This window comes from Lepidochelys olivacea (genome assembly GCF_965140295.1).
Source record: "Lepidochelys olivacea isolate rLepOli2 genome assembly, chromosome: 5".
NCBI classification, from domain to species: Eukaryota; Metazoa; Chordata; order Testudines; family Cheloniidae; genus Lepidochelys; species Lepidochelys olivacea.
Genome location: NC_140415.1, coordinates 124,750,639 through 125,034,938, shown reverse-complemented (window position 1 = coordinate 125,034,938; position 284,300 = coordinate 124,750,639). Strand labels below are relative to the sequence as shown.

General features: G+C 47.4%; 11 protein-coding genes and 1 long non-coding RNA gene across 18 annotated transcripts; 1 reads left to right on the top strand and 11 right to left on the bottom strand.

The window, feature by feature from the left end:
• Nucleotides 1–322: 322 nt before the first annotated feature.
• LOC311521402 (perilipin-3-like) lies at nt 323–17,515 on the bottom strand. Its single transcript, XM_084629734.1, has 12 exons — nt 17,498–17,515; nt 15,879–15,949; nt 15,059–15,254; nt 14,263–14,345; nt 13,878–14,163; nt 5,169–5,239; nt 4,338–4,533; nt 3,552–3,634; nt 3,167–3,452; nt 2,252–2,442; nt 1,122–1,235; nt 323–1,024 (listed from the first exon to the last, which is right to left on the bottom strand). The coding sequence occupies exons 2-12, from the start codon at nt 15,930–15,932 to the stop codon at nt 653–655; spliced, it is 1,932 nt and encodes a 643-aa protein (XP_084485860.1). The 5' UTR covers nt 15,933–15,949; nt 17,498–17,515; the 3' UTR covers nt 323–652.
• On the bottom strand, nt 11,030–12,860 carry LOC311521409 (perilipin-3-like). 3 transcript variants are annotated; one of them, XM_084629742.1, is made up of 3 exons: nt 12,817–12,860; nt 11,845–11,967; nt 11,030–11,745 (listed from the first exon to the last, which is right to left on the bottom strand). In XM_084629742.1, the coding sequence occupies exons 2-3, from the start codon at nt 11,965–11,967 to the stop codon at nt 11,374–11,376; spliced, it is 495 nt and encodes a 164-aa protein (XP_084485868.1). In that variant the 5' UTR covers nt 12,817–12,860; the 3' UTR covers nt 11,030–11,373. The 3 variants fall into 3 exon arrangements, with proteins under 3 accessions (XP_084485868.1, XP_084485870.1, XP_084485869.1); XM_084629744.1 differs by having other exon boundaries at nt 11,030–11,742; XM_084629743.1 differs by lacking the exon at nt 12,817–12,860 and adding an exon at nt 12,668–12,745.
• Nucleotides 17,516–20,658: 3,143 nt separating the features above from the next.
• Nucleotides 20,659–35,644, bottom strand: LOC311521406 (perilipin-3-like). 2 transcript variants are annotated; one of them, XM_084629739.1, is made up of 8 exons: nt 34,715–35,644; nt 32,772–32,842; nt 31,926–32,121; nt 23,873–23,955; nt 23,497–23,767; nt 22,621–22,811; nt 21,482–21,604; nt 20,659–21,379 (listed from the first exon to the last, which is right to left on the bottom strand). In XM_084629739.1, the coding sequence occupies exons 2-8, from the start codon at nt 32,823–32,825 to the stop codon at nt 21,011–21,013; spliced, it is 1,287 nt and encodes a 428-aa protein (XP_084485865.1). In that variant the 5' UTR covers nt 32,826–32,842; nt 34,715–35,644; the 3' UTR covers nt 20,659–21,010. The 2 variants fall into 2 exon arrangements, with proteins under 2 accessions (XP_084485865.1, XP_084485864.1); XM_084629738.1 differs by having other exon boundaries at nt 20,659–21,382; nt 34,715–35,642.
• Nucleotides 35,645–38,523: 2,879 nt separating this feature from the next.
• Nucleotides 38,524–44,506, bottom strand: LOC311521404 (perilipin-3-like; the record flags this gene model as incomplete). Its single annotated transcript, XM_084629736.1, has 8 exons — nt 38,524–39,225; nt 39,323–39,436; nt 40,453–40,643; nt 41,368–41,653; nt 41,753–41,835; nt 42,537–42,732; nt 43,367–43,437; nt 44,446–44,506. The coding sequence occupies 8 exons, from the start codon at nt 44,504–44,506 to the stop codon at nt 38,854–38,856; spliced, it is 1,374 nt and encodes a 457-aa protein (XP_084485862.1). The 3' UTR covers nt 38,524–38,853.
• A 4,809-nt stretch (nt 44,507–49,315) lies between these two features.
• LOC311520610 (uncharacterized protein) lies at nt 49,316–66,282 on the bottom strand (the record flags this gene model as incomplete). The annotated part of the gene is made up of 16 exons (XM_084628161.1): nt 49,316–49,957; nt 50,057–50,179; nt 51,196–51,386; nt 52,090–52,360; nt 52,466–52,548; nt 53,262–53,457; nt 54,099–54,169; nt 60,313–60,316; nt 60,638–61,003; nt 61,101–61,214; nt 62,229–62,419; nt 63,144–63,429; nt 63,529–63,611; nt 64,313–64,508; nt 65,143–65,213; nt 66,222–66,282. The coding sequence occupies 16 exons, from the start codon at nt 66,280–66,282 to the stop codon at nt 49,586–49,588; spliced, it is 2,679 nt and encodes an 892-aa protein (XP_084484287.1). The 3' UTR covers nt 49,316–49,585.
• A 4,752-nt stretch (nt 66,283–71,034) lies between these two features.
• On the bottom strand, nt 71,035–78,418 carry LOC311521405 (perilipin-3-like; the record flags this gene model as incomplete). Its single annotated transcript, XM_084629737.1, has 8 exons — nt 71,035–71,736; nt 71,836–71,958; nt 72,975–73,165; nt 73,886–74,156; nt 74,256–74,338; nt 75,048–75,243; nt 75,879–75,949; nt 78,358–78,418. 8 exons carry the CDS (start codon nt 78,416–78,418, stop codon nt 71,365–71,367), a joined length of 1,368 nt encoding a protein of 455 aa, XP_084485863.1. The 3' UTR covers nt 71,035–71,364.
• Nucleotides 78,419–82,522: 4,104 nt separating this feature from the next.
• On the bottom strand, nt 82,523–87,639 carry LOC311521403 (perilipin-3-like; the record flags this gene model as incomplete). Its single annotated transcript, XM_084629735.1, has 8 exons — nt 82,523–83,160; nt 83,256–83,378; nt 83,593–83,783; nt 84,498–84,783; nt 84,883–84,965; nt 85,669–85,864; nt 86,500–86,570; nt 87,579–87,639. 8 exons carry the CDS (start codon nt 87,637–87,639, stop codon nt 82,789–82,791), a joined length of 1,383 nt encoding a protein of 460 aa, XP_084485861.1. The 3' UTR covers nt 82,523–82,788.
• A 4,707-nt stretch (nt 87,640–92,346) lies between these two features.
• On the bottom strand, nt 92,347–99,241 carry LOC311521299 (perilipin-3-like). 2 transcript variants are annotated; one of them, XM_084629585.1, is made up of 8 exons: nt 99,142–99,241; nt 97,199–97,269; nt 96,353–96,548; nt 95,559–95,641; nt 95,183–95,453; nt 94,307–94,497; nt 93,170–93,292; nt 92,347–93,070 (listed from the first exon to the last, which is right to left on the bottom strand). In XM_084629585.1, the coding sequence occupies exons 2-8, from the start codon at nt 97,250–97,252 to the stop codon at nt 92,699–92,701; spliced, it is 1,290 nt and encodes a 429-aa protein (XP_084485711.1). In that variant the 5' UTR covers nt 97,253–97,269; nt 99,142–99,241; the 3' UTR covers nt 92,347–92,698. The 2 variants fall into 2 exon arrangements, with proteins under 2 accessions (XP_084485711.1, XP_084485712.1); XM_084629586.1 differs by having other exon boundaries at nt 92,347–93,067.
• A 3,663-nt stretch (nt 99,242–102,904) lies between these two features.
• Nucleotides 102,905–109,444, bottom strand: LOC311521298 (perilipin-3-like). 2 transcript variants are annotated; one of them, XM_084629583.1, is made up of 8 exons: nt 109,417–109,444; nt 107,803–107,873; nt 106,983–107,178; nt 106,187–106,269; nt 105,796–106,081; nt 104,882–105,072; nt 103,747–103,869; nt 102,905–103,647 (listed from the first exon to the last, which is right to left on the bottom strand). In XM_084629583.1, exons 2-8 carry the CDS (start codon nt 107,854–107,856, stop codon nt 103,276–103,278), a joined length of 1,305 nt encoding a protein of 434 aa, XP_084485709.1. In that variant the 5' UTR covers nt 107,857–107,873; nt 109,417–109,444; the 3' UTR covers nt 102,905–103,275. The 2 variants fall into 2 exon arrangements, with proteins under 2 accessions (XP_084485709.1, XP_084485710.1); XM_084629584.1 differs by lacking the exon at nt 109,417–109,444 and having other exon boundaries at nt 102,905–103,644; nt 107,803–107,887.
• Nucleotides 109,445–113,541: 4,097 nt separating this feature from the next.
• LOC311521297 (stimulated by retinoic acid gene 6 protein-like) lies at nt 113,542–165,302 on the bottom strand. 2 transcript variants are annotated; one of them, XM_084629581.1, is made up of 23 exons: nt 165,021–165,302; nt 157,375–157,450; nt 156,185–156,285; nt 153,127–153,257; nt 150,793–150,913; nt 149,524–149,569; nt 146,002–146,130; nt 143,000–143,070; nt 142,234–142,345; nt 141,376–141,529; nt 139,452–139,527; nt 135,686–135,767; nt 134,017–134,065; nt 133,803–133,920; nt 130,973–131,092; nt 129,821–129,984; nt 118,450–118,520; nt 117,618–117,813; nt 116,822–116,904; nt 116,479–116,716; nt 115,507–115,697; nt 114,371–114,493; nt 113,542–114,271 (listed from the first exon to the last, which is right to left on the bottom strand). In XM_084629581.1, exons 1-23 carry the CDS (start codon nt 165,038–165,040, stop codon nt 113,900–113,902), a joined length of 2,844 nt encoding a protein of 947 aa, XP_084485707.1. In that variant the 5' UTR covers nt 165,041–165,302; the 3' UTR covers nt 113,542–113,899. The 2 variants fall into 2 exon arrangements, with proteins under 2 accessions (XP_084485707.1, XP_084485708.1); XM_084629582.1 differs by having other exon boundaries at nt 113,542–114,268.
• A 357-nt stretch (nt 165,303–165,659) lies between these two features.
• On the bottom strand, nt 165,660–166,723 carry OR13F1 (olfactory receptor family 13 subfamily F member 1; the record flags this gene model as incomplete). Its single annotated transcript, XM_084629605.1, is given in 7 exon segments — nt 165,660–165,668; nt 166,150–166,262; nt 166,265–166,372; nt 166,375–166,402; nt 166,406–166,464; nt 166,467–166,527; nt 166,529–166,723. Coding segments are annotated over 7 exon segments (573 nt in total).
• Nucleotides 166,724–190,633: 23,910 nt separating this feature from the next.
• Nucleotides 190,634–217,014, top strand: LOC311521234. The gene is made up of 3 exons (XR_014711831.1): nt 190,634–190,689; nt 199,363–199,493; nt 216,593–217,014. It is a non-coding gene; the product is annotated as an uncharacterized lncRNA (long non-coding RNA).
• Nucleotides 217,015–284,300: the final 67,286 nt, after the last annotated feature.

Here is a 284,300-nt window from a genome sequence, read left to right as displayed (position 1 = left end):
TGCCTCACTACACACTGGAAGCCAGATGAGTGCTCTCAATGGGCTGTTGCCTCCTTCTACATGAGAAAAGTCTCAATGGAAGAGAGTCAAATGGAGGCACCTGAAGAGATGCCTTCACCCAGGAGACAAGCTCAGCCATTCTGGAGCCCTGCCAGAGAAAAAGTAGGTGCAAGGGTGTGTGTGTGTGTGTGAGAGAAGAAGAGGGGGATGGGGTCATCTGTACAGTAAATGTTTGTAGAGAGCACGAGTCGGGGAGGGAATCACATTAAGCAGACAGGAATTTGAATGCAGTTGCAGTTTATTGGGACATTAAACCCTAGTTTTACACATTACACAGCTAGGAAAAAGATCAAGCTCAGGAGCACTTCCTATGTACGGAGGAAGACAGCTGTATGTATGTCCTGAGAGAAGCAGACTAGCCCTGCAAGGGATGCAGTCCTGCATGACTAGTGATGCCACCCTGTAACTTGTGATACATGGTTATGGGGAAGTGTGCGTGAGAAAGGACATTCATGTTCTGTTCCTTCTGCAGAAGGAAGAGTTGACCTCAGCCCACCATCTGCCAAAGCAGGACTACGGCCTCAGCGAGGAGACCCCACACTAGCTATGCAGGCAATTCAGCTGGATTCCTTCCAGCAGCAGGGGGAACCCTTCAGGCCTCCACCTTCTTTCCTTCCTCCACCAGCTCATCAGGACACTGTGGGGAGTCTCCCACGGGAGTGAAGGGTCCCACAATCCAGTCCAGGGGAATGTTCTGCATCACGTATTCCAGGAGCTCATCCAGGGACTCCTGGGCCTTGGTCACCATCTCCCGACTCCGGGCAAGGGCACTGCTGGACAGATCTTGGAAACAGCCAGCACTGGAGAAGGACACCTGGAGCTCTTGTATACTGCTCGAGACCTGCTGGGCCTTGTCCTGGATAGTGCTGGGAAGGCCCTGGATGCTGCCCAGGAGAGTAAGGCAGGTGGTTTTCAGTTGCTGGGTGAGGCTCTGGGACATGGCTACAGCCTGCGCTTCAACCTGCTGGAAGGAGAAAGAGACTGGAGTATCTGCAAGTTTCCCCTACAGATGGGGGGAGTTCACTGGAGCAAGGCTGTGAGGGCGAGAAGGAGGAGAATACCTTTGCGGAGTCAGGATCCTCCTGCCCTTCCAACTTCCCCCTGCAGTACTGGAGCCACATCTGGTACAGACGGTCCTGGCCATTGTGAAGCTTCTGATCTACGGCCTGCTTGATCTGCAGGAGGAGAGGGCAGTTAGCTGGGAAGAGCAGGAGGCGGCTGGCCAGGGAAGCTCTCCCACAGCTAGGTGTGGGCAGCAGGCAGGCAGCACTACTGCAGCGACACAGCTGGGCCCAGGAACAAACAGTGCCAATGGTACTGAGCATGGGAGGCTGCAGAGACCATGTCAAGGTTCCTCCCCCACTCTGAACTCTAGGGTACAGATATGGGGACCTGCATGAAAACCTCCTAAGCTTACTTTCACCAGCTTAGGTTAAAACTTCCCCAAGGTACAAATTAATTTTACCCTTCGCCCTTGGAATTTCTACTGCCACCACCAAACTCTAACTGGGTTTACTGGGAAACGTAGTTTGGACACGTCTTTCCTCCCAAAAACCCTCCCAACCTTTGCACCCCACTTCCTGGGGAAGGTTTGGTAAAAATCCTCACCAATTTGCATAGGTGACCTCAGACCCAAACCCTTGGATCTTAGCACAGTGAAAAAGCATTCAGTTTTCTTACAAGACGACTTTTAATAGAAGTAAAGGAATCACCTCTGTAAAATCAGGATGGTAGATACCTTACAGGGTAATTAGATTCAAAACAGAGAATCCTTCTAGGCAAAACCTTAAGTTACAAAAAAGACACACAGACTGGGATAGTCATTCTAGTCAGCACAAATCCTTTCTTAGCCATTTAAAGAAATCATAATCTAACACATACCTAGCTAGACTACTTACTAAAACGTTCTAAGACTCCATTCCTGTTCTGTTCCCAGCAAAAGCAGCATACAGACAGACACAGACCCTTTCTGTCTCTCCCTCCTCCCAGCTTTTGAAATTATCTTGTCTCCCCATTGGTCATTTAGGTCAGGTGCCAGCAAGGTTACCTTTAGCTTCTTAACCTTTTACTGGTGAGAGGACTTTTCCTCTGGCCAGGAGGGATTTTAAAGTGGTTTACCCTTCCCTTTATATTTATGACAGACCATGACCCACAGCAGCTAAAGGGCAGGGGAGAGGGGTCTTGTTCCTACCAGGTCAATGATTTGTTGGAGCTGGGAGAGGGCCTCCAGGGTGCACTGCCTGGCTTGTCTCATCTTGCCCAGGGCGTGCTGGTAGGCTCGCTGGCGCAGCGTGCTCGACAGGGAACCCAGACGCACGTAGTAAGTCCGCTGCTCTGCGGGAGCCTCTCCAGGCCCCTCCAGGGGAGTTGTGGCAAGCTCAGCTGGAAGGGGGAAGGGGTCAGTTGGCAGCAGTGGTGCAAGTCAGGCAGTAAGGTCAGTTACGCCGCACCATTAAGACATTTGTTGCTGGGATGACGTACTGGAATGACGTTCGGTATCCACTGAAAACCGCAGGGCTCTCAGGAACCGCAGCAGCGAAAGGAGCAGAATGCTGGCACCTCCTCCGGTGTGTCTGTACCGCCCCCAGCTGGCCCCCCACCAGCCCTTTCACGTAGTTGCATCTCCTGTCTGGAGTCTGTAGAGCCCCCCCACACAAGGCAGGGTGGGGTCACTTGGGGGGAGTCATGTGCTTCCCCCCCCCACGCTTGGGTCCCTCCCATGAGTCGCTGTACTGGTAAGAATTAAAACCTACGTGTACCACTAGTTGGTACGGCCAGGATACAAGGCAGGGATGCGTTCAGCCCTCCCAAAGCTTGTGACCAATGCAATCTTTCCCAGGGCACGTTTCGGTGCCCTGCAGCACTGACCAGTAAGGCAGCAGGTAGCTGCACAGGGAGCAGCATCAGAGGCATCAGACAGGGCGAGCGGAGGGCCCAGCATGAAGCAACTAAGGGAGGGCTAGGAGCCAAGCTAGGTCGCAAGCTAGCCCGAAGGAGAGGTGGCTCTTCTGGCAGCTCAGATGTGAACACTGAACAGCTGTGAATCCAAGCCGTGCCCGAAGACACCAGGGTCACATTGGTTTGTATTCAGCAGAGGGGATCTTACCAAGCTCCTCCTCCGTCATGGGGAGGTAGTAGTCCACCAGCTGCTCAGATTTCCCCAATGCTGTGTCTATGCCACTTGCAGCCATCTGCCCCATGCAGGAGCCCATCACTGTGCTCATGCTGCTGGTCACGGTAGATTTGGTCACCTCCATGCTCTCCTGGACAGCCCCTTGGGCCATGCCTACCATGCTGGTCACTGCATCCTTGGCCTCAGTGACAGGGCTGCAGACTGCATCCTTGACACCCACCATTGTGGCACGCACGAGGTCTTGGGCATCCAAAGCCACCTAGAGGAAAAGGGGTCAGAAGAGAGGTCACTGAACACCTAGCGGAAGTGAAGGGCCCACAGCCTCACCCTGCTCCAGCCGTGACACTCGTGTGGTTACCTTCTCAATCGGCTGCTGCAGGATGGGCAGCTGCTCCTCTAGTCTGTCCAGACTCCGACAGGCATATTCATTGGCTGCTGCAACTGAAACACAACCACAGAACTTGTTCCCTTAATTCCTTCATGTGCACAGATCTTGTGGGGCTGCTAATCTGTGTACATTGGAGGACTGGTGTTCCGAAGCAAGTGTCCCCAGGTTAGTGATGGGAAAGCCAAGGAAGAGGGGTTGGGCAAGTTGCCCAAGGCTATGGAGCCAGTCTGTTTCAGAGCCAGGTTTAGCACTCAGGAGATCCGGCTGCCAGTCATCTGTTCTGACACCCTCTGGAGAAGCTGGGGGTGGATGGAGTTTCCAGTACCTACAATGGGCTCAGATCCCTTCAGCATTGGAGCTGCTTCCTGTGCCCTCTAGCAGGTACTGCTCCATGGCATTAGGTGCCATACACAGTGCATGTGGCTGTGTGGTACTGGGCCAGCTATGCACACCAGGGATTGTGCCTGGGCACTGCCTGCCTCTAGGCCGGCCCAGCTCAGCACCAGTACCTGAGCAAGAGTCCCCAACAGCAGCTGCTGCAGTCCTCAGAGTCTCTCCACACAAGGCCAATGCCTTGGCCAGATCACGTTTAGGAGTTCAAGTGAGCAGGAGAAAGGAGTCTGTGGATTCCGTTTGTGGCCAGTTGGAGGCCGAGTTCAGTAGTGGGCCTAGAGCCACTGTAGGCTGAGCCTGTCCCCAGACCCACCTCCCCCGCAACACACACAGGAGTGTTCCTGTCTCCCTTCCCTTACTCACACTGTGGCTCCAGCTGGTCCAGGATGGGCCGTGCCCCGGTGATGGCAGCAGAGGTGATGGTCCTCACCCCAGTCTCTGCCACCTCACATATCGCTTTGATAGCTGGGTGGGTCTCTTTGGTGGCAGCGTAGCTGGCAGAGGCCATCTCACAGGCAGAGCTGACCAAGGGCAGGCCAGCCACCCTGTGCCCTGCAGTCTGAGGGAGGGAAAGAGGAGTCAGCTGAGGAAGAGCTCCTGGCTTCTCAAGGTGCCCCTCCTGTCTCTTTCCCTCACAACTACTGATTCTGTAGGAGACTGTCCTCAGAGCTAGGCAGTCTCTGGTCCCTGTCAGGAGGGGTTCAGTGGCCTGCCTGTGACATTAGTTACACACCCAGAAGCCTGGTCCCATGAGAACAGCTGCCTATATCCAGCAAGGTCTCAGGTACGCTGCTTTCGTCCTGGCACACCCACCAACAAAACAGAACTGTGTCACGGTCTTGTTCCATCAGTGAGAGCAGGAATGGAGAGACCTTTTGTCTTTCCAAGTGCAGTCTCTCCTGATCAGGTACCATGTCTCGCTCTAGCACCCGGTACAATGCCCCTACTGGGCATTATAATCAGCGGGATTTGCCAGTGTTCGAGTGGAGACAGCATACAGAGGGTCACCAGTGCCGATGCTCCTCCTGGCATCAGGGGGCACTTGTGGGCAGTGACTACGGCACTCTGAGAACTAGAACTTGGAGCTTTAGCTAGTGTTGTGGTTACGAGTCCCTGTCTCCAGCAGTGGAGACATTCAAGCTAGAACAGCCCTTCCAGCTGCCAAGCACACCTGCCTCCCCAGGAGGGACCCACCTGTTGCTCCTCTGCCTGGATCTCCACCTGTGGTTCATTTTCCTTAGCAGACATGGTGGAGTGAGATTTCCCTGCAAGACCCAAAAAGGAATATTGAGTGGCTACAGCAGGAAATAAAATCAATATTGTGTAGGAACACCAAGAGAGCTGCTCCCGGTCTGTTTTCTCTAAGAGCCAGGCCAGGTTGTCCCCCTGCAGTAAGTCTCTCTCTACAGAGACTAGGCCAGGGCCTTAAACCTTTGATCTAAGGCAGGCTCAGATACAGCCAGTCCCTCAAGCCCAGGGATGCACTTGTAATCCACACATCTTGTGGGTGTGTTCTTCTGTCCCATGTCTTGGCACCAGGACCAGTTAGAGAGGCAGAGATTAATTTATCGGCTTTACGGTCTTAGCTAAGAGCCTTATGGTCCAGAGGTCCCAGGTTTGATCCTGCCCATTACCAGGGTCGTTTGGCGTTACACACTCCCAAAGCTTCTCCTCAGACTTCTAGACCCAACAATGCCTCCCAAGGGGAGCACCAGGACACCTGCACAGCTCATCAGAGGCACCCTCCTAGTTTAGTCTTTTCCCAGATAGTACCGGGGCTAATTCCATTCGTCCCAGAGTACAATCACTGACAGAAGTTATCCTGCTGAAGGTAGTAGCCATTGACACACACAGAACACTGAATTGAGAAGGTACCACTGGGGAGCCTTCAGGGACCTCTTGAGTGAGTAGTGTAGGAGTCTCCCTGGATACTGAATTATATAGGAGATGATCATAATGGTGCCTTCTGACCTTAATATCTATGAGTCCACATGCCCACTATGGCAGGCAGATGCCCACTATGGCAGGCTGGTTATTTTAAAGCCAATTTAGCTGGTAAAAATACAAATATTTTCTACTGTCCGTTAGAGACTAGTCTGGAAAAGAAACAGATTCTAGTTCAGGTAAGTTGACACCATAACTCCTAGAGGCGAGAGTGAGACCACTAACTAGAAAGCTATGGCTAGGAAGCATTTCCCTTATGGGAAGGCACCAGGCCTGTTTTCCTTTAGTGTTTCCTGCATTATCTGTTTCAGATACATATTGGTTACCCAGCACTCCAGTCTCAGCTGAATCAGCCACCTCAGTCAAGTGTTTCCACCTGCAGATCATTAGGACAAGCCAGAACTCAGACCACAGCCAGCAGTCCCAATCCCCATCCCTGAGTGGGAACAGCATAGCTTTGCTCAGGTAGAGAGGTAAGTGGGAGATTTTCCCCTAGTCCAAGCTCTAATTTAGTTCTCCTTCTTAAATATTCTATTCTCCTCTAGGGAAGCCTCCATCTCCTAGAACATACCATTACTCCAGGCCTCCCAGTCTGGAAGGCAGACAGTTACCTTCCCTGGACTGTTTGCTCAGAAGACTAAACTCAAAATGCTTTACAGAAGTACAACTACAAAGTACTGAAAGTAGTTAAGAGCTTCTGATCATTCAATCCTAGCCACTACTGGCCATCAGGCAAGACACTGGGTAACACTCTGTGTAAGAAAGAGCCCCCATCTAAACACCCAAAGAACCAGAAACATAGTACAGAGGTAAACCACACATCTTACCAAACTTCCACACTACTAATCCTTTGCCAGTAGTGGGACCTGGCCCCCTCAGCCATTATATTCCTGTGATGATGTCATCATGGGGCTGGACACACTTGACAGACAGCTCAGGAGACCAATCACACAGCTGCATTCCCAACTTTACCCAGTGAGGGCTGTGAGCCTCTGAAAAGTTACAGGGTTTCGGAGTTGCCAGTTTTGGCTCCCGTTGGTCTCTCTGAAGAGTGCCTTTATGCTCCATTTCCCTGGTAACATTTTCAGTGTAGAAGGTTTTTTCTCACTAAAACAATCTAAGAGAGGAGAGTGCTGATTGCTCAAAGAGAGTTAGGTTGCCCCACCCTGGGCAATAAGGGGTTAAAGACTGAGTGCAGTTAGCAGTTCCAATATAAGGGTCAGTTCAATACGTGGAACCCCAGGCTCAGGGGAGCATTTGGGAAATGATGGGGATGACACAGCCACAGGGAAGGACTAAGAGGGGAGACAAGCTCAGGGAAAACTTTGGGCTGGGGGAGAGTCAGTCATAGCCACTATGCTCGGCTCTACCCTCTCCCCATTGTCATTCCTGGCCTAGTTACTCCAGTGCCAGGGCCCTTCCCAGCTGGAGTGACAGCAGATCACAGCATGTATAACTTCTTCCCATAACCTCCCCATCGCCCTTCACACAGGGAGTAAAATCAAAGCAGGGAGTGACAGTGGCCTGGGGCTGAGGCAGGTGCTCACCTCCCTCTTTTAAAGCAAGCCTAGATGTTCACACTCATGTGTCTGTCCCACAGGGGGATGTGAGTGGGCCTCCATCCAGACACACGACCTTCAGCTTTAGTGGCTGCAAGGGCCAGAGTGGGGCAGTGTTAGGCCCTGGTTCTACAATGAGCCCTGCACAAACCAGCCCCTGCCTTTACTCAGACCCCTAGTAACTTCAACAGGCAGTTGGGAAGAGTAGCTGAGTTCCAGAGAGCTCTGCACAGGTCCAAGTATCCCTAGCACAGAGAGACCATTGCATGGTCAGGGCTTAGAAACCACCTTCCCATCCATAGCCCTCCCACACAGGTAGCCAGAAGAAGAAGCAAGCCCAACCACGTTCAGAGCACACTACAAGTCTTCCTACCTGGGATCTACAGCTACAATCACTAATTATCCAGAGGGTGCAACCCAGGAGAAAAAGCCAGCCGGGGGCAGGAAGCATCTCTTTCCTTTTCCCATTCCTCCTTCTAATATTCAGACCATTGGGGTGTAGCTGGTGTGATCTCTATGCTCACACCTTGGATCCTCCAACAGGCCTTTGTATTAAACACTCGAGCCCGTTGGTTTGGGGTTTGCTGAAATAACACACTGCTCCTTGTGCCATAAACTCTGCATGCGGTGGGTTAGTCAGTTACTGCATTTTCTTTGTATAGCTTCAAACTGGTCCAGCAACATTTTCAGTTGGGTTTCTTAGGTCTGACCCTGGCTTGGGGATGTGCTAGAACCGCTCCTTCTCTACGGAAAGATTAGCGGTAGGGGCTGTGCTTGGGAAATGTAGGCTGCAATGTTCTTCACAGTTGTCTTAATATAAAGGGAAGGGTAAACCCCTTTAAAATCCCCTTCTGGCCAGAGGAAAAATCCTCTCACCTAATAAAGGGTTAAGAAGCTAAAGGTAACCTCGCTGGCACCTGACCAAAATGACCAATGAGGAGACAAGATACTTTCAAAAGCTGGGAGGAGGGAGAGAAACAAAGGGTCTGGGGCTGCTGCTTTTGCCGGGGATAGACCAGGAATGGAGTCTTAGAACTTTTAGTAAGTAATCTAGCTAGATATGTGTTAGATTATGATTTCTTTAAATGGCTGAGAAAAGAATTGTGCTGAATTGAATGACTATTTCTGTCTGTGTGTCTTTTTTGTAACTTAAGGTTTTGCCTAGAGGGATTCTCTATGTTTTGAATCTAATTACCCTGTAAGGTATCTATGATCCTGATTTTACAGAGGTGATTCCTTTACTCCTATTTCTATTAAAAGTTTTCTTGTAAGAAAACTGAATGCTTTTTCCTTGTTCTCAGATCCAAGGGTTTGGGTCTGTGGTCACCTATGCAAATTGGTGAGGATTTTTAACAAACCTTTCCCAGGAAGTGGGATACAAGGGTTGGGAGGATTTTGGGGGGAAAGAAGTGTCCAAACTACATTTCCCAGTAAACCCAGTTTGAGTTTGCTGGTGGCAGTGGATATTCCAAGGACAAAGGATAAAATTAATTTGTACCTTGGGGAAGTTTTAACCTCAGCTGGTAAAAGTAAGCTTAGGATGTTTTCATGCAGGTCCCCACATCTGTACCCTAGAGTTCAGAGTGGGGGAGGAACCTTGACAACGGTGTAAAGAAAATCCAGCTCCTACCCAGGTTTGAAGCGAATATTTGCTAACGTGAAATCCACTCATTGACCTCATGCATTTTATTAAACTTGGACTAAAGAGGAAAGAGCTTCATTGGGCTTGAACACAGAAGACAGATTAGCTGACCAGCACTCCTGAAATCTGCATTTACTCTTCCACATCCCTAAAATGAGGCGGCTAGGACCTTTACTCACGCCAGCAGGGCTCCACCTAGCTAGCGTTGGAGGGGCTTCTGTTCAGCCAGAGCACAGCAGGGTTTGTAACACACCTCCAGTTACACAGGCAAATTAGCCTCTCAGTTAGGGAGTTTCTGACTTTGATATGAGACAACAGTGTGCCCTTGTTTCCAAGATGGCCAATGGCATTTTGGGCTGTGTAAATAGGGACATTGCCAGCAGATCGACAGACATGATTGTTCCCCTCTATTTGACATTGGTGAGGCCTCATCTGGACTACTATGTCCAGTTTTGGGCCCCACACTACAAAAAGGATGTGAAAAAAGTGTCCAGCACAGGGCAACGATAATGATTAGGGGGACTGTACCATGACTTATGAGGAGCTTTCAACTACCTGAAAGGGGGTTCCAAAAAGGATGGATCTAGACTGTTCTCAGTGGTAGCAGATGACAAAACAAGGATCAATGGTCTCAAGCTGCAGTGGGCGAGGTTTAGGTTGGATATTAGGAAAAACTTTTTCCACTCGGAGGGTGGTGAAGCACTGGAATGGGTTACCTCGGGAGGTGGTGGAATCTCCTTCCTTTGAAGTTTTTAAGGTCAGGCTTGACAAAGCCCTGGCTGGGATGCTTTAGTTGGGGATTGGTCCTGCTTTGAGCAGGGGGTTGGACTAACTGGCCTTCTGAGGTCCCTTCCAACCCTGATATTCTATGAAGAGCTTGGTATCCTCAGTCGATTGGAGAACAAGGCAGGCCCTTTCCAATGAGATGACCACTTTGTTACTAGTCTCCATCTCTGGGAGCAACACAGCCATTCCTGCTCATGATGCTGTTGCAGTGCTGAACCCGAGAGACCTTTCTATCCTAACTCAGGCTTGAGCTACTAAGGAACAGTGATGGAGCTGCCTAGATGACACTACCTGCTTGTGACTTCAAGCACAGACACAAGCTCTCAGGAAAATGCATTACAAGCCCAGCACTGGTCTGATCATGGATCTCCCACAACCCTGAGCCATGTGCCTGTACGGTTATTGACCTGGCTAGGTTTACACTAGGAAGTAGGAAAGGTTAGGCAGGTGCTTGGCTAACAGCAGGGAGGAAGGACGCAGGCTGGCTGATGTCCATGCTTCAGCAAGACTGGCTGCTGCTCTGTCTTGCAGCTAGTCTCCCTGTGTGCGCGCGCAGGGGTGCGTTTTGACAACTCCAGGCAACTGGGATTTAACAATTCACCATCCCTTTTCCTGGACACTTCCAACCTGTTGAGCTTCTTACACTGGATTAGAGGCAAAGCCTGGCAGTCTCCCACCACTGTATGTGACCCTTTTAACTTCGCTCATTACCAATAGTAGGTTCTCAGCTCTCCACACATCCCATTTCCTCTCAAGGCCATAGTGCCGTAACACACTGGGCTCTTCCCTCTGTTACTTGGTCTCACAGTCTGTATTGTTGCCTCACTACACACTGGAAGCCAGATGAGTGCTCTCAATGGGCTGTTGCCTCCTTCTACATGAGAAAAGTCTCAATGGAAGAGAGTCAAATGGAGGCACCTGAAGAGATGCCTTCACCCAGGAGACAAGCTCAGCCATTCTGGAGTCCTGCCAGAGAAAAAGTAGGTGCAAGGGTGTGTGTGTGTGTGAGAGAAGAAGAGGGGGATGGGGTCATCTGTACAGTAAATGTTTGTAGAGAGCACGAGTCAGGGAGGGAATCACATTAAGCAGACAGGAATTTGAATGCAGTTGCAGTTTATTGGGACATTAAACCCTAGTTTTACACATTACACAGCTAGGAAAAAGATCAAGCTCAGGAGCACTTCCTATGTACGGAGGAAGACAGCTGTATGTATGTCCTGAGAGAAGCAGACTAGCCCTGCAAGGGATGCAGTCCTGCATGACTAGTGATGCCACCCTGTAACTGGTGATACATGGTTATGGGGAAGTGTGCGTGGGAAAGGACATACAAGTTCTGTTCCTTCTGCAGAAGGAAGAGTTGACCTCAGCCCACCATCTGCCAAAGCAGGACTACGGCCTCAGCGAGGAGACCCCACACTAGCTATGCAGGCAATTCAGCTGGATTCCTTCCAGCAGCAGGGGGAACCCTTCAGGCCTCCACCTTCTTTCCTTCCTCCACCAGCTGAGCAGGACACGGTGGGGAGTCTCCAGCAGGAGTGAAGGGTCCCACGATCCAGTCCAGGGGAATGTTCTGCGTCACGTATTCCAGCAGCTCATCCAGGGACTCCTGGGTCTTGGTCACCATCTCCCGACTCCGGGCCAGGACACTGCTGGACAGATCCTGGAAACAGCCGGCACTGGAGAAGGAGGCCTGGAGCTCTTGTATACTGCTTGAGACCTGCTGGGCCTTGTCCTGGATAGTGCTGGGAAGGCCCTGGATGCTGCCCAGGAGAGTAAGGCAGGTGGTTTTCAGTTGCTGGGTGAGGCTCTGGGATGTGGCTAGAGCCTGTGCTTCAACCTGCTGGAAGGAGAAAGAGAGACTGGAGTATCTGCAAGTCTCCCCTGCAGATGGGGGAAGTTCACTGGAGCAAGGCTGTGAGGGCGAGAAGGAGGAGAATACCTTTGCGGAGTCAGGATCCTCCTGCCCTTCCAACTTCCCCCTGCAGTACTGGAGCCACATCTGGTACAGACTGTCCTGGCCATTGGGAAGCTTCTGATCTACGGCCTGCTTGGCATGGCTCATCTGGAGGAGGAGAGGGCAGTTAGCTGGGAAGAGCAGGAGGCGGCTGGCCAGGGAAGCTCTCCCACAGCTAGGTGTGGGCAGCAGGCAGGCAGCACTACTGCAGCGACACAGCTGGGTCCTTGGAACCAACAGTGCCATTTACACTGAGCATGGGAGGCTGCAGAGACAGAGTCAAGGTTCCTCCCCCACTCTGAACTCTAGGGTACAGATATGGGGACCTGCATGAAAAACCTCCTAAGCTTACTTTCACCAGCTTAGGTTAAAACTTCCCCAAGGTACAAATTAATTTTACCCTTTGCCCTTGGAATTTCTACTGCCACCACCAAACTCTAACTGGGTTTACTGGGAAACGTAGTTTGGACACGTCTTTCCTCCCAGAAACCCTCCCAACCTTTGCACCCCACTTCCTGGGGAAGGTTTGGTAAAAATCCTCACCAATTTGCATAGGTGACCACAGACCCAAACCCTTGGATCTTAGCACAATGAAAAAGCATTCAGTTTTCTTACAAGACGACTTTTAATAGAAGTAAAGGAATCACCTCTGTAAAATCAGGATGGTAGATACCTTACAGGGTAATTAGATTCAAAACAGAGAATCCCTCTAGGCAAAACCTTAAGTTACAAAAAAAATACACAGACTGGGATAGTCATTCTAGTCAGCACAAATCCTATCTAACACATACCTAGCTAGACTACTTACTAAAACATTCTAAGACTCCATTCCTGTTCTGTTCCCAGCAAAAGCAGCATACAGACAGACACAGACCCTTTCTGTCTCTCCCTCCTCCCAGCTTTTGAAAGTATCTTTTCTCCCCATTGGTCATTTAGGTCAGGTGCCAGCAAGGTTACCTTCAGCTTCTTAACCTTTTACTGGTGAGAGGACTTTTCCTCTGGCCAGGAGGGATTTTAAAGTGGTTTACCCTTCCCTTTATATTTATGGCAGACCATGACCCACAGCAGCTACAGGGCAGGGGAGAGGGGTCTTGTTCCTACCAGGTCAATGATTTGCTGGAGCTGGGAGAGGGCCTCCAGGGTGCACTGCCTGGCTTGTCTCATCTTGCCCAGGGCGTGCTGGTAGGCTCGCTGACGCAGCGTGCTCGACAGGGAACCCAGACGCACGTAGTAACTCCGCTGCTCTGCGGGAGCCTCTCCAGGCCCCTCCAGGGGAGTTGTGGCAAGCTCAGCTGGAAGGGGGAAGGGGTCAGTTGGCAGCAGTGGTGCAAGTAAGGCAGTAAGGTCAGGTACGCCGCGCCGTTAAGACATTTGTTGCTGGGATGACGTACTGGAATGACGTTCGGTAGCCGCTGAAAACCGCAGGGCTCTCAGGAACCGCAGCAGCGAAAGGAGCAGAATGCTGGCACCTCCTCCGGTGTGTCTGTACCGCCCCCAGCTGGCCCCCCACCAGCCCTTTCACGTAGTTGCATCTCCTGTCTGGAGTCTGTAGAGCCCTCCCCGCACAAGGCAGGGTGGGGTCACTTGGGGGGAGTCATGTGCTTTCCCCCCCCCACGCTTGGGTCCCTCCCATGAGTCGCTGTACTGGTAAGAATTAAAACCTACGTGTACCACTAGTTGGTACGGCCAGGATACAAGGCAGGGATGCGTTCAGCCCTCCCAAAGCTTGTGACCGATGCAATCTTTCCCAGGGCACGTTTCGGTGCCCTGCAGCACTGACCAGTAAGGCAGCAGGTAGCTGCACAGGGAGCAGCATCAGAGGCATCAGACAGGGCGAGCGGAGGGCCCAGCATGAAGCAACTAAGGGAGGGCTAGGAGCCAAGCTAGGTCGCAAGCTATTCCGAAGGAGAGGTGGCTCTTCTGGCAGCTCAGATGTGAACACTGAACAGCTGTGAATCCAAGCCGTGCCCAAAGACGCCAGGGTCACATTGGTTTGTATTCAGCAGAGGGGATCTTACCAAGCTCCTCCTCCGTCATGGGGAGGTAGTAGTCCACCAGCTGCTCAGATTTCCCCAATGCTGTGTCTATGCCACTTGCAGCCATCTGCCCCATGCAGGAGCCCATCACTGTGCTCATGCTGCTGGTCACGGTAGATTTGGTCACCTCCATGCTCTCCTGGACAGCCCCTTGGGCCATGCCCACCATGCTGGTCACTGCATCCTTGGCCTCAGTGACAGGGCTGCAGACTGCGTCCTTGGCACCCACCATTGTAGCACGGACGAGGTCTTGGGCATCCAAAGCCACCTATAGGAAAAGGGGTCAGAAGAGAGGTCACTGAACACCTAGCGGAAGTGAAGGGCCCACAGCCTCACCCTGCTCCAGCCGTGACACTCGTGTGGTTACCTTCTCAATCGGCTGCTGCAGGATGGGCAGCTGCTCCTCCAGTCTATCCAGACCCCGACAGGCATATTCATTGGCTGCTGCAACTGAAACATAACCACAGAACTCGTTCCCTTAATTCCTTCATGTGCACAGATCTTGTGGGGCTCCTAATCCGTATACACTGGAGGACTGGTGTTCCTAAGCAAGTCTCCCCAGGTTACTGATGGGAAAGCCAAGGAAGAGGGGTTGGGCCAATTGCCCAAGGCTCTGCAGCCAGTCTGTTTCAGAGCCAGGTTTAGCACTCAGGAGATCCGGCTGCAAGTCATCTGTTCATCCACCCCCAGCTTCTCCTAGAGGGTTTCAGGGGTCTCCAGTGCCTGCCATGGGCTCAGATCCTTTTAGCATAGGAGCTGCTCCCTGTGCCCTCTAGCAGGTATTGCTCCATGGCATTAGGTGCCATACACAGTGCATGTGGCTGTGTGGTACTGGGCCAGCCATGCACACCAGGGATTGTGGCTGGGCACTGCCTGCCTCTAGGCTGGTCCAGCTCACCCCTGGTACCTGAGCAGGAATCCCCACCAGCAGCTGCTACAGCCGTCAGAACTCCTCCGCACAAGGCCAATGCCTTGGCCAGATCAAGTTTAGGAGCTCGCTGAGTTCAGGGGAGCAGGAGAAGAGAGTTTGTGGATTCTGTTTCCTGCCAGTTGGAGGCAGAGTTCAGTAGTGGGCCTAGAGCCACTGTAGGCTGAGCCTGCCCCCAGACCCACCTCCCCCGCCACACACACAGGAGTGTTCCTGCCTCCCTTCCCTTACTCACGCTGTGGCTCCAGCTGGTCCAGGATGGGCTGTGCCCCGGTAATGGCAGCAGAGGTGATGGCCCTCACCCCAGTCTCTACTACCTCACAGACCCCTTTGATGCCTGGGTGGGTCTCTTTGGTGGCAGCGTAGCTGGCAGAGGCCATCTCACAGGCAGAGCTGACCAAGGGCAGGCCAGCCACCCTGTTCCCTGCAGTCTAGGGGAGGGAAAGAGGAGTCAGTTGAAGAAGAGCTCCTGGCTTCTCAAGGTGCCCCTCCTGTCTCTTTTCCTCTGCAACTACTGATTCTGTAGGAGACTGCCCAGCTCTGAGGACAGTCTCCTGTCCATTTCAGCTGGGTTTCAGTGGCCTGCCTGTGAGATTAGTTACAGACCCAGAAGCCTGGTTCCATTGGAACAGCTGCCAATATTCAGCAAGGTCTCAGGAAAGCCGTTTCCATCCTGGCACACCCACCAACAAAACAGAATTGTGACACGATCTCGTTCCGTCAGCGAGAGCAGGAATGGAGAGACCTTTTGTCTTCTCAAGTGCAGTCTCTCTCGATCAGGAACCATGTCTCGGTCCAGCGCCCGGTACAATGCCCCCACTGGGCATTGTAATCAACGGGATTTGCCAGTGTTCTAATGCAGACAGCATTCACAGGGTCACCTGAGCTCCTCCCGGATTCAGGAGGCACATGTGGGCAGTGACTACGGCACTCTGAGAGCTAGAATCATTGCCTAGTGTTGTGGTTACGAGTCCCTGTCTCCAGCAGTGGAGACATTCAAGCTTGAACAGCCCTTCCAGCCGCCAAGCACACCTGCCTCCCCAGGAGGGACCCACCTGTTGCTCCTCTGCCTGGATCTCCACCTGTGGTTCATTTTCCTTAGCAGACATGGTGGAGTGAGATGTCCCTGCAAGACCCAAAAAGGAATATTGAGTGGCTACAGCAGGAAACAGTGAAATCAAGGAATACCAGGAGAGCTGCTCCTGGTCCGTTTTCTCTAAGAGCCAGACCAGGTTGTCCCCCTGCAGTAAGTCTCTCTCTACAGAGAGCAGGCCAGGCCCTTAAACCTTTGATCTAAGGCAGGCTCAGAGACAGCCAGTTCTTCAAGCCCAGGGATGCACTTGTAATCCACACATCTTGTGGGTGTGTTCTTCTGTCCCATGTCGTGGCACCAGGACCAGTTAGAGAGACAGAGATTAATTTATCGGCTTTACGGTCTTAGCTAAGAGCCTTACGGTCCAGAGGTCCCAGGTTTGATCCTGCCCATTACCAGGGTCTTTTGGCGTTACACACTCCCAAAGCTTCTCCTCAGACTTCTACACCCAACAATGCCTCCCAAGGGGAGCAAGAGGACACCTGCACAGCTCATCAGAGACACCCTCCTAGTTTAGTCTTTTCCCAGATAGTACTGGGGCTAATTCCATTTGTCCCAGAGTACAATCACTGACAGAAGTTATCCTGCAGAAGGAAGTCGCCATTGACTACACACACAGAACACTGAATTGAGAGGGTACCACTGGGGAGCCTTCAGGGACCTCTTGAGTGAGTAGTGTAGGAGTCTCCCTGGATACTGAATTACATAGAAGATGATCATAATGGTGCCTTCTGACCTTAATATCTATGAGTCCACATGCCCACTATGGCAGGCAGATGCCCACTACGGCAGGCTGGTTATTTTAAAGCCAATTTAGCTGGTAAAAATACAAATATCTTCTATTGTCAGGTAAAGATGGTCTGGTAAAGGAACAGATTCCAGTTCAGGTAAGTTGACACCATCACTCCTAGAGGCGAGCGTGAGACCACTATCTAGAAAGCTATGGCCAGGAAGCATTTCCCTTATGGGAAAGCACCAGGCCTGTTTTCCTTTAGTGTTTCCTGCATTATCTGTTTCAGATACATATTGGTTACCCAGCACTCCAGTCTCAGCTGAATCAGCCACCTCAGTCAAGTGTTTCCACCTGCAGATCTTTAGGACAAGCCAGAACTCAGACCACAACCAGAAGTCCCAATCCCCATCTCTGCGTGGGAACAGCATAGCTTTGCTCAGGTCGAGAGGTGAGTAGGAGTTTTTCCCCTAGTCCAAACTCTAATTTAGTTCTCCTTCTTAAATATTCTATTCTCCTCTAGGGAAGCCTCCATCTCCTAGAACATACCATTACTCCAGGCCTCCCAGTCTGGAAGGCAAATAGTTTCCTTCCCTGGACCATTTGCTCAGAAGACTGAGCTCAAAATGCTTTACACAAGTACAGCTACTAAGCACTGAAACTAGCTAAGAGCTTCTGACTATTCAATCCTAGCCACTACTGGCCATCAGGCAAGACATTGGGTCACACTCTGTGTAAGAAAAGAACCCCCATCAAAACAGATACAGAACCTAGAAACCAGAGACATAACACAGCAGTTAACCACACATCTTACCAAACTTCTACACTACTAATCCTTCACCAATACTCACACCTCCTTCAAGTCTCAGCCATTATATTCCTGTGATGATGTCATCATAGGGCTGGACACACTTGACAGACAGCTCAGGAGACCAATCACACAGCTGCATTCTCTACTTTGCCCAGTGAGAGCTGTGAGCCCATGAAAAGTTACAGGGTGTGAGAGTTGCCAATCTTGGTTGGATGTGTTCCTGGAGGTCTCATCACATGACAATCTTTAATTAAAGATTAATCTTTAATTCCTAGAGAGTTCAGGACAATCCTGGAGGGCTGGCAAACCTAGTTTCAGATTATGAGCTGTTTGGGGCAGGCCTTTTACTCTGTGTTAAGACAGTACCTAGCACGATGGGATTCCAGTTCTGATTTTTGCTTTGAAATGCTACGGTCATACAAATAATAATAATGGTTCATATTCTCAGAGTACTCCAGTTGTTCTCTCTGAAGAGCGCCTTTACGCTCCATTTCCCTGGTCACATTTTCAGTGTAGAAGATTTTTGACAGTAAAACCATCTAAGAGAGGAGAGTGCTGGTAGCTGTTGTATTATTTTCCTTTCCTGCCCACTCCAAAAGAGGCTGGGGAAGTTATTCTGGCCCAGCTGGCACAAGATACTCCTCAGTACATTTATAGCTTTCCTGTTGGTTGATTTGTCCAGGGAAGAGAACATGGCACAGGTTTTTAAAGGTATTTAGCTATTGCTCCTCTCAGCATTGCAAGGCCTAAGTGAGTTAGGCCCAGAACCTCAAAGAGAGTTAGGTAGCCCCACACTGGGCAATAAGGGGTTAAAGACTGAGTGCAATTAGCAGTTCTAATATAAGTGTCAGTTCAATACGTGGAACCCCCAGGCTCAGGGGGAATCTGGGGAGCATTTGGGCAGATGCTGGGGGTGACACAGCCAAAGGGAAGCACTGAGTGGGGAGACAAGCTCAGGGAAAAATTTGGGGGGGGGTGTCAGTTATAGCCACTCGGCTCGGCTCTGCCCTTTCCCCATTATTATTCCTGGCCTAGTTACTCCAGTGCCAGGGTCCTTCCCAGCCAGAGTGACAGCAGATCACACCAGGCATAACTTCGTCCCATAACCTCCCTACACCTTTCACACAGGGAGTAAAATCAAACCAGGGAGTGCAAATTCCTGGAGCAGCTGAGCAGAGTGACAGTGGCCTGGGGCTGAGGCAGGTGCTCACCTCACTCCTTTAAAGCAGGCCTAGATGTTCATACCCATGTGTCTGTCCCACAGAGGGATGTGAGAGGGCCTCCATCTAAACACACTATCTTCAGTTTCAGTGGCTGCAAGGGCCAGAGTAGGGCCGTTTTAGGCTCTGATTCTACAATGAGCCCTGCACAAACTAGCCCCTGCATTTACTCAGAGCCCCAGTAACTTCAACAGGCAGTTGGGAAGAGTAGCTGAGTTCCAGAGGGCTCTGCATAGGTGCAAGTATCTCTAGCACAGAGAGACCATTGCATGCTCAGGGCTTAGAAACCACCTTCCCATCCATAGCCCTCCCACACAGGCAGCCAGAAGAAGCAACAAGCCCAACCATGTTGAGAGCACACTACAAGTCTTCCTACCTGGGATCTACAGCTACAATCATTAATTATCGAGAGGGTGCCACCCAGGAGAGAAAGCCAGCTGGGGGCAGGAAGCATCTCTTTCCTTTTCCCATTCCTCCTTCTAATATTCAGACCATTGGGGTGGAGCTGGTGTGATCTCTATGCTCACACGTGGATCCTCCAACAGGCCTCTGGATTAAACAGTCGAGCCCATTGGTTTGGGGTTTGCTGAAATAACTCACTGCTCTTTGAATAAATACTGCACCCGGTGGGTTAGTCAGTCACTGAATTTGTTTTATATAACTTGAGAGTGGTGCAGCAACATTTTCCATCGGGTTTCTTAGGTCTGACCCTGCTTGGGGATGTGTTAGAACCGCTCCTTCTCTACGGAAAGAGTAGCTGCAGGGGCTGCGCTCAGAAAACGTAGGCTGCAATGTTCTTCATGGCGTAAAGAAAATCCAGCTCCCACTTCTCTCCAAGTTTGAAGCTAAGATCTGTTGATGTGAAATCCACTCATTGACATCACACATTTTATTAGACTTGGATGACAGAGGAAAGAGCTTCACTGGGCTTGGATACAGAAGTCACGTTAGCTGACCAGCACTCCTGAAGTCTATACTTACTCTTCCATATTCCTAAAAGGAGCAGACTAGGACCTTTACTCACCCCAGCAGGGCTCCACCTAGCTAGTGTGTTGGAGGGGCCTCTGTTAATCCAGAACACAGCAGGGTATGTAACACACTTCCAGTTACACAGGCAAATTAGCCTCAGTGATCGCTCACTGTCAGTTAGGGAGTTTCTGACTTTTCTGCAGAAAAGGACCTCGAAGTTACAGTGGACAAGAAACTGGCTATGAGTCAACAGTGTGCCCTTGTTGCCAAGACGGCCAATGACATTTTGGGTTGTGTAAATAGGGGTATTGCCAGCAAATCGACAGACATGATTGTTCTCCTCTATTCAACACTTGTGAGGCCTGATCTGGAGTACTATGTCCAGTTTTGGGCCCTACACTACAAAAAGGATGTGAAAAAATTGGAAAGTGTCCAGCAGAGGGCAGCAAAAATGTTTAGGGGACTGGAACACATGACTTATGAGGAGAGGCTGAGGGAACTGGAATTGTTTAGCCTGCAGAAGAGAAGAAGGGTGTGGGGGGGAGAATTGATAGCTGCTGTCAGCTACCTGAGAGGGAGTTCCAAAGAGGATGCATCTGGACTGTTCTCAGGGATACAGATGACAGAACAAGGATCAATGGTATCAAGTTGTAGTGGGGAAGGTTTAGGTTTAGGTAACCTGGGTCTTTCCCTCTGTTAGTTGGGTCTCAGAGCCTGTAATGTTGCCTTGCTAGCCACTGGAAGCCAGACGAGTGTTCTCAATGGGGAGAACACTGTTGCCTTCTTCTACATGAGAAAAGTCTCAATGGAAGAGTGTCAAATGGAGGCACCTGAAGAGATGCCTTCACCCAGGAGATGAGCTCAGCCATTCTGGAGCCCTTCCAGAGAAAGTGGGTGGAGGGGGTTTGTGTGTGTGAAGAAGAGGGGCATGGGGTCACCTCTACAGTATATGTTTCTACAGAGCATGAGCCAGGGAGGGAATCACATTAAGCAGACAGAAATTTGAATGCAGTTGAGGTTTATTGTAACATTAAACCCTAGTTTTACACATTAGAAAGCTAGGGAAAAGATCAAGCTCAGGAGCACTTCCTATGTACAGAGGAAGACAGCTGTATGTATGTCCTGAGAGAAGCAGACTAGCCCTGCAAGGGATGCAGTCCTGCATGACTAGTGATGCCACCCTGTAACTGGTAATACATGGTTCTGGAGAAGTGGGCCTGGGAAAGGCCATTCAGGTTCTGCAGAAGGAAGACCTGACCTCAGTCCACCATCTGCCAAAGCAGAACTGTGGCCTCAGCAGGGAGACCCCACACTAGCTATGCAGGCAATTCAGCTGGATTCCTTCCAGCAGCAGGGGGAACCCTTCAGGCCTCCACCTTCTTTCCTTCCTCCACCAGCTCAACAGGACACGGTGGAGAGTCTCCAGCAGGAGTGAAGGGTCCCACGATCCAGTCCAGGGGAATGTTCTGCGTCACGTATTCCAGCAGCTCATCCAGGGACTCCTGGGCCTTGGTCACCATCTCCCGACTCCGGGCCAGGGCACTGCTGGACAGATCCTGGAAACAGCCGGCACTGGAGAAGGAGGCCTGGAGCTCTTGTATACTGCTCGAGACCTGCTGGGCCTTGTCCTGGATAGTGCTGGGAAGGCCCTGGATGCTGCCCAGGAGAGTAAGGCAGGTGGTTTTCAGTTGCTGGGTGAGGGTCTGGGATGTGGCTAGAGCCTGAGCTTCAACCTGCTGGAAGGAGAAAGAGAGACTGGAGTATCTGCAAGTCTCCCCTGCAGATGGGGGGAGTTCACTGGAGCAAGGCTGTGAGGGCGAGAAGGAGGAGAATACCTTTGCGGAGTCAGGATCCTCCTGCCCTTCCAACTTCCCCCTGCAGTACTGGAGCCACATCTGGTACAGACGGTCCTGGCCATTGTGAAGCTTCTGATCTACGGCCTGCTTGGCATGGCTGATCTGCAGGAGGAGAGGGCAGTTAGCTGGGAAGAGCAGGAGGCGGCTGGCCAGGGAAGCTCTCCCACAGCTAGGTGTGGGCAGCAGGCAGGCAGCACTACTGCAGCGACACAGCTGGGCCCAGGAACAAACAGTGCCAATGGCACTGAGCATGGGAGGCTGCAGAGACAGAGTCAAGGTTCCTCCCCCACTCTGAACTCTAGGGTACAGATATGGGGACCTGCATGAAAAACCTCCTAAGCTTACTTTCACCAGCTTAGGTTAAAACTTCCCCAAGGTACAAATTAATTTTACCCTTTGCCCTTGGAATTTCTACTGCCACCACCAAACTCTAACTGGGTTTACTGGGAAACGTAGTTTGGACACGTCTTTCCTCCCAGAAACCCTCCCAACCTTTGCACCCCACTTCCTGGGGAAGGTTTGGTAAAAATCCTCACCAATTTGCATAGGTGACCACAGACCCAAACCCTTGGATCTTAGCACAATGAAAAAGCATTCAGTTTTCTTACAAGACGACTTTTAATAGAAGTAAAGGAATCACCTCTGTAAAATCAGGATGGTAGATACCTTACAGGGTAATTAGATTCAAAACAGAGAATCCCTCTAGGCAAAACCTTAAATTACAAAAAAGACACACAGACTGGGACAGTCCTTGTAGCCAGCACAAATCTTTTCTTAGCCATTTAAAGAAATCATAATCTAACACATACCTAGCTAGACTACTTACTAAAACGTTCTAAGACTCCATTCCTGTTCTGTTCCCAGCAAAAGCAGCATATAGACAGACACAGACCCTTGGTTTTCTCCCTCCTCCCAGCTTTTGAGAGTATCTTGTCTCCTCATTCGTCATTTAGGTCAGGTGCCAGCAAGGTTACCTTTAGCTTCTTAACCCTTTACAGGTGAGAGGACTTTTCCTCTGACCGGGAAGGATTTTAAAGTGGTTTACACTTCCCTTTATATTTATGACAGACCGTGACCCACAGCAGCTACAGGGCAAGGGAGAGGGGTCGTGTTCCTACCAGGTCAATGATTTGCTGGAGCTGGGAGAGGGCCTCCAGGGTGCGCTGCCTGGCTTGTCTCATCTTGCCCAGGGCGTGCTGGTAGGCTCGCTGGCGCAGCGTGCTCGACAGGGAACCCAGACACACATAGTAACTCCGCTGCTCTGCGGGAGCCTCTCCAGACCCCTCCAGGGGAGTTGTGGCAAGCTCAGCTGGAAGGGGGAAGGGGTCAGTTGGCAGCAGTGGTGCAAGTCAGGCAGTAAGGTCAGGTACGCCGCGCCATTAATACATTTGTTGCTGGAATGACGTTCGGTATCCACTGAAAACCGCAGGGCTCTCAGGAACCGCAGCAGCGAAAGGAGCAGAACGCTGGCACCTCCTCCGGTGTGCCTGTACCACCCCCAGCTGGCCCCCCACAAGCCCTTCCACATAGTTGCATCTCCTGTCTGGAGTGTGTAGAGCCCTCCCCGCACGAGGCAGGATGGGGTCGTTTGGGGGGAGTGATGTGCCCCCCCACACTTTTGGGTCTGTCCCATGAGTTGCCGTACTGGTAAGAATTAAAATCTACTTGTACCACTGGTTGTCAGGGCCAGGATACAAGGCAGGAATGCGTTCAGTCCTCCCAGAGCTTGTGACCGATGCAATCTTTCCCAGGGCACCTTTGGATGCCCTGCAGCACCGACCAGTAAGGCAGTGGGTAGCAGCACAGAGAGCGTCAGAGCCATCGGACAGGGCTAGCGAGGGCCCAGCATGGAGGGCTAGTAGCCAAGCTAGGTTGCAAGGCAGCCCAAAGGAGAGGTGGCTCTTTTGGCAGCTCAGCTGTGAGCACTGTGAGTCCAAGCCACGCCCGAAGACACCAGGGTCACCTTGGTTTGTATTCAGCAGAGGGGATCTTACCGAGCTCCTCCTCTGTCATGGGGAGGTAGTAGTCCATCAGCTGCTCAGATTTCCCCAATGCTGCATCTATGACACTCGCAGCCATCTGCCCCATGCTGGAGCCCATCACTGTGCTCATGCTGCTGGTCACGGTGGATTTGGTCACCTCCACGCTCTCCTGGACAGCCCCTTGGGCCACACTCACCCTGCTGGTCACTGCATCCTTGGCCTCAGTGACCGTGCTGCAGACTGCATCCTTGGCACCCACCAGGTCTTGGGCATCCAAAGCCACCTAGAGGAAAAGGGGTCAGAGGAGAGGTCACTGAACACCTAGCGGAAGTGAAGGGCCTACAGCCTCATCCTGCTCCAGGACCAGCCGTGACACTCGTGTGGTTACCTTCTCAATCGGCTGCTGCAGGATGGGCAGCTGCTCCTCCAGTCTGTCCAGACCCCGACAGGCATATTCATTGGCTGCTGTAACTGAAACATAACCAAAGAACTCATTAACTTAATTCCTTCATGTGCACAGATCTTGTGGGGCTCCTAATCCGTGTACATTGGAGGACTGGTGTTCCTAAGCAAGTGTCCCCAGGTTACTGATGGGAAAGCCAAGGAAGAGGGGTTGGGCAAGTTGCCCAAGGCTATGGAGCCAGTCTGTTTCAGAGCCAGGTTTAGCACTCAGGAGATCCGGCTGCAAGTCATCTGTTCATCCACCCCCAGCTTCTCCTAGAGGGTTTCAGGGGTCTCCAGTGCCTGCCATGGGCTCAGATCCTTTTAGCATTGGAGCTGCTTCCTGTGCCCTTGTCATAAATATAAAGGGAAGGGTAAACCCCTTTGAAATCCCTCCTGGCCAGGGGAAAGCTCCTCTCACCTGTAAAGGGTTAAGAAGCTAAAGGTAACCTCGCTGGCACCTGACCAAAATGACCAATGAGGAGACAAGATACTTTCAAAAGCTGGGAGGAGGGAGAGAAACAAAGGGTTTGTGGGTCTGTCTGTAGTCGTCTTGGCCGGGGACAGAACAGGAATGGAGTCTTAGAACTTTTAGTAAGTAATCTAGCTAGGTATGTGTTAGATTATGATTTCTTTAAATGGCTGAGAAAAGAATTGTGCTGAATAGAATAACTATTTCTGTCTGTGTATCTTTTTTGTAACTTAAGGTTTTGCCTAGAGGGGTTCTCTATGTTTTTGAATCTAATTACCCTGTAAGATATATACCATCCTGATTTTACAGGGGGAATTTCTTTATTTCTATTTACTTCTATTTTTTATTAAAAGTCTTCTTGTAAAACACTGAATGCTTTTTCATTGTTCTCAGATCCAAGGGTTTGGGTTTGTGGTCACCTATGCAAATTGGTGAGGCTTTTTATCCAACATTTCCCAGGAAAGGGGGGGTGCAAGTGTTGGGAGGATTGTTCATTGTTCTTAAGATCCAAGGGTCTGGGTCTGTAGTCACTTAGACAAATTGGTGAGGCTTTTTACCAAACCTTGTCCAGGAAGTGGGGTGCAAGGTTTTGGGAAGTATTTTGGGGGGAAGGACGCGTCCAAACAGCTCTTCCCCAGTAACCAGTATTAGTTTGGTGGTGGTAGCGGCCATTCCAAGGATAACGGGTGTAATATTTTGTACCTTGGGGAAGTTTTGACCTAAGCTGGTAAAGATAAGCTTAGGAGGTTTTTCATGCAGGTCCCCACATCTGTACCCTAGAGTTCAGAGTGGGGGAGGAACCTTGACATGGTGGCACAGTGGTGGGATTAACCTGAAATCATTTTGAGATCCAGTTGAGATTTTTTGAACTAGAAATACAGATTTTAAAAAGGAATTTTTAGGAAGTCCAGAAGGCAGCTTTGAAACTGAAAGCAGCTTGGTTTCTCTCTGCTTTGTGGCCAAGCAGAGACAAAAGGGGATTATCTTGTGAATTGCAGATTTTCTTTGCCTGGAGGCAGGGTACTTAACTCCTGCAGGGAAATTCACAGTCTTCCAACCCAGAGGTTTTTTTTTTTTTCTCTTTTCTTCCTAAAAGTAAATAGGGGGTGTGTGCTCTACCCATTTGCCTGGAGACAAAAGTGGCAGGGTTTTTTTTTAGGATTTTGATTTTTTTTTTTGTTTGTTTTACAAGGAGCACAGGTTTGAAAAGAAATTTTTTTCTTCTTTGGGCTGGGTAAGCAGGTTTCCAAGTAGTTGGAGGTTTTTTGCTTTAATTTGGGCCCAGAGCAGAGACAAGGGAATTGTCTTTTTCTGTAGGCTGACAATCACTATCAGAGAATAGGTATTCTATTCCAGCACAGCAAAATTTTACAGCCAAGTTTTGTTTGTTTATTTCTAAACCTCGGGTGTAAAGTTAGTTAAAAACAGAGAGGTTAGAATGGCCAAATCCTCAGCTCGACTACAGCTGGAATTAGCCAAATTTCAGGCTGAGGAAAAACAAAGGGAACATGAAAGACAGATAGAACTCATGCAGCTGAAGAAGGAACAAGAAAGGGAGGCAGAACAACACCAAGAGGCTGCCCACAAGAGGGAAATGGAGGCAAGGAAGCATGTGGAGGAGGAGAGGGAAAAAGAGAGGAAGCATGTGGAGGAGGAGAAGGAAAAAGAGAGGAAGCATGTGGAGGAGATGGAGAGGATAAAGGCCCAGCAGAATATACCAACAAACCCTAGCAATCCTTCTCCAGGTACCACTTCCCATCCCAGAAAGTTCCCCACCTACAAGGCAGGTGATGATACTGAGGCCTTCTTAGAAAACTTCGAAAGGGCCTGCCTTGGGTACAACATCTCTACTGACCAATACATGGTAGAGCTGAGGCCGCAGCTCAGTGGACCCTTAGCTGAGGTGGCAGCTGAAATGCCTAAAGAACACATGAACAAGTATGAACTGTTTAAATCCAAGGCGAGAGTCAGAATGGGGATAACACCCGAGCAGTCTCGTCAGAGGTTCAGAGCCCTAAGGTGGAAACCAGACATGTCATTTACCCGACATGCCTACCACATTGTAAAACATTGGGATGCCTGGATATCAGGAGCAAGTGTTGAATCTCCAGTAAATTTGCCCTTCCTAATGCAAATGGAACAATTCTTAGAGGGTGTTCCTGAGGAAATAGAAAGATACATCCTAGATGGGAAACCCAAAACTGTAATTGAGGCAGGAGAGATTGGAGCCAGATGGGTGGAGGTGGCAGAGAAGAAGAAAACTGGTCGCAGTTGGAGCGGAGACCAGAAGGGACCACCCCAGACCACACCCTATTACCGGGGGCCGCCCAAAGCCCCACCTACCTCCCAAAGAACCCTCCAGACCCCTTATCGTCCCACCACCCCATTCTCCAGCAACCCTCCTCGCCCCAGTGACCCGTCAGCTGGACGATGTTTTAAGTGTAACGAGCTGGGGCATGTAAAGGCCAACTGCCCCAAGAACCCCAACAGATTACAGTTCATTGCACCGGAATCACACCAGAGGTCCACAGGCCCAGATACCTCCCAGATACCCTTGGAGCGGAGGGAAACTGTGAGTGTGGGCGGGAAGAAGGTCACCGCGTGGAGGGACACCGGAGCACAAGTGTCAGCTATCCATGCTTCCTTAGTGGACCCCAATTTAATCAACCCAGAGATCCAAGTGACGATTCAACCCTTCAAGTCCAACTCTTTCAATTTGCCTACAGCCAAGTTGCCTGTCCAGTACAAGGGCTGGTCAGGAATGTGGACTTTTGCAGTCTATGATGATTATCCCATCCCCATGCTGTTGGGGGAAGACTTGGCCAATCATGTGAAGCAGGCCAAGAGGGTGGGAATGGTCACCCGCAACCAGGCTAAACAAGCCGTGAGGCCTAGCTCTGTTCCGGAAACTTCTATCAGGACCCAGTCAGAGGTGATGGACCTGGACCCCAGGCCAATGTCTGCAACAGCAGTAGTGGATCCAGTCCCAGAGACCCAGACGGAACCAGTCCCAGAACCGGAACCAGCCGAACAACCAACACCAGACCCCGTGTCAGCACTGAATCCAGTACTTGCAACCTCAACACCAGAGGGCCCCACCGAACCTGAACTGGCAGCAGCCGATAACCCTACACAAGAGGCTCAGCCGGAGCCTGAATCCCAACATAGTACACCAGCGGAGAGCGGTTCACAGTCAACAGAAACAGCTCCATCCCCTATATCGCTTCCAGAGGGACCAAGCCTAGGTCCACAATCCCATGAGGAACTGATGTCTCCAGCATCAAGGGAACAGTTCCAGACCGAACAGGAAGCAGATGAAAGCCTCCAGAGAGCTTGGACGGCGGCACGGAGCAACCCACCGCCTCTCAGCTCTTCTAATCGATCCAGGTTTGTTGTAGAAAGAGGACTTTTATACAAGGAAACTCTTTCTGGGGGACACCAGGAAGACTGGCATCCTCAGAGACAGTTGGTAGTTCCAACTAAATACCGGGCCAAGCTCTTGAGCTTAGCCCATGATCACCCTAGTGGCCATGCTGGGGTGAACAGGACCAAAGACCGTTTGGGGGGGTCATTCCACTGGGAGGGAATGGGCAAGGATGTTTCTACCTATGTCCAGTCTTGTGAGGTGTGCCAAAGAGTGGGAAAACCCCAAGACCAGGTCAAAGCTCCTCTCCAGCCACTCCCCATCATTAAAGTTCCATTTCAGCGAGTAGCTGTGGATATTCTGGGTCCTTTTCCGAAAAAGACACCCAGAGGAAAGCAGTACATACTGACTTTCATGGATTTTGCCACCCGATGGCCGGAAGCAGTAGCTCTAAGCAACACCAGGGCTAAAAGTGTGTGCCAGGCACTAGCAGACATTTTTGCCAGGGTAGGTTGGCCCTCCGACATCCTCACAGATGCAGGGACTAGTTTCCTGGCAGGAACTATGAAAAACCTTTGGGAAGCTCATGGGGTAAATCACTTGGTTGCCACTCCTTACCATCATCAAACAAATGGCATGGTGGAGAAGTTTAATGGAACTTTGGGGGCCATGATACGTAAATTCGTAAATGAGCACTCCAATGATTGGGACCTAGTATTGCAGCAGTTGCTCTTTGCCTACAGAGCTGTACCACATCCCAGTTTAGGGTTTTCCCCATTTGAACTTGTATATGGCCGTGAGGTTAAGGGGCCATTGCAGTTGGTGAAGCAGCAATGGGAGGGATTTACACCTTCTCCAGGAACTAACATTCTGGACTTTGTAACCAACCTACAAAACACCCTCCGAACCTCTTTAGCCCTTGCTAGAGAAAACTTACAGGATGCTCAAAAAGAGCAAAAAGCCTGGTATGATAAACATGCCAGAGAGCGTTCCTTCAAAGTAGGAGACCAGGTCATGGTCTTAAAGGCACTCCAGGCCCATAAAATGGAAGCATCATGGGAAGGGCCATTCACGGTCCAGGAGCGCCTGGGAGCTGTTAATTATCTCATAGCATTCCCCACCTCCAACCGAAAGCCTAAGGTGTACCATATTAATTCTCTAAAGCCCTTTTATTCCAGAGAATTAAAGGTTTGTCAGTTTACAGCCCAGGGAGGAGACGACGCTGAGTGGCCTGAAGGTGTTTACTACGAAGGGAAATGTGCTGGTGGTGTGGAAGAGGTGAACCTCTCCATGACCCTTGGGCGTATGCAGCGACAGCAGATCCAGGAGCTGTGCACTAGCTACGCGCCAACGTTCTCAGCCACCCCAGGACTGACTGAACGGGCATACCACTCCATTGACACAGGTAATGCTCACCCAATTAGGGTCCAACCTTACCGGGTGTCTCCTCAAGCTAAAACTGCTATAGAACGGGAGATCCAGGATATGTTACAGATGGGTGTAATCCGCCCCTCTGAAAGTGCATGGGCATCTCCAGTGGTTCTAGTTCCCAAACCAGATGGGGAAATACGTTTTTGCGTGGACTACCGTAAGCTAAATGCTGTAACTCGCCCAGACAACTATCCCATGCCACGCACAGATGAACTATTAGAGAAACTGGGAAGGGCCCAGTTCATCTCTACCTTGGACTTAACCAAGGGGTACTGGCAGGTACCGCTAGATGAATCTGCCAAGGAAAGGTCAGCCTTCATCACACATCTCGGGCTGTATGAATTTAATGTACTCCCTTTCGGGCTGCGAAATGCACCCGCCACTTTCCAAAGACTTGTAGATGGTCTCCTAGCGGGATTAGGAGAATATGCAGTCGCCTACCTTGACGATGTGGCCATATTTTCGGATTCCTGGGCAGACCACCTGGAACATCTACAAAAAGTCCTTGAGCGCATAAGGGAGGCAGGACTAACTGTTAAGGCTAAGAAGTGTCAAATAGGCCTAAACAGAGTGACTTACCTTGGACACCAGGTGGGTCAAGGAACTATCAGCCCCCTACAGGCCAAAGTGGATGCTATCCAAAAGTGGCCTGTCCCAAAGTCAAAGAAACAGGTTCAATCCTTCTTAGGCTTGGCCGGTTATTACAGACGATTTGTACCGCACTACAGCCAAATCGCTGCCCCACTGACAGACCTAACCAAAAAGAAACAGCCAAATGCTGTTCAGTGGACCGGAAAGTGTCAGAAGGCCTTTAACAAGCTTAAAGCGACACTCATGTCTGACCCTGTACTAAGGGCCCCAGACTTTGACAAACCGTTCCTAGTAACCACAGATGCATCCGAGCGTGGTGTGGGAGCAGTTTTAATGCAGAAAGGACCTGATCAAGAATTCCACCCTGTAGTGTTTCTCAGCAAAAAACTGTCTGAGAGGGAAAGCAACTGGTCAGTCACTGAAAAAGAATGTTATGCCATTGTCTATGCTCTGGAGAAGCTACGCCCATATGTTTGGGGACGGCGTTTCCACCTGCAAACCGACCATGCTGCACTAAAGTGGCTTCACACCGTCAAAGAAACTAACAGAAAACTTCTTCGGTGGAGTTTAGCTCTCCAAGATTTTGATTTCGACATCCAACACATCTCAGGAGCTTCTAACAAAGTGGCTGATGCACTCTCCCGTGAAAGTTTCCCAGAATCAACTGGTTAAAATCGTCCTTGAGATGTGGAAAATATTGTTAGTCTTTATGTACTTGGTAGTATATTTAGAGATGCATGTGTCTTATTAACTCTGTTTTCCTAGAGCTCCAGGAAGAAATCCCAGCCAGTGTTTCACCCTAGCTGAGATTTGGGGGGCGTGTCATAAATATAAAGGGAAGGGTAAACCCCTTTGAAATCCCTCCTGGCCAGGGGAAAGCTCCTCTCACCTGTAAAGGGTTAAGAAGCTAAAGGTAACCTCGCTGGCACCTGACCAAAATGACCAATGAGGAGACAAGATACTTTCAAAAGCTGGGAGGAGGGAGAGAAACAAAGGGTTTGTGGGTCTGTCTGTAGTCGTCTTGGCCGGGGACAGAACAGGAATGGAGTCTTAGAACTTTTAGTAAGTAATCTAGCTAGGTATGTGTTAGATTATGATTTCTTTAAATGGCTGAGAAAAGAATTGTGCTGAATAGAATAACTATTTCTGTCTGTGTATCTTTTTTGTAACTTAAGGTTTTGCCTAGAGGGGTTCTCTATGTTTTTGAATCTAATTACCCTGTAAGATATATACCATCCTGATTTTACAGGGGGAATTTCTTTATTTCTATTTACTTCTATTTTTTATTAAAAGTCTTCTTGTAAAACACTGAATGCTTTTTCATTGTTCTCAGATCCAAGGGTTTGGGTTTGTGGTCACCTATGCAAATTGGTGAGGCTTTTTATCCAACATTTCCCAGGAAAGGGGGGGTGCAAGTGTTGGGAGGATTGTTCATTGTTCTTAAGATCCAAGGGTCTGGGTCTGTAGTCACTTAGACAAATTGGTGAGGCTTTTTACCAAACCTTGTCCAGGAAGTGGGGTGCAAGGTTTTGGGAAGTATTTTGGGGGGAAGGACGCGTCCAAACAGCTCTTCCCCAGTAACCAGTATTAGTTTGGTGGTGGTAGCGGCCATTCCAAGGATAACGGGTGTAATATTTTGTACCTTGGGGAAGTTTTGACCTAAGCTGGTAAAGATAAGCTTAGGAGGTTTTTCATGCAGGTCCCCACATCTGTACCCTAGAGTTCAGAGTGGGGGAGGAACCTTGACAGCCCTCTAGCAGGTATTGCTCCATGGCATTAGGTCCCATACACAGTGCATGTGGCTGTGTGGTACTGGGCCAGCCATGCACACCAGGGATTCTGCCTGGGCACTGCTTGCCTCTAGGCTGGTCCAGCTCACCGCTGGTACCTGAGCAAGAATCCTTAACAGCAGCTGCTGCAGCAGTCAGAGCTGCTCCGCACAAGGCCAATGCCTTGGCTAGATCATGTCTAGGAGCTAGCTGAGTTGAGAGGAGCAGGAGAAGGGAGTCTGGATTCTGTTTGTGGCCAGTTGGAGGCCGAGTTCAGTAGTGGGCCTAGAGCCACTGTAGGCTGAGCCTGCCCCCAGACCCACCTCCCCCACTACACATACAGGAGTGTTCCTGTCTCCCTTCCCTTACTCACGCTGTGGCTCCAGCTGGGCCAGGATGGGCCGTGCCCCGTTGATAGCAGCAGAGGTGATGGCCCTCTCCCCAGTCTCTACCACCTCACAGACCCCTTTGATGCCTGGGTGGGTCTCTTTGGTGGCAGCGTAGCTGGCAGAGGCCATCTCACAGGCAGAGCTGACCAAGGGCAGGCCAGCCACCCTGTCCCCTGCAGTCTGGGGGAGGGAAAGAGTCGTCAGCTGGGGAAGAGCTCCTGGCTTCTTAAGATGCCCCTCCTGTCTCTTTCCCTTTGCAACTGCCGATTCTGTAGGAGACTGTCCTCAGAGCTAGGCAGTCTCCTGTCCCTGTCAGCAGGGGGTCAGTGGCCTGCCTGTGACATTAGTTACACACCCAGAAGCCTGGTCCCATTGGAACAGCTGCCAATATTCAGCAATCTCAGGAATGCCATTTGCACCTTGGCACTCCCACCAACAAAACAGAACTGTGTCACAGTCTCGTTCTGTCAGCGAGAGCAGGAATGGAGAGACCTTTTGTCTTTCCCAGTGCAGTCTCTCCCGATCAGGAACCATGTCTCAGTCCAGGAAACGGTACAATGCCCCACTCTTTTTTGCATTAGTCAACTTTTTTGGGCATTAGTCAACGGGATTTGTCAGTGTTACAGTGCAGCCAGCAGTCAAAGGGTCCCCAGTGCTCCTCCTGGCTTCAGGAGGCACTTGTGGGCAGTGACTACGGCACTCCGAGAACTAGAACTTGGAGCATTAGCTAGTGTTGTGGTTACGAGTCCCTGTCTCCAGCAGTGGAGACATTCAAGCTAGAACAGCCCTTCCAGCCGCCAAGCACACCTGCCTCCCCAGGAGGGACCCACCTGTTGCTCCTCTGCCTGGGTCTCCACCTGTGGTTCATTTTCCTTAGCAGACATGGTGGAGTGAGATGTCCCTGTAAGACCCAAAAAGGAATATTGAGTGGCTACAGCAGGAAATAAAATCAGTATTGTGTAGGAACATCAGGAGAGCTGCTCCCGGTCCGTTTTCTCTAAGAGCCAGACCAGGTTGTCCCCCTGTAGGAAGTCTCTCTACAGAGAGAACAGGCCAGGGCCTTAGACCTTTCATGTAAGGCAGGCCCAGAAACAGAAATAGCCAGTTCGTCTGGGTGTTGTCTTCTATCCCCTCTAGTGGCACCAGGACCAGTTAGAGAGAGATTAACGCATCCACTCTACAGTCTTAGCTAAGAGCCATATGGCTTTTAGCTCATGCAGTGGAGCTAAATGCATGAGCCTCCAAAGGGCCTGGGTTTGATCCTGCTGATGACCAGGGTCTGTTGGTGTTACACATAGATAGATCGATATTATAGTCAGAAGAGACCATTATTGTCATCTAATCTGACCTCCTGCACAACGCAGGCCACAGAATCTCACCCACCCACTCCTGCAAAAACCCTCTCACTTATGTCTGAGCTACTGAAGTCCTCAAATCGTGGTTTAAAGACTTCAAGGAGCAGAGAATGCTCCAGCAAGTGACCCGTGCCCCATGCTATAGAGAGAGGGGTAAAACCTGCAGGACATTTTCCAATCTGCCCAAGAGGAAAATTCCTTCCTGACCCCAAATATGGCAATCAGCTAAACCCTGAGCATATGGGCAAGATTCACCAGCCAGATAACCAGGAAAGAATTCTCTGTAGCAACTCAGATCCCACCCGATGTAACACCCCATTTACACACTCCCAAAGCTTCTACTCTGACTTCAAGACCCAACAATACCTCCCAAGGGGAGCACCAGGACACCTGCACAGCTCATCAGAGGCATCTTCCTAGCTTAGTCTTTTCCCAGATTATACTCTGGGACAAATGGAATTAGCCCCAGTACAATCACTGACAGAAGTTATCCTGCTGAAGGTAGTAGCCATTGACTACACACACAGAACACTGAATTGAGAAGGTACCATTGGCGAGCCTTCAGGGACCTCCAGAGTGAGTAGTGTTTAAGTCTCCCCGGATTCTGAGTTACATAGGAGATGATCATAACGGTCCCTTCTGATCTATGATCTAGGAGATGCTCACTATGGCAGGCTGGTTATTTTAAAGCCGATTTAGCTGGTAAAAATACAAATATTTTCTATTGTCAGTTAAAGACTGGTCTGGTAAAGAAACAGATTCCAGTTCAGGTAAATTGACACCATCACTCCTAGAGGCAAGAGTGAGACCACTAACTAGAAAGCTAGGGCCAGGAAGCATTTCCCTTTCGGGAAGGCACCAGGCCTGTTTTCTTTTAGTGTTTCCTGCATTATCTGTTTCAGATACATATTGGTTACCCAGCACTCCAGTCTCAGCTGAATCAGCCACCTCAGTCAAGTGTTTCCACCTGCAGATCATTCGGACAAACCAGAATTCAGACCACAGCCAGCAGTCCCAATCCCCATCCCAGAATGGGGGCAGCATAGCTTAGCTCAGGTAGAGAGGTGAGTGGAGAGTTTTCCCATAGTCCAAGCTCTAATTTAGTTCTCCTTGTTAAATAGTCTATTCTTCTCTAGGGAAGCCTCCATCTCCTAGAACATACCATTAATCCAGGCCTCCCAGTCCGGAAGGCAGACAGTTACCTTCCCTGGACTGTTTGCTCCGAAGACTCAGCTAGAAATGCTTTACACAAGTACAGCTAGAAAGTACTGAAAGTAGCTAAGAGCTTCTGATCATTCAATCCTAGCTATTACTGGCCACTAGGAAAGACATTGGGTCACAATCTGTGTAAGAAAGAACCCCCATCTAAACACCCAAAGAACGAGAGACATAGTACAGAGCTTAACCACACATCTTACCAAACTTCAACACTCCTAATCTTTCACCAATACTCAGACCTTCCCCAGGTCTCAGCCATTATATTCCTGTGATGATGTCATCATGGGGCTGGACACACTTGACAGACAGCTCAGGAGACCAATCACACAGCTGCATTCCCAACTTTACCCCGTGAGGGCTGTGAGCCTCTGAAAAGTTACAGGGTTTCGGAGTTGCCAGTTTTGGCTCCCGTTGGTCTCTCTGAAGAGCGCTTTTACGCTCCATTTCCCTGGTAACATTTTCAGTGTAGAAGGTTTTTTCTCACTAAAACAATCTAAGAGAGGAGAGTGCTGATTGCTCAAAGTGAGTTAGGTTGCCCCACCCTGGGCAATAAGGGGTTAAAGACTGAGTGCAGTTAGCAGTTCCAATATAAGGGTCAGTTCAATACGTGGAACCCCAGGCTCAGGGGAGCATTTGGGAAATGATGGTGTTGCCGGCACCCAGTGCCGAGAGGCTGAACAACAGCTTGAGTTGGTTCGTTACCCGGGGTGCTACACCCAATAATCACAACGGGGTGGAGAAGCAGAAAAGTTTATTTGCAGCTGCAAAAAGGTACAGGGAGAATACAATCTCAAATCCTGCACACAAAGGAGGAAGTTACACAGGCTTTTATACATCCTTTTTCCCAGCATACTTATCCAATAGCAAGCTGCCCCAAGTATCCATATAGCCAGCCAATCCAGTTCCCAGCTAGTTCCCTGAGTCTCTGTATCATTTGTTAAACTATACATAAAGCTGCTTTATTCAGCATTGTTCTTCCATATCCCCCCTGTTTGGCCTTGCTTAGTTTCAGGCAGTCTGACTCTGCAACATACTGTTGCAGATTCTCAGCATAACTGCTGTGTGTGCCTCCAGGCGGGGGGGCCAAGGACACTAGATGTTCACACTCATGTGTCTGTCCCACAGGGGGATGTGAGTGGGCCTCCATCCAGACACACGACCTTCAGCGGTTGCAAAGGCTAGAGTGGGGCAGTGTTAGGTCCTGATTCTACAATGAGCCCTGCACAAACCAGCCCCTGCATTTACTCAGACCTCCAGTAACTTCAACAGGCAGTTGGGAAGAGTAGCTCAGTTCCAGAGAGCTCTGCACAGATGCAAGTAACACCAGCACAGAGAGACCATTGCATGCTCAGGGCTTAGAAACCACCTTCCCATCCATAGCCCTCCCACACAGGCAGCCAGCAGAAAAAGCAAGCCCAACCATGTTCAGAACACACTACAAGTCTTTCTACCTGGTAGCTACAATCACTAATTATGCAGGGGGTAGTGCCCTGGAAAGATAGCCAGCTGGGGGCAGGAAGCATCTCTTTCCTTTTCCCATTTCTCCTTCTAATATTCAGACCATTGGAGTGTAGCAAGTGTGATCTCTATGCTCACACCTTGGATCCTCCAACAGGCCTTTGGATTAAACACTTGAGCCCATGGGTGAATCATGCTGGGGTTTGCTGAAATAACTCACTGCTCCTTGTGCCATAAATACTGCATCTGGTGGGTTAGTCAGTTACTGCATTTGCTTTGTATAACTTGAGATTGGTCCAGCAACTTTTTTGATGTGGTATCTTACGTCTGACCCTGGCTTGAGGATGTGTTAGAACCACCCCTTCCCTATGGAAAAATTAGCTGTAAGGGCTGTGCTGGGGAAATGTAGGCTGCAATGCTCTTCATGGTGTAAAGAAAATCCAGCTTCTTTCCAAGTTTGAAGCAAATATCTGCTGATGTGAAATCCACTCATTGACCTCACACATTTTATTAGACTTGGACTAAATAGCAAAGAGCTTCACTGGTCTTGGAAACAGAAGTCAGATTAGCTGACCAGTACTCCTGCAGTCTGTACTTTTCCATATCCCTAAAAGGAGGAGGCTAAGACCTTTACTCACTCCAGCAGGGCTCCACCTAGCTATTGCTTTTACTCACTCTTCCCTGTGAGTTTGCTGGAGGGGCCATTTTTAATCCATAACAGAGCAGGGTTTAAAACACACCTCCAGTTCCACAGGCAGACTAGCTTCAGTAATTGCTCCCTGTCAGTTAGGGAGTTTGACTTTTCTGCAGAAAAGGACCTAGGGGTTACAGTGGACAAGAAGCTGGATAGGAGTCAACAGTGTGCCCTTGTTGCCAAGAAGGCCAATGGCATTTTGGGCTGTATAAGTAGAGGCACTGCCAGCAGATCGAAGGATGTGATCGTCCCCCTCCATTCGACATTGGTGAGGCCTCATCTGGAGTAGTGTCTCCAGTTTTGGTCCCCACATTACAAGGAGGTGGTGAAAAAATTGGAAAGCGTCCAGCACAGGGCAACAAAAGTGATTAGGGGACGGGAACACATGACTTATGAGGAGTGGCTAGGGGAACTGGAATTGTTTAGTCTGCAGAAGAGAAGAACGGGGGGGGGGGGGGGTGGAATTTGATCGCAGCTTTCAACTACCTGAAAGGGGGTTCCAAAAAGGATGGATCTAGACTGTTCTCAGTGGTAGCAGATGAACAAACAAGGATCAATGGTCTCGAGCTGCAGTGGGCGAGGTTTAGGTTGGATATTAGGAAAAACTTGTTCCACTCGGAGGGTGGTGAAGCACTGGAATGGGTTACCTCGGGAGGTGGTGGAATCTCCTTCCTTTGTCAAGCCTGACCTTAAAAACTTCAAAGCCCTGGCTAGGGTGATTTAGTTGGGGATTGGTCCTTCTTTGAGCAGGGGGTTGGACTAGATGACCTTCTGAGGTCCCTTCCAACCCTGATATTCTATGAAGAGCTTGGTATCCTCAGTCGATTGGAGAACAAGGCAGGCCCTTTCCAATGAGATGACCACTTTGTTACTAGTCTCCATCTCTGGGAGCAACACAGCCATTCCTGCTCATGGTGCTGTTACAGTGCTGAACCTGAGAGACCTTTCTATCCTAACTCAGGCTTGAGCTACTAAGGAACAGTGATGGAGCTGCCTAGATGACACTACCCCCTTGTGACTTCAAGCACAGACACAAGCTCTCAGGAAAATGCATTACAAGCCCAGCACTGGTCTGATTATGGATCTCCCACAACCCTGAGCCATGTGCCTGTACGGTTATTGACCTGGCTAGGTTTACACTAGGCAGGAGGAAAGGTTAGGCAGGTGCTTGGCTAACAGCAGGGAGGAAGGACGCAGGCTGGCTGATGTCCATGCTTCAGCAAGACTGTCTGCTGCGCTCTCTCTTGCGGCTAGTCTCCCTGTGTGTGCGCGCAGGGGTGCGTTTTGACAACTCCAGGCAACTGGGATTTAACAATTCACCATCCCTTTTCCTGGACACTTCCAACCTGTTGAGCTTCTTACACTGGATTAGAGGCAAAGCCTGGCAGTCTCCCACCACTGTATGTGACCCTTTTAACTTCGCTCATTACCAATAGTAGGTTCTCAGCTCTCCACACACCCCATTTCCTCTCAAGGCCATAGTGCCGTAACACACTGGGCTCTTCCCTCTGTTACTTGGTCTCACAGTCTGTATTGTTGCCTCACTACACACTGGAAGCCAGATGAGTGCTCTCAATGGGCTGTTGCCTCCTTCTACATGAGAAAAGTCTCAATGGAAGAGAGTCAAATGGAGGCACCTGAAGAGATGCCTTCACCCAGGAGACAAGCTCAGCCATTCTGGAGCCCTGCCAGAGAAAAAGTAGGTGCAAGGGTGTGTGTGTGTGTGAGAGAAGAAGAGGGGGATGGGGTCATCTGTACAGTAAATGTTTGTACAGACCACGAGTCGGGGAGGGAATCACATTAAGCAGACAGGAATTTGAATGCAGTTGCAGTTTATTGGGACATTAAACCCTAGTTTTACACATTACACAGCTAGGAAAAAGATCAAGCTCAGGAGCACTTCCTATGTACGGAGGAAGACAGCTGTATGTATGTCCTGAGAGAAGCAGACTAGCCCTGCAAGGGATGCAGTCCTGCATGACTAGTGATGCCACCCTGTAACTTGTGATACATGGTTATGGGGAAGTGTGCGTGAGAAAGGACATTCATGTTCTGTTCCTTCTGCAGAAGGAAGAGTTGACCTCAGCCCACCATCTGCCAAAGCAGGACTACGGCCTCAGCGAGGAGACCCCACACTAGCTATGCAGGCAATTCAGCTGGATTCCTTCCAGCAGCAGGGGGAACCCTTCAGGCCTCCACCTTCTTTCCTTCCTCCACCAGCTCATCAGGACACTGTGGGGAGTCTCCCACGGGAGTGAAGGGTCCCACAATCCAGTCCAGGGGAATGATCTGCATCACGTATTCCAGGAGCTCATCCAGGGACTCCTGGGCCTTGGTCACCATCTCCCGACTCCGGGCAAGGGCACTGCTGGACAGATCCTGGAAACAGCCAGCACTGGAGAAGGACACCTGGAGCTCTTGTATACTGCTCGAGACCTGCTGGGCCTTGTCCTGGATAGTGCTGGGAAGGCCCTGGATGCTGCCCAGGAGAGTAAGGCAGGTGGTTTTCAGTTGCTGGGTGAGGCTCTGGGACATGGCTAGAGCCTGAGCTTCAACCTGCTGGAAGGAGAAAGAGACTGGAGTATCTGCAAGTCTCCCCTGCAGATGGGGGGAGTTCACTGGAGCAAGGCTGTGAGGGCGAGAAGGAGGAGAATACCTTTGCGGAGTCAGGATCCTCCTGCCCTTCCAACTTCCCCCTGCAGTACTGGAGCCACATCTGGTACAGACGGTCCTGGCCATTGTGAAGCTTCTGATCTACGGCCTGCTTGATCTGCAGGAGGAGAGGGCAGTTAGCTGGGAAGAGCAGGAGGCGGCTGGCCAGGGAAGCTCTCCCACAGCTAGGTGTGGGCAGCAGGCAGGCAGCACTACTGCAGCGACACAGCTGGGCCCAGGAACAAACAGTGCCAATGGTACTGAGCATGGGAGGCTGCAGAGACCATGTCAAGGTTCCTCCCTGACTCTGAACTCTAGGGTACAGATATGGGGACCTGCATGAAAACCTCCTAAGCTTACTTTCACCAGCTTAGGTTAAAACTTCCCCAAGGTACAAATTAATTTTACCCTTTGCCCTTGGAATTTCTACTGCCACCACCAAACTCTAACTGGGTTTACTGGGAAATGTAGTTTGGACACGTCTTTCCTCCCAAAAACCCTCCCAACCTTTGCACCCCACTTCCTGGGGAAGGTTTGGTAAAAATCCTCACCAATTTGCATAGGTGACCTCAGACCCAAACCCTTGGATCTTAGCACAGTGAAAAAGCATTCAGTTTTCTTACAAGACGACTTTTAATAGAAGTAAAGGAATCACCTCTGTAAAATCAGGATGGTAGATACCTTACAGGGTAATTAGATTCAAAACAGAGAATCCTTCTAGGCAAAACCTTAAGTTACAAAAAAGACACACAGACTGGGATAGTCATTCTAGTCAGCACAAATCCTTTCTTAGCCATTTAAAGAAATCATAATCTAACACATACCTAGCTAGACTACTTACTAAAACGTTCTAAGACTCCATTCCTGTTCTGTTCCCAGCAAAAGCAGCATACAGACAGACACAGACCCTTTCTGTCTCTCCCTCCTCCCAGCTTTTGAAATTATCTTGTCTCCCCATTGGTCATTTAGGTCAGGTGCCAGCAAGGTTACCTTTAGCTTCTTAACCTTTTACTGGTGAGAGGACTTTTTCTCTGGCCAGGAGGGATTTTAAAGTGGTTTACCCTTCCCTTTATATTTATGACAGACCATGACCCACAGCAGCTACAGGGCAGGGGAGAGGGGTCTTGTTCCTACCAGGTCAATGATTTGCTGGAGCTGGGAGAGGGCCTCCAGGGTGCACTGCCTGGCTTGTCTCATCTTGCCCAGGGCGTGCTGGTAGGCTCGCTGGCGCAGCGTGCTCGACAGGGAACCCAGACGCACGTAGTAAGTCCGCTGCTCTGCGGGAGCCTCTCCAGGCCCCTCCAGGGGAGTTGTGGCAAGCTCAGCTGGAAGGGGGAAGGGGTCAGTTGGCAGCAGTGGTGCAAGTAAGGCAGTAAGGTCAGGTACGCCGCACCATTAAGACATTTGTTGCTGGGATGACGTACTGAAATGACGTTCGGTATCCACTGAAAACCGCAGGGCTCTCAGGAACCGCAGCAGCGAAAGGAGCAGAATGCTGGCACCTCCTCCGGTGTGTCTGTACCGCCCCCAGCTGGCCCCCCACCAGCCCTTTCACGTAGTTGCATCTCCTGTCTGGAGTCTGTAGAGCCCCCCCACACAAGGCAGGGTGGGGTCACTTGGGGGGAGTCATGTGCTTCCCCCCCCCACTCTTGGGTCCCTCCCATGAGTCGCTGTACTGGTAAGAATTAAAACCTACGTGTACCACTAGTTGGTACGGCCAGGATACAAGGCAGGGATGCGTTCAGCCCTCCCAAAGCTTGTGACCAATGCAATCTTTCCCAGGGCACGTTTCGGTGCCCTGCAGCACTGACCAGTAAGGCAGCAGGTAGCTGCACAGGGAGCAGCATCAGAGGCATCAGACAGGGCGAGCGGAGGGCCCAGCATGAAGCAACTAAGGGAGGGCTAGGAGCCAAGCTAGGTCGCAAGCTAGCCCGAAGGAGAGGTGGCTCTTCTGGCAGCTCAGATGTGAACACTGAACAGCTGTGAATCCAAGCCGTGCCCGAAGACACCAGGGTCACATTGGTTTGTATTCAGCAGAGGGGATCTTACCAAGCTCCTCCTCCGTCATGGGGAGGTAGTAGTCCACCAGCTGCTCAGATTTCCCCAATGCTGTGTCTATGCCACTTGCAGCCATCTGCCCCATGCGGGAGCCCATCACTGTGCTCATGCTGCTGGTCATGGCAGATTTGGTCACCTCCACGCTCTCCTGGACAGCCCCTTGGGCCATGCCTACCATGCTGGTCACTGCATCCTTGGCCTCAGTGACAGGGCTGCAGACTGCATCCTTGACACCCACCATTGTGGCACGCACGAGGTCTTGGGCATCCAAAGCCACCTAGAGGAAAAGGGGTCAGAAGAGAGGTCACTGAACACCTAGCGGAAGTGAAGGGCCCACAGCCTCACCCTGCTCCAGCCGTGACACTCGTGTGGTTACCTTCTCAATCGGCTGCTGCACGATGGGCAGCTGCTCCTCTAGTCTGTCCAGACTCCGACAGGCATATTCATTGGCTGCTGCAACTGAAACAACCACAGAACTTGTTCCCTTAATTCCTTCATGTGCACAGATCTTGTGGGGCTGCTAATCTGTGTACATTGGAGGACTGGTGTTCCGAAGCAAGTGTCCCCAGGTTAGTGATGGGAAAGCCAAGGAAGAGGGGTTGGGCAAGTTGCCCAAGGCTATGGAGCCAGTCTGTTTCAGAGCCAGGTTTAGCACTCAGGAGATCCGGCTGTCAGTCATCTGTTCTGACACCCTCTGGAGAAGCTGGGGGTGGATGGAGTTTCCAGTACCTACAATGGGCTCAGATCCCTTCAGCATTGGAGCTGCTTCCTGTGCCCTCTAGCAGGTATTGCTCCATGGCATTAGGTGCCATACACAGTGCATGTGGCTGTGTGGTACTGGGCCAGCTATGCACACCAGGGATTGTGCCTGGGCACTGCCTGCCTCTAGGCCGGCCCAGCTCAGCACCAGTACCTGAGCAAGAGTCCCCAACAGCAGCTGCTGCAGTCCTCAGAGTCTCTCCACACAAGGCCAATGCCTTGGCCAGATCACGTTTAGGAGTTCAAGGGAGCAGGAGAAAGGAGTCTGTGGATTCCGTTTGTGGCCAGTTGGAGGCCGAGTTCAGTAGTGGGCCTAGAGCCACTGTAGGCTGAGCCTGTCCCCAGACCCACCTCCCCCGCAACACACACAGGAGTGTTCCTGTCTCCCTTCCCTTACTCACACTGTGGCTCCAGCTGGTCCAGGATGGGCCGTGCCCCGGTGATGGCAGCAGAGGTGATGGTCCTCACCCCAGTCTCTGCCACCTCACATATCGCTTTGATAGCTGGGTGGGTCTCTTTGGTGGCAGCGTAGCTGGCAGAGGCCATCTCACAGGCAGAGCTGACCAAGGGCAGGCCAGCCACCCTGTGCCCTGCAGTCTGAGGGAGGGAAAGAGGAGTCAGCTGAGGAAGAGCTCCTGGCTTCTCAAGGTGCCCCTCCTGTCTCTTTCCCTCACAACTACTGATTCTGTAGGAGACTGTCCTCAGAGCTAGGCAGTCTCTGGTCCCTGTCAGGAGGGGTTCAGTGGCCTGCCTGTGACATTAGTTACACACCCAGAAGCCTGGTCCCATGAGAACAGCTGCCTATATCCAGCAAGGTCTCAGGAACGCTGCTTTCGTCCTGGCACACCCACCAACAAAACAGAACTGTGTCACGGTCTCGTTCCATCAGTGAGAGCAGGAATGGAGAGACCTTTTGTCTTTCCAAGTGCAGTCTCTCCTGATCAGGTACCATGTCTCGCTCTAGCACCCGGTACAATGCCCCTACTGGGCATTATAATCAGCGGGATTTGCCAGTGTTCGAGTGGAGACAGCATACAGAGGGTCACCAGTGCCGATGCTCCTCCTGGCATCAGGGGCACTTGTGGGCAGTGACTACGGCACTCTGAGAACTAGAACTTGGAGCTTTAGCTAGTGTTGTGGTTACGAGTCCCTGTCTCCAGCAGTGGAGACATTCAAGCTAGAACAGCCCTTCCAGCTGCCAAGCACACCTGCCTCCCCAGGAGGGACCCACCTGTTGCTCCTCTGCCTGGATCTCCACCTGTGGTTCATTTTCCTTAGCAGACATGGTGGAGTGAGATTTCCCTGCAAGACCCAAAAAGGAATATTGAGTGGCTACAGCAGGAAATAAAATCAATATTGTGTAGGAACACCAAGAGAGCTGCTCCCGGTCTGTTTTCTCTAAGAGCCAGGCCAGGTTGTCCCCCTGCAGTAAGTCTCTCTCTACAGAGACTAGGCCAGGGCCTTAAACCTTTGATCTAAGGCAGGCTCAGATACAGCCAGTCCCTCAAGCCCAGGGATGCACTTGTAATCCACACATCTTGTGGGTGTGTTCTTCTGTCCCATGTCGTGGCACCAGGACCAGTTAGAGAGGCAGAGATTAATTTATCGGCTTTACGGTCTTAGCTAAGAGCCTTATGGTCCAGAGGTCCCAGGTTTGATCCTGCCCATTACCAGGGTCGTTTGGCGTTACACACTCCCAAAGCTTCTCCTCAGACTTCTAGACCCAACAATGCCTCCCAAGGGGAGCACCAGGACACCTGCACAGCTCATCAGAGGCACCCTCCTAGTTTAGTCTTTTCCCAGATAGTACCGGGGCTAATTCCATTCGTCCCAGAGTACAATCACTGACAGAAGTTATCCTGCTGAAGGTAGTAGCCATTGACTACACACACAGAACACTGAATTGAGAAGGTACCACTGGGGAGCCTTCAGGGACCTCTTGAGTGAGTAGTGTAGGAGTCTCCCTGGATACTGAATTATATAGGAGATGATCATAATGGTGCCTTCTGACCTTAATATCTATGAGTCCACATGCCCACTATGGCAGGCAGATGCCCACTATGGCAGGCTGGTTATTTTAAAGCCAATTTAGCTGGTAAAAATACAAATATTTTCTACTGTCCGTTAGAGACTAGTCTGGAAAAGAAACAGATTCTAGTTCAGGTAAGTTGACACCATAACTCCTAGAGGCTAGAGTGAGACCACTAACTAGAAAGCTATGGCTAGGAAGCATTTCCCTTATGGGAAGGCACCAGGCCTGTTTTCCTTTAGTGTTTCCTGCATTATCTGTTTCAGATACATATTGGTTACCCAGCACTCCAGTCTCAGCTGAATCAGCCACCTCAGTCAAGTGTTTCCACCTGCAGATCATTAGGACAAGCCAGAACTCAGACCACAGCCAGCAGTCCCAATCCCCATCCCTGAGTGGGAACAGCATAGCTTTGCTCAGGTAGAGAGGTAAGTGGGAGATTTTCCCCTAGTCCAAGCTCTAATTTAGTTCTCCTTCTTAAATATTCTATTCTCCTCTAGGGAAGCCTCCATCTCCTAGAACATACCATTACTCCAGGCCTCCCAGTCTGGAAGGCAGACAGTTACCTTCCCTGGACTGTTTGCTCAGAAGACTAAACTCAAAATGCTTTATAGAAGTACAACTACAAAGTACTGAAAGTAGTTAAGAGCTTCTGATCATTCAATCCTAGCCACTACTGGCCATCAGGCAAGACACTGGGTAACACTCTGTGTAAGAAAGAGCCCCCATCTAAACACCCAAAGAACCAGAAACATAGTACAGAGGTTAACCACACATCTTACCAAACTTCCACACTACTAATCCTTTGCCAGTAGTGGGACCTACCCCCCTCAGCCATTATATTCCTGTGATGATGTCATCATGGGGCTGGACACACTTGACAGACAGCTCAGGAGACCAATCACACAGCTGCATTCCCAACTTTACCCAGTGAGGGCTGTGAGCCTCTGAAAAGTTACAGGGTTTCGGAGTTGCCAGTTTTGGCTCCCGTTGGTCTCTCTGAAGAGTGCCTTTATGCTCCATTTCCCTGGTAACATTTTCAGTGTAGAAGGTTTTTTCTCACTAAAACAATCTAAGAGAGGAGAGTGCTGATTGCTCAAAGAGAGTTAGGTTGCCCCACACTGGGCAATAAGGGGTTAAAGACTGAGTGCAGTTAGCAGTTCCAATATAAGGGTCAGTTCAATACGTGGAACCCCAGGCTCAGGGGAGCATTTGGGAAATGATGGGGATGACACAGCCACAGGGAAGGACTAAGAGGGGAGACAAGCTCAGGGAAAACTTTGGGCTGGGGGAGAGTCAGTCATAGCCACTATGCTCGGCTCTACCCTCTCCCCATTGTCATTCCTGGCCTAGTTACTCCAGTGCCAGGGCCCTTCCCAGCTGGAGTGACAGCAGATCACAGCATGTATAACTTCTTCCCATAACCTCCCCATCGCCCTTCACACAGGGAGTAAAATCAAAGCAGGGAGTGACAGTGGCCTGGGGCTGAGGCAGGTGCTCACCTCCCTCTTTTAAAGCAAGCCTAGGTGTTCACACTCATGTGTCTGTCCCACAGGGGGATGTGAGTGGGCCTCCATCCAGACACACGACCTTCAGCTTTAGTGGCTGCAAGGGCCAGAGTGGGGCAGTGTTAGGCCCTGATTCTACAATGAGCCCCGCACAAACCAGCCCCTGCCTTTACTCAGACCCCTAGTAACTTCAACAGGCAGTTGGGAAGAGTAGCTGAGTTCCAGAGAGCTCTGCACAGGTCCAAGTATCCCTAGCACAGAGAGACCATTGCATGGTCAGGGCTTAGAAACCACCTTCCCATCCATAGCCCTCCCACACAGGTAGCCAGAAGAAGAAGCAAGCCCAACCACGTTCAGAGCACACTACAAGTCTTCCTACCTGGGATCTACAGCTACAATCACTAATTATCCAGAGGGTGCAACCCAGGAGAAAAAGCCAGCCGGGGGCAGGAAGCATCTCTTTCCTTTTCCCATTCCTCCTTCTAATATTCAGACCATTGGGGTGTAGCTGGTGTGATCTCTATGCTCACACCTTGGATCCTCCAACAGGCCTTTGTATTAAACACTCGAGCCCGTTGGTTTGGGGTTTGCTGAAATAACACACTGCTCCTTGTGCCATAAACTCTGCATGCGGTGGGTTAGTCAGTTACTGCATTTTCTTTGTATAGCTTCAAACTGGTCCAGCAACATTTTCAGTTGGGTTTCTTAGGTCTGACCCTGGCTTGGGGATGTGCTAGAACCGCTCCTTCTCTACGGAAAGATTAGCGGTAGGGGCTGTGCTTGGGAAATGTAGGCTGCAATGTTCTTCACAGTTGTCTTAATATAAAGGGAAGGGTAAACCCCTTTAAAATCCCCTTCTGGCCAGAGGAAAAATCCTCTCACCTAATAAAGGGTTAAGAAGCTAAAGGTAACCTCGCTGGCACCTGACCAAAATGACCAATGAGGAGACAAGATACTTTCAAAAGCTGGGAGGAGGGAGAGAAACAAAGGGTCTGGGGCTGCTGCTTTTGCCGGGGATAGACCAGGAATGGAGTCTTAGAACTTTTAGTAAGTAATCTAGCTAGATATGTGTTAGATTATGATTTCTTTAAATGGCTGAGAAAAGAATTGTGCTGAATTGAATGACTATTTCTGTCTGTGTGTCTTTTTTGTAACTTAAGGTTTTGCCTAGAGGGATTCTCTATGTTTTGAATCTAATTACCCTGTAAGGTATCTATGATCCTGATTTTACAGAGGTGATTCCTTTACTCCTATTTCTATTAAAAGTTTTCTTGTAAGAAAACTGAATGCTTTTTCCTTGTTCTCAGATCCAAGGGTTTGGGTCTGTGGTCACCTATGCAAATTGGTGAGGATTTTTACCAAACCTTTCCCAGAAAGTGGGGTGCAAGGGTTGGGAGGATTTTGGGGGGAAAGACATGTCCAAACTACATTTCCCAGTAAACCCAGTTCGAGTTTGCTGGTGGCAGTGGATATTCCAAGGACAAAGGATAAAATTAATTTGTACCTTGGGGAAGTTTTAACCTCAGCTGGTAAAAGTAAGCTTAGGATGTTTTCATGCAGGTCCCCACATCTGTACCCTAGAGTTCAGAGTGGGGGAGGAACCTTGACAACGGTGTAAAGAAAATCCAGCTCCTACCTCTACCCAGGTTTGAAGCGAATATTTGCTAATGTGAAATCCACTCATTGACCTCATGCATTTTATTAAACTTGGACTAAAGAGGAAAGAGCTTCATTGGGCTTGAACACAGAAGACAGATTAGCTGACCAGCACTCCTGAAATCTGCATTTACTCTTCCACATCCCTAAAATGAGGCTGCTAGGACCTTTACTCACGCCAGCAGGGCTCCACCTAGCTAGCGTTGGAGGGGCTTCTGTTCAGCCAGAGCACAGCAGGGTTTGTAACACACCTCCAGTTACACAGGCAAATTAGCCTCTCAGTTAGGGAGTTTCTGACTTTGGTATGAGACAACAGTGTGCCCTTGTTTCCAAGATGGCCAATGGCATTTTGGGCTGTGTAAATAGGGACATTGCCAGCAGATCGACAGACATGATTGTTCCCCTCTATTTGACATTGGTGAGGCCTCATCTGGACTACTATGTCCAGTTTTGGGCCCCACACTACAAAAAGGATGTGAAAAAATTGGAAAGTGTCCAGCAGAGGGCAACGATAATGATTAGGGGGACTGTACCATGACTTATGAGGAGCTTTCAACTACCTGAAAGGGGGTTCCAAAAAGGATGGATCTAGACTGTTCTCAGTGGTAACAGATGACAAAACAAGGATCAATGGTCTCAAGCTGCAGTGGGCGAGGTTTAGGTTGGATATTAGGAAAAACTTTTTCCACTCGGAGGGTGGTGAAGCACTGGAATGGGTTACCTCGGGAGGTGGTGGAATCTCCTTCCTTTGAAGTTTTTAAGGTCAGGCTTGACAAAGCCCTGGCTGGGATGCTTTAGTTGGGGATTGGTCCTGCTTTGAGCAGGGGGTTGGACTAACTGGCCTTCTGAGGTCCCTTCCAACCCTGATATTCTATGAAGAGCTTGGTATCCTCAGTCGATTGGAGAACAAGGCAGGCCCTTTCCAATGAGATGACCACTTTGTTACTAGTCTCCATCTCTGGGAGCAACACAGCCATTCCTGCTCATGATGCTGTTGCAGTGCTGAACCCGAGAGACCTTTCTATCCTAACTCAGGCTTGAGCTACTAAGGAACAGTGATGGAGCTGCCTAGATGACATTACCTGCTTGTGACTTCAAGCACAGACAGAAGCTCTCAGGAAAATGCATTACAAGCCCAGCACTGGTCTGATTATGGATCTCCCACAACCCTGAGCCATGTGCCTGTACGGTTATTGACCTGGCTAGGTTTACACTAGGAAGTAGGAAAGGTGAGGCAGGTGCTTGGCTAACAGCAGGGAGGAAGGACGCAGGCTGGCTGATGTCCATGCTTCAGCAAGACTGGCTGCTGCTCTCTCTTGCAGCTAGTCTCCCTGTGTGTGCGCGCAGGGGTGCGTTTTGACAACTCCAGGCAACTGGGATTTAACAATTCACCATCCCTTTTCCTGGACACTTCCAACCTGTTGAGCTTCTTACACTGGATTAGAGGCAAAGCCTGGCAGTCTCCCACCACTGTATGTGACCCTTTTAACTTCGCTCATTACCAATAGTAGGTTCTCAGCTCTCCACACACCCCATTTCCTCTCAAGGCCATAGTGCCGTAACACACTGGGCTCTTCCCTCTGTTACTTGGTCTCACAGTCTGTATTGTTGCCTCACTACACACTGGAAGCCAGATGAGTGCTCTCAATGGGCTGTTGCCTCCTTCTACATGAGAAAAGTCTCAATGGAAGAGAGTCAAATGGAGGCACCTGAAGAGATGCCTTCACCCAGGAGACAAGCTCAGCCATTCTGGAGTCCTGCCAGAGAAAAAGTAGGTGCAAGGGTGTGTGTGTGTGAGAGAAGAAGAGGGGGATGGGGTCATCTGTACAGTAAATGTTTGTAGAGAGCACGAGTCAGGGAGGGAATCACATTAAGCAGACAGGAATTTGAATGCAGTTGCAGTTTATTGGGACATTAAACCCTAGTTTTACACATTACACAGCTAGGAAAAAGATCAAGCTCAGGAGCACTTCCTATGTACGGAGGAAGACAGCTGTATGTGTGTCCTGAGAGAAGCAGACTAGCCCTGCAAGGGATGCAGTCCTGCATGACTAGTGATGCCACCCTGTAACTGGTGATACATGGTTATGGGGAAGTGTGCGTGGGAAAGGACATTCATGTTCTGTTCCTTCTGCAGAAGGAAGAGTTGACCTCAGCCCACCATCTGCCAAAGCAGGACTACGGCCTCAGCGAGGAGACCCCACACTAGCTATGCAGGCAATTCAGCTGGATTCCTTCCAGCAGCAGGGGGAACCCTTCAGGCCTCCACCTTCTTTCCTTCCTCCACCAGCTGAACAGGACACGGTGGGGAGTCTCCAGCAGGAGTGAAGGGTCCCACGATCCAGTCCAGGGGAATGTTCTGCGTCACGTATTCCAGCAGCTCATCCAGGGACTCCTGGGTCTTGGTCACCATCTCCCGACTCCGGGCCAGGACACTGCTGGACAGATCCTGGAAACAGCCGGCACTGGAGAAGGAGGCCTGGAGCTCTTGTATACTGCTTGAGACCTGCTGGGCCTTGTCCTGGATAGTGCTGGGAAGGCCCTGGATGCTGCCCACGAGAGCAAGGCAGGTGGTTTTCAGTTGCTGGGTGAGGCTCTGGGATGTGGCTAGAGCCTGTGCTTCAACCTGCTGGAAGGAAAAAGAGAGACTGGAGTATCTGCAAGTCTCCCCTGCAGATGGGGGAAGTTCACTGGAGCAAGGCTGTGAGGGCGAGAAGGAGGAGAATACCTTTGCGGAGTCAGGATCCTCCTGCCCTTCCAACTTCCCCCTGTAGTACTGGAGCCACATCTGGTACAGACTGTCCTGGCCATTGTGAAGCTTCTGATCTACGGCCTGCTTGGCATGGCTGATCTGCAGGAGGAGAGGGCAGTTAGCTGGGAAGAGCAGGAGGCGGCTGGCCAGGGAAGCTCTCCCACAGCTAGGTGTGGGCAGCAGGCAGGCAGCACTACTGCAGAGACACAGCTGGGTCCTTGGAACCAACAGTGCCAATTACACTGAGCATGGGAGGCTGCAGAGACAGAGTCAAGGTTCCTCCCCCACTCTGAACTCTAGGGTACAGATATGGGGACCTGCATGAAAACCTCCTAAGCTTACTTTCACCAGCTTAGGTTAAAACTTCCCCAAGGTACAAATTAATTTTACCCTTTGCCCTTGGAATTTCTACTGCCACCACCAAACTCTAACTGGGTTTACTGGGAAACGTAGTTTGGACATGTCTTTCCTCCCAGAAACCCTCCCAACCTTTGCACCCCACTTCCTGGGGAAGGTTTGGTAAAAATCCTCACCAATTTGCATAGGTGACCACAGACCCAAACCCTTGGATCTTAGCACAATGAAAAAGCATTCAGTTTTCTTACAAGACGACTTTTAATAGAAGTAAAGGAATCACCTCTGTAAAATCAGGATGGTAGATACCTTACAGGGTAATTAGATTCAAAACAGAGAATCCCTCTAGGCAAAACCTTAAGTTACAAAAAAGACACACAGACTGGGATAGTCATTCTAGTCAGCACAAATCTTTTCTTAGCCATTTAAAGAAATCATAATCTAACACATACCTAGCTAGACTACTTACTAAAGGTTCTAAGACTCCATTCCTGTTCTGTTCCCAGCAAAACCAGCATACAGACAGACAAAGACCCTTTCTGTCTCTCCCTCCTCCCAGCTTTTGAAAGTATCTTGTCTCCTCATTCATCATTTAGGTCAGGTTCCAGCAAGGTTACCTTTAGCTTCTTAACCCTTTACAGGTGAGAGGACTTTTCCTCTGACCGGGAGGGATTTTGAAGTGGTTTACCCTTCCCTTTATATTTATGACAGGCCGTGACCCACAGCAGCTACAGGGTAGGGGAGAGGGGTCGTGTTCCTACCAGGTCAATGATTTGCTGGAGCTGGGAGAGGGCCTCCAGGGTGCGCTGCCTGGCTTGTCTCATCTTGCCCAGGGCGTGCTGGTAGGCTCGCTGGCGCAGCGTGCTCGACAGGGAACCCAGACGCACGTAGTAACTCCGCTGCTCTGCGGGAGCCTCTCCAGGCCCCTCAAGGGGAGTTGTGGCAAGCTCAGCTGGAAGGGGGAAGGGGTCAGTTGGCAGCAGTGGTGCAAGTAAGGCAGTAAGGTCAGGTACGCCGCACCATTAAGACATTTGTTGCTGGGATGACGTACTGGAATGACGTTCGGTAGCCGCTGAAAACTGCAGGGCTCTCAGGAACCGCAGCAGCGAAAGGAGCAGAACGCTGGCACCTCCTCCAGTGTGTCTCTACCGCCCCCAGCTGGACCCCACCAGCCCTTCCATGTTGTTGCATCTCCTGTCTGGGGTCTGTAGAGCCCCCCGCACAAGGCAGGGTGGGGTCGTTTGTGGGGGGGCACATCACTCCCCCCACTTTTGGGTCCCTCCCATGAGTTGCCGTACTGGTAAGAATTAAAATCTACTTGTACCACTGGTTGGCAGGGCCAGGATACAAGGCAGGGATGCGTTCAGCCCTCCCAAAGCTTGTGACCGATGCAATCTTTCCCAGGGCACCTTTGGATGCCCTGCAGCACCGACCAGTAAGGCAGTGGGTAGCAGCACAGGGAGCGTCAGAGCCAGACAGGGCTAGCTGAGGACCCAGCATGAAGGAACAAAGGGAGGGCTAGTAGCCAAGCTAGTTTGCAATGCAGCCCAAAGGAGATGTGGCTCTTTTGGCAGCTCAGCTGTGAGCACTGAGTCCAAGCCATGCCCGAAGACACCAGGGTCACATTGGTTTGTATTCAGCAGAGGGGATCTTACCAAGCTCCTCCTCTGTCATGGGGAGGTAGTAGTCCATCAGCTGCTCAGATTTCCCCAATGCTGCGTCTATGACACTCGCAGCCATCTGCCCCATGCTGGAGCCCATCACTGTGCTCATGCTGCTGGTCACGGTGGATTTGGTCACCTCCAAGCTCTCCTGGACAGCCCCTTGGGCCACGCTCACCCAGCTCGTTACTGCATCCTTGGCCTCAGTGACCGTGCTGCAGACTGCATCCTTGGCACCCACCAGGTCTTGGGCATCCAAAGCCACCTAGAGGAAAAGGGGTCAGAGGAGAGGTCACTGAACACCTAGCGGAAGTGAAGGGCCCACAGCCTCATCCTGTTCCAGGACCAGCCGTGACACTCGTGAGTTTACCTTCTCAATCGGCTGCTGCAGGATGGGCAGCTGCTCCTCCAGTCTGTCCAGACCCCGACAGGCATATTCATTGGCTGCTGCAACTGAAACATAACCACAGAACTCGTTCCCTAAATTCCTTCACGTCCACAGATCTCGTGGGGCTGCCCATCTGTGTACATTGGAGGACTGGTGTTCCTAAGCAAGTGTCCCCAGGTTACTGATGGGAAAGCCAAGGAAGAGGGGTTGGGCAAGTTGCCCAAGGCTATGGAGCCAGTCTGTTTCAGAGCCAGGTTTAGCACTCAGGAGATCCGGCTGCCAGTCATCTGTTCATCCACCCCCAGCTTCTCCTAGAGGGTTTCAGGGGTCTCCAGTGCCTGCAATGGGCTCAAATCCTTTTAGCATTGGAGCTGCTTCCTGTACCCTCTAGCAGGTATTGCTCCATGGCATTAGGTGCCATACACAGTGCATGTGGCTGTGTGGTACTGGGCCAGCCATGCACACCAGGGATTGTGCCTGGGCACTGCCTGCCTCTAGGCTGGCCCAGCTCACCGCTGGTACCTGAGCAAGAGTCCCCAACAGCAGCTGCTGCAGCCGTCAGAGCTGCTCCGCACAAGGCCAATGCCTTGGCCAGATCACGTCTAGGAGCTAGCTGAGTTGAGAGGAGCAGGAGAAGGGAGTCTGTGGATTCTGTTTGCGGCCAGTTGGAGGCCGAGTTCAGTAGTGGGCCTAGAGCCACTGTAGGCTGAGCCTGCCCCCAGACCCACCTCCCCCGCCACACACACAGGAGTGTTCCTGCCTCCCTTCCCTTACTCACGCTGTGGCTCCAGCTGGGCCAGGATGGGCTGTGCCCTGTTGATAGCAGCAGAGGTGATGGCCCTCTCCCCAGTCTCTACCACCTCACAGACCCCTTTGATGCCTGGGTGGGTCTCTTTGGTGGCAGCGTAGCTGGCAGAGGCCATCTCACAGGCAGAGCTGACCAAGGGCAGGCCAGCCACCCTGTCCCCTGCAGTCTGGGGGAGGGAAAGAATCGTCAGCCGGGGAAGAGCTCCTGGCTTCTTAAGATGCCCCTCCTGTCTCTTTCCCTTTGCAACTGCCGATTCTGTAGGAGACTGCCTAGCTCTGAGGACAGTCTCCTGTCCCTGTCAGCAGGGGTTCAGTGGCCTGCCTGTGACATTAGTTACACACCCAGAAGCCTGGTCCCATTGCTGAATATTGGCAGCTGTTCCAATCTCAGGAATGCCATTTGCACCTTGGCACTCCCACCAACAAAACAGAACTGTGTCACAGTCTCGTTCTGTCAGTGAGAGCAGGATGGAGAGACCTTTTGTCTTTCCCAGTGCAGTCTCTCCCGATCAGAAACCATGTCTCAGTCCGGGACACGGTACAATGCCCCACTCTTTTTTGAGGGCCCTTGGGCATTAGTCAGCGGGATTTGCCAGTGTTACAGTGCAGCCAGCAGTCAAAGGATCCCCAGTGCTCCTCCTGGCTTCAGGGGGCACTTGTGGGCAGCGACTACGGCACTCCGAGAACTAGAACTTGGAGCATTAGCTAGTGTTGTGGTTACGAGTCCCTGTCTCCAGCAGTGGAGACATTCAAGCTAGAACAGCCCTTCCAGCCGCCAAGCACACCTGCCTCCCCAGGAGGGACCCACCTGTTGCTCCTCTGCCTGTGTCTCCACCTGTGGTTCATTTTCCTTAGCAGACATGGTGGAGTGAGATGTCCCTGTAAGACCCAAAAAGGAATATTGAGTGGCTACAGCAGGAAATAAAATCAGTATTGTGTAGGAACATCAGGAGAGCTGCTCCCGGTCCGTTTTCTCTAAGAGCCAGACCAGGTTGTCCCCCTGTAGGAAGTCTCTCTACAGAGAGAACAGGCCAGGGCCTTAGACCTTTCATGTAAGGCAGGCCCAGAAACAGAAACAGCCAGTTCGTCTGGGTGTTGTCTTCTAGCCCCTCTAGTGGCACCAGGACCAGTTAGAGAGAGATTAACGCATCCACTCTACAGTCTTAGCTAAGAGCCATATGGCTTTTAGCTCATGCAGTGGAGCTAAATGCATGAGCCTCCAAAGGGCCTGGGTTTGATCCTGCTGATGACCAGGGTCTGTTGGTGTTACACATAGATAGATCGATATTATAGTCAGAAGAGACCATTATTGTCATCTAATCTGACCTCCTGCACAACGCAGGCCACAGAATCTCACCCACCCACTCCTGCAAAAACCCTCTCACTTATGTCTGAGCTACTGAAGTCCTCAAATCGTGGTTTAAAGACTTCAAGGAGCAGAGAATGCTCCAGCAAGTGAACCGTGCCCCATGCTATAGAGAGAGGGGTAAAACCTGCAGGACATTTTCCAATCTGCCCAAGAGGAAAATTCCTTCCTGACCCCAAATATGGCAATCAGCTAAACCCTGAGCATATGGGCAAGATTCACCAGCCAGATAACCAGGAAAGAATTCTCTGTAGCAACTCAGATCCCACCCGATATAACACCCCATTTACACACTCCCAAAGCTTCTACTCTGACTTCAAGACCCAACAATACCTCCCAAGGGGAGCACCAGGACACCTGCACAGCTCATCAGAGGCATCTTCCTAGCTTAGTCTTTTCCCAGATTATACTCTGGGACAAATGGAATTAGCCCCAGTACAATCACTGACAGAAGTTATCCTGCTGAAGGTAGTAGCCATTGACTACACACACAGAACACTGAATTGAGAAGGTACCACTGGGGAGCCTTCAGGGACCTCCTGAGTGAGTAGTGTAGGAGTCTCCCTGGATACTGAATTACATAGGAGATGATCATAATGGTGCTTTCTGACCTTAATATCTATGAGTCTACATAGGAGATGCCCACTATGGCAGGCTGGTTATTTTAAAGCCGATTTAGCTGGTAAAAATACAAATATTTTCTATTGTCAGTTAAAGACTGGTCTGGTAAAGAAACAGATTCCAGTTCAGGTAAATTGACACCATCACTCCTAGAGGCAAGAGTGAGACCACTAACTAGAAAGCTAGGGCCAGGAAGCATTTCCCTTTCGGGAAGGCACCAGGCCTGTTTTCTTTTAGTGTTTCCTGCATTATCTGTTTCAGATACATATTGATTACCCAGCACTCCAGTCTCAGCTGAATCAGCCACCTCAGTCAAGTGTTTCCACCTGCAGATCATTAGGACAAACCAGAATTCAGACCACAGGCAGCAGTCCCAATCCCCATCCCAGAATGGGGGCAGCATAGCTTAGCTCAGCTCAGGTAGAGAGGGGAGTGGAGAGTTTTCCCATAGTCCAAGCTCTAATTTAGTTCTCCTTGTTAAATAGTCTATTCTTCTCTAGGGAAGCCTCCATCTCCTAGAACATACCATTAATCCAGGCCTCCCAGTCTGGAAGGCAGACAGTTACCTTCCCTGGACTGTTTGCTCAGAAGACTCAGCTAGAAATGCTTTACACAAGTACAGCTAGAAAGTACTAAAAGTAGCTAAGAGCTTCTGATCATTCAATCCTAGCTATTACTGGCCACCAGGAAAGACATTGGGTCACAATCTGTGTAAGAAAGAGCCCCCCTCTAAACACCCAGAGACATAGTACAGAGCTTAACCACACATCTTACCAAACTTCTACACTCCTAATCTTTCACCAATACTCAGACCTTCCCCAGGTCTCAGCCATTATATTCCTGTGATGATGTCATCATGGGGCTGGACACACTAAACAGACAGCTCAGGAGACCAATCACACAGCTGCATTCCCAACTTTACCCCGTGAGGGCTGTGAGCCTCTGAAAAGTTACAGGGTTTCGGAGTTGCCAGTTTTGGCTCCCGTTGGTCTCTCTGAAGAGCGCTTTTACGCTCCATTTCCCTGGTAACATTTTCAGTGTAGAAGGTTTTTTCTCACTAAAACAATCTAAGAGAGGAGAGTGCTGATTGCTCAAAGAGAGTTAGGTTGCCCCACACTGGGCAATAAGGGGTTAAAGACTGAGTGCAGTTAGCAGTTCCAATATAAGGGTCAGTTCAATACATGGAACCCCAGGCTCAGGGGAGCATTTGGGAAATGATGGTGTTGCCGGCACCCAGTGCCGAGAGGCTGAACAACAGCTTGAGTTGGTTCGTGACCCGGTGTGCTACACCCAATAATCACAACGGGGTGGAGAAGCAGAAAAGTTTATTTGCAGCTGCAAAAAGGTACAGGGAGAATACAATCTCAAATCCTGCACACAGAGGAGGAAGTTACACAGGCTTTTATACATCCTTTTTCCCAGCATACTTATCCAATAGCAAGCTGCCCCAAGTATCCATATAGCCAGCCAATCCAGTTCCCAGCTAGTTCCCTGAGTCTGTGTATCATTTGTTAAACTATACATAAAGCTGCTTTATTCAGCATTGTTCTTCCATATCTCCCCTGTTTGGCCTTGCTTAGTTTCAGGCAGTCTGACTCTGCAACATACTGTTGCAGATTCTCAGCATAACTGCTGTGTGTGCCTCCAGGCGGGGGGGCCAAGGACACTTGGGCCTAGTACGCAGAGCTGCTGCGAGTGCCTCCAGGCAGGAGGGGGGACCAAGGACACCTGGGCCTAGTGCGAGGGGGCTTCATCGACACTCGTGGTCTTCCATCCCCTCGAGTTACCTAGTGGCCATGCCCCAGTGTCCCCAACAATGGGGATGACACAGCCATAGGGAAGGACTAAGGGGGGAGACAAGCTCAGGGAAAAGTTTGGGCAGGGGGGAGTCAGTCATAGCCACGATGCTCGGCTCTACCCTCTCCCCATTGTCATTCCTGGCCTAGTTACTCCAGTGCCAGGGCCCTTCCCAGCTGGAGTGACAGCAGATCACAGCATGTATAACTTCTTCCCATAACCTCCCCATCGCCCTTCACACAGGGAGTAAAATCAAAGCAGGGAATGACAGTGGCCTGGGGCTGAGGCAGGTGCTCACCTCACTCCTTTAAAGCAAGCCTAGATGTTCACACTCATGTGTCTGTCCCACAGGGGGATGTGAGTGGGCCTCCATCCAGACACACGACCTTCAGCGGTTGCAAAGGCTAGAGTGGGGCAGTGTTAGGCCCTGATTCTACAATGAGCCCTGCACAAACCAGCCCCTGCATTTACTCAGACCTCCAGTAACTTCAACAGGCAGTTGGGAAGAGTAGCTGAGTTCCAGAGAGCTCTGCACAGGTGCAAGTAACACCAGCACAGAGAGACCATTGCATGCTCAGGGCTTAGAAACCACCTTCCCACCCATAGCCCTCCCACACAGGCAGCCAGCAGAAAAAGCAAGCCCAACCATGTTCAGAACACACTACAAGTCTTTCTACCTGGTAGCTACAATCCCTAATTATGCAGGCAGTAGTGCCCTGGAAAGATAGCCAGTTGGGGGCAAGAAGCATCTCTTTCCTTTTCCAATTTCTCCTTTTAATATTCAGACCATTGGAGTGTAGCAAGTGTGATCTCTATGCTCACACCTTGGATCCTCCAACAGGCCTTTGGATTAAAGACTTGAGCCCATGGGTGAATCATGCTGGGGTTTGCTGAAATAACTCACTGCTCCTTGTGCCATAAATACTGTATCTGGTGGGTTAGTCAGTTACTGCATTTGCTTTGTATAACTTAAGATTGGTCCAGCAACTTTTTTGATGTGGTATCTTACGGCTGACCCTGGCTTGAGGATGTGTTAGAACCACCCCTTCCCTATGGAAAAATTAGCTGTAAGGGCTGTGCTGGGGAAATGTAGGCTGCAATGCTCTTCATGGTGTAAAGAAAATCCAGCTTCTTTCCAAGTTTGAAGCAAATATCTGCTGATGTGAAATCCACTCATTGACCTCACACATTTTATTAGACTTGGACTAAAGAGGAAAGAGCTTCACTGGGCTTGAACACAGAAGTCAGATTAGCTGACCAGTACTCCTGCAGTCTGTACTTACTCTTCCATATCCCTAAAAGGAGGAGGCTAAGACCTTTACTCACTCCAGCAGGGCTCCACCTAGCTATTGCTTTTACTCACTCTTCCCCGTGAGTTTGCTGGAGGGGCCATTTTTAATCCATAACAGAGCAGGGATTAAAAGACACCTCCAGTTCCACAGGCAGACTAGCTTCAGTAATTGCTCCCTGTCAGTTAGGGAGTTTCTGACTTTTCTGCAGAAAAGGACCTAGGGGTTACAGTGGACAAGAAGCTGGATAGGAGTCAACAGGGTGCCCTTGTTGCCAAGGCGGCCAATGGCATTTTGGGCTGTATAAGTAGGGGCACTGCCAGCAGATCGAGGGATGTGATCGTCCCCCTCTATTTGACATTGGTGAGGCCTCATCTGGAGTAGTGTCTCCAGTTTTGGTCCCCACATTACAAGGAGGTGGTGAAAAAATTGGAAAGCGTCCAGCACAGGGCAACAAAAGTGATTAGGGGACGGGAACACATGACTTATGAGGAGGGGCTGGGGGAACTGGAATTGTTTAGTCTGCGGAAGAGAAGAATGAGGGGGGATTTGATAGCAGCTTTCAACTACCTGAAAGGGGATTCCAAAAAGGATGGATCTAGACTGTTCTCAGTGGTAGCAGATGACAAAACAAGGATCAATGGTCTCAAGCTGCAGTGGGTGAGGTTTAGGTTGGATATTAGAAAAAACTTTTTCCACGAGGGGGGTAGTGAAGCACTGGAATGGGTTACCTCGGGAGTTGGTGGAATCTCCTTCCTTTGAAGTTTTTAAGGTCAGGCTTGACAAAGCCCTGGCTGGGATGCTTTAGTTGGGGATTGGTCCTGCTTTGAGCAGGGGGTTGGACTAACTGGCCTTCTGAGGTCCCTTCCAACCCTGATATTCTATGAAGAGCTTGGTATCCTCAGTCGATTGGAGAACAAGGCAGGCCCTTTCCAATGAGATGACCACTTTGTTACTAGTCTCCATCTCTGGGAGCAACACAGCCATTCCTGCTCATGATGCTGTTGCAGTGCTGAACCCGAGAGACCTTTCTATCCTAACTCAGGCTTGAGCTACTAAGGAACAGTGATGGAGCTGCCTAGATGACACTACCTACTTGTGACTTCAAGCACAGACAGAAGCTCTCAGGAAAATGCATTACAAGCCCAGCACTGGTCTGATTATGGATCTCCCACAACCCTGAGCCATGTGCCTGTACGGTTATTGACCAGGCTAGGTTTACACTAGGAAGTAGGAAAGGTTAGGCAGGTGCTTGGCTAACAGCAGGGAGGAAGGACGCAGGCTGGCTGATGTCCATGCTTCAGCAAGACTGGCTGCTGCTCTCTCTTGCAGCTAGTCTCCCTGTGTGTGCGCGCAGGGGTGCGTTTTGACAACTCCAGGCAACTGGGATTTAACAATTCACCATTCCTTTTCCTGAACACTTCCAACCTGTTGAGCTTCTTACACTGGATTAGAGGCAAAGCCTGGCAGTCTCCCACCACTGTATGTGACCCTTTTAACTTCGCTCATTACCAATAGTAGGTTCTCAGCTCTCCACACACCCCATTTCCTCTCAAGGCCATAGTGCCGTAACACACTGGGCTCTTCCCTCTGTTACTTGGTCTCACAGTCTGTATTGTTGCCTCACTACACACTGGAAGCCAGATGAGTTTCTCTCAATGGGCTGTTGCCTCCTTCTACATGAGAAAAGTCTCAATGGAAGAGAGTCAAATGGAGGCACCTGAAGAGATGCCTTCACCCAGGAAACAAGCTCAGCCATTCTGGAGCCCTGCCAGAGAAAAAGTAGGTGCAAGGGTGTGTGTGTGTGAGAGAAGAAGAGGGGGATGGGGTCATCTGTACAGTAAATGTTTGTACAGACCACGAGTCGGGGAGGGAATCACATTAAGCAGACAGGAATTTGAATGCAGTTGCAGTTTATTGTGACATTAAACCCTAGTTTTACACATTACACAGCTAGGAAAAAGATCAAGCTCAGGAGCACTTCCTATGTACGGAGGAAGACAGCTGTATGTATGTCCTGAGAGAAGCAGACTAGCCCTGCAAGGGATGCAGTCCTGCATGACTAGTGATGCCACCCTGTAACTTGTGATACATGGTTATGGGGAAGTGTGCGTGAGAAAGGACATTCATGTTCTGTTCCTTCTGCAGAAGGAAGAGTTGACCTCAGCCCACCATCTGCCAAAGCAGGACTACGGCCTCAGCGAGGAGACCCCACACTAGCTATGCAGGCAATTCAGCTGGATTCCTTCCAGCAGCAGGGGGAACCCTTCAGGCCTCCACCTTCTTTCCTTCCTCCACCAGCTCATCAGGACACTGTGGGGAGTCTCCCACGGGAGTGAAGGGTCCCACAATCCAGTCCAGGGGAATGTTCTGCATCACGTATTCCAGGAGCTCATCCAGGGACTCCTGGGCCTTGGTCACCATCTCCCGACTCCGGGCAAGGGCACTGCTGGACAGATCCTGGAAACAGCCAGCACTGGAGAAGGACACCTGGAGCTCTTGTATACTGCTCGAGACCTGCTGGGCCTTGTCCTGGATAGTGCTGGGAAGGCCCTGGATGCTGCCCAGGAGAGTAAGGCAGGTGGTTTTCAGTTGCTGGGTGAGGCTCTGGGACATGGCTAGAGCCTGAGCTTCAACCTGCTGGAAGGAGAAAGAGACTGGAGTATCTGCAAGTCTCCCCTGCAGATGGGGGGAGTTCACTGGAGGAAGGCTGTGAGAGCGAGAAGGAGGAGAATACCGTTGCGGAGTCAGGATCCTCCTGCCCTTCCAACTTCCCCCTGCAGTACTGGAGCCACATCTGGTACAGACGGTCCTGGCCATTGTGAAGCTTCTGATCTACGGCCTGCTTGATCTGCAGGAGGAGAGGGCAGTTAGCTGGGAAGAGCAGGAGGCGGCTGGCCAGGGAAGCTCTCCCACAGCTAGGTGTGGGCAGCAGGCAGGCAGCACTACTGCAGCGACACAGCTGGGCCCAGGAACAAACAGTGCCAATGGTACTGAGCATGGGAGGCTGCAGAGACCATGTCAAGGTTCCTCCCTGACTCTGAACTCTAGGGTACAGATATGGGGACCTGCATGAAAACCTCCTAAGCTTACTTTCACCAGCTTAGGTTAAAACTTCCCCAAGGTACAAATTAATTTTACCCTTTGCCCTTGGAATTTCTACTGCCACCACCAAACTAACTGGGTTTACTGGGAAACGTAGTTTGGACACGTCTTTCCTCCCAAAAACCCTCCCAACCTTTGCACCCCACTTCCTGGGGAAGGTTTGGTAAAAATCCTCACCAATTTGCATAGGTGACCTCAGACCCAAACCCTTGGATCTTAGCACAGTGAAAAAGCATTCAGTTTTCTTACAAGACGACTTTTAATAGAAGTAAAGGAATCACCTCTGTAAAATCAGGATGGTAGATACCTTACAGGGTAATTAGATTCAAAACAGAGAATCCTTCTAGGCAAAACCTTAAGTTACAAAAAAGACACACAGACTGGGATAGTCATTTTAGTCAGCACAAATCCTTTCTTAGCCATTTAAAGAAATCATAATCTAACACATACCTAGCTAGACTACTTACTAAAACGTTCTAAGACTCCATTCCTGTTCTGTTCCCAGCAAAAGCAGCATACAGACAGACACAGACCCTTTCTGTCTCTCCCTCCTCCCAGCTTTTGAAATTATCTTGTCTCCCCATTGGTCATTTAGGTCAGGTGCCAGCAAGGTTACCTTTAGCTTCTTAACCTTTTACTGGTGAGAGGACTTTTTCTCTGGCCAGGAGGGATTTTAAAGTGGTTTACCCTTCCCTTTATATTTATGACAGACCATGACCCACAGCAGCTACAGGGCAGGGGAGAGGGGTCTTGTTCCTACCAGGTCAATGATTTGCTGGAGCTGGGAGAGGGCCTCCAGGGTGCACTGCCTGGCTTGTCTCATCTTGCCCAGGGCGTGCTGGTAGGCTCGCTGGCGCAGCGTGCTCGACAGGGAACCCAGACGCACGTAGTAAGTCCGCTGCTCTGCGGGAGCCTCTCCAGGCCCCTCCAGGGGAGTTGTGGCAAGCTCAGCTGGAAGGGGGAAGGGGTCAGTTGGCAGCAGTGGTGCAAGTAAGGCAGTAAGGTCAGGTACGCCGCACCATTAAGACATTTGTTGCTGGGATGACGTACTGAAATGACGTTCGGTATCCACTGAAAACCGCAGGGCTCTCAGGAACCGCAGCAGCGAAAGGAGCAGAATGCTGGCACCTCCTCCGGTGTGTCTGTACCGCCCCCAGCTGGCCCCCCACCAGCCCTTTCACGTAGTTGCATCTCCTGTCTGGAGTCTGTAGAGCCCCCCCACACAAGGCAGGGTGGGGTCACTTGGGGGGAGTCATGTGCTTCCCCCCCCCACTCTTGGGTCCCTCCCATGAGTCGCTGTACTGGTAAGAATTAAAACCTACGTGTACCACTAGTTGGTACGGCCAGGATACAAGGCAGGGATGCGTTCAGCCCTCCCAAAGCTTGTGACCAATGCAATCTTTCCCAGGGCACGTTTCGGTGCCCTGCAGCACTGACCAGTAAGGCAGCAGGTAGCTGCACAGGGAGCAGCATCAGAGGCATCAGACAGGGCGAGCGGAGGGCCCAGCATGAAGCAACTAAGGGAGGGCTAGGAGCCAAGCTAGGTCGCAAGCTAGCCCGAAGGAGAGGTGGCTCTTCTGGCAGCTCAGATGTGAACACTGAACAGCTGTGAATCCAAGCCGTGCCCGAAGACACCAGGGTCACATTGGTTTGTATTCAGCAGAGGGGATCTTACCAAGCTCCTCCTCCGTCATGGGGAGGTAGTAGTCCACCAGCTGCTCAGATTTCCCCAATGCTGTGTCTATGCCACTTGCAGCCATCTGCCCCATGCGGGAGCCCATCACTGTGCTCATGCTGCTGGTCATGGCAGATTTGGTCACCTCCACGCTCTCCTGGACAGCCCCTTGGGCCATGCCTACCATGCTGGTCACTGCATCCTTGGCCTCAGTGACAGGGCTGCAGACTGCATCCTTGACACCCACCATTGTGGCACGCACGAGGTCTTGGGCATCCAAAGCCACCTAGAGGAAAAGGGGTCAGAAGAGAGGTCACTGAACACCTAGCGGAAGTGAAGGGCCCACAGCCTCACCCTGCTCCAGCCGTGACACTCGTGTGGTTACCTTCTCAATCGGCTGCTGCACGATGGGCAGCTGCTCCTCTAGTCTGTCCAGACTCCGACAGGCATATTCATTGGCTGCTGCAACTGAAACAACCACAGAACTTGTTCCCTTAATTCCTTCATGTGCACAGATCTTGTGGGGCTGCTAATCTGTGTACATTGGAGGACTGGTGTTCCGAAGCAAGTGTCCCCAGGTTAGTGATGGGAAAGCCAAGGAAGAGGGGTTGGGCAAGTTGCCCAAGGCTATGGAGCCAGTCTGTTTCAGAGCCAGGTTTAGCACTCAGGAGATCCGGCTGTCAGTCATCTGTTCTGACACCCTCTGGAGAAGCTGGGGGTGGATGGAGTTTCCAGTACCTACAATGGGCTCAGATCCCTTCAGCATTGGAGCTGCTTCCTGTGCCCTCTAGCAGGTATTGCTCCATGGCATTAGGTGCCATACACAGTGCATGTGGCTGTGTGGTACTGGGCCAGCTATGCACACCAGGGATTGTGCCTGGGCACTGCCTGCCTCTAGGCCGGCCCAGCTCAGCACCAGTACCTGAGCAAGAGTCCCCAACAGCAGCTGCTGCAGTCCTCAGAGTCTCTCCACACAAGGCCAATGCCTTGGCCAGATCACGTTTAGGAGTTCAAGGGAGCAGGAGAAAGGAGTCTGTGGATTCCGTTTGTGGCCAGTTGGAGGCCGAGTTCAGTAGTGGGCCTAGAGCCACTGTAGGCTGAGCCTGTCCCCAGACCCACCTCCCCCGCAACACACACAGGAGTGTTCCTGTCTCCCTTCCCTTACTCACACTGTGGCTCCAGCTGGTCCAGGATGGGCCGTGCCCCGGTGATGGCAGCAGAGGTGATGGTCCTCACCCCAGTCTCTGCCACCTCACATATCGCTTTGATAGCTGGGTGGGTCTCTTTGGTGGCAGCGTAGCTGGCAGAGGCCATCTCACAGGCAGAGCTGACCAAGGGCAGGCCAGCCACCCTGTGCCCTGCAGTCTGAGGGAGGGAAAGAGGAGTCAGCTGAGGAAGAGCTCCTGGCTTCTCAAGGTGCCCCTCCTGTCTCTTTCCCTCACAACTACTGATTCTGTAGGAGACTGTCCTCAGAGCTAGGCAGTCTCTGGTCCCTGTCAGGAGGGGTTCAGTGGCCTGCCTGTGACATTAGTTACACACCCAGAAGCCTGGTCCCATGAGAACAGCTGCCTATATCCAGCAAGGTCTCAGGAACGCTGCTTTCGTCCTGGCACACCCACCAACAAAACAGAACTGTGTCACGGTCTCGTTCCATCAGTGAGAGCAGGAATGGAGAGACCTTTTGTCTTTCCAAGTGCAGTCTCTCCTGATCAGGTACCATGTCTCGCTCTAGCACCCGGTACAATGCCCCTACTGGGCATTATAATCAGCGGGATTTGCCAGTGTTCGAGTGGAGACAGCATACAGAGGGTCACCAGTGCCGATGCTCCTCCTGGCATCAGGGGCACTTGTGGGCAGTGACTACGGCACTCTGAGAACTAGAACTTGGAGCTTTAGCTAGTGTTGTGGTTACGAGTCCCTGTCTCCAGCAGTGGAGACATTCAAGCTAGAACAGCCCTTCCAGCTGCCAAGCACACCTGCCTCCCCAGGAGGGACCCACCTGTTGCTCCTCTGCCTGGATCTCCACCTGTGGTTCATTTTCCTTAGCAGACATGGTGGAGTGAGATTTCCCTGCAAGACCCAAAAAGGAATATTGAGTGGCTACAGCAGGAAATAAAATCAATATTGTGTAGGAACACCAAGAGAGCTGCTCCCGGTCTGTTTTCTCTAAGAGCCAGGCCAGGTTGTCCCCCTGCAGTAAGTCTCTCTCTACAGAGACTAGGCCAGGGCCTTAAACCTTTGATCTAAGGCAGGCTCAGATACAGCCAGTCCCTCAAGCCCAGGGATGCACTTGTAATCCACACATCTTGTGGGTGTGTTCTTCTGTCCCATGTCGTGGCACCAGGACCAGTTAGAGAGGCAGAGATTAATTTATCGGCTTTACGGTCTTAGCTAAGAGCCTTATGGTCCAGAGGTCCCAGGTTTGATCCTGCCCATTACCAGGGTCGTTTGGCGTTACACACTCCCAAAGCTTCTCCTCAGACTTCTAGACCCAACAATGCCTCCCAAGGGGAGCACCAGGACACCTGCACAGCTCATCAGAGGCACCCTCCTAGTTTAGTCTTTTCCCAGATAGTACCGGGGCTAATTCCATTCGTCCCAGAGTACAATCACTGACAGAAGTTATCCTGCTGAAGGTAGTAGCCATTGACTACACACACAGAACACTGAATTGAGAAGGTACCACTGGGGAGCCTTCAGGGACCTCTTGAGTGAGTAGTGTAGGAGTCTCCCTGGATACTGAATTATATAGGAGATGATCATAATGGTGCCTTCTGACCTTAATATCTATGAGTCCACATGCCCACTATGGCAGGCAGATGCCCACTATGGCAGGCTGGTTATTTTAAAGCCAATTTAGCTGGTAAAAATACAAATATTTTCTACTGTCCGTTAGAGACTAGTCTGGAAAAGAAACAGATTCTAGTTCAGGTAAGTTGACACCATAACTCCTAGAGGCTAGAGTGAGACCACTAACTAGAAAGCTATGGCTAGGAAGCATTTCCCTTATGGGAAGGCACCAGGCCTGTTTTCCTTTAGTGTTTCCTGCATTATCTGTTTCAGATACATATTGGTTACCCAGCACTCCAGTCTCAGCTGAATCAGCCACCTCAGTCAAGTGTTTCCACCTGCAGATCATTAGGACAAGCCAGAACTCAGACCACAGCCAGCAGTCCCAATCCCCATCCCTGAGTGGGAACAGCATAGCTTTGCTCAGGTAGAGAGGTAAGTGGGAGATTTTCCCCTAGTCCAAGCTCTAATTTAGTTCTCCTTCTTAAATATTCTATTCTCCTCTAGGGAAGCCTCCATCTCCTAGAACATACCATTACTCCAGGCCTCCCAGTCTGGAAGGCAGACAGTTACCTTCCCTGGACTGTTTGCTCAGAAGACTAAACTCAAAATGCTTTACAGAAGTACAACTACAAAGTACTGAAAGTAGTTAAGAGCTTCTGATCATTCAATCCTAGCCACTACTGGCCATCAGGCAAGACACTGGGTAACACTCTGTGTAAGAAAGAGCCCCCATCTAAACACCCAAAGAACCAGAAACATAGTACAGAGGTTAACCACACATCTTACCAAACTTCCACACTACTAATCCTTTGCCAGTAGTGGGACCTGGCCCCCTCAGCCATTATATTCCTGTGATGATGTCATCATGGGGCTGGACACACTTGACAGACAGCTCAGGAGACCAATCACACAGCTGCATTCCCCACTTTACCCAGTGAGGGCTGTGAGCCTCTGAAAAGTTACAGGGTTTCGGAGTTGCCAATTTTGGCTCCCGTTGGTCTCTCTGAAGAGTGCCTTTATGCTCCATTTCCCTGGTAACATTTTCAGTGCAGAAGGTTTTTTCTCACTAAAACAATCTAAGAGAGGAGAGTGCTGATTGCTCAAAGAGAGTTAGGTTGCCCCACACTGGGCAATAAGGGGTTAAAGACTGAGTGCAGTTAGCAGTTCCAATATAAGGGTCAGTTCAATACGTGGAACCCCAGGCTCAGGGGAGCATTTGGGAAATGATGGGGATGACACAGCCACAGGGAAGGACTAAGAGGGGAGACAAGCTCAGGGAAAACTTTGGGCTGGGGGAGAGTCAGTCATAGCCACTATGCTCGGCTCTACCCTCTCCCCATTGTCATTCCTGGCCTAGTTACTCCAGTGCCAGGGCCCTTCCCAGCTGGAGTGACAGCAGATCACAGCATGTATAACTTCTTCCCATAACCTCCCCATTGCCCTTCACACAGGGAGTAAAATCAAAGCAGGGAGTGACAGTGGCCTGGGGCTGAGGCAGGTGCTCACCTCCCTCTTTTAAAGCAAGCCTAGGTGTTCACACTCATGTGTCTGTCCCACAGGGGGATGTGAGTGGGCCTCCATCCAGACACACGACCTTCAGCTTTAGTGGCTGCAAGGGCCAGAGTGGGGCAGTGTTAGGCCCTGATTCTACAATGAGCCCCGCACAAACCAGCCCCTGCCTTTACTCAGACCCCTAGTAACTTCAACAGGCAGTTGGGAAGAGTAGCTGAGTTCCAGAGAGCTCTGCACAGGTCCAAGTATCCCTAGCACAGAGAGACCATTGCATGGTCAGGGCTTAGAAACCACCTTCCCATCCATAGCCCTCCCACACAGGTAGCCAGAAGAAGAAGCAAGCCCAACCACGTTCAGAGCACACTACAAGTCTTCCTACCTGGGATCTACAGCTACAATCACTAATTATCCAGAGGGTGCAACCCAGGAGAAAAAGCCAGCCGGGGGCAGGAAGCATCTCTTTCCTTTTCCCATTCCTCCTTCTAATATTCAGACCATTGGGGTGTAGCTGGTGTGATCTCTATGCTCACACCTTGGATCCTCCAACAGGCCTTTGTATTAAACACTCGAGCCCGTTGGTTTGGGGTTTGCTGAAATAACACACTGCTCCTTGTGCCATAAACTCTGCATGCGGTGGGTTAGTCAGTTACTGCATTTTCTTTGTATAGCTTCAAACTGGTCCAGCAACATTTTCAGTTGGGTTTCTTAGGTCTGACCCTGGCTTGGGGATGTGCTAGAACCGCTCCTTCTCTACGGAAAGATTAGCGGTAGGGGCTGTGCTTGGGAAATGTAGGCTGCAATGTTCTTCACAGTTGTCTTAATATAAAGGGAAGGGTAAACCCCTTTAAAATCCCCTTCTGGCCAGAGGAAAAATCCTCTCACCTAATAAAGGGTTAAGAAGCTAAAGGTAACCTCGCTGGCACCTGACCAAAATGACCAATGAGGAGACAAGATACTTTCAAAAGCTGGGAGGAGGGAGAGAAACAAAGGGTCTGGGGCTGCTGCTTTTGCCGGGGATAGACCAGGAATGGAGTCTTAGAACTTTTAGTAAGTAATCTAGCTAGATATGTGTTAGATTATGATTTCTTTAAATGGCTGAGAAAAGAATTGTGCTGAATTGAATGACTATTTCTGTCTGTGTGTCTTTTTTGTAACTTAAGGTTTTGCCTAGAGGGATTCTCTATGTTTTGAATCTAATTACCCTGTAAGGTATCTATGATCCTGATTTTACAGAGGTGATTCCTTTACTCCTATTTCTATTAAAAGTTTTCTTGTAAGAAAACTGAATGCTTTTTCCTTGTTCTCAGATCCAAGGGTTTGGGTCTGTGGTCACCTATGCAAATTGGTGAGGATTTTTACCAAACCTTTCCCAGAAAGTGGGGTGCAAGGGTTGGGAGGATTTTGGGGGGAAAGACATGTCCAAACTACATTTCCCAGTAAACCCAGTTCGAGTTTGCTGGTGGCAGTGGATATTCCAAGGACAAAGGATAAAATTAATTTGTACCTTGGGGAAGTTTTAACCTCAGCTGGTAAAAGTAAGCTTAGGATGTTTTCATGCAGGTCCCCACATCTGTACCCTAGAGTTCAGAGTGGGGGAGGAACCTTGACAACGGTGTAAAGAAAATCCAGCTCCTACCTCTACCCAGGTTTGAAGCGAATATTTGCTAATGTGAAATCCACTCATTGACCTCATGCATTTTATTAAACTTGGACTAAAGAGGAAAGAGCTTCATTGGGCTTGAACACAGAAGACAGATTAGCTGACCAGCACTCCTGAAATCTGCATTTACTCTTCCACATCCCTAAAATGAGGCGGCTAGGACCTTTACTCACGCCAGCAGGGCTCCACCTAGCTAGCGTTGGAGGGGCTTCTGTTCAGCCAGAGCACAGCAGGGTTTGTAACACACCTCCAGTTACACAGGCAAATTAGCCTCTCAGTTAGGGAGTTTCTGACTTTGATATGAGACAACAGTGTGCCCTTGTTTCCAAGATGGCCAATGGCATTTTGGGCTGTGTAAATAGGGACATTGCCAGCAGATCGACAGACATGATTGTTCCCCTCTATTTGACATTGGTGAGGCCTCATCTGGACTACTATGTCCAGTTTTGGGCCCCACACTACAAAAAGGATGTGAAAAAATTGGAAAGTGTCCAGCAGAGGGCAACGATAATGATTAGGGGGACTGTACCATGACTTATGAGGAGCTTTCAACTACCTGAAAGGGGGTTCCAAAAAGGATGGATCTAGACTGTTCTCAGTGGTAACAGATGACAAAACAAGGATCAATGGTCTCAAGCTGCAGTGGGCGAGGTTTAGGTTGGATATTAGGAAAAACTTTTTCCACTCGGAGGGTGGTGAAGCACTGGAATGGGTTACCTCGGGAGGTGGTGGAATCTCCTTCCTTTGAAGTTTTTAAGGTCAGGCTTGACAAAGCCCTGGCTGGGATGCTTTAGTTGGGGATTGGTCCTGCTTTGAGCAGGGGGTTGGACTAACTGGCCTTCTGAGGTCCCTTCCAACCCTGATATTCTATGAAGAGCTTGGTATCCTCAGTCGATTGGAGAACAAGGCAGGCCCTTTCCAATGAGATGACCACTTTGTTACTAGTCTCCATCTCTGGGAGCAACACAGCCATTCCTGCTCATGATGCTGTTGCAGTGCTGAACCTGAGAGACCTTTCTATCCTAACTCAGGCTTGAGCTACTAAGGAACAGTGATGGAGCTGCCTAGATGACACTACCTGCTTGTGACTTCAAGCACAGACAGAAGCTCTCAGGAAAATGCATTACAAGCCCAGCACTGGTCTGATTATGGATCTCCCACAACCCTGAGCCATGTGCCTGTACGGTTATTGACCTGGCTAGGTTTACACTAGGAAGTAGGAAAGGTGAGGCAGGTGCTTGGCTAACAGCAGGGAGGAAGGACGCAGGCTGGCTGATGTCCATGCTTCAGCAAGACTGGCTGCTGCTCTCTCTTGCAGCTAGTCTCCCTGTGTGTGCGCGCAGGGGTGCGTTTTGACAACTCCAGGCAACTGGGATTTAACAATTCACCATCCCTTTTCCTGGACACTTCCAACCTGTTGAGCTTCTTACACTGGATTAGAGGCAAAGCCTGGCAGTCTCCCACCACTGTATGTGACCCTTTTAACTTCGCTCATTACCAATAGTAGGTTCTCAGCTCTCCACACACCCCATTTCCTCTCAAGGCCATAGTGCCGTAACACACTGGGCTCTTCCCTCTGTTACTTGGTCTCACAGTCTGTATTGTTGCCTCACTACACACTGGAAGCCAGATGAGTTTCTCTCAATGGGCTGTTGCCTCCTTCTACATGAGAAAAGTCTCAATGGAAGAGAGTCAAATGGAGGCACCTGAAGAGATGCCTTCACCCAGGAGACAAGCTCAGCCATTCTGGAGTCCTGCCAGAGAAAAAGTAGGTGCAAGGGTGTGTGTGTGTGTGAGAGAAGAAGAGGGGGATGGGGTCATCTGTACAGTAAATGTTTGTAGAGATCACGAGTCAGGGAGGGAATCACATTAAGCAGACAGGAATTTGAATGCAGTTGCAGTTTATTGGGACATTAAACCCTAGTTTTACACATTACACAGCTAGGAAAAAGATCAAGCTCAGGAGCACTTCCTATGTACGGAGGAAGACAGCTGTATGTATGTCCTGAGAGAAGCAGACTAGCCCTGCAAGGGATGCAGTCCTGCATGACTAGTGATGCCACCCTGTAACTGGTGATACATGGTTATGGGGAAGTGTGCGTGGGAAAGGACATTCATGTTCTGTTCCTTCTGCAGAAGGAAGAGTTGACCTCAGCCCACCATCTGCCAAAGCAGGACTACGGCCTCAGCGAGGAGACCCCACACTAGCTATGCAGGCAATTCAGCTGGATTCCTTCCAGCAGCAGGGGGAACCCTTCAGGCCTCCACCTTCTTTCCTTCCTCCACCAGCTGAACAGGACACGGTGGGGAGTCTCCAGCAGGAGTGAAGGGTCCCACGATCCAGTCCAGGGGAATGTTCTGCGTCACGTATTCCAGCAGCTCATCCAGGGACTCCTGGGTCTTGGTCACCATCTCCCGACTCCGGGCCAGGACACTGCTGGACAGATCCTGGAAACAGCCGGCACTGGAGAAGGAGGCCTGGAGCTCTTGTATACTGCTTGAGACCTGCTGGGCCTTGTCCTGGATAGTGCTGGGAAGGCCCTGGATGCTGCCCACGAGAGCAAGGCAGGTGGTTTTCAGTTGCTGGGTGAGGCTCTGGGATGTGGCTAGAGCCTGTGCTTCAACCTGCTGGAAGGAAAAAGAGAGACTGGAGTATCTGCAAGTCTCCCCTGCAGATGGGGGAAGTTCACTGGAGCAAGGCTGTGAGGGCGAGAAGGAGGAGAATACCTTTGCGGAGTCAGGATCCTCCTGCCCTTCCAACTTCCCCCTGTAGTACTGGAGCCACATCTGGTACAGACTGTCCTGGCCATTGTGAAGCTTCTGATCTACGGCCTGCTTGGCATGGCTGATCTGCAGGAGGAGAGGGCAGTTAGCTGGGAAGAGCAGGAGGCGGCTGGCCAGGGAAGCTCTCCCACAGCTAGGTGTGGGCAGCAGGCAGGCAGCACTACTGCAGCGACACAGCTGGGTCCTTGGAACCAACAGTGCCAATTACACTGAGCATGGGAGGCTGCAGAGACAGAGTCAAGGTTCCTCCCCCACTCTGAACTCTAGGGTACAGATATGGGGACCTGCATGAAAACCTCCTAAGCTTACTTTCACCAGCTTAGGTTAAAACTTCCCCAAGGTACAAATTAATTTTACCCTTTGCCCTTGGAATTTCTACTGCCACCACCAAACTCTAACTGGGTTTACTGGGAAACGTAGTTTGGACATGTCTTTCCTCCCAGAAACCCTCCCAACCTTTGCACCCCACTTCCTGGGGAAGGTTTGGTAAAAATCCTCACCAATTTGCATAGGTGACCACAGACCCAAACCCTTGGATCTTAGCACAATGAAAAAGCATTCAGTTTTCTTACAAGACGACTTTTAATAGAAGTAAAGGAATCACCTCTGTAAAATCAGGATGGTAGATACCTTACAGGGTAATTAGATTCAAAACAGAGAATCCCTCTAGGCAAAACCTTAAGTTACAAAAAAGACACACAGACTGGGATAGTCATTCTAGTCAGCACAAATCTTTTCTTAGCCATTTAAAGAAATCATAATCTAACACATACCTAGCTAGACTACTTACTAAAGGTTCTAAGACTCCATTCCTGTTCTGTTCCCAGCAAAACCAGCATACAGACAGACAAAGACCCTTTCTGTCTCTCCCTCCTCCCAGCTTTTGAAAGTATCTTGTCTCCTCATTCATCATTTAGGTCAGGTTCCAGCAAGGTTACCTTTAGCTTCTTAACCCTTTACAGGTGAGAGGACTTTTCCTCTGACCGGGAGGGATTTTGAAGTGGTTTACCCTTCCCTTTATATTTATGACAGGCCGTGACCCACAGCAGCTACAGGGCAGGGGAGAGGGGTCGTGTTCCTACCAGGTCAATGATTTGCTGGAGCTGGGAGAGGGCCTCCAGGGTGCGCTGCCTGGCTTGTCTCATCTTGCCCAGGGCGTGCTGGTAGGCTCGCTGGCGCAGCGTGCTCGACAGGGAACCCAGACGTACGTAGTAACTCCGCTGCTCTGCGGGAGCCTCTCCAGGCCCCTCAAGGGGAGTTGTGGCAAGCTCAGCTGGAAGGGGGAAGGGGTCAGTTGGCAGCAGTGGTGCAAGTAAGGCAGTAAGGTCAGGTACGCCGCACCATTAAGACATTTGTTGCTGGGATGACGTACTGAAATGACGTTCGGTATCCACTGAAAACCGCAGGGCTCTCAGGAACCGCAGCAGCGAAAGGAGCAGAACGCTGGCACCTCCTCCGGTTTGGCTGTACCGCCCCAGCTGGCCCCCCACCAGCCCTTCCACGTAGTTGCATCTCCTGTCTGGGGTCTATAGAGCCCCCCCGCACAAGGCAGGGTGGGGTCGTTTGGGGGGGGGGGGAGGGAGTCATGTGACCCCCACACTTTTGGGTCCCTCCCCTGAGTCGCCGTACTGGTAAGAATTAAAATCTACTTGTACCACTGGTTGTCAGGGCCAGGATACAAGGCAGGGATGCGTTCAGCCCTCCCAAAGCTTGTGACCAATGGAATCTTTCCCAGGGCATCTTTGGATGCCCTGCAGCACCGACCAGTAAGGCAGCCGGGTAGCTGCACAGGGAGCAGCGTCAGAGCCATCAGACAGGGCTAGCTGAGGGCCCAGCATGAAGGAACAAAGGGAGGGCTAGTAGGCAAGCTAGGTTGCAAGGAAGTCCAAAGGAGAGGTGGCTCTTTTGGCACATCAGCTGTGAACACTGAGTTCAAGCCACACCCCAGGATACCACGGTCACATTGGTTTGTATTCAGCAGAGGGGATCTTACCAAGCTCCTCCTCCGTCATGGGGAGGTAGTAGTCCACCAGCTGCTCAGATTTCCCCAATGCTGCGTCTATGACACTCGCAGCCATCTGCCCCATGCTGGAGCCCATCACTGTGCTCATGCTGCTGGTCACGGCGGATTTGGTCACCTCCAAGCTCTCCTGGACAGCCCCTTGGGCCACGCTCACCCTGCTGGTCACTGCATCCTTGGCCTCAGTGACCGTGCTGCAGACTGCATCCTTGGCACCCACCAGGTCTTGGGCATCCAAAGCCACCTAGAGGAAAAGGGGTCAAAAGAGAGGTCACTGAACACCTAGCGGAAGTGAAGGGCCCACAGCCTCACCCTGCTCCAGCCCTGACACTCGTGTGGTTACCTTCTCAATTGGCTGCTGCAGGATAGGCAGCTGCTCCTCCAGTCTGTCCAGACCCCGACAGGCATGTTCATTGGCTGCTGCAACTGAAACATAACCACAGAACTCGTTCCCTTAATTCCTTCATGTGCACAGATCTTGTGGGGCTGCTAATCTGTGTACATTGGAGGACTGGTGTTCCTAAGCAAGTTTCCCCAGGTTAGTGATGGGAAAGCCAAGGAAGAGGGGTTGGGCAAGTTGCCCAAGGCTATGGAGCCAGTCTGGTTCTCACGTTTAGCACTCAGGAGATCGCGCTGCCAGTCATCTGTTCTGAAACCCTCTAGGAGAAGCTGGGGGTGGATGGAGTCTCCAGTGCCTGCAATGGGCTCAGATCCTTTTAGCATTGGAGCTGCTCCTTGTGCCCTCTAGTAGGTATTGCTCCATGGCATTAGGTGCCATACACAGTGCATGTGGCTGTGTGATACTGGGCCAGCCATGCATACCAGGGATTGTGCCTGGGCACTGACTGTCTCTAGGCTGGCCCAGCTCACCGCTGGTACCTGAGCAAGAGTCCCCAACAGCAGCTTCTGCATCCGTCAGAGCCACTCCGCACAAGGCCAATGCCTTGGCCAGGTCACGTCTAGGAGCTAGCCGAGTTGAGAGGAGCAGGAGAAGGAAGTTTGTGGATTGTGTTTGCTGCCAGTTGGAGGCAGAGTTCAGTAGTGGGCCAAGAGCCACTGTAGGCTGAGCCTGCCCCCAGACCCACCTCCCCCACTACACACACAGGAGTGTTCCTGCCTCCCTTCCCTTACTCACGCTGTGGCTGCAGCTGGGCCAGGATGGGCCGTGCCCCGGTGATGGCAGCAGAGGTGATGGCCCTCACCCCAGTCTCTACTACCTCACAGACCCCTTTGATGGCTGGGTGGGTCTCTTTGGTGGCAGCGTAGCTGGCAGAGGCCATCTCACAGGCAGAGCTGACCAAGGGCAGGCCAGCCACCCTGTCCCCTGCAGTCTGAGGGAGGGAAAGAGGAGTCAGCTGAGGAAGAGCTCCTGGCTTCTCAAGGTGCCCCTCCTGTCTTTCCCTCTACAAACTACTGATTCTGTAGGAAACTGTCCTCAGAGCTAGGCAGTCTCCGGTCCCTCTCAGCAGGGGTTCAGTGGCCTTCCTGTGACATTAGTTACACACCCAGAAGCCTGGTCCCATGAGAACAGCTGCCTATATTCAGCGAAGTCTCAGAAACGCTGCTTCCGTCCTGGCACACCCACCAACAAAACAGAACTGTGTCACGGTCTCGTTCCATCAGTGAGAGCAGGAATGGAGAGACCTTTTGTCTTTCCAAGTGCATTCTCTCCCGATCAGGAACCATGTCTCAGTCCAGCACCCGGTACAGTGCCCCTACTGGGTATTATAATCAGCGGGATTTGACGGTGTTCAAGTGGAGACAGCATACAGAGGGTCACCAGTGCAGATGCTCCTCCTCGCTTCAGGGGGCACTTGTGGGCAGTGACTACGGCACTCTGAGAACTAGAACTTGGAGCTTTAGCTAGTGTTGTGGTTACGAGTCCCTGTCTCCAGCAGTGGAGACATTCAAGCTTGAACAGCCCTTCCAGCTGCCAAGCACACCTGCCTCCCCAGGAGGGACCCACCTGTTGCTCCTCTGCCTGGATCTCCACCTGTGGTTCATTTTCCTTAGCAGACATGGTGGAGTTAGATGTCCCTGCAAGTCCCAAAAAGCAATATTCAGTGGCTACAGCAGGAAACAGTGAAATCAATGTTGTGTAGGAACACCAGGAGAGCTGCCCCCAGTCCGTTTTCTCTGAGAGCCAGACCAGGTTGTCCCCCTGTAATAAGTCTCTCTCTATAGAGAACAGGCAAGGGCCTTAAACCTTTGATCTAAGGCAGGCTCAGAGACAGCCAGTTCAAGCCCAGGGATGCACTTGTAATCCATACACCTTCTGGGTGTGTTCTTCTCTCCCATCTCGCGGCACCAGGACCAGTTGGAGAGAGACAGAGATTAACGCATCGGCTCTGCATCTTTAGCTAAGAGCCTTATGACTTTTAGCTCATGCAGTATAGGCTCATGCATTTAGCTCCGGAGGACCCAGGTTTAATCCTGCCGATCACCAGGGTCTTTTGGCGTTACACGCTCCCAAAGCTTCTCCTCAGACTTCGAGACCCAACAATGCCTCCCAAGGGGAGCACCAGGACACCTGCACAGCTCATCAGAGGCATCTTCCTAGTTTAGTCTTTTCCCAGATTGTACTCTGGGACAAATGGAATTAGCCCCAGTACAATCACTGACAGAAGTTATCCTGCTGAAGGTAGTAGCCATTGACTACACACACAGAACACTGAATTGAGAAGGTACCATTGGCGAGCCTTCAGGGACCTCCAGAGTGAGTAGTGTTTAAGTCTCCCTGGATTCTGAGTTACATAGGAGATGATCATAATGGTCCCTTCTGACCTTAATATCTATGAGTCTACATAGGAGATGCTCACTATGGCAGGCTGGTTATTTTAAAGCCGATTTAGCTCGTAAAAATACAAATATTTTCTATTGTCAGTTAAAGCCTGGTCTGGTAAAGAAACAGATTCCAGTTCAGGTAAATTGACACCATCACTCCTAGAGGCGAGAGTGAGACCACTAGAATCAGAGAATCATAGAATATCAGGGTTGGAAGGGACCCCAGAAGGTCATCTAGTCGAACCGCCTGCTCAAAGCAGGACCAATTCCCAGTTAAATCATCCAAGCCAGGGCTTTGTCAAGCCTGACCTTAAAAACCTCTAAGGAAGGAGATTCTACCACCTCCCTAGGTAACACATTCCAGTGTTTCACCACCCTCTTAGTGAAAAAGTTTTTCCTAATATCCAATCTAAACCTCCCCCACTGCAACTTGAGACCATTACTCCTCGTTCTGTCATCTGCTACCATTGAGAACAGTCTAGAGCCATCCTCTTTGGAACCCCCTTTCAGGTAGTTGAAAGCAGCTATCAAATCCCCCCTCATTCTTCTCTTCTGCAGGCTAAACAATCCCAGCTCCCTCAGCCTCTCCTCATAACTCATGTGTTCCAGTCCCCTAATCATTTTTGTTGCCCTTCGCTGGACTCTCTCCAATTTATCTACATCCTTCTTGAAGTGTGGGGCCCAAAACTGGACATAGTGCTCCAGATGAGGCCTCACCAATGTCGAATAGAGGGGAACGATCACGTCCCTCGATCTGCTCGCTATGCCCCTACTTATACATCCCAAAATGCCATTGGCCTTCTTGGCAACAAGGGCACACTGCTGACTCATATCCAGCTTCTCGTCCACTGTCACCCCTAGGTCCTTTTCCGCAGAACTGCTGCCTAGCCATTCGGTCCCTAGTCTGTAGCTGTGCATTGGGTTCTTCCGTCCTAAGTGCAGGACCCTGCACTTATCCTTATTGAACCTCATCAGATTCCTTTTGGCCCAATCTTCCAATTTGTCTAGGTCCTTCTGTATCCTATCCCTCCCCTCCAGCGTATCTACCACTCCTCCCAGTTTAGTATCATCCGCAAATTTGCTGAGAGTGCAATCCACACCATCCTCCAGATCATTTATGAAGATATTGAACAAAACCGGCCCCAGGACCGACCCTTGGGGTACTCCACTTGATACCGGCTGCCAACTAGATATGGAGCCATTGATCACTACCCGTTGAGCCCGACAATCTAGCCAGCTTTCTACCCACCTTGTAGTGCATTCATCCAGCCCATACTTCCTTAACTTGCTGACAAGAATACTGTGGGAGACCGTGTCAAAAGCTTTGCTAAAGTCAAGAAACAATACATCCACTACTTTCCCTTCATCCACAGAACCAGTAATCTCATCATAAAAGGTGATTAGATTAGTCAGGCATGACCTTCCCTTGGTGAATCCATGCTGGCTGTTCCTGATTACTTTCCTCTCATGCAAGTGCTTCAGGATTGATTCTTTGAGGAGCTGCTCCATGATTTTTCCAGGGACTGAAGTGAGGCTGACTGGCCTGTAGTTCCCACTAACTAGACAGCTAGGGCCAGGAAGCATTTCCCTTACGGGAAGGCACCAGGCCTGTTTTCTTTTAGTGTTTCCTGCATTATCTGTTTCAGATACATATTGGTTACCCAGCACTCCAGTCACAGCTGAATCAGCCACCTCAGTCAAGTGTTTCCACCTGCAGATCATTAGGACAAGCCAGAATTCAGACCACAGCCAGCAGTCCCAATCCCCATCCCAGAATGGGGGCAGCATAGTTTAGCTCAGGTAGAGAGGTGAGTGGAGAGTTTTCCCATAGTCCAAGCTCTAATTTAGTTCTCCTTGTTAAATAGTCTGTTCTTCTCTAGGGAAGCCTCCATCTCCTAGAACATACCATTAATCCAGGCCTCCCAGTCTGGAAGGCAGTTACCTTCCCTGGACTGTTTGCTCAGAAGACTCAGCTAGAAATGCTTTACACAAGTACAGCTAGAAAGTACTGAAAGTAGCTAAAAACTTCTGATCATTCAATCCTAGCTATTACTGGCCACCAGGAAAGACATTGGGTCACAATCTATGTAAGAAAGAGCCCCCATCTAAACACCCAAAGAACCAGAGACATAGTACAGAGCTTAACCACACATCTTACCAAACTTCTACACTCCTAATCTTTCACCAATACTCAGACCTTCCCCAGGTCTCAGCCATTATATTCCTGTGATGATGTCATCATGGGGCTGGACACACTTGACAGACAGCTCAGGAGACCAATCACACAGCTGCATTCCCCACTTTACCCAGTGAGGGCTGTGAGCCTCTGAAAAGTTACAGGGTTTCGGAGTTGCCAATTTTGGCTCCCGTTGGTCTCTCTGAAGAGCGCTTTTACGCTCCATTTCCCTGGTAACATTTTCAGTGCAGAAGGTTTTTTCTCACTAAAACAATCTAAGAGAGGAGAGTGCTGATTGCTCAAAGAGAGTTAGGTTGCCTCACACTGGGCAATAAAGGGTTAAAGACTGAGTGCAGTTAGCAGTTCCAATATAAGGGTCAGTTCAATACATGGAACCCCAGGCTCAGGGGAGCATTTGGGAAATGATGGAGATGACACAGCCACAGGGAAGGACTAAGAGGGGAGACAAGCTCAGGGAAAAGTTTCGGCAGGGGGGAGTCAGTCATAGCCACGATGCTCGGCTCTACCCTCTCCCCATTGTCATTCCTGGCCTAGTTACTCCAGTGCCAGGGCCCTTCCCAGCTAGAGTGACAGCAGATCACAGCATGTATAACTTCTTCCCATAACCTCCCCATCGCCCTTCACACAGGGAGTAAAATCAAAGCAGGGAGTGACAGTGGCCTGGGGCTGAGGCAGCTGCTCACCTCACTCCTTTAAAGCAAGCCTAGATGTTCACACTCATGTGTCTGTCCCACAGGGGGATGTGAGTGGGCCTCCATCCAGACACACGACCTTCAGCGGTTGCAAAGGCTAGAGTGGGGCAGTGTTAGGCCCTGATTCTACCATGAGCCCTGCACAAACCAGCCCCTGCCCAACAGGCAGTTGGGAAGAGTAGCTGAGTTCCAGAGAGCTCTGCACAGGTCCAAGTATCCCTAGCACAGAGAGACCATTGCATGCTCAGGGCTTAGAAACCACCTTCCCATCCATAGCCCTCCCACATATGCAGCCAGCAGAAAAAGCAAGCCCAACCATGTTCAGAACACACTACAAGTCTTTCTACCTGGTAGCTACAATCACTAATTATGCAGGCAGTAGTGCCCTGGAAAGATAGCCAGCTGGGGGCAGGAAGCATCTCTTTCCTTTTCCAATTTCTCCTTCTAATATTCAGACCATTGGAGTGTAGCAAGTGTGATCTCTATGCTCACACCTTGGATCCTCCAACAGGCCTTTGGATTAAACACTTGAGCCCATGGGTGAATCATGCTGGGGTTTGCTGAAATAACTCACTGCTCCTTGTGCCATAAATACTGTATCTGGTGGGTTAGTCAGTTACTGCGTTTGCTTTGTATAACTTAAGATTGGTCCAGCAACTTTTTTGATGTGGTATCTTACGTCTGACCCTGGCTTGAGGATGTGTTAGAACCACCCCTTCCCTATGGAAAAATTAGCTGTAAGGGCTGTGCTGGGGAAATGTAGGCTGCAATGCTCTTCATGGTGTAAAGAAAATCCAGCTTCTTTCCAAGTTTGAAGCAAATATCTGCTGATGTGAAATCCACTCATTGACCTCACACATTTTATTAGACTTGGACTAAAGAGGAAAGAGCTTCACTGGGCTTGAACACAGAAGTCAGATTAGCTGACCAGTACTCCTGCAGTCTGTACTTACTCTTCCATATCCCTAAAAGGAGGGGGCTAAGACCTTTACTCACTCCAGCAGGGCTCCACCTAGCTATTGCTTTTACTCACTCTTCCCTGTGAGTTTGCTGGAGGGGCCATTTTTAATCCATAACAGAGCAGGGTTTAAAACACACCTCCAGTTCCACAGGGAGATTAGCTTCAGTAATTGCTCCCTGTCAGTTAGGGAGTTTGACTTTTCTGCAGAAAAGGACCTAGGGGTTACAGTGGACAAGAAGCTGGATAGGAGTCAACAGTGTGCCCTTGTTGCCAAGGCGGCCAATGGCATTTTGGGCTGTATAAGTAGGGGCACTGCCAGCAGATCGAGGGATGTGATCGTCCCCCTCTATTTGACATTGGTGAGGCCTCATCTGGAGTAGTGTCTCCAGTTTTGGTCCCCACATTACAAGGAGGTGGTGAAAAAATTGGAAAGCGTCCAGCACACGGCAACAAAAGTGATAAGGGGATGGGAACACATGACTTATGAGGAGGGGCTGGGGGAACTGGAATTGTTTAGTCTGCGGAAGAGAAGAATGAGGGGGGATTTGATAGCAGCTTTCAACTACCTGAAAGGGGGTTCCAAAAAATGATGGATCTAGACTGTTCTCAGTGGTAGCAGATGACAAAACAAGGATCAATGGTCTCAAGCTGCAGTGGGTGAGGTTTAGGTTGGATATTAGAAAAAACTTTTTCCACGAGGGGGGTAGTGAAGCACTGGAATGGGTTACCTCGGGAGGTGGTGGAATCTCCTTCCTTTGAAGTTTTTAAGGTCAGGCTTGACAAAGCCCTGGCTGGGATGCTTTAGTTGGGGATTGGTCCTGCTTTGAGCAGGGGGTTGGACTAAATGGCCTTCTGAGGTCCCTTCCAACCCTGATATTCTATGAACGGCTTGATATCCTCAGTCGATTGGAGAACAAGGCAGGCCCTTTCCAATGAGATGACCACTTTGTTACTAGTCTCCATCTCTGGGAGCAACACAGCCATTCCTGCTCATGATGCTGTTGCAGTGCTGAACCCAAGAGACCTTTCTATCCTAACTGAGGCTTGAGCTACTAAGGAACAGTGATGGAGCTGCCTAGATGACACTACCTGCTTGTGACTTCAAGCACAGACAGAAGCTCTCAGGAAAATGCATTACAAGCCCAGCACTGGTCTGATTATGGATCTCCCACAACCCTGAGCCATGTGCCTGTACGGTTATTGACCTGGCTAGGTTTACACTAGGAAGTAGGAAAGGTTAGGCAGGTGCTTGGCTAACAGCAGGGAGGAAGGATGCAGGCTGGCTGATGTCCATGCTTCAGCAAGACTGGCTGCTGCTCTCTCTCTTGCAGCTAGTCTCCCTGTGTGCGCGCGCAGGGGTGCGTTTTGACAACTCCAGGTAACTGGGATTTAACAATTCACCATCCCTTTTCCTGGACACTTCCAACCTGTTGAGCTTCTTACACTGGATTAGAGGCAAAGCCTGGCAGTCTCCCACCACTGTATGTGACCCTTTTAACTTCGCTCATTACCAATAGTAGGTTCTCAGCTCTCCACACACCCCATTTCCTCTCAAGGCCATAGTGCCGTAACACACTGGGCTCTTCCCTCTGTTACTTGGTCTCACAGTCTGTATTGTTGCCTCACTACACACTGGAAGCCAGATGAGTGCTCTCAATGGGCTGTTGCCTCCTTCTACATGAGAAAAGTCTCAATGGAAGAGAGTCAAATGGAGGCACCTGAAGAGATGCCTTCACCCACGAGACAAGCTCAGCCATTCTGGAGCCCTGCCAGAGAAAAAGTAGGTGCAAGGGGTGTGTGTGTGTGTGTGTGTGTGTGAAGAAGAGGGGGATGGGGTCATCTGTACAGTAAATGTTTGTACAGACCACGAGTCGGGGAGTGAATCACATTAAGCAGACAGGAATTTGAATGCAGTTGCAGTTTATTGTGACATTAAACCCTAGTTGTATCCTGCACTTCCTGTGTACAGAGGAAGACAGCTGTATGTATGTCCTGAGAGAAGCAGACTAGCCCTGCAAGGGATGCAGTCCTGCATGACTAGTGATGCCACCCTGTAACTGGTAATACATGGTTCTGGGGAAGCGTGCCTGGGAAATGACATTCAGGTTCTGTAATTCTGAGGTCAGCTCTTCCTTCTGCAGTCCACCATCTGCCAAAGCAGGACTACGGCTTCAGCGAGGAGACCCCATACTAGCTATGCAGGCAATTCAGCTGGATTCCTTCCAGCAGCAGGGGGAACCCTTCAGGCCTCCACCTTCTTTCCTTCCTCCACCAGCTCATTAGGACACTGTGGGGAGTCTCCCATGGGAGTGAAGGGTCCCACGATCCAGTCCAGGGGAATGTTCTGCATCACACATTCCAGGAGCTCATCCAAGGACTTCTGGGCCTTGGTCACCATCTCCTGACTCCGGGCAAGGGCACTGCTGGACAGATCTTGGAAACAGCCAGCACTGGAGAAGGACACCTGGAGCTCTTGTATACTGCTCGAGACCTGCTGGGCCTTGTCCTGGATAGTGCTGGGAAGGCCCTGGATGCTGTCCAGGAGAGTAAGGCAGGTGGTTTTCAGTTGCTGGGTGAGGCTCTGGGACATGGCTAGAGCCTGAGCTTCAACCTGCTGGAAGGAGAAAGACTGGAGTATCTGCAAGTCTCCCCTGCAGATGAGGGGAGTTCACTGGAGCAAGGCTGTGAGGGCGAGAAGGAGGAGAATACCTTTGCGGAGTCAGGATCCTCCTGCCCTTCCAACTTCCCCCTTAAGCACTGGATCCACATCTGGTACAGACGGTCCTGGCCATTGTGAAGCTTCTGATCTACGGCCTGCTTGGCATGGCTGATCTGCAGGGGGAAAGGGCAGTTAGCTGGGAAGAGCAGGAGGCGGCTTGCCAGGGAAGCTCTCCCACAGCTAGGTGTGGGCAGCAGGCAGGCAGCACTACTGCAGTGACATAGCTGGGCCCAGGAACAAACAGTGCCAATGGCACTGAGCATGGAAGGCTGCAGAGACCGTTACCCACAGCAGCTACAGGGCAGGGGAGAGGGGTCGTGTTCCTACCAGGTCAATGATTTGCTGGAGCTGGGAGAGGGCCTCCAGGGTGCACTGCCTGGCTTGTCTCATCTTGCCCAGGGCGTGCTGGTAGGCTCGCTGGCGCAGCGTGCTCGACAGGGAACCCAGACGCACGTAGTAACTCCGCTGCTCTGCGGGAGCCTCTCCAGGCCCCTCAAGGGGAGTTGTGGCAAGCTCAGCTGGAAGGGGTCAGTTGGCAGCAGTGCTGCAAATCAGGCAGTAAGGTCAGGTACGCTGCGCCGTTAAGACATTTGTTGCTGGGATGACGTACTGGAATGACGTTCGGTATCCACTGAAAACCGCAGGGCTCTCAGGAACCGCAGCAGTGAAAGGAGCAGAACGCTGGCACCTCCTCCGGTGTCTGTACCACCCCCAGCTGGCCCCCACCAGCCCTTCCACGTAGTTGCATCTACTGTCTGGAGTCTGTAGAGCCCCCTGCACAAGGCAGGGTGTGCTTGTTTAGGGGGAGTCATGTGCTCCCCCCCCCCCACTCTTGGGTCCCTCCCATGAGTCGCTGTACTGGTAAGAATTAAAACCTACGTGTACCACTAGTTGGTACGGCCAGGATACAAGGCAGGGATGCGTTCAGCCCTCCCAAAGCTTGTGACCAATGGAATCTTTCCCAGGGCACGTTTGGGTGCCCTGCAGCACCAACCAGTAAGGCAGCGGGTAGCTGCACAGGGAGCAGCATCAGAGGCATCAGACAGGGCGAGCAGAGGGCCCAGCATGAAGCAACTAAGGGAGGGCTAGGAGCCAAGCTAGGTCGCAAGCTAGCCCGAAGGAGAGGTGGCTCTTCTGGCAGCTCAGATGTGAACACTGAACAGCTGTGAATCCAAGCCGTGCCCGAAGACACCAGGGTCACATTGGTTTGTATTCAGCAAAGGGGATCTTACCAAGCTCCTCCTCCGTCATGGGGAGGTAGTAGTCCACCAGCTGCTCAGATTTCCCCAATGCTGTGTCTATGCCACTTGCAGCCATCTGCCCCATGCGGGAGCCCATCACTGTGCTCATGCTGCTGGTCATGGCAGATTTGGTCACCTCCACGCTCTCCTGGACAGCCCCTTGGGCCATGCCTACCATGCTGGTCACTGCATCCTTGGCCTCAGTGACAGGGCTGCAGACTGCATCCTTGACACCCACCATTGTGGCACGCACGAGGTCTTGGGCATCCAAAGCCACCTAGAGGAAAAGGGGTCAGAAGAGAGGTCACTGAACACCTAGCGGAAGTGAAGGGCCCACAGCCTCACCCTGCTCCAGCCGTGACACTCGTGTGGTTACCTTCTCAATCGGCTGCTGCAGGATGGGCAGCTGCTCCTCTAGTCTGTCCAGACTCCGACAGGCATATTCATTGGCTGCTGCAACTGAAACACAACCACAGAACTTGTTCCCTTAATTCCTTCATGTGCACAGATCTTGTGGGGCTGCTAATCTGTGTACATTGGAGGACTGGTGTTCCGAAGCAAGTGTCCCCAGGTTAGTGATGGGAAAGCCAAGGAAGAGGGGTTGGGCAAGTTGCCCAAGGCTATGGAGCCAGTCTGTTTCAGAGCCAGGTTTAGCACTCAGGAGATCCGGCTGCCAGTCATCTGTTCTGACACCCTCTGGAGAAGCTGGGGGTGGATGGAGTTTCCAGTACCTACAATGGGCTCAGATCCCTTCAGCATTGGAGCTGCTTCCTGTGCCCTCTAGCAGGTATTGCTCCATGGCATTAGGTGCCATACACAGTGCATGTGGCTGTGTGGTACTGGGCCAGCTATGCACACCAGGGATTGTGCCTGGGCACTGCCTGCCTCTAGGCCGGCCCAGCTCAGCACCAGTACCTGAGCAAGAGTCCCCAACAGCAGCTGCTGCAGTCCTCAGAGTCTCTCCACACAAGGCCAATGCCTTGGACAGATCACGTTTAGGAGTTCAAGGGAGCAGGAGAAAGGAGTCTGTGGATTCTGTTTGTGGCCAGTTGGAGGCCGAGTTCAGTAGTGGGCCTAGAGCCACTGTAGGCTGAGCCTGTCCCCAGACCCACCTCCCCCGCAACACACACAAGAGCGTTCCTGTCTCCCTTCCCTTACTCACACTGTGGCTCCAGCTGGTCCAGGATGGGCCGTGCCCCGGTGATGGCAGCAGAGGTGATGGTCCTCACCCCAGTCTCTGCCACCTCACATATCGCTTTGATAGCTGGGTGGGTCTCTTTGGTGGCAGCGTAGCTGGCAGAGGCCATCTCACAGGCAGAGCTGACCAAGGGCAGGCCAGCCACCCTGTGCCCTGCAGTCTGAGGGAGGGAAAGAGGAGTCAGCTGAGGAAGAGCTCCTGGCTTCTCAAGGTGCCCCTCCTGTCTCTTTCCCTCACAACTACTGATTCTGTAGGAGACTGTCCTCAGAGCTAGGCAGTCTCTGGTCCCTGTCAGGAGGGGTTCAGTGGCCTGCCTGTGACATTAGTTACACACCCAGAAGCCTGGTCCCATGAGAACAGCTGCCTATATCCAGCAAGGTCTCAGGTACGCTGCTTTCGTCCTGGCACACCCACCAACAAAACAGAACTGTGTCACGGTCTTGTTCCATCAGTGAGAGCAGGAATGGAGAGACCTTTTGTCTTTCCAAGTGCAGTCTCTCCTGATCAGGTACCATGTCTCGCTCTAGCACCCGGTACAATGCCCCTACTGGGCATTATAATCAGCGGGATTTGCCGGTGTTCGAGTGGAGACAGCATACAGAGGGTCACCAGTGCCGATGCTCCTCCTGGCATCAGGGGGCACTTGTGGGCAGTGACTACGGCACTCTGAGAACTAGAACTTGGAGCTTTAGCTAGTGTTGTGGTTACGAGTCCCTGTCTCCAGCAGTGGAGACATTCAAGCTAGAACAGCCCTTCCAGCTGCCAAGCACACCTGCCTCCCCAGGAGGGACCCACCTGTTGCTCCTCTGCCTGGATCTCCACCTGTGGTTCATTTTCCTTAGCAGACATGGTGGAGTGAGATTTCCCTGCAAGACCCAAAAAGGAATATTGAGTGGCTACAGCAGGAAATAAAATCAATATTGTGTAGGAACACCAAGAGAGCTGCTCCCGGTCTGTTTTCTCTAAGAGCCAGGCCAGGTTGTCCCCCTGCAGTAAGTCTCTCTCTACAGAGAATAGGCCAGGGCCTTAAACCTTTGATCTAAGGCAGGCTCAAATACAGCCAGTCCCTCAAGCCCAGGGATGCACTTGTAATCCACACATCTTGTGGGTGTGTTCTTCTGTCCCATGTCGTGGCACCAGGACCAGTTAGAGAGACAGAGATTAATTTATCGGCCTTACGGTCTTAGCTAAGAGCCTTATGGTCCAGAGGTCCCAGGTTTGATCCTGCCCATTACCAGGGTCTTTTGGCGTTACACACTCCCAAAGCTTCTCCTCAGACTTTTAGACCCAACAATGCCTCCCAAGGGGAGCACCAGGACACCTGCACAGCTCATCAGAGGCACCCTCCTACTTTAGTCTTTTCCCAGATAGTACCGGGGCTAATTCCATTCGTCCCAGAGTACAATCACTGACAGAAGTTATCCTGCTGAAGGTAGTAGCCATTGACTACACACACAGAACACTGAATTGAGAAGGTACCACTGGGGAGCCTTCAGGGACCTCTTGAGTGAGTAGTGTAGGAGTCTCCCTGGATACTGAATTACATAGGAGATGATCATAATGGTGCCTTCTGACCTTAATATCTATGAGTCCACATGCCCACTATGGCAGGCAGATGCCCACTATGGCAGGCTGGTTATTTTAAAGCCAATTTAGCTGGTAAAAATACAAATATTTTCTACTGTCCGTTAGAGACTAGTCTGGAAAAGAAACAGATTCTAGTTCAGGTAAGTTGACACCATAACTCCTAGAGGCGAGAGTGAGACCACTAACTAGAAAGCTATGGCTAGGAAGCATTTCCCTTATGGGAAGGCACCAGGCCTGTTTTCCTTTAGTGTTTCCTGCATTATCTGTTTCAGATACATATTGGTTACCCAGCACTCCAGTCTCAGCTGAATCAGCCACCTCAGTCAAGTGTTTCCACCTGCAGATCATTAGGACAAGCCAGAACTCAGACCACAGCCAGCAGTCCCAATCCCCATCCCTGAGTGGGAACAGCATAGCTTTGCTCAGGTAGAGAGGTAAGTGGGAGATTTTCCCCTAGTCCAAGCTCTAATTTAGTTCTCCTTCTTAAATATTCTATTCTCCTCTAGGGAAGCCTCCATCTCCTAGAACATACCATTACTCCAGGCCTCCCAGTCTGGAAGGCAGACAGTTACCTTCCCTGGACTGTTTGCTCAGAAGACTAAACTCAAAATGCTTTACAGAAGTACAACTACAAAGTACTGAAAGTAGTTAAGAGCTTCTGATCATTCAATCCTAGCCACTACTGGCCATCAGGCAAGACACTGGGTAACACTCTGTGTAAGAAAGAGCCCCCATCTAAACACCCAAAGAACCAGAAACATAGTACAGAGGTTAACCACACATCTTACCAAACTTCCACACTACTAATCCTTTGCCAGTAGTGGGACCTACCCCCCTCAGCCATTATATTCCTGTGATGATGTCATCATGGGGCTGGACACACTTGACAGACAGCTCAGGAGACCAATCACACAGCTGCATTCCCAACTTTACCCAGTGAGGGCTGTGAGCCTCTGAAAAGTTACAGGGTTTCGGAGTTGCCAGTTTTGGCTCCCGTTGGTCTCTCTGAAGAGTGCCTTTATGCTCCATTTCCCTGGTAACATTTTCAGTGTAGAAGGTTTTTTCTCACTAAAACAATCTAAGAGAGGAGAGTGCTGATTGCTCAAAGAGAGTTAGGTTGCCCCACACTGGGCAATAAGGGGTTAAAGACTGAGTGCAGTTAGCAGTTCCAATATAAGGGTCAGTTCAATACGTGGAACCCCAGGCTCAGGGGAGCATTTGGGAAATGATGGGGATGACACAGCCACAGGGAAGGACTAAGAGGGGAGACAAGCTCAGGGAAAACTTTGGGCTGGGGGAGAGTCAGTCATAGCCACTATGCTCGGCTCTACCCTCTCCCCATTGTCATTCCTGGCCTAGTTACTCCAGTGCCAGGGCCCTTCCCAGCTGGAGTGACAGCAGATCACAGCATGTATAACTTCTTCCCATAACCTCCCCATCGCCCTTCACACAGGGAGTAAAATCAAAGCAGGGAGTGACAGTGGCCTGGGGCTGAGGCAGGTGCTCACCTCCCTCTTTTAAAGCAAGCCTAGGTGTTCACACTCATGTGTCTGTCCCACAGGGGGATGTGAGTGGGCCTCCATCCAGACACACGACCTTCAGCGGTTGCAAAGGCTAGAGTGGGGCAGTGTTAGGCCCTGATTCTACAATGAGCCCCGCACAAACCAGCCCCTGCCTTTACTCAGACCCCTAGTAACTTCAACAGGCAGTTGGGAAGAGTAGCTGAGTTCCAGAGAGCTCTGCACAGGTCCAAGTATCCCTAGCACAGAGAGACCATTGCATGGTCAGGGCTTAGAAACCACCTTCCCATCCATAGCCCTCCCACACAGGTAGCCAGAAGAAGAAGCAAGCCCAACCACGTTCAGAACACACTACAAGTCTTCCTACCTGGGATCTACAGCTACAATCACTAATTATCCAGAGGGTGCAACCCAGGAGAAAAAGCCAGCCGGGGGCAGGAAGCATCTCTTTCCTTTTCCCATTCCTCCTTCTAATATTCAGACCATTGGGGTGTAGCTGGTGTGATCTCTATGCTCACACCTTGGATCCTCCAACACGCCTTTGTATTAAACACTCGAGCCCGTTGGTTTGGGGTTTGCTGAAATAACACACTGCTCCTTGTGCCATAAACTCTGCATGCGGTGGGTTAGTCAGTTACTGCATTTTCTTTGTATAGCTTCAAACTGGTCCAGCAACATTTTCAGTTGGGTTTCTTAGGTCTGACCCTGGCTTGGGGATGTGCTAGAACCGCTCCTTCTCTACGGAAAGATTAGCGGTAGGGGCTGTGCTTGGGAAATGTAGGCTGCAATGTTCTTCACAGTTGTCTTAATATAAAGGGAAGGGTAAACCCCTTTAAAATCCCCTTCTGGCCAGAGGAAAAATCCTCTCACCTAATAAAGGGTTAAGAAGCTAAAGGTAACCTCGCTGGCACCTGACCAAAATGACCAATGAGGAGACAAGATACTTTCAAAAGCTGGGAGGAGGGAGAGAAACAAAGGGTCTGGGGCTGCTGCTTTTGCCGGGGATAGACCAGGAATGGAGTCTTAGAACTTTTAGTAAGTAATCTAGCTAGATATGTGTTAGATTATGATTTCTTTAAATGGCTGAGAAAAGAATTGTGCTGAATTGAATGACTATTTCTGTCTGTGTGTCTTTTTTGTAACTTAAGGTTTTGCCTAGAGGGATTCTCTATGTTTTGAATCTAATTACCCTGTAAGGTATCTATGATCCTGATTTTACAGAGGTGATTCCTTTACTCCTATTTCTATTAAAAGTTTTCTTGTAAGAAAACTGAATGCTTTTTCCTTGTTCTCAGATCCAAGGGTTTGGGTCTGTAGTCACCTATGCAAATTGGTGAGGATTTTTACCAAACCTTTCCCAGGAAGTGGGGTGCAAGGGTTGGGAGGATTTTGGGGGGAAAGACGTGTCCAAACTACATTTCCCAGTAAACCCAGTTCGAGTTTGCTGGTGGCAGTGGATATTCCAAGGACAAAGGATAAAATTAATTTGTACCTTGGGGAAGTTTTAACCTCAGCTGGTAAAAGTAAGCTTAGGATGTTTTCATGCAGGTCCCCACATCTGTACCCTCGAGTTCAGAGTGGGGGAGGAACCTTGACAACGGTGTAAAGAAAATCCAGCTCCTACCTCTACCCAGGTTTGAAGCGAATATTTGCTAATGTGAAATCCACTCATTGACCTCATGCATTTTATTAAACTTGGACTAAAGAGGAAAGAGCTTCATTGGGCTTGAACACAGAAGACAGATTAGCTGACCAGCGGTCCTGAAATCTGCATTTACTCTTCCACATCCCTAAAATGAGGCAGCTAGGACCTTTACTCACGCCAGCAGGGCTCCACCTAGCTAGCGTTGGAGGGGCTTCTGTTCAGCCAGAGCACAGCAGGGTTTGTAACACACCTCCAGTTACACAGGCAAATTAGCCTCTCAGTTAGGGAGTTTCTGACTTTGATATGAGACAACAGTGTGCCCTTGTTTCCAAGATGGCCAATGGCATTTTGGGCTGTGTAAATAGGGACATTGCCAGCAGATCGACAGACATGATTGTTCCCCTCTATTTAACATTGGTGAGGCCTCATGTGGACTACTATGTCCAGTTTTGGGCCCCACACTACAAAAAGGATGTGAAAAAATTGGAAAGTGTCCAGCAGAGGGCAACGATAACGATTAGGGGGACTGTACCATGACTTATGAGGAGCTTTCAACTACCTGAAAGGGGGTTCCAAAAAGGATGGATCTAGACTGTTCTCAGTGGTAGCAGATGACAAAACAAGGATCAATGGTCTCAAGCTGCAGTGGGCGAGGTTTAGGTTGGATATTAGGAAAAACTTTTTCCACTCGGAGGGTGGTAAAGCACTGGAATGGGTTACCACGGGAGGTGGTGGAATCTCCTTCCTTTGAAGTTTTTAAGGTCAGGCTTGACAAAGCCCTAGCTGGGATGCTTTAGTTGGGGATTGGTCCTGCTTTGAGCAGGGGGTTGGACTAAATGGCCTTCTGAGGTCCCTTCCAACCCTGATATTCTATGAACAGCTTGGTATCCTCAGTCGATTGGAGAACAAGGCAGGCCCTTTCCAATGAGATGACCACTTTGTTACTAGTCTCCATCTCTGGGAGCAACACAGCCATTCCTGCTCACGATGCTGTTGCAGTGCTGAACCCGAGAGACCTTTCTATCCTAACTCAGGCTTGAGCTACTAAGGAACAGGGATGGAGCTGCCTAGATGACACTACCTACTTGTGACTTCAAGCACAGACAGAAGCTCTCAGGAAAATGCATTACAAGCCCAGCACTGGTCTGATCATGGATCTCCCACAACCCTGAGCCATGTGCCTGTACGGTTATTGACCTGGCTAGGTTTACACTAGGAAGTAGGAAAGGTTAGGCAGGTGCTTGGCTAACAGCAGGGAGGAAGGACGCAGGCTGGCTGATGTCCATGCTTCAGCAAGACTGGCTGCTGCTCTCTCTTGCAGCTAGTCTCCCTGTGTGTGCGCGCAGGGGTGCGTTTTGACAACTCCAGGCAACTGGGATTTAACAATTCACCATCCCTTTTCCTGGACACTTCCAACCTGTTGAGCTTCTTACACTGGATTAGAGGCAAAGTCTGGCAGTCTCCCACCACTGTATGTGACCCTTTTAACTTCGCTCATTACCAATAGTAGGTTCTCAGCTCTCCACACACCCCATTTCCTCTCAAGGCCATAGTGCTGTAACACACTGGGCTCTTCCCTCTGTTACTTGGTCTCACAGTCTGTATTGTTGCCTCACTACACACTGGAAGCCAGATGAGTGTTCTCAATGGGCTGTTGCCTCCTTCTACATGAGAAAAGTCTCAATGGAAGAGTGTCAAATGGAGGCACCTGAAGAGATGCCTTCACCCAGGAGATGAGCTCAGCCATTCTGGAGCCCTTCCAGAGAAAGTGGGTGGAGGGGGTTTGTGTGTGTGAAGAAGAGGGGCATGGGGTCACCTCTACAGTATATGTTTCTACAGAGCATGAGCCAGGGAGGGAATCACATTAAGCAGACAGAAATTTGAATGCAGTTGAGGTTTATTGTAACATTAAACCCTAGTTTTACACATTAGAAAGCTAGGGAAAAGATCAAGCTCAGGAGCACTTCCTATGTACAGAGGAAGACAGCTGTATGTATGTCCTGAGAGAAGCAGACTAGCCCTGCAAGGGATGCAGTCCTGCATGACTAGTGATGCCACCCTGTAACTGGTAATACATGGTTCTGGAGAAGTGGGCCTGGGAAAGGCCATTCAGGTTCTGCAGAAGGAAGACCTGACCTCAGTCCACCATCTGCCAAAGCAGAACTGTGGCCTCAGCAGGGAGACCCCACACTAGCTATGCAGGCAATTCAGCTGGATTCCTTCCAGCAGCAGGGGGAACCCTTCAGGCCTCCACCTTCTTTCCTTCCTCCACCAGCTCAACAGGACACGGTGGAGAGTCTCCAGCAGGAGTGAAGGGTCCCACGATCCAGTCCAGGGGAATGTTCTGCGTCACGTATTCCAGCAGCTCATCCAGGGACTCCTGGGCCTTGGTCACCATCTCCCGACTCCGGGCCAGGGCACTGCTGGACAGATCCTGGAAACAGCCGGCACTGGAGAAGGAGGCCTGGAGCTCTTGTATACTGCTCGAGACCTGCTGGGCCTTGTCCTGGATAGTGCTGGGAAGGCCCTGGATGCTGCCCAGGAGAGTAAGGCAGGTGGTTTTCAGTTGCTGGGTGAGGGTCTGGGATGTGGCTAGAGCCTGAGCTTCAACCTGCTGGAAGGAGAAAGAGAGACTGGAGTATCTGCAAGTCTCCCCTGCAGATGGGGGGAGTTCACTGGAGCAAGGCTGTGAGGGCGAGAAGGAGGAGAATACCTTTGCGGAGTCAGGATCCTCCTGCCCTTCCAACTTCCCCCTGCAGTACTGGAGCCACATCTGGTACAGACGGTCCTGGCCATTGTGAAGCTTCTGATCTACGGCCTGCTTGGCATGGCTGATCTGCAGGAGGAGAGGGCAGTTAGCTGGGAAGAGCAGGAGGCGCCTGGCCAGGGAAGCTCTCCCACAGCTAGGTGTGGGCAGCAGGCAGGCAGCACTACTGCAGCGACACAGCTGGGCCCAGGAACAAACAGTGCCAATGGCACTGAGCATGGGAGGCTGCAGAGACAGAGTCAAGGTTCCTCCCCCACTCTGAACTCTAGGGTACAGATATGGGGACCTGCATGAAAACCTCCTAAGCTTACTTTCACCAGCTTAGGTTAAAACTTCCCCAAGGTACAAATTAATTTTACCCTTTGCCCTTGGAATTTCTACTGCCACCACCAAACTCTAACTGGGTTTACTGGGAAACGTAGTTTGGACACGTCTTTCCTCCCAAAAACCCTCCCAACCCTTGCACCCCACTTCGTGGGGAAGGTTTGGTAAAAATCCTCACCAATTTGCATAGGTGACCTCAGACCCAAACCCTTGGATCTTAGAACAATGAAAAAGCATTCAGTTTTCTTACAAGACGACTTTTAATAGAAGTAAAGGAATCACCTCTGTAAAATCAGGATGGTAGATACCTTACAGGGTAATTAGATTCAAAACAGAGAATCCCTCTAGGCAAAACCTTAAATTACAAAAAAGACACACAGACTGGGACAGTCCTTGTAGCCAGCACAAATCTTTTCTTAGCCATTTAAAGAAATCATAATCTAACACATACCTAGCTAGACTACTTACTAAACGTTCTAAGACTCCATTCCTGTTCTGTTCCCAGCAAAAGCAGCATATAGACAGACACAGACCCTTGGTTTTCTCCCTCCTCCCAGCTTTTGAGAGTATCTTGTCTCCTCATTCGTCATTTAGGTCAGGTGCCAGCAAGGTTACCTTTAGCTTCTTAACCCTTTACAGGTGAGAGGACTTTTCCTCTGACCGGGAAGGATTTTAAAGTGGTTTACACTTCCCTTTATATTTATGACAGACCGTGACCCACAGCAGCTACAGGGCAAGGGAGAGGGGTCGTGTTCCTACCAGGTCAATGATTTGCTGGAGCTGGGAGAGGGCCTCCAGGGTGCGCTGCCTGGCTTGTCTCATCTTGCCCAGGGCGTGCTGGTAGGCTCGCTGGCGCAGCGTGCTCGACAGGGAACCCAGACGCACATAGTAACTCCGCTGCTCTGCGGGAGCCTCTCCAGACCCCTCCAGGGGAGTTGTGGCAAGCTCAGCTGGAAGGGGGAAGGGGTCAGTTGGCAGCAGTGGTGCAAGTCAGGCAGTAAGGTCAGGTACGCCGCGCCATTAATACATTTGTTGCTGGAATGACGTTCGGTATCCACTGAAAACCGCAGGGCTCTCAGGAACCGCAGCAGCGAAAGGAGCAGAACGCTGGCACCTCCTCCGGTGTGCCTGTACCACCCCCAGCTGGCCCCCCACAAGCCCTTCCACATAGTTGCATCTCCTGTCTGGAGTGTGTAGAGCCCTCCCCGCACGAGGCAGGATGGGGTCGTTTGGGGGGAGTGATGTGCCCCCCCACACTTTTGGGTCTGTCCCATGAGTTGCCGTACTGGTAAGAATTAAAATCTACTTGTACCACTGGTTGTCAGGGCCAGGATACAAGGCAGGAATGCGTTCAGTCCTCCCAGAGCTTGTGACCGATGCAATCTTTCCCAGGGCACCTTTGGATGCCCTGCAGCACCGACCAGTAAGGCAGTGGGTAGCAGCACAGAGAGCGTCAGAGCCATCGGACAGGGCTAGCGAGGGCCCAGCATGGAGGGCTAGTAGCCAAGCTAGGTTGCAAGGCAGCCCAAAGGAGAGGTGGCTCTTTTGGCAGCTCAGCTGTGAGCACTGTGAGTCCAAGCCACGCCCGAAGACACCAGGGTCACCTTGGTTTGTATTCAGCAGAGGGGATCTTACCGAGCTCCTCCTCTGTCATGGGGAGGTAGTAGTCCATCAGCTGCTCAGATTTCCCCAATGCTGCATCTATGACACTCGCAGCCATCTGCCCCATGCTGGAGCCCATCACTGTGCTCATGCTGCTGGTCACGGTGGATTTGGTCACCTCCACGCTCTCCTGGACAGCCCCTTGGGCCACACTCACCCTGCTGGTCACTGCATCCTTGGCCTCAGTGACCGTGCTGCAGACTGCATCCTTGGCACCCACCAGGTCTTGGGCATCCAAAGCCACCTAGAGGAAAAGGGGTCAGAGGAGAGGTCACTGAACACCTAGCGGAAGTGAAGGGCCTACAGCCTCATCCTGCTCCAGGACCAGCCGTGACACTCGTGTGGTTACCTTCTCAATCGGCTGCTGCAGGATGGGCAGCTGCTCCTCCAGTCTGTCCAGACCCCGACAGGCATATTCATTGGCTGCTGTAACTGAAACATAACCAAAGAACTCATTAACTTAATTCCTTCATGTGCACAGATCTTGTGGGGCTCCTAATCCGTGTACATTGGAGGACTGGTGTTCCTAAGCAAGTGTCCCCAGGTTACTGATGGGAAAGCCAAGGAAGAGGGGTTGGGCAAGTTGCCCAAGGCTATGGAGCCAGTCTGTTTCAGAGCCAGGTTTAGCACTCAGGAGATCCGGCTGCAAGTCATCTGTTCATCCACCCCCAGCTTCTCCTAGAGGGTTTCAGGGGTCTCCAGTGCCTGCCATGGGCTCAGATCCTTTTAGCATTGGAGCTGCTTCCTGTGCCCTCTAGCAGGTATTGCTCCATGGCATTAGGTCCCATACACAGTGCATGTGGCTGTGTGGTACTGGGCCAGCCATGCACACCAGGGATTCTGCCTGGGCACTGCTTGCCTCTAGGCTGGTCCAGCTCACCGCTGGTACCTGAGCAAGAATCCTTAACAGCAGCTGCTGCAGCAGTCAGAGCTGCTCCGCACAAGGCCAATGCCTTGGCTAGATCATGTCTAGGAGCTAGCTGAGTTGAGAGGAGCAGGAGAAGGGAGTCTGGATTCTGTTTGTGGCCAGTTGGAGGCCGAGTTCAGTAGTGGGCCTAGAGCCACTGTAGGCTGAGCCTGCCCCCAGACCCACCTCCCCCACTACACATACAGGAGTGTTCCTGTCTCCCTTCCCTTACTCACGCTGTGGCTCCAGCTGGGCCAGGATGGGCCGTGCCCCGTTGATAGCAGCAGAGGTGATGGCCCTCTCCCCAGTCTCTACCACCTCACAGACCCCTTTGATGCCTGGGTGGGTCTCTTTGGTGGCAGCGTAGCTGGCAGAGGCCATCTCACAGGCAGAGCTGACCAAGGGCAGGCCAGCCACCCTGTCCCCTGCAGTCTGGGGGAGGGAAAGAGTCGTCAGCTGGGGAAGAGCTCCTGGCTTCTTAAGATGCCCCTCCTGTCTCTTTCCCTTTGCAACTGCCGATTCTGTAGGAGACTGTCCTCAGAGCTAGGCAGTCTCCTGTCCCTGTCAGCAGGGGTTCAGTGGCCTGCCTGTGACATTAGTTACACACCCAGAAGCCTGGTCCCATTGGAACAGCTGCCAATATTCAGCAATCTCAGGAATGCCATTTGCACCTTGGCACTCCCACCAACAAAACAGAACTGTGTCACAGTCTCGTTCTGTCAGCGAGAGCAGGAATGGAGAGACCTTTTGTCTTTCCCAGTGCAGTCTCTCCCGATCAGGAACCATGTCTCAGTCCAGGAAACGGTACAATGCCCCACTCTTTTTTGCATTAGTCAACTTTTTTGGGCATTAGTCAACGGGATTTGTCAGTGTTACAGTGCAGCCAGCAGTCAAAGGGTCCCCAGTGCTCCTCCTGGCTTCAGGAGGCACTTGTGGGCAGTGACTACGGCACTCCGAGAACTAGAACTTGGAGCATTAGCTAGTGTTGTGGTTACGAGTCCCTGTCTCCAGCAGTGGAGACATTCAAGCTAGAACAGCCCTTCCAGCCGCCAAGCACACCTGCCTCCCCAGGAGGGACCCACCTGTTGCTCCTCTGCCTGGGTCTCCACCTGTGGTTCATTTTCCTTAGCAGACATGGTGGAGTGAGATGTCCCTGTAAGACCCAAAAAGGAATATTGAGTGGCTACAGCAGGAAATAAAATCAGTATTGTGTAGGAACATCAGGAGAGCTGCTCCCGGTCCGTTTTCTCTAAGAGCCAGACCAGGTTGTCCCCCTGTAGGAAGTCTCTCTACAGAGAGAACAGGCCAGGGCCTTAGACCTTTCATGTAAGGCAGGCCCAGAAACAGAAATAGCCAGTTCGTCTGGGTGTTGTCTTCTATCCCCTCTAGTGGCACCAGGACCAGTTAGAGAGAGATTAACGCATCCACTCTACAGTCTTAGCTAAGAGCCATATGGCTTTTAGCTCATGCAGTGGAGCTAAATGCATGAGCCTCCAAAGGGCCTGGGTTTGATCCTGCTGATGACCAGGGTCTGTTGGTGTTACACATAGATAGATCGATATTATAGTCAGAAGAGACCATTATTGTCATCTAATCTGACCTCCTGCACAACGCAGGCCACAGAATCTCACCCACCCACTCCTGCAAAAACCCTCTCACTTATGTCTGAGCTACTGAAGTCCTCAAATCGTGGTTTAAAGACTTCAAGGAGCAGAGAATGCTCCAGCAAGTGACCCGTGCCCCATGCTATAGAGAGAGGGGTAAAACCTGCAGGACATTTTCCAATCTGCCCAAGAGGAAAATTCCTTCCTGACCCCAAATATGGCAATCAGCTAAACCCTGAGCATACGGGCAAGATTCACCAGCCAGATAACCAGGAAAGAATTCTCTGTAGCAACTCAGATCCCACCCGATGTAACACCCCATTTACACACTCCCAAAGCTTCTACTCTGACTTCAAGACCCAACAATACCTCCCAAGGGGAGCACCAGGACACCTGCACAGCTCATCAGAGGCATCTTCCTAGCTTAGTCTTTTCCCAGATTATACTCTGGGACAAATGGAATTAGCCCCAGTACAATCACTGACAGAAGTTATCCTGCTGAAGGTAGTAGCCATTGACTACACACACAGAACACTGAATTGAGAAGGTACCATTGGCGAGCCTTCAGGGACCTCCAGAGTGAGTAGTGTTTAAGTCTCCCCGGATTCTGAGTTACATAGGAGATGATCATAACGGTCCCTTCTGATCTATGATCTAGGAGATGCTCACTATGGCAGGCTGGTTATTTTAAAGCCGATTTAGCTGGTAAAAATACAAATATTTTCTATTGTCAGTTAAAGACTGGTCTGGTAAAGAAACAGATTCCAGTTCAGGTAAATTGACACCATCACTCCTAGAGGCAAGAGTGAGACCACTAACTAGAAAGCTAGGGCCAGGAAGCATTTCCCTTTCGGGAAGGCACCAGGCCTGTTTTCTTTTAGTGTTTCCTGCATTATCTGTTTCAGATACATATTGGTTACCCAGCACTCCAGTCTCAGCTGAATCAGCCACCTCAGTCAAGTGTTTCCACCTGCAGATCATTCGGACAAACCAGAATTCAGACCACAGCCAGCAGTCCCAATCCCCATCCCAGAATGGGGGCAGCATAGCTTAGCTCAGGTAGAGAGGTGAGTGGAGAGTTTTCCCATAGTCCAAGCTCTAATTTAGTTCTCCTTGTTAAATAGTCTATTCTTCTCTAGGGAAGCCTCCATCTCCTAGAACATACCATTAATCCAGGCCTCCCAGTCCGGAAGGCAGACAGTTACCTTCCCTGGACTGTTTGCTCCGAAGACTCAGCTAGAAATGCTTTACACAAGTACAGCTAGAAAGTACTGAAAGTAGCTAAGAGCTTCTGATCATTCAATCCTAGCTATTACTGGCCACTAGGAAAGACATTGGGTCACAATCTGTGTAAGAAAGAACCCCCATCTAAACACCCAAAGAACGAGAGACATAGTACAGAGCTTAACCACACATCTTACCAAACTTCAACACTCCTAATCTTTCACCAATACTCAGACCTTCCCCAGGTCTCAGCCATTATATTCCTGTGATGATGTCATCATGGGGCTGGACACACTTGACAGACAGCTCAGGAGACCAATCACACAGCTGCATTCCCAACTTTACCCCGGGAGGGCTGTGAGCCTCTGAAAAGTTACAGGGTTTCGGAGTTGCCAGTTTTGGCTCCCGTTGGTCTCTCTGAAGAGCGCTTTTACGCTCCATTTCCCTGGTAACATTTTCAGTGTAGAAGGTTTTTTCTCACTAAAACAATCTAAGAGAGGAGAGTGCTGATTGCTCAAAGTGAGTTAGGTTGCCCCACCCTGGGCAATAAGGGGTTAAAGACTGAGTGCAGTTAGCAGTTCCAATATAAGGGTCAGTTCAATACGTGGAACCCCAGGCTCAGGGGAGCATTTGGGAAATGATGGTGTTGCCGGCACCCAGTGCCGAGAGGCTGAACAACAGCTTGAGTTGGTTCGTTACCCGGGGTGCTACACCCAATAATCACAACGGGGTGGAGAAGCAGAAAAGTTTATTTGCAGCTGCAAAAAGGTACAGGGAGAATACAATCTCAAATCCTGCACACAAAGGAGGAAGTTACACAGGCTTTTATACATCCTTTTTCCCAGCATACTTATCCAATAGCAAGCTGCCCCAAGTATCCATATAGCCAGCCAATCCAGTTCCCAGCTAGTTCCCTGAGTCTCTGTATCATTTGTTAAACTATACATAAAGCTGCTTTATTCAGCATTGTTCTTCCATATCCCCCCTGTTTGGCCTTGCTTAGTTTCAGGCAGTCTGACTCTGCAACATACTGTTGCAGATTCTCAGCATAACTGCTGTGTGTGCCTCCAGGCGGGGGGGCCAAGGACACTAGATGTTCACACTCATGTGTCTGTCCCACAGGGGGATGTGAGTGGGCCTCCATCCAGACACACGACCTTCAGCGGTTGCAAAGGCTAGAGTGGGGCAGTGTTAGGTCCTGATTCTACAATGAGCCCTGCACAAACCAGCCCCTGCATTTACTCAGACCTCCAGTAACTTCAACAGGCAGTTGGGAAGAGTAGCTCAGTTCCAGAGAGCTCTGCACAGATGCAAGTAACACCAGCACAGAGAGACCATTGCATGCTCAGGGCTTAGAAACCACCTTCCCATCCATAGCCCTCCCACACAGGCAGCCAGCAGAAAAAGCAAGCCCAACCATGTTCAGAACACACTACAAGTCTTTCTACCTGGTAGCTACAATCACTAATTATGCAGGGGGTAGTGCCCTGGAAAGATAGCCAGCTGGGGGCAGGAAGCATCTCTTTCCTTTTCCCATTTCTCCTTCTAATATTCAGACCATTGGAGTGTAGCAAGTGTGATCTCTATGCTCACACCTTGGATCCTCCAACAGGCCTTTGGATTAAACACTTGAGCCCATGGGTGAATCATGCTGGGGTTTGCTGAAATAACTCACTGCTCCTTGTGCCATAAATACTGCATCTGGTGGGTTAGTCAGTTACTGCATTTGCTTTGTATAACTTGAGATTGGTCCAGCAACTTTTTTGATGTGGTATCTTACGTCTGACCCTGGCTTGAGGATGTGTTAGAACCACCCCTTCCCTATGGAAAAATTAGCTGTAAGGGCTGTGCTGGGGAAATGTAGGCTGCAATGCTCTTCATGGTGTAAAGAAAATCCAGCTTCTTTCCAAGTTTGAAGCAAATATCTGCTGATGTGAAATCCACTCATTGACCTCACACATTTTATTAGACTTGGACTAAATAGCAAAGAGCTTCACTGGTCTTGGAAACAGAAGTCAGATTAGCTGACCAGTACTCCTGCAGTCTGTACTTTTCCATATCCCTAAAAGGAGGAGGCTAAGACCTTTACTCACTCCAGCAGGGCTCCACCTAGCTATTGCTTTTACTCACTCTTCCCTGTGAGTTTGCTGGAGGGGCCATTTTTAATCCATAACAGAGCAGGGTTTAAAACACACCTCCAGTTCCACAGGCAGACTAGCTTCAGTAATTGCTCCCTGTCAGTTAGGGAGTTTGACTTTTCTGCAGAAAAGGACCTAGGGGTTACAGTGGACAAGAAGCTGGATAGGAGTCAACAGTGTGCCCTTGTTGCCAAGAAGGCCAATGGCATTTTGGGCTGTATAAGTAGAGGCACTGCCAGCAGATCGAAGGATGTGATCGTCCCCCTCCATTCGACATTGGTGAGGCCTCATCTGGAGTAGTGTCTCCAGTTTTGGTCCCCACATTACAAGGAGGTGGTGAAAAAATTGGAAAGCGTCCAGCACAGGGCAACAAAAGTGATTAGGGGACGGGAACACATGACTTATGAGGAGTGGCTAGGGGAACTGGAATTGTTTAGTCTGCAGAAGAGAAGAACGGGGGGGGGGGGGGTGGAATTTGATCGCAGCTTTCAACTACCTGAAAGGGGGTTCCAAAAAGGATGGATCTAGACTGTTCTCAGTGGTAGCAGATGAACAAACAAGGATCAATGGTCTCGAGCTGCAGTGGGCGAGGTTTAGGTTGGATATTAGGAAAAACTTTTTCCACTCGGAGGGTGGTGAAGCACTGGAATGGGTTACCTCGGGAGGTGGTGGAATCTCCTTCCTTTGTCAAGCCTGACCTTAAAAACTTCAAAGCCCTGGCTAGGGTGATTTAGTTGGGGATTGGTCCTTCTTTGAGCAGGGGGTTGGACTAGATGACCTTCTGAGGTCCCTTCCAACCCTGATATTCTATGAAGAGCTTGGTATCCTCAGTCGATTGGAGAACAAGGCAGGCCCTTTCCAATGAGATGACCACTTTGTTACTAGTCTCCATCTCTGGGAGCAACACAGCCATTCCTGCTCATGGTGCTGTTACAGTGCTGAACCTGAGAGACCTTTCTATCCTAACTCAGGCTTGAGCTACTAAGGAACAGTGATGGAGCTGCCTAGATGACACTACCCCCTTGTGACTTCAAGCACAGACACAAGCTCTCAGGAAAATGCATTACAAGCCCAGCACTGGTCTGATTATGGATCTCCCACAACCCTGAGCCATGTGCCTGTACGGTTATTGACCTGGCTAGGTTTACACTAGGCAGGAGGAAAGGTTAGGCAGGTGCTTGGCTAACAGCAGGGAGGAAGGACGCAGGCTGGCTGATGTCCATGCTTCAGCAAGACTGTCTGCTGCGCTCTCTCTTGCGGCTAGTCTCCCTGTGTGTGCGCGCAGGGGTGCGTTTTGACAACTCCAGGCAACTGGGATTTAACAATTCACCATCCCTTTTCCTGGACACTTCCAACCTGTTGAGCTTCTTACACTGGATTAGAGGCAAAGCCTGGCAGTCTCCCACCACTGTATGTGACCCTTTTAACTTCGCTCATTACCAATAGTAGGTTCTCAGCTCTCCACACACCCCATTTCCTCTCAAGGCCATAGTGCCGTAACACACTGGGCTCTTCCCTCTGTTACTTGGTCTCACAGTCTGTATTGTTGCCTCACTACACACTGGAAGCCAGATGAGTGCTCTCAATGGGCTGTTGCCTCCTTCTACATGAGAAAAGTCTCAATGGAAGAGAGAGTCAAATGGAGGCACCTGAAGAGATGCCTTCACCCAGGAGACAAGCTCAGCCATTCTGGAGCCCTGCCAGAGAAAAAGTAGGTGCAAGGGGTGTGTGTGTGTGGAGAAGAGGTGGATGGGGTCATCTGTACAGTAAATGTTTGTACAGAGCACGAGTTGGGGAGGGAATCACATTAAGCAGACAGGAATTTGAATGCAGTTGCAGTTTATTGTGACATTAAACCCTAGTTTTACACATTACACAGCTAGGAAAAATATCAAGCTGAGAAGCACTTCCTGTGTACAGAGGAAGACAGCTCTAGGTATGTCCTGAGAGAAGCAGACTAGCCCTGCAAGGGATGCAGTCCTGCATGACTAGTGATGCCACCCTGTAACTGGTGATACATGGTTCTGGGGAAGCATGCGTGGGAAATGACATTCAGGTTCTGTAATTCTGAGGTCAGCTCTTCCTTCTGCAGTCCACCATCTGCCAAAGCAGGACTACGGCCTCAGCGAGGAGACCCCACACTAGCTATGCAGGCAATTCAGCTGGATTCCTTCCAGCAGCAGGGGGAACCCTTCAGGCCTCCACCTTCTTTCCTTCCTCCACCAGCTCATCAGGACACTGTGGGGAGTCTCCCACGGGAGTGAAGGGTCCCACGATCCAATCCAGGGGAATGTTCTGCATCACGTATTCCAGGAGCTCATCCAAGGACTTCTGGGCCTTGGTCACCATCTCCCGACTCCGGGCCAGGGCACTGCTGGACAGATCCTGGAAACAGCCAGCACTGGAGAAGGAGGCCTGGAGATCTTGTATACTGCTCGAGACCTGCTGGGCCTTGTCCTGGATAGTGCTGGGAAGGCCTTGGATGCTGCCCAGGAGAGTAAGGCAGGTGGTTTTCAGTTGCTGGGTGAGGCTCTGGGACATGGCTAGAGCCTGAGCTTCAACCTGCTGGAAGGAGAAAGAGAGACTGGAGTATCTGCAAGTCTCCCCTGCAGATGGGGGGAGTTCACTGGAGCAAGGCTGTGAGGGCGAGAAGGAGGAGAATACCTTTGCGGAGTCAGGATCCTCCTGCCCTTCCAACTTCCCCCTGCAGTACTGGAGCCACATCTGGTACAGACGGTCCTGGCCATTGTGAAGCTTCTGATCTACGGCCTGCTTGGCATGGCTGATCTGCAGGAGGAGAGGGCAGTTAGCTGGGAAGAGCAGGAGGCGGCTGGCCAGGGAAGCTCTCCCACAGCTAGGTGTGGGCAGCAGGCAGGCAGCACTACTGCAGCGACACAGCTGGGCCCAGGAACAAACAGTGCCAATGGCACTGAGCATGGGAGGCTGCAGAGACAGAGTCAAGGTTCCTCCCCCACTCTGAACTCTAGGGTACAGATATGGGGACCTGCATGAAAACCTCCTAAGCTTACTTTCACCAGCTTAGGTTAAAACTTCCCCAAGGTACAAATTAATTTTACCCTTTGCCCTTGGAATTTCTACTGCCACCACCAAACTCTAACTGGGTTTACTGGGAAACGTAGTTTGGACACGTCTTTCCTCCCAAAAACCCTCCCAACCCTTGCACCCCACTTCGTGGGGAAGGTTTGGTAAAAATCCTCACCAATTTGCATAGGTGACCTCAGACCCAAACCCTTGGATCTTAGAACAATGAAAAAGCATTCAGTTTTCTTACAAGACGACTTTTAATAGAAGTAAAGGAATCACCTCTGTAAAATCAGGATGGTAGATACCTTACAGGGTAATTAGATTCAAAACAGAGAATCCCTCTAGGCAAAACCTTAAATTACAAAAAAGACACAGACTGGGATAGTCCTTGTAGCCAGCACAAATCTTTTCTTAGCCATTTAAAGAAATCATAATCTAACACATACCTAGCTAGACTACTTACTAAACGTTCTAAGACTCCATTCCTGTTCTGTTCCCAGCAAAAGCAGCATATAGACAGACACAGACCCTTGGTTTTCTCCCTCCTCCCAGCTTTTGAGAGTATCTTGTCTCCTCATTCATCATTTATGTCAGGTGCCAGCAAGGTTACCTTTAGCTTCTTAACCCTTTACAGGTGAGAGGACTTTTCCTCTGACCGGGAAGGATTTTAAAGTGGTTTACCCTTCCCTTTATATTTATGACAGACCGTGACCCACAGCAGCTACAGGGCAGGGGAGAGGGGTCGTGTTCCTACCAGGTCAATGATTTGCTGGAGCTGGGAGAGGGCCTCCAGGGTGCGCTGCCTGGCTTGTCTCATCTTGCCCAGGGCGTGCTGGTAGGCTCGCTGGCGCAGCGTGCTCGACAGGGAACCCAGGCGGACGTAGTAAGTCCGCTGCTCTGCAGGAGCCTCTCCAGGCCCCTCCAGGGGAGTTGTGGCAAGCTCAGCTGGAAGGGGGAAGAGGGCAGTTGGCAGCAGTGGTGCAAGTCAGGCAGTAAGGTCAGGTACGCCGTGCCGTTAAGACATTTGTTGCTGGGATAATGTACTGGAATGACTTTCAGTAGCCGCTGAAAACTGCAGGGCTCTCAGGAACCGCAGCAGCGAAAGGAGCAGAACGCTGGCACCTCCTCCGGTGTGTCTGTACCGCCCCCAGCTGGCCCCCCACCAGCCCTTCCATGTAGTTGCATCTCCTGTCTGGGGTCTGTAGAGCCCCCCACACAAGGCAGGGTGGGGTCGTTTGGGGGGGGGTCATGTGCCTCCCCCCGTTTTTGGGTCCCTCCCATGAGTTGCCATACTGGTAAGAGTTAAAATCTACTTGCACCACCGGTTGGCAGGGCCAGGATACAAGGCAGGGATGCCTTCAGCCCTCCCAAAGCTTGTGACCGATGCAATCTTTCCCAGGGCACGATTGGATGCCCTGCAGCACCAACCAGTAAGGCAGCAGGTAGCTGCACAGGGAGAAGCGTCAGAGCCATCAGAGAGGGCTAGCAGAGGGCCCAGCATGAAGGAACTAAGGGAGGGCTAGTAGCCAAGCTAGGTTGCAAGCTAGCCTTAAGGAGAGGTGGCTCTTTTGGCAGCTCAGCTGTGAGTACTGTGAACAGCTGAGAGTCCAAGCCGTGCCCAAAGACACCAGGGTCACATTGGTTTGTATTCAGCAGAGGGGAACTTACCGAGCTCCTCCTCTGTCATGGGGAGGTAGTAGTCCACCAGCTGCTCAGATTTCCCCAATGCTGTGTCTATGACACTCGCAGCCATCTGCCCCATACAGGAGCCCATCACTGTGCTCATGCTGCTGGTCACGGCAGATTTGGTCACCTCCACGCTCTCCTGGACAGCCCCTTGGGCCATGCCCACCATGCTGGTCACTGCATCCTTGGCCTCAGTGACCGGGCTGCAGACTGCATCCTTGGCACCCACCATTGTGGCACGCACGAGTTTTTGGGCATCCAAAGCCACCTAGAGGAAAAGGGGTCAGAAGAGAGGTCACTGAACACCTAGCAGAAATGAAGGGCCCACAGCCTCATCCTGCTCCAGGACCAGTCGTGACACTCGTGTGGTTACCTTCTCAATCGGCTGCTGCAGGATGGGCAGCTGCTCCTCCAGTCTGTCCAGACCCCGACAGGCATATTCATTGGCTGCTGCAACTGAAACATAACCACAGAACTCGTTCCCTTAATTCCTTCATGTGCACAGATCTCGTGGGGCTGCTAATCCGTGTACACTGGAGGACTGGTGTTCCTAAGCAAGTGTCCCCAGGTTACTGATGGGAAAGCCAAGGAAGAGGGTTTGGGCAATTTGCCCAAGGCTATGGAGCCAGTCTGTTTCAGAGCCAGGTTTAGCAGTCAGGAGATCTGGCTGCCAGTCATCTGTTCATCCACCCCCAGCTTCTCCTAGAGGTTTTCAGGAGTCTCCAGTGCCTGCCATGGGCTCAGATCCTTTTAGCATGGGAGCTGCTTCCTGTAGCCTCTAGCAGGTGTTGCTCCATGGCATTAGGTCCCATACACAGTGCATGTGGCTGTGTGGTACTGGGCCAGCCATGCACACCAGGGATTGTGGCTGGGCACTGCCTGCCTCTAGGCTGGTCCAGCTCACCCCTGGTACCTGAGCAGGAATCCCCACCAGCAGCTGCTGCAGCCGTCAGAACTCCTCCGCACAAGGCCAATGCCTTGGCCAGATCAAGTTTAGGAGCTCGCTGAGTTCAGGGAAGCAGGAGAAGGGAGTTTGTGGATTCTGTTTGCGGCCAGTTGGAGGCCGAGCTCAGTAGTGGGCCTAGAGCCACTGTAGGCTGAGCCTGCCCCCAGACCCACCTCCCCCGCCACACACACAGGAGTGTTCCTGCCTCCCTTCCCTTACTCACGCTGTGGCTCCAGCTGGTCCAGGATGGGCTGTGCCCCGGTAATGGCAGCAGAGGTGATGGCCCTCACCCCAGTCTCTACTACCTCACAGACCCCTTTGATGGCTGGGTGGGTTTTTTTGGTGGCAGCGTAGCTGGCAGAGGCCATCTCACAGGTAGAGCTGACCAAGGGCAGGCCAGCCACCCTGTCCCCTGCAGTCTAGGGGAGGGAAAGAGGAGTCAGTTGAGGAAGAGCTCCTGGCTTCTCAAGGTGCCCCTCCTGTCTCTTTTCCTCTGCAACTACTGATTCTGTAGGAGACTGCCCAGCTCTGAGGACAGTCTCCTGTCCATTTCACCTGGGTTTCAGTGGCCTGCCTGTGAGATTAGTTACAGACCCAGAAGCCTGGTTCCATTGGAACAGCTGCCTATATTCAGCAAGGTCTCAGGAATGCCGTTTCCATCCTAGCACACCCACCAACAAAACAGAACTGTGTCATGATCTCGTTCCGTCAGCGAGAGCAGGAATGGAGAGACCTTTTGTCTTTCCAAGTGCAGTCTCTCTCGATCAGGAACCATGTCTCGGTCCAGCACCCGGTACAATGCCCCCACTGGGCATTGCAATTAATGGGATTTGCCAGTGTTCTAATGCAGACAGCATTCACAGGGTCACCTGTGCTCCTCCCAGATTCAGCAGGCACATGTGGGCAGTGACTACGGCACTCTGAGAGCTAGAATCATTGGCTAGTGTTGTGGTTACGAGTCCCTGTCTCCAGCAGTGGAGACATTCAAGCTAGAACAGCCTTTCCAGCCGCCAAGCACACCTGCCTCCCCAGGAGGGACCCACCTGTTGCTCCTTTGCCTGGATCTCCACCTGTGGTTCATTTTCCTTAGCAGACATGGTGGAGTGAGATGTCCCTGCAAGACCCAAAAAGGAATATTGAGTGGCTACAGCAGGAAACAGTGAAATCAATCTTGTGTAGGAATACCAGGAGAGCTGCTCCCGGTCCGTTTTCTCTAAGAGCCAGACCAGGTTGTCCCCCTGCAGTAAGTCTCTCTCTACAGAGAGCAGGCCAGGCCCTTAAACCTTTGATCTAAGGCAGGCTCAGAGACAGCCAGTTCTTCAAGCCCAGGGATGCACTTGTAATCCACACATCTTGTGGGTGTGTTCTTCTGTCCCATCTCGTAGCACCAGGACCAGTTAGAGAGGCAGAGATTAATTTATTGGCTTTACCGTCTTAGCTAAGAGCCTTATGGCTTTTAACTCATGCAGTAGAGGCTCATGCATTTAGGACCAGAGGTCCCAGGTTTGATCCTGCCCATTACCAGGGTCTTTTGGCGTTACACACTCCCAAAGCTTCTCCTCAGACTTCTAGACCCAACAATGCCTCCCAAGGGGAGCACCAGGATACCTGCACAGCTCATCAGAGGCACCCTCCTACTTTAGTCTTTTCCTAGATTGTACCGGGGCTAATTCCATTCATCCCAGAGTACAATCACTGACAGAAGTTATCCTGCTGAAGGTAGTAGCCATTGACTACACACACAGAACACTGAATTGAGAAGGTACCACTGGGGAGCCTTCAGGGACCTCTTGAGTGAGTAGTGTAAGAGTCTCCCTGGATACTGAATTACATAGGAGATGATCATAATGGTGCCTTCTGACCTTAATATCTATGAGTCTACATAGGAGATGCCCACTATGGCAGGCTGGTTATTTTAAAGCCAATTTAGCTGGTAAAAATACAAATATCTTCTATTGTCAAGTAAAGATGGTCTGGTAAAGGAACAGATTCCAGTTTAGGTAAGTTGACACCATCACTCCTAGAGGCGAGAGTGAGACAACTAACTAGAAAGCTAGGGCCAGGAAGCATTTCCCTTATGGGAAGGCACCAGGCCTGTTTTCCTTTCATGTTTCCTGCAATATCTGTTTCAGATCCATATTGGTTACCCAGCACTCCAGTCTCAGCTGAATCAGCCACCTCAGTCAAGTGTTTCCACCTGCAGATCATTCGGACAAGCCAGAACTCAGACCACAACCAGAAGTCCCATTCCCCATCCCTGAGTGGGAACAGCATAGCTTTGCTCAGGTCGAGAGGTGAGTAGGAGTTTTTCCCCTAGTCGAAACTCTAAGTTAGTTCTCCTTCTTAAATATTCTATTCTCCTCTAGGGAAGCCTCCATCTCCTAGAACATACCATTAATCCAGGCCTCCCAGTCTGGAAGGCAAATAGTTTCCTTCCCTGGACCGTTTGCTCAGAAGACTGAACTCAAAATGCTTTACACAAGTACAGCCACTAAGCACTGAAACTAGCTAAGAGCTTCTGACCATTCAATCCTAGCCACTACTGGCCATCAGGCAAAACATTGGGTCACACTCTGTGTAAGAAAAGAGCCCCCATCGAAACCAATACAGAACCTAGGAACCAGAAACATAACACAGAGGTTAACCACACATCTTACCAAACTTCCACACTACTAATCCTTCACTAATGCTCAGACCTCCCTCAAGTCTCAGCCATTATATTCCTGTGATGATGTCATCATAGGGCTGGGCACACTTGACAGACAGCTCAGGAGACCAATCACACAGCTGCATTCTCTACTTTGCCCAGTGAGAGCTGTGAGCCCATGAAAAGTTACAGGGTGTGAGAGTTGCCAATCTTGGTTGGATGTGTTCCTGGAGGTCTCATCACATGACAATCTTTAATTAAAGATTAATCTTTAATTCCTGGAGAGTTCAGGACAATCCTGGAGGGCTGGCAAACCTAGTTTCAGATTATGAGCTGTTTGGGGCAGGCCTTTTACTCTGTGTTAAGACAGTACCTAGCACGATGGGATTCCAGTTCTGATTTTTGCTTTGAAATGCTACGGTCATACAAATAATAATAATGGTTCATATTCTCAGAGTACTCCAGTTGTTCTCTCTGAAGAGCGCCTTTACGCTCCATTTCCCTGGTCACATTTTCAGTGTAGAAGATTTTTGACAGTAAAACCGTCTAAGAGAGGAGAGTGCTGGTAGCTGTTGTATTATTTTCCTTTCCTGCCCACTCCAAAAGAGGCTGGGGAAGTTATTCTGGCCCAGCTGGCACAAGATACTCCTCAGTACATTTATAGCTTTCCTGTTGGTTGATTTGTCCAGGGAAGAGAACATGGCACAGGTTTTTAAAGGTATTTAGCTATTGCTCCTCTCAGCATTGCAAGGCCTAAGTGAGTTAGGCCCAGAACCTCAAAGAGAGTTAGGTAGCCCCACACTGGGCAATAAGGGGTTAAAGACTGAGTGCAATTAGCAGTTCCAATATAAGTGTCAGTTCAATACGTGGAACCCCCAGGCTCAGGGGGAATCTGGGGAGCATTTGGGCAGATGCTGGGGGTGACACAGCCAAAGGGAAGCACTAAGTGGGGAGACAAGCTCAGGGAAAAATTTTGGGGGGGGGGGTGTCAGTTATAGCCACTCGGCTCGGCTCTGCCCTCTCCCCATTATCATTCCTGGCCTAGTTACTCCAGTGCCAGGGTCCTTCCCAGCCAGAGTGACAGCAGATCACACCAGGCATAACTTCGTCCCATAACCTCCCTACACCTTTCACACAGGGAGTAAAATCAAACCAGGGAGTGCAAATTCCTGGAGCAGCTGAGCAGAGTGACAGTGGCCTGGGGCTGAGGCAGGTGCTCACCTCACTCCTTTAAAGCAGGCCTAGATGTTCATACCCATGTGTCTGTCCCACAGAGGGATGTGAGAGGGCCTCCATCTAAACACACGATCTTCAGTTTCAGTGGCTGCAAGGGCCAGAGTAGGGCCGTTTTAGGCTCTGATTCTACAATGAGCCCTGCACAAACTAGCCCCTGCATTTACTCAGACCCCCAGTAACTTCAACAGGCAGTTGGGAAGAGTAGCTGAGTTCCAGAGGGCTCTGCACAGGTGCAAGTATCTCTAGCACAGAGAGACCATTGCATGCTCAGGGCTTAGAAACCACCTTCCCATCCATAGCCCTCCCACACAGGCAGCCAGCAGAAAAAGCAAGCCCAACCATGTTCAGAACACACTACAAGTCTTTCTACCTGGTAGCTACAATCCCTAATTATGCAGGCGGTAGTGCCCTGGAAAGATAGCCAGCTGGGGGCAGGAAGCATCTCTTTCCTTTTCCCATTTCTCCTTCTAATATTCAGACCATTGGAGTGTAGCAAGTGTGACCTCTATGCTCACACCTTGGATCCTCCAACAGGCCTTTGGATTAAACACTTGAGCCCATGGGTGAATCATGCGGGGGTTTGCTGAAATAACTCACTGCTCCTTGTGCTATAAATACTGTATCTGGTGGGTTAGTCAGTTACTGCATTTGCTTTGTATAACTTAAGATTGGTCCAGCAACTTTTTTGATGTGGTATCTTACGGCTGACCCTGGCTTGAGGATGTGTTAGAAGCACCCCTTCCCTATGGAAAAATTAGCTGTAGGGACTGTGCTGGGGAAATGTAGGCTGCAATGCTCTTCATGGTGTAAAGAAAATCCAGCTTCTTTCCAAGTTTGAAGCAAATATCTGCTGATGTGAAATCCACTCATTGACCTCACACATTTTATTAGACTTGGACTAAAGAGGAAAGAGCTTTACTGGGCTTGCACACAGAAGTCAGATTAGCTGACCAGTACTCCTGCAGTCTGTACTTACTCTTCCATATCCCTAAAAGGAGGAGGCTAAGACCTTTACTCACCCCAGCAGGGCTCCACCTAGCTAGTGTGTTGGAGAGGCCTCTGTTAATCCAGAACACAGCAGGGTATGTAACACACTTCCAGTTACACAGGCAAATTAGCCTCAGGATCGCTCACTGTCAGTTAGGGAGTTTCTGACTTTTCTGCAGAAAAGGACCTCGAAGTTACAGTGGACAAGAAACTGGCTATGAGTCAACAGTGTGCCCTTGTTGCCAAGACGGCCAATGACATTTTGGGTTGTGTAAATAGGGGCATTGCCAGCAAATTGACAGACATGATTGTTCTCCTCTATTCAACATTTGTGAGGCCTGATCTGGAGTACTATGTCCAGTTTTGGGCCCTACACTACAAAAAGGATGTGAAAAAATTGGAAAGTGTCCAGCAGAGGGCAACAAAAATGTTTAGGGGACTGGAACACATGACTTATAAGGAGAGGCTGAGGGAACTGGAATTGTTTAGCCTGCAGAAGAGAAGAAGCGGGGGGAGATTTGATAGTTGCTTTCAGCTACCTCAGAGGGAGTTCCAAAGAGGATGTATCTAGACTGTTCTTAGTGGTACACATGACAGAACAAGGATCAATGGTATCAAGTTGTAGTGGGGAAGGTTTAGGTTGGATATTAGGAAAAACGTTTTCACTAGAAGGGTGGTGAAGCACTGGAATGCGTTACCTAGGAAGGTGATGGAGTCTCCTTCCTTTGAGGTTTTTAAGGTCGGGTTTGACAAAACCCTGGCTGGGATGATTTAACTGGGGATTGGTCCTGCTTTGAGCAGGGGGTTGGATTAGATGACCTCCTAAGGGCCCTTCCAACCCCCATATTCTAGGGGTCTATGAAAACCTTTATAGCCCCAGTCCACTGGGAGTACAAGACAGTCCCTGTTCAATGAGATCAGGAATAACTAGCCCTGGGAGCTGCATCCATCACCACTTTGATTACTAGTCTCTATCTTTGAGAGCTACACACCCATTCCTGCTCATGGTGCTGTTGCAGTGCTGAACCCGAGAGACATTTCCTTGCCTGAAGCTTATTAATAGCTCAAGCTGGAGTTAGGATAAGCAAAAGTGATGGAGCTGCCTAGATGACACTAGGCACTTGTGACTTCAAGCATAAACACAAGCTCTCAGGAAAATGCATTACAAGCCCAGCACTGGTCCTACTATGGATCTCCCACAACCCTGAGCCATTAGCCTGGCTAGGTTTACACTAGGCAGTAGGAAATGTTAGGCAGGTGCTTGGCTAATGGCAGGGAGGAAGGATGCAGGCTGGCTGATGTCCATGCTTCAGCAAGACTGTCTGCTGCTCTCTCTCTTGCAGCTAGTCTCCCTGTGTGTGGGTTTTGTTAAATCCCAGTTGCCTCGAGTTGTCAATTCACCATCTCTTTTCCTAGACACTTCCAACCTGTTGAACTTCTTGCACTGAACTAGAGGCAAGGCCCGGCGGTCTCCCACCACTGTATGGGACCCTTTTAACTTTGCTCATTACCAGTAGTAGGTTTTCAGTTCTCCACACACCCCATTTCCTCTCAAGGCCATAATGCCCTATCTCAACAACCTGGGTCTTTCCCTCTGTTAGTTGGTCTCAGAGTCTGTTATGTTGCCTTGCTACCCACTGGAAGCCAGACGAGTGTTCTCAATGGGGAGAACACTATTGCCTTCTTCTACATGAGAAAAGTCTCAATGGAAGAGTGTCAAATGGAGGCACCTGAAGAGATGCCTTCACCCAGGAGAGGAGCTCAGCCATTCTGGAGCCCTTCCAGAGAAAGTGGGTGGAGGGGGTTTGTGTGTGTGAAGAAGAGGGGCATGGGGTCACCTGTACAGTATATGTTTCCACAGAGCATGAGCCAGGGAGGGAATCACATAAAGGAGACAAATTTGAATGCAGTTGAGGTTTATTGTGACATTAAACCCTAGTTTTACACATTAGAATGCTAGGGAAAAGATCAAGCTCAGGAGCACTTCCTATGTACAGAGGAAGACAGCTGTAGGTATGTCCTGAGAGAAGCTGACTAGCCCTGCAAGGGATGCAGTCCTGCATGACTAGTGATGCCACCCTGTAACTGGCAATACATGGTTATGGGGAAGCGTGCCTGGGAAATCACATTCAGGTTCTGTAATTCTGAGGTCAGCTCTTCCTTCTGCAGTCCACCATCTGCCAAAGCAGAACTGTGGACTCAGCAAGGAGACCCCACACTAGCTATACAGGAAATTCTGCTGGATTCCTTTCAGCAGCAGGGGGAACCCTTCAAGCCTCCACCTTCTTTCCTTCCTCCACCAGCTCATCAGGACACAGTGGGGAGTCTCCAGCAGGAATGAAGGGTCCCACGATCCAGTCCAGGGGAATGTTCTGCGTCATGTATTCCAGCAGCTCATCCAGGGACTCCTGGGCCTTGGTCACCATCTCCTGACTCCGGGCCAGGACACTGCTGGACAGATCCTGGAAACAGCCGGCACTGGAGACGGAGGCCTGGAGCTCTTCTATACTGCTTGAGACCTGCTGGGCCTTGTCCTGGATAGTGCTGGGAAGGCCCTGGATGCTGCCCAGGAGAGTAAGGCAGGTGGTTTTCAGTTGCTGGGTGAGGCTCTGGGACATGGCTAGAGCCTGAGCTTCAACCTGCTGGAAGGAGAAAGAGAGACTGGAGTATCTGCAAGTCTCCCCTGCAGATGGGGGGAGTTCACTGGAGCAAGGCTGTGAGGGCGAGAAGGAGGAGAATACCTTTGCGGAGTCAGGATCCTCCTGCCCTTCCAACTTCCCCCTGCAGTACTGGAGCCACATCTGGTACAGACGGTCCTGGCCATTGTGAAGCTTCTGATCTACGGCCTGCTTGGCATGGCTGATCTGCAGGAGGAGAGGGCAGTTAGCTGGGAAGAGCAGGAGGCGGCTGGCCAGGGAAGCTCTCCCACAGCTAGGTGTGGGCAGCAGGCAGGCAGCACTACTGCAGCGTCACAGCTGGCCCCAGGAACAAACAGTGCCAATGGCACTGAGCATGGGAGGCTGCAGAGACCATGTCAAGGTTCCTCCCCGACTCTGAACTCTAGGGTACAGATATGGGGACCTGCATGAAAACCTCCTAAGCTTACTTTCACCAGCTTAGGTTAAAACTTCCCCAAGGTACAAATTAATTTTACCCTTTGCCCTTGGAATTTTCACTGTCACCACCAAACTAACTGGGTTTATTGGGAAACGTTGTTTGGACACGTCTTTCCTCCCAAAAACCCTCCCAAACCTTGCACCCCACTTTGTGGGGAAGGTTTGGTAAAAATCCTCACTAATTTGCATAGGTGACCACAAACCCAAACCCTTGGATCTTAGAACAATGAAAAAGCATTCTGTTTTCTTACAAGACGACTTTTAATAGAAGTAAAGGAATCACCTCTGTAAAATCAGGATGGTAGATACCTTACAGGGTAATTAGATTCAAAACAGAGAATCCCTCTAGGCAAAACCTTAAGTTACAAAAAAGACACACAGACTGGGATAGTCATTGTAGCCAGCACAAATCTTTTCTTAGCCATTTAAAGAAATCATAATCTAACACATACCTAGCTAGACTACTTACTAAACGTTCTAAGACTCCATTCCTGTTCTGTTCCCGGCAAAAGCAGCATACAGAAAGACACAGACCCTTTCTGTCTCTCCCTCCTCCCAGCTTTTGAAAGTATCTTGTCTCCTCATTCATCATTTAGGTCAGGTGCCAGCAAGGTTACCTTTAGCTTCTTAAGCCTTTACAGGTGAGAGGACTTTTCCTCTGACCGGGAGGGATTTTGAAGTGGTTTACCGTTCCCTTTATATTTATGGCAGACTGTGACCCACAGCAGCTACAGGGCAGGCGAGAGGGGTCGTGTTCCTACCAGGTCAATGATTTGCTGGAGCTGGGAGAGGGCCTCCAGGGTGCGCTGCCTGGCTTGTCTCATCTTGCCCAGGGCGTGCTGGTAGGCTCGCTGGCGCAGCGTGCTCGACAGGGAACCCAGACGCACATAGTAAGTCCGCTGCTCTGCGGGTGCCTCTCCAGGCCCCTCCAGGGGAGTTGTGGCAAGCTCAGCTGGAAGGGGGAAGGGGTCAGTTGGCAGCAGTGGTGCAAGTCAGGCAGTAAGGTCAGGTACGCCACGCCATTAAGACATTTGTTGCTAGTATGACGTACTGCAATGACGTTCAGTAGCTGCTGAAAACCGCAGGGCTCTCAGGAACCGCAGCAGCGAAAGGAGCAGAACGCTGGCACCTCCTCCGGTGTGTCTGTACCACCCCCAGCTGTCCTGCCACCAGCCCTTCCCAGAGAGGAGATGCAACTAAATGGGTCTGTAGATTCCCCCCACACAAGGCAGGGTGGGGTTGATTGGGGGAGGGGGAAGTCACATGCCCCCCCCGACCTCTCTTCTGGGTCCCTCCCATGAGTCGCCGTACTGGTAAGAGTTAAAAACTACTTGCACCACTGGGTGGCAGGGCCAGGATACAAGGCAGGGATGCGTTCAGCCCTCCCAAAGCTCGTGACCGATGCAATCTTTCCCACGGCACGTTTGGATGCCCTGCAGCACCGACCAGTAAGGTAGCGGGTAGCTGCACAGGGAGCAGCGTCAGAGCCATCAGACAGGGCTAGCTGAGGGCCCAGCATGAAGGAACAAAGGGTAGGGCTAGTAGCCAAGCAAGGTTGCAAGGCAGCCCAAAGGAGAGGTGGCTCTTTTGGCAGCTCAGCTGTGAGCACTGAACAGCTGTGATTCCAAACCACACCCCAAGACACCAGGGTCACATTGGTTTGTATTCAGCAGAGGGGTTTTTATCGAGCTCCTCCTCTGTCATGGGGAGGTAGTGGTCCACCAGCTGCTCACATTTCCCCAGTGCTGCATCTATGCCACTCGCAGCCATCTGCCCCATGCTGGAGCCCATCACTGTGCTCATGCTGCTGGTCACGGCAGATTTGGTCACCTCCACGCTCTCCTGGACAGCCCCTTGGGCCATGCCCACCATGCTGGTCACTGCATCCTTGGCCTCAGTGACCGGGCTGCAGACTGCATCCTTGGCACCCACCATTGTGGCATGCACGAGTTCTTGGGCATCCAAAGCCACCTAGAGGAAAAGGGGTCAGAAGAGAGGTCACTGAACACCTAGCAGAAGTGAAGGTCCCACAGCCTCATCCTACTCCAGGACCAGTCGTGACACTCGTGTGGTTACCTTCTCAATCAGCTGCTGCAGGATGGGCAGCTGCTCCTCCAGTCTGTCCAGACCCCGACAGGCATATTCATTGGCTGCTGCAACTGAAACATAACCACAGAACTCGTTCCCTTAATTCCTTCATGTGCACAGATCTCATGGGGCTGCTAATCCGTGTACACTGGAGGACTGGTGTTCCTAAGCAAGTGTCCCCAGGTTACTGATGGGAAAGCCAAGGAAGAGGGGTTGGGTAAGTTGCCCAAGGCTATGGAGCCAGTCTGGTTCATCACACGTTTAGCACTCGGGAGATCGCGCTGCCAGTCATCTGTTCATCCACCCCCAGCTTCTCCTAGAGGGTTTCAGGAGTCTCCAGTGCCTGCAATGGGCTCAGATCCTTTTAGCATTGGAGCTGCTCCCTGTGCCCTCTAGCAGGTATTGCTCCATGGCATTAGGTGCCATACACAGTGCATGTGGCTGTGTGGTACTGGGCCAGCCATGCACACCAGGGATTGTGCCTGGGCACTGCCTGCCTCTAGGCTGGCCCAGCTCACCGCTGGTACCTGAGCAAGAGTCCCCAAGAGCAGCTTCTGCATCCGTCAGAGCCGCTCCGCACAAGGCCAATGCCTTGGCCAGGTCACGTCTAGGAGCTAGCCGAGTTGAGAGGAGCAGGAGAAGGGAGTTTGTGGATTTTGTTTGCTGCCAGTTGGAGGCAGAGTTCAGTAGTGGGCCGAGAGCCACTGTAGGCTGAGCCTGCCCCCAGATCCACCTCCCCCGCCACACACACAGGAGTGTTCCTGCCTCCCTTTCCGTTACTCACGCTGTGGCTCCAGCTGGTCCAGGATGGGCCGTGCCCCAGTGATGGCAGCAGAGGTGATGGTTCTCACCCCAGTCTCTGCTACCTCACAGACCCCTTTGATGGCTGGGTGGGTCTCTTTGGTGGCAGCGTAGCTGGCAGAGGCTATCTCACAGGCAGATCTGACCAAGGGCAGGCCAGCCACCCTGTTCCCTGCAGTCTAGGGGAGGGAAAGAGGAGTCAGCTGAGGAAGAGCTCCTGGCTTGTCAAGGTGCCCCTCCTGTCTTTCCTTCTGCGAACTACTGATTCTGTAGGAGACTGTCCTCAGAGCTAGGCAGTCTCCGGTCCCTCTCAGCAGGGGTTCAGTGGCCTTCCTGTGACATTAGTTACACACCCAGAAGCCTGGTCCCATTAGAACAGCTGCCTATATTCAGCAAAGTCTCAGAAATGCTGCTTCCGTCCTGGCACACCCACCAACAAAACATAACTGTGTCACGGTCTTGTTCCATCAGTGAGAGCAGGAATGGAGAGACCTTTTGTGTTTCCAAGTGCATTCTCTCCCGATCAGGAGCCATGTCTCAGTCCAGCACCCGGTACAATGCCCCTACTGGGTATTATAATCAGCGGGATTTGACCGTCTTCGAGTGGAGACAGCATACAGAGGGTCACCCGTGCCGATGCTCCTCCTGGCTTCAGGGGGGCACTTGTGGGCAGTGACTACGGCACTCCGAGAACTAGAACTTGGAGCATTAGCTAGTGTTGTGGTTACGAGTCCCTGTCTCCAGCAGTGGAGACATTCAAGCTAGAACAGCCCTTCCAGCTGCCAAGCACACCTGCCTCCCCAGGAGGGACCCACCTGTTGCTCCTCTGCCTGGATCTCCACCTGTGGTTCATTTTCCTTAGCAGACATGGTGGAGTGAGATGTCCCTGCAAGACCCAAAAAGGAATATTGAGTGGCTACAGCAGGAAACAATGAAATCAATGTTATGTAGGAACACCAGGAGAGCTGCCCCCCGTCTGTTTTCTCTGAGAGCCAGACCAGGTTGTCCCCCTGTAATAAGTCTCTCTCTACAGAGAACAGGCCAGGCCCTTAAACCTTTGATCTAAGGCAGGCTCAGAGACAGCCAGTTCAAGCCCAGGGATGCACCTGTAATCCATACACCTTCTGGGTGTGTTCTTCTCTCCCATCTCGTGGCACCAGGACCAGTTGGAGAGACAGATTAACGCATCAGCTCTGCATCTTTAGCTAAGAGCCTTATGGCTTTTAGCTCATGCAGTATAGGCTCATGCATTTAGCTCCGGAGGACCCAGATTTCATCCTGCCGATCACCAGGGTCTTTTGGCGTTACACACTCCCAAAGCTTCTCCTCAGACTTCTAGACCCAACAATGCCTCCCAAGGGGAGCACCAGGACACCTGCACAGCTCAGAGGCATCTTCCTAGTTTAGTCTTTTCCCAGATAATACCAGGGAAAATTCCATTTGTCCCAGAATACAATCACTGACTGAAGTTATCCTGCTGAAGGTAGTAGCCATTGACTACACACACAGAACACTGAATTGAGAAGGTACCACTGGGGAGCCTTCAGGGACCTCTTGAGTGAGTAGTGTAAGAGTCTCCCTGGATACTGAATTACATAGGAGATGATCATAATGGTGCCTTCTGACCTTAATATCTACGAGTCTACATAGGAGATGCCCACTATGGCAGGCTGGTTATTTTAAAGCCAATTTAGCTGGTAAAAATACAAATATTTTCTATTGTTAATTCAAGCCTGGTCTGGTAAAGAAACAGATTCCAGTTCAGGTAAATTGACACCATCACCCCTAGAGGCGAGAGTGAGACCACTAACTAGAAAGCTAGGGCCTTTATAGGAAGGCACCAGGCCTGCTTTCCTTTAGTGTTTCCTGCATTATCTGTTTCAAGTACATATTGGTTACCCAGCACTCCAGTCTCAGCTGAATCAGCCACCTCAGTCAAGTGTTTCCACCTGTAGATGATCATGACAAGCCAAAACTCAGACCACAGCCAGAAGTCCCAATCCCCATTCCTGAGCGGGAACAGCATAGCTTTGCTCAGGTCAAGAGATGAGTAGCAGTTTTTCTCGTAGTCCAAACTCTAATTTAGTTCTCCTTCTTAAATATTCTATTCTCCTCTAGGGAAGCCTCCATCTCCTAGAACATGCCATTATTCCAGGCCTCCCAGTCTGGAAGGCAGATAGTTTCTTTCCCTGGACTGTTTGCTCAGAAGACTCAGCTAAAAATGCTTTACACAAGTACAGCTGCCAAGAACTGAAAGTAGCTAAGAGCTTCTGATCATTCAATCCTAGCTATTGCAGGCCATCAGGCAAGAAATTAGGTCACAATCTGAGTAAGAAAGAGCCCCCCCTCTAAACACCCAAAGAACCAGAAACATAGTACAGAGCTTAACCACACATCTTACCAAACTTCAACACTACTAATCCTTCCCAATATTCAGTCCTCCCCTGCAGGTCTCAGCCATTATATCCCTGTGATGATGTCATCATGGGGCTGCACACACTTGACGGACAGCTCAGGAGGCCAATTGCACATCTGCATTCTCTACTCTGCCCAGTGAGGGCTGTGAGCCTCTGAAAAGTTACAGGGTTTCAGAGTTGCCAATTTTCGTTGGATGTGTTCTTGGAGGTCTCATCACATGACAATCTTTAGTTCCTGGAGACTCCAGGACGATCCTGGAGGGCTGGCAAACCTATTTTCAGTTTATGAGCTGTTTGGGGCAAGCCTCTTACTCTGTGTTAAGACAGTACCTAGCACAATGGGATTCCAGCTCTGATTTTGGCTTTGAAATGCTATGGTCATACAAATAATAAGAATGCTTCATATTCTCAGAGTGCTCCAGTTCTTCTCTCTGAAGAGCGCCTTTACACTCCGTTTCCCTGGTAACATTTTCAGTACAGAAGGTTTTTTGTCAGTAAAACAATCTAAGAGAGGAGAGTGCTGATAGCTGTTGTATTATTTTCCTTTCTTGCCCACTCCAGAAGAGGCTGGGGCAGTTTCTCTGGCCCAGCTGGTACAAGTTGCTTCCTCAGTTCATTTATAGCTTTCCTGTTCGTTGACTTGTCCAGGGAAAAGAACATGGCACAGATTTTTAAAGGTATTTAGCTATTGCTCCACTCAACATTGCAAGGCCTAAGTGACTTAGGCCCAGAACCTCAAAGAGAGTTAGGTTGCCCCACACTGGGGAACAAGGGGTTAAGGAACTGCTCTGGGCTCAGCCAGCCCCACCCTGCCACACCTGTTGGAAATGCACCAACTGGAGGAGGAGTTTTTTTGAAGCAGGAGTGCTGCTTATTTTGGGGGACAGCAGGGAAGAGAGTAGATCCATACTACCCCCTCCCTTCCTTTCTTCTCTGTAGAGAAGAAGTAGGGTTACTCTTTTTCTTTAATAACTATCTATAGGTCCCTCCCTGAGGGAAGGAAGGGCCTGCTGCAGACACAGCCTGTGTGGGAAGCATTCCTGTTGGCTATGAATGTGGGACAGTGCTTCTATATCCTGGGAAATTTTCCACAATCTGGGAATTTTTGAGTAAAATGTTTTGAATGAAAATTCCCAATTTCCCACGTTGAAGCACTGCTGGGATTTTTTTTTACCAGATTTGGGAAGACTTGGGAAATTTTTAGTGCTAGGTTGGGAAAAGTTGGCATCGTGATATGGAAGCACTGATGTGGGTAGAGTCCCCCTTCAAGGAGGCTAGCCCCTGGTTCTACCCCTGGGCAGCACTGACTAGGGATGGTCTGGCCACCTGGCTTGCTATGTTCTGGTGGGAAGGAGAAACATAGAATGAATATCAGTGAAATATCCTGAATGGAATTAGACATTCAGTCGTTCCAAACTAACAATCTCTCACATTTGTGGTCTCCTGAGTAGGATGAGTCCCAGAAGTGGGGAAATCCAGGAGAAGCTAGGTGCCAAAAGTTCATTACTTTTCCCCCTAGTTTGTACTAGTGTGATGATTTGTTGCCACATCACCTAGTGGATGGCTTGTTAGCCAGTGGATCATGCTGGGCTCTCAAGATTTCCAGCCCAGTATTAACTCTGTCAGATATGGCGGGAGGGATAGCTCAGTGGTTTGAGCACTGGCCTGCTAAACCCAGTGTTGTGAGTTCAATCCTTGAGGGGGCCGTTTAGGGATCTGGGGCAAAAATTGGGGATTGGTTCTGCTTTGAGTAGGGGGTTGGACCAGATGATCTCCTGAGGTCCCTTCCAACCCTGATATTCTATGATTCCTTCAGAGGTTGTAGGGGAGGGATGGGCAGGGACAGAAGAGAAGACAAACTCTGGAGTTGCAAGCATTCAGGATGCAGCAGTTTTCCTTCTTAATTTACAATGCTTTTCCACCCTACTACCCTCCCCTGGGGTGGCATCACCTTCACGTTCATTCAGTTCTAGAATCACTGTGGCAAAGGCTGTTGGACTTTAGTTACAACAACTAGTCCTGGAAAACAAGACAATGGTTGTCCTAACAGTTTCCATAGGTTAGTTGGACACCTAGAACAGCCCACGATGTAAGACGCTTTTGTTTCTGTCTCAGAAACCATGGTGAAGTTGACAGCCATTGAACGCACAGAGGGGGGTTGTTAAGGTGTAGCAGCCAGCAAGTTACCCTGTTTTATAGCATGGCCAGATATGGTTAGAGTGAAGAGACAGTATGCAGTGCCTAGCAGTGTTGTTGCCCACTGACTGAATGCACCCAGCTTGCGTGGAGAGGGCACACAGAGACCCCCATTTTGGAATGCTGGTGTGAGAAGGTTCCGTGGCAGTTGGGAGTGACAGTTGGGCATCTCAGGCGAGCATGGGGGAGGGAGCAGCTCTTGCATGGCCATTTCCCTCATCCATCCTGGCCCACGGCACCCAGTGCTATGGCTGACAGAAGGGCTCGGCATCTCTGGGCTTAGCTCCAGGGGACCCAAGACAAGCAGCCTCCCTCAGGTGCAGGCACGCTCCTGGCTGCTACCCATCAGGACACCAGTGGGTTTTCCTGCCCCGCCAATGTCTGCCACCTCCCAGTCACACTGCTGGAGCTGAAGCAGCCCTCACTGCTGCCTGGCATGGAGGTGCCAGACTAGAGCCTGCCAAGGGGTGATGGAGGGTGTGGAAATGTAGAAGGAGCCTGCCCATGACCCAGTAGTCCACAGGCTTAGTCAGGGTCCTTATTTATTTAGCTTCATACCCTACATAGAAAAGCACCAAGCTAGGACTCTAGGTGCCTTTGACATAGGTTAAGCAGGATGTGGATAAAAGTCAGATCCTGCCAGAAAATGAAGGATCCCCTTGGATCCATGGAGACTGGCTGGACTCCAGATTTGTTGGCACCATACCAATGGTTGGAGAAGTGCTTTAGGTGGTACAGCTTGGGGGCTTGGGCACAAAAATTGAGAGGATCTGTTATTTTCTGACAGGATCTGACTTTTACTCACACACATGATCTGGTGCCTAGCAGTGGCAGTGTAACATGCTGCATCTTGTAGCCCAGGGCAGCAGGACAACTGGGAAAGGGAAATATCCTGTGAAGGTCCCACAACCCATGGTGAGAAAAGAGGAAGTCCTAAGCATAGGTGTAGTTTGACTTCTGTATTTGGGGGAGCAGCTCCAGTCAGACCAATGGGGGCGGGGAGGGGGGGAGCAAATTCCACACCTGCCCAAGGCTTGCAGTTTGCCCTCCCCAAAACACGCCCATGGTCCTAATGTCCATGAGGGAGAGGGGAAATAGGAGATAGTTGGGGACAGGTTCTTCTACATGGTGAGGTCAGTGAGCATCTTTAACAGCTTTCTCTCCTCTCCTAGCTTCCTGGCTTGTGATCTCAGGCAAATGACTGTGGAGGTGGGCGTCTGCAGAGACAATACGTTGGCAGAGCTCCAGCTACAAGTATGTCATCTTCCTTTCCTGATTCAGAACCAATACTGTCTACAGTATTTGCTGTTCTTATGGAGCCGAAGGATGTCCTTATGACTTGCTGTGACTTCAATGGGGCCAGGATTTAACACTGGGACTCAGGAACCCCACCTGAGAGCATAAAAGGAGCAGGAAGGTGCAGTGAAGAGGGAAATGGGAGCTCAGGAAGCTGTGGTACAGAGTGAGACAAGCTCTGTGGGCAGTGAGGCCTGGGAGAGAGAGCAAAGGCCCCAGGCAGACAGGTCTGGGAGGAGCAAGAGAAAAACTGGGTTGTGTGTGGACTTTGTTTTGGAGAGATGTTGAGTTTTATTTGTACTCTTTTATATTAATAAACCCAGACCCCAAGGAGAGGTATTTCTGACCAAGAAAAAGCCTAAAGTGAAGTTTATTTGAATAGTCCAGAAGGGGACGCTGAGGCAAGTTGTCTATAGTGTGACCATAGGCCCTGAGGAGGTGCATGGGAGACAGCTGGCCTGTTTAGATTGTAGGCTCTTCAAGGACTGTGGCTCCCTCTCACTATGTGTATGTACAACATTTACCACAATGGTGACAATGTTTGATTGGGGCCCTCATGTACTACTGTGATATGAATAAATATCAATAGTTATTAAGAACTGTTATCATAGAATCATAGAATATCAGGGTTGGAAGGGACCTCAGGAGGTCATCTAGTCCAACCCCCTGCTCAAATGCAGGACCAATCCCCAATTAAATCATCCCAGCCAGGGCTTTGTCAAGCCTGACCTTAAAAACTTCTAAGGAAGGAGATTCCACCACCTCCCTAGGCAACGCATTCTAGTGTTTCACCACCCTCCTAGTGAAAAAGTTTTTCCTAATATCCAACCTAAACCTCCCCCACTGCAACTTGAGACCATTACTCCTTGTCCTGTCCTCTTCCACCACTGAGACTAGTCTAGAACTATCCTCTCTGGAACCACCTCTCAGGTAGTTGAAAGCAGCTATCAAATCCCCCCTCATTCTTCTCTTCTGCAGACTAAACAATCCCAGTTCCCTCAGCCTCTCCTCATAAGTCATGTGTTCCAGACCCCTAATCATTTTTGTTGCCCTTTGCTGGACTCTTTCCAATTTATCCACATCCTTCTTGTAGTGTGGGGCCCAAAACTGGACACAGTACTCCAGATGAGGCCTCACCAATGTCGAATAGAGGGGGACAATCACGTCCCTCGATCTGCTCGCTATGCCCCTACTTATACATCCCAAAATGCCATTGGCCTTCTTGGCAACAAGGGCACACTGCTGACTCATATCCAGCTTCTCGTCCACTGTCACCCCTAGGTCCTTTTCCGCAGAACTGCTGCCTAGCCATTCGGTCCCTAGTCTGTAGCTGTGCATTGGGTTCTTCCGTCCTAACTGCAGGACCCTGCACTTATCCTTATTGAACCTTATGTCATGATGATGATCTGAAAAGCAACATGTTAAGTTAGGACTATAAAGGTAGCTGTGGAAAAGACTTTAACTTCTAGGCATGGAATTAACCATCATCCTTGGATACAGGTTTGTATGTCATTAAGGACTTGTTGAAGCTCCTCAGTGGTATTGAGGAGCTGGGGACTGCTCAGATGTGTGGGTAGAAACAGAACATTGAATACCATAAAGGGGCATGAAGAGGACCAGAAGTCAGTGAAGAATTAAGATGGGCATTTGTAGATAGAAGTAGAATGGCTTGGAGAAAGAGTGTGATAGGCTTGTCAGAAGAAGGGGACCTTCTTCCCACCACCTGCAACAGCTTGACTAGAGGAAGGTCAACTATCTTGACCATCTCAGGGTGAGGAAGCGTGACAGGAAAACATAAGCATCCCTGTGCTGATCACAGCTCAGTGGTTTGGTAGAATGAGAGAGGCTGATTCACTCCTCTGAGCAGATCAGTCTTAGAAGTACATGAAGAAGAAGAGCTCTGTGTAAGCTTGCAAGCTTGTCTCTCTCTCTAACAGAAGTTGGTCCAATAAAAGACATTACCTCACCCATCTTGTCTCTCATCGGTAACTAAAAGCTATTAGGAAATGAGGCATCTGTTGTCAGCTACTTGTAACTGAACTGTAACTTTTTCAAACTCAGTGCGGGTGTTTCAAAGTTCATTGCACATTCATTAGTCCCTGCACAGGCTCTGGCACAGTTGGAAATTAGGACAAATAAAAGTTGTGCTTGCTGTGAGAGGCAAGGCTGTACAAAACCAAACTCACACCGGAGCCTTGTATTCAATGTGGAAATTCGTTTCTGTCCCCTTGAACTTGCATGCTTGGCAAAATGAGAGAAGAATGGTCCTTGACCCCACACAGTCAAGGAAATATTGGCCAAAACCAATGTATCTCTATTTGGTTTACAACAATGAAAATGTTGCTGGGGTTTATAGTGATTTAACACAATTCACAGCTGTCTATTGGAAACAAATGTAATGCACAACAACCAATGACAGCAAGTGCTCCTGGACATCCATTCCCACCGCTCTCCTGTCATACCAGGGCTGAGAGCCCTAACTGCTCATAGTGTATAGCTCTGAAATAGAACTCCATCTTCTGAAAGTCCTAAGGGGCAAGTCACCAGCTGTTCGAGAGTCTTCCAGTTTCCACCTGCAGAGTAAGCTAGACACAGGGGTTCTGTGGCGCATCACTGGCACCGGACTGCGCGTTAGGCTTCCTGAGTTCAGTGAGCCTGGGGTTGTTGAGAAGGGTGTAGAGCAGCAACCACCGTGTCCTGGCTCTGGTTGACACTCTGGGTTCTAAAATGAAATACATACAGAACTCAACACACTCCACTTCTTTTTCTCTTGTAATTCAGAAACTAATGACCAGCTCCTCAGCTGGTATCAGTGGAGTTATATCAATAGACACCCACTGAAGATTCATAAATTCCAAGGCCAGACGGGACCATTGTGATCATCTAGTCTGACCTCCTGTATAGCACAAGCCAGAGACCTGCCCCACAATAATTCCCACAGCAGGTCTCTTAGAAAAATATCCCATGTTGATTTAAAAATTGTCAGTGATGACCCTTGATAAATTGTTCCAATGATTAATTGCTCTCACCATTAAGAATGTACACCTTATTTCCAGCCAGAATTGTCTAGCTTCAACTTCCAGACATTGGATTGTTAGATCTTTCTTTGCTAGACTGAAGAGCCCATTATTAAATATTTGGTCCCCACATAGGCGCTGACTTTTGCTGGCGCTGGTGGGTGCTCACCCCCCCTCTGTCCCTGGCCCCACCCTGACTCCATCCCTGCCCCACCCCCATTCCAACCCCTTCCCCAAATCCCTGCCCCAGCCCCGCCTCCTCCCCTGAGCGTACTGCATTCCTGCTCCTCCCCCCTCCCTCCCAGAGCTTGTTGTGCCGCGAAACAGCTGTTTTGCATCAGCAAGTGCTGGGAGGTAGGCGGAGAAGCTGGGACGCGGCACGCTTAGGGGAGGAGGTGGAGGTTAGGTGAGGTGGGGGGGCGGGGAGGGGAGCTTGGCTGCCAGTGGGTGCAGAGCACTCACTAATTTTTCCCCACACCCTCGGAGTCGGCGCCTATGGTTCCCCATGTAGATACTTATAGACTGTAATCTATCTATCTGACCCAAAAGACATGAGGCCAAATTCTCCTCTCGTTTACACTGGGGTAACTCCACTGACTTGTGTGGAATAGCACTGGTGTAAGTGAGAAGAGACTTTAGCTCAGAACATTGTCAGCACCACTTAATAAACAGCATGATTAATATCCTTCCTCCACCTGAGGGCCAACAGCTTCACCTTCACTGCATGCATTAACTCGAAGACACCGGCTCCCAAATATGACCCTTTGTAAAAACGAAGAGCATAGCAAGATTCAATAAAGGGTTATGGTCATAAGATTACAGGCCATTTTTGTGGGCCTTAGGGCTTATCTTTCAGATGCACATTTGAAGCCTGATTGACTTCAACTCAGTTGCACGCATGTAACATTGAGCAGAAATGTCTCTTTACTGCATATGAATAAGAATAGTTTCTGCACTTAGGCGTGCTGAGATAATATGACAGGGTCTATCAGTTCTCGTACCTTGCATCTGATCATCAGCATGGGAAGCAGAGGGAGGTTAGAGATAAAGGATTCCGAAAGAGTAATATAATTTTAGAGTTAAATAGCTCATAGTACTCACTTAAGTGGCATATATGTTAATACTTCAGTCAAAGTGCTTACTTGATATATTATTGAAGATATAATATTTGGTGGATTTCTGCAGTTTTTTCTCAGTGGTTCCGGCCAGAAGAATGTGACAAAAGCTGAGGAGGGTGGGGTTAGTGTGGTAGTGGTCCATAAATATCATACCAACCCATGTGTTGAATCCTGCATTAAAAAAGGGATACATCTACAGAGACGTGCAGCTTAACTCCCTTCTCTCTACACGGCGGGCCCAGTACAGCATTCTTTGTGAACCTATATCTCCCATTCAAGTCAGTAGGCATTTGTGAGAACAAAGAATGCAGGCTCAGGCTCTTCATTCATATACAGCCAAAAGCTTTTCAACCCAAGTCCTCCCTGGGCAAGGTGTGGATGTAGGTAGCCTTTGACAGGTTGGGTGGTGCTTGCTCCACAACTCATCTTGAGGGGTGGGGGCACTGGAAGAGTTAGGATTCTTTCATTCCAAAAAGAAATCAAGAAAGAAACAATATTTGCTTAACAGACCAGTAGTAGTTTATAAAAGTTAGGCCATCCAATCAGGAAACAGAAACCATACCATGTGACTTAAGTGGCCATTCTGAATATCAAGGACAGTCTGAATACTAACTACAAAGAGTTTGTAAACAACCCTCAGCTCAAATGTGTTTGTGAACACACCAGGCCTTTGGAATAGTTAATCAATTGTGATCTGGTCTCCGAAAATTAATAAGCAAGGAGCAATAAATATATTGACCAGCTGTACCCTAAACTCACAAGTCCAATCCACAAATAAATTACTGATTCTACATTTTAAAATAAAACTCCCCTCTTGGAGCTTTATTCTTCGGAAGCTTCCCCTTTTTTGAAAATGTCAGTCGGGGAAAAATAGTCATATAATACACATCCAGCTTCAAACCAATACTTGGCAATAATTGGCTCAAACCCATCATTGCGGAGGAGCAGAATATATGCTTCAGGGTTTACATCTTTGTGTAGTCTTTAATATTAAAAAAAGCCAAGGACAAAATCCTGAGAGAAGTGGAGTGGCCGCATCTGAGTAGAGTAACTGAGCTATTCTTCATGCACTGTTTTCTATAGCACCCATCACCATAATATCTATGATGGAGCCAGAGCGTGCTGTACAGTGCTCCAAGAAGGAGCATCATGTGCTCACCATAGTGGCTGCTAATGTAAACCACCCTAGATGAGGGGTCTTTGTCCCCTTCTACTGTCTGACCAATGGAAGAGGTTAAAGAGTGCAGCATCTCCCAGTTACGGCAATCAGGTGCTAGACGCGTGTGCTTTTAGAATGGAAGATCTTGGATTGGGCATAGCGAGCAGATCGAGGGACGTGATCGTTCCCCTCTATTCGACATTGGTGAGGCCTCATCTGGAGTACTGTGTCCAGTTTTGGGCCCCACACTTCAAGAAGGATGTGGATAAATTGGAGAGAGTCCAGCGAAGGGCAACAAAAATGATTAGGGGACTGGAACACATGAGTTATGAGGAGAGGCTGAGGGAGCTGGGATTGTTTAGCCTGCAGAAGAGAAGAAGGAGGGGGGATTTGATAGCTGCTTTCAACTACCTGAAAGGGGGTTCCAAAGAGGATGGCTCTAGACTGTTCTCAATGGTAGCAGATGACAGAACGAGGAGTAATGGTCTCAAGTTGCAGTGGGGGAGGTTTAGGTTGGATATTAGGAAAAACTTTTTCACTAAGAGAGTGGTGAAACACTGGAATGCATTACCTAGGGAGGTGGTAGAATCTCCTTCCTTAGAGGTTTTTAAGGTCAGGCTTGACAAAGCCCTGGCTGGGATGATTTAACTGGGAATTGGTCCTGCTTTGAGCAGGGGGTTGGACTAGATGACCTTCTGGGGTCCCTTCCAACCCTGATATTCTATGATTCTAAGCAGGATTAGTTACACTATTAGCTCTTGGATACATGTAGGAAGGCCAAGGCCCTGGCCATGTACAGCCCGAGTATGGCTAATACTATATTCTGCCTTGCTCCTTTGCAGGTGTGTTGGGCATGAAGAGGTTCCCTGTAGATACATCTGATGTTTGCTTGAAAAGTTCCAATATTCTTTATGAGAGAGCCACCAAATGGCAAATCCCCATACAAGCTATCCATGCAATGCTCTGACGTTTCATACACTTACCCATGTCAGCAGCTTCATACCCTTTCTGCATTATAGTCCTGTCTATCCGTGCAATCAGCCAAGTTCCCAACAGGATACTGCAAAGTAGTCTGAACAAACAAGCCCCCAGGCCCAGGAGCACGTTGTAGAAGAATAAAAAGTAATTGAAGTTGTGAAAAGCTTTTCTGCAAAAGAGGGGAAAATCCACTTTCACACTTAGTGCCCAATCATGGGTTTGGTTTGGGCTTCAGTGTGCCACAACAGCTCACAAGGAACTAACAGAGATTGACCAAAGACACAAAAGTTTTAGATCTTGATCCACCCCTAAACCCCTCATCCCCGGCCCCACACCAGATCCCGCACCCCCAGCCAGAGCCCTACCCTGCACCCCTACCCCCTGTCCCAGCCCAGAGCCCCCTCCTGCACCCCAAACCTCTCATCCCTGGCCGGGAACCCCCTCCTGCACCCCAAACCCCTCATCCCCAGTCCCACCCCAGAGCCTGCACCCCCAGCCGGAGCCCTCACCCCCTCCTGCGCCGCAACCCCCTGCTCCAGCTCAATGAAAATGAGCGAGGGTGGGAAAGAGCGAGCGACGAAGGGGGGATGGAGTGAGAAGGGGGTTAGGCCTCGGAGAAGGGACGGGGCAAGAGTGTTTGTTTTTCTGCAGTCAGAAAGTTGGCAACCTAAGATTCTTGGGACTGAGCTTGTGGAGTCCTTGCACTCACAGAAGTATAGAGATTTAGTTGGGGATTGGTCCTGCTTTGAGCAGGGGGTTGGACTAGATGACCTCCTGAGGTCCCTTCCAACCATGATATTCTATGATTCTATGACTGCAATTTTTCAATGAGGGCAGACTTTTAGGGCCCACTCCCCCTCTTCCCTTTTGCTAGACCCTGTAGCTTCACTTTCAATCCCCACTCACCACTGCATACCTTACCCCACCTTACTACTTTTGGATTTGGCCCAGATATCCACACACTCCCAGGTGCATGGTGTTTGAAATTCAGACCCTGAACCAAATTCCGTGGCTCGACCCTCTCTGTCTACTTGTACCTACATTAGTTCATGTTTGTCCAGGCAGACATAGATCCTTGTATGAAAAGCCCCATGCAGTAGGAGATCCTTGTCTGGAGGATGCAAGACCATAAGGGCTGTTTCTTTCCTACCACTAACCTGTTATTGAGAGCTAATGGCTTCTGCTTATCATCTGGCAAGATCTTTGGCTGAAGGAAGAATCTCGCAGCGATCTTGATTTGTAATATCATGAGCCCCATGGCAATCCCAACTGTAAGACTGTAATGGAAAAGGAAAAGAGAAACATCCGATGAAGTGACCTGTAGCTCACGAAAGCTTATGCTCAAATAAATTGGTTAGTCTCTAATGTGCCACTAGTACTCCTTTTCTTTTTGCGACCCTTTTAATATAGATGTTGTGGTGAAAGGGGCTGGGAATATAGCCTATTAGAGTCCCTGGACAATGGGATGGGAGACCTGCATGTGATTGCCAGCCCCTGGGACTGATTCCCCACTGCCCTGTGCAAAGGAAGAGCAAAGCAGGCGTGAAATGCCACCATTCTGCTTTGTAGGGTTTTATGCCCACTTTGCACAGGTGTAGAGGAAGATGCTGCACTGCCATCATGCACTTACCTGTGCAGTATCTCAGAGGTTCTCAACATGTGACCTGCAGCCCCCCTCCCCCGGGGTCCGCGGACTATGTCTAAGGGGTCCGCGAAGGACTTAGATTGAAAACGGACTGACCAGAATTCAACTCTATGTAAAGAGAATCCATTTCCAAAGAGGTCTGGGCCTCCATTCTGCTCTCAGGGGTCTGTGAACGAGAACAGGGTGAGAACCACTGCTCTATCCTGTGGGGAATTTCTTCCTGACCCTCTGCATGGCCCAGACTGTGATACCCTTACTCACGGGGTAGTATCTCACTGCAAATAGCTCCACTGGCTGCAGGAGGGCTGCTCAGGGTGTAAGGTGTGATTCAAATTCAGATTCTCCAGTTGAAAGGGGGAGGCTGCAGGGAGCCAGTTGCCGCTCCCTGATCCTCAGCCACTTGGTTCTGGCACAAGAAAAGTGGCACAGGACCAGCAGTAACTTATGCAGCTGCCATACGGTTCCTCAGGGACCATAGGCCAGTGGAGAATCATGTGTAGCAAAGCTCCACTCGGCCATACCTCCCTCCTACCCCAAGAACTCCACTAAGACACCATCTCCCTCATGTTATGCTGAGGGTGGGGGTGTGCAGCTGGCACAATCGGTATCAGAACTGCTGCCCACCACCTTTAACCCCACTGGAGAGCTCACCTGAGCAGGGGGAATTCTCTACCTGCTTATCTCTGGTAACTTTAAGGCCACGAGCCCCGAAGCGGCCTTAGCAAACCAGAAAATCTGGCCCAATGGGAATAAGGGGTATCAGAATCTAGCTGTCCTTCTCAGAGCACAAAATGAGCACAGAGGAGGTGTGGCCTGGGTAATATCCATCCGACCTAGTATCAGTGCACATACTGTCTAGAAGTCCTTTTTAATTCTTACTAAGATATAAAATCGTCCTCCTGCTTTACAATGCTCACAGAATAAGCCTTGTTATGATTTTTTTTTAATGACGGCTCATTCGAATTCTATGGCTACTGGTCTTATTGTCTGCAGTCACCAACTGGGCTGAAGATAATAAGCCAAAAGAGGACCGTCCTCTGCACAGATTCCTGGGATTCCAGGAAGCGAGTGGCTTCAGGAGACTCATAGAGTCCTGTAGGGAGTTCCTGACAGAGGCTTCATTTGCTGGGGGCAAGAAGGGCTGTTGCCGCCACCCCCAGATCTTGGTTTGTCCCTCCCAGATTTTTCATAGGTCTATAAGCTCCGTTATGTCTTCCGCTCCCACCCCCTGCCTCCCCCAACTTTGCAGGATATAATATAATTATATTTAATTTTTCCTGTGCTGACACAATTTTGCCCCCCTCCACCCTCAGATTTTTCTGACATGATACCCTGATTCCTGAGATTGTGGGGAAAAGAGTGTAGTTGGCCTAGACAGATTACAAAAAGGCAGACCCTAGACCCATATAGGTGGGCTGGTGGCTCTGCCTTCAGGAAGTGGAATCAGCTGTTATATCTTATGAAGCCTTGAAACTGCGATACCCAATCTTTGCCAAACCTGAGGACAGTGCCGGCTACTTGCCAGGAGTCTGGGAGACACACTTAAGAGAAGAGTGTGGCTGGCTGATCTTTAATGCAGAGATGTGGGCCACGGAGATTGCAAGTCCAAGCATGAGATGTTTTCTTTAGATTGAGCAGTCAGGACATTAGATCAAAATGGAGCAATGCTTGCTGGGACCTCCTTGTCCACATTAAAGATGAAGGTGGAATATTGTGGACAATGGATTGCATTTTGGCTTAGCTTGTATTCTTATGTGCTTTCACCCTTTGATTATCCATTGTCAGTCAGTCCCCTCGTAGTCAGCATTTTCCTTAAGACGGGAAAACAGACAATGTGCTTAGATTGTAAACCTCTCAAAAATTCCCCACAGGGAAAGCAAGTTTAAAGATCTGCTGACCTTTGGAAAGGTTGCATGGCACATCTTCAGAGGAGGGCTGCTGGGGCTATGTTTAAGGAACCTGCAGAATTTATGTTACGTGGCAGGGTTATTCAATAGCAGCGTGAAAAAAACTCCCCCCTGACCAACACAGTGCTACATCAGCAGGAGAGGCAGTCCTGCCAACATAGCTAACGCCACTTGTTGGGGGTGGTTTAATTATGCTGCCAGAAGAGCTCTCTCCTGCCGGCAAAGAGCGGCTACACTGGAGACCTTATAGCGTCACAGCTGCAGCCGTACAGCTGTGCCAATGTAAGATCCGTAGTGTAGACACAGCTTAAACATCTGTCACTGGAACCTACCGTTTTCAGATAGGTACCTCTTGTTATTTTATAGACCTATAAATCTAAATCAGCGCGAAGACAGTGAGATAACACCAGAAATGTGTGAAAACAATGCACTTACATCCCAATTCCCAAACCTTTGGCAACTTCCAGCCCTTGGCCATGCTGTATCGGCAAAACAAAACTGTACATGATCATTACACCAAACAGACACTGCACCACATGAATGATCAGGTAGCCTGGAAAAGAGAAAACACATTTCTTACCATAGAGGAAAAGGGCAACCGCTCTAATATTGGTTGAATGTATGCTTATGCTGAAGGCTTGGCACGTACCCCATAATATGTATGCAATTTGCCAACCAGAGTATCTTGCTATTGCGGCCTGAGTTTAAAAAAAGAAAAAGGACAGACATTGGAATTGCTGCATGTTTGATCAGAGAAACAAAATACATCCTTAGGCCCTGATTCTGGTCTTCATCCTGCTGGCTCCTTTATGCCACATTTCAATCACAGGGCCTGATTCTCCACTGCCCGGCATCTTATTCAGCATTCATACCAGTGCGGAGTGAGTGCAAAGTGGGTGTGAATTTATCCCATTCTGACTGGTGACAGTTTACCCCCACTCTGCACTGGGTAAGTCACTGGACAATGTGCAGGGCAACCAGGAATCCGTTCCAGTGTCCCTCCCACATCCCTTCATCACGGACCCCAGAGCTACATTGAAGCATACAGGAAAGGTGCAGAAGTGAACTGAAGTATGTGCTGAAAGTGGAAGGAGATCAGAGGAGCTTGGCTTGGACTCCTGCACAGCTTACACAAGGGAACGGAACAAAACTACATGTACCCAGAATTCTACCCACAAAACTGCCTTTATAACTGTTAGAACATGTCTGAAGAAAATAGGGACAAGAATTGTTTTCCCATTCACTTCTATGCAGAGTAAGGCTCCAGTCCTGCAAACATTCAATACGCTTAACTGTAAGCACACAAATAGCCCTATTTGCGTCCTAGTTAATGGAGCATTTGCTTACTTAACTGTCAGACTAAGCGATGGGGTGTTAGTCACCCATGTTCTAGTACCCTCACTTTCCTGGATGGCAATCTCCACTGAGTAAGGATTGTCATTTGTTATGTTTAGTACAAAGTTGATTTGAAAAGATGCCATTTCTATTGTTCTTTGGGCGACAGCTTCATCATTCTGAACGACAAACCAAACCACTGACATTGTTTGTACCAGATAATAAACTGCTACTGCTCAGGGGCAGCTTTCATCTGTGGAGTGCAAAGTTGAGGGGTGCAGTCAGTGAGTCAGTCTCCTCCCCTGCTCCATCCCTCCCTGAAAAGCCGACAGTGCCCTTACCGCATGTCAGCTCTGGAGGTGTGAATGCAGCACGAGGCGATCACTGCAAAGCCAGCAGTGATTATCTCCTGGTCCTTACACAATGGCGGTAATAAACAAATGTAGGGCACTTAGTGGTGATCAGGGTCAAGTTCCTGTGACAGCTTGTTATGAGAGATATCAGTGTTAGACTGAGGGCCGGTCTGCACGGAAGATTTACATCAGCATAGCCGTGTCTTTCCGGAGTGTGAAAAATCCACACCCCGAGAGAATAGTTACACTGACCTAACCCCCAGTGTAGACTTCTGTTGACCCAGTTACTGCCTCTCAGGGCTTGTCTACACTACAGGTTATGTTGGTATAACTTATGTTGCTCAGCCACCCTGAGGGCTTGTCTACATTACTCGCTGGATCGACGGCACAGATCTGTCATAGAAGCCTTTTACATTAGTTTTACAGTGTGAAGCCATCATACAATGAGATTAGCATGCTCCAGAATCAGGCCCATGAATCTTGCACTGACCCATTAAACTATGGCCTCCTCTTGCAAAATACTGGAGAGCACGTGTAAACTACATTCACAAGTTCTCCCACTGAATTTCAAGTATTAGTGGATCAGAGCTACTGGCCGGGAACTTTTGGGGAAAAGCAGTGAGAACTTACCACGCTTTGAGAAGAAGCAGGCTCACGAGACCTTAGTGGAAGGAAATGTTTCTCCCCTGCCCACAGCCGCTTCATGTGTTTTCTGAATAAAGGTGTCAAAATTAGTTTAAAAAAGTTTCACACAAATAAATTGGAGATTTTATTCACTCAATAACTTTGTTTGACTGTTTGATCACAGAGGAGCTATATCAGATGATTTGACTGAATGTCAAAGGGGTCAGCAATCTAGAGCTAAAGGCATCATGGATTAATGCAATAAACACAGAGCCAAGGGGCGCAATGGTGAAAAAATGGCAAACATTGTGTTTTATTGGGCATGCCACCCAAAGCACAAGTTTTGATTTATTACAATACAATACAATATACAACAATGAAGGCTTATCTTTTGCTTCAATAGGAGTTTTACCTATCTAAGACTCAGTAGTAAATCTGTAAAATAGAATCTGGTCTACATACAGGCTAAGAGCACTGTAATTACAACAGGGGCCTTATATGAAAATTGAATCCAAAATTGTGATTTCAAGAGTAAAAGACATTTTACTTTGACAGAGGTAAAGTGTAACCTTTCACTAAGACTGTGTGTGTCAAAACTCCTGTTTAAAGTTAAACTGCTGATAGCTGCTGAGTACCAAAATACAAAAAGAGAAGTATCTGTCTGTAGACTAAGGTCTCTTGCTTAATCTTAGAATAAATAACTTTGTTTTATGTGTACGGTTGAATGAAGATGAATGATTGATTTTTTCTATTATTTCAGTTGCAACAGCTTTGTACTTTTTCCAATTTATTTTGGGTTCTTGTGTTGGAACTTGTATGGGATGGTTGAGATAATCTCTGTGGACTGACCCATACCCAGGAAGAGTTGATCTTATCTCCTAAAATGTCTCAAAATATTTTGAGGTCTGCTGACTGATTGATTTTCTAAGCCAATGCTTACTGGCAAGGAAAGTCTCTTTATTTGCATAAAGATGACCTAATCCAGCCCCACTGGGTGATGTTTATGACTTCAGAGGGGGAATGCCCCATTCTGCTTTGCCAAGAAACTCCAAGAGTTTGCCAAGAGTAGAGTAGGAGTTCCAAGGGGGAGGAATCAGTCAGGCCACCATCGTCAAAAAATGGAAGGAAAAGAAGAAGCCATTGCTTCTGGCTAATAGCCTCTGGTGTGATGAGGCCACCAGGCTTGTCAAAAGACTTGTGCTTCCTTCCCTTTCTCAGACAGCCACTGAGATGCCAGAGTCCAGCAAAACACACCATCCAAAATTTGGCATCTACAGGCAAGCAACCTCTAGCCCAGCGGTTCTCAAACTGTGGGCCGGGACCCCGAAGAGGGTTGTGAACCTGTTTTAATGGGGTTGTTGGGAACACTGGGGCATGGCCACTAGGTAACTCGAGGGGATGGAAGACCACGAGTGTCGATGAAGCCCCCTCGCACTAGGCGCCGGTGTCCTTGGCCCCCCCCTCCTGCCTGGAGGCACTCGCAGCAGCTCTGCGTGCTAGGCCCAAGTGTCCTTGGCCCCCCCGCCTGGAGGCACACACAGCAGTTATGCTGAGAATCTGCAACAGTATGTTGCAGAGTCAGACTGCCTGAAACTAAGCAAGGCCAAACAGGGGAGATATGGAAGAACAATGCTGAATAAAACAGCTTTATGTATAGTTTAACAAATGATACAGAGAATCAGGGAACTAGCTGGGAACTGGATTGGCTGGCTATATGGATACTTGGAGCAGCTTGCTATTGGATAAGTATGCTGGGAAAAAGGATGTATAAAAGCCTGTGTAACTTCCTGCTCTGTTGTACAGGATTTGAGATTCAAATCTCCCTGTACCTTTTTGAAGCTTCAAATAAACTTTTCTGCTTCTCCACCCCGTTGTGATTATTGGGTGTAGCACACCGGGTAACGAACCAACTCAAGCTGTTGTTCAGCCTCTTGGCACTGGGTGCCGGTAACAGGGTCATCAGGGCTGGTGTTAGACTTGCTGGGGTATAGGCTGAAACCGAAGCCCGAGCACAACTGCCCAAGGCCAAAGCCCAAGCCCCACCATTTGGGGCCAAAAACAAAGCTCAAGAGCTTCAGCCCTGGGCAGCAGGGCTCGGGTGGGTTCACGCTTTGGTCCCTGCTCCTGTGGTTGTGTAGTAATTTTTGTTGTCAGAAGGCGGTCATGGTGCAATCAAACCCCAGCTCTAGCCAGTCAGCAAGTCTGTTGAGTTAGCCAAGAAAACCACCAGCTAATCTTTCCAACCACATACTAATTTCCTGAAACTGAATGAAACCACAAAAGTCACAGCAAAGATCATGCATAAGTATCGACCTGATAAGGATTTTGTTTTGTGGTTTTTTTTTTTTTTCAATTTTTATTAGTAGAGGGACACCTCCACCTTGGCATTCTCACCCTTGTCCTTTTAACTCTAGCAGCTGACAGTGTAAATGTGGATAGAACACACAGAATGTAGCTGAGTATGCTTTCTCAAACAGCCTGCTATAAGGTTGAATAGGCTCATGGCCTAATTGCTCATGGTTCAAGAGGCTCATGGCACACTCATGGGTTGAGTGGTGTGTGTTTAAATACTGAGAAACTTAGTTTCACATAAATTTAACTAGCAAACAAGAAGTTAAAAAGCTGTTTTATCCTGAATTGTATTGGAATGTCTGGTACAACCCTATACTGTGCAGGGAGAGATTGGCTATTACCTAACACCTATATTTTGTGCAGTCTGTCTTACGTAGCATCAGAGCTGTCGTCTAATATTTATCTCAACCTGGGAGAGATTTCTTCCTGCCCGTATCAGCTGTTTGTCTGGAATATCAGTAACTATCAATTAGCACTGAAATAAATAATGCCCTCTTTTTCCAACGTGTATAGCTAGACAAGGTCTGCTGCCCTTCCCACATGATTCGATAAAGTTTGCAAGCAATTGTTGTGCAGTTTGGATTAATTAGCCTGATAATTAGATTAAGCTGATGATATGATATTAACCCACTTTGTTCTAATTTGATTAGTTTGTGTTTTATTTTGAGTTATTTAGCTTAGTTAATAAATTATATAAAATGGGAGCATTGTGTGGACTGATGTGTCTTCGCCACCCATCAGGGCCTAGAACTGCGTGGAGCTCAGGGTAGATAATAGAGACACTTCCCACTGAGTGCTGATGGCATGGAGAATAGAGTTCTAGGGCAATGGTTCTCAAACAGAGGTCTGGGGCCCCCTGGGGGCTATAAGCAGGTTTCAGGGGATCTGCCAAAATAAACCAGACAGCAGGGCTGGCGTTAGACTCGCTGGGGCCCAGGGCAGAACATAAAGAACATAAGAAAGGCCATACTGGGTCAGATGAAAGGTCCATCTAGCCCAGTATCCTGTCTTCTGAAGTGGCCAATGCCAGGTGCCCCAGAAAGCTGAAACCTGAGCTCTGTTGCCCCGGGCTGAAGTCAAAGCTTGAGCAACTTAGCTTCGTGGGCCCCGTGGTGTGGGACGCCGGGCAGTTGCCCTCCTTGCTACACCCTAATGCCAGCCCTGGCTTTTAATCTACTGGATATGCAGAAAAATAGTTGTTGTGGCACAGGTGGGGCATGGAGTTTTTATAGCATGGAGGGGGGACTCTGAAAGAAGAATTTTGAGAACCCACGAGGAGGGGACAATCCTGGGAGCTGTCAAGTGCCTGTGCTGAGTTGACTAGTGTCCTCAACTCCCAATAAACTCCATGGTACTTGAGGACTCTCAGCACCCCTGAGAATTGAGCACTATCTGCTGATAATCTACTGCATGTCCATACCTGTAGCAGGCCAAGATGTGAAATACGTAGCTTACACAAGTCAGGGAGGCCGCAAAGGTGGTGAAAATCCAAACACCTGGAGAAAAAGAAAAGCAACCATCTGTTCAGAATGTTTTCTCCGCAGCTCACATGACGTGATTAGGAAAGTATTTTAACTCAGGGCTATTTGTACTCATAGAATCATAGACCCATACAGTTAGAAGGGACCACAAGGGTCATCTAGTCTCACCCTCTGCCAAGATGCAGGATTTGTTGTGTCTAAACCATCCAAGACAGATGGCTATCCCGCCTCCTTTTGAAAACCTCCACTGTCACTGCTTGGACACATTTCTACTTGGAACACTTTTTGCCTATACTACCCAGTCACTCAGAAATGCTTTGATTATTTGTTAATCATTGAATTATAGAGTTGAGCCCAAGCCAAAGCTCTGGATCAGAATTATGCGTTCAAACCCAAATTTATATTGGGCAGAACAAAGATCCTGGATTCTCACTTGTCAAAACTTGGAAGTGCAGGTTTTCCTACATTACTCTCCTAACATGCAGCTCAGTCTCCATGTCCATTCAGTCCTCGGTTTCTCTGCTGAGGCAGCAAACTGATAAAGGTAACGATTGCAATTCATGTTAGCTGTGATGAAGCTTTTTGCAACATGGAAAATTGTCCACTAGAAACTAGATTGTGATCTCCAATTCGTTTTACAAATAATCATAGGCAGCTTTCAGACTCTTAGCCGCTTTCCACTTGGGCTCAGTGGATGAGAAGCTGGATATGAGTCAGCAGTGTGCCCTTGTTGCCAAGAAGGCTAATGGCATATTGGGCTGCGTTAGAAGGAGCATTGCCAGCAGATTGAGGGAAGTGATTATTCCCATCTATTCAGCACTGGTGAGGCCACATCTGGAGTATTGCGTCTAGTTTTGGGCCCCCCACTACAGAAGAATGTGGACAAATTGGAGAGAGTCCAGCGAAGGGCAAGGAAAATGATCAGGGGGCTGGGGCACGTGACTTACGAGGAAAGGCTCAGGGAACTGGGCTTGTTTAGTCTGCAGAAGAGAGGAGTGAGGGAGGATTTGATAGCAACCTTCAACTACCTGAAGGGGGGTTCTAAAGAAGATGGAGCTCGGCTGTTCTCAGTGGTGGCAGATGACAGAACAAGGAGCAATGGTCTCAAGTTGCAGTGGGGGAGGTCTCAGTTGGATATTAGGAAAAACTGTTTCACTAGGACAGTGGTGAAGCATTGGAATGCGTTACCTAGGGAGGTGGTGGAATCTCCATCCTTAGAGGTTTTTAAGGCCTGGCTTGACCAAGCCCTGGCTGGGATGATTTAGTTGGTGTTGGTCTTGCTTTGAGCAGGGGGTTGGACTAGGCGACCTCCTGAGGTCTCTTCCAATCCTAATCTTCTATGATTCTATGGTTCTATGACTAAGTATGTAGCTAGAGCTGGTCAAAAATTTTCCAGTTTAAAGTTTTTCTATCAAAAAATGATGTTTTTTTGAACCAAAACTTTTGTGGGAATGAGCCGATTTTCATGACATTTTGATTTGAGGGGGAAACTAGGAAAAAAGCATTTTGATAGTGTTGAAATACTCCATTTCAACACTTTCAGAGTCGACTGTTTCAATTTTTCATTTTGAAATGACTTTTCATTTTGAATGTTTGATTTTTTAAATTTTCTTTAAATTTAAAATGTCAGTTTTGAAATGACATTTTCCATCTCAATGTACCCAAGATGATTTTTGTTTTAATTTCATTTTATGGGAAATGGCTTTTTGTTTTCATTCCCATTTGGAACTGATGTGTCAAAATCCTGGAAGGAGTCCCATTGAGTAGGATGGGCTTTGGCTCAGCCTTAAGAACTATGAGTTCAGTCTGCTTTTTTAAAATGTATCACACTCATTCCACCTTTAAAAAATGACATCTCTGTACCTTCAGTGACATTAATAAACTCTTTCAGCTGCAGGACAGCTGGTACAAGTACTTCTGAGCCATTGCTAGAATCAACAAGCTCTTCAAATCTCTGATCCAATATCTTCAGCTCTTGGGAGAATTGCTTGTAAATGTAAAACTCAATAACAATAAACTGAGGAGAAATAGATAAAAACAGCAGCTTAGCAATCTTGTCATTGGCCACTTCTAGAGAATAACACTACATGCCATCTAATCACATGGGAACACACTAATCCCTGGTGTGACTCTATGGGAATCTGACCTGTTACATTTGATTTTAAACACATATTGCCTTTCATATGTGGGGATTCATCTTAACCTTTAAATGACAGCAAGTGGATGTAGACCAATTTTGTCCCTCAAAGAATGTTGTTGGAGTTAATCTCCACTGATTTTGAACCAGACACTGAGGAAGACCAGGATACCTAGAATTAAGCAAACTCGTAAGTATTCACGGGGAACAACATAATATAAATACAGTCACACATGAGTATCATGTATTTCATGTGACACACACATACTTGGGAGCCTTTTCTTTCCTGCCTGCATCTCAAGCAACCTATCATGAACAAGATAAACTCCCACCAAACACCCATTGGCCTAGCTGGAAGGTACCCTGGTCAGGCAGCCAGTAAACTATGGATTCTGGTCTTAATGGAGCCAGTGGCTCTGTTAAATGCATAGACAGTCCTTGTTTTAGTTTAATGGCAGAGATTTATGGAAGAGCTGTTTTTCAACAGCCTGGATTGAAATCCTTACTAAGCACACAAGGGCTGTGTGACATTGTGCTTCATTTGGGGCAATTCTTTTCAGGAAACAAGTGTGCAATTTACTTACAATGTACAGGCAGATTAAGGCTAGTGCAGATGTGCCAATCATTCTGCCTGGGAACTGAAAGCATGGGTCCCATTCGTACACCTTGCGCTGGTACCAAGATTTCCGAACCTGCCTGTTAATGGATGAAGATGGACAAACAGACCTGAAATGTTCGGTGATGACACAGGGACACTAGAGGCATTTCAAGGCCCAAAACCTACTCCAGCATAGTTCCCTCCCTCTCCATAAAAACAACCCACCGCACCTTCCTAACGCAATCTTCCCTCCCACTGGGCATGTCTGGAGAGGCCTCACCTGGCCCAAACAGGAGCCAGTCTTTCTCCTGCACACGCATTCTCAGCAGCCTACCTGCTCTCCAGCACAAAGCCACTGGGGGCTCACATCAGGATCCTCCACATTCCCACAGCGTCTGCTGCAAGGGCAGCCCCCTCCCACCTGCTGCATGCTGGCTTGGCAGATGGGGGCATCTGACCATGGGGTAGGTGGCTTTGAGTCGGAGGTGAAGGAGATGGGAAACAGAGTGCTCTAGTGCACTGCTTACAGATGTAGTTCAGAGGGGAGACGGGGCAAGCCCGTCACGGATGATCAGGGATCCTCCCAGTGGCTAGAGAACATGCCTGGTCCCTGGCTCACCCCAGGTGAGCAGGCAGGCCCCCAGCGTGCATGTCAGTCAATAAGTAGCAGCAGATTTAGAAGCTCATCAGAACCAAATCTGAACTCTCTGTGGCTTGGTGTTCTGGATCTGAAAGGAAGATGCCATGCTCACCGCTCTTGGGGCTTCCTGACCAGACGCTTGACATGCTGAGCCTGATGATCCTCCAGGAAATGATTTTCCTGCTGTTTTAAAGGAACAGAGATTGTCAGCATATCAAAGAATGTTCTTCATTCCACTAGGGAAGAGACAGCAGATTCAAACATATAGATCCAGTGCTGCCTTATGGGTGCTGTATTAGGCCAGTCTAACACATGGAACTCATTGCCAGGGGATGTTGCAAAGCCTAAAACTATAACAGGGTTCAAAAAACAACTAGGTAAATTCATGGAGAATAGGTCCATCAATGGCTATTAGCCAGAATGGGAAGGGATGTAACCCCGTGCTCTGGGTGTCCCTAAACCTCTGCTGCCAGAAGCTGGGAATGTGCAACAGGGGATGGATCACCTGATGATTACCTGTTTATTCCCTCTGAAGAACCTGGCTTTAGCCACTGTTGGAAGATAGGATACTGGGCTAGATGGACAATTGGTCTGACCCAGTATGGCCATTCTTATGTTCTGATGATCTTAGTTATGAAGATACCTTACTGTGATGGGGGTACATCAGGCCTTTGCAGCCTCCTACTGGTGGCCCCACTGCTCTGCTTCACCCCACCACAGGAAACAGTTCTCTAAGAGGAAAAGAACAGCCATTTGGGGAACCAGGGAGATCTGGCGTTGCAGCAGCCAGAAGGGCTGGGAACCAACAACAGCCAACCAAGGAGCTGCCTACTGTCAGCAAGTCAGTTCCTTGCTGGAGCCAGAGGAGTGAGGAGGGATGCTCTCTAGGCTGCAGCAAAAGGACCTGAGCCAGGCCAGGCAGAGCTCACTGCTGCTCACCAGCTATGGCAGGAGTTCAGAAGGACCCTGCCAATTCAATTCCAGATGGGTCAGAAACTAGTTTGTTTGCAATTGGCCCTGATGGGAAAGGAACTGCTTCTATTTTGAGTTTGTTACCCCCCGGAAGGGGTTTTGGACTGTGTGAGGCTGGAGGGCTGAGCCACAGAAGACCTGTAGAGGTAGGCTGACACCTGCAGGGTTGCTGGGAACTGAAGAGAATGGCAGCACCAGACTCAGCTGGCAATGGGGTGTTCAAGAGGTGAGTGCAACCCACCACGCTTACACTGGCAGCCATAGGGAGAAGGGTGTGGCTAACAAGAGCTCAACCCTTAATACCTGGTGGGAGGGCCTGGGGTCAGACAACCTGATTACTGAAGAGGTATACCTAGGTTGGATCAGGGGATTCCTTACAAAGAGCAGCAGGAAGATGCATGGTGTGGCTGACAGGACAACGAAGCTGAGGCTAGGTCTGGTTGTTTGGATGAATCAGACTGGGATGGCAGAAGAGCTCTGTGAGTGGCAGAAGAAAAAGGGCTGACTATAAACTTTTTTGTTATGGACTTTATTTTGGGGACTCTGAATCATTTTTGTTATTAAGGACCTTGAGGATTATTTGAACCTTTCCTACTATTAATCCAGGACTGGGTGAAGGTGTTAGCCACAAGGGAGACTGTGTGGAGTTCTGAGGGGACCAAGGGGGGTAGAACATAAAGACCGTTCTAGAGCCCAGGCCTGCAGAGCTGCCAGGCAGTTGGCATCTCCAGGCTGCCACCCAGCAGCAGCTATAACCAGCTTGCGCTCCATTGCCCATGACTTGCTGTGGACACAGACCATGGGAAGTTCCTCCTTTTGATAGACAGCAGCCTCATGGCTCCTGATTGGCTCCCTGCCCTATGTAAACCCAAGGGCCATTCCAGGAAGCATCCAAGCAACTGTGTGGCTCTTGTGTAGTTGCCATGACTGTTCCTGCATTCCTGGCTTTGACCATGACTTGTTCTCGACTTTGCCTCCTGACTCTGACTCTTGGTATTGACCCTGGCTTGGAACCTATGAACTTCTCTGCTACTCCCAGCAGGTTTGTTCCTGCTCTGACCCTTGGCCCTGACTGCCCTTGTTGGGATCCTGACACAGAGCATCTGCAAAGCAACCCCTGGCCATGATGGGGAGCTCAGTAAGCAGACACCCTGCTATGGCGAGGAAGGGCCACATTGCAGCAGGAGTCCCTTGGGAAGGTCTGTCTGACACAGCTCTGTTCCTCCTGCCTGCCCTTTAGTGGGGCTAATGGGTTTCCAGGCTCAGAGACAATGGAATGTGCTAGAAGAGGGAAGGGAAAGAAAACGCAGCACAAGCCTCTTGCTTTTAAGATGGAGCCAGTCATTGTCCTCCTGTCAAAGCCCAGAGTTATGTTCCCCTTGGCAAATGGCAGCCCTGCCTGTGCGGAGAGTCATTTTTGAGAGTCATAGCTGGAAGTTGGTGGACATGAAGAAGGGTGACAGGAAACAAGACAGGCACCCAGTGCCCTTCCCTGCTGTCTTAGGGCCTTGCCAAGGGAGGGGAGGAGAGAATGAAAGAGAAGGGATGTGGGAAGACCCAACATTCCTGTCAGCAGGAACATAACAAGGAAGAAATAGCTGCCCAGTGCTGCTGCCCAGACACTGATTCACACTCACACGCCACAGGGCACTGGGAGCGAGAGATAAAACGAGGGAGGAGCGAGAGACATAGGAAATAGTGATGAGGAAATGAAAGACAAAGGCAGGAATAGCACAAAGAGACAAATGGCCATGCTCCTGGGGTGCTCACCCCATGTAACTCTGTGTATATCTACACTGCAATCATGGAATGCAGTATACCAACCTGCCCTGGGTAATTACTTGGGTGGCTAGCCAGCACTGAAGTCCATGCTGGAGTCCATGGGGTCTTGCAGGGGGAGGTGCTCTTCCATGTTTTAAATCAGGTGAGTGGTGATTTGTAGAAATGTGCCAAGATCTCTGGTGTGAAATCAATTCTTGTTACTGGCTAAAGGTGAAATTCACCCTGGTGCAGAGGTGCACCAGCACAAAGTCTATGCACTGGTTAAATTCTACTTAATCCTAGGGATCAGGGAAGGAGTTTTCCCGGGAGGGGTGGAGAGAGAGATTAATAAACTGGAAGCAGTTACCCAGGAATACTCACACTTGACACATCCATCTTTAATCGAACCCTCAGTGCTTTCACAAACATCAGGGCAAAGCGGCCCAGTAGGAAAATCAGACAGAACAAGGAAGGCCAATAAAATATGATCTTCTCATAGTCTCCCATCACCTGGTTAGGGAAAGCCAAATGTACAAATGTCAGAACTCCTGATGGTGGGATAAGTCCAAAGAGTACGGAGGGGAGAGGGAAGGACAGGCACAGACACGCTCGAGCAACGTGCAGCCGGACATCAGGGTGCCCCTGTTAGGATATAGATATTCAGGCCTGTCTGTAAAGGCCTGTACTTTAAGAATTTAGGTATATTCTTATCACTTGGCTAGTGACAGAGGTATAAAAGAAAGAATCAAAATCACTGTCTGCTGGTGTAAGGGCCTTCTCCTACTGTGACAGCCTGAGGCCCTGTTCTTAGGCTCAGGCCTTTGGCTAAGCAGCAGAGGCAGCCATAAACTGGGAAGTGAACGGTCACATCCCAAATTGAAATAAGGTGCTACTGGGCTGTTAGGCACTATCAGGACAGGACTGTATTCCTATCACCTCCAGAGAAAGGGAAGTGCCTAGAAAATGTAAACGGAAACTTAGTTTGATAGCATCCTGTCTGGCAAGAACTCACTTATCAATAGCTGGGATGTGAAATCCTCACTTCTGTATTGTTTTGTCATTATAGTTCCCACTTTGCTATTGTTTGTCTGTATAATCTCGGCCTGGTTCTGTGATTGTTCCTCTCTGCTGTATAATTAATTTTGCTGGGTGTAAACTAATTAAGGTGGTGGGATATAATTGGTTACATAATCATGTTACAATATGTTAGGATTGGTTAGTTAAATTTCAGGAAAATGATTGGTTAATGTATAGCTAAGCAGAACTCAGGTTTTACTATATAGTCTGCAGTCAATGAGGAAGTGAGTGGGCGTGGGTGGGACGGGATGGGTGTGTGAGTGGGGGGATGGGAACAGGGAATGGGGGTGCAGAAATTGGAATCATGTTTTGCTAAAGAGGGAAATGGGAACAGGGAATGGGGGTAAGGAAATTGGAATAATGTTTGGCTAAGGGCAGGAATGGGAACAGGGACACAGGTGTAAGGCTCTGTGGTGTCAGAGCTGGGAAGGAGGATACTAAGGAAGGAAACTGGAATCATGCTTGCTGGAAGTTCACCCCAATAAACGTTGAATTGTTTGCACCTTTGGACTTTGGGTATTGTTGCTCTCTGTTCATGCGAGAAGGACCAGGGAAGTAAGTGGGTGAAGGAATAAGCCCCCTAACAGCCCCCTTAAAGAGGAACATGTCCCCCTGTGGGGTGACTTCTATCTCTTCCCCTTGTGGTCTGTGGGAGTGCGGAGTTGCATTCCACAAGCTGTGGCTCATCACCATCTTTGTTATACAAACCCACTACCGCCAAACCAGAGCGAGATGTCAGCAGGCCTGTCTGCCTCCCTGCTTCTCTCACTCTTTCCCGTATTTGTACCGCACTCATCACCCTGGGATACAAGTGCTCAGCACAGCCCAGCGACGGCAACAATGTGCAGGCTTTTCCCCGGTCAGAGCTCTGATTGTTCCCTCTGCATCCCGTGATGGTGCTTACTGCTGGGTGGAGACAAGAGCACTAAAGGCCAGATTTGGGTGCTCTGTGCTTTTGAAAATGCCACTCTCTGCCTTTTCTGGCATCTAAATACCTGTAAAAAAACTGGCCGTAAGACCCAGATCAAGCAGCGCACTTAAGCCCATATCAATTCCCATTGATCTGAATGGGCTTATTCATGTGCTTATGTGCCTTGCCAGATCAGCACCTAAAGTCGCAGCTGCTCCCTCTGTACCCGTAGGGTTTGCTGTGACAGGAGGAGGGAAGAGGGAGAATGGGGAGCAAGGGTCACTTGTCTAAAAAATGGGGCACAATTTCTGACAAGGCAGGTAACTAGCCATCGGCACAGATTCCCAAGGGACATAGTGGAATCTCCATCACTTGATGTCTTTAAATCAAGACTGCCAGTCTCTTTCTACAACGTCTGCTCGAGTTCAACCATATGTTTTGAGTTTGATGCAGGAGTTCCCAAGTAAAAGGCTCTGACCTGGGCCATACAGGAGGTCAGACGAGCTGATCATAATTGCCCCTTCTAGCCTTAAAAGCTATGAAACTTTGACTCACAAGGTCCAGGGTTAGCTGGCAGCACAGCATGTTGTCTTGTTGGAGGAGACGAAGGGAATTGGAACTGTTATTGCAGCTCTTCCTGTTTGTTTTAGTGTAAATATATTTATTTGTAAATCTCGGTCTCCTTGCAGTCAGCCCAGTACCATGTCTCTGGACAGAGATGAGACTGAGGACGCTGTTGTGATGGGGATTCTCTACTGCGTCTACTGGACACAGTTGGACTTTGTGGTTCCCCAGCTCCCAGGTAGCTAACCCAACCAGCGAGGCCTCACCTCTCCACTGAGGGCCTCCCCACATCCTAGGGACAGGGCACTGGACTAGCCCATGACAGGGCACTGGCCCTCAGAAGGAAATCCTTTTTTGTCGTGCTGGAACTGGGCTCTCAGCTGTTAGTGCCGTGGTTGCTGTGTCTTGCAGATGCACTGTACTCTCAGCCCCAGAAGACAGGGCAGCCTGTCCCCTGTGCGAGGCACTCAAGGAAGTGAGGCTCCATCACAGACACCAACAGTTTGATGCTGCACAACTACTTATTTCTTAACCTACAGAGTGGGCAAAATTTGCGGAAAGCAAATGCATATCTCTACAAAGTTGTGATGCTTTCTGTCAGGCTCTGCGCTCAGTTCAGAATACTAGTGCTCACAGCCATTTTCCAGATCTGTGAGGCTGTCTCACCACCTTACCCAATCACAGCAGACGGGAAGTGTGCACAGGCCTGAGTTTAAACCCTCTTAGCCAGGTTCTCAACTTGAGACCCCTAGTTCCAGGCACATACAATGTGCCCACCGTGACCGCAATCCTGCAATTGGATCCATGCTAGCAAACCCTTTACATTGGTGCAGAGCCCCACTGAAGTCAATGAGGTTCCATGTGGATCAGGCCCAAGGGTGGGAGCCCTGATTTCTTTGGAGAATCAAAGTCCTGGCATGCACACTATGTATTTTTGGGTTTGGGGGGATAATCTGACCTCTGACAGTCCAAGAGCCTGTGTAGGTATCTGATTTGCACATGCAGTCACAGGACTAGGTGTGCAACATAGGTGGACAATTACATGCTCGTTTTTGTGCATGGCTCTAGGGTTCTTCCTCTTCCTCTGTCTGGAAGCTCTCAGCATAAGGGCTTTCTCAGTTGGGGACCCTATCTGTGGCATTTACTCCCCTCGGTGGCCCCTCCAAACCCCAGGCAAGGCATCTTCTGGGAAGGATGTTGAACACATTTATTTTCCTTAGTAGTGGATTGAAGTTTTGGTTGGATTATTTGGCTTTCTAGTTAAATCTCTGTTGCTAAAGTGCCCCAGGTGGCATCATAAACATTTGTAACATATAAAATAAAGTCACCATCAGACAGAAATAGAAACTTACTTGTCCATGTGGGCACTGCACAATGTTTGTGATTGTGATTATGAACCTGGAAAACACACTGGTGTTACTAGACTCCAATGGCAGTTGTTACAACACACACAATCTCATGGTGCACAGCCTGGCCTCTGTCACAGGGTCCCCAGCCCTGATCTTGTAATCAGACACATACAGAGCACCTCTGCACCCCTTTGGAGAGAGTGGGGCTGTGCATTCAGATTGCAGGATCAGGGCCCAAGGCATTTCGAGATACTGGCATAAAATTACCTTCAAGGTTTTTTAATGTATTTATGAAATAATTTCTATTCTTCAAGTGAACTTTACACACTATAGCGGCTGGAAATGGCAGATGCTGCCTACATCAGGTAGGCTGGCCCTGCAGTGGGCGGTGTAATTTCCAGCTTGGGTAGACGCACAGATGCTAGTTTTGAGCTAGCACCCGAAAAATAACAGTATAGCCACGGCGGTGCAGGTGGTGATACAGGCTAGCTGCCCAAATAGGTACCATGGATCTTGGACGGGATTGTAGTTGGGTGATTAGCCCACCATGCTGCTGCTGCTATCTCTAGCATGCTCACGCTATCAAAGCAAGAGAGTGTCTACATGAGCTGGAAATTACACCTTCAGCTCCAGTGTAGACGTACCCATAGAACAAGCTGACTCCAACCCTCCCTGCCCAGCAATGACAACACAAAAGTGAGTGTCCCTTTACCCAAAGCTTTGGATGGGGGTGTGTTTAAATGTAATACTCCTAAAAGTGCCAGAGCAAAGACCCTCGTGACTGAAATCCTTTGTTTATCCACCAAATGGCTTCCCCACTCTGCCCTGCCAATATGTCTCAGTCCAACTTTGAAAGGGCCACCCCAGGGATGGGAGGGGAGAGTTCAGTCTCTAAGGCCTATTCAGTTCAACTCGTGCTGCTCTGCAGTGCCCCTGCCCCCAGCTCCTCCTATGCTGCTCTCCAGTACTGCCATGATACCCCATGCTACTCTCCAGTACCCTCTCCCCCCACCCCAGGCTGCTTTCCAGGGTCCCCGGCACACTGCTCTCCGGTATAAAAATATGCAGAACACAAACTCTAAACAGTGCGGTGGGTGGAGAAAAGCTATGAGTGGCCCAAACAGGGCTTAGTTCTGCAAGTGCTTCTTCGCACTGTGGCCCTGGTCCAGCAAAGCACTTAAGCACAAGGAGTCCCACTGAAGTCACTATTCAGTGCTTTGCCGGATTAAGCCCAGCCAGCCAGGGGCTGGATCTCAGGGTAACATGGCTTACCAAGTGAAAGTGTAGAAGAATCCCAGTACAGACCCTGTGATCCGGAATTCCGTCGAGAGGCAGGCGAAGAAAGGGAAATATGAGAGGCCCACTTCAGTGCTGCCTATGAGAAGCACAATGGCTGGAGGGAAAGCAAATGATGCCAGGCTGTTATTGTCAGTTCTGAAATCCTTGCCTAGCCATAAACTACCGTTGGTCAATATCTGCTCAGCCCCAGTCTCCCCTCTCACTGGTTAGTGACACAGCAGGGAAAGTGGATGCATTCCAGTGGAGTCTGTGGAGTTACATCTGTGTTCTAATGAGGCCCCTGTGACCAGAATCAAGGCCCTGGTCTCCTCTTGCGGCTGAATGAGCTGCAGCTCTACACATGTACAGGGCACCTTCTCACTGTCAAGGACTCCTTGAAGCTAAGTGACCTTCCAACAGAGCAGGAAGGTGACAAAAATTCAGGACATCATGAGAGAATGAGAAATCCCCATGCCGATGACATTGCTAATCCCATCCCTGCCCTTCCCATCACTCCCCTTCAACCCAAACACCTTCATTATCTTCTAGTTTCCTTAAAAGAACAAACTAATTCAAAACCTACTCGTCTAACCCCCTACCTGATGTTAGAAAGTACAGCACCTTTGGCGATCCCAAGGGTACATCTACTGGTGACCAGTGGAAGCAGTTACACATGGGGGGAGGGATAGCTCAGTGGTTTGAGCATTGGCCTGCTAAACCCAGGGTTGTGAGTTCAATCCTTGAGGGGGCCACTTAGGGATTTGGGGCAAAAATTGGGGATTGGTCCTGCTTTGAGCAGGGGGTTGGACTAGATGACCTCCTGAGGTCCCTTCCAACCCTGATATTCTATGATTCTATGAGGTGTAAAAGGGCAGGAGAATAGCTAATAAGGGAGGTGTATGTCACAGAGTAGTACACATTGCCCTGTGCCTCGTGTCAGCATGCCCAGTGAGTGCAAGCTGGTTACAGGACTGTGAATTGTAGTACTTCACACCCACTTTGAACTTGCTTGGCACCAGCTTCAATGACAACACAGGGTGCCTAGCAGCGGAGAATCAGGTCATGAGCGTGCAAATGAGTATAATTTATAAGACAAGGGGGAGGGTGGGGCAACACAGCAGAAAAAGCAGCTAAGAGCAGGCCTCCAAAGGCCTGTCCACACTAGAGTAAAAAGTGTATTTATTAAATGTGCATGGTAACACCTTTCCAAGCCCTCAAGTAGACAGGGCTAATTGTATTTGAACACGTTAGCTGGAGATGGAGTAACCTCGGCTGCCCCCCTAAGATTCCCCTTGACTAGTCAACATATGTTAAGGTACGCCCTGTCTGCACTGTGGCTTTGGAATGTGTGTGTTAAAATGTGTTAGCTAACACACCTTTTATCCAGACCCTAACTTACAGTCCCCTTTTAGCTGCTTTCCAACTGTGCTTCCCCTTCTGCCTCTTCAGCATATAGGTTACATGAGTTTTGCACACCTGCTGAGGGCCAATCTGGTGTAGGTTCATTGCTTTGATATAAGTCCATTAATGCTGACCCATTTGTACCTCTTAAGTAACTAACCTACCATATAAGTCACCACTGAAATTGGTCTTTTGTTTCCCTGGCTATAATAGTTGCTAGAAGTGTTGCCTATCTATGCTGGGACACATGTACCAGAGTAATAACACCTTTGCAAACCCCAGTGCAGATGCAATATGCTGGTGCAATATGGGGCTTGCAGTGTAAGGCTTGCTATTCCATGCTGACGCCAACCTACATTTACAATGTGCAGTGCCCCTACACTGGGATTTACACTGGTGTAGCTACAGCTGTGCATGTGTCCTCCGGTCCTGAGACAGCGGATCAGACTCTGATCTTAGTTACACCAGTTTAAATCCAGAGTAACTCCACTATTTTAACTGGAATTACTCAGTTTGCAAACGGCAGAGACCACTGGAGTTGGGGACAAGAATTATCTTCTTTGGCCAAGTGATGTATCCCAAAGGCAGCCTGTCCTTGCCACGGTGATGGGGTAGGGATGGGGGTGGAGGGAAAAGCCCACAGCCACCCCAAGCTACCAGCTCTTCTTGATGCTCAGATCTAGAGCACCCTAATGCTTCCTGGACCTATGCCCTTACATGAATCCCAGGCTTGTCCAAGGCCACATGCCCAGCAGCATTATTGCATGGGGAAGCCACCAGACCTCACACAAGTGCCCTGGCTGCCATGCAAAGGTAACCCTTTCCCCAGTTTTAAGGTTACTCCAAGTGCCAGACTGAAGAGCTAGAGAAGGAAAAGATGGACAAATACCCCCATCTCTAGTGTGGTTTGTGTGATCTGCACCATACCTTGGGCCCACTGGGGCACTTGTAGTGGCCGGTAACCTTCCGAAAACAGGAACATAACTTTATTGGCTGTAGCTCCAAATGCAAAACCAAATGACCATCGGTTGCTGAATGTCCCAACGAAATCCAAGGGTCTGTGAACAAAGAGCAATTCCTGCTGCTAAATCCAAGGTTCCCACTCTGCTCTGCTCCTCAGACTTGATTTAACTGCAAACGCCACCCGTGACTCTTCTAATCCTCTTTCCCTTTGCTTGTCTTTCTAAACGGTGTGATGAACCTGACACAGGAATCACTGGGTGACGTTCCATGGCCTGGGTCATACAGGAGGTCAGAATAACTGATTCTAATAGTCCCTTCTGGTCTATGAATCTATGACTCTGTTTCCCTTCATGAAGTGGCTTTATTACAGCTCTGTCAAGGTCTGTGCTAGCCTTTGAAAATTCTGTGGCTCCTCCATCAACCTCTTCAATAAAGCTCCAGCCATTTCCCTGATCTATGATGTTGTCATAAATATAAAGGGAAGGGTAAACCCCTTTGAAATCCCTCCTGGCCAGGGGAAAGCTCCTCTCACCTGTAAAGGGTTAAGAAGCTAAAGGTAACCTCGCTGGCACCTGACCAAAATGACCAATGAGGAGACAAGATACTTTCAAAAGCTGGGAGGAGGGAGAGAAACAAAGGGTCTGGGTCTGTCTGTATGCTGGTTTCTGCCAGGGATAGACCAGGAATGGAGCCTTAGAACTTTTAGTAAGTAATCTAGCTAGGTATGTGTTAGATTATGATTTCTTTAAATGGCTGAGAAAAGAATTGTGCTGAATAGAATAACTATTTCTGTCTGTGTATCTTTTTTGTAACTTAAGGTTTTGCCTAGAGGGGTTCTCTATGTTTTGGAATCTAATTACCCTGTAAGATATCTACCATCCTGATTTTACAGGGGGGATTTCTTTATTTCTGTTTACTTCTATTTTTTATTAAAAGTCTTCTTGTAAAAAACTGAATGCTTTTTCATTGTTCTCAGATCCAAGGGTTTGGGTCTGTGGTCACCTATGCAAATTGGTGAGGCTTTTTATCCAACATTTCCCAGGAAAGGGGGGGGGTGCAAGTGTTGGGAGGATTGTTCATTGTTCTTAAGATCCAAGGGTCTGGGTCTGTAGTCACCTAGGCAAATTGGTGAGGCTTTTTTACTAAACCTTGTCCAGGAAGTGGGGTGCAAGGTTTTGGGAAGTATTTTGGGGGGAAGGACGCGTCCAAACAGCTCTTCCCCAGTAACCAGTATTAGTTTGGTGGTGGTAGCGGCCAGTCCAAGGACAACGGGTGGAATATTTTGTACCTTGGGGAAGTTTTGACCTAAGCTGGTAGAGATAAGCTTAGGAGGTTTTTCATGCAGGTCCCCACATCTGTACCCTAGAGTTCAGAGTGGGGGAGGAACCTTGACAGATGTCCTCTTCCTTTTGGCTCTGATTTTCAGAGCCAAATTTCAACTGACAAACTATTGGGCTGACCCTGCCATCACCATTGACCTGGAGGCAGCAGGACTCTGTCAAATGTGCCATGATTAGCATCAGTGTCCCTTACTGCTGGAGATGGGTAGGCCCTCGTGGCCAGCATGGGCTGTGCACTGCACAGACTACCTGGGAATCCTGACCCCTAGCCAAACCTTGGCTGCCAGTGGGTGCTGAGCACACACTATTTTTTTTCCATGGGTGCTCCAGCCCTGGAACACCCACGGACTCGGCACCTATGGCTGTGCATATGGGGCAGTGAGAGGAAAAGCACTCGTTACACTACATCACAGGGCCCTGCTGCTCTTCTCTGCCATGCTCTGGACACCTGTGCCTACTTTGAACCCCAAAGGACTTAACAGGTTGCCTTTGGTTCATTTTTTCTTTGTATTGACATCAGGCTCATGGTGTCATGCTGCTCTGGGCAGCAGTAACCAGCTCTTGGCAAACAGCTGCACCTTTCTGTGGGATAATTCAAACATTTCAGTGGGTCCTTTGGCATCCTTGAGCCAAATGGGAAAACACAGGCATTGGCTGGGCCTAGTGGAAGCTCACTTCATAGTAACAAATGGCCGGGCCCTCTAGTAAGGAGGTTCCCATGTGTGTAGTAGTTCAGTGATTCACACCTTCCCCTTCACAGAGTGTTCACAGCCATATGCACTGCTGGCTGGCTCCCCAAGTTTTCTCCTTAACTGGGTGCTGCTATATATTCCAGATACAGCCATCAGCCCCTTCATGGAGTAGATTTCTGTAGATTGGATCCCTTTCCATACGGTCTGAATTAAGCGGACTATGGAGACCAGTTAGCTAATAAGACACCAAAAGGATGGAAGCAGCTTGTGGGGAACATGTGCTTATCAAAACACCCAGTGCAGCTGTGGGTTAGCAAATCCCTTCCTGCAGAGAGGTTTGTGAGGACCCATGGGGAGGCTGTGTCTAGCACTGCATGGCTGCTCAGAGACAGGAGAGAACACCAGAAGTCCCTCCCTCATCTTCCACAGGGGCCCTGAGCTCCAGTAGGGTGAGCTTTCTGCAGCACTAGAAGTGATTTCAGCCTTTCCAGAAATGACCCAGTGACTAGCGGAGACAGGCAGGCATGTGGGAGTGCATTCCACTCTCTCCACAGGCAAAGGGCATTGGGCCTGCTTCAGAGACAATGGGCCTGAGTCTCCCCTCGGATCCTCTGGGTAAATCAGGAGTGACTGCACTGAGATGAATGGAGTGGCCCTGGGGTAAATCGGGTGTCAGTGAAAGGGGGATCAAGCTCATAATGTTGTTGATATTTCTGTGGCAGATGTATATAGTCAGAGCATCTGAATTTCTGACTGAAGCAGACTTCTTGTTTCTGGTGAAACCCAGCAGCAAGAGCTGGACATAGTAATGGGCTGCAGAGGCATTTCCTCTCCAAACTGAGCTTCCTGTATTAAAAGCTCATCATCATCTTATTCTCCTCCCACCTCTCCAGAGCACAGCAGCCTGCTATAAGAGATAAGGGGAGCATAGGGCAGCCATGTCTTTGGAAATGGCCGGGACCAGCCGTAATGGGTTATGCTCAGACTCACATCACAATTCCAAAGCGGCCATTGAGGAGGTGCAATTTTCCATCTATCTGTCTCCTGCTCACTCTTCTTTCAAGGAAGGACAGCACCAAAATGATGGCAAACTACAAGGAAAGGAGAATAACTGTGAGATGGGAGTGTAGGAGCCCCTGACTCTAGGAAAGAACACAGCCTACTAGGACCATAGAGATGGGGAAGATGCACTAAATCATAGACTCCATGACACTGGCAATGCAGAACAGAGCCCCTTACTGAGGCCAGATGCTCTCGGGTGTTATGCTGATACGATCACACATTGCTAGGCCTCCAGGTTTCCTTGGTTTCCTTTTACCACTTCGGAGCATGCCTTTCCTGTACCAGTATGTGATTTTTTCCCTCACTTGGATTGATGACAATCTGACTTTGACTTCTCTCCTCAGCCTCTCCCTCGCGGGGTGATTCTTCTACCCAACTACAGCAGGATGCTAACATGCTCCTTAAGAGAATCCCATCCAGCCCTCTGTGTAAGGAAGAGGGCCACAATACAGGGAACCAAATCCAAAGGTGAGTGTAAATGGCTGTGATTAAGCCTTCTTAGTGTGTAAGTTATTGACAGACAGTCACACTCTTGCTCAGCCTGAGCATCTCATTCTGGAAACACCACCACAAAAACCTGACCCTCAGACTCAGTCAGACGCATCTCACAGCTGGGCCCACGGTGTGCTGTGAGTATGAAAAGCAGAGATCCTTTGGGTTCCACAAAATTACAGAGGATCCTGCCCACCCAGAATGACTCCCTGTGTCTGCAAACATGACTGAATCAGTTCCCCCAGGCAATAAGCCTAATAAACTAACTCTATGAAAGTAAACAGGTTAAGTAAATCCCCCCAGAGCCCACACACAAGCTGTGTACACATAAGGTCTTAGAGTATATTTAAAATCAATATGAAGGAACACTGAAATTTGGCACATGTATGTTTGTAGATATTAGGATGGCTTGTTTCCCATATAGAATTAGTGTAAGCATTGTTCAGTTTCCTGCCAGCATTTTGCAGTGTTTCCATGTCTGATGCAATCGTAGCTTGTTTCTGAATTGAGAGCTGTGATTGCAGGAAGGAATCAATTGATCCATTATTGCACATAATCAAGATACATTCAACAGTACTTCTGCTGAGTATGGCAGGTCTAGGCTGCTGGTGACTTGGTTTACTTACCGATGGAATAAGGGAGTAATGCAGAACCAGCTCCATGTCTGTTGAACTCTCACAAGTGGCATTTGTCTGCCAGCCCCTGGAGACACGTGAGCAGATAATAAACACATTCGTTTAGTACACACAAACCCCTCTCCTGGAGTATGCTCTCTGAATAGCAGACCTTTGATTGTGAGTGTGTAGAAAATAACTCAGTGCACACATGCAAGGAAATCCAAATGGTTCCGATCTTAATATGGCTATGAGATAGCCAGCTGGAAGATAATTCTGGATTCTGACATGCAAAGAGGCACCCCACACTCCCCCGTTTGCTTGAGAGTTTCCATATTCAGTACTGGCAAAATCAATACCTTTTCTATTTGGTATAGGGTTTGCTAAGTCTGTGTGTTTAACCATGGGTAAGTCTTCTCCTGTCAGGATCATCAGCATGGGGCTAGCAAACCATGAGTCCACAGGTAAGGTTGGGTTCCGTTTTGCACTTAAAGTATGGATTCCCCCTCTTCATTTTGTATGAAAAATCTAGTATGTCCTCCCGTCTACATGTGGTCCACTAGCTGTGTGTCTATTGCCATTTTAAGTATCTTTGATATGACAGTAGATATTGGCCTGTTACGTCCTAAAACCTAATGCCCAAATTTTGAAACTTTGGAAGCTAAGGGTAGGTTCCTAAATCCACAGTGAGGCGTACAAATAAACGTGGCCTGATATTCAAAGATGCCGAGCACCTGCAGTCCCATTGACTTCTATAGGAGCTGGGGAGTGGCAGGCGCCTAATTCAGAATACCACCTTCCCTTAAGTGGTTAAATACGGATTTAGATACCTACTGCTAGGCACCCAAGTTTGAAATTTTGAGGCCAGTTTGCCTAGATCCCTTCTCCAAATTTGAAATAGACTAGACTAGACGGCCACCAGCTATGCACAGTTCTACACTCTATGCTTCTTTGTCTATCATTATCATTTTAACCATTGATTTTTAACATTCTTCTGAATCCACACTATTTTTAACAATGATTTTTCCTGCCCAGGCATTCCTCACCTCTTTGGGAGTCTTGTCTGACCCCAGTAATGTAGGTAGCATTGTGCCTTTGCCTTCCTGACAGCAGAGTTGCACCAGTTTGATTTCTTTGCATGTTCCTACCCCTTTTAATTGTGCAGCTCCCCTGAGATCCAGTCGCAAGCCCCGTCAGGCTGTGGGGATCCACATAGAGAAGGCATCCTCCAGACATGGTTCTTCTTCTGCCTGTGTAGAAGTGGGGCTGGGCTGCCTCCATAGTGTTGCCCTCCGTTATAGGGTGGAGATCATTGGCTGGGAGGAGCAGGACAATGGTGAGGGGAGCTGGGCCTAGGAAGATGCTCATAAGAACGGCCATACTGGGTTTCCCCAATGGTCCATCTAGCCCACTATTCTGTCTTCTGGCAGTGGCCAATGCCAGGTGCTTCAGAGGGAATGAACAGAACAGGGCATCCCCTATCATCCAGTCCCAGTTTCTGGAAGTCAGAGGCTTAGGGACACCCAGAGCATGGGGTTACGTCCCTAATCATCTTGCCTAAAAGCTAGTGATGGACCTATCCTCCATGAACTTATCTAATTCTTTTTTGAACCCCATTATACTTTTGGCCTTCACAACATCCCCTGGCAATGAGTTCCACAGGTTGACTGTGTACTGTGTGAAAAAGTATTTCCTTTTGTTTGTTTTAACCCTGCTGTCTATTAATTTCATTGGGTGACCTCCAGTTCTTGTGGCATGTGAAGGGGTAAATAACACTTCCCTATTCACTTGCTCCACACCAGTCACGATTTTATAGATGTCTATCATATCCCGCTTTAGTCTTCTCTTTTCCAAGCTGAAGAGTTCCAGTCTTTTTAATCTCTCCTCATATGGAAGCTGTTCCATGCCTCATAATCATTTTTGTTGCTCTTCTCTGTACTTTTTCCAAGTCTAATATATCTTTTTGGTGATGGCAGGACCAGTGCTGCACACAATATTCAAAGTGTGCAGGTACCATGGATTTATATAGTGGCATTATGATATTTACTGTCTTATTATCTATCCCTTTCCGAATAGTTCCTAATATTATGTTTGCTTTTGTGACTGCCACTGTACATTGAGCGGATGTTTTCAGAGAACTGTCCATAGTGACTTCAAGATCTTTGAGTGGTCACAGCTAATTTAGATCCCATCATTCTATATATATAGTTACTTGGGATTGTGTTTGTCAATATGCATAACTTTGCATTTATCAACATTGAATTTCATCTGCCATTTTGTTGCCCAGTCACCCAGTTTTGTGAAATCTCTTTGTAACTCTTCTCAGACCGCTTTGGACTTTATTATCTTGAGTAATTTTGTATGGTCTGCAAACTTTGCTACTTCACTGTTTACACCCTTTTCCAGATCATTTATGACTATGTTGAACAGCACTGGTCCCAGTACAGATACCTGTGGAGCCTGCTATTTACTTCTCTCCACTGTGAAAACTGACCATTTATTCCTACCGTTTGTTTCCTGTCTTTTAACCACTTACTGATCCACGAGAGAACCTTCCCTCTTATCCCATGACAGCTTACTTTGCTTAAGACCCTTTGGTGAGGGACCTGGTCAAAGGCTTTCTGAAAATCGAAGTACACTATATCCCCTGGATCACCCTTGTCCACATGCTTGTTGACCCCCTCAAAGAATTCTAGTAGATTGGTGAGGCATGATTTCCCTTTACAAAAGCTGTCTTGATTCTTCCCCAACAAATAGTGCTCGTCTATGTGTCTGATAATTCTGTTCCTCACTATAATTTCAACCAATTTGCCCGGTACCGAAGTTAGGCTTACCAGCCTGCAGTTGCCAAGATCACCTATGGAGCCTTTTAAAAAAATTGCTGTTACATTAGCGATACTCATATTAGCATCAGGCCTGCATCAGCCCCTGGGGGAATCTGCAGCTAAGTTAACACAGTCTGACCCCATCCTGCATTTTCTAGAGTGCCGGCTCTCTTTCTAGTGCATAGCTCCCACGTATCTCTTCGGCGCCAAAGGAGGGGCCTGGAGAAGTGAGCACTGCACACGACCCAACACATGCAGTTGCACACAACCACTGGAGTTCAAATGTGCGCTAGACAATGATTGAGCAGACGCAATGCCAAAAATAGATTCATCGATACGAAGGTCAGACACTCTCACAAACCTTGGGAGACAGGCCAGTCCTTGCCTACAGACAGCCCCCCAACCTGAAGCAAATACTCACCAACAACCACACACCACACCACAGAACCACTAACCCAGGAACCTATCCTTGCAACAAAGCCCGTTGCCAACTGTGCCCACATATCTATTCAGGGGACACCATCACAGGGCCTAATAACATCAGCCACACTATCAGAGGCTCGTTCACCTGCACATCCACCAATGTGATATATGCCATCATGTGCCAGCAGTGCCCCTCTGCCATGTACATTGGTCAAACCGGACAGTCTCTACGTAAAAGAATAAATGGACACAAATCAGATGCCAAGAATTATAACATTCATAAACCAGTCGGAGAACACTTCAATCTCTCTGGTCACGCGATTACAGACATGAAGGTCGCTATCTTAAAACAAAAAAACTTCAAATCCAGACTCCAGCGAGAAACTGCTGAATTGGAATTCATTTGCAAATTGGATACTATTAATTTAGGCTTAAATAAAGACTGGGAGCGGCTAAGTCATTATGCAAGGTAGCCTATTTCCCCTTGTTTTTTCCTACCCTCCCCCCCCGCCAGACGTTCTGGTTAAACTTGGATTTATGCTGGAAATGGCCCACCTTGATTATCATACAATTGTAAGGAGAGTGGTCAGTTTGGATGAGCTATTGCCAGCAGGAGAGTGAGTTTGTGTGGGGGGTAAGAAAACCTGGATTTGTGCTGGAAATGGCCCACCTTGATTATCATGCACATTGTAGGGAGAGTGGTCACTTTGGATAAGCTATTACCAGCAGGAGAGTGAGTTTGTGTGTGTGGTTTTTGGAAAAAACCTGGATTTGTGCTGGAAATGGCCCACCTTGATTATCATACACATTGTAAAGAGAGTGGTCACTTTGGATGGGCTATTACCAGCAGGAGAGTGAGTTTGTGTGTGGAGGGGTGGACAGTGAGAAAACCTGGATTTGTGCTGGAAATGGCCCAACTTGATTATCATACACATTGTAAGCACAGTGATCACTTTAGATAAGCTATTACCAGCAGGAGAGTGGGGTGGGAGTAGGTATTGTTTCATGGTCTCTGTGTATATAATGTCTTCTGCAGTTTCCACAGTATGCATCCGATGAAGTGAGCTGTAGCTCACGAAAGCTTATGCTCAAATAAATTGGTTAGTCTCTAAGGTGCCACAAGTACTCCTTTTCTTTTTGCGAATACAGACTAACATGGCTGTTACTCTGAAATAAGGTCAGAAGGGACCATTATGATCATCTAGTCTGACCTCCTGCACAACGCAGGCCACAGAATCTCACCTACCCACTCCTGTGAAAAATCTCACCTATGTCTGAGCTATTGAAGTCCTCAAATCGTGATTTACAGACTTCAAGGAGCAGAGAATCCTCCAGCAAGTGACCCGTGCCCCATGCTACAGAGGAAGGCAAAAAACCTCCAGGGCCTCTTCCAATCTGCCCTGGAAGAAAGTTCCTTCCTGACCCCAAATATGGCGATCAGCTAAACCCTGAGAATATGGGCAAGATTCACCAGCCAGATACTACAGAAAATTCTTTCCTGGGTAACTCAGATCCCATCCCATCTAACATCCCATCACAGACCATTAGGCCTATTTACCATGAATATTTAAAGATCAATTAATTACCAAAATCATGTTATCCCATCATACCATCTCCTAATAGACAGCAGAAAATATTTGCAATTCACAGTCCCTGCAAATGTGGGGCAGAGGTTGGCTCCAATGCATCTCAGGACAAAACTGTTTTCATCAACATACAGCAGAGTGACTGTTGTCTTCTGTGTCATTGCAGTGAGGCCTGGCACAGAAAGCTGCTGTAATATGGAGGATTCACACTGACATCAAGGGAGCTTAGTTGATTTATTCAGCTGAGGAGCTGGCCCAATGGGCCACATTTCCTTTCAATTGCACGGGTGTAGCTTCCTTTGAAGACAATGGGTTTCACTCCAGTATAACTGGAAACAGAATTTGTACCAGTATTTTACATCTGCATAGCACCTTCCATGCTGATAGGTCCCAAAGCCCTTCACAAGCTACATACACAGTATTCACCACCAGTGAAATGCAGCCATCTCTGAGAGGTTGAGAGCAGCAGCTAACTGATGTGAAGTAGGCTGCACTGTGTGAGGACGGAGTGGGCTCTGATTCTGATCTCACTCACTCCAGACAAGAATCAGAAGTTGCGGAGATACAAGAGTGTATCAAGGGTGAGCTCAGAATCAGGCTTCAAGACGATAACATTTTGGGCAAGGACCCTGGGAAAAGCCTCTGCACTTGCAAAGGGTGTCATGATGAGAGCTTTAGTGTCCACACAGCACAGGACCTTCATAGAATCATAGAATCTCAGGGTTGGAAGGGACCTCAGGAGGTCATCTAGTTCAACCTCTGCTCAAAGCAGGACCAACCCCAACTAAATCATCCCAGCCAGGGCTTTGTCAAGCCAAGCCTTAAAAACCTCTAAGGATGGCGATTCCACAACCTCCCTAGGTAGGAATCATAGAATCTCAGGGTTGGAAGGGACCTCAGGAGGACATCTAGTCCAACCCCCTGCTCAAAGAATGACCAACCCCAACTAAATCATTATTAAGTTGTCATCTGAAACATCCCAAGAGCTCACTGTATGGCATGCATTTTATCTGCCTTGGGAGGATTAAGGGATAAGTCAACCTTGCTGGGATCTGTCCCTGGAGTTTAGACCACTAAGGCCCCTTTCCTATGGAAATCTTGAGGCAGTGCGTTCATTTGCATGGCAGTACCCAGAATGCTCTTCACGTTCACAGCTCTCTCACTGGTAAGCTGGTCTCTGAGCTGTGGAAACAAACTGAACTGCTAAGCTGTGCTCATGGAGGGCTGGGATCTTTAGCCCTGTTACACTGACTTTCCAAGTGAGAAGTGGGAACGGTTTTGCCTCCAGAAATGTGGTGAGTTTGAATCCTGGTGAGGGGGGATTTCTGGTTCTGTGTTGGACAGGTAGGTTACAAATCTAGCATTGTCTTCAGAAAATACTGTGCTTATACCACACACAGGAGTCCATTGTACAGCATCATATCTCATCGATAAACAACAAATGGAAAACTTCCCCCTCTGGTTAAACATCTGCACAGTGCAATCAAGAGAAAGGCAAAGGTCCTGCTTAGGGAATCCTAATCTTATCAACTCTGCTCAGTGGGACCTGGCACTTTGTGTTTGATCACGACTGGCCTTTACATCAACACTTCCTTCTAGTTTGTATCTTCACCTGAATGGCTTTAGAGTTACAGGTAGAAAGAGTAATACTGACCTTCTAAATCCCTAAGCACCTTCCTCTGTGGGACAGGTTAACCGGGGGACCTAGTACCTCATTCTACTCTTAGGGAGACAGTGCACTGAGACTATGTTGGGAAAAGAGTATAGGTTGGCAAATGAAAAGAATGTCCTTTGATTTCTTTCACCATGCAAAGAGCTTGTAATATTCCTGTAAGTGCTTTGTTCTGTTGATTAGGACTGTTATTGAGACAGTAATGTATAGTTTGTACTGGATGCTCCTTTAACTTATAGATTCTAAGAACAGAAACGGCTATTCTGGGCTCCCACAGGCCAGAAAATTATACTCTGTGGTTCCTGCAAGAAGTCCATGACTTATGGTTCAGCTAGATATGAGCATGTTTTATGAAAATGTTATGGGTGTTCAAGAATTTCATGTACTGTCCTAGAACAGTAGCAATGACTTTGCTGTGTAGTCATTTTTCACTGTTTTTATAGCACTGTGGGATAATTTTCATGCATCACTATTTGCCAGATTATTATCGAATGTACTGATTTTATACAAATTTAACACTTATTGCAAAATCAAGGCAAATACAAACTACCAATAACTGTAGCACATTTACTGAAAAAATACCCAGAAGAAAGAATGGATCTCTACAGATTGTGATGGTATCTATTAGACCAGGGCTTTCAAGTGCAGCACTGGCAGAAATGATTAACAGGCCTCTGCCTGTGTCCATGTGGGAGGGATTTGGCTGAGAGTGCATTTTGCTGCAGAACCCAGATACAGCAGGAAGCAGTGCAGCCAGTCCCAGTGAGTGTTTTACCTCCATTGTCGACACTGGTACTGATTCTCTTCTCACACAGGAGGCATCAGGAGTGCCTCATGGAAGCCAGTGCAGTTATACTGGGTAAAAGCAGTGTGAACTCAGAACTAGGCCCGCTGCTGTGTCTCTCCTTTTGCTCCTTGCTCTAGTTGTGGTTTATTTTCTTTTAGTTCCTCATTAATGCAGGCCTCGGGATCGCAGGAGCCGGTGACCCAGATAGAAAAAGAAACTAGATTCTGCAGACCACACACCTCTCGTTTGCATGACCTGTTGAAAGTACCGTATAAAATCTGCCCTTGTGGACCCAGGAGCTGGGCAACTGCACTTTAACCCACCAAAGCCAAGCCCATCCTCCCAGCTTTACTGCTTACACTTACCATGCCTCTGCAGAGGGCATCTTGGCTGTGCAGCAGAGAGCTCTACGAGGAGCAAATGGACTGTGCTGCTGGGTGCAGACGTGAGCAATGACTCAGCAGCAGTAGGTGTCAGAGACTTGGTGGACACACTTCCTGGCTGCTGTGCTGCAATCCTCTCAGCCTGCATTGGGCACAATAGGCACCTTGCCGCACTACTCCTCCCCAGCTCCGCTCAGCAGGAAAGCAAACATCCTGTCAGACACTGACTCCAGGGTAACTCTAAAGGAAGGGAAGTGACCTCGTCCTGATTTACTGGCCAGTAAGTTAGTTGCTTTCTCCCAGCTGTCCTGGAAGCAGAGACTGATTGGTTAGTTTTTGTCCAGGCTTCTCACTGGGAAATGAATCCAGTTTTAACTATACTGTCTGCGCTCATCCTTATAAAAATGCATGTGGGATTTAGTTGAGGATTTGTCCTGCTTTGAGCAGGGGGTTGGACTAGGTGACCTCCTGAGGTCCCTTCCAACCCTGATATTCTATGATTCTATGTGCATGTTACATTAATTCAGGACCATTACAAGTGAGATTTGAAATCCTTCTAAGCCAGGAAACCCAATATCCAGCTCTTGAGCACCTTGTAGGTGTATGAGCTTGGATATGGCTTCACAAGCTCTGGAATAGGTTTCCAAGGGAGGTTGTGGAAACCCCATGATTGGAGGTTTTGAAAAACACACTGGGCAAACATGTCCAGGGTGGCCTAGGCTTATTGGATCCTGCCACTCTGCAGGGGGTTGGACTTGATTACTCGTCAAGGTCCCTTCCAGCCTGACATTTCTTTGATTCTGTGATTGCATCTTCTTTGAAAAATCTGACACTGTCACTTACCCAGGTCAATAAATACCACGAGCATTTTTGGTCTCCTCATCCTCTGAAGAAAGATGGATGAGTGGATTCTGTGCCTGGCCTGGTAATTTTTCATCACCGTTTTGCAAGCCCACATTGAACGATCACATAACACTAGGCAATGTAGCATACTAAGTGGCATAAATTTACCTTCCACTGCCACTCGCAGTGGAGGTGTTTTCCAGCATGGCCACCAGGATGTGAACAGAAATAGGAAGAGAGGGACCATCAATGTGAAAACACCCCTCACGAGCATCAGGGTTTTGTGCCTGGAGGTGTCCTTACATGACAGCTCACCCAATGACGGGGTTCCACAGAAGAAATGGTTGATGACGTTGGGGCCACACTGGGCTGGCCACAGCGTGGTGAGAGGAAGGGCAGGCAGCTGATTGCCCAGGACACCACTGCTACGTTGATGCACATTCTCCTGTTCACGACAGTGCGATATCGCAGCAGATTGCATATGGCTACGTCGTGCCGAAAGCCATCACTGTGAGCAGGAATTACTCGGCAGCCCCCAGGAACACAGTCATATATCCCTGTGCTGCACACAGCTCATAGGAATGCTCTTGTTGTTTGCTAGCATGTTACTCAGCATTTTGGGGACCACAGCAGATGTGGGGACCACAGGAGATGTTCAAAAAGGACAGATTGCTGAGGAAAAAGAACCTGGGGATGTGCAGGCGAGAATCCATGGAGGACAATGTAATTATAGTGAGGTTTCCAAACAGAGTTGCTGTGTAGATTAGGGAAAACACCACAAAGAGGAGCTGCTGCCGTTCGGGCTGATCGGAAAGACCCAGAAGAATGAACGTTGTGACCATGCTGTGGTTCTTCCTTCCCAGTCTATATCCCATGCTGGAGCTGTAATTCTCTGGTGAGATTGTAAAAAGAAAGTACAAACCCTGCTGAAAGCAAAGAGAACATGAATGCAGGGGAACACCATCTGTGGAGTAAACTAACATCCTGGCAGTTAATACAGATGTTTGTATTACAGTGCTGTATAACAGGCACAAATAGCGATCAAACCTGGGACCTCTTGAGTTAAAGCCATGGACCTTGACCACATGAGCTAAGCAGAGTCATAGAGTGTGTATGTGGACCAGTCACCAGAGTGAAACAAAGACTTGCACTGAGTCAATGTGAATTACACTTACAGGTGTCTCAGGTACGGAGGAGAAAACTACACACAGGTGTGAATGCATGAATCAGTCATAACTAGTGCAATGATCATCACATGCTCATTGTGTCTATATTGCCCTTCGCTCATAACTATCCATGAATGTACCATTTACCTAAACCACTACAAGAATCAACACTGCTACAACAAAGGCAAGGAGCCCGGAGAGCAATTTTCACCCCCCATCAAGGGAGCGGGGGTTAGCTCCCTATGATGGACACCCAGCCAGCCAGTTGGCTCTGGCCCTGAGTGGAGGTAGCAGGTGGGAGCTTTATGCAGCTGATGATCATTTAGGGAGTTTTTACTGTGCCCAGTGGCTCATTAGAGACTGTTTCTGTCACCATGGGTCTCCACCAGCACTGTGAAAATGGCAGAGTGGCTTACCAGCCTCTCAGGGGGAGGACTTCCGTCTTGGCCTCAGTATTTTGCTTATGATGACTCTGAAATGAGCCAGGAGAAATAGTGGCTGAGTTGGGCACAACCCTGGAAGGAGGCAGAAAGGTAATAAAGTCTGTGCTCACAAATCTGCTGGGCTCAGAAAGAGCTGACAGATGTGGCAATGTCCCTGGCCGATTGATATGCTGGAGCCTGTGCAGCAGAAGCAAGGAGTGATAATGAGGGCGATATCTCAGAGGGTGATATCACAGGCCATCCAAAAGTCAGAGAAGCCCAGAACAAACCAGACCTTTTTAGAGAGAAATGGCACACGTGATTAAGTGCATTAAAAGCAACCACAATACAGTGAGCCACATTGTTTATTCTCCAGGCAGCTTCATCAGCTCTGGTGGCTGTTCTTGGAGGTGTCCAAACTTTGGTTTATTCATTTGTCAAATGGCAGGTGAGCCTGGATGCTGTATTGCTCTAACAGGGAGTATAGAAAACATCACCGTTACTTTCATTCACCACTGTGCCCTAGTAAAGACCAGCCTGAAAGCTCTTAAGTAGTGCCTCGGTGCGCCGTATAGCAGAGAGGAAAACAGCAACACGCACTGTTCCGGGCTGTGCCTGAAGGCACCATCTAGCTCTCTCTTAACTATATGATGCCAGCACAGGTCTGACAGGCCCTCATTGACTAAATATCCGCAGGAGGACTCTGGCATCATGCAAGATCTCGTGCATGTCCTACAAACAGATTGGGTCAGCAATGAATGCCACATTACCTCACACGTCCTCTGAAGAGGACCATGTACCATGAATCATTCCATTTAAGTCAATGGGAGCTCTGAGAGAGTAATGGGCTCCTCATTGTGAGTAAGGGTATCATAATCTGGCCCTTAACAGGACTAGGGCTGAGAGGCCATTGGATCTCCCTATCCCAAACAGAATTAATTATAAATTTTCACCATGATTAATACTGAATGAAGGCTCCTTTCTAGGGCCACGTGGCAAAAGAATTGGGGCTCTGAAGATTTACCCAAAAATAGTGTGTTCCTGAGGGTAATGTAAATACTAGTCTGCCTGGAAAAAGCACACATCTGAGAAGGGAAGGGAAGGGAGGCAGATGCATTACTGGCCCTTCAAGAAAATAGGGCTCACTAACTGAAGAACCAAATGTAGAAGGTAGAAAAGACCAGCTTGGTTTAAAAGCCTAAACACTATGGGAATTTCTGCAGAACAGGGAAAATTTGTGAACCCCTTCACTCCTCACAAGGATTCTAAAGCGAAGCATGACTCAAAGAGTGCCTGGCCAATATCAGTAACTAAAACCTCAGTTCTGACATGGGAGGAGTCTGCCCATGCAAAGTCACTTATGGGGTTGGGGCCCTAATTCATCTCTGAGGACCAAAATCACTTGGGGCTCCATCCTTCAAGGTGCTGAATATCACAATGTAGTCAGTGGGAGCGGAAGGAGCCCAGCACCTGGCAGGATTAAGCCCGTAGACTGTTTCTGAGTCTATTTCTATAGAGAGAGTTCATAGCACAGTTCATCTGCTCCCTTTGGCAGACTCCCTGGACTGAGTCGGTTCTCTGCTGATTTCTACAAACATTTCCAATGGCTACTAGTTCCTTTTCTGACGGAAATTCTTAATGCTGTTTTGGAGTCAGGCTTGTGGCCTGAACCCATGACACATGCGGACATCTCAGTTACATAGAAAAGAGAGAGGCAAACAGCTGTTGTTCCTCTCGGACTATTTCTCTCTGTAATACCAGTATTAAAATAATAGCTGTAGCTGCTCTTTAACTAAGGTTGACAGGGTTTCTTTTCAAACTAATTTTGCATCCACTCTAAAATCCACATACATTCTCCTGTTGGCTTGAAAAGTAGCACACCAGTTCGGGGTCTAGTGTAGACTGTATGGGGCAAATTTGAGGACATTTGATGAGGGGTTCCTAAGATATAATTTTCCCACCCAAATTAGCTATTTTTAAACTTTGAAAAGTTTTCTAATGTTTTATGTGCAGAGATTGGGGAAAAAGCAAAGAATGGGAGGCACCTGCAATTACATCACTGGAATGACCCTGCTAAGATCCAGCGCCTGATGCCAAAGAGAACATCCAGTATTTGACTCAGAAAAAATTATTAGCTCTTGTTTATAAAACTAAGGAGTGGAACACTGCAGTGCTGTGGAAGTGGAAGTCCACCACGTACACATCCATTCCTGCCTCATCTCCTGTCCCAGGATGCAGGTCAGATCCTTCACCCAAATCCCCAAAAATGCCATCTCAAAGCATGCTTACTCCATGACTTAGGGGATCTGAAATGACATGCTCAAAAGAGGTACAAAACATTTTGTTAAATAGCCATAGAACACGCCACACATACCTACATAAATGGAGGCGATTAGATACTTGGTGCCAACAAAACCAGATTGTATCAATCTCAGCCTCCTTACCCCTAATATTAGACTACTTGTTAGAACTTAAAAAGTGGGGCCTTTCCATGAGCTCAATAAGAGAACACCTCCCCGCTATCACAGCGTTTCACTACAAAGTAGATGAATTATCAATCTTTGCCCACCCACTTACCAAACGTTTCCTCAAAGGCCTTACCAACATCTACCTGGAAGTGCAGAATCCTACTCCACCATGGAACCTCAGCCTAGAGTCCTTTGGGTCCTCAACGGTCCTCCATTTCAACCCATGGTGACATGTTTGCTACTACTCCTTTCCATGAAAGTAGGGCTCCTCATGGCCATTACACATCCACCGGACGAGTGGCAGAGTTGGGAGACCCACCACACACAATCTTTTTCAAAGATAAAGAGTCCGAACCCTCAGTATTTCACCTCAATCAACCCATCCACCTACCGACATTCTATCCCAAACTCCATGAGGATAGACAGCAGTCCACACTACATATTCTGGATGTACACAGGGCAATAGCCTTTTACATAGAACAAATCATTTCACAAGTCCCCAAAGCTGTTTGTCTCAATCACAGCATGAGCCAAACGGAACGCCATATCCAAACAGTGGCTATCCAAATGGATTTGATATTTCATCAAACTGTATTACTATCAACATGACCCTGCAGGGATTTGGACACATTCCACCAGAGCCTTATCGGCTTCCATAGCATTCCTTTAACAATGTTCCCATTACTGAAATCTGTAGGACTGCAACCTGGGCCTCAGCCCATACAGTTATGCAGCATTATGCATTAGAGCAACATGCAACATCTGATGCCTCATTCAGGCTCACTGTACTGCCATTTACCACAACTTCAACTCGAAAGCCCCCTCCTTCCACCGGAGGCACTGCTCTGAAGTCACCTAAAATGAAGCACCCACAGGGACATCACTTGAAGAAGAAGAGAAAGTTACTCACCTTGTGCAGTAACATAGGTTCTTTGAGATGTGTGTCCCTGTGGGTATTCCATTACCCTCCCTCCTCCCCTCTGCTTTGGAGTTTCACAATAATACTCGGCAATAGAGAAGGAAGGGGCGGGGGGGTTGGTCGCACAGCACCAGATAACCTCCCGAAGCTGTGTGAGATGGGGACCACACAAGTGCGACCCAACCAGGCACTGCTACCACAAATCTCCAATTACGAGCGCCAGGGTGCACGGATACCTAAAGTGGAACACCCACAGGGATATACATCTCGAAGAACCTATGTTATCGCACAAGATGAATAACTTTCTCTTGCTTACTTTTCAGCACAAGCCTGAAACGGCTCAGAGTGCTGATAACGCCCCCAAATGTGCATGAGTGGAAAGGCAGGGACTCCAGAGATGAGTTCAGGGTGAGGAATAGAGATTAGCTGGACTCTCCACTCCTGGCCATTATGCTCTCTAGTCATGGGCAGTGGGTAGGAGAGTCTGAGCCTCCCCAAACAGCCAGGCATGGCCCCGCCCACACTCTGCCCCCAGGGCTCCGCTTTGGCAGTGCCACTGGGCTCCAGGGGCTGGGACCATGCCACCCGCCATCCCTGGGCTGAAGCAGCACCATGCACTTTCCCCCACGGCGCTCCAGGTCTGGGGGGGGCTGCAGGCACTAGCCAGCCTGGGGCGTTGGAGGGACTCTGGGTTCCGGGGTGAGCGGAAGGGGTGGGGCCTTGGGTGGAAAGGGTGGGGCTGGAGGCTAGCATCCCCCAGCCAGCAGTTCACGCATCGTCCTTGTCTCTAGCAGGAGTTACCACTACTTTGACCTTGGTTCATGTGTATAGTTATGAGGCTGAAAATGTGTCCTCATGGCTTAAAACAAGCGCAGGCAAAACTCTCCAGGAGCAGAGGGGGCAGTTCACACCTCATCAGGGCATATGTGAAACAAACCCAGCCCAGCCTCACAGAAACAAAGGACACTGGCCTAGGCAGCAACAAAGGATCTGTTGGACTCTTGAGTGAGTCACCCCCCTTCCCTTGGTCAGTTTGGGACTACGATGAGGTAATGCTCACCTGACTCTGAAGGGGGGCACAGCCAAGAGGGAAGAAAGAACATGATAAAAGGGAGAGATGTTTGCCATGCTCTCTCTCTTCCACCTCCATCTACAGACACCACCAAGCAACTGAAGTGCTGATCAAAGGGGAGAGCCTGAAGGGCAACCAGCTAGCCTGTGGTGAGAAGCATCTTAGTTTGTAAGGGCACTGAAAGTGTTAAGATCACCTTAGAATGCGTTTTACTTTTATTTCATTTGACCAAATCTGACTTGTGCTTTGACTTAAAATCAATATTTTGTGGTTAATAAATGTTTGTTTATTCTACCTGAAGCAGTGCATTTGGTTTGAAGCATGTCAGAGACTCCCCTTGGGATAACAAGCCTGGTGCATATCAATTTCTTTGTTAAACTGATGAATTGGACACTGCAAGATGGAGATTCCTAGGGTTGTGTCTGGGACTGGAGATATTAGCTAGTGTCATTCGGTTGCACAATCCAAGCGGCAGCTGGCCAAAAGTGCTCACTCATGTCGCTGGGAGCAGCTTACATGCTAGAGGCTGTGCATGAACAGCGGAGCAGGGTAAGGCTGGCTCCAAGAGTCGAGAATTGGAGTGACCTAGCAGATCACCGGTCCAGATAACACCAGGGGAACGTCACACCTCAACAACTGTTGGGTAGGCCTAACCTTTGTTCAGTTTGCTCTCAGGTAAATTTGACACCTCTGTGGGTGGCTCCAAAGCAGCTTCCTTAGAGAAGCAGCAAAGCCAGGCTACAGCTCCCTCCCTCTGCCAAGGCTCAGTGGAAGGTGGATGGTTCTGAAGTGGCTTCTGTAGAGAAGCAGCAGAGTCAGCCTGAGATGGAGCAGAAGGTGAAACTGACACAAAACAGAAGGTGGTTAGTTCTGAAGTGGCTTCTGTAGAGCAGCACTAGAGCCAGCCTGAGATCAAAGCAGAGCAGAAGGCGGAGGTCTTGTAGAGTAGCAAAGTGTCTTTAGATGTATAACATGTCACTAAACACAGCAAAGAATATCACTTGTCAAATGTCAGCTCTATGTAAACTGAAAAACGTAGTCATTTGTTCAGTCTTAAGGTCCTAACTCACAAAGGGAATGAAGCAGGAGTTGAATTAACTATCTTTGGGGGATGTTTTAGCTCCTAAGGGCAGATGTTGTCGTTAATTATAACAAGGTGGGGAAGTATGGCTGGCTTACTTCCAAAGGAGGAAATCTTGATAGACGAGCCATTCCAAAAGAGAATACTCAACAATATTAGTCCTGTTTCATCAGCCCTTATAGCAACAGATCCTAACAAGTTACCTGTGATGGGGTGTACCTACTCAGCGACACTACCTATTTCCTAATCTCATCAGACTTGGCACGATAGGGAAGTAAGCCTGAGGTTTTAATATTGTTCAACAGACTTGCCTGATTTCCCTGTCTTATGTAGCACTAGTCTGTCATTGCCACAGAAGTGTCTGTATTTAAACATTGTCTCCCAAAATAAATACTACAGCATTCAGACAAAGACTAGGGCTCATATAATATGTCAAAAACCTGAGTAAGTGGTCTCCTTTTTTATGCCTGTTGGAGCAAGCGGAGGTACAGCTACATCTTCCTCCTCACCACTGACCCATAATTCAACCTTAATCTCATCATCAAGGTTCTACAGAAAGTGATGCTTGTTGAGTTTCTCTTCTAGTGCCACATACGTGACCACTCATGAGCTTCTGCCAGTACAGAAATGTACCTGTCGCTTTCTGGGTTGAGTCAGCTTGGGTCTTGACCATCTGTTTGGTGGGTTGTAAGCTACTACTTTCTTCCAAGGCCTATGTCAGGGTTCCTTCCCCACTCTGAACTCTAGGGTACAGATGTGGGGACCTGCATGAAAACCTCCTAAGCTTACTTTTACCAGCTTAAGTTAAAACTTCCCCAAGGTACAAACCATTTTACCTTTTGCCCTTGTACTTTATCGCTGCCACCACCAAACGTCTAACAGATACATAACTGGGAAAGAGCCCGTTTGGAAACGTCTTTCCCCCCAAAATCCTCCCAAACCCTAACCCCCTTTCCTGGGGAAGGTTTGATAAAAATTCTCACCAATTTGCAAACGCTTGGATCTTAAGAACAATGAAAAAAACAATCAGACTCTTAAAAGAAGAATTTTAATAGAAGAAAAAGTAAAAGAATCACCTCTGTAAAATCAGGATGGTAAATATCTTACAGGGTAATTAGATTCAAAACATAGAGAATCCCTCTAGGCAAAACCTTAAGTTACAAAAAGACACAAAAACAGGAAGCTACATTCCATTCAGCACAGCTTATTTTCTTAGCCATTTAAAGAAAACAGAACCTAATGCATATCTAGCTAGATTACTTACTAAGTTCCAAGACTCCATTCCTATTCTGTTCCCAGCAAAAGCATCACACAGACAGAGCGAGAGAGGCTTTGTTTCTCCCTCCCCCAAGCTTTTGAAAGTATCTTGTCTCCTCATTGGTCATTTTGTTCAGGTGCCAGCGAGGTTATCCTAGCTTCTTAACCCTTTACAGATGAAAGAGTTTTTCCTCTGGCCAGGAGGGATTTTAAAGGTGTTTACCCTTCCCTTTATATTTATGACAGCCTATTGCCACGATGTCAGTTGACTGACCTGGCTCTCTACCCATAGTACCCTGTCAGACATGAAAATCTTTCCCTGAATCCTGAGGTGGTATTACTCTGCTAGTATTACTGACTTACTATTCCTGCAACTGTCACCAGCCTTAGTCTCAATTGAGCGTAAACTAAAGACACCCAAGGGTATAAAATATAGCCTTAGGTCTCAAATACTACTGCTTCTAACTGGAAGTGTCTCTGTTTCCTTGAGACATGACTTCACCTTCTAGTCCCAGTTTCTCTCAGCTCAGTTAGCATAGGCAGCTCTGTTGCTGCTTCTTGGAGATTCTGGGTGAAACTCTTTAGCAACAACATAATTTAGTAAACATGAAATAGGGATACCATCTGCTATGGCAGTACAGCTCCCCTTAAAAGTAACCAGCCATGAAGGACAAGGAAAGAATTGGATTTATGCCACCTGATGCAGCTGTGATGTATAAAGTGCCAAAAAAGCTATTCCTTGGGGAATTCTGTGCCACTGTGGGCACGCATAATTAATATGCCATGTATATTTTTTTCTGCAGAAAATAACTTCTGCCAGAAAGTTGCTGCAGTTCCACCTTTTTCCCACCAGAGGGTGTTGTGGCACTAAAACAGAGCAACAGCTCCCAGCCAGCCCCCCACTTCCATAAGGATGAGAAAGAGCCTGCCTTGTTCACAGCGCCTGTCAGGTCAGGAGACAGGGGATATGGGGAGATAGACGGCATGGGGCACATAGGGTTGCTGGGGGTCACAGACAGACATAAGAGCTAGTGGATGAGGACAGACTGGGGCAAGGGCTGAATGGGAGTGGAGATACAAGGTCACAGAGACTGCATTATAGTGCTTACTACCTCCTTTTTGTGTCTCAAAGTACCAGCTGATGTGGTGTATCCCTCTGGACTATGGGCTGACTCTTGAAGAACCGGGTGAGGCAGACTGAGAGTGCTGTCTGTGGGACACTTTCCCTGCATCGCCAGAGAGGGGAAGACTCTGCCAGTGCAAGCTCCGGAATGGTCAGAACTCGGCTGAATAAACTTATTTCTTCAGAAAGCAAGCCTCCCTCAGCTGTAAAAACGAACGGGGACTTGATGCATCACAGCATTGCGAGTGAGCAGTAGCGCGGATCACCTGCTGTCACCAATATGAATACAGCTCATCTCAGCAGGGATTAAAAGTTGTTCCCATTTAATGGAAGTTTGGTAGCCTCTATTGAGAAATGTGCAGTTCCAGTTTCCATGTCCCATATTCATGATTGTAGATTGTAAGATGTTGGGAGTAAGAACTGTCCTTCACAATGTTTTTATACAGGGCCTAGCACAATGAGGCCCTTTAGGGAGATCTCCAGTAGGGTCAGAATTGCCTTGCTTGCTATAAGTTGATGAGAGTTGGCAGCATTGTAAAGATCAGAAGTGAAAAAATCAGAAGAGAGCAAAACATTATTTAATTCTTAAAAAAAAACAACTCATCTGAACTTTTGGGATTGGCAATACTGTAAACACTTGCAACTACATCCAGAGTCAAAATCACCACACATCTGTACTGCAGACCCTGCGAGCTTCCCTCCTCTCCAACACCTCTTCTTTTGTTGTCTGTTTTACATCTTGCTTTAAGGGTCTGATCCTGCCAACACTTAGGGCTTGTCTACACTTGGAAATGTAATGAAATAACTATCTTGCTAAATTTCCAAGTGTAGAGTGGGACAGATATGGCAATTCCTGCAATATCTTTGGGAGATCTTATTGTATTAGGTTAGGCCAGTGACTGTATATAATTGCATGGGGGAGTGTGACCACAGCTCCTCCAGGAACTAAGAACCGGGGGAATTGATTAGGCAAATTAACTCAGGTTGTAACACCTCCAGGGAAGTACAAGCCCCTAGAGAGGCTTACATATACTAGTTCAGGGTGGATACTTCAGAAATCAACAGAGAAAGGACTTTTAAATAAATTGCCTGAGTTTAATGGCCTTCTTTCCAAGGAGGGTCCCAATCCTTCCTAGGAGAGGTTGGAAGGACTTTAGCCTATTTGAGGCCCCATAAGACTTGATGGGTGACCTCTGGTAAACCTTTAGTATGTGTGTATGAATGTTTATTGTTTTTAATATTTTCTCCGGAATGCTTTCACTTAAAGAATAAATGTCCTTGCTCAGAAAGAGCTATGTGGTAACTTATAAATGCTGGCAATTACACTGTTCATAAGCCTTCAGAGAGAAAGCAAAAAGACACTGGCCTGTTTAGGAGTCTGGTTTGCTGGGGACATCACAGTATAGGCAGGGAACTGTGCAGCCTGAAAAAACCCAGGCCAGGAGGGAGAGAGATGCAGATCTCTGCCCAAAAGAGGTAACTGCTGGACAGTTGGGAGCCTAGAGTGCGTGCCCCTGAGGGACCACTGAAGAGAAATACAAGTGCAGTTGCCCTGACCTGTGACAAGTCCTTACATGAGTAACTTTACATATAAGTTTCTAAGTTACTTATGTGGCCTCTTGCCATAGTATCTAAGTACCTTAGTCTTCTGGTTTGGATACCAATGCAATACAGCTGGCTATGTGAGGTTGGCTGATTGACCTTTAGCCTGATTTCCCATTGTAAGGCATCATCTCAAATTAGGAGGTTGTTCTGATGTAAAGCGCTATTCATTGTGAGAGGTACCAGAGCCCAGCCTTGGCAGGCATATTTCCAACACTGTGTCTAAAAGGGGAGGAGAGAGAGGGACCAAAAGGACATGTAAGCACTTCTAAAGAAGAGAATTTAAAAGCAGAAATTCAAGAATCATTTGGTAATGGCGAGTCCAGCTTCTAGAAGGTAACAGGACACTACACAAATTGGCCAATCTCCACATGAGTATGCCTCCCTCACAGAATGAACTAGGAGACATTTTAAATCGGCGTACTTCATTCCATCAAGTTCAGTTTGTGGACTAAAAGCAGGTCAGTGACCTTAAATAACTAATTTGCAATGAGATAACTTTGCTATTTGCAGTATTCAAGGCATGTGGTAGGTACAAGAAAGTACTGCAAATGCTGAGGGACACATATCTGGTTATTTTAGGCAACACTGGCAAGTTGTCACCTCTGTTGCTGTTCAATCTGGCATTTTAAATACTATTCTATCTCCTGCCCAATAGCCTGAAGAAGAGAGCTTTGGCTGACATGCAGGTGTACTGTTTAGCAGAAAGGCTCCCTTCGCTAAGAAATCTATGTGAATTGAGAGGGTGGATGGGGATAGATAGGTAGATTGATAGACGGACAGAGGGGGTGGATGGGGATAGATAGGGGGAAGTGTAAGGGGATGGATAGATAGATTGATTGATAGACAGATAGAGGGGGTGTGTGGGGATAGGTAGAGTGGGTGTATGGGGATAGATACATAGATGATAGATAGAGGGAGTGTATGGGGAGAGATAGATAGTTGAGGCGGTGTATGTGGATAGATAGATTGATATATAGAGGGGGATAGATAGGTAGATAGATAGAGGGGGTATATGGGGATAGATAGATAGATTAGATTAGATAGAAGTGGGTGGATGGGGATAGATAGATTGGTAGACAGATAGATAGATAAATAGATAAGATAGAGGGGGTGTATGCAGTGATGAGCTGCCAAAATCTTAACAACTGGTTCCCTCCTCACCCCACGAGGGGGTTGTTGCCCACCCCCATGCCCCGGGACTTCTGCCCCATCCAAGCCCCTGCGTTCCTTGACGCCCCCCACAGGACCCCTGCCTCATCCAGCCCCCTCCCCTGTCCCCTGACTGCCCCCAGAACTGGACAGGAGGGTCTCATGGGCCACCGTAGTGGGTGCCCACCCCACCCCAAAGAGCCAGATGATAGCTCAGTGGTTTGAGGATTGGCCTGCTAAACCCAGGGTTGTGAATTCAATCCTTGAGGGGGCCATTTAGGGATCAGGGTCAAAAATTGGGGATTGGCCCTGCTTCAAGCAGGCGGTTGGACTAGATGACCTCCTGAGGTCTCTTCCAACCCTGATATTCTATGACTCTACTTTTCCTAAAAAGAAAAGGAGTACTTGTGGCACCTTAGAGACTAACCAATTTATTAGAGCATAAGCTTTCGTGAGCTACAGCTCACTTCATCAGATGCATATCGTGGAAACTGCAGCAGACTTTATATATACACAGAGAATATGAAACAATACCTCCTCCCACCCCACTGTCCTGCTGGTAATAGCTTATCTAAAGTGATCATCAGGTGGGCCATTTCCAGCACAAATCCAGGTTTTCTCACCCTCCACCCCCCCACACAAATTCACTCTCCTAATTTGTGGGGGGGGTGGAGGGTGAGAAAACCTGGATTTGTGCTGGAAATGGCCCACCTGATGATCACTTTAGATAAGCTATTACCAGCAGGACAGTGGGGTGGGAGGAGGTATTGTTTCATATTCTCTGTGTATATATAAAGTCTGCTGCAGTTTCCACGATATGCATCTGATGAAGTGAGCTGTAGCTCACGAAAGCTTATGCTCTAATAAATTGGTTAGTCTCTAAGGTGCCACAAGTACTCCTTTTCTTTTTGCAAATACAGACTAACACGGCTGTTACTCTGAAACTCTACTTTTCCTGGAACTCAGTTAAGGCGGTCTGTAGTGCCATCTGTTGGCTCAGATGTGTCAACACAGACATTCCTTTTCTGACTTCTGGTTACAACTGCTATGTCATGCTGTCGGGCTATTGTATCTACCCGATTATTCCAGGTGGCCTCCATACCCGTTCCTTTACTGTGTGCCTTTACATGTCGCGCCTTTAACTGTTTAGGGTTCTTTGTTACCCACTGGTAAATCCATTTCCATTCCTCTGAATATGCAATATCCTTTCCATCTGTTGCTTTCCACCCGGTCCTATACCAATCATGTATCCAAAACTATCCCCTTCACACAAAAATTACTGTAAGCATAAATATACATGGGCCGTGGGGAATTTTCAGATTGCCTTAAAACCTGATAAATTGTATGGAGCTCTGGGTTAATTAATAAGTAAAAAGTTATTTTATTAAATATAAAAAAGTAGGATTTAAGTGGTTCCACGTAATAACAGACAGAACGAAGTACACCGAACCCTCGCTAGAACATGCGTCTATATAGCACAAATTCGCATATAATGCAGTCGCAGCCATGAATCCCAATTTTAATTACTTTAAGGTAGGGGCTGGCATTTCTACCAGGGCCCTTACCTTCCTCTGAGCTACCTGTCTCTCTTCTTGTCCAACAACTATGCCCAGATATGTAACCTGAGGTAGCACCAACTGAGCCTTGTCTACGGCTGTTTGAACCCCGTTTCCTGAATTAATGCCAAAACTTTTTCTGTTAGTGTTTGAGTTTGTGCCTCAGTTTCCCCAAATATTAAAATGTCATCTACATATGTAACCTGAGGTAACACCAACTGAGCCTTGTCTAAGGCTACTTTGAACCCCGTTTCCTGAAGTAGTGCCAAAACTTTTTCTTAGTGTTTGAGTTTGTGCCTCAGTTTCCCAAATATTAAAATGTCATCTACGTATGAAAACACAAAAGGCCTTTCTTGTGGACTCAACTGGTCTAGCATATCCACAACATGCCAACGGGCAATAGCTGGGCTGTTGTGATATCCCTGGGGCAACCGACAAAAGGTCCATTGTTGCTCCTTTATTGTAAAGGCAAACCGATCTTGTGAGTCCGGATGTAGGGATATGACAAACAAACACTTGGCCAAATCAATAACTGAGAAATATTTAGATGTGGCTTGCACTTTTTCTATGACCCGTGTCATATCAGCCACAAAAGGGGCCATAGGGATGGTGCCCTTATTGATTCTTCTATAATCATTTGTTAAACGTCAGGATTGGCTGTCTGCCTTTAGCACTGGCCACACAGAGGAGTTAAAGGGTGAATTTGTTAGTGGTATTATTTAAAAACAAAACAGAACAAAACAAAAAACAATTTATCTTAAACCTACAAAACAGAGTTTTACAAGCCAAGAGTGTTGGTTTAGGTTCTAGACACTCCACATATTTACACAATATATTTATACACACCTGTATGTAGATTACATTTGTATACATTTGGGGGCAGTTAAGTTCCAATAGAAATCCTTTATGTTCCTTTAGCAAATTTGACTAAATTGTTCATAGTCAAACGATTTAAATCAGATTGTCTCTTTGCCTGGCTTATTTACAGACATTCCTTTGGAAAAGGGCCCATTTTCCCTTCAGAATGGCTGCGAAGAAACCAAGAATTCTCTTTCTATAACACTTTTCCTTTTTAACTTCAACTGCTTAATTCCCCCCAGCCTCTGCAGAATTAACTTCTCACTCTCTTTCCTTAAATCACTTGCTTATCTCCCACAATGACACCTTCATCAACGCAGATTTAATGATTCCAAGTATTGTCCCAGGGATCTGAATTCCCCGGGCCTGTACTTACTCCTGCCACTATGCCCCTCAGGGCTCCCAACCTGTTTTCCAATCTCTTTATCTGTTGCCTGCCTGCTTGTCTGGGCCTGATCCTGCTTTCCTCACTGAACCAACCCTTTTCATGGACACAGGCTTTGTTCCTCTACCAATTTAGCCAGGAGGTGGGCTCCTTAACTAGCCCCCACACCTCCTGGTCCCTTTTCATAAACATTTTTCTTAAAATTGTGAAATCACAACAATATCCTACACTCCTATATCCTTCAGAATGAGGTCTTACGGAAATCTACTCCTTATTTGCCCACGCTTGTGCTGGGACTTACAAAACACAAAAAGTTCATTCGCTCTTAAAATCACTACCAGTATTTCAAAGCAATCAGCTGTGCACAGCTCCTGCTCGACTATGCCACTGTGACGGGTTGGGTCACAGAGACCCCCTTGGGACTGCCACCTGATGCGCTGGGACTACCTTTGAGTACATTTTCCCTGGCAGCTTGGGACTTCAGTACCCTGCCTTGTTGAGCCAGACATGCTAGTCTGATAGAAACACAGACCCAGGTCTGAACCACTTCCCCCAAAAGCTGCAGGCTTAACTGAAAACAGCTTTAGAAGTGCTCCTGTCTCTAGCACCCAGATACCCAGTTCCCAATGGGATCCAAATCCCAAATAAATTCATTTTACTCTGTATAAAGCTTATACAAGCTAAACTCATAAATTGTTCGCCCTCTATAACACTGATAGAGAGATATGCACAGCTGTTTGCTCACCCAGGAATTAAGTACTTGCTCTGGGTTAATTAATAAGTAAAAAGTGATTTTATTAAATATAAAAAAGTAGGTTCCAAGTAATAACAGACAGAACGAAGTACACCGGACCCTTGCTAGAACACGCATCTATATAGCGCGAATTCGCATATAACGCAGTCGCAGCCATGAATCCCAAATTTAATTACTTTAATTGGGATTCATTTTAACGTGGTCCCCACTATAACACAGTCCCCGTGTTAACGCGGTATCACGCATGGATCCCAAATCCCATGTTCTAGCGAGGGTCCGGTGTAAGTTACAAAGCAAAATAAAATAAAACACACAAGTCTAAGCCTAATACAGTAGGAAACTAAATGCAGGTAAATCTCACCCTCAGAGATGTTCCAATAAGCTTCTTTGACAGACTAAACTCCTTCCTAGTCTGGGTCAAGCAATCACGCACACTCCCGTAGTTACTGTCCTTTGTTCCAATTTCTTTCAGGCATCTCTTTGGGGTGGAGAGGCTACCTTTTGAGCCAGCTGAAGACCAAATGGAGGGGTTTCCAGGGCCTTCTTATATTCTCTCTCTTGTGCAACATCACAGCCACAAGATGGGGTCTCTAGCCACCTGGGCAAGTCACATGTCTATGAATGATTCACCGTTTTGCAGGCCAACACCATTGTTTACATGTTAGTTTGAACGTTCCCGGAAAGCTCAGATGCGGATTGGCATCTCCCAAAGTCCATTGTTCGTTAAGTACACCCAATTACTTGAAGAAAAGGAGTACTTGTGGCACCTTAGAGACTAACCAATTTATTTGAGCGTGAGCTTTCGTGAGCTACAGCTCACTTCATCGGATGCATACCGTGGAAACTGCAGCAGACTTTATATACACACGGAGAACATGAAACAATACGTCCTCCCACCCCACTGTCCTGCTGGTAATAGCTTATCTAAAGTGATCATCAAGTTGGGCCATTTCCAGCACAAATCCAGGTTTTCTCACCCTCCACCCCCCAGGAACTTATCCTTGCAACAAACCCCGTTGCCAACTGTGCCCACATATCTATTCAGGGGACACCATCACAGGGCCTAATAACATCAGCCACACTATCAGAGGCTCATTCACCTGCACATCCACCAATGTGATATATGCCATCATGTGCCAGCAATGTCCCTCTGCCATTTACATTGGTCAAACTGGACAGTCTCTACGTAAAAGAATAAATGGACACAAATCAGATGTCAAGAATTATAACCTTCATAAACCAGTCGGAGAACACTTCAATCTCTCTGGTCACGCAATCACAGACATGAAGGTCGCTATCTTAAAACAAAAAAACTTCAATCCAGACTCCAGCGAGAAACTGCTGAATTGGAATTCATTTGCAAATTGGATACTATTAATTTAGGCTTAAATAGAGACTGGGAGTGGCTAAGTCATTATGCAAGGTAGCCTATTTCCCCTTGTTTTTTCCTACCCCTACCCCCAGACGTTCTGGTTAAACTTGGATTTAAACTTGGAGAGTGGTCAGTTTGGATGAGCTATTGCCAGCAGGAGAGTGAGTTTGTGTGTGTGTGTGTGTCCCCGGGAAAAAGGGGGGGGTGAGAAAGCCTGGATTTGTGCTGGACATGGCCCACCTTGATTACCATGCACATTGTAGAGAGAGTGGTCACTTTGGGTGAGCTATTTCCAGCAGGAGATTGAGTTTGTGTGTGTGTGGGGGTGGGGGGTGAGAAAACCTGGATTTGTGCTGGAAATGGCCCACCTTGATTATCATGCACATTGTAGGGAGAGTGGTCACTTTGAATGAGCTATTACCAGCAGGATAGTGAGTTTGTGTGTGTGTGTTTTTGGAGGGAGGTGAGGGGGTGAGAGAACCTGGATTTGTGCAGGAAATGGCCCAACTTGATTATCATGCACATTGTGTAGAGAGTTGTCACTTTGGATGGGGTGGGAGGAGGTATTGTTTCATGTTCTCTGTGTGTATATAAAGTCTGCTGCAGTTTCCACGGTATGCATCCGATGAAGTGAGCTGTAGCTCACGAAAGCTCATGCTCAAATAAATTGGTTAGTCTCTAAGGTGCCACAAGTACTCCTTTTCTTTTTGCGAATACAGACTAACATGGCTGTTACTCTGAAACCAATTACTTGAATAACCCCTTCACACTATGTTGACCAAATCTGTCTTACGTGTTTCCTACAGCAAACACTTTAAATACAAGCATAGAGCCAACACTCATAACTTCAGATATGAAAATGATACATGCATACAAATAGGATGAATATATTCAGTAGATCATAACCTTTGCAAAGATATGTTACATGGCATATCTATCATAAAACATATTCCAGTTATGTCATGTTTACACTCATAAGCATATTGGTATAAAACATTATGGGTAGCAACATCACAACAGGATACTGGGCTAGATGGACTGCTCTGACCCAGTATGGCCATTCTTATGTTCTTATGTTTTCATGTTAGTTACCACCCTTTACCTTGTACATGTTGGTTCGATCAAAACATCTCTATCCAGCATGCTCTCATCTGACCTTATCTTTAGGAGAGGCCAACGTGTCCTTGTTATCTTTGGGGAGAGTGTTTTTACTCTACTTGGCACCAGGGTGTTCTTGTACCATCCTTTTGGACTGCATTTATGTCCGGTGCCTAGTAGGTCTCAGGAACGTGTGTGTTTTTGCAATACCAGCCCTGGTCTTGCCAGGTTCGGTGAGCTTGCAAGCGGGCATGTTGTATACTGGCCTGATTTCTGCTCACACCCTGACTTTTGCTCACTTTGGTTTATATCAGCAGGGCCTGACTATCACTTTAGTCCAGGCCTCAGGCCTCATACTGGGCCTCTTATACAAGTCCTCCTGTCTCAGGCTCTCTCTTTCTCCTACGGCAGCTGTGGGAGGAAATGTTTTGAATAGAGCTAGTCAGGAATTTTCAACAGGACTTTTTTGCGGGGTGTGGCGGGTGGGGAGGGCTTGGAAAATACTGCACTCTGCATGTCCTAATGGTTCATTTTAAAACCATTAGGTCCCCAAATACTCTGCAGTGATGGAATGGAGGGTTCCACTAGCCAGTGTGTTGATTGGTAGGCACTGTTCAGTCCCCGACCTGCCATGAATAAAACAGCTTTATTGAGTCCGCTTCCCCTTCTGAGGTAGGAAGCTGTATGCTGCAGTGGTAATTCAGCTCCATTTTGGCTCCCTATGGCTACCTTTGTGCCACAATAATATATCTCCTCCTATTCTTCAAAAGACCAAGGGAAGAAATTCCTGTGCTGTAATAAAAGTAACTTATCACTTGGTGGGACTATTGTCTTCTTCCAGGCACGTCATCAAACAGCAAGTGTCTGCTCCTCTTGTATGTCTTTGTTAACAGTCATTATTAATGAATATTAATGAGATGAAGCAGAAGAGAGGGGGGACCACAGAGACGTGATTAATTAATGAACTCGTTTTTAGAAGCACCTGATTATTTCTGAGACTCCCCTAAGCTCCCCTGCTCCCGCTGTGCCACTCAAAAGAACAGGGATTTTTTTTACACACGAATAATTACATAGCTCTATAGGACTGGACCAAACTTGTTTATATACAGCTCTCCAGGGCTCCTTATGGTTTTCTAGAGTCTCATTATGGCCCCCACTCTAACCGTTCGTCTCTTCCTAGAGCAAGAGAATGGCGAAAGAAATTAACAGTTAAGCGTTTTAAGGAAAGGGAGCCAGCAGAATGTAAAGCAAAGCACTTAAACATTGGACGGTTTGACACACTGGGAAGTGGAATGCTGGCTAGAAGGAATGAGCTGACCCAGACTCCACAAAGACATTGTTTATTTAGTTGCTGAGGGTCTAGCCTCATGGATATGGCAAAATTTCACTGGGGGGAGGTGGGGACGCATCCCGGTGGAACTCATTTGACACCGGACTTGAAGTGTTCGGCATCGTTACAATAAATAACTATAGCTGGCTGTTGCCAAAGGATGTGTCACTTCAGTGATCAGCTGCCTTCTTCAGTTTCTCCAAGTGCACTGTGACTCTGAGAACCTCAGCATTGAAAGGGAAGTGGACTCTTCACAGCAGACTTTACTTTGGCCTATCTTCCAAAACGGCAGCGCATATTAAATGCAGCACAAAAGCCCCACTGGTGTATTGATACCGTGTTAACTGCCTGACGTAAACGGAGAAATCTCAGGGAGTGCCTGATTCTCTGCCGCCGTGCCTCTGGCATACTGACATATACCTGTGCGGAATGCCAATCCAGTCTGGTTGGTGGTGTTTTACAGCCACTTTGCACAGGGAGACTCTGAAAAGTGCACGGCAATTGTGAATCAAGCCTAGGGGATTCCCAAGGGATTACTCTACAAATACTTGGATCTCGACTACTTCAGCATTACACCACTGTAATCCCTTTGGGCTAGAGTATGCCCAGGGATGAAAGTAACTCAGGACACTTACAGGTACGGGGCTGGGGCCAGCTTCAGCCCCTGGAAGAGGCGGGGCCTTGGGTGGAAGGGGCGGGGCTAGGGGTCAGCAGCCCCCAGCCAGCCCTTCCAGGCCACTCGGCCTGCACTTCTGGGGCTCCCGGGGCGATTTAAAGGGCCCGGGGCTCCGGACGCTGCTGCTGTGGTGCAGTGGGGCAAGTGCTCCCTTCCCCACCCCTTGGTGGCCGAGGGGGGACCTAGTGGGAACGGCTGACGGGGGGCAAAAGGGGCAGGGACGTTAAAGCGCTGCAGGGTCCATTGCCACAGCAGCGCTTTAACCTTGCTGCCCCTTCCCCCCGCCCCCCACGCGTCGGCCCTGCTGGTACAGACCCTACTAGCAGGGCCGCCAACCGGGGAGGCAAAAGGGGCAGGGACATTAAAGTGCTGCCGTAGCTTTAACGTGGGCTGGGTATGGGCTGGTGCGGGTTCTTACCGGTATGCCGTACCAGCCCTCACCAGCTCACTTTCAGCCCTGAGTATGCCGCCTCTCTAGCAAAAGGCAGTGCAGAGCTGCCCATTGGGAGCACCTGGAACCATTCCTCCTTGAAGTCCCCAGCATCTCAGGGAGCATGAATGCTGCTACAGCCCTTCATAATTTCAAGCATATGCCCCTTGGCTGGCTCATGGGGGTGACCAGAGCGATTGCTTTGCATCCTCCCTGCCTCTCTTCTCCCTTCCCCTTTGAGGCGGTGTACACCCCAGTGGAGTAGGGAGGGAGCAGTTTGTGTACTCCCTTGTGCACAGGGGCTGGATTTCTGATTGGTCCTTAAGTGGGCAGCATGAGTGGGGTTGGAGATTTCTTACTGCCACCCCTCCCATTGCCTACGGACCAGGCAGAACCTGGCCTTCTGACTTCACTGGAGTCGCGCCTACATTACCTCAGTGTAAATCAAAGCAGAGGAAGGCCTGGCTTTTAGTGTGCTTCTTTTGGTTTAACCTTTACCCCACTTCCTTTTCATGCAAAAACTAGAGTAAGTCAATATGGCCAACTCTTGTAATTTTGTCCTGCTGATTATTTCCATGTAGTTTGGCATCTTACATTTAATTTTTATGGGCAAGTCCTGCTCCACCTATCCCACAAACTAACGAGGCCTTGCGTGGAGCGGAATCAATTAATGCAGTTTCACTGTGTGGAGAGACCAAACTTTTGCGAGCCGGGGCAGGAAATGTGCCCCAGCATGGGCTCCTGGTTCACTAGCACAGACACAGGCATAGCATAGGAATGAGGTGCATCTAGTGCATCCCTGAGTATGCAGATAGACCAGACTTCCTCCCCTGCATGGGGGGTAGCAGACCAATTGCAGGCACCTCTGCAGTACTGAGCTTGCGGTAGTGGTTTGCACATCACCATGCGGGACAAGATTAGTTCCCCACTCCTGAAGTATATCCCTAGTGAAGAGTGAAGTTTCTCAGGCTGCACCCTGAGTAGAGGTGGCTGGGAATGTTTCAGGGAAACATTTTTTTTGGTCAGAAAATGCTAATGCATCCAGAAGATTTCTCAGGCCCAGGATGGAATTTCTGGCAAAATGAGAGAGCGACCAGCCAAGCCAAGGCATCAACCTGGGAGAGGCAGGCTGAAGTTCTTATTCTACCTGAGTCATAACTTCAACTTTGATCTCCCACATCTTAGACGAGTGCCTGGAACATTGGATACAGAATCAGCCTCTTGTGAACGCTCCTCTGTTGGTACCGTTCCACTTTTTGTATATGTAACCTTTCTGCTGGGTGGAACCAGCAGCAACAAGGGCCAGGTTCAATATCTAGGGGTTCCTTTTCAACAATACAACACAAAACCGGCTCGAGCCCCCACCCAGGGACCTGGGACAATTACACACCACCCCCCTGGGCACCTCTAAGAGGCAATACTTCCCCTCTCACAAGCACAGAGTCTGAGTGTAGCAAAAACTTTTAATAAAAGGGGGGAATTAACTCAGCATTAATTTGGGAAAACACCACAACTAGGGCTCATAAACACAAAGCATGAGCAAAAGACCTACCCCCAAGTAAGTTGGGCAGTGTCCTTTCCCCCTCAGGGTCTTAAGTCCAGCAACCTAAAAGTCCCTTTAATGTGCCCATCCCTTCGCTGTATCCCACTCACAGTTGCTGTCCTTGGCCAGTGCAGCTCCAGAGTTCAGAAGTTCATCTGCAGAGTTCATCTCCCACCCTGTGTGGAAGGCTGGGTGTGTGCGTAAGGAGGCACTTTACACATTGCCCTGCTCGGGAACTCGCTTGTGGCCCCAGTGGCCTATTGCCATGCCTCTGTGGGGCTCTGCTCTGGCCCTCTCCAACAACCGCCCTGCTAGCCGCTTGCCACACCTCTCTGCCAGCCACCCCGCTGGTCGCGCCTCTCTGCCAGCTGCCCTGCTCACCAAGATGTCTTCAGGGGCCTCCCCACACTTAGCAGAGCTCTCAGTGATTTCAGCTGTTAGTGGGGGAAGCCTTGGTGCTGGTGCACACTGGGCAGTCTCTTCTAGTAGAGAGACATTGTCCCAAAGGTATCAGTGATTTCAGCTCTGCAGAATGTAACTCTCAATTGAGTCTAAATTAGCTCTTTTATTATACCATGGAGAGAGAAAAGGTCAAATGGTGTCTCAGACTGACTCTCTCAACTCTTTGGGCTTTGGAACCCATGTCCCCTGCCTAGCGAGTGTTGTTCAGTTGAGGGTGAGTCTCTCTATTGGGGTATGCCAGGTACAGTTCTGCTGCCCTTGGTTCACACAACAAGGATAACAACGCTTTACTACTCCTGCCCCAATGACAAGAAGACTGGGAATCCAACACCAGCCAGAAGTGATCATTTGGGCCAGCAGTCCCACCATGCTGAGTACCTAGGCAGAGTGAGTGTGTCCATGCAAACGAGATCAGCTTCTGAAGTCTTTTTCCACAGCTCACCACTAGATGTCAGGGAGAGCTCATCCAGGCTCTGCTTACATATATAATGAAATATTCATTGGGCTATAGCACAAAATTGACTCTATAATAGCCCGTTGGATAGGGTACTGTCCAGGGATGTGGGATCTGCCTGATTCAGAACAGGACTTGAACTGAGGTCAACTACAGCCCAAGGAATTCCCTTAACCATGAGGGTGGGCTCTGTCTTGTACTTTTCCACACTTTTTAAAAAGGTCTAGTGTTTGTTTTTGCTTTTGGGCCAGCCCTAATGCTGGGGACACAAGCTGGCCATGAAGGGCAAGATCCAAAGACCACTGAAGGTAATGCAAAGACCCCTTCTGACTTTAGTGGGCTATGTTATCAAATGTCTTACAAAATTCAATGGTTTTAAAAAAAGTCATTTTTCATATAGCTAGTTAAATCAATCTTGATATTAGGGGGACATATTCCAGCCCACAGGGCCTGCCTGTTAATGAGGTGTTTCATCTCAGCGAGCTTTGCTTGTGAAACCACTTGTAGATTTAAATTAAACAAGAAATCCAATCTTCCTGCCTCCGATAGTATGTAAGAGCTAGGGACAAATTTTCTCCAAAACTTGCTGCTGCTATGCATTAGCTAAAGCAAGAATGATATTCTTTTATTAAAGTGTCTATGGGAATGAAAATACCAACCAAGGGAAGTGCATCCTTATTTGTACGATAGCAGGTGAAGAAAATAGATTAAAATGATAGACGACATAAAGGGATTTCTAATGCAACAGATTTGGAGCCTTGTTCTCCATTTGTGCTCTGTGTACAGTGGGGAGCTCTGAAAGTAACTGCTGCACCCTGGGGAGGTTAGCTTCACACTGTGGTTTCTCAACAAGGAAATGCAAGTAGCTAAACTCCTCTTGGGTTCCTGCCCTCAATTATAAGTCAATTAGGCGTAGTACCACAATGATGGTTTGAGTACCTGGGACTTGCCTTTTCAAGAGCAAATGGCTTCTTTGCTTTAAAAAGGGCAGTGGATTTTTAAAGGTGGAAATGTGCCTTTTCATTCTGCATGAGATGACTGCCATTAATAATAATGATCGCAGATATGTTCAATGTTATCTAGATTACATTGCTAAGACGAATGTATAGACATGCTAAGGAACTTGATCGTGTGGTTCAAATGCCAGATCGGAGAGCAGAAAATCTTGGTTCATTTCCTGTCAGGGTCACAGACTTCTTACGTGACTTTGGGCAAGTCACTTCCCTTCTCTCTGCCTTAGTTTCACCAGCTATAAAATGGGGCTAACAATACATCCTTGTGTCTATTTAGACTCTTTGAGGCAGGGACTTCCTAGTTTTGTGCAGAGGTGTCTCGCACAGTGGGCTCAGTTGGGATTTCTAAGTGTTAATGCAATAGAAATAATTAAGTGGATGATTGGAGAGGCTGGAGAAACATTTGTAAACAAGGGGCCTGATCTTCCTGTCTCAGGATGAGTAATTCCCTGAGGGAGAGTTAGATTCCCTGCCTTGTCAAACAAGGGGTTAATACCAACTTCGGCTCCTGCAGGAGTTCCTGGCAAGGTCAGTTAATGCAGCTGCTCCAGGAGTAGAGGGGAGGAGATTGTATGGAAGAACAGTAGTTCCTGACTTCAGTGCTTGTGGGTCTAGGTAAGGAAGTCTGAGTGTGTGTCTTTGTTTTATTATGTGTTCTCTTTTAGCAAGGTATCAAGCTGTTACTGGAGGAGAGAGTGTGTGTACATGTACATGTAAGTGTGTCTGACTTGCTCTCCTGTGCGCTGGTGAAATTCAGTCTCCATCCTAGGGCAGGATATCTGAGCCCAGAAGTCACTCTGAGCTAGATTTTTAAAGGTATTTATATGCCTAAATCCCTATAAAAAGCTGGCCCTCTGTAACCAGACTTGTCCTTGCCTTTTTAGAAAGCTATTTTCCCCTTGCTCAGACCCTCCTTCTCTCCATCCCTTGGTCTCCCACCCCTACTAGCAAAGCAGATGGACTTTTTTATGCCCCCTTCTTTCCATCCTCCTGCAGGAAAAGGGATTTAAAAATTATATTTAGTAAATTTAGTAAAATTCCTATTTAATCACTGTCGAGTCCTGTTAATGCTGGTCCAAAATATTTTGTCAAAAACATTTTTAAAGGAAACTTATCATTTCTCTTGAAATTTTTATCAACGCCCCCAACCTTTTCCGGTTTGTTTGCTTTTCAAAGTTTCCCTCCAAGAGCAGCTGGTTTTTTACGGATTTTGTTTTCATCAAGTCTAGTGGTCATGAAGCAGGAAATGGAGGGGCTTTGCACAATCCTGTTTGCAGTATTTAGTGTACATAACAAGCTACACTCACATATGGGTTCTGATTTCAGCTAATTGGATGGTCGAAATGATTATCTGGCAAATTTTGACTTCAAATTGGAAAGTGGATCCTGATAGGACTATTTTATCTTTTTAGGTCAACTTCCCACAACTTTGGAGAACTTGAGCCTTAACCAGTTTAAAGTGAATTTCAAGCTCAGTGGTTTGAATGTTGGTTTTACAAACCCAGTGCTCCAGCCATGGCCAGTGGTGAATAGTAAAGACTACAATCACATGTACAATCTGAAATATGTTCTGCTTGAGACATGTCACATGGCATTATTTCTGGTCCTTTACTGGAATCATGTAGTTAATTAAGACAATGCAAATTGTCTTCTGCAAACAGAATTTGCAATCTCTAGATCATGAATTAGACACTAAAGAAATCTGTGAATGCTTTATGGTATTTCATAAGAATTTCACGATTTGTTGAGGGACAGTTCATATATATGAAGAAAAGGAAACATTAGATCTATAACTTATTATTTGTATTACAGTAGCACTTAGAGGCCCTAATAGATAATGTAGTCTCATTTTGTAGATCAGTGCCTAGCATGTACTAAGAGAGGCCCAGATGGATGTTAGAAGTCTAAATACCTTTGAGGGTCTGGTGCCCCCTATGTGAATGGGGAATCAGAGACATAGACAGGTAAAGTAACACCTTTCCTTTCCATGGGCATCTCTGGAGGATGTTAAATAGCAGCTACTAAAGTTAGATATTTTTAAATAAGCAGGTCTAGATAATTTGTCTCTAAGAGTTTTAAAAGAGTTGGCTGAGGATCTTGCTGGGCCATTAATGTTGATTTTCAGTAAAGTCTTGGTGCACTGGAAGTTCCAAAAGCCTGGAAAAGCTAATGTTGTACCTATTTTTAAAAGGGTAAATGGGATAACTTGTGTAATTATAGACCTGTCAGCCTGACTGATCCTGGGCAAGGTAATGGATTGGCTGATATGGGATTCAATTAATAAAAAATTAAAGGAGGGAAATATAATTAATGTAAATCAACATGGATTTATGGAAAATAGATCCTCATCAAACTAAAGTGATATATTTTAATGATATTAGAAGTTTGGTTGATCCAGGTAATTGTGTTGACATAACATACTTAGACTTCTCTAAGGCATTTGAGTTGGTACCCATGCCACTTTATTTAAAAACCATTAATGATATAAAATTAATCTGACACAGATTAAATGGCTAATAGGTCTCAAAATGTAATTGTATATGGGGAGTTGTCATTGAGCAGATATGTTTCCACAGGAATCAGTTCTTGTCCTTACGGTATCTAACATTTTTATGAGTGACCTGTGAGAAAACATAAAATCATCACTGATATAGTTTGTGAATGACACACAAATTGAGGGGGAGGTAGATAATGAGAGGACAGTCTCTGAATCAGAGTGACCTGGATCGCTTGGTGAACTGGGCATAAAGATTTAACATGGCTAAAAATAGAACAGTAAAATACCTGGAAGATCAAGATCTAATATTTCAATTCTAAAATGCTGCCATGGTGTCCGATGGGAGGTATAGATCAGATGCCTCATGCACCCATTCTCCTATATGGACCAAGCTCTGCGGCGGGACTTAATTTCCCAAGATACACAGTAGTTATATGACTGTCAGTCATTATGTACTATTGTAGCAGGGCAGTTACCTTGCTCCTAGGGAAGAAGGTTAAAGACTGATTGGGGAGGCAGCCACAGCTGTGGCCACACCCAATCAGGCCCCAGCCGGCCCGGATATAAGGGCTAAGGGAGGAGCTGGGTCAGTCTCACTTCAGCTTTGGAGTGGGAAGGGCTAGCTGCCTGGGAGCACAGGGTACCTGATGCAGAACAGCGCTGGGGAGCTCCAGCCTGGCAACTCCCCAGGCTGGGACCTTGTTTAAGGCCTGAGGAGGTACTGGGGCTGGGAGGTGTAGCCCAGGGTTAGGCAGAGGCAGCTGGTCCAACCCCCTTGCCAATGGTGAGTGGCCATTACACATTGCAGTTTGCCCCAGAGAAAGGGGGCTAGATGATGACTGGCAGGAGACACTGAGGCAAGGTGGGTATAGAGGGTGGGAGTTCCCCTGGGAGGGGAGACCCAGAGAGTGGGGGTACTGCAGTGGGCAGAACCCCAAGGTAAAGGGGTACCAGAGTCTGGGAGGGACATGGGGCCTGCAGCAGGTGAGACACTGGCCAGCAGGGGGTGCTCTGAGGCTGAGGCGCTAATTGCTGGATGACCAGCAGGAGGCGCTGTGGTGGTGAGTGCTCGATCTGCTACAACTATCTACTGTCAACAAGAGAGGGTGGACCATGGTTCATTATGGGAGATGTTGTTGTACCAGGGAGAATATATATATAGAGAGAGAGAGGAGAATGAGAGTGTGATGCATTGCAGCAGCACATCTGTATTAAATATTTTTAATTTGGGGGGAAAAAATCCAGCTTTATGCTCTCCTCTCCCCTCCCCCCACCCTCATTGCAAAAATTGAAACTTAATATGTGGGTGGAACTCAATTTCCAACCAACTAAGTACTTAACTTTGAGAGTTAGGCTTGGGGCTACTGTGAAAGAGAATTAACCAATTATCTTAGTTTTTACTTGGTGGGTGAGTGCTACAATTGCTTTTCATGTGAGTCTAGGTGGTCTGGCATGATACTAATGAAACTCATCGGTAACTGACACCTGCTGTCCAAGCTAAGTTAGGAGAGAGGGATAAGGAGAGGAAAATGCTCTCGCATCGAAAGTGCTCCAAGGTGTATAACAAATTACAAACCAGAGATTAGTGGAAAATGTAAAAAGCAACGATAATGACAATGTTTATGTTCTATTGACAAAGCAGTAGCTTTTATTACATGGTTTATGAATAGAGGAGAAAACGCAAGCTAGCTAAAGCAGGATTGTGAAATCCATAAAATATTTTAAACTTAATTCTAATTCAGTGCCTCCCTCACCTCAAAAAAACCTACACATAAACATTTAAACTTACTCAAAGATCTAATTTAACTGCATGGGAGCGAGAAGATAATGTTTTAGTATGTTATACCATCTTTGACTGAAATTGGAGGTCTAGAAATTTTAAAATTCACAAGCTATTTTATGCTACGCTCTTGCCTGTGGTTTTGCCGAAGTAAGCACAATGGGACTCAGTAAGGACAAAAGACTAAACCCTTATCTCAAACACCAACTATTGAGCTGAAAAGTAAAACTGATTACGCAAGATTTAGATGGATGGCTCCTTCCACTACCTACTCAAACCCAAATCCAGATATATCCTGCCAAGTGCAAACTATTGTGACTGACAATGTCTGTGTAGCCAACATGGTGGGAGTACAGTTCCTGAAACTGGATATTTTTATTAAGGAAGTAGGTGTCTTACACTGAAATGATTCTTCTATGCTGTCCCCGCATGTTGATAGATGACAGAAGTTCACCTACCAACTAAAGCCAAACTCTCCTCCATGCATCTTCTCACATAAGTCCCATAGCTATGGAACCAGGCTGTGACTGACCTGGTCAGGGCTGGCTCTAGGTTTTTTGCCCACCCTCCCTTTGTGTGTGTGTGTGTGTGGCTTTTACACATTTGCACTTTGCAATTTTTTTTGGACTGTTTAAAATTTAAAAAAAAATGAACAGAGAATTTGTAGTTAGTGAAATAAAACAATTTCCTACCAGTGTGCTCATTTAATTTTAACAAAATCACAATTACAAACAATTTGGGTTCAACTATACGCTGTAATGAAAAATGTTAGTGTCTTCCGGTGCACCCAGTTTCTCATCAATTAAAAGAATTTATATGAACTGAATTTTTCTGTTTTTTTTAATACTTGAGCAGTCTTTTAATAATTCAGTGAAATCTAAATGTTTTGCAATGGTACTTTCAATTGAAATTAACGTAAGTCCTGACATGATTTTGAGACACGGTGGGCCTCAAATAAGTCTTTAGTCATTTCAGTTTTGAGAAACTGTGCTCACCAGAAGCCACTGATACTGGTAATGTTAAAAGAATGCATAATGCTAGAGCAGTGTTTAGAGTGAAAAAAATCATTTCTTCCTGTAAATTCTAATACTTTTAGAGAAGTTTTAGGACTTATTAGCTCAGATAAAGCTATTAATTCATCATACAAGTCTACTCCATCAATGTCAGCAGCGTTATCAAAACTGAGCGCTAAACGTAGGTCTTGGCAGTGCTTCATGAGGTCGTCTTTGGAAAACTGATTTTTAATATTTCCAATATCGTACAAAAAGATCAAAAGGTTCACAATGACCATGCAACTGATAAAATCTTTCTTCAATGGATGTTATAGCTACATCCAAAATACAATAGAAACATTCAACTTTAAACCTTTCTCTTGGATCGAGAATAGAATCACCATGAGCCTCATAACAAAACTGTCTTGTTTTTTTTCAAGGACGAATGAATTGTTGAGGTGCAAATGTCGCTTCAAAATCAGGATCCTTTGCTATTGTTGTTGCTTCTTTGACAGTTCCTTCAAATCCTTCATCTGAATGGTATTTTTTTAAATATTCCAGCGTTTTATTCAAAATCATCTTGGCCTTGGATATGTCTGTGGTTATGTTCTGCATAACTTTGCTGTCAAATTAATTTGATTTAGAATATTACGCCAAATAACTGTGCAACATGAAAATTGAAACTGTATCATTTTCTGAGCCAATGTTTTGCTTCATGTCAAAATGAAGGCTCATACAACAAGTCCTGGCTTATTTCGAATAGTGCATCGTAAATCTCTCCTGATGAATATCGGAATGGTCTAATAGCCTCCATTCTGCTTTCCCATCTAGTTTGACTTAGAGGTTTAAGTGTGAGGTTTTTGTTTAAGATGCTTCTTCAAGACTACCCAATGGTGTGTGGAAGCACTAAAAAAGTTGTAAATTGCTTGCACTGTGGTAAAATATGATATGGCATCTTTAGATTTGGTGGCATCACTGACAACCAGATGGAGCAAATGCGCATGGCAAAGAACAAAAAAAGGCTCGATTATTTAAATTCAGTATTCTTTGCTGTACACCTGCATGTCGTCCTCGCGGGTCTGAGCCGTTATCGTACCCTTGGCAGGGCATATTTTCTAAAGATATTTCATAGTGTTCCAATTGCTGTAGAATTACATCTGTGAGGGCTTTCCCAGTAGTTTTGTTCACTGGTATAAATTCTAGAAATTGTTCACAAATTTTCACTTCTGCATTTTCATCAATTTTCACAAATCGTAAAACTATTGGTATTTGCTCGGTTTTGCTCAGATCTTGAGTACAAACGGTAATTGAGTAATATTTGGCATGTTTCAATCCAATAAAATTTCATTACCCACTCCATTAGAAATTAATTGTATTATCTCATTTTGTGTATGTTTACCCAAATAATGGGTGTGAATCTCTCCCTCTTTCACTCTTCATACCTGCTCAGCCATAACACTATCAAATTTTGCCAATAACTCAACCAATTTCAAGAAATTTCCATTGTTCTCATATAAAATATCCGAGGATCCACGGAATGCGAGGCACAGTTCGGCTAGGAAATTAATGATTGCCAGTAAACGTTCCAACACAGCTTGCCAACGTAGAATTTCTGAATTTAGTAGACGTTGCTGTACCACATCGATTGTTGTACCGGAACATAATCTGTTTGACAGCTCAATCCAATTTGTCAACGATTGTAAATAATTTTTTGATGTTTTCATGTTCTTTCAAATGCTGATGCAAATTTCACCAGTCATTAAAACCTGCAGTTGCCAGAAGAATGTCTGAGTTACAGAACAGTTTGCAGCAAAACCAAAAAAACATCTGTGGTAATTTGTTCCCCATTTTTATTTTTTTCTTCATACTGGATGGCACAAATCGATGATTTGACTCATTAAATGGATATTAAAATGTAGGATCTAGTTTTGAAGGACCTTTTTTCACAATAATCATTAGCATTGCATCAGTAATTATTGTCGGCCATGTACTTGGATCTGATCCTATGTCAGTCTCTCCACCTTCGAATAATTGTTCTTCAGTTTTTTAGATTTGGATAACAGTTCTTTGTTTCTGGACTGTTCAGCTGAAGAAGTAAATCTTTGGATGGATTGCGATTTTTCGTCTTTATCAGTTAGTGAAGATAATCTTTGGTCGGATTGTTTATCTTTATCAGTTGATAAAGATAATCTTTGGTTTGACTGGTTTTCATCAGTTGATGAATAATCACTTTGAATGCATTGCTTAGAGGAGGGGTTCGCAACCTATGGCAAGCGTGCCAAAGACGGCACGCGAGTCAATTTTTAATGGCACGCTGCTGCCTGCCAGGTCCCAGCCACCAGCCCGCTGCTGAACCCAGGCTGGGACCCCATCAGGCAGCAGTGTGCCATTAAAAATCCTGCCCGCCCTGGCCTGCTCTTCTCCACCAGCGCCCCAGCAGGATGAAGAAGCTTGGTCCTGCTGGCTGCTGTTGCAGGGCAGGCAAGCTCTCCCACCTCTTCCCCCCCAGCATGCTGGGTTACTGCCCCTCCTCCTCCTCTCCCTGCCACCGATCAGCTGATGGCCCTTGCGTGGGAGGGGGAGAAGAGGAGCTGCAGCGCGCTTGCTCCGGGGAGGAGGCAGAGACAAGGTGGGGACGGGGCCTTGGGGAAGGGGGCTGGAATCAGGGCATAACCCCTCCAGCCCCCTGCCTTGAGCCGCTCTGAGCAGGGGGCTGGGAGCATCCCCCAAGACCCCAGCCCACACCCACACCCCCAGTCCTCTGCCCTGACCCTTACATCCCCCCAGCCCCCCCATGCCCTGCCTCCTGCACCTCCCACACATACCCAGCCCCCTCACACCTCATATCCTGACTCTTGCACCCCCCACATTCCCACCCCCACCCTGAGCACCAAACAGGAGCTCCTGCACCCTCACACATTTCTCCCCCTGCACCCCTCGCACCAAATGGGAGCTGCCTAGGTAAGCACTCCACACCCAAACCTCTTGTCCCAACTCTGAGCCCCCTCCCTCATTCTAGCTCTTGGCCAGACCCTGCACCCCAACCCCCAGCCTGCTCTTTCACCCCCCAGCCCTGTGCTCAGTGCACTCCCACCCTCAGCTCAATGCAGAGAGAGAGGAAGAGAATGGGCTAGAACCAGGGAGAAGGTAGGTACCCACTGTATGTGGTCAGGGCCAGGATCCTAGACTGGCAGCGGGCTGAGCGGGGCTGGCAGCCAGGAGCCGGTGGACTGAACCCCAGACTGGCAGTGGGCTGAGCCGCTCAGCCCACTGCCAGTCTGGGGTCCCAGCCACCAGCCCTGCTCAGCCCCCTGCTGGTCTAGTGTTCTGGCTGCCAGCCCGTTGCCAGCCAGGATCCCTGCCGCAGGCCTCACTCAGCCTGCTGCCACCCTCTGTGAACGGAACCTCAGGCTGGCAGCGTAAGATCAGCATTTTAATTTAATTGAAACTTCTTAAACATTTTGAAAACCTTGTTTACTTTACATATGGCCATAGTTTAGTTATATAATATATCGACTTATAGAGAGAGACCTTCTAAAAAACATTAAAATGTATGACTGGCACGCGAAACCTTAAATTAGAGTGAATAAATGAAGACTCAGGACACCACTTCTGAAAGGTTGCCGACCCCGGCTTAGAGCTTTCTCCTTGATTGTCGACTTTTTAAAAATACTTATTGGAAGTACGAGAGCTTTTCTAATTCTTTTTGCTGTTTCTCTCTTTGTTGCCAGTTGGCAGCACCAGAGAGTGGTTTTTGTTTTTGTCCCGGCATTTTAGCCCTTTAACCACTGGCACCAACGCGACACGGAAATTGGCCCGAATGGCGCCAGCAGGGCAGCACAGTACACACAAGTAAGCGTGATTTCTCATTTGATTAATCAATAACCGTTAACGTTTACACATTTATGCACTTTCACATTGGGTGTCACGATGTGACACAATATTTTTCACGTCACGTTCCTATCGCACTACTGGAGATTTTTTCGATCTTTATGGTTTTGTTTTTGTTTTTTTGGTAGATTGGTGGATTTTTTCAAAAAAAAAAAAAAAAAGATGGCTGGAACGCCGCCCCTGGAAATGTGCCGCCCCAAGCATGTGCTTGCTTGGCTGGTGCCGAGAGCCGGTCCTGGACCAGGTAGTGTTATCACAGGTATGTGGATACAGTCAAACCCTCGTGTTTGTGGAAAATAGTTGTACAGTTAACCATAGATTACTCCCTCTTCATGAATCGATCAATAACTAGTTGCCAAAAAAAGTCTCTCACTCAATAGGTCTATCATGTCTTGTGTATCAGTGATGGACTCCTCACTTACAAAAACATGTCAAAACACCTCCCAGCTTAGGAACATCCTTGTGTCAGAGAATCCTTAACAACACCGTGTTTCAGACTAACAGATACCAGAAGGCTGGCTGCTTCTCATGACATGCATGCCAGTGGTGCAAGCACCCTGCCACACACAACTGCTTCTTGTCACGTTGCGTCATTCCACCTGCTGTCTTGACATGTCTGGCATGATGTGATATATCCACTTCAAGTGGTTCTCATCTTGTACACTCGTATTTGTAGCTCACTACTTTAAAGAAGGCAAATTCTACAAAGGTTGTGAGTCCAAGATTGTTGGAGGGATAACATGCGTGTGTGCACATACATAGAGTCTTAGAGTATATACTGTAGGGACTTCGAATCATAGAATACCAGGGTTGGAAGAGACCTCAGGAAGTCATCTAGTCCAACCCCCTGCCCAGAGCAGGACCAACCCCAACTAAATCATCCCAGCCAGGGCTTTGTCAAGCCTGATCTTAAAAACTTCTAAGGAAGGAGATTCCACCACCTCCCTAGGTAACGCATTCCAGTGTTTCACCACCCTCCTTGTGAAAAAGTTATTCCTAATATCCAACCTAAACCTCCCCCACTGCAACTTGAGACCATTACTCCTTGTTCTGTCATCTGCTACTACTGAGAATAGTCTAGAACCATCCTTTTTGGAACTACCTCTCAGGTAGTTGAAAGCAGCTATCATTCTCATACCTCATTCTTCTCTTCCTTAGACTAAACATCCCCAGTTCCCTCAGCCTCTCCTCATAACTTGTGTTCCAGTCTCCTAATCATTTTTGTTGCTCTTTGCTGGACTCTCTCCAATTTGTCCAAATCCCTTCTGTAGTGAGGGGCCCAGAACTGGACGCAGTACTCCAGATGTGGCCTCCTCAGTGCCAAACTGAGGGGAATAATCACTTCCCTCGATCTGCTAGCAATGCTCCTACTAATGCAGCTCAAGATACTGTTAGCCTTTTTGGCAACAAGGGCACACTGCTGACTCATATCCAACTTGTTGTCCACTGTAATCCCCAGGTCCTTTTCTGCAGAACTGCCGCTTAGCCGGTCGGTCCCCAGCCTGTAGCAGTGCATGGGATTCTTTTGTCCTTGTTGAACCTCATCAGATTTCTTTTGGCCCAATCCTCCAATTTGTCTAGGTCACTCTGGACCCTGTCCCTACCCTCAAGCATATTTACCTCTCTCCCCAGCTTAGTATCATATCTTTTCCTGTAATGTGTGGTGGAAAGGAGTGTAGAGGAATTGGAATTGCCGGACCACTGGTGGTTCCTAGAGACATTCTGTGTAGGGAACTGAGAGTGGTACAATGCCTTTGGGATGCAGTGGGTAATGCACTGAGTAGCTCCTCAACCTCCTCTTCTAAGTTAGCATGTGCTCCACCAGTGCTGGCCACTGTGTACGACACTGGGGCATGGCCCAGATCTGTCCTACATGGCCACACTTTCTCTAGGGAGCCCAGCACTAATGACACTAATGACTAATGCACCAGAGTGTTTCAGCATAGGCTCTAATTTACTGGCTGCATATGAATGCTAATATTGCCTTGTTAGGTGGTGGGAAATGATGAGAAAATCTGCCTTCATTGGAGAGAGGAAGAGACAAAAAGAAGTCAGATGATTCAGGACACTATGATAGTAGCCATTGTCCAGTCACTGGGACAGATTACTGGGTCCTGTGTCAGGCAGGAGGTCAGACTAAATGATCACGGCCACACTGTCTGGAATGATTCATGACTGAGTGCCAGCCTAAGGCCAGACTCTCAGAAAACAGGGCAGACATCCCAAACTGGTGATATGTTCTATAATAAGATTTCACCAAGCCAGTAACAAATGTGAACTCCTGGATCACTATAACAGTCTTGCCAAGGAGTCCCAAATCATGCCTTTGGGCATTCAGTCTATCTTGCCACTCGGACAAGCTGGACTTAACAATAATGGTTGCTTACACCAAGATCATAAAATATTCAGGTTGCTTCCAGTCTGAAGAAACTAGTCACTTTCTCCAGGCCAATTTGTACCTCAGATCTCACACCGAACACAATGCTTGTAGCCAATCCTATAGTAAATTAACGAAGGATTTATAAACTAGAGAAAAGAGAGTTAGGTACAGGTTCAAGAAGGCATCATATACGTACAAAGGAGTTAGTCTGTAGTTCCAAACTGTGTCAGAGTTGCAGGAAGCTGTCAGCACTGAATGCCTTTTAAGGCTCACCAAGGTTGACCCTGGGGATCTCTGCTTTTGTTTCCTAGCTCCAGCCCTGTGAGAGTTGAAAGAGCAAAGAGATTAGGAATTTTCACATGAGCTATCTTGATTTCCTTCTCCCAGACTTCAAGTTGATGAGACCAGCTTCCCTGCAGTAGCACCTTTACGGGTGTGTGAGAGCTGTTAGCCCAGTCTTTGTATCACGATGCTTCAAGATGGTCCACTTAGTTTTCATGGGCCTCCTTGATGGGGGAACCACTCTTCCTGCCTGAGTTCACAAGTTCAGAGCAGGCATCTTTACAGTTGTGAAGCAAAACTTACGTATTACCGTGTAGCATGGAACGCAAACATTGCAAGTAAGATTAATGCATGCACAAACTTACAGGCATTTTATAGACTTTAAATACTAACCATATATCCTTACACGTCTAACTGTCTTGCACAATACTAACGTACAGTCTGGTTTCCAGTAGGGTGACCAGATGTCCCGATTTTATAGGGACAGACCTGATATTTGGAGCTTTTTCTTATATAGGCACCTATTCCCCTGCCCCGTCCCGATTTTTCACACTTGCTATCTGGTCACGCTAGGGTTCCAGCTATCAATCTGTCTGTTCTCACCTGACACCTACAGCTTTGCCAAGAGCAGGTACCTGGTCTACCAGCATCATAATCTTGATGGTCCCTTCTGGCATTAAAACCTATGAATGAATGATCTTATTTAGACTGCCATGGCCTAGTTTTTTGTTTTCTTCAGATGGTAGATAAAACACAAAATATAGGCCCCAGAAAGACCCCAGTATTGTACATGCAATTTGCTGCGCATGTGGATGCGAGTCAGAAGGAAGAAAGTTGGGTAGGTGCCAAAATAACTATTTGCACAAATGGTACTTCTGTAAGTGCAACCCTAATATGTCCGCACAAAACGGTGGCTATGTCTGCACAAAACGATGGCTATATCTTTGCACAGACAAATCTAGGCATGGACCACAAGTCTCCATTTGAATACCTCTTCCTAAAGGAGAAAAGGTGAACTACCCGAAATAACTTTTTGCCAGTTAAAGGTAAAGAGCCAGACTTCTGTAGTTACTTAAAAAAATTGTGAAATGTTACCCTCCAGACTACATTGGAGTGTTTTCCCCCCTAAGTGTGTACAACTACACAAGCTATGAAGCAGTAGAGACAGGCCCAAAAAAGAAGCAATGGCATGCATTGAAGTCAGTGGGGCTTTGCAGTGCTAAAAGGATCTCCCTGCACAGATCCAACTACAGGATTGGGTCCTGTAGAACTTTTGTATAAGGTGGCCCAGGGGAACCACCTTATGCAAGAGTACAGATGTTCACATAATCAGTTGTGGGTTTGTCTGTGGTAGGCTGGCAACACCAAAAAATCAGAGGCGGGGGGCAGGGGATTGTTTTTCAGTTTCCTTGGTAAAATAAAACAGACACAAAATAATTTAGGGTCAAATGAAACATTTTTATTTAACCTGAAATGAAAGGTTTCATTTCTATTCGGGGCATTTTAAATTGTTTTTGTTTAATGTAAAGGATATTTGGAAATGCCACCCTCAAAACTGGAAGAGGTGGTGATGGTTGTGCATCCCCCTTCCACCCCCCGCTTAGCCCATTGTTTAGTGCTTTGAAGAGATATGGGAAGCCTGGGTTCAAGTCCCCACTCAGTCTGATTTGGAGCAGGGATTTGAACTGTGGATCATTGTGCAAGTGAGTGCTCTAACCGTAGGGCATAAGATGGGCACCGCCACTTGTGTTTTTGTGAATGGCACCAAACAACTCCTTGTGAATCTAGCCTGAACATTTTTTTAAGCTATACGCTGAATTCATTTCACATTTGCAAATGATATGGTCAGCCTGGAATTGCATTATTTTGGGTGAACAAATGATTAGCCTTAAACATTTCACACAGATCATCTTATCTAAGCCTAGCAAGCTGTTCCAAAACTAAGACTTTGGGGTCAAATTTGTGAAGGTTTTTGGGTGCCTAAAAATTGAGCTAAGCACCTAATGGTATAATTAAAAGCACCTAGGTATCGAACTCTGTCCTTCATCAAATCCCAAATCAGTTCAGCAAGTGGTCTTATGGATGGCAAAGGGGACAAGTTCTAGATGCACCGCCTCCTCCACTGGGGAGAGGGCAAATGCAAATTGTGGAATAAAAGTGGTGTCTAGAAGACCTCTATCGCAATACATTTAGTTTTGAGTTCAGAGGCTTTTTACCTTTTCTTTCTATTTTTTCTGCCATTGTGTGAAGTATTTAATCATCAGCTAACTGATAACATCAGCAAAATGGCTTGCAAGATAGAGAAAAATTTGCTTGTTTAGTTTTGTTCTATCACCAGTGAAATGCCTCTTATTCTCCTTGCTCAATTTGGAATTTCTTAATCATTCTGGATCCAGTGTCTGCTCCTAAATGGGCTGTATATCATAGAATCATAGAATATCAGGGTTGGAAGGGACCCCAGAAGGTCATCTAGTCCAACCCCCTGCTCGAAGCAGGACCAATTCCCAGTTAAATCATCCCAGCCAGGGCTTTGTCAAGCCTGACCTTAAAAACCTCTAAGGAAGGAGATTCCACCACCGCCCTAGGTAACGCATTCCAGTGTTTCACCACCCTCTTAGTGAAAAAGTTTTTCCTAATATCCAATCTAAACCTCCCCCACTGCAACTTGAGACCATTACTCCTTGTTCTGTCATCTGCTACCATTGAGAACAGTCTAGAGCCATCCTCTTTGGAACCCCCTTTCAGGTAGTTGAAAGCAGCTATCAAATCCCCCCTCATTCTTCTCTTCTGCAGGCTAAACAATCCCAGCTCCCTCAGCCTCTCCTCATAACTCATGTGTTCCAGACCCCGAATCATTTTTGTTGCCCTTCGCTGGACTCTCTCCAATTTATCCACATCCTTCTTGAAGTGTGGGGCCCAAAACTGGACACAGTACTCCAGATGAGGCCTCACCAATGTCAAATAGAGGGGAACGATCACGTCCCTCGATCTGCTCGCTATGCCCCTACTTATACATCCCAAAATGCCATTGGCCTTCTTGGCAACAAGAATATCACTCAGGTATTTCCATCCTTAGCGATTGCCTCTTCCTAGCAGCTCTCACGCTCAGAGGATGAGATTACAACACTTTTAATTTCCTCACCCATGCAAGGCTGACGAAAAATATTTGTTTTATGATACATTTTCAGTGTATCAAATATCCAAGTCAAATATCCAGTCCAAAGCACTAGCTATCTCCATTTTTGTAACGCAGCTGGCATCACACGAATAACTTGAGGAAAAAGGGTAATTGGGAAAGACACATACACCCCCAAGCCAGATTGACAGCAGCAATTGGAAACCAAAATAATTAGACCCATTATCCAAATCCTAACTGCGTGTGTTCAAGAGTGGAAAGAATAAGAGGAACTCTTTCCAAAGCATGTTCTCTTCTCTCCTCCCACCAGTTCGTTGAGTTACCAAAGGGTTGATGAAGCAGAAATAGTGTTAAACTTTTGTAATGAACCTGCTGAGAAGAGGGCAATTAAAACAGGCCTGAGATCCCTCCTGTTGTTTTCCCTCCAAGGCCTGACACTGAGTCAAGAGATAGTGGCTACAGTTATGCAAAAATATGGGGAGGATGAGAGAGCTCCAGTCCTGTTGGTTTTTGTCATACCAAAGGCCATTTGGAGCACAGGGCTTAGTGGTGCCATTACAGGGAATCAGTAGAGGAAATCACATTTTAAAGACAGGGTATTTTGCAGGGCCGGCCCACAACATTTTGGCACCTGAGGTGGGGAGCTCAAATGATGTCCCCATGCTCCCTCACTTGGGCCAAAACTTTGAAAGGTCTCAATTCTGCCTTCTTCCTGTTCTACTCCTCTCATGGTACTGCTCTGCTACCTACCCCAGTAAAGGAGAACTAACAACTTAAAATGCCTTGTTCAAAAATTTTAAGTAGCACTTACATTTGCTGTTCAGGTGTTTGAAAGTTAACTTTTCTTGTCTGCATAGTAAACACTGGCATTTTTATCTGTTTGAATAATCAAAGTGGTGCTTTCCATGCCTTCTTGGTTGCAAAGATTTGAACTGCTTCCTGCTGAAGGTCCACAGTCTGGGCCAGCTCATGCTCTGTTGAGATGATTGCAAGGCTGACCAGCCTCTCCTGTGTCATTGTGGAGCGTAGATGTGTTTTTTATTAACTTCAGCTTGGAGAAGCTGCATTCTCCACTGGCAACTTTAACAGGAAGTGTTTAGAAGCAATAAAAGCATTTGGAAAGAGGGTGGTCATCTTATTTGTGCACAAATATTCCAGAGTAGCCTTTGGAGTTGATCCTGCTGAAATGTATCTTGAAAGGGCTTTCAGTTCATCACCTAAATCACTTGCATCAATATTGCGCGTGTCATCATGTGTCAACACGGTCTCTAGTGCCCTGCATTGCTGGTGTAAGTCTTCTTCAGGTACAGTGAGGAGTTTTGGAATACCCTACAACATCCCAAATATACTGCTGTGTTCCTTGAGCTGCCTGAAACTTTCTTCAACTGACTGTATTGCACAATCTAGCACCTGGTTAAAGAATTCAACTTTGAATTGTTGTTTGGGGTCTCTTATGGGATTATCCCATGCCTCGTAATCAAAATGTCGTCATCTTCGGTGACTCTTGTATTCTTGAATGGGTGGGAAAATAGCTTCAGTGTGAAGTTCCTCTGCCAACTTCTGTGCACTCTTCAGAACATTTTTGAAATCCCTCATCTGACCAGTAAAACTGTAGGTATGACTTTGCTTTGTCCAGTTCTTCCATTGCTCCAGATATATCGAGGTCAACACCTTGGAGTGTCTTGCTTACAACATTTATTTCAAACAGTATGTCATGCCACACAGAAATTTGAAGTGATGTATGTTTCTGGTGATTCCATTTCCCTCTGCCACTGTTCTCCCACGAACAGTTCCTGTTATAGCATTATCCTCCATAATGGCAACTATGGCATCACCTATCTTCCCAGTTTGGTGTTTGATAGGCTTTATCGCCTTCGCTCGTCTTTCCCATCATGTGGCACTCAGTGGTTTCAGTGTCAGAGGATGTTCCCAGATGTTGCTTCAAAATTTGCCATCAATGAGTTGATGCAGAGAAAAATACATAGATTCTTTGAATTACATTACAAAATTTAGCAGCCTCACTAGAAGCTGATGCTGCATCACTGACCACCAAGTTCAATGAATGAGAACTGCATGGGACAAAAAAAGCTCGAGGGTTTAACTCTCAGATCAGTGTCTGCTCTTCTCTGTTCTTTCCTCTCATGTTAGCACCATTATCGTAGCCCTGACCTCTCAGGTCAGCTATCGCAATTCCCGTCTCTTCCAGCTTTTTAAGAAGCACATTTGTCATACCAGCTCCTGCAGTATCATCAATGTCAATACATTCGGTTGCACAATCCAAGGAGCAGCTTACACATTAAAGGCTGTGTGTGAACAGCCCAGGAGTGGGGGTTCTCACAGCAGTGCAGGGTAAGAATGTCTCCCAAAGCCAAGGACTGGAGTGATCACTGGTCCATATAACACCACGGGAACATCACAATATGTGTCTGTTGCAGCTACAGGTACAAAACCTGGCTCTTTAGTTCAAGCTGTAGTGCTCATCATTTTAGCTCTGGAAGTCCCCATTTGTTGGCCAAAAGGGCAGGTATCCTATAAGTGGGGCATCATCAAGGATTCTGGTGTGGGCCTCAGACTTGCTTTGTTCAGAGGAAGTATGTAACCCACTACTCAGTTGTGCTATGCATCCCCTTCTGTGCCCAGTCCACAGAGGATGTAAGTCTATTACAAGCCGTCGTTCTTTAGCTTAAGCTGTAGAGTGTTAGGAAGTGGGGCACAGGTGGCCTGGCCTAATGGGAGTGGCTTGGATAAGTGGTCAGGAAGCAAGTTGGAGTAGGTAGCCAAAAGACAAGTCGGGAGCGGAGCTAGGACTGGTTGCCAATGGTCAGGAGCAGAGCATAGGGGTGGGAGCCAGAGGCCAGGAAAGGGTCAGGAATGCAGCAGGAGCAAGGCAAGAACCAGAGACAAGGGAAGGAGTGAGACAGGAAGCAGCAACAAGACAGGAGAGAGCAGGAACCGGGGCTGGACACAGGTGGCAGGAGGTGGGTTAGAGCCGGTCCAATGTGGCGGTAACCAAGTGTCTGCGCAGTTGCTCGCCTATCCCACTCGGATCTCTTCCTGGCTTAAGTAGTGGGTGTGAGCCAATCAGGTGACCTCACACTGTGGACATTGTGATAGACTTCCTGTGGAGCCTGATCTTCCAGGACTGGTGAGGGGCTGCTTTGTATGTCTCTCTTGGTGTGACAAGGGAAGTGTCAGACTCAGGGCTGCCACAGTCTCAGATTCTAGACCCACCAAAACTGAGGATCCAAACCTTTACCTAGAGCTGAGAGCAAATAGTGGATTTTTTGGTTCAGGAACCCAAACAAACAAAAGGTGGGTTCATTCAAACAAAACTCCCTCCTCCCCCAAATTTTTCATTTTTCATCAAAAAATGACTGAAACAATTTGGGTTGACTTGAAACAATTTTTGTTTGCTTTGATTTGACCCCTTTTTGGCCAAATTTGAAAATGAAATATAATTTAGGGAATCAAAATTTACCATTCAATAGGCTTGATATTGCCTCCACTGAACTAAATTTGGCCCAGATGATCAGCTGGTTTGGATGTTTATTTCCTAAATGTATGCTCTAGGAATTATTTGGGGGAAGTTCTATGGCCTGCATTACACAGACTAGATGATTACAATGGTCCCTTCCGGCCTTTGAATCTAAGATGTAAATCAGCATAGCTCCATTGAAGTCAAGAAATGTTTTGCTACTAAGGGTATGTGTCCATTGCAGCTGGGAGGTGTGATTCCCAGCCTGGGGGATATGCTTGTGCTATTTCTGCTCTCACTAGCAAGCTAAAAATAGCTGACTGGAGGCTGCAGCCTGGGTGGTGGTTCAGGCTAACTGACTGGCTTGGACTTGCGCAGTTAGCCCAAGCCACTGCCCATGCCCCAGCATCCACACTGCTATTTTTAGTGTAATAGTGTAACCCCCACACCTCCTGGGTGTCGTGTTCTGCCACTGAGACCACTTAGAGAGAGAGAGAGAGAGATTAATGAGTCTGCTCTCCAGCCTTAGCTAACATCATATGGCTTTTAGCTCATGCAGTAGAGGCTCATGCCTTTTGCTCTAGAGGTCTCAGGTTTGATCTCGCCCGCCAACGACTGGGGTCTGTCAGCATTACAATAGCTTGAACTGAGCCAGTGCAAATCTATCTGCACTGGGAATCAGACCTGTTAGGAGGTGGAAGACATATCCTGAGCTTTAAGGGAAGAGAATCAGGCTCAAAGTTCTTAATTTAAAAAAAAAGAAAAGAAACTTAAAGGGCAAGGGCCCTGTACCTCTGCATCTCCTGAAATACTATGGGCCTGATTCTCATTAAATTAAGGGGCCTCAAAATGGGTTTGAATTACCCCTACTTTAAGAGGAAAGGAACTGTACTGTAAATAAGAATCAGCCGTATGTAGGTTTTAAATCGGTGTATTTGTCCATCCATATTCCCTGGCAATTTACACATTATGCCAAGTAAAATGTAATATTTGGATCTTCAAGGAGGTCTCTTTAGAGAATAATTACACTCTGTAATCTTAGTAATTTGGAAATATATCTGATGAGACAATATGACTCTTTGGATGTGCATAGATTTGCAATTTCACCTTATCTCTAAAGAGTGAATGATAAGTATACAGCCAGAAGAGAATAAATGAAGTGAGGTGACTGTTAGTTCTTTTTTTGAAAATACCTGATCAAGGAAGCCTTGGGCAAAGTAATTATTTCAGAATTCTCATTTTCACCAATTTAGTTATGGAAATTAAATCACAAAGAGCAATGTATACATAATAGTACAGATCTGAATTTAAAACCATAACAGTAGTGTATGAACTGATAGCTTGTGATAACCAACAAAGCCGTTGGATTACAAGAGTGGAAACAAGTAATCTAAAACATATTAACACTGTAATTATTAACACAAAATGTGAAATTATTGTCCTGAAATGAGCTCTCTCGTGGCAAGAACCAGATCAGGAGCAATGCATGTACATGTTATAAGCATACACCAGATAGTCGGCTGGTTCCATTTGGCAAAATAATGATACCTAGCTTTTAATTAGTAGATCTCCAAGCACTTTACAAAGAGGCTCAATATTGTTTTTACACATGGGGAAACCAAGGCATGGGGTGATTAAGTGACTTGCCCAAGGGCACCAAACAGGCCAGTGGCAGAGTAAGGAATCGAAACCAGGCCTCCTGAGTTCCAGGTAAGTGCTCTATTCATTAGGAAACACTGCCTTCTATTGACTTCAAAACAATTCCACCCATAGGCACCAGCTGAGGACGTGGCCCATTAAGTTATGGGAAGCTAAGGACTTGTTTACTCTAGAAAGTTTTGCCACTTTAACTATACTAGTATAATTAAAGTGACCCCTCTACCAGTGTGGACGCAGTTAGCACGGTATAAATGTGCTTAGACCAGTATAGCTTATTTCAGTTTGGAAACCCAAATAAGCTATATCAATATAAGGCCTCTCTATGCTGATATAACTGCATCTACACTAGAGCTTTAATGGGCATAACTATTGGAGCAAAAAAATCAGAACCCAATGGACATAGATATGCTGGTAATGTTTTAAGTGTAGACCAGCCTATAGTGGAATCTAGAACTAACAGAATATTTTCCAGTGGAACAAGTCTTCTTTGGAAAATGCTGATTTGATGACGTCTAAACATGTCACAGGAATGCATCAATGTAGTTCATTTTCGTGGGAAATTATCAGAATGTTTAATTTGATAAGGTCAAAGCGTTGTCAATTTTATCATTTTGACGTGTGTTATATAATTGTGTGCATGTATATACTGTATATATTGCACTTATTATATATAATGTAAAAGTCAAAATGATTATTATTGAAACAAAACATTTTAATAAGGTTGAAACAAAGAAGTTCCAGAATATTTCTTTTCGTGAAAAATTCCAAATTGACTTTCTGTCTTGGATTTCTCATAGGATGGAAATTCTGAATTCTGATCCGCTCTATTGGGAACATTAATAGTGCATTAATCCTAGTAGCTAATATCAATTTTAATGGCTGAAATTATAAATACAATATCTTCAATAAAAATAAATCCCAAACTTTCCTAAACTTGTCTCCTGGAATGTGGGCTATAAATTGTTTGGCAACAAATATTCTGCTTGTTTTCCTGACCATTCTTCTTTTTTCTTTTATTAATAATCTGGAAGAAGGAGCAAAAAGCACATTAATTGCATTCATGTAAGATACTAAATTGTGAGGTTTTACAGTCACCAGAGAGAAGAGAAAAATAATACAAGGGACCTGATTCTCACTGATATTGAGACTTCTTTAAGGCCCCTCTACTGTAGTATAAAGTGGGTATAAATTAAATCTGCATCCACTTTATGTCCCATTTACACTACCAGAACAGTAAGAAGTGGCCTTAGTGTAAGCCTGGTCTATTCTTAAAAGTCAGGTCAGCATAGTTGCAGAGTTCAGAGGTGTGAAAAATTCACACTCCTGAGCACTGTAGTCATGTGGACCTAACCCCTGGTGTAGATGCAGCTAGGCCAATGGAAGAATGCTTCTGTTGACCTTGCTACCACTGCTTGGGAAGATGGATTGCCTACAGCAAAGGAAAAAAACCCTTCTGTCATGGTAGGCATTGTTCCAGCACCGTAGTTGTGCTCCCGTAGCAATGATATGGCCAAAATGAGTATCACAGTGAATGAGACTGAGGGTCCTATTCCTACAACAAGCTAATCCCCTCCTGCACTAAGCTAAGTGCCCTCCGCTCCTTTGAAACTATTGTGCAAACAGCTCCCTTTCATAAGGATGCATATTCCTATAAAATTCAGGAAGGTTACGGCAGGCCCTGATCCAACAGAGCATTTTAAGCACATGAGTAAATTTAAGCCTGTGAATAGTCCATTTGATTTCAATGATGCTACTTACATGATTACAGTTAAGCATGTGGTTGAGAGGGCTAGATCCACAGTGCAATTTAGGCACCTACCACTTTAGGTGCCAAAGTAAAAATATATATATTCTCCAAACCTGCACTTAGCTGCCGCTCACCTAAAATCCCTAGGCACCTACATTTCTGCCAGAAAGTCCATTAGCCACCTATGTTTCCGCACAAAGCGGCTGAAGTCCTGACACCAGCTCACACCTAGGTCCTGACGGGATCCTCAAACTAAGCATTCCCCCACGTATCTTGCTGGCAGGGCCCCATCTGGCAGGTGTTCTCTGAGGCTGCCTTAGAGCCTGTCTACTGGATCAGGCCTCACCCAAAATGTGGTGCTGGTGGTGCCCCTCTTCTACCCCATATTGTACTTAAATAATTGAGTCAGAGAAAGTGTATGACTATATAGCCTAGCGGTTAGCACACTGTCTTCGGAGACCCAGGTTCAAGTCCCTGTTCCAATGAATAAAATATTCCATACAAAGTGGAACATCTTCAACAGGGGGAGATGGCAAGAGACCTACCCAGTAGCTGGGTGTGACATTCTATCCCCTGGGGGAGCATACTGTAACCCCCATAGTCCTCATTTTCATATAATCGTGATCTTACATATCAAGCATGCCTTGTAAGGTATCAGGGGAAAGGTTGCGATCTGCTGAAAGTCATCGCTCTAGCCATAAATGTGTATCATTCATGCATATGAAGTTATGAGAATTGTGTTGTATGGTGGTCAGTAAAACATGCTGTAAGTTGGGGAATCAGGCAGATATTCACTCCCCAGAGACAACAGCAAGGAAAGTAACCAACGGCCAGGTGGGGGGGGGGGGTCAAACAACCGTCACCAGCCATTGTCCAGCAAGGGAGCTACTTGAGGCCACACCAGGAGAATTGCTCAACCCTGCTGGGTGACTCAGCAATGCCCCCCAGACATGCTTGGACTTGTGTTCCCCAAGCACATGGACTGAGGTTATAAAACAGCGTGGACACACACGGGGCCCTTCTCCTGCCCTCACCTTCGCTGCAAGCAACTAAGATACTGAGAAGAAGACAAGACTCCAACAGGAGACTGGCCCAGGTTTAAGGAACAAACATGTATATTAAGGACTGCAATATCCACTGGGGTGAGAAAAACTGCTTAATCTAGGTGTTGCCCAGTCTAATAGGGTTGAGAGTTTAGACTGTGTGCTTATATTTTCTTTTCTTTTGGTAACCACTCTGACTTCTCGCCTATCACTTAAAATCTACCTTTTATCGTCAATAAATATGTTTAATTGTTTATCTTTACCAGTGAGTTTGTACGAAGTGTGGGGCAAATCTGCTCAGGTTGGCAAAGGCTGATCTATGTCCACTTTCCATTGCTGAAGTGGTGAACCAATTAATAAATGTGCACTGCCCATCTTGAGGAGGGCAAGATGGTATATTCCTGGGGTACACTGCTGGGAACTGGGGGGATTTGGCTGGTGCCTTTCTCTGTGTGATTCATGAGAGGCTCTGGGAGCATTCATGCAACCTAGCTGGGTGTGGGGTTCCACATGCGGTTGTGCTGAGTGATCACAGCTCCTGGAGGGGTTGGCTGCTGGTCACTAGCAAGTCCTTGAGAGAGACCGCCCAAGCTGGGGAGAGTTCAGGGGCACAGTCCCAGGCTGCATCCCAGTCCCAGACTGCACCCCTGGGGGATTCCGTCACACTGGGATACTGTCCTGTGGGGTGGTAGACCTGGGTTCAAAGTACCTGTTCTATATGAGGCAGAGTGGGGATGTGAGCCTGGGTCTCCCACATCCTGCATTAGCCACTGGGTGTAAGTTGGTCCTCCTCCGAATTTTTCTTTCCTTCAGAAATGGCTGACTCCAGGAGAGAGTTCTCAACTGTGCATCCCAAGCAGAGGTAGGCAGCTCCTTCCAGCCATGAGTTAGGTGTCGATGCATCTTTTGAAAGGGTGGGGCTTTGGCCTCACCCCTCTCCTCAACATTTCCTACTGGCTAGCAGAGATGACTCAGAATGGTGGCTTTTGTGAATGCCGTTCTTAGCCACCTAACTCTCCCATGCAATGTAAAGGGAATCTAATTTGGAGCTGTGGTTGCCATTTGGCACTGAGGGAGACTCCACTATAGGGAAAAAATGAAATCTGACCTCTCTGGTTTATTACTGTATGTGAGAGATGTCAGATATTTCTGAAGTTAAACAACTGGATGGCGATGAAAATTGTGGGGATAATAGCTGGCCTATATTGCTCCTTAAATGAGTCTCTTCTGATCCTGTTGAGACAAATCTAATTTCACTAATGAAATGTATGGGTTAGCATTACAAAAACTAGGAGAGAGGAGGTCATATTAGGTGTTTCCACTGGAGGCCGGAGAGAAATTAAAATATCATAGAATATCAGGGTTGGAAGGGACCTCAGGAGGTCATCTAATCCAACCCCCTGCTCAAAGTAGGACCAATCCCCAACTAAATCATCCCAGCCAGGAATGATCCCATATTTCCCTTAATACCATTACATTAGGGTTGCCAACCCTTCTGATTTTGCCGGGAGTCTCCTGGAATCAATTTCTATCTTCTGGAGGCTACTGAAGCCAAACCAGGAAATTTTAGGCTGTTAAAAGTCCGATGGCACAGCGGGACTAAGGCAGGCTCCGTGCCTGACCTGGCCCCGTGCTGCTCCTGGAAGTATCTGGCACATCCGTGCAGCCCCAGGGGGTGGGCGCACAGGGTCTCCATGAGTCCATACGCTTCCCGCACTCTGAATGCTGACTCCAGTCTGCAGCGGTCAACGGGAGCTGCAGGAGCGGTCCAGCCACTTCTGGGACTGGCGTTGGGCCAGGGCAGGCAGGGAGCCTGCCTTAGCCCTGCTGCGCCGCTGACCGGGAGCCGCCCGAGGTAAGCACCGCCCAGCCGAAGCCCGCACCCCCTCCTGCACCCCAACCCCTTGCTCCAGCCCTGAACCCCCTCCTGCACCTAAACTCCCTCCCAGAACCCGCATCCCTCACCCCCTCCTGCACCCCAATCTCCTGCCCCAGACCTAAGCCCCCTCCAGCACCCAAACTCCCTCCCCGAGCTTGCATCTTGCACCCCCTCCTGCATCCTAAACCTCTGCCCCAGGCTCAGCCCAGAACCCCCTCCCACACTCCAAACCCCTCCGCCCCAACCCAGAGACTGCACCCTCTCCCACACTCCAACCTCTTGCCCCAGCCCAGTGAAAGTGAGCGAGGGTGGGGAAGAGTGAGCGAAGGAGGGAGTGGGGAATGGACTGAGTGGGATGGGGTCTTGGAGAAGGGGCAGATCAGGGTAGGGGCCTCGCGGCAGGGGCTGGGCAGGGCAAGGGTGTTCGGGTTTGTTTGATTAGACAACTGGCAACCCTACATTACATACTATGTTAGCAATAATTTTCTGATGGCAAATTCTCTGTGATCTTTACACCTCCATCCCAATATGGAAATTAAAGGATTTCTGTTTCCACCTACCTATTTTAGTAAGATAGCTCAGTGGTTTGAGCATTGGCTTGCTAAACCCAGGATTTTGAGTTCAATCCTTGAGGGGGCCATTTAGGGATCTGGGGCAAAAATTGGGGATTGGTCCTGCTTTGAGCAGGGGGTTGGACTAGATGACCTCCTGAGGTCCCTTCCAACCCTGACATTCTATGATACTATGTTAATAATAGGGCCTTGTTAACCAAACTGCATACTGGAACAACACAGAAGAGCAGATTTTGCTCCAATTTATAATGCTCCTTTGGTTTTGACTGGATTCAGTATTTGGGCTAGATCCTCAGCTGCTGTAAATCAGTCTAGCTTTATTGAAGTACCTCGATCAGTGGAGATACAGTGGTTTCCCCCAACTGAGGATCTAGCCCATGCACTTCACATCCTCGCATATAATAATGCGTATGCCTGATCCTGCCCCACTGAAGTCAATGGGACCCTTACCATTGACTTCAGTAGGGACAGGATTAAGCCTGTGTGATGTTAATAGGAGGTGGGTGCTTAGTGGGATTTTCAAGAGCAGCTGTCTTCACCTACAGAGCATACACACCTTTTCAAAATCTGGCCCTTAGGGTAACATTTTCAAACTTGGGTACCTAAAGTTAAGCACCTAAATAAATGGTGCAATAGAAGGAGGTGCTGAGAATCTATCACTCCCTTTGAAGTCAACTCAGCACCTCCCCAAGAGATACCCCAAAGGTATGTTTACTGAACCTCACTATTTTGATCAAATTCTGGGTACAATAGTTCTATGTATGGTACTTATATGCCGCCCATTACTGTAGTATCTTATCACATCACAGTCTTTAATATAGTCATCCTTATGCCATTCCATGAGATACTATTATCCCCACTTTATGGATGGGGAAACTGAGGCACAGAGATACATGATTTGCCCAAGATCACATGAGAAGTCTATGGCAACACAGGGACTTTGAATCTGGCTGTCCTAAGCCCTAGACTAGTGCCCCACCCATGGGATCATTCTTCCTACAGATAATTAAAATCCAAAAATTATCATCAATTTTCTCAGCTAGGCATCAGGAAAAACTATATTACAATCCAGGTAAAGAAGTGAGATACAGCTGAAAAGTGAGGCATGCTCCCTTTGAAGGAGCTGTTTGTACATCTGGAAGGATTTTGACAAATATGCTGTTTGTTTGTTTGTTTTTTCTCCAGGCCCATCCATGTAAATTGATGGCAGCTGCCCAGTGGAATTAAGATGGTATGAAAACAGGAAGAAAGATGATTTTAAGTGTGATGAGGCCATAAGCTGTACCAGAAGCCATCCATCATTGTCACATAAACACGCTACTCTAGTCTGAAGATCTTCAGTACTTTGAATTAGGCCACACTGCTTTCCCTGCCAAGCTGATTGTGTCCAGCTCAGCTTTACATGGTCCTCAGAAGAGGTTAGCCCATGATGACAAACACTGATCACGTCTACTATTTGGCTTTGAATAGCTCCATTACAGCTACCTACGTCTGCTTCATGATTAGTTAAATTACATCTTAGGAAAAGGTCCAGTGCTGCTTCCTCATGTTCTGCATTGAAGCGATGAGGAGGATTAAGTGCTTTCCGCATTTTACTCAGGAGAATTTTTGCAGCAGTTCATTTTAAATCACTGCATTAAAAGCGAAACCAAGCTGCGCTTTAGTCGGAGACTTGGGTACTTTCGAACAACAGGGTCTCTGATGCCTTTGTGGGTATTAAAAAAAAAATCCCACGTCTCATTTAGAAAATATCTCCCCGAAGCAGGCACTTTACAGGAGAACAGAATGAAAACAAAATTATTTCCTTTTAATGTGAACTGAGCTACAAGCTTCCAAACATTAAAAATGGATTTTGTTTTTATCCCCTTGCTAGGGGCATCTTTTCATGCCCTTCTGTATGGGCTAATCTGTTTCTCAACTGCAGAATTGTGCTAGTAGAAAAAACCCTGGCATCACAAGGTTAATTACCTACATGCCCATCTATAGGTACAGAAGCTGGCTGCAATCTGTGCGTAGCAAGTAGGTAGTAAGCAACATGCAGCAGAGGGCAGGTTTACATTTTCATGGGTAACGCAAAATAACTTCAAGCACCTATTACACTGATGGCCCTAATCCGGCAAAGCACGTATTAAGGAAATTTAAGGACTTACTTAAAATGATGCTTTTATAGGGTGTTTCCCCTCTCTTGCTTGCTTACACACCCTTGAAATATTTTTACAACAAAATATCAAATTAAAGGAGAACCCCCCCAAAAAAGCATGAAGCGTGGAAACTGGCTCTGTGGGATAGAAACACAGCCAACTAAAGCATACTGAGAATAACCTTGATGAAAGGGTTATATATTGAGTGAATTAATTAGGCATTGAAAATCTCTTTGGCTATTGATGCGATCCTTGTTTATTAAGGAGTAGACATTGAATTTAGGCACAGGCTTGATCCTGGGGTGGTGCACAACTATATCACCCCAGGAGTAGCCCTGGGAGATAATGTGCTTGAGAGAAATGCCCCCATAGACTCCGAGGCGTACATCTTCAAAGATACTTGACGTTCCTCCGCTCAGGGGTGCCACACCTAACCCATAAGCAGCCTGCTAGTCACGGAATCCTCAGTCCTGAGCTAGGTGCCCATTTGTCCATACGATGGATGGGGAGAGTTAGGTGCCTAAGAAAGGGATCTTCAGAAGCCAGCAAGCTGTGAAAAGGCAGGGGAAAAGTGCTGAGGCAAAGGGACTTAGGCACCTAAGCAGCTGCCCTGGTGTGTCTGGCTGCCAGCCCACAGATAGGCACCTCTGTCCACAGGATCCTCAACACTCTCCTAGAGTTAGGCCCCTAAGCCCTACAAGCCCTGCTTAGGTGACTCGTATTCTAGCAGCTGAAACTATCTCTGTCTCTGTCTCATGCTCAATACCTCTCTCATTCTAGCCCTACATGTCCCTGTACCCTCAGCCACGGCTCTACCCATTTCCCCGCATCATGGAGGGTGGCAAGGGGCACATTGCCCTGCCTAGTCCTGCATATTCTGCTCAGGGTGTCCCACATCACATCCCAGCTCTACATGTATGACCATTATTTAATTGGCTAGATGCTGCCTCTGTGATGTCTGTGTACCACAGGAATGAACACAGCTCCATGACAGAAATGAGGGAGCAGGGGATATGCCAGCGGAGTTGATCCATTCTGTCACAGAATACGCGGGGCTCTGCAGGAGGCAGACAACATGCAAATCAGTTTTAAAAATGCAGACTACTGCACAAGGAGTGAATTGTTTCCTAGCAGATTTGCCAGCCGCCTGTGTGTGTGTGTGCGTGTGTGGGGGGTTATTTCAAATATGCTGCTAATAGAAGAAGCAATGGATTAATGTAATGGTGGAATCGAGAAGCCAGTTTGAAGTGCACTCATAAGTGGTGTAGTCCAGAAGAGTGATTTATCCCTAGATACAGAAGCTGGAGGCAGAGGAAAATTTTCTGAGATGGTATTTATTACTAATTAACATTCCCCATTGGTTTCCATTGTCAGCTGAAAGCATTATAGGCAAATGCTCCTACAGCTGTTTTTAAATCAAAGGGTTTTTTTCTACCCATCAGGTCTTCCCCATGCATATGCACTTCTAAAGTAATTGAACTTTGAGAGAAATCTAGTATTTGTCTCTCCTGTAAATTAAGTGAAAGCAATCAGTGCTCACTTTTGTCTGGCAGTCATGCATGTTGGCAACAATCCTCTCAAACCTACCAAAGAAGAGAGAAACTATAATCAGTTATCAAATAGGAAGCAGTGTAGCCTAGAACCCAGGGCACTGATCTGGGAGTCAAGAAATGTGGGTATCTCTGCTGGGTGACCTGGGGCAAGTCACATTGGCCCAGATCCTGAAAGGTATTAGGTGCTTAACTCCCATTCAATAGGGGTTAGGTCCCTAAATATCTTTGTGGATCTGGGCTTTCATCTCTCTGTGCCTCTGTTTCTCCTCCCACTCTGTCTTGTCTACGATATTTGAGGCAGAGACCATCTCTCACTGTGTATTTGTACAGCACTTGGTACTATTGGGCTTCCAAGCTCTCCTGTCATAAAAATAATGGAGTGGCCAAAGATGGTCATGAGAAATGCATGAACCAATCCAGGTAAAGTAGTAAGACAACCAAATCTTGGATGCATCACTGCAGAGCCCAGCACCTTTGCAAATCTCTGCTTAGGCCAGGACTGCCACATTGCTTGCATACTGCATAGTCTGGGCAGTGCAATTGACTCTGCAGACCATTGTCCCAGGCATGCTAGCTCTGGAAGCATCCATGTGTTGGAGATGCAGGATATTGCCCTTGAGTATGGAAGCACCTCTTCAGAAGTGGAGGAGGGGAAGGTGGTGGGATCAGGCTGCTGGTTTCTGAAGGCTGTTGTCTCCAGAAAGTGTGTAGATGAACTTACCATGTGAAAATGAACCACTAGGAAATGAAGTACTTGTGGCACCTTAGAGACTAACATCTCACTTCTGTAGCTCACGAAAGCTTATGCTCAAATAAATTTGTTAGTCTCTAAGGTGCCAAAAGTCCTCCTTTTCTTTTTGCGAATACAGACTAACACAGCTGCTAGGAAATGTACAGTAGCAGGTAAATAATATAATGCATTTGATTCAAAACAGACTAACTGATGACAAGAGGGAGCTGTTGCTCACAAAGATTTCCATAACAGTATTATCCACTCAGATACAAGAGTAGTCATTTTTAAATTAGTCTATTTATGTTATCACCCCAGCACAATCTATTAAAAATTACCTTCACTGGAGTACTCATAGTCCTGCTGCCTGGGCTTTAGAAAAATCACTGGCTTATTTATATAGGAGAAGGAAAGTCAAAGGTGATTACTGTTTATGTGCACTGTAGTGACACCCAGGAGCCCCAGTCACGGACCAGGAAACTATTGGAGTAGGCATTATACCACGGGTCAGGGACATCCCTAGCTATTTTGGTGCCCTACACAGCTACCCCATGGGGGCCCCAGGCCTGCATGGGCGGGGCTGGCCCCAGGCCTCTGCGGGCGGCCCCAGGCCTCCACTGGGGAGAATGGGGGAGGGAGCTGGCCCCAGGCCTCCACGGGGGCTGGGGACTGGCCACTTCCTGCGGGAAGTGGAGTGACCCTGCTCCAGCCTGCTCCACTCCCCTAGCTCCCAGGCATGCCGCAGGGGCAGGGGCCCTGGGGAAGAGGCGGGGCAGGGACTGGAGCAGCACACAGCTGCGCAGGGCACCAGGAAATTTGGTGACCCACATTTCCTGGTGCCCGACGCAGCTGTGTGCTTTGCGTATGGGTAAGGATGGCCCTGCCAGGGGTGGCCAAACTTACTAACCCTCCGAGCCACATACGACAATCTTCAGAAGTTTGAGAGCCAGGGCGCGCCTGCCAGGGCTCAGGGCGAGGGTTGCCAACTTTCTACTCACACAAAACCGAACGCCCTTGCCCTGGCCCCGACCCTGTACCCTCTTGAGGCCCCGCCCTGGCCCCGCCCCTTATCTGAGGCCCCACCCCCACACACTCCATTCCCACCCTCACTCACTCGCTCATTTTCAGCGGGCTGGCTCACGGGGCTAGGGTGCAGGAAGGGGTAAGGGCTGGGGCCAGAAATGAGGAGTTCAGAGTGCAGGAGGGGGCTCCAGGCTGAGTTAGTGGGTTGGGATGCGAGAAGGGGTGAGGGCTCTGGCTCAGGTTGCGGGCTCTGGGGTGGGGCCAGGAATGAGGGGTTTGGGGTGCAGGAGGGGGCGCTGGGCTGGGGGGCAGAGCCAAGGGGTTCAAGGAGGGGGCTCTGGGCTGAGGCAGGGGGTTGGGATGTAGGAGGGGGTACGGGCTCTGGGCTAAGGGTGTGGACCATTTTGCCGCCACGGGCCATTGACCACCAAAAAAAAAATACAAAATCAATTGTGGGCCACTCACCCACTTGCGGGGGTGGAGGCTCAGGGCTTCCCCCTGCAGCAGGGCAAGCTGGCGCTTGTGGCTCCAGTGGGGTGGGGCGCGGAGGCTTGGGGATTCCCCCCACAGTGGGAAGAGCTGGTGCCACGGCTCCAGCCCTGTGGGGGCGGGGAGGGGCAAGACTCAGGGTTTCCCCACCACAATGGGGTGAGTAGGGGTGATGGTGCCACAGGTCAGATGAAGTTAACCATGGGGCCTGGTCCAGCCTGCATGCCCTAGGTTCTCCACCCCTGCCCTACGCATAGGAGCCAGAGAGGAGACATGCTGGCTGCTTCCTCGGAGGGAGCCTGCCAGCCTTGCTGTGCGGTGTTGCCAACTGGCCAGTCAACAGCCCGGTCAGCAGTGCCGACCGGAGATGCCAGGATCCCTTTTTGACCACGTATCCAGTGGAAAACCAGACCCTGGTCACCCTACTCAGGGCTTCCGCCCCACGGGGGGGCAGAGGGGGTGTCTTGGGGGCTTCAGCCCCACAGAAAGCACTCGCCAGGGCTCAGAGCTTCAATCACATGTGGCATGCTTGTTGAAGTCCCAAGCCCTGGCAGGAGCACCCAGCGGGCCTGAAGCCCTGAGCTCCTCCTCAAGTCTGGTAGGCGGAGAATAGTGGTGAGTGTGAGAGGCTTTGCAAGCCGCACTTTAACTGTAAAAGAGCAGGAGCCATGGTTTGGCCACCCCTGCACTATACGAACATACAACAAAAAGTCCCTGTCCCAAAGATCTTCAGTGAGTAAACAAACCTGTCTTCTCTTTCACAGCAGTTGTTGCTAAGAAAGGTAGGGAAGTCTGCTGGAATTACTTGTGGAGAATAATTTCCACGTGTTGTATTGTAACTCGCCAATAGTCCTGCTGCTCTCCTCCTCTTGTTCCACCCAGCTTGCAGCCCTCCTTAGGCACAGAGGAGAATGCTGCTTTCTGATAGCATTCCTGAGCATGCCACACGCTTCAATGACATCCTCATGGGCTTAAAAGTAGAGTGGTATACTTCTCTCAGTATGACAGGTTTCAGAGTAACAGCCGTGTTAGTCTGTATTCACAAAAAGAAAAGGAGTACTTGTGGCCCCTTAGAGACTAACCAATTTATTTGAGCATAAGCTTTTGTGAGCCCGATGAAGTGAGCTCTAGCTCACGAAAGCTTATGCTCAGATAAATTGGTTAGTCTCTAAGGGGCCACAAGTACTCCTTTTCTTCTCTCAGTATGGACTCTAAAGGGCGGGGGATGAAACCAGGTGAGAGGGAGGTCAAACAGAGCCTCGTTGTGGTTTAGGAGATAATTTAATTTCTGAGTCAGATGTGCTATCTTTTGCAGTGGTGGCTGGAGTATTAGAATCATAGAATATCAGGGTTGGAAGGGACCTCAGGAGGTCATCTAGTCCAACCCCCTGCTCAAAGCAGGACCAATCCCCAACTAAATCGTTAGTTTGGTTTATATTGCTTTGGGTGGTATGGTGTGAAGTGGCTAATGTAGTTTTGTGCTTGGTAGCTGTTAGGGTTTAAGGTAGTCTTGGTGAAATTGTGAGTTGGTTGTTACTTGAAGATGGCAGTTTTAGCTTTTTGCAAATTTCATATGGTTAGGGTAAGTCATTTTGGTATCCTAAAGCTATTGCATCTTCTGGGGGGCGGGTTCTCTTCAGTGGCAGAAGTGATTTGCATAGTAAAGTAAAATGATTTCGGATTGGCGGTATGATTGTATTACCCCTGTCCGATGTATTCTACTACTGGCATCTTGTAGGGCTTCTGAACCTAAGAGCTCAAAAAATGAGACAAGCCCTGCAAATACCTCAGTCATGATTTATAGCATTGTTGCTAAGTAAGGAGGAGGGGTGTGAATTTATATTGTTTCTTGTTTCGCTTTACTCCATACTTCTGAGAGCTGTATTTGTTTTTGATAGGAAGGCAAAGTCAGCAAACCTAGAAAAAGCTACTTTGCTTAATAGCTTCCAGCTGTACATCCTCTGGAGAGGAGAGGAGGAGAAAAAAAAGTCAGTTTTAAGATCTGAATTAATAACACTGTCCTGAAAAGAGCACAGAGAGGAGGGGTTAGTATAAAAGTAAAATGAGGTGATTTTAACGATCGGCTCTGGTTCCAGAAGTGACCAGACCAACAGCACCCAACTAGCAAAAATGTTCCTACTGCTAGGAATAATTGTATTCCAGGGATGGAGAATTAGACTACTTACGATAGCTGTTTTCTATCGTAACTAGGAGTTAGGTTGAGGTAGATGTAACACCTTGCCTATGGTTGTCTAGCATGTAGCTCTCAAGGCTTAACTAACTACAGATAAGAGCAAAGGTTTAAGCAATATTTCTCTTCTACATCTGAACATGGAACAGGGGATGCATAATGCCAGAGAAAGTGATCCTGGGGGGAAAAAGGGGGCACACCTCTTTTGTGTAGGCAGCTTCATATCTCTAAAATGTTCCAAAGCACCAAGACCTTGTGTAGAGTTGTGCCACTTGCTAGCAGAGATGCTGTGGGGCAGTCGTCTTCTTGATATCTATATTTTTAGGTGCAGTGACAGAACAAGCTGGTGGCCATGACCGTCTAATTATCTCCTATCTTGAAGCATAATGCTGTTTAGTCAAGTTGTCGGTCACAATCCCTTGTCCTCACCCTTTTGTACTTCCAGTTGCATCCAATCTCACTATGCGTTTCACTGAAAAGGAAATGCACGCCACTCCCTGAGAGCAATGGAGTGCTGGGACACGAGAACTGCAGAACTCCTAAACTGGTAGCGCCGTGCTTGTATCCTAGCTCGGAAGTAGTCTAGGCAAAATGGTGATAATTGTTTTAGTGCCACTAAACATGGAGGCTAAATAGGGTTGCCAACTTTACACTTGCACAAAACTGAACACCCTTGCCCTGTCCCTTCTCTGAGGCCCTGCCTCCCCCACTCACTCGATCCCCTTTCCTTCTGTCACTCGCTCTCCCCACCTTCACTGGCTCATTTTCACTGAGGACTGAGGCAGTGGGTTACGGTGCAGGTTAAGGGCTCTGGCTGGGGGTGAAGGCTCTGGGGTGGGGCTGAGGGGTTTGGGTTGCAGGAAGGGGCTCTGAACCCCTCAGCCCAGAGTGTGGGAAGGGGCTCTGGGCTGGGACAGGAGATTGGGGTGTGAGGGCTCCGGCTGGGGATGAAGGCTCTGGGGTGGAGCTGAGGGGTTTGGAGTGCAGGAGGGTGCTCTGGGCTGGTATAGAGAGGTTCAGAGGGTGGGAGAGGGGTTAGGGCTGGGGGAGGCTTTGGGGTAAGGGAGGGGATCAGGGGTGCAGGCTCCAGGTGGCGCTTACTTCAGTCAGCTCCCAGAAGCAGTGGCATGTTCCCCTCTGGCTCCTAGGCAGAGGCTCTATGCAGTGTCCTGTCCACAGGCTCTGCCCCCACAGCTCCCGGCCACTGAGAGCTGCATAGCTGGTGCTTGCAGCAGGGGCAGCGCGCAGAGCTCCCTGGCTGCCCCTATGCCTAGGAGCCAGAGGGGACATGCCACGGCTTCTGGGAGCTGCGTGGAGCTGACCGGACTCTTAACAGCCTGTCAGCTATGCTGACTGGAGCCCTCAGGGTCCCTTTTTGACTGGGTATTCTGGTCAAAAACCAGACACCTGGCAACCCTGAGGCTAAAGCCTCTTAGTGTGCCACACAGGCACAAAGTATCAACAAGTGAAGTCTCTTGGTTCTCAGCTCCTCATATGACATCTAGGAAGCCCTGTTAGACCCGCAGCAGGAATCTCCCTATGGGTAGGTGAGCAGGCAGATACAGGACACGGTGTTGGTGTATATAATACTCTTTATTGCTTACGAAATAAACCTCACTGACTCCACATTCATACCCCACGCATACTACACCAAGTCAGAAGGAATCTCGATGGCCAGACAAGGTTCAATCCGATCACAAGATGTGGGGAGCTGGCATGATCACATCTTAATTCAAACAGGGCTCTGGATCCATGAATGACTCCAAATTGCGAATGTATCAAACATCTTTTTATAATGTACTCTGTCACATCATCAATTGTCTGGGCCCTTCATCCACAATTTCAAAAAGACAGTCCTGGGCAAATTGCCATGACCCAAGATGTTTAGAAATAATCCCAGGCAGGTCACCATGACCCAAGAAGTTCCTCTTTCCCCAGTTCTTGTTTACAACTGCAGCAGTTACATTCCAACAGGTACATTGTCAGGGCAATGCCACCAATGTTATTTCCTTATCTGGTATTTCTCCATCTTTTTCATAAACATAACAAAGTTGTTTTGCACAACCAGCTCTTGACCGCTTAAAACCTGAAATTCTCACTTCGGTTGTCAACATGCAACTCACGCCAAGCAGCCCAAGCTTGTGAAAAGCAATGTTGGGTTAAAGTGGCAATTGCATGTTGATGTGGTTAACTTCCTAAGGTCCTCTATGGCCAAATGATAAAAGAATAGCATTTTATGAGATCTGATTGTACTTATGAATCTCACTGGTATGAAGTAGACACTAATGAACTGAATGTTCGCTTAACTATTCAGAAATATGAGTAGAAGACTACTGGCCAACCTCAAAAGAGATTTAATTTGGATTGCATCCATTTCTTATTGCCACACTGGCTGTTCAGTAAAGATAATCAATGGAATTAGTATTATGACAGCTCTTGCCCCCCAGCCATTAATGTAGGGGGTTACTATTTGGGCAGGCCACTCTGAAGATGGGGGACACCTTATTCGGACACCATCAGAGTCCATGAAAAGACTCCCACTCATTACAGGGGTTCTGGCTCAGGGTCACACTTACCTGTATTTATGCATTCTCCACTACTCGAACCAAAAGCCCGACCCATATGGCATCTAGCCCAGATAATCATAATAGCCTTGCCAGGTCAAAGCATGTATGTGATGTAGAAATGGTGGTGGAGGGAAGAGTGTCTGCTGGTACTATGGGTTGCTAACTTGAACTAGTGATGTTCAAGCCATGGGGGCCAAGAAACCATATGCATATGACTTGCAAGTAGACAGTGCAGCTTAACAGATAGAGCACTGGTCTGGGACATCTGGGTTCCATTCCAACTCGGCCACTGGCCTTCTGGTTGGACTTGGACAAGTCACTTCTTTTCCATCATCTGTGAAATGGAGATAGTGATACTGACTCCCTTTGTAAAGTGCTTTGCAATCAACTGATTAAAAGTGCTATGTTAAAGCTAGCTCTTACATATCCCTTGTTAGGGGGCTTATTCCTTCACCCACTTACTTCCCTGGTCCTTCTTGCATGAACAGAGAGCAACAATACCCGAAGTCCAAAGGTGCAAACAATTCAATGTTTATTGGGGTGAACTTCCAGCAAGCATGATTCCAGTTTCCTTCCTTAGTGTCCTCCTTCCTAGCTCTGACACCACAGAGCCTTACACCTGTGTCCCTGTTCCCATTCCTGCCCTTAGCAAACATGGTTCCAATTTCCTTACCCCCATTCCCATCTCCCCCACCCACATGCTCACCCCCTCACTTCTTGATTGACTGCAGACTATATAGTAAAACTTGAGTTCTGCTTAGCTATACCTTAACCAATCATTTTCCTGAAATTTAACTAACCAATCCTAACATATTGTAACATGATTATGTAACTAATTATATCCTGTCACCTGAATTAGTTTACACCCAGCAAAATTAATTATACAGCAGACAGGAACAATCACAGGACTAGACAGAGATTATACAGACAAACAATAGCAAAGTGGGAACTATAATGACAAAACAATACAGAAGTGAGGATTTCATATCCCAGCTATTGATAAGTGAGTTCTTGCCAGACAGGATGCTATCAAACTAAGTTTCCTTTTACATTTTTTAGGCACTTCCCTTTCTCTGGAGGTGCTAGGCATTATCAGGATAGGATTGTATTCCTAACAGCCCAATAGCACCTTCTTTCAATGTGACTAGTTTGGAATGTGATGATGTGACCCGTCGCTTCCCAGTTTATGGCTGCCTCTGTTGCTTAGTCAAAGGCCTTAGCCTAAGAACAGGGCCTCAGACTGTCACAGTAAGAGAAGGCCCTTACAGCGGCAGACAGTGATTTTGATTCTCTTTTTATATCTCTATAACTAGCCAAGTGATAAGAATACATCTAAATTCTTAGAGTACAGGCCTTTACAGACAGGCCTGAATATCTATATCCTAACATCCCTCATAAATCAGAGATGCAGCATGGAGGATGAGGGAAGCTATGGAACAGACAGGCATAGGTGCCAACTTCTGATTTGCCCTTTGGGTGCTCCACCCCGAGGCCCCCAACCTCTGCTCTCCCTCAAGCCCTTCCCCAAGCATCCAAACAGCTGTTTGGTGAGTGGCCGAACATCTGTTTGGCAGCACCCCCGATTAGCTCATCAAGTTTTTGTGTGTAGTGCTCCAGCCCCGGAGCACCCACAGAGTCAGTGCCTATGCAGACAGGAATTAATTTTCCTCAAGATGAGAGAAATTCCTCTTGAACAGCCTAAGGAAAAAAACTTAGGGTAAATATTAACAGAAACTTCAGCTACCTAAATAATGGAGTTGTGTCTTGACACTGCCATTTCTGGAGATGAATTTCTAGCCTTGTCTATTTGGGCTTGTCAAGGTTCTTTCCCCACTCTGAACTCTAGGGTACAGATGTGGGGACCTGCATGAAAACCTCCTAAGCTTACTTTTACCAGCTTAGGTTAAAACTTCCCTAAGGTACAAACTATTTTACCCCTTGCCCTTGGACTTCCACTGCCACCACCAAACATTTATCTGGGTTTATTTTTTATTAGGAAAGCGTCATTTGGAAACATCTCCCCCCCCCAAATCCTCCCAATCCTTGCACCCCACTTCCTGGGGAAGGTGTGGTAAAAATCCTCACCAATTTGCATAGGTGACCACAGACCCAAACCCTTGGATCTTAGAACAATGAAAAAAGCATTCAGTTCTTGAAAAGAAACATTTTAATAGAAGAAACAGTAAAAAGAATCACCTCTGTAAAATCAGGATGGTAAATACCTTACAGGGTAATTAGAGTCAAAACATAGAGAACCCCTCTAGGCAAAACCTTAAGTTACAAAAAGACACACAGACAGGAATATTCATTCTATTCAGCACAGCTATTTTCTCAGCCATTTAAAGAAATCATAATCTAACACATATCTACCTAGATTACTTACTAAATTCTAAGACTCCATTCCTGTTCTATCTCCGGCAAAAACATCACACAGACAGACCCAGACCCTTTGTTTCTCTCCCTTCTCCCAGCTTTTGAAAGTATCTCGTCTCCTCATAGGTCATTTTGGTCAGGTACCAGCGAGGTTACCTTTAGCTTCTTAACCCTTTACAGGTGAAAGGATTTTTCCTCTGGCCAGGAGGGATTTTAAAGGTGATTACCCTTCCCTTTATATTTATGACAGGGCTAATAAGAATCTGTGCTGGAGGGCTAGATGAAATCTCTTCTGTTTCCACATGCTGAATTGCTCTTCTCAGACTCCTGCTATCCAGAGCACTAATGACTTGTTTTAATCCAGTTGGCTGCTTGACAGTTGCCTCACTGAGAGACCCTAACACAACAAAATGAAGGCTAAGGCTTTGACTAAGCATGCGGTGCTGGAAGGATTGTGGAGAAAGGGAGTCTGGGAGGGGAAAAAACCTCTTAGTATCTTAGCTTTGACAGAAGCCTAAGCTGATCAGGTTATTTTCTCTACAGGCCCTTCTGCCAAAAATGCGGGAGCCAATTCTCCAGTGCCTTGCACTTCATGTACTTTGTCCCTGTGTAAAGTGGAAGTAAAAATGCTTCGAAATAAGAGTGGTGATATGATGTGTCTGCTTAGCACTGGTGCTTAAAGTGGTCTGGAAAAAAGTGTGTGAGTGGGGGTGTGGTGCGGGGTGTCATAATTTAGGAGTAGCAGTTTTGATAAGACCATGTTTAGTGTGTCCCTCAGTGCCCCAGCTCAACCTCCCCTCCCCCGGAGCCTGTGAGTTTTAAACACTACTTAGCATGGGTGTAAATGACTCTAAGGCCTGGCCTTCAGTGTTCATTAGTATGGTGGCTACCCTGTCTTCCGCAGCTGGAAATAGTGAGGGCACTACTACAAATCTGACAGCGGTGCAACTGCTGTGACCCATTGTAAATGATGACTTTCACAGGGCGAAAGAGCATGTGTGTGCAGGGAGGGTTAAGAATCTGCCCTAACATTTGTATTCTTAAACAGAAACTTTGATTAACTGGAAACATCTCCCAGTTTATGGGCAGTTCATCTACTGATATAGGCAAGATTGGTACTTAATAGCTACACTTTCCCTTGAGGTAAAATATAATTCTAGTAACTGGGTACAAATACTCTCAAGTTAGTGTTTCAAGGAAAGTAGTCATTTTCTCCCCTGTTCATAATTCAAGAAGTGGGTTTGGGGATATAAACAAGTGGGTATGCTTTTTTTTTTCCAACTGGAGCTACTTCAGTGCTTACAAATCTCCTTACTCAGGTACATGTACTTGGGATTTCTGTATTAATCTAGGGAAGCTGCTTTGAGAGGCTAGTTGGAAACTCTTGGAGTTGGAAAATTTTGTCTTGGAGGTTTTGAGACAACTTGGTGGGACCTCCTTGAGTTCAGATATAAATTCAGTAATATACTTCCAACTTATCTTGTGGGAAAGTTGCCAGGACACAGATAGCTCTACCTGAAAACTCCATTTTAGTTATGTGAACGGGTTTTTTTAACCTTTCAGTGAATAACTACATTTTTTTCAGTTCACTGTGTGCTCTGAAAAATAGAGAAATTCATTTTGGGCCAATACAACAATTTTTGAACTTTCTGGCAAAACTAAACATTCTGATATATCAACATTTATCTCACCCCAATTTAGGACAAAGTTGAAATCTCAGTTTTTATAGAACAAAATAACAAAAATTGTTTTGGAAATCGCAAAACACTGTCTGATCAAATTGAAACATTTAATTGAGTCAATTCAACATTAAACCGGATTTTCCTATGGTGGCATGTTGCTTCATGGAAGTCGTAGCTCAAACATCCCATTCTCTGTTATGGGCTGGCAGAGTGGTAGCTGTGTAGTCTTTATCAGCAAAAACAACAAGGAGTCCTTGTGGCACCTTAGAGACTAACAAATGTATTTGGGCATAAGCTTTCATGGGCTAAAACCCACTTCATCAGATGCCTTTAGAAGTGGGTTTTAGCCCACGAAAGCTTATGCCCAAATAAATTTGTTAGTCTCTAAGGTGCCACAAGGACTCCTCAGTGTTTCAACACCATAGGAAAATCTATTTTAATGTTGAACTGACTCTCCAAATGACCCATTTTGGGGTCAGCAAAATGGGAGTATCTTGATATTAATCAAATTTACCTAACATGACATTGTCTTGAGTTTTCCAACAATAAATAGATTCTAGCAAAACTAATTTTTTTTCAGGGGGAAAACAAAGTGTGGGTTTTTTAACAGAAATTCCATCTTCTGTCATTTGGATGGGAAAACCCACTTCTAGTGAACACCTTTCCCCATCCAGGTCTAAAATCCTTGGTGGCAAAGAATACCTATTGTATTTCTCAACCCGGAGAAATGCCTACTCAGAGTAGTTTTGGTGACACTACAAAGCTTTCTGAACCATTGCTTCAGAACAGTTGAAGCATTTTTAATGACTATTGGAGGTGCGAGGTGCTACCTGACTTCCCTCCTCTGAGGGAGCAGATGCAAAGGGATAAATAGACTACAAGTCTATTGCAAGGGAATGCCATAACTCAGACTGTGTGGCACAGCTTTGCCTTTTTCTGGTTACTTCTAAACATGGATGCTTGTAAACATCCTGCTACTTCAGAAAACAGAACAGCTGATAGAGTAGATGATACTGGATATCACTATTTCATGTCATTCGGCCAAAATATATAGTAGAGGAAAATAAGTACCATTTATGCATAAATTCTACATTCTTAACATCTTGGAAGACCCGGTAGTACTAGTTTTTTTGCACTTCATAGGAATAGCCTCCCCGGAGCCTAGGAAAACCCTTATCTTGTCTGACAATTCATGATGCTTCAGCAACTGTGCTGCTACCTTGGGTATTAAAGCATCAAAGTATATGACTACTGGAGTCCTGATGGTGATCAGCAGGGTTTTGACACTGCCCCCTGCTATGGGTGGCACACAGCTCTTCCCCACTAACTTGCAGCACCACCTCCTAAAAGTTTCCTGCATGTATACCACCAACTCCAAGGTAACCTGCCCTGCACCTATCTGCCTCTGGTGATATCTGCACCTATCTGCCACTGGCCATATCTGAGGTTTTTACTGTCCCTTTCTGCTGCTGCAACAGTATCAGAGTTAGAGGGAGCATTCCTCCCCAGGGCTCTCCATCAGTCCAGTGGGATGTCACTGTTAGAGCTGATCAGAATATGCCATTTAACAAATCAGGGGGTGGGGGTGAAATTGGATCAATATTTATAAAAATTCCTGCTCAAATACATTTTGAGCTTAAAAACATTCCTGCTTAAAAACATAGACATTTTGTTTAAAAACAATTTTACTTTCAAACCTTCCCCCCATTTTTAATATTACCTTTATTTTTATATTTCATGACATGGCAGTAGAAGCAGTGCATCACAGGACATGTCATATTGTGATGTGACTTGACATGACATACATGTCATATTCCATGCTACTACTGACATACTATGAAATAATATAATGTAAAAATAAAAAACTCTCTCCATTCCCTCCTTAATTGCCAGTTTACCCCCCCTCCAAAAAAAAGCCCTTATGTTGTGGTTTTGAACGTTTAGCAACAAGGTTTTAGCCATACCATCATTGTGAGCTGGTGTGTGGTTGTGACATCATCGAAAAGATCCAATCAGAATGTTGCTGGTCTTGGGCAACACACGAAACATGGATCCTTAAGCCTATAATAAGAGATCAATAGAGAGATGATGACATAAGAGAAAAATAGGAGATATACTTTATGAAGGAAAAAATTGTAGAGTGGAATGAAAAAGAGAGACAAGACAAGGAAATAACATTTACAAATTACCTCTAGGTAAAACATTTACAAAACCTTTACACTTATTTAAGTCTCCTTATTAAGGAGATGTTGGTAGTGACTCCATAGTTAAGGATGAGTTGAGTTTTGTACTTTAATCAAAGATGCAGCCTCTCTTTTTCATGTAAGAAAAGTATAACTTGGCTTCCACAGAATTACTCTTTGAGAATCATTTTTTGGAGAACTTACAAATAATATGGGTTGGCTTGATCCTTCACTTTAACTGGTGAGCATTATATAATATAAATTGTTGTTTACTATTTGTGTTCCCTCCTAAGAATGCTGATCTTAGGCATTACTCTCTAGTGGTACTGTGTGAATTAATTCTTAAGGTATGTTTACGCTGCAGTCACAGGTAAGTAACCAAGGGACAGCTATTTTAGACTTACTTCTGACAAACAGGAGGAATTGGTTGCAGACAGGAAGGTGATCATGAATGAAAGTGATCATGAACTGGTAGATTTCATTTTTCTAAGGAAAGGAAGGAGTTCAGGCAGCAGAATAAGGACAATGCAGACTTGAACAAACTCAGAGAATTGGTCGGTAACGTCCCATGGTAAGAAAATATAATGGAAAAAGGAGTTCAGGAGAGCTGGCAGTTTCTGAAAGAGACGATATTAAAGGTACACCATCAAACTATCCCAATGTGAAGAAAAGATAGGAAGAATGGAGGCCAATATGGAATTCTAAAAAAAGTGGAAATATGGATGAATTGCTAAGGATAAATACAAAAGAGTAGCACAAACATGTAGGCATTAAATCAGAAAAGCTAAGGCACAAAATGAGTGACACCTCGCAAGAGACATAGAAAGCAAAAAGTACAGGTTCTATAAATATATTAAGAGCAAGAGAAAGATGAAGGAAAGTATAGGTCCTCTAGTTAGCAGGAAGGAGAGTTAATATTGGACAACACCAAGAAGGCTGAGGTGTTGAATACCTGTTTTGCTTCTGTCATCACTAAAAAGGTTACCAGCCACTTAACACAATTAATATTAAGAACAAAGGGGAGGGAAGAGAGCACAGAATAGGGAAAGAACACGTTAAAGACTATTTTGATAAATTAGATGTCTTTATGTCAGCAGGGCCTGTTGAGGGGATATATGGTCTCTGGACTATGTCATACTTAGAGGCCAGGTGCAGTGGTAGTACAAAACAAAGCAATTCATCCCATTATTCTGGCCAAAAAAAGTTGAGTCAAACAAATCTACCATAAATTCATCCTACCGATTGGCCTCTTTTTTTTTCTCTTTCAGTAGATCATGGCATCCTCAAATGAAACATTTAAATCTGATGGCAGCTTTTCATCCATAGCCGGGACAAGCAGTGAAGATGTTCCAGTGGCAGCAGAGGGATCTTCAGACTCAAGATGCCCTATCTGCTTGGAGAGAATCCGAAATGTGTCTTACTTAAATCCCTGCTTCCATGGGTTCTGTTTTGTTTGTATACAGGAATGGTCGGAAAGGAAAGCTGAGTGCCCACTCTGTAAGCAATATTTCCATTCGTTCTTCCACACTATCAAGGCTGACAATGATTTTGAGGAATATATTCTACCGGTGGAGAACAGATCCTCTGCCACGTTAGAGGTAAGGTCAGCCTCTGCTCAAAGGCCTGAATCTCCACCAGACCATGGGATCCTGCATGATGGCTTTTCAGGTTCACCCTCTCGAGTGAGAGAGAGAGCAGTTGATGAGCTGATGAGACAGTTTGCAATCAGGAGACCATCTCACCCTGGGGGAATATCATTGGGGCAAGTACGGGAGCAGGTTACAATTAAGTTCAGGAGAGCTCTGTATCGATCTGGGGTGTGGGTGAGGAATGTCCAAGCTGGAGGTTTCTACCGGGATATTTCAGCAGATTTTTTCCACCGCAACCCCTCCCGCCTCCACAGATTAGTTCCATGGCTCAAGCGTGAATTAAGAGTACTGTGTGGCACTCATGTGTCTTTGGTCAATGATATACAGCATATCATCCTGCACAACATGACTCATTATGATCTGGAAAGTCAGGCCTTTGCTGATATCTTACAACCTCACTTGTTGTATTACACTAATCACTTCCTTCATGAATTCATCAATTTTGCCCGATCTCCATTCAACATTAAGGCATATGACTGGCGAGCCAATTATGATATTCCCTTTCCTCTGCATGAAGAGGGATACCAGTTTTATTCTTCATTTACTACGTCTTCAGAGGAAGAAGAGGACTCCCAAGATGATGATGATGGTGAATCAATAGCCAGTAACGATGAGGAATCTTGGGATGATGAAATCCCAGGATCAACTTGTTCCAGTTTAGAACAGGCTGTTGATGACTTGGTTTCCACTCTTGGTTCCTCTGATGGAGAATTTGTCAGGAGAGACAATTTACAGAGGTTGTTTCAGATACACACACACTCTGACAAGGCTAATAATCACTATTCTTCAGACAACTGCATCATTAATTCACTAGCTGAGAGGATGGCTGACACTTTTGAGCCATTCTCCAGTACTGCAGAGACTAAACATGATGGGGACAAAAAGGAAGAGAAGATGCAGCCTATAAGGGACCCCACCTCTAGCAATAGTCATGCTGGTGGATGGTTGCCTGTTTCCAGTGGTGGCCAGTTTGATAATCAAAGGCATGATACACCGCCCCTACCCCAGCAGATTCAGCCTGAAAGAGAAGTCATCCATATCACTGAGCACGTTCAGTCAGAAGCAGAAGAAATAGATAACAGCAAGCAAATTCAGGCCAAAACTGAAGAGCCAGTTATACTTGAGTTGATCCAGTCCAAAGCAGCAGAGACAGTTAAGAGTGTGCAGCTTTTGTCCCAAGGAGAAGAAATTGTTAATAATGGGGAATCACCCTCTCCCACAGACAACTTTCCAAGCAGCTCCACTAAAAAAAGGGACAGTAGATGCTTCCCATGTATCAGAAGATCATAAATCACAGTGATAAAGCTGTGAGGAAACTCATCATGTTCTTCTCTGTTTGAGATGATGCTCACTATAATCAAACTGATAAATTGTTATATTTGAAAAGTGTGTGTTTAAAATATTATAATGGAAATCTAGTGATAAGCTAGAAAAAAACATTCCTGATGATCCCACCTTTCGTTTCATAACTAATATGCATTTGCCATAGTTTGTGGCTTCCTAGTGACTTTATTTGGGCTTAATGATTATTATTTTGGAGGAGAGGGTAGTAGAAGGCTAATTCTTTGGCTGTGGCTTCTTGTAACTTGCCATGGAACGATACTAGCTTATTTCTCTCCTTCATTGTTTCATTTCTTTGTTCAGGGCATGCATGCCTTTTGTGCTTCCTATGGCATACTAAAGTAGCCTCACGAACACAGCTGATTTGGAATTTTCTGTCAATGATATTTCCATGGCAAATGTAGTTTCCACAAAATCAGTTTTTTCTTGGGTGAACCTGTTCTAATTATATTGTTAAGAGAGGATCTGACCTGAAAATTAGACCTTTTGTTCTTTGAAAAAAATTGAGGTTGTCTTGGACAACTGGCACTTATAGGCCTCTCTAGATAGCTAATAAATGGAATCTACAACCTACAGCTTCCATTTCCTATCTGTATATGGCATTGGTGAGATTACTGTTGGAATACTGTGTCCAGCTGGAGAAAGACAAGATGGGTGAGGTAATATCTTTTATTGGACCCACTTCTGCTGGTGAGAGATACAAGCTTTTGAGCTGATACAGTGCAGACCTGAAGAAGAGATCTTTGTAAGATTGAAAGTTTGTCCTCTCACCAGCAGAAGCTGGTTCAATAAAATATATTACCTCTCCTACCTCATCTCTCTAATATCCTGGGACCAACGTGAGTACAACACTGTGTTATTCAGAAAGTCAGTTTACATGATCACAAAGGACCATTCTGGCCTTAACATCTCTGAATCTATGCCTTTTCACCCTTCCTCTCATCTATTGCCTAGATGCTTGCAGAATCAGTTTTGCCAACCAGTCAGATCACTCCTTTCATAATGCACACTTTAACAGCATAGGAAGGAATATCTTTGTTACCAATTCTTAACCTAGATTGCAAGAACCTGAAACTGGGACAAATGTTATTCTAGTTCTTTGTGTGGTAATTCCCCCTCCCCACCAAAAAATGGTGAAATTTGAAATTTCAGTGTAAAAAATGGAGGGGAGAGGGGCTTTATTTACTCTTTTTACATTTTTCAGTCAGCTCTGTGTTCACTTTGGCTATTTGCTTTTTAACATGCATGGTGTGGGGTTAGTCATGTAGGCCTGGATCCACAGAAGGGAAATAGGTGTTGCAATACTGAGAGTCACAGGAACATCTTTCAGACATCCAGAAAAATCACAGGAACAACACTGTGATCCACAAAGCTTGAGTTAGGTGCCTAATCTCCTATACGATGACTGGCCAGAGAGAGACACCTTAGAAAGCGATCCACAAATCCAGCATGCTATGCAGAAAGCCACCTAAACTAGCCAATTGGAGATGCTGATGAAAGGGGTGTGAGCTAAGCCCCACACCTCTCTTAGAATTAAGCATCTACGTCCAGGCTGCAGGGAGGCAGCTGTCTTTGGTAGTGATTCATGAACTGGGGGAACACAGGCATTCAGCCACATAAGTTGCATATGGGGCTTGGTCAGAGGCTGCCTAACTCCACAGAGAACAGCCCAGGTCCTCCCTTGTAACCTTTGGTTAGGGTACTCAGGTGAGATGCGGAAGCTCCCTCTACCTGATTTGTGACCTCTCAGGTGAGTGCCCTACCCACTAGGCTATTGAGTCATTCTAGCTATTTATCTGGCCCAATTAATATTTAACTATTCAATTATTTAATTAGAGTGGAACAACTTCAATAGGAGCGACTGAGTATCAAACTATTCCTTAGACCCGTGGGTAGGGCACTCACCTGAGAGGAGGCTGATTACTGTTCAGGTCCCTTCTCCGAATGAGATACAGAGGGGACATGAGCTGGAGGGGGGTATCCCACATTCCATGTGCGTACCCTAACCTCTAGGTTACATGTTATAAGGGAGGTGCTGTGGAGTTAGGTTGCCTGTGAGCAGACCTACCAGACTGGGCCCCACGTATGACTTGGGTGGATAAACATATCTTTTCCAGCTCATGGATTGCTCTGGGGCTTAGGTGGGAGATGAGCCTGGGGTGCCTAGAGCAAGGCAGCAGTGTGCATGCTCAGAGGCTGAAATACACGTGCATACGGAACTTTTATTGCAAAAAAATAGGTGCCGAGAGACTAGGTATCTACAGGATTAGGCAGCTGCTGGGTGGCGGTTTTGTGATTCATAGCGGCGCCTAAAAATGGGATTTGGGGGCCTAAGTATTTTTGTGAATCCCACCCTTAGTACATTTAGTATTCTCTCAGCTCCCTGATGGAGGGACAGAAAGGGGGTGGGGGTAAATGAAAGAACTATGAATAAGAGAGCAAAGTTCTGTAAAAGTATTCAGGTGAAAAAATATTTGTGCTAAAATACGTTACTTCCAAGATCCATGAACATTTCCCTATCGTGCAGTTATTCATAAATAAATGATATGACCTCCACAAAATATAGAAGATCAAGATCATCACCCTGTTTTTTTTCCCCCCATCACACTTTGACCCAACTCTGTTCATTACACAGGACAGCTTGTAGGAATATATCACTGTATTCATTCATACCACAGTTTTAGTCAAAAGAAGTCTACAGGAAGCTTATTGACCTATTTTAAGGATCATGACATCACCAAATAAGGAGCTTATAGCTGATAGCAGCTTCTCACCCACCATTGGGAAGAATAGTTTAAACCAGACTGTACCCATTGACATACCTTCAGACTCTAAATATTCCATATGCTTTGAGAGAATTCATGTTGTAGATTTTTGGACTCCTGCTTTCAGAGGTTCTTCTTTGCTTCTACACCTAAAAGAAAATGGCATGTCCATTTTGTAAGCAGCATTTCCATTTGTCCACACCAAAAAAGCTGATAGTGAATTTGACATTCAAATTTTGAGAAATACTTCCTTTCCCCAAACTGAAGGAAGGGAAGGTCAAATGCCAGCTTCTGCTCAGAGAGCCATCTCACCACAAGGGAATGGAACACTGCATCATTAAATTATGGGATCACAAACTCACCAGAGAGTTGTTTATTAGCTGATGAAACCATTTGAAGTAAGAAGAGTAACTAACACAGCAATAATAGCCCTGGGAAAAATTAAAGTCATAGTATAATTCAGTTCAGAAGATCTCTGTATCATGTTGGGATGCTTGTTAAAATATTCTTAATTATGGATGCGATAAAATGATTTCTGTTGTTTTCCCCCCTGCAAAAACCCAGCCAGTCTCAACAATGTAATCCCATGGTTAGGATGGGAAGTAAGGGTATTGTGTGATAATCATAGACATTTGGTTAACAGACTATCATCCTGAATAATAATAATTTAGCTGATGTGTTGAGCCAGAAACTTGTCAGTATCATACAGCATCACTCACTTCATGATACGCTTCATGGTTTTACATCTGTTCACCAGTTTCACGTAATCTCCCTACAGCATAATGGGGTATGATTGGACTGCTCATTAAGTGTTCCATTGTTTCCAATGAAAAATCAGATTCTTCCATCTCTTCAACATCTGCAGAGGAAGAAGGTTTATGGAATAATGCTCATGAATCCAGAGCCAGTAATAATTTACATTGAACCTCAGGAGCATCAGATTCCAGTTCAGAAAAGGTTTTTTGATGCCATATTTCTTCTTTGGAGACTTCAAATGAAAAGCAAGGGAATAATTCAGAGATCTTGTCCAACTCTGATCCAGAATCTATCTAGGTACTTATGGCCTCATTGGTGTAGTCTCTGATCACCTCACAATCTTTTAAATATTTATCCTCGCAAAATCCCAGTGAGACTGGGTGAAGGACAGAAGTTCTGTTTCATGAAGAATTTTGAGATTTCAAAATTTGGCTTTGTCACAAATAGGAATAAATCCTCAAAAGTTCAAAATTCTTCATGAAGGAAAATTCCAAAAGATGTTTTGGGTTAATCAAAATGTTTCTTTTTCACAAAACTGAATGCCTTTTATTGATATTGTTGCCTGGTTTCGAGTGTGTCTTCTCATTATTTGATGCTGTAGCAGTTAGTGTGGCAGTCAGGGCATTAGACCTTTGCCTTTTTGTTTGTTTTGTATTATAGTATGATATATATTTTTTAAAAAGTCATTTCAAAACAAGAACAAAACCAAAAATCACTGTGAAAATGTTGAAATGGGATATTTCGACATTGCTGGAACTTTTTTCTGTTTTTTTTTTCCAAACTGAAATTCTCACAAAATGAACCTGATTGTGCAAAGTCTTGTGATTTTTGACAGAACTGCATATTCTGACAATGTGGCTCCATCAGAAGTTTCTGTGACCACATCTAACATGCCCATTTTGCAGGTGAGGAACTAATGCACAGAGAAACTAAAAGGCTTACTCAGGTCATAGAGCAAGTTTTAGCAGTGCAAGGAATTAAACCTGGGTCTTCCACAGCATAGGCTACTGCCCTAATCCCTGGACCATCAAATAATGTCAAGAAATATTGTACCTCACACAACAGGATCAATAACAAACGTGCCATGCCACCACCAGCTACAAAAGCACAACTTGATGTTCCATTCTCCAGTGCTATGAGGCTAGAGAAGTTGCTTATCTTTAGCACCTCTGTGATGAGGAGAATGAAGAGATGCATGCATCCATACTACTCATGTAGCCCTGATATGGAAAACAAATAAGTGAATGTTGGGTCTTCCCTGAAAGCAACTATGTTCCTAAAGTATTTTAGTTGTTTAATATAAATTTTTACTTGGTATTCTGAAAGCTATTTTGCTTTCCCTGTAACTGTATGCTGTTTGTGGACTGCACCCAAAACCACTCTTATCATGTCTCCTTCCACCAGCTGACATTTCCACTAGAACTGAATCCATCACAAAAGCAAACGTTATCCATAGATCTGGCCTTCTTAGGAATAGCAGTGAGGTGAGGGTGTTGTTAAATCTTTGTCTCTGGAACAGAGCGATCTCTCATGACTGCAAGTTGGACTTCCTAAAGTGCCTAAGGCCCATAGCCACAAAAAGTATTTATACTTCTAACTTCCATTGAAATCAATGAGATACACAAGATGGGTGAGGCAATATCTTTTACTGGACCAAATTCTGTTTATGACAGAGACAAGCTTTTGAGCTTCAGCAAGTTCTTCCTCAGGTCTGGGGAAGGTAACTGTTAGAGGGCTTTCCCTTCACCCCTTCCCCTGGTTCTTGTCACGCAGCCAGAAAGCAGAAGACCGGAAGTCCGAAGTGCAGACGAGGCAATGTTTATTGGGGTTAGCTCCAAGCAAACATGTCCATAGCTCTACCAGCCGGCAGAGTCTGTTTCCCAGTGTTCCATTTCCAGTGCTGACACTGCAGAGCGTTTACCCCGTGTCCCCCTTCCCAGCTCTGACACCGCAGAGCCTTGCCCGAGTCCCCCATTCCCATTTTCCTCATTCCCCCATCCTCCTTCTTAGCAGGCCCAAATATACCTGCAATGCATGCCAACAGTCCCATCCCTTACAACTTAGGGTCATGTTCCATTTTGGATCTGGGGTCTTCATCCCACCTCTTTTGTAAGGGGTAAGGAGTGAGGTTGTGCTGTAGTCAGGGACAGGCATTTCTTTGGTCTTTTAGTGTTTTATACCTCCCCCGTAAGTCCCTTTGCCCCTCCCGACTGGTTGCTTGACCTTGCCTTGAGCTAGTGGTTGAGGCCATCTCAAGGTGTGCTCTCGAGTAACACGTTAACTGCTCTTATTTGTTTCCATTGTACTAACAAATCCAGCTGACTAGGCAGATGCAACAAACACAGTCTTTGTCCTTTGTTTACACATATTAGTATAAAAAAATCAAACCCAAAATTCTATCTCAGACTGACAAAAAGGCTTATATGCTAACAGTAATGAGCATGTCTAAGCTAAATAAAACAACTACAAGAAACTCATGAATCAAGACACACCAAGACATCTGTTATCCACAGCCAGGCACCCAGATACTACAGACTTAGCTTCAAAGAGAAAGTCTGGGTCACATTTAAAACTGCCTTCACCAAACAAGGACACTTCACCACTGAAGTAGATCGCATTATGGAACATGCCACACAAATACCCCGGGAGAACCTACTTCAGTACATGGGGAAAAGCCCATGGACTTCACACTACTAATTGTCACCTACAACCACACATGGGAACACATTTCGGGTATCATCAAACAATTACAATCCATGTTTAATGCGGACCATGTCCTGAAAGAAATTTTTCCCAAGCCTCACTGAGATCATCATAGAATATCAGGGTTGGAAGGGACCTCAGATGGTCATCTAGTCCAACCTCCTGCTCAAAGCAGGACCAATCCCCAATTTTTGGCACAGATCCCTAAATGGCCCCCTCAAGGACTGAGCTCACAACCTTGGGTTTAGCAGGCCAATGCTTAAACCACTGAGCTAGTCCTCCCCCCTCAGAATCACATGCCTCACAGGCCAGGACACTCCAACTCAAAGCTGTACCAGACTCTGCCAGAACAACTGATGAAAAACCTACAGACATATTTCCATTGATATGATGATCAATACCCACTGCAATACACCTTTCAAGATCCATGGATCCTGCACATGCCTATCTCAACATGTGGTGGCCCTCTTTCAGTTCATCAACTGAACAACAGTGTGGGTGAAACCAGACAACTACTCTTAAATGAACTCACACAGAAAAATGAAAAAAGGGAAAAACACCCTATCACTTGTGGGTGAACACATTTCACAAACCAATGTTTCTGTCTGACCTTTCAGTCCTTGTCTCAAAAGGAAATGTGCAAGACCTCCAAAAGATTAGCCTGAGAAATTAAATTAATAAATCTGCTAGATACTGGATTTAACACATACTCTGGTTTTATGGCTCATTACAACAATTCATAGCACACCTTCTGCCTGCTAAGCCTTAATTACCCACTTCAGTTAAAGTAGTCTCCTACAGCATGTGTGAACCCCTTATGCTTAACAATATGTCCCAATTGTATTTGGCTTAGACACTTCGGTTACCTTCCCTAGACCTGAAGAAGAGCTCTGTGAAGCTAAAAAGCTTGTCCCTTCCACCAACAGTAGTTGGTCCAATAAACTATATTTTCTTGCTTACCTTGTCTCTCTCATGTCCTGGGACCAACACAGCTACAATAACACTGCAAATTTTGAAATCAGTGGAAGTTAGACTCCTAGCTACCTTTGTGGATCTGTGACTAAGGAGCACATGTCCCACTGAGTTTCAGTTATGTGCTTTTTTTTTTAGACTCCTCTCATTCAGCACATACTTAATTTTAAATACGAGTAGCCCCAGTGCAATTAAAAGTAAAGTTAGGCATCTGCTTAAGTTCCTGTGTGAATCAGGACCTGACTCCTCACAATTTATGCTGAAGAGATCTAAAAATCTAAATTAAAATACTCTTCCCATCCAAAATTGCCCCATTTCCCTCCATTGTGGTGTCACCAGTGTCACAAGCTTGCATTCTTAAAGTACTCATTTTCCCTGCAAGTATCTGCTCAGAAGTGATCTTGCTGTTTATCTTTCTTTCGCACATGAGCACATACATTCTCAATTTCCTCTCCAATGTTGTTTGGGTTATCTTCCCCTTTGAAGGCTACTAAGCTAAACAGCACAGACTTCCCATGGACCGATTTCATTTCTCTCTTCCTGAAAAAAGAATCTCAAGCTACAAAAATCTGATTTCAGATAGAGCAAGGACCAGCTTCTTTCAAGAAATATGATGTACTCTGTGGTTTGGGTTGAGTCAGAAATTATCTGAGAACAGATGTGTGTGCAGACATTTGACACTTCCGCTTCCACTGTGGGATGAAATGAAAAAATAGAGAAGCATTTAAAAATGCTTTATACATTATACAAGCATCTTACCATTTTAAATAATTCAATTTGAAAGACTGGTGAAGATTCAGGACAGTTTTTATTTTATCAGGACTAGTTTAAACAACTTTTCAGATTCTCTCATGCTTATTGTTAGCACTTAAATGTGGCTGGATTTTCATACTGGCAAATTTTAATAATTTTTCATCTATCATCTCACATCCATATTATTGCCAAAATATTTGATCTTAATAAATGTGATTACAATGCATTTCAGATGAATTAATGATTGGCAAGTTATTTCAGAATATTACCATTAAATCCATAAGGTTAAATATATTAAAATGCTAATCAAACTTTATTGCCTGTATAATTCTGATATAACAGCAAAGCAACTAGTTTGTTCTTTCTTCCATGCTTGCTAAAGTGTGTGTGTGTGTATATATATATTATTAACTAGTAATTAACCTTTAGTAACTGCTTTATTATACCTAATTTAAATGCTTATTTGTGACAGCTCATTTGAAGTATAAATACTTTGCCAGCCAGAATGACTTTCTGTTTCACAGAATTTTTCAATTAAATTGTTTGTTACACAGGAATTCAGGCTAGCGCTGCAAATGACAACAGTGCCTTGCATCTTAATATAAGGATTACTAGAGCAGCAGTTTAACTGATATTTAACTCCTCATTTGCAAACATATTATTACTTTTAATGCTTATTACATTTAAGAGTCCTAGTGAAAGTGTGATTGGGATTAGTTCTCTTGTGAAGTCTTTCCTCCGCTCCCCACCTCTGAAAGATTACATCAGTGTGGTCCCAAATTAGGAAACCCCTTAATCATGTTCTTTAGTGTCTCTCTGTTAATGAATGGGGGTGCTGAATGGAGTACTGTCCTGAACTGGGCCTTAAAAATTGCACTATAAGCAGAAATGCAATGTGCATACTGCAATGCATTGGAACTATCTGACTTTTGTTCAACTTCACTATAAAATTTAATTCCATCATCGAAGGGCTCACTATAGAGAGGTTCTGCTCTATATTACAGGCCTTTTGTATGCTTGTTCTTACAGTCTCTTGATTCATTTTATTAATGCCGAAGTCTTTATTCAGGCAAAGTCCAGGTGAAAAGGAGAAAAAATGAGAAAAATAAGGCTCATTTGTCAATGCATTTTCTGTTCTTTACTTCCCAGCTACATAAATATTAAGATGCCCTGCCATACTCGATGTCTTTGAAGAAGTGCATTTCCCAGTGTTTGTATCTAGAGCAATACCATTTAAAATCAGCGTTGCCAATTCTTGTGATTGCATTGTGAGTCTCACAGTATTAAGTGCTTTTCTTAAAGCCCTTAGCTGCTGGCATCATGAAATTGCATGAGAACCTCAACTATTATTAAACAAAAGTAGTAAGTTTCTAGCCCTCATAGTTGTAGAGAAAAGCTTTAAAAAAAATGAAGTGAGTGCATCCTAAAGACTCAGAAAGCTGAAGACAAATAAAAGAACCCCAAACATATACAATCTATTTTTTTTTAAAAATCTCATTATTTTAAGCCAAAGTCAGGGGGCCGGGTTCATAATTTTTGAAAGTTAGGGTTTGGCAATATTGAGTTCAGAGAGGAATTTAGAATGTTTGTTTGGTTTTAATCTGGGTTTTAATAAGGGTATCACGAGATATTGTGAGCAGGAATGTTCTGTGAGCTTCCAAAATGCCCTACCCACAAAGATCTCCAGCAGGATATGAAAAGACAATGTTTGGCCAATAAAAACATATTAGAGGCATCATATCAGCAGAGCAAATCTCATGGACTGATCAAGCCCTGGCACTTCCTGAACACTGTCTCTTCTAACTTAACCTTGCATTGGCCTTGCATTCACCATACCAAAACACAATTTGCCCAGCCTCCTCTCCAGACATCTGATTCTTTCCAAAACCACCCAGAGGGAGCCCAACCTTTATTCCATTGTGATTGCAACTCTTAATGAAGTGAAGAAGCTTGACAGTCTTGGTGATTTTAATTAACAAATGACTCAAAATAAACTTTCTCCATCCGTTCTGCTTGCTGATTCGGGCAGCAAAAAAGAACACATTTTACAAATACATCAGCTAATTAAGTAAACTGACTGGAAATTTGGGGATTTACTCATACTATCTTCACAGCTGGCGAAGGATTAACCACTGGCTACAAGAGTGGATTTACTTTATTTAAGATTCTTCATGACTAATCAAAGACACTTTTGCATAAATTAAGACGAAAAACAAATGTAGGCTAAACAGACCAAAAAAAGATAATTTCCAATGATTTGTTCAATCTATTTAGGATACTGCCATGTATTTAATGGTAACATATACAGTGAGGAGAGTGAGCGGCAAGAGGCAAGGGGTTGAATAGAACCCTCTTTAGTATCCTCTGTATACGGCTGTTGCAGGTAAAGGAACAAGACCACAGTTAACAAAGTACTATGCTATCAGCCTCACAATTACAGGCCTCAGACTTATGCATCTGCTTAATTGTATGTGCATGAGTTGTCCTACTGAACTCAACTAAAGTTAAGCAAGGGTGCTTAAGCCTTTGTAGGATCAAGGTCTTAGGTTGCAAACTTTTTGGAACAGGGACTGTCTCTGACTTTGCATCCGTGCAGCACCTAGGAGAAGTGGGCCCTGATCTCACTTTAGGGCCTTTAGATGCTACTGTAATACAAATAATAATTAATCATAGAGCAGGATGCTGATTTGAAGGCAACAGGATTGCCTGCACCCCCCCTTGATTATAACCTTTCTAAAGATATAGGTGGGTGATAGTTTATATTCCTCTCCTTTGCCCCCACCCTCAAAAGAATCCATCTTCCCTTCCCCACCAAACTGACTGTCATTCCCTTTCAAAGCTATACAGATGTGGTCTAGTATCCCGGCAAAAGGCATTTTTTTAAAAGTTTCCACAAATAAGGTGTGCTATTAGGAAGTATTATGGAGCACTGAACTTTAGTGGGGCATGAGACAAAAATGAACACAATATGATTTATCTCATTTATGCTGGATTTATTGAATAAATGTGAGGTGGTACCTTTGCAAAATAAGTGGGCTGAAGTAGCTAACTTGATATGGACAGCAACAGATTGGGTGAGCCTTTGTGCTGCACCAAGGTTACTTGTGATGTGCTGTCATTAGCCCTCCTAAGCTACGTGCCTCTTAAGCTATGTGCCTTGCCAGTGTAGATGTGTCATGAGTTAGGGCTCCCGGGGCTGCTTTAATGCACTCTAACTCGCAAGTGTAGCCATACCCTAAAGAGTATGGGACTGGACCAATATGTGTCTGGGGGCCTGGGGTCAGATCTTTAAAGGTATGGAGATACCTAAATGCAGATAGGCACCTAGTGGGATTTTGAAATCTTGTCCCACCTGCTTAAGGAAACGCTGTGGTGTGTCAGCAGGTGACATATCTCCAGACCAGTGAGTATTCATATTATGCTCTCAGATAAGACAGAAAAGTACAGCTTTGACTGTGTGAGGTCATTAAAAACGCTATGGTATTTCCTGTGGCCTTGATTGAAGGAAATATCTGTATTCAGGAAACAGATTTAAGTATGAGCCACACTTAAAGGGCTGTGTAAAATCTTATAATCATGAACAAGAAGGACTGAAGGGCTGTAGGATAAATATATATGATAAATATATGACTTCATATGTAACTGATAAATGCCAAAGATATGCTCATCCTAGGAGAAACCAGATGTGCCTCATTGGGAATGTCCAAGCCCCCCAGTCCTCCAATGAGCTTCTTTCCAGTGCAAACCTTTGCCCTGGTGGAATTCTACCAATTTAAAACCAGAGCTGTCCAGTATTTACTCACCTATAGTTTACAGATAAAAAAGCAATCTCTACTTGTTTGTCCTTTCCTTTAGTCAAAGTTTTGTACAAGAGGAGAGATAGACATAACCTAGGGGACATTTCTAACATTATCTGAACCAGGAATCAGGAGTTTTGGATTCTAATCTTGCCTCTTCTGCTAACCTGCTATGTGACCTTGGGCTATTTAGATTGTAACTTGTTCAGGGCAGAGACTGTCTCTTACTATATGTTTGCACGATGGGGTTCCAATCTCAGTTGGTGGGGCTCTAAGTGCTACTAAGTGTAATATAAATTAAATGCAAAATAGCTATGTTGTAATTAGGCTTGGAAAGTGAAGCACCCAAAAGTTAGGAATTGACAAAATTTAAGGTTGTTGTTAGTTCCACCTTTTATAACAATATTAATTCACCTATAATTAATGTTGCATATTTCCAAAATATTTCCCTTACTTGGGTTACAATCCTCCAGTGAGCAAAGTTTGGGCAGACCTTTAACCCAGGTGGAGCCCGATTGACTTTTTTTGAGACATATTCCAGGTTCAGGAATCCACCACAGCAGAGATCATTTGAGGATAGATGAACAGGTAATATATCTGGGCTAAATTATATTTGTGGTCATATATTTAGCAATAATTGTCTTGTTAAAATAACATGGCTGGAAGAATTGTTGAATTCAATAGAATTTTCAGTGGACACAAAGTTCTGCCCATGTAGAGTTCACTGTGAGGTTGGGGCCTTTGCAAATATGCAACATTGGTGGCAGGAAAAATGTTGGCTATAGTTACACACAGCTTGGGGGATATTTCTGTTTCCTGCCTTGCATATATAAAGAAATAAATGAAGGAAAAAACAATTGGACCTAACACTTTCAGCAATAAAATACATTCTAGCAAAAAATTGCAAAGCTTTTAGCTCCTCCACCCATCTCAGAATGGTCATAGATTTTTAATAAAACTTGATTTAGAAAAAGTTATTGCCAATAGAGGCAATGGGGCGATAAACATGATTAAATGTACCCATATGGAACACCATCAAATCCACGCCACCAAAGCAGAGGCTCCAAGAGATGCTAAATTAGTTGCACAGAAATGTAGATTTCCAAAGATAATGTGCCTTTTCTCTCCTTGTTGACAGTAAAAGAAACCAGTAAAATAACCAAAGCCATATTCTCTCCCTACCTTTCTATAGTGGTATAGAGTTTATTTTGCACTTGGAAATGACAGTACTCCTGCCATCAGCAGGAATGAACTTTACAACCATAGGATGTAATAAAGAGTCAAATGTATTTCTGGAAAGTGAAAATATGCAAATGTAAATGAGTTGGTGACACCCAAGAATCATGCCTCTCATTTGGCAGTGCAGATTCCTAAGCCCATTACCTATAAGCAGTATCAAACAAATGTGTACCCTTTGAATTTCCTTAACATTGGAAAAAAAACCCTTGCTTATGGGAAATTTAGGGCCAGATCTTTGGCTGGTAATATCAGTGGAGTTATGTTGATTTACACCTGCTCTGGATCTGGCCCTTAGAACACAGATCTGGTAGTAGTGGTATTTCCTGTTATCTGCTGGGGGTAGTTACAAACTACTCACTGGCAGAGAACAAGGGTAATTACACTTACCTCTTGCCCTGGCTTCTTAAAAGACAAAACAAAGTGTTTGTTTGACCATTAGATACAATGAGCATAGCCCCTTATATATCAAAGTGTTCCTTGCAAATGATACCATAATAGCTGATTCTATTGCTATTCCAGATCCCAGTGGTAACAAATTGTACATTGTCTTTGGCACTAAATAAGGGAAAAATTCTGGCCCACCCATTCATATAGGCAACTTCGTTTGGCCATAAATTACTATGATCATGGTGGTTTCTAGAATTCTCCCCAGTTCAGCAAAATACTTAAGCATATGCTTAACCACAACTGTTAATTTTAATTTCATGCTTAAGTCTCACTGATTTCAATGGGATCCACAAATGTGCTTAAAATTAAGCATGTGCTTCAGTGCTTTGCTGAATTAGGGTATATTCTGCCTATTTTAGACAGTAATTTTATGTGTATGCATTTTGTGTCGTCTTCCCCCCCCCGCCCCCTCACATATACTGTACTCCACATCTCTCTTCTGGATGTGAAACATTTCTCCATTTCCAGATTCGTTTCCTGAGTAGGCTGCTGCTTCTGAAATAAAATAAAAATCTCCTGAAATTCCCAGAAACACTAATTCACATTGAAGTTCAGATTCACAATGCTGGAAAATATTTACATTCAGTCTCATGGGGTTAGCATTAATTTTTTCAAAAAGGTTAAGGTTATGAATCATGACAGGACTTCTAATGAAACAGTTCAGCGTATTGAACTTTTATTTTAACATCTCTTTCTAAGCTGCCTATTCTTCTTACACACGTTGCTACAACTCATACTGAAGACCTTAATTCTGCAGATTAGCATAAACAGTGCTTTGCTGATGCAAACACTTTAATTAAAACAACCTCGTAGATCATTGAAGAAAGGCCTTTATAGCATTTTGTTGTGGGTGTAAAGTGTATGAGGGTACAAGGAATTCATACTGTGAAATGAGAAATCATGAACCAGAATTTTGCAAAGGAATAAATATACATCCTTAGGGAAGGGAAAACATATGGGGCAGTGTAACAGGGTCCCCCACAGGACTGGAAGAGGTTAAGGTGGCTAGGTAGACCTATTAACTCCACGGGCTGCAGCGGGAGGAAGAGCCAGGGAGCAGGGATTGATTGCAAGCAGGCTCAGCTGGGCAGGAAGCTGGCAATAGAGGGGCTGTCACTGGGAACGGGCAGTTACTCCCTGGGAGGAGGGAGATGGGTTTGAAGGCTGTTGCTGGAAAAGGCAGCAGTCAGGTCCTGGGAAGAGAGATTAGAGCTGGTGCTCCTAGAGGAGGTTAGGGAACCAGGAGTGGTAAGAAGCAGTCCAAAGAAGGAGCAATGAGGGCTGAGAGAGCAAAGCCCAGAGCTGCTGGGTTGAGGGTGTTGGGACTGGAACCCAGAGTAGAGGGCGGGCCTGGTTCCCCTACCAGCCACCGAAGGAGTGGCAGCTGAGGCAGCGAATGGGAAGCCTGCCAAGGACTGCTGAAGGAAAGACTTTGATATACCCTGGAAGGGAGAAAGCTGAGTTATGAAGAGGACGCTGCGGTTCCTGGGAGGAGAGAGAGGAGCTGTAGACCTGAGAGAGAGAGAGATGATGCAATGGCACGTGTTTACAAGAAGGAGCGTTGGCCTCAAGAGATACTGCCCCCAGGGTGCCCAGGAGGAGGAGCCAGGTAAGAGGTGAGCGGTACACCCCTCTACGGGCAGGAAGTGCTATTTCACAGCTGGCACCACTGTGCAATTGATAACGTTGCAATGTGGTGAGGGATGCACACTGAGAACTGGGAGAGTATGTCTGCAAATTAGGCCCTGATCCTGCAGACACTTATGTATTCATTTTATTAATGTGAGTTGATTCATCGCATACATAAGTGGCTGTAGGATCTGAGCTTTCATTTTCCATTGCAACAGTGATATATGTCTTACATAAGAGTGAACGTGCATTTTCACCCAGAATGGCTTTTCTTTTAGAGTAAGGCACACAACCTAGAAGGGGAAAAACACCTACGTTTCTGTGAAAGCCCCTGTCACAGGCTGTCTCTTTAAATGGCTGCCTGTCTCTGCAAACAGCAGAGTTCTTAACGGTGTGATGTGTGAAGGTCACAGAAATCAAAGACAGAATAGTTGCATAGCTATAGACATGATTGTGATGGGATATGCTGCCCCTCACAGGCCCAGAATGGGAGGGCATGTGACCCAATGAGAAAGCACCAAGACTCAAGGCTGGGGAAGCAAGAATTAATTGACAGAGCCCAGAAAAGCAACTGGGGCTCCTCAGCATGCCGGATTCTCACCCTGGGGCTTTTGTAAGGCAAGATGGTTGGTAAAGGCTCTCTGGAAACAATGCTGTGTAGCTGGGCCCAGGACAGGTTCATGTCTAGGTTACCGGCACCCAGTGCCGAGAGGCTGAACAACAGCTTGAGTTGGTTCGTTACCCGGTGTGCTACACCCAATTATCACAACGGGGTGGAGAAGCAGAAAAGTTTATTTGAAGCTTCAAATAGGTACAGGGAGATTTGACTCTCAAATCCTGTACACAGAGCAGGAAGTTACACAGGCTTTTATACATCCTTTTTCCCAGCATACTTATCCAATAGCAAGCTGCCCCAAGTATCCATATAGCCAGCCAATCCAGTTCCCAGCTAGTTCCCTGGTTCTCTGTATCATTTGTTAAACTATACATAAAGCTGCTTTATTCAGCATTGTTCTTCCATATCTGCCCTGTTTGGCCTTGCTTAGTTTCAGGCAGTCTGACTCTGCAGCATATTGTTGCAGATCCTCAGCATAACTGCTGTGTGTGCCTCCAGGCTGGGGGGCCAAGGACACTTGGGCCTAGTACGCAGAGCTGCTGCGAGTGCCTCCAGGCGGGAGGGGGGGACCAAGGACACCTGGGCCTAGTGTGAGGGGGCTTCATCGACACTTGTGGTCTTCCATCCCCTCGAGTTACCTAGTGGCCGTGCCCCAGTGTCCCCAACATCTATGTTCAGTAGGATTATGTTTTCTGTCTCTTATTTCTGAATAGTAAAAGCTTTAATTCTAAGAAGAGATGGAACTGTGAATAAATTCTAGGCTATGTGCTCAGCTGTATAAATAGGAGACACTCTGTTGACCAGTGAAGCTGCGTTGATTTACACTTGCTGAAGGCCTTGCCTTCTTTATCTAGCAGCTTGAGCTGTAGCTTAGAAGGAACTCCAAGATTCTGTTTCTTCCTTCTGTAGGAAGTTGTAACACCACTTTGAAGAGGGAAGGCTCCCAAGAACTGTTTATGGCCACACCCGTTACTCTGTACTGGGGTGGGGAGGGGGGGGGAAGAAGAGTGGTTTTAGGAAGGTGGAAAAAAGGCAAAAAATCCAGACCTTTTATCTTTCTCAGGACCCAAGAGCAGAGTTTTCAGATGTATGGTGAGCGCTCCTCTTCTCCCAGCCCTAAGGGATAGCCATTAGAACAATGCAGTGCCTAACAGTGCAATTCATTGTTAACGTCACGCACCTGCTTTTGAAAATGCAGACTACTTTTGAAGCCTCTTAACAAATTTTGGCTAGAGATGAGTCTCCCAGCACAAACACAAGTTACTAACCATCAAAACTTTCTTTGTCTACTACTCCTCTGTTTCTCCAAATTCCTCCTTAAAAGCCATTTCTGCTCAAAGTGATAAAATCCCTTCGCTTGCTCTGTTTGAAGGAGTGGTAAGAGTTAGACTGTCTCTATCTATTTAAAGTCAAAGAAACTTCTACATTCAGAGCTGATTATATGGCTAGAGTATAACATATGTTTTATCTAGCCACCTTATCACTCTCATTTTTGTTAATTGCTCGGGCCTTGTCCTAAATTAGATTGTAAGCTATGTGGATCTGGGGCTATGTTTACTAGTGTTTTCAGAGCCCTGACCTGCTCCTCTGATATTTACATTACAACTAAAACTAATGAGTTTTGGGACAATAGGGTGAATATTTTTAATTTTGTCATAACTGTCATGCTTAAGTTTCTGCCAGCTACAATGCTGCGTGGTTTGTCTCCCATTGCCCCAGTAGAATTCCTTACTCCCTACCCCACTAAATGTAAAGGTTTTATTCCCTCTTCCCGAAATACTTTGCTCTGAAAAAGAGAGAGTAAATTGATGAATATCATTTCAGAAGGTCAGAACAAAACAGTTTCTGCTGTGGAGGTCTTGTTTACTTAATCAGTTCTTGCTAGTTAATTTTAATCTGTATTCTTTATAGATATCCCCCAAATTTGCTGTTATCAATTTGCTTCATAAATCACTATGTGGGGTAGTAGATGTATTGAGTTCTTATCTGGGGACTCTCGGTGCCAGTGAAATGTTTCCCAACATATTACACGTTCTAAATAGAAGATGATATATTTGCTTGCCATGCAGTCTCTATTTGATTCAGTATTAATCTGATGTCAGGGGCACTGTCAAATCTGTAAATCGTGACCTTGATGATTGTATCTTGATCTCTGGACAATGAGTTTGATGGATTGAGCAATCAATAATGAATCTGACTGAACGTGTGGTGTCTTGTCTCCTCTCCTGCTGTGCAGCACATAACCAGAAAGCTGCTCTTACCTGGCCCTAGAGCATACTCTGCATATCATGCTGCACTTATGACTCTAATGGAAATCATGGTGTTTGCTACATTGCAGAGCTCTCAAAATGCCGGTGTCTATGGCTCTCAAGAGGTTCGTAGTATTGTGCTGGCTTTGAGCGGAAATGAATACCGCTCTAGATGGATCCGATTTGCCAAGTCTGGGGGAAATGGATTCATATAATATATGGTGGACTGAAGAACCACAAAGCAGCCACTTGCATTTTCTTAAGAAGGTGTCCTTTTTATTAAGGTAAGAAAACGGACTTAAAACTGGTAGAACGGGAGGGAAATTCTCTTCTGCACAGTCTGAACACACTTAAGTACAGACTGGGTGCAACCACAGACTGTCCCCATGTATTATGCATTTCTAGACAATAAATTCAAAGCCGCTCATATGGCCTCCAGGTTGTGGAAGGTGTATCTGAATATCAATTGCTTAGGCCAAAAACCTATCATCTTAAACAGGTTCTAGAAACACAAGGTCATTCCAGCAAACAGCATGATGGATGGAGATGGCAGGGCCTAGTTAGTGTCTTATCACTCAGCCTTCAACCTGGAGGGCCAGTGGATGATTTTTGCCTGGTGCCTACCCTTTGACCTGTCTGGATTGAATGGCCCTACCAGGAGTTAGAGCTCCCACTAGCACGGCTCTCAAGGTCATTGGAACACACAAGTCTTTCCACTCCATCAAGGCGCAGTCCCCAGGGAAGGAAGGAATGTGTATATGTAGATACTTGAAAGCATATACAGTTAAATGTCCACTATAATTGTGTGTCTTGGTTCAGTAGGCTGCCAAACTTGAGTCAGTTTGGAGTTAGCTTCCAGAGGCATTGTGCATCTACAGCTCCAATATCTGGCCTGAGGTGCATCAACTTGGGCATCCAGAGTTAGAGGACACACTTAAAAACTTAGACTTGGTTCACACCTCGTATAAAGCCCATTCAACACTACAGCTGCGTTAAAAATATCAGTAATACCGGAAGTTGCGGTGTGGGTTTTTCTCTCCCAGTTGTCAACGTTTTGATTAGGTCCACAACTGGCCAGGAAAACAGAAACTTTTTTTTACTTTTCCTTGGATACTTATGTTTTTGGATTTAAAAAAAAATCCTCAGACTTGAAATTTGGAAAACTTCCCCCAGATCCATTCAACACCCCCTTCCTTTGCAAGCAATAACTTCTACAAAGTTCACAGAAAATATAATTGCTAACACATGCAGCCTCTGAGGTAGTCCTAAGTCTATCTTCTGAGTAGAACTCAGTGACGAGGTAGCACAGACTGCTTATCCTATGTATGGTTTTATCCTCTGACTTGGAGATAGGGAAACGTGAGGAAAAGCAAGATGGTTCCAACAGCTGGTGTTACTAAATGCTGAGACTTGGATAACTTCATCTATTACAGACAATAGTGATTTATGACTTGGTTGTTTTATGCAATTACACAATATGTAATGGGATCAACTACCTTTTCATGATCCTATGACAGATATGGCAATTTCTTTCAATATCTTTTGGTTCAGAATGGACTCTCCAGGGATCAACCAAGGACTTCTGGTTAAGTAGCCTGTATGAGTTTGCACTCACCAATTCTATATCCTGAAATCTGCTGTCAAAGATAGCTTCTGCTGGTTTCCATTTAGACTCTTCTGAGACGACTTCCATGCAGTTCTGCTGACAATCTGGCTTTCAGAAATTTTACTCACATAGAAAACTCATTTAATCAATTGTCTATGTACGAAGTTGTGTCTCTCAGAATGCAGATGGCATAAGATCTTATTGAAGCCAAATCATGCACTCTGACGTTTCACATGGACAGTTTTATCTCTGTACAAACAGGGTCTCTTTCAATAGAATCATAGAATACCAGGGTTGGAAGGGACCCCTGAAGGTCATCTAGTCCAACCCCCTGCTCAAAGCAGGACCAATCCCCAATTAAATCATCCCAGCCAGGGCTTTGTCAAGCCTGACCTTAAAAACTTCTAAGGAAGGGGATTCTACCACCTCCCTAGGTAACACATTCCAGTGTTTCACCACCCTCCTAGTGAAAAAGTTTTTCCTAATATCCAATCTAAACCTCCCCCACTGCAACTTGAGAACATTACTCCTTGTCCTGTCCTCTTCTACCACTGAGAATAGTCTAGAACCATCCTCTCTGGAACCACCTCTCAGGTAGTTGAAAGCAGCTATCAAATCCCCCCTCATTCTTCTCTTCTGCAGACTAAACAATCCCAGTTCCCTCAGCCTCTCCTCATAAGTCATGTGTTCCAGACCCCTAATCATTTTTGTTGCCCTTCGCTGGACTCTCTCCAATTTATCCACATCCTTCTTGTAGTGTGGGGCCCAAAACTGGACACAGTACTCCAGATGAGGCCTCACCAATGTCGAATAGAGGGGGACGATCACGTCCCTCGATCTGCTCGCTATGCCCCTACTTATACATCCCAAAATGCCATTGGCCTTCTTGGCAATAAGGGCACACTGCTGACTCATATCCAGCTTCTCGTCCACTGTCACCCCTAGGTCCTTTTCTGCAGAACTGCTGCCTAGCCATTCGGTCCCTAGTCTGTAGCGGTGTATTGGGTTCTTCCATCCTAAGTGCAGGAGCCTGCACTTATCCTTATTGAACCTCATCAGATTTCTTTTGGCCCAATCCTCCAATTTGTCTAGGTCCCTCTGTATCCTATCCCTGCCCTCCAGCGTATCTACCACTCCTCCCAGTTTAGTATCATCCACAAATTTGCTGAGAGTGCAATCCACACCACCCTCCAGATCATTTATGAAGATATTGAATAAAACCAGCCCCAGGACCGACCCCTGGGGCACTCCACTTGACACCGGCTGCCAACTAGACATGGAGCCATTGATCACTACCCGTTGAGCCCGACAATCTAGCCAACTTTCTACCCACCTTATAGTGCATTCATCCAGCCCATACTTCCTTAACTTGCTGACAAGAATACTATGGGAGACGGTGTCAAAAGCTTTGCTAAAGTCAAGAAACAATACATCCACTGCTTTCCCTTCATCCACAGAACCAGTAATCTCATCATAGAAGGCGATTAGATTAGTCAGGCATGACCTTCCCTTGGTGAATCCATGCTGACTGTTCCTGATCACTTTCCTCTCATGTAAGTGCTTCAGGATTGATTCTTTGAGGACCTTCTCCATGATTTTTCCAGGGACTGAGGTGAGGCTGACTGGCCTGTAGTTCCCAGGATCATCCTCCTTCCCTTTTTTAAAGATTGGCACTACATTAGCCTTTTTCCAGTCATCTGGGACTTCCCCCGTTTGCCACGAGTTTTCAAAGATAATGGCCAATGGCTCTTCAATCACAGACGCCAGTTCCTTTAGCACTCTCGGATGCAACTCATCCGGCCCCATGGACTTGTGCACGTCCAGCTTTTCTAAATAGTCCCTAACCACCTCTTTCTCCACAGAGGGCTGGCCATCTATTTCCCATGTTGTGATGCCCAGCGCAGCAGTCTGGGAGCTGACCTTGTTAGTGAAGACAGAGGCAAAAAAAGCATTGAGTACAATAGATCTACTGCAACTTATTTTGCAGTACTGGGAAGTTGTTTCAATACAGAGATTCTTAGATTACTTGGTTACAGTGGATTTTTCAACTTTACAGGCCACCAGGATAATGCTTAAGCACTTCTGCTCTTGTCAGATGTGTATATGAGGTCATAGTAATACAGTGCTAACTGTTGAGCTTCTCTGAAATTCAGCAGCAACCAAAGCTGAGAGATCCATTTTCAGCCTGTTGGGATCCTAACAAGAGGCTTCTGATCTAATCCATCTTGAAACTTAAGGAATTTTCTTATCTCAGATAGAATTCTCAGCGCTTCCCTTCTTACCTGAGGGTGGATTTTTACTTATAAGGGTAAAGGAGTTAAAGTGATTATCTTTTCAGCGCCAACTAACCCTCTTATGTTGTATGATTGTACCTGTATCTACAGTTGGTCCATCATATTCTAGGAGTTCTGATTTGAGATGGAATCTACTAACAAACTTGCACTTATTTCTGATACTTATCACTATAACCGATACGAGCTGCTTGGTCTGCTTGAATACCCATATCAAAGTGCAGTTCCTTCCTTAATAAGGAACACTCCTTGTAACTTACTGTTGTGTAAACATTCTCCCAGAGAAAACAGGGATCTCAGTTCTCTGATACTTCAAAATAAAGTTCTTTGGGCACTATTTCAGTTTTCTATGGGGTAGGCTTAAAACAATGGTCTCTTAGTGGAGTTGTTCCATTGCTTTGGGTAATTAAATATTATTTTCTCTATTCTAAGTATATTATTTGTATGACAGTAGTACCTAGAAGCATGAGTCACAGACTAGGACCCCATTGTGCTAGGTGCTGTATGAACAGAACACATAGTTCCTGCCCCCAAAATCTTATAATCTATGCACAAGAAAAGAGACAACAGGTGGGTGGAGACCAAGGAAACAGTGAAGCAATACTAGTCAGCATGTGGTCTCAGCACACCAGCTGTTTTCTAGGCCTCCTGACAAAGAGAAACTAAAGATGATTTTTTAAATGTTTAAAAAGTGCTTCCCTCCTGAAAGGCCGCATGCAAGAAAGCACAAAGGTGCTTGTTTTGAGTGGGGTAGGGAAATCTTGGTGGCTAGTGTTCTTGGAAAGGTGGTGTGACCTAATGGATTGACTGGGACTCAGAGGATCTGTGTTATTCCTGTCTCTGCCACTGGTCTGCTGGCTTGGGTATCACAGAATCATAGAAGATTATGGTTGGAAGAGACCTCAGGAGGTCATCTAGTTCAACCTCCTGCTCCAAACAGGACCAACCCCAGCTAAATCAACCCAGCCAGGGCTTTGTCAAGCCTTGCCTTAAAAACTGCTAAGGATTCAGATTCCACCACCTCCCTAGGAACCCATCCCAGTGCTTCACCACCTTCTTAGTGAAATAGTGTTTCCTAATATCCAACCTAGACCTCCCCCACTGCAACTTGAGACCATTGCTCCTTGTTCTGTCATCTGCCACCACTGAGAATAGCCAAGCTCCACCCACTTTGGAACTCCCCTGCAGGTAGTTGAAGGCTACTATCAAATCTCCCCTCACTCTTCTCTTCTGCAGACTAGACAAGCCTGGTTTTTCTTCGAGTGACTGTTCATGTCCATTCCAGGCAGGTATGTGCACGCCGTATGCATGCCAGCCAGAAGGTTTTTCCCCTAGCAGCGTCCGTAGGGTCGGCCTGGGTGCCCCCTGGAGTGGTGCCTCCATGGCACCCAATATCGGGCCCCGCCGACCTCGCCCCCCTCAGTTCCTTCTTATTGCCCGTGATGGCTACCTAGAACTTTGCTCGCTCTTACAGCAAGCGCCTTAGCAGTGTCTTTTTTTCTTAGTGTAAATAGTTATTCTCTATAGTTATACTTTTCATATAGTTAGTAGTGGTTTGTTAATTCGTTTCCCCTTCGGGGCTATGCCCAGGTCTCCGGGGGTTTAAACTCTGTGAGTCCTGTGGAAAGTTTATGCCCAAGAGTGATCCTCACTCTTCTTGCCTGTGGTGCCTGGGTGAGACTCACCAAAAGGACAAGTGCCGCATTTGCAAGGGTTTCCACCCAAGAACTTTTAAGGACAGAGAGCAGAGACTAAAACTCCTGCTCATGGAGGCGGCTCTGAGACCACAATCCGACCTGGGACCCAGCACCGAGCACGTCCTCTTTGGTGTGCAGTGCTCCGGTGCCAACGGCAGCAAAACGGGCCCAGCCAAGGACTCTAAAGCCCACCGGCACCGCACTACTCGGGCCATAGGGCGTTGGCCTCAGTTTGGCACTGTTCTCCATCTCTGGTGCCGGGAAAGAAGAGGCCGGTGGGGGATTGATCACCCCCCTTGAAGCCTAAGGGGCCAGCACTGTCCGCGCGTGGCTCGGGACAGACCGCTTCCACCCAGGGTTTCATTGACTTCTGCTCCGGCTGGGATCCAATCGAGTCTGAACCCTCCTCGGTCCCCAGATCATCTGGTGGACATATAACCACCATCAGTGCCGGAGGCGTTCAAGGTGGCAACAGAACTGATGTGCCTCCCGGTGCCATCCTCCCCACAAAGGAGGGACAAATCTCTGGCGACCGCCCGACCCCTGTTCCACTCCAGGGGTAAGCCAACCGTGATGGCCCGTCGGTCTCCATCTCCAGCACTGCCTGCACAGACGTTGGTGACCCAGGGTACTGCTCCTCCGTGGTCTGCTTATTCGGAGACGTCGGAGGTGGACTCAGCTCGATCTAGCAGATCGCGGAGCAGAAGGTCCAGGTCCCGGCGCAGTCACCAACCATACCCGGCACCGTGGCAGCAAACATGGCAACCACCTGCTCAATGGCCCTTCTGGACACCCTGGACGTACCGTCAAAGCCAGGGTCAAGTCCATGGTCCATGCTCCAGAACGGTGTCTGTGTCCTCGGTGTCATTCATGCCGTTGGCAGCGCCGCCCTCGGGCAGAGTGGTCCCGCCGACTCGCATGGTTTCGGCACGGATACCTCAGCCAGCTCCATTACCGGCTTTCCAGGTGACGGCACCGGTGGAAGCCTCTGCTCCATCCCTACCAACCCCAATGGTCTCGGTCCCACCGGATTTATCTGCCCCGGCACTGGCTGCAGTGCAGAGTTCTTCATCGGTACCGGCTCTATAGCCCAAGTACCGCATGCCGAGGGACCCCGGGGGGGCGAGGGGTGAAGGCAGTGAATTGGGCCCACCTCCGGTTCTCTCTTCCTTGTCCTCACCTGATGAAGCGGTTGCAGGGACTTCGACAGCTCCAGCTTTGGAGGACAACTGGGTTCTTCAACAGCTTTTGAGGTGGGCCTCCCAAACCTGGGGATTCAGGCAGAGGAGGTGGAAGAGGATTTAGACCCTTTCATAGATATCCTGGCTCCCTCCAGCCCATCCAGGGTTGCATTGCCATTTATCAAGTCAATAACAGAAACATTTAAGAACTTGTGGCAAACTCCTGCTTCTCTGGCACCTACGGCCAAGAAATCTGAGCGCTGCTACTTTGCTCCCTCTAGAGGGTATGAACATCTTTACACCCACCCTCTTCCGGACTATTTGGTGGTCGATGCGGCCAATCAGAGAATGTCAAGGGTTTCAAGGATCCACCCCTAAAAACAGGAATGCCAAGAAACTGGACCTGTTTGGCTGGAATGTGTACTCGACAGCAGGCCTGCAACTTTGTATAGCCAACCAGCAGGCCATAGTAAGCCGCTACGGGCATAACACCTGCTCGTCTATGGCTAAGTTTACAGAACTTCTGCCCCAGGAAGCTCGTGGAGGAGGAGAAATTGGTCTCCCGAGCATCTTTGCAAGCGGCCTTAGATGCAGTGGATGCGGCCTCCCGCACTTTGGCCACAGGGGCGGTTATGAGGAGAGGCTCCTGGCTACAGGTCTCTGGTCTTCCCCACGAGGTCCAGCAGACCATTCAAGACCTTCCCTTCGAGGGTGTAGTTCTCTTCTCTGAGAAGATGGATAAGAGACTTCACAGCTTGAAGGACTCAAGGGCTACCCTTCGTTCGCTGGGGCTTCACATGCCTGCTACCCAGCCCGACATTTTAGGCCTCTACCTGCTCCTCATCCTTACCAACCCCAAAACTGCCTAGGCAGAACAGGAGCACTTGGAGGAGGGAACGTTCTCCCTCTGGGCAAAGCTCGGGCCAGCCCAGGGCCCCACCAGGCTCTAGACCACCCTTTTGAGGGTACGGTCGAGGATGGCTTGCCAGTACAACCTTTGGATCCTTCCCATCTTATTTTGTCATCCCATCTATCCCCTTTCTACCATGCCTGGTCTCGAATTACTTCAGACCGATGGGTGCTCCACACGGTAGAAAGGGAATATTCTATCCAATTCTGTACCTTCCCGCCTGTCCCAACCCCCTTCCCCATCCCTCTTCTGGGACCCCTCTCACGAGCAACTTCTAATTCAAGAGGTGCAGTCCCTCCTCTCTGTAGGGGCAGTGGAGGAGGTTCCTCAGGAGCTAAGGGGCAAGGGTTTCTACTCCTGGTATTTCCTCATACTGAAGACCAAGGGGGGCCTCCGACCCATACTGGACCTGCAACAGCTCAATAAGTACGTGAAGAAACTCTCAGGTTTCACATGGTCTCACTAACCTCCATTATCCCCTCACTGGATCCAGGAGACTGGTACACCGCCCTCGACTTGAAGGACACGTATTTTCATATCGCAATAGTCCCACATCACAGATGCTACCTCAGATTCGTGGTGAACAGAGGCCACTACCAATTTGCTGTCCTCCCGTTCGGACTGTCGACTGCCCCGCGAGTATTCACAAAATGCATTGCAGTCGTTGCGGCATTCCTGTGCAAGCGCCAGATACAGGTTTTTCCATACCTGGACGACTGGCTGATCAAAGGTCGCTCGAGAGCCCAGGTGGAGGCTAAGGTTGAGTTTATAAGGAGGACCTTCTTCGATTTAGGTCTCCTTCTGAATGAGGAAAAATCTATTCTGTCCCCGGTGCAGAAGATAGAGTTCATAGGCACAGTCCTGGACTCTACCCAAGCCAGGGCATACCTCCTGGAGGCCAGGTTTTGCTCATTTCAGGACATCATACAGAGCCTCAGACGGTTCCCCACGATGTCGGCAAGAAACTGTCTAAAGCTGCTGGGACACATGGCCTTTTGCATGTACGTGGTGCAGCATGTGAGGCTCAGGCTGCGCCCACTCCAGTCTTGGCTGGTGTCGGTGTACCGACCAGCCAGAGATGCGTTGGACAGGGTCGTAACCCTGCCCCGCCTGGTACTGGACTCCCTCCTATGGTGGCTCGACCCTCGAATGGTTTGCGCAAGGGTGCCTTTTGCTAGCCCTCAGCCCTTGCTCACCTTGGTGTCAGATGCCTCGGATCTGGGTTGGGGGCCTCATCTAAGGTGGACCTCATTATTCACATCAATGTCAGAGCTGAGGGTAGTGCGTCTGGCATGCCACGCTTTCAAAACGCACATAATGGGCAGATGTGTTTCAATCCTCACGGACAACACCTCGGCGATGTTTTATATCAACAAACGGGGGGGGGGGGGTGCACGCTCCTCTCCCTTGTGCCGAGAAGCCCTTGCGCTGTGGGACTTCTGCATAGAGCCCTCGATCCACCTGCAGGCCTCGTACCTCCCAGGGGTGCGAAACATGCTGGCGACAGCCTCAGCCAGACCTTCAATGGCCACGAGTGGTCCCTTCGGCCAGACGTGGTGAGCTCAATCTTCTGGTTCTGGGGCTCTCCTCAGATAGACCTGTTCACCATTCCGGGAAACGGGAAATGCCAGACATTTTGTTCTCTTGGGAGCCACGGCTCGGGGTACATCGGGGATGCCTTCCTTCTCTCATGGGAGGGCTGCCTGCTATATGCTTTCCCACCCTCCCCCTAGTCCACAAGGGTGCTCCTCAAGGCCTGCAGGGACCAGGCCCGAGTCATACTAATAGCGCCGGCGTGGCCACATCAGAACTGGTTCACCTTGCTCCTGGAAATGTCCGTAGTGGCCCCACTCACATTACCGCTGGTCCCCGACCTGATCATGCAGGACCAGGGCCGACTCCGGCACCCGAATCTGGAGTCGCTCCACCTTACGGCCTGGATGCTCCATGGCTAAGTGCCGCAGAGCTGTCTTGTTCGGACCAGGTCAGACACCTTCTCCTGGGTAGTAGAAACCCCTCCACCGGGGCTACTTACCTGGCCAAGTGGAAAAGGTTTTCCAGCTGGGTGGAGCAACGTAGTCAGTCGCTGCTCCTCGCCTCCATACCATTTATACTGGACTACCTCCTTCACCTAAAGCATCAAGACTTGTCCCAGTCATCAATAAGGGTCAATTTGGCCGCTATCTCTGCCTTCCATCCGGGCTCAGATGGTCTCTCTATAAGATAAGATAAGTCGTTTTCTCAAGGGTTTGGACAGGCTTTTCCCACACACACGTCAGCCTGTCCCTGCCTGGGACCTCAATTTAGTCCTCTCCAGGCTTACAGGCCCGGCATTTGAACCTCTGGCCACCTGCTCCCTGTTATATCTCTCATTAAAGGTTGCGTTCCTCATGGCAATTACCTCGGCTCGATGGGTTTTGGAGCTGAGGGCCCGCACTTCTGAGCCCCCTTACACAGTTTTTGTCATAAGGATAAAGTCCAGCTCAGGCGGCATCCGGCTTTTCTCCTGAAGGTTGTCTCCCATTCTCACATGATCCAGGACCTCTTCTTCCCAGTGTTTTATCCCAAGCCACACTCCTCCGATAGGGAGCGTAAGCTGCACTCACTGGACGTGCGTAGGGCCTTAGCCTTCTACACAGAGAGAACTAAGTCGTTCCGGAAGTCCGTCCAACTCTTCGTAGCCGTGGCAGACAGAATGAAGGGCCTCCCGGTATCCTCTCAAAGCATATCATCATGGATAACGTCCTGCATTAGGGAGTGCTATACCCTGGCAAAGGATCCTGCTCTGCAGATAACCGCTCACTCTACCAGGGCCTAGGCCTCCTCTGCGGCGTTCCTGGCACAAGTCCCTATTCAGGAAATTTGCAGGGCAGCTATGTGGGCCTTGATACATACATTTATATCGCACTGTGCAATTACACAACAGTCCAGGGATGATGCGGCTTTTGGGCGAGCCGTACTCTTTTCTGTGGCTAACTCCAAACCCACCTCCTGAGCTCTAGCTTGTGAATCGCCTGCCTGGAATGGACATAAACAATCACTCGAAGGAAAAACGGTTACTCACTTTCTCGTAACTGTTCTTCGAGATGTGGTGTTCATGTCCATTCCAATACCCACCCTCCTACCCCTCTGTTGGAATAGTCGGCAAGAAGGAAATGAGGAGATGGGGTGGGGGAGGGGGTTGGTGGGGCCCGATATTGGGCACCATGAAGACGCCACTCCAGGGAGTGCCCAAGCCGACCCTAAAGACGCTGCTAGGGGAAAAATCTTCCGGCTGGCATGCACGTGGCGTGCACATACCTGCCTGGAATAGACATGAACAACACATCTTGAAGAACAACAGTTACGAGAAAGTGAGTAACCATTTTTTCCCTCAGCCTCTCCTCGTAAGTCATGTGCCCCAGCCCCCTGATAATTTTTGTTGCCCTCCGCTGGACTCTCTCCAATTTGTCCACATCCTTTCTGTAGTGGGGGCCCCAAAACTGGACACAATACTCCAGATGTGGCCTCACCAGTGCCAAACAGAGGGGAATAATCACTTCCCTCGAGCTGCTGGCAGTGCTCCTATTAATGCAGCCCAATATGCTGTTAGCTTTCTTAGCAACAAGGGCACGCTCATATTCAGCTTCTCATCCACTGTAATCCCCAGGTCCTTTTCTGCAGAACTGCTGCTTAGCCAGTCGGTCCCCAGCCTGTAGTGGTGCATGGGATTCTTCTGTCCTAAGTGCAGGACTCTGCACTTGTCCTTGTTGAACCTCATCAGATTTCTTTTGGCCTAATCCTCCAATTTGTCTAGGTCACTCTGGGACCCTATCTCTACCCTCCAGCGTATCTACCTCTCCTCGCAGCTTAGTGTCATCCGTGAACTTGCTGAGGGTGCAATCCATCCCGTCATCCAGATAATTAATTAAGATATTGAACAAAACTGGCCCCAGGACCAACCCCTGGGGTACTCCGCTTGATACCGGCTGCCACTAGACATCGGGTTGTTGATTACTACCCGTTGAGCCTGACAATCTCACCAGCTTTGTATCCACCTATGGGTAAGTCATTTCATCTCTCTGTTGTCCTATCTGTAAAACGGGGATGATGACACTGACTTCCTTTATTAAAGGGTTTGAAATCTACTGATGAAAAACACTGTAAGAGGGGGGTGGTAGTGGTGGTATTTTTATGTATTCATCGGAGTATATAACAAATGGGGGTTAAACATCCTAAAGCAAAGCAGGAATGAAGGAGGGCCACTGCATGAGCTGTAACTAGAGTCCGTCTATCACCTTAATTCATGCTGCTGTTGAGACATTTACATGTGCATCAGCAGGGGAGTTGGGCTGGGATTCAGCAAAGCACTCAAGCTCACACTTAAGTCCTATTGAAGTCACTGAATTGTGGCCTTGATACCCAAACTCCTAACAGGTTTCAGAGTAACAGCCGTGTTAGTCTGTATTCGCAAAAAGAAAAGGAGGACTTGTGGCACCTTAGAGACTAACCAATTTATTAGAGCATAAGCTTTCGTGAGCTACAGCTCACTTCATTACATTTTGGCAGGACAGTTCTGTATTCAGGTTAATTTTTAAAATGTATTGGCAATATCCGTTGGACTGGAATTGGGATGCATAAACAGGTGACTCTAGTAGCCATCTAACAGTATGTGGTACATCAAATTACATTCCGAATTTTCTGGTGGTGTTGCTTGAAAGTGTCTGATCCTGCATCATTTAGGTCAATCAGAGTTCCGAATGCATGCAGGATCAGCCCCCCCCACGGTGAACATTAGCAGTGACCGGGTCGTACGGTAAATGTAGAAAAGCCAAAATGAATGGAATAGCAATCGTGTTCCGCTTCTCTGGTCACTGCAGCAAGACTCGGTCAGAATCGATTGCAACCCTGCACTTAATCTGTGTGTGTAGTGTGTGTGTTATACCCATACTTCTGGTTTCATTGGGGAAAACTTTTAAAGGTGTTCTAGACCCAGTGTTTGGTCAATATATTGGTTTGCTGAAAATCTGGCCCCAGTCGTGAGTACTGATTTGCTCTGTACACGTGGTTCCTTGTCGTAAACAACCACACGCTGCCTCCCCTGGAACCTGCTACATTTCGAGGAGGTAGCTTTCCAGTCATCTCTCCTAAGAGGCATAATACTTGAGGAATTGCTCTACCAGTATTTTTCCAAAACAAAACTGAGGCAAATTCTGATCAAAGGCCAAATGCCGAACAATTTTCATTAATCACTGACCTATTTAGTCATTCTGCTGTTGAAACAAATCCTGCAATTCAAGGACAAGTGGGCTAGCGAGTGTTTATACAGCTCACCAAAATACCCTGAGACCCGTAAGACTCCAGTACTAGGCTGAAATAAGCCACTTGTCTCTATCTTTTGAATAGAAATGTGCACATTTCATTGAAAAAATAACTGAACATACTCTATTCTCTGAATTTCTAACTTCAGACATCTAAACATCTTTAAGGTCTGAAATGTTTGTATATGTTTTTGATACTTCTGTTTCCTCACTGAGACCAGGACTGGAAATGTTGCAAGAGACTCTGCTTTCTGGAGCCTGATATTCCAGACAATGTGAAATTCTGTGAATTTTAGGTCATTAGGCTGCCAATGTCTTCCCTGGAGCCTTTTTTTCTGCTGCTTAGCCTCTTCTCTCAAATCCTAAGATTGCCTGCTCTTACCCATCTGAAGGCAGGGAAACCATAATTTCAAAGTATAACCAACCTCAAGTGCTCAATAACCATGAGGCAGTTCCACAAAAATGAGTAGTTTTAAAATGAGACTTCAAAAAAACCCAACCCTCATGTGTAGTTGAATCTTAAGGTACATATTTTCAAGCATTTTGCTGAGCCAATGCGGGTGAGAAAGTTTTTAAAAATTGAAGTTGAGATTCTCAGATAATAGCATGACTCCAGGAGATGGGACTTAAAAAAATATTGCTCATCTTGCTGTAGGATAACAAGAGCTGTGAACAGTGGTTTGTAGCTCTCCTTGGGGCTTCAGACAGGACTTTCATCCATTTGTCAAGCCATGAAACACGATCACCTTTCCTCTTCCTCCTGGTTTGTTTTTGGTCTTACGTTGTTTTGTCTGGTTTTTCTGGTCCAACTATGTTCACTTGTTCTTTCAAATTATTCAGTTTACTGGGTTTTTGTTGTTGGATGTGTTTAGAAAACAACAATGAACTGGCAGATAAAATATTAATGATTTAAAAAAAAACACCAAATATTTTGAGCTACTGATTCCTCCCAGAAAATGTGGAACAGTTCCATCTATCTCTATTTTCAGATTATCTTGCTTTCATGTTGCTGTTTCCCTGTCAACCCGTTAAGCATTCATATCTGCTTTGCTCTTCTCCACTCTTGAAACATTCTGGTGATGCTCCTTAGCACTGGGATTGCCGTATGATGTATGTGAGCCTGTTTCTTGGGCAAAAGTTCACATAGCGTGTGGATGCACTTGGATCAAGACTGAAAGAGGCAGCCTGCTTCATAAATTGCTTGCATATTGGGAAGTCTTTGAAGCCATTTGCCATTTCAATGGGATCAGCATTATTTCCAATAAATGGTGCCAGAGTTAGATTAATGTGTTTTTAAGAGTGGCATCTTATCGAGGATGAGTACACCGTAATGCTCTGTAGGCCACAGAAGCTGCTTAAATTGAGTCATGGCTTCCAGACCTAATCGTCCCGTTTCCCCTCTACTTTGTGTCTGCTGCAGTATGCTTCACCTAGGCAAAAACAGATCTAAAGCTATTACCACTGATCTGGCAAACTTTTTTTATATCCCCCTCAGCAAAACTGTAAATAACGACATCAGTTGCCAGAGGAACCGTTCCCAGGTGGTGGTAGGAAAGTGGATAATGGAATAACTGTACTTTTAATTTAATTTCTCTAGTGAGATACCCTGCATCTGACTAATCCCCAAATGCTTGATGTACCATTGCCTGGCACATTTGTGTAATCGCTTACACCAGTGTGGGTGGATGTAAGATTCTGCCAAATAAGAATGCCAATAGCTACTTAAGCTGCAGAGCACTGAAGAATTGGGTTCAAAGCATTATCACTACAGCATTGTAACTATTAGCTTTTCATTAGAGGAGGGGTGTTGGTTTGGGTTTTTTTGCGGGGTGGGGGATGGTAGATGAGCTTATTTTACCTAAATAAAGGGATGGATATATATTTATCCTTGCTCATAGTGAGGAGTACCTTGCTCGTTGTGTTTCCCATCATTTCATGGAGATTACTTATGGAGTAACTTACTTGATCTGAGTAAGAGCAAAGTGATAATACCTAGTCTTATTCAGTGCTTTTCATCAGTAGATCTCAATGGAGGTCCGTATCATTATCCCCATTTTATAGATAGGGAAAATGAGGCACAGAAAGGTGACATGACTTTCCCAAGTCACCAGCAGGTCCTTGGCAGAGCTGCAAGTAGGTCTCCTTAAATGAATAATAGTATTTTTTTGGTAGTTAAATGGTATTCAGAGAGCTAAAGTGTTCAGAAGACCTAAAATCTTTAAAAACAAACTTTTTTTTTAAAAAAAAAGTTAACCCTTTTCTCTCCCAAAAAAGTTTGTATATTGAAAATGTGGTTAGCAAAGGCAAAAACATTTTGTATTCAACTTCGTTATTATCAGACAGGCACTGTAGGTGTGTGGAAGGTGTAATTTAATTTTGGTAGTAGTCACTCCAATTATTACTGTACTTGGCAACCGAGAGCTTTTTAACAGCCAGGAGGCTGCTTGGATAGCTAGGGCAGTGTTTTTTTGGCATTTGAGGTGACAGCATGTTTTTGCTGTGTGTCTAGGACATGTTTATTATTAAATGCACACATCACATCATAATAACAATTACACTGTGCAGCATGAGGGATATAGTCCCTGGTCACTTAAAATCATATGAATACAAGGGATAGCAGTAGAAATTTAAAAAAGTTAAAAATAATTATCCTTATCTCTGCTGCTGTGTTGGTGAATTCAGCAGTGTTTCAGAAAGTCATCATGTTGATTTCCAAATAAGACAGAATAGCCCTAATGTGTGTCAGGCGCCTCTCTGTGATAACAGGTCTCTGTGTTTAAAAGTAATAATGGAATAGAAACAATGGCTCTGGAACGATAAACCACCTTCATCTGAGGTACCACAGCTCAGACCTACCACTAGGTGTCTCTGTTACCCTCTCAGGACATGCCATTAGCCATCACACAGGCTTGCTGCCTGTGGCCATACAGCCATGCATCAGAAACACAAACACCTGCATCAGCTGCGAGGCTGCTTGGTGCTCCAGCAATTGTTAAAGCTGCCTGATGTTTGTACACAACTATAGGTGTCAGCACGGCAGTGTTTAAAAGCTCCCAATCTAAAGGGATTAGTTGCTAGATTGTTCCCTCTTTTAAGGATATGCAGGCAGCAGTTACGATACAAAACTGGTCGTTTGTGTTCAGGATGCATTTTCAGTAATGAGCCAGTGGCTTAACTTCACCAGTCTTGCTGCTGCAGTTAAGGATGACGTGGCATTTCCATTAAGATATGCTCACCCGTGTCATCATCCACTGATAACTTCATCTGTACATTCTTTAAAGATCCATAGCCTTTAATCCCTTCATTTTTTCCTTCATCCTTTTGATCTTTCCATGTTTGGTACTTAACTTCCTAGATAGGCACCACAAAATTACCCTAGAGAGCTCCTTGCCTGTTGGAGATCCCTGTGGTTAAGGTGCTGCTGTAAGAGATGGAAGATGCAGTTCCACAATCCGCTGCTGCCTTCTTGTGTTGCTTATTCTCTATGCCTCAGTTGCCTGTAAAAAGGGGGTAACTCTTCACAGTATCACAGGGTTGACTAGAAGACTGATTCATCAGAATGCAAGGCTCTTTGACACCAAAATACCATTGAAGCTCTGGGCCCATCTTCCATTAATTTATATGCATTAGGTATCTAATACTTCTGTAGAGCTTGATCTTGACTAGTACAGAGATGGGTGATATAAATACTTAGATAGGTGGTCTGGTAGCTTTTGCAGAATGGCCAGCGACTGTAGCTGGTGTCCACAGAAAACTGATCCACAAGTTAGATGAGATCACTGCTGAAAGACTTGGGGACATCCACACTCTTTCCAGATGCAGAAAAGCCCCGCCACAAATGTCATGCTTGTGGGTATGGGAATCAAGGACAGAATGAGTATGGGAAACTGTTTCTAAAGTTGGCCCTACCACTTCGGAAGTGAGGCACTTCAGGGAATGGACTGGGAAACTTGTGCTTCTCTTGTCCCTGAATGTGGAGAGGTTCAGTCCATTGGGCTGATGTTCCAGGATTAGTCATGAGCTTTCAGCTTTCATTAAGAAAATAAACTAACTCACTGATGAGCAAGAAATGTCTTCATTTCAGTCATCATAAAGTCAGGCGCACAACTGGACATAGGAAAAATGTGTGCGGTTCACTTAACTTATCTATGCAGTTATCTCAAGAACACACAAATATTGGAAATGGGTGGGCATCAATAGCCAGTTGGGCATCTTGAGGACTATTTTCAAATACCTATTTCCATGCACAGCATCTCTAACATCAATCACCAAGTTGGTGCACAACAGCACATACATGGTGTTTTGTTTTTTGCGCTTATCTGAGTGTTGAAAATCAGGTCCTTAACATTCATGACCAGGAAATCCTGAGCAGCATGCTCAACTTGTCTTAGATTTTCCACTCTCTTCAATCTCTATACAGCTGCTCCTGGTGTGATTGTCTGCCTCTTTTAACCTTCCCAAAGGCTCCAACAGCCTGCCAGGCTAAGTGGCTCCAGGCTCCACTATTTTCCATGGGCAACAGCAATGGTGAAATACCAGGAATATTGGAGTTACCAGTGTTTAAATAATCAGCCTCTGTCTTAAGAGGCTGATTGACTTTTCTGCCAAAAACACTGACTCGGGGATTCTGATCTCTCTAGCAAGCTGGCCAGAAGCAGCATAATAGCTCAGTTCCACCCACCTATAGGAAAACACTTGCCATTTAAAGTAGAGTTGGCTAAAATGTATCTGGCGTACAAGGGGGAAGTCGCAGGAGTCTTTGAGGGAATGTCTGGCTTTCTGTGCAAACAGCAGTTCAAATATGGATGTATTTAATAGCAGTAACTTTCTTGGTCCTTTTATTTAAGTGGGTATCAGAACTTAAGGCCCCCTCTCTAAACTTAGTTTAATCTGCTTTAAGTCTAGCCTGCATAGTATAACTATTTAAAACTCATTAATTTTAGTTTATGCAAAAAATTCCACTTTTTTATTCACACACCCAGGAGTCTGATCTGAATTCTGTTCAAAATGGAAAATGGTAGTTGATTGGAACCATAGCTATTGCATTACTGGTCTGAGAAATGTTAGTGTCTCATGGCTTGGATGTACAACTATAAATCATCCCCTGGTGAAGCGGAGCATGGGTCCAGGGTCACTTCTACCTTTTTTGGCTAGAACTAAAAGCAGGCTTGAATTCTCAGTTTGTTTGTATTCGAATACTTCCTGAGGACCTTATTAAAAATGGGGCCTGACTGCACTAGGCTTTGTATAAACACATAGTGAGAGAGACCCTGTTCCAAAGAGCCTTTAGAATGAATAAAGGGGTTTGGCTATTGTCATAAATATAAAGGGAAGGGTAAACCCCTTTAAAATCCCTCCTGGCCGGAGGAAAACTCCTCTCACCTGTAAAGGATTAAGAAGCTAAAGGTAACCTCGCTGGCACCTGACCAAAATGACCAATGAGGAGACAAGATACTTTCAAAAGCTGGGAGGAGGGAGAGAAACAAAGGGTCTCTGTCTGTCTATATGCTGTTTTTGCGGGGGATAGACCAGGAATGGAGTCTTAAAACTTTTAGTAAGTAATCTAGCTAGGTATGTGTTAGATTATGATTTCTTTAAATGGCTGAGAAAAGAATTGTGCTGAATAGAATAACTATTTCTGTCTGTGTATCTTTTTTGTAACTTAAGGTTTTGCCTAGAGCGATTCTCTATGTTTTGAATCTAATTACCCTGTAAGGTATCTACCATCCTGATTTTACAGAGGGGATTTCTTTACTTCTATTTACTCCTATTTCTATTAAAAGTCTTCTTGTAAGGAAACTGAATGCTTTTTCATTGTTCTCAGATCCAAGGGTTTGGGTCTGTGGTCACCTATGCAAATTGGAGAGGCTTTTTATCCAACATTTCCCAGGAAAGGGGGGTGCAAGTGTTGGGAGGATTGTTCATTGTTCTTAAGATCCAAGGGTCTGGGTCTGTAGTCACCTAAGCAAATTGGTGAGGCTTTTTACCAAACCTTGTCCAGGAAGTGGGGTGCAAGGTTTTGGGAAGTATTTGGAGGGAAAGACGTTTCCAAACAGCTCTTTCCCAGTAACCAGTATTTGTTTGGTGGTGGTAGCGGCCAATCCAAGGACAAAGGGTGGAATAATTTGTACCTTGGGGAAGTTTTGACCTAAGCTGGTAAAGATAAGCTTAGGAGGTTTTCATGCAGGTCCCCACATCTGTACCCTAGTGTTCAGAGTTGGGGAGGAACCTTGACAGCTATAAATGCCCAAAGAGCAGGATCGGAGAAAAGTGAAGGGACTTGCCCAATATCACACAACCAGTCACTGGTAGATCTGAGAATACAGCCAAGGTCTCCTGATTCCCAGGCCTGCATTTGAACACCACTCTGAGAGAACTTCAGTTCTGGTCTTCTGCAGTTGATGCCAGATTAACAGAGGAACTCTGTGGCAGTTAGGCTCTGTGAATCCAGCCCTTGCTTCCTTACTCTCTACTGGGCTAATCCAAAATCCAGGGTCCAAATAACCCTGACCTTTGGAGAAATTAAGTAGTGGATCAGGTTCTGCTTGTGAACCTAGTAGGTTGGACCCATCTCTGAATACTAGATTAACATGATTTAGACCAAATCCTGCTCCCCTTAGTCAAACAGTACCGCTAAGTCTTTGAAACTAAGAGCCCGCATAAAGCAAGCAGCTTTTAGCTCTCAGTGGCTACCTATGGAAGCACATATAAAATACTATTTTCTAATGCAACTGTCATCTGGAGGGACTGAAATTTAAGCTATTTTTTTTCTTTAACACACTTTTTTAGATTGAGACTTTCCAAGCTGCTTAGAGAATCTGGATGCCTGACTCCTATTAATTTTAAAGGGACTTGTGAGTTGAAGTTTCTTCAGCCACTTTGGAAAATATATGTTTCGGCTGGTTTAGATTTTGATACCTCGTACACATCATCTTACAAATGACTTAATGATAAATTGGTAATATAAGACAGATATACTTGGCTGTCCAATTCAAGCAATCTAGTGCATGCGTTTGACTAAAGATTATATCTAAGCTCGTCTTTAGTTTTCCTTTCCTATGAGAATCCATATTATCTTGGGGTTATAATAAAATGATTCCTTTAATGTTTCTTCTGTCCTTTTGTTCTATATTTGTAGTGTTATCCTTTATACAAAATCTATATATACAATTTAATTTCTGTGACGGGATCCCCAGAGTGCAGCCTAGGACTGTGGGACTGCTGTACCCTCTAACCTCTCTCCAGCTTGGGTTCTCTCACAATACCTTCCTAGTGACAAAGCAGTAAGCCTCTCCAGGCACTGTTATCACTCAGCACAACTGCGTGTGGAGCCCCAATCCCAGCTAGATTGCATGAATGCTCCCAGAACCACCCATGAATCTCACACAGGGAAAGGCACCAGCCAAATCCTCCCAGTTCCCAGCACTGTACCCCAGGAATACACCATCTTGCACTGCTCAAGATGGGCAGTGCAAATTTATTAATTGGTTCACCACTTTGTCAATGGAAAGTGGATATATACCAGCCTTGGCAAACCTGAGCAGATTTGCCATACACGTCATACAATCTTACTGGTAAAGAAAAACAGTAAAACAAATTTATGGACTACAAAAGATGGATTTTAAGTGATCATAAGTGATAGGTAAGAAGTCAGAGTTAGTTATCAAAAGAAAAGAGAATATAAGTACACAGTCTAAACTTTCAACCCTATTAGACTGGGCAATAGCTAGATTAAGCAGTTTTTCTCACCTCACTGGATATTGCAGTCCTTAATATACAGGTTTGTTCCTTAAACCTGGGCCAATCTCCTCTGTTGGAGTCTTGTCTTCTTCTCAGTGTCTTAGTTGTTTGCAGCGAAGGTGGGGGCAGGAGAGAGGCCCCTGTGTTCTGTTTTATATCCTTAGTCCATGTGCTTGGAGAACACAAGTCCAGGCATGTCTGGTGGACACTGCTGAATCTCTAGACAAGGTTGAGCAATTCCCCTGGTGTGGCCTCATGCATGAGAGTCATTGCATCGTAGATCCCTTGCTGGACAATGGCTGGTGATGTGTGTTCAATAACTCCCACCCACATGTTGGTTACCTCCCTTGTCATTGTCTCTGTAGAGCTAGTATCTGGGTGCTTCCCAAACCCACAGCATACCTCACACGGCCTGCTTTACATGCAAGATCACAATTGTATATAAATGATGAATATAGGGGTTATAGGGCACTCCCCCCAGGTACAGAATGTCAATTTCCCTTGGAGGTTTCTACCTTTTTTCAGAGTAGCAGCCATGTGAGTTTGTATTCGCAAAAAGAAAAGGAGGACTTGTGGCACCTTAGAGACTAACCAATTTATTTGAGCATAAGCTTTCGTGAGCTACAGCTCACTTAATCCGATGAATTCAAGATGAGCTATTACCAGCAGGAGAGTGGGGTTGGGGGAGAGAGAACCTTTTGAAGTGATAATCAAGATGGGCCATTTCCAGGAGTTAACAAGAACGTCTGAGGAACAGTGGCGGGGGGGGGAGGGGGAATAAACAAGGGGAAATAGTTTTACTTTGTATAATGACTCAACCACTCCCAGTCTCTATTCAAGCCTAAGTTAATTGTATCAAATTTGCAAATTAACTCCTGGAAATGTGCTGGAAATGGCCCACCTTGGTTATCACTTCAAAAGGTTTTCTCTCCCCCCACCCCGCTCTCCTGCTGGTAATAGCTCATCTTAAGTGATCACTCTCCTTACAGTGTGTATAATAAACACCCACTTTTTCATGGTCTGTGTGTATATAAATCTCCCCACTGTATTTTCCACTGAATGCATCCGATGAAGTGAGCTGTATCGCACGAAAGCTTATGTTCAAATAAATTGGTTAGTCTCTAAGGTGCCACAGGTACTCCTTTTCTTTCTACCTTTTTTGACATTCAGACAAAACTTTAGGACATTCTTTTGGCAAGGCCTTTCTTTGACATCGTTGTTCAGTAGAAATCTCCATCATGCTTTCAACCATCACAGCTCACCCCTAGAGCAGCTTCATGGTCTGTCTTGGGTTTTATAAAACCCAACTTCAGACTTGACAAACTATTGCAAATATAATTTTGAGTTCTCTGATACCTGAGGGGAAACGTATGGTAACACAGCTCTCTAAATGACTGTCAGTAGAGATACAGGTAGCTCAGGAGGGAGGGTTATTCTGATTTATGAGATTAAATGGCAAGAAAATATGGTAGTTGTAATTCTTCACATGTAGTATGACAGCTTTCTCAAAAAATAAAATCAAGGTTTGATTTCTCATTTACACCACAGCCCTCTCTCTGATGCTGTAAATAGGCCTTGAAGTGTGTGTGTGTTACACTGCCAGAGTGGTGCAGAAGGGAGGGTTTGCTGAAAAAGAGAATATCCCTCCTGCAAAAATGCTTGTGCTTTTTTTTTTTTTTTTTTAAATCATTTAGTGGGTGCGGGGAGAGAGAGAGGTCCTGAATCAGGATAAAGAGTCATGAACTCAAATTTTTGTGCAGGTGGGAAATTCTGTCTGAGAGAACCTAAATGAAATTTTTCAGCTTGCTGCTGGCTCTGGTGTGGGCTGGCCATCCTCCCTTCCTGGCTTCTTTTTAAACTTTCAACAGAATTGACACATTCCCATAAAACATATTGATTCCAAATGAAAACTGTTCCATCAGAAAATCTTTCCTAGCTGCCCTAGAGAGGCCTTGGTGTAAATGAGAGTCAAGCCCAAAGCCTCTTTTTCATCCAAGTATTCCCTTTCACGAGCTGTAGAATCAGGATTACTATTGATTTATATTCTACAGTATTTCATGGCGTGATCCCATCCAGGACTTGGCCTATTTGTTGTTAATTAATGACTTGGCTAATTAATGTCTTATAGCACTATTGAAGGTGTCTGTCTGAAATTGTTTATTTTGAGCAACTGGAGAAGTGTCACTTGCAACTTTGAGACTCTCTTCAAATTACCTTCAACTGCCTATACACATTTGAACAAACAAAACTGAAGTCAAGCTGTATGTTCCTGAGACTTTCAAGATTGTTCAGTGTTTGTTCAGCCTTTGAGACTTGTCTCTTGAAATCCTGTGCCAACAATGAAAGAATGTCTGGTTTCATATCAGACTCCTACAAGTAAAAAAAAAAAAATCATGTCAGATATATCATCGTTCAAATCCCCTAATAGTACCTTGTTTTCCTTGTTCACTTAATAGGCCTTTCTCTGTATCTGTGTAATGACACTGAACATACTTAAACATAAATTAATTCATTAATGCCTTTCACCCAGAGCTGATTGTCATAAAATGCCAATATGTCAAAACCAGAACATTGTGGGAACAAGTTAGTGTCAACTTTTGTCGGGAAGTTTCTTGGGTCTAAGATGGAACGTGTTTGGTCAGAGACCCACCTCAGAGTAGCCAAAAGCCTGCTGATTGGGACACACTCCTGGGTTGTAGTAGACCCAGGTTCAAATCACACCTCTGCCATTCTCCCACATCTTAGGTGAGTGCCCGAACCACCAGGCTATTGGCTGTTCTGGGGTGGCTTTTTCTGTCTCTCCTGTTCGAAGTTATTTCACTTTGTAGCAATTAAATATGCATTGGAGCAGGGACTTTAACCTGGGTCTACTACATTTCAGGTTAGTGCCCTAAACATTGGTCTAGAGAGGCAGTCCCTTGCTCTTCCTCCCTGAAAAAGGGGGTCATCAAATGAACACTCTTTCATGGGGGAAAATCTAATTTTTTTGGAGGGGGAATTTTAATTTGAGATTTATATATATATATCCACAGAGTATAATGTAAAATATCTAGGGTTTACTTGCCTTTTTTCCTCATCTTTTTTCCACTCTAACTTCTCCAACTTACTAACTGGAAAGTTACAGTGACAAAAGGAAAGCATTTAGTACGGGAACCTACCTTTCTCTAGCAAGAAGGGGCCGGGGTATAAATGACAAAAATGTAAAGCAACTCTGTAGTGTTCAGAAAACAGAATAAAACTTTATGCTTTATATTTTTTTCCACAAAAATTGCTTTTTTTCTCAACTTATTTGTAGGAAAAACAGGCTTGTCAATCAGCTCTAGCATAAAGATTCACATCTGGCTACACCTATAAAACAAAATCCATATGCCCCTAAACTCTGTGGCAGACACCACAGTTGACTTTGGTTCAGCCAGTTATAGCAATCAGCCCTGGTGTGGGCCTGGGCATGAATGAGGTCAGGTATACTTCAATATTCCTCTCCATGCAGTGGCAGCAGTGGCTGGGGCCTTCTACCCTGCAGTGTGGGTAGTTTCCAGGGGATCTGTCTCTCTCCCTGGAACGAGCAGCAGGACTTCCTCCCCTTTGGAGGATTAGCAGAGGTGGCTTTTCCCCTTGAAAGGCAAACGGAGCAGTTGAGGGATCTTCTGATATTTATTCCAGCAGCACACTGTATCTGAGTCGGCTGAGTTCTCCTCCAGTATGCAGAATACACTATTGGACTAGTGTTGGGGACGGTAGCCTAGAGGAGAGAATCTGAAAGTCCCCAGCCTCATTTAGATGGGCAATCCAACTGACAGTCCCCCTGTCTCAGAACTATTGGTGCAGGCTGTTGGCAGATTGGAGCAGACTCCTCTGCATTGGTTACACTGGATTTCACTCTGCAGATGCTTTTACTTAGGAATGTTAAGCTTGTCCAACTAGAAACAATTTCCAATAGACCGTGTTCCAAAGATACATTCTCCACGAGAACATAGATCTTCAAAGTCCCTCAGCGGGGCTAACTGCTCCTATTGCAGTCAATGGCATAGCTCTCAGTGACTTCAATGGCAGCAGAGCTAGGCCAATTCTGAGTGCTTTCAAAAAGCCTTTGTTTTCAGTTTATAATGTCTGACCATTGAGTAGTAAGAGTGAGTTAATGGTGAGTCTTTTTTTTTTAGACAAGAGATCACTTGGAATGTAGGTTGTGAAATATGAAAATGCTTTGTGTCACTCTCCCCCCACTTTCTCCTGAGCAGCCGCATGGGAATACAAATCTTAATAACCCAAGTGCCAAATTCTACCCCGATACATCACTGAGGGCTGCATCTGGAGCTCCGCTCATTAGTGTTCAGATCAAAATTTCAAATGTGACCTCTGATAATGCTAGAGGTGTGAGATCCAAGACACTCTTTATCGATCCATCGGACTACAAAGGTTTTTTTTTTAAATTGATTACAACAGATTGAGATATTGCCAAAGAATTAATGACCAATGCAAGTGTAGACAAGTAGTTCAAGAGAACAGATAAACAGTATACTCCTGGGGGAATTCTGCATCACTGCACATGCGCAAAATTTATGTCCCCCACAAATTTATTTGCTTCCCTGCAGAAAAATGACTGTGATGGGGAAGCAAAAGGAAGCCACCAGAGCAGTCATGCGACCCTCCCCAGTAGTATGTTTCAGATGCCCAGGGCAGCCGGCAGAAAGGTAAAACGCTTTGGGGCGGGACTGGGGAAGACCCGGCTGGTGGCTCCTACCCTGCGCTGGGCTCAGCTGCTAGTCCTGGCTAGGCTGGGGAGGATAGGACTTCCTCTTTCCCCTACCTGGCATCCAGGGCTGGGTCAGACCCACCCCCAGATTTCTCCCCCTGCTGCAGGAATCTCTGTAAAGTCCCCACAGCTTCCTGCACTCATTGCTTCTCAGCTGCAGGGGGAGGGATCCTTGTACAGGGAGCTGCTCACCTATCTACCCAACCTCCCTGCATCCAGACCACCTCATACCCAGACCCTCCTGCTGATCCTCACCCCACCTCCTGCACTCAGAAACACCCTGATCAGCCATGCGCACCTGGATCCCCACCTCACCGAGCCCCAACCAGCTGCACCTGGATCTCCACCCCCCTTAACCCCCCCATTCCCAGACCCCCTACTGAGCTCTATCCCCCCCACACTCAGACTCCTCCCACTGAGCCCCAACCACCTTCACCTGAACCCCCCCTGCAGAGTCCCATTACCATTGCATCCAGAAGCCCCTAACAAGCCCCTGTGCATCCAGATTCCCCCCCACACACCCAGATCCCCCACTGAGCTGCCTGCACCCAGACTGCCCCACACAGAACCATCTCAACCCACACCTGGATCCCCCCACATGAAGCCCCTCCATTTGGATCCTGCCTTGCTGAGCCTGCCTGCGCACACTTGGTGCATCTGGCATGGAGGGGCAGGACCCTGGGGTGTGTTTCTGGGGCAGTCCCAGTCCTTGCACTGTGCCAGGGTTGGGTGCAGCCTCACTGCTGAGTCTGTGCCCTGGGCGGGGAGCTGCACAGTGATCTCCTATCTCTGTGCAGCCAGTGGCCTGTGCTCCCCAATGTCATGCTGGGGCCTCCACATTAATTTGACAAATGTGCAGAATTTTTATTTTTTGGCACAGAATAACCTCAGTAGTAACAGTAAATGTCATACTGGGAGCTGAGTTCTTGCCGTGTTCAAACTTAAATTACCAATGTTAATTCTAATTTTAGCTTCACATGCACTATATGAAGTACTGTAAGTTACTGTATTGTGTGTGGGTTTGCAGCTATATGCTGATGTCTTCTGCTGTATTGAATATGGTGAACCGAGAGATGTCCATCATCGGGAAATGCTGACAGTGCAGCAGAAGGCTCTGTATTACCAGTTGTGCCCTACTTGAGATGAGTCATTGAATTGAAGTCCTTTTCTTCTCTTTGCTGGTAGCTGTCCAAGTGCTAGTTAAGGATCTGGAGGACTTGTGGCACCTTAGAGACTAACCAATTTATTTGAGCACAAGCTTTTGTGAGCTACAGCTCACTTCATCGGATGCATACTGTGGAAAGTACAGAAGATCTTTTTATACACACAAAGCATGAAAAAATGGGTGTTTACCACTACAAAAGGTTTTCTCTTCCCCCACCCCACTCTCCTGCTGGTAATAGCTTATCTAAAGTGATCACTCTCCTTACAATGTGTATGATAATCAAGGTGGGCCATTTTTATCATACACATTGTAAGGAGAGTGATAGCTTATCTAAAGTGATTACCAACAGGAGAGAGGGTTTGTGGGGGGGGGGGAGAGAACCTGGATTCGTGCTGGAAATGGCCCAACTTGATTATCATACACATTGTAAGGAGAGTGATCACTTTTAGATAAGCTATTACCAGCAGGAGAGTGGGGTGGGGGAAGAGAAAACCTTTTGTAGTGGTAAACACCCATTTTTTCATGCTTTGTGTGTATAAAAAGATCTTCTATACTTTCCACAGTATGCATCCGATGAAGTGAGCTGTAGCTCACAAAAGCTTATGCTCAAATAAATTGGTTAGTCTCCACGGTACCACAAGTACTCCTTTTCTTTTTGCGAATACAGACTAACACGGCTGTTACTCTGAAACTTGTCAGTTAAGGATCTGTAGCAGTCTCTTCTTTCCCTGAGGGCGTATCCACATAGGAAAGCTTTATGGTATTTTTTTAAATAAGCGACCAGCTGGCTAGAAGTAAGGCATGTTTTTTAATACAGTGAGGGTAATTAACTAATAACTATTTATCTAGTGTTGTGGTATATTCTCCATTACTCCATATACCTTTTAGATCAAGATCGGATGCTCTTCTAAAAGGTAATACTCAAGTACAGCCACAGCTATTGGACTTGAAGTGGGACTTAATTCAGGGAAGTCCTCTGATCCATATTATACAGGTCGTCAGATTAGATGATCACAATGGTCCCTTCTGACCTTATAATCTATGAAGATACTATCGATCTCTGCAATAAAACATCATATGAGAGACACATGCATCAGAAGAATCATTCTAGTGATCACTTTGCCAGATGATCGACAATTACATTGGAATCGGAAGGTGATTACAATGGTGGATGCAAAATAAAAATCTAATAGGGATCAAGAGAGGAGTGAGACAAGGCTGTATAATGTCACCAGCTTTATTCAATGTTTATAGTGTGTGATTTAAATTTAATTGAAGAAACAAAAGGTATTAAGATGAGTGAAAAAATGGGTGAATAACATGCTATGCAGATAACACAGCTGTTGGCTGATTCAGAAGAAGGTCTGTTGAAGTTAGTGGAGAATATATATGAATATGTCAAAGAAATAGTTGAATGTGGACAAGACAAAACTACAATGATATGCAAGCAGCTTGGGAAACATGCAGGATTCAAGTGACCGATACAGCAAGTAAGAAATTATTGCTCCTTAGGAAACATAGTTATAGAAGATATGGATACTGAAGTCAGCAACAGAATGGCAAGAGTGAAGGACATTCTGGAAGAATAAACATATAATGAGAAGGGAAATAAATCTGAAGACTAAATTCTGACTCTTTAACACAGACCAAATGTAAGATTTTTAAATTACAGCTGTGAAACATGCACATTCAAGCAATTGATGGTAAAAAAAACCTACAATCCTTTGAATTACAGTGTTATAGAAGAAATCTGAAAATATTATGAATAGACTGTGTAACTAACTAAGTATTGTATATGATTGGAACTCGGCAAATGCTAGTCAGAGATCTGAAAAAAGATACGTAATTTGCAGGGCACATTTTAAGGGTTCAGCAAGAGATGCGTGTTTACAGGCACTGGAAGGGAAAGTTTATAGTAGAAAAACATGATGCAGAAAAAGAAGATCTTTTTGGACAATTTGATATGGTGGGTGGATCAAAAGGACGATTAATTAATAAAGGGATTAGCAGAGGATCCTACAGAATGGGCTGCCATGGTTTCAAACCTCCAGTAATGGAGATGTCACATAAGAACCTTCCCACCCCCCACAAAGACACAATGGCTGTGGAAAATGAGTTCACTTGGCAGATGTTATATAGGACCATTGCTGTCCATCAGGACACTGCAGAAGGGGAAGGGTTTCACGTAGTGTTCTCACAGAAAATCCTGATGCAGGTATAGACATGTCTGTTAAGTATAGCATCAGTGATTCCAGAGGAAATGTCAAAAGGGAATCCAAGACTGTTGCTAATTTGTGTGTGTGTGTGTTTGAATAAGCTTCATAATGTGTCTTTAACTTCTCAATAAAAGAAACCAGAATACATCATCATATGAACCAGCTACCCCAATTGATCTGTCGCAGGGTCAGATTATGAGGGCCTTACTCTTATTAAGCACTTAAGCAAGAAGGGCTATTGATTTCATAGTGAGTAAAGGACTCACAATTTGACCCTGCAATGGCTGTAGATCACCCCTTAGAGTATCTGAGTACCATTCCTCTGCAGCAGCTGGAAAAACAAAATATATTTTTATAATTAGTTGGCTAAATTTGCAAACTGGACACCAATAGCAGCTAATGGGGCATATGTGACCTCCTTATGTGACTCCCCCCAACCTCTCCCCATGATCCACCCACATTACCTGGTGGGGTGGGAGGGCTCTGTCATCCTCCCGCTGCGCCAGAGACTTGGGAACCGCAACGGCGAAAGGAGCAGAACCCTGCAGCTCCTCCGGCGCGGGTCTGCCGCCACAGCCCTTCCATGCAGGTTCTCCTCAGTCTGTACAGCACCCCCGCCGGAGGACAGGACAGGGCTGGGGGCTGGGGGCTGGGGTACAGCTGTGCCGGAGGAGCTGCTGGTGTGGGGCTGCCCAGTGGCCCCATGTTCTTATCCTTTCCCTGCTGCAGTTCCCAGGAGAGCCCTGTGGTTCCAGGTTCTCCCAGGAACCACAGCAGGGAAAGGAGCCGAACAGGGGGCCACTGGGCAGCCCCGTGCCGGCAGCTGCTCTGGTCGGGCTGCTATGGGGGAGACCCTGGGTGGAAGGGCTGGGGGTGGGAGGAGCTGCTGACGTGGGGTCGCCCAGCAGCCCCACATTCCGCTCCTCCTGTGTCTTTCCGGTAGGCCGTAGCAACTATAAATATCTTGCTGGTACGGCATACCAGACTGTACCGCCCGATTTGCATTGCTGCCTGTAAATGATGGGGGTCAATATTGTTAAAAGCAACAGGTATTTTGGGAGACCAACTAGAAGGGTCTGATTTTCCCCCCCCGCCCCAGAGGGTTGATGCTTGGAAATTTCTGAAATAAGGGCCCTGCTAAGATGGACACCCTAGAACAGAGTCACCCCAAATCACTAGCCACTTATGAAATCTTGGCAGTATTGCTTTACCCAACATTTGAGGATGTCTGGGCTATGCAGAATAAATCCTTAGCTAATCTTCCTCAGTTGCATCATATGCCCTAATGATTGTGAGCCGCTACTGTGGCAAAGTAAGAAATCAAACATGCCTCATTGATTTGAGGTGAACAGTGGAAATACACAGAGGCCTTCTGGGTCCATCTAATCACTGCTGTTTTTCTCTTAAATGCTAGAAAAGGTACTATTGGTCCTAGATATGATAATCCTATCAGAGGTCACTTGGTTAATCTGCTGCCCACCTGTTTATCATAAATCCCTAATTTTTAGAGGCGAGATGTGTGTGCTATCGGAACTATAAGACGTGCTCTGCTCCTGAAATACGGTATTGAGTTTCTTAACCATGGAAGGAATTAACCTTAAATTGGACTCGAAATAAAATTAAAATTAAAAAAAAAAGTTGGGTGCTGGGATTGGAGGAAATTTAAAAACAATTACAGCAGTTTTGGATAGAAAGCTGGTATGTGCTCCTCTGTGAGAACACTGGGTCAAATCTTCTCTTCATCTAGGTCCAAATTCTGCAAAACACTTAAGCAAATGTATAACTTGAAACATGTTAGTGACTGGCGCTAGTTTGGTGTGTAAGTTTTATCAAGGCTGACACATTAACGTGATGCATGCTTAAATGCTGTGCTTTGGATCAGGGTTTTAAACCGTGTAATTCTACTGACTTCAGTAGTGTTACTCCAGACATACACAGATATAAGTGAGAAGAAAATGAAGACAACTGTTGTCAGCGTGGTGGCTTACCGGATGGACACTATTAGACCTCTCATGGGTTTGCAGTGTTTGTGTGTATATAATATAAAACCTATAATTTTGCGTCTCCACTTACTTGGTGGTGGTTAAAAATCACAACTTAAAATATGAATGAGTTATTTTCACACTTACTTTAAATCTAGTTGTCTCAAAGGTTTTGGATAATGGGGTTAAATTCACAAGGAGCTG

Coding starts and splice junctions, on each gene's coding strand:
- LOC311521409 (XM_084629742.1), bottom strand. CDS start 11,967: ATGAGCCATGCCAAGCAGGCCGTAGATCAGAAGCTTCCCAATGGCCAG. Junction 11,746..11,844: donor AGGATCCTGACTCCGCAAAG/GTATTCTCCTCC, acceptor TTCTCCTTCCAG/CAGGTTGAAGCACAGGCTCT.
- LOC311521298 (XM_084629583.1), bottom strand. CDS start 107,856: ATGTCTGCTAAGGAAAATGAACCACAGGTGGAGATCCAGGCAAAGGAG. Junction 106,270..106,982: donor GGACCAGCTGGAGCCACAGC/GTGAGTAAGGGA, acceptor GTTATGTTTCAG/TTGCAGCAGCCAATGAATAT. Junction 105,073..105,795: donor CATGACAGAGGAGGAGCTCG/GTAAGTTCCCCT, acceptor TCCCCCTTCCAG/CTGAGCTTGCCACAACTCCC.
- LOC311521297 (XM_084629581.1), bottom strand. CDS start 165,040: ATGCCCTCTGCAGAGGCATG. Junction 143,071..146,001: donor TAAAGATGGATGTGTCAAGT/GTGAGTATTCCT, acceptor CCTTTAAAACAG/CAGGAAAATCATTTCCTGGA. Junction 114,272..114,370: donor AGGATCCTGACTCCGCAAAG/GTATTCTCCTCC, acceptor TTCTCCTTCCAG/CAGGTTGAAGCTCAGGCTCT.
- LOC311521406 (XM_084629738.1), bottom strand. CDS start 32,825: ATGTCTGCTAAGGAAAATGAACCACAGGTGGAGACCCAGGCAGAGGAG. Junction 21,605..22,620: donor TCCAGCAAATCATTGACCTG/GTAGGAACACGA, acceptor CTCCTCCTGCAG/ATCAGCCATGCCAAGCAGGC. Junction 21,383..21,481: donor AGGATCCTGACTCCGCAAAG/GTATTCTCCTCC, acceptor TTCTCCTTCCAG/CAGGTTGAAGCTCAGGCTCT.
- LOC311521299 (XM_084629585.1), bottom strand. CDS start 97,252: ATGTCTGCTAAGGAAAATGAACCACAGGTGGAGACCCAGGCAGAGGAG. Junction 95,454..95,558: donor TGCAGCAGCCGATTGAGAAG/GTAACCACACGA, acceptor CTTTTCCTCTAG/GTGGCTTTGGATGCCCAAGA. Junction 94,498..95,182: donor CATGACAGAGGAGGAGCTCG/GTAAGATCCCCT, acceptor TCCCCCTTCCAG/CTGAGCTTGCCACAACTCCC.
- LOC311521402 (XM_084629734.1), bottom strand. CDS start 15,932: ATGTCTGCTAAGGAAAATGAACCACAGGTGGAGATCCAGGCAGAGGAG. Junction 3,453..3,551: donor TGCAGCAGCCGATTGAGAAG/GTAACCACACGA, acceptor CTTTTCCTCTAG/GTGGCTTTGGATGCCCAAGA. Junction 2,443..3,166: donor CATGACGGAGGAGGAGCTTG/GTAAGATCCCCT, acceptor TCCCCCTTCCAG/CTGAGCTTGCCACAACTCCC.